Source organism: Malania oleifera, chromosome 12 (genome assembly GCF_029873635.1).
Source record: "Malania oleifera isolate guangnan ecotype guangnan chromosome 12, ASM2987363v1, whole genome shotgun sequence".
In the NCBI taxonomy this organism is placed as follows: domain Eukaryota; kingdom Viridiplantae; phylum Streptophyta; class Magnoliopsida; order Santalales; family Ximeniaceae; genus Malania; species Malania oleifera.
Window position 1 is genome coordinate 16,496,836 of NC_080428.1, and position 283,050 is coordinate 16,779,885.

The 283,050-nt window shown below is 37.0% G+C and overlaps 1 protein-coding gene across 4 annotated transcripts; it reads left to right on the forward strand.

Moving 5' to 3' along the window:
- The first annotated feature begins 32,495 nt into the window (after positions 1-32,495).
- LOC131144065 (telomerase reverse transcriptase) lies at positions 32,496-153,101 on the forward strand. Of its 4 annotated transcripts, none has more exons than XM_058092434.1 (12): positions 32,496-33,152; positions 33,828-33,905; positions 58,794-58,859; positions 58,959-59,127; positions 78,803-79,224; positions 95,984-96,110; positions 96,404-96,542; positions 103,788-103,914; positions 121,299-122,540; positions 129,293-129,825; positions 135,605-135,877; positions 136,090-136,501. In XM_058092434.1, exons 1-12 carry the CDS (start codon positions 32,859-32,861, stop codon positions 136,361-136,363), a joined length of 3,744 nt encoding a protein of 1,247 aa, XP_057948417.1. In that variant the 5' UTR covers positions 32,496-32,858; the 3' UTR covers positions 136,364-136,501. The 4 variants fall into 4 exon arrangements, with proteins under 4 accessions (XP_057948417.1, XP_057948416.1, XP_057948419.1 ...); XM_058092433.1 differs by having other exon boundaries at positions 32,604-33,152; positions 95,981-96,110; XM_058092436.1 differs by lacking the exon at positions 136,090-136,501 and adding an exon at positions 152,519-153,101 and having other exon boundaries at positions 32,748-33,152; positions 95,981-96,110.
- The last annotated feature ends 129,949 nt before the right edge of the window (positions 153,102-283,050 follow it).

Genomic DNA, 283,050 nt, shown 5'->3' on the forward strand with positions numbered 1-283,050 from the left:
TATCATTTACCTCGTATAGATGATCTCTTTGACCAATTGCAGGGGATGCGGGTCCTTTCGAAGGTCGACTTGCGGTTAGGATATCATCAGGTCAGGGTCAGGTCTGAGGGTGTTGCGAAGACAACTTTCCAAAACAGATATGGCCACTAAGAGTTTTTAGTCATGCCTTTTGGGTTGACGAAAGCTAGAACGGTGTTCATGGATTTGATGAACAGGGTTTTCCATGAGTACCTGGATCGATTTGTGGTGGTATTCACTGACGATATTCTGGTATACTCAAAGAGTTCGAAAGAGCATAGGGACCACTTGAGGTTAGTATTACAGACTCTCTGGGAGAAGAAGTTGTATGCTAAACTGAATAAGTGTGAATTCTGGATGAGTCAAATTGCATTCTTAGGCCATGTGGTGACTGTTGATGGTATATCAGTTTATTCTAGCAAAATTGAAGTTGTGGTCGACTAGGTAAGGCCGAAGAGTGTGCAGGAGGTTCGGAGTTTTCTAGGACTAGCAGGTTACTATCATCGATTCATGGAGGGGTTCTTTAAACTGTCTGGGCCTCTGACTTGATTGACTAGGAAGGGAGTGCAGTTTGTGGGGACCAGTGATTGCGAGCAGTGCTTTCAGGAGTTGAAGCACCGGCTGGTTACCGCTCCAGTTTTGACCATTCCTTCGGGGGATGATGGGTTTGTGATTTATAGCAACGCGTCTCTAAAGGATCTGGGATGTGTGCTTATGCAACAAGGTAAGGTAGTAGCGTATGCTTCTCGACAACTGAAGGAATATGAGAAAAACTACCCTACGCACGATTTGGAGTTAGCTGCTGTTGTATATGCACTGAAGATCTGGCGACACTATCTATATGGTGTGCAGTGTGAGATCTTCACTGATCATAAGAGCCTTAGGTATTTCTTCATGCAGAAGGAGTTGAATATGAGGTAGAGATGGTGGCTTAAGTTGATTAAAGACTACAATTGCACGATTAGTTATCATCCGGGGAAAGCCAATGTGGTGGCTGATGCGTTGAGTCGAAAGTCAGAACTTGCGGCTGTATCTGTAGTTGTAACTCAGTGTCACATCAGACAGGATTTAGAGAGCTCAGGTATAGAGTTAGTGTCTGGTGATCATCATGTTTTCATTGCTAGCTTGGTGATCCAGCCAACTTTGTTTGAGCGTATAAAGGCCGCGGAGGATAGTGATGTAGAGTTGGCAAAGGTTATGGAAAAGGTACAACAGGGATTAGCTACAGGGTTTAATATCTTTTAGGGAGGTGGGCTAAGGTTTGGGACTAGGTTATGTGTTCTGAACGACAATGAGATTAGAAAAACGATTATGGAGGAAGCGCATCATTCTTTGTTTGCAGTACATCCTCGTAGTACAAAGATGTAGTTGGACTTGCACGAGACCTTCTGGTGGTCTGGTATGAAGAGGCAGATTACTCAGCTTGTGGAGCAGTGTCTGACATGTCAGCAGATGAAAGCTGAACATCAGAGGCCGACAAGACCATTGCAACCTTCGCCTATTCCAATATGGAAATAGGAGCATATTTCCATGGATTTTTTGACCGGATTGCCTCTAGCACTTCATGGGCAGAATGCTATTTGGGTGATCGTGGAAAGATTGACGAAATATACTCATTTCATACCGATGAAGGTTGGCTACCCTTTAAGTAGGCTAGCGGAGTTGTATGTGCATGAGATTGTGAGCAAGCACGGGGTACCGGTGTCCATTGTGTCAAATCGAGATCCGAGGTTTACTCCTCGATTCTAGACGAGCTTGCAGGAGGCACTGGGGACGAAGCTTACTTTCAGTACAACGTTCCACCCCCAGGCTGATGGACAGTCGAAGAGGACGATACAGATTCTAGAAGATATGTTGCGGGCTTGTGTGTTGGACTTTGGTGGTAGATGGATATAGTTTATGCCACTAGTAGAGTTCACTTATAACAACAACTTCTAAGCTAGTATTGGGATGGCACCGTTCGAGGCTTTGTATGGTCGAAGGTGTCGATTTCCTTTATGTTGGGATGAGGTTGGTGAATGTCAGGTGTTAGGACCTGAACTTGTACAGCAAACGAATGATAAGGTGGGCTTGATCCGAGAGAGGATTAGATTAACTCAGAGTCGGCAGAAGAGTTATGCAGATGTTTGCCGCTGTGATTTGGAGTTCGAGGTAGGGGGTAAGGTATTTCTGCGTATCGCTCTAATGAAAGGGGTGGTGAGATTTGGGAGGAAGGGCAAGCTAAACTCGAGATATATCGGACCATTCGAGGTACTTGAGTGAGTGGGTCTGGTAGCTTACAGGATAGCACTACCCTCGGCACTCTCGAGGGTCCACAATGTATTTCACGTATCCAGGTTGAGGAGGTACGTGCTAGATCCATCACATGTTATTAGCTATGGTGAGTCGGAAATTGGGGATACTTTAGCGTATGAGGAGATAACTATTCAGGTTTTGGACTGTAAAGTTTAGAAGCTTCGTACGAAAGAGCTACCATTAGTGAAGGTATTGTGGCGAACCCACGAGGTTGAATAAGAGAGAGGCAAATTGGGAATTTAGCAGGATTCATCGACGAAGCCAATGTTGTCGATGAAGTCCATGTATCTCTCGTCGACGAAGTTCAGAGGCTCGTCGACGAAGGAAATGGCAGATTCGTCGACGAGTACATCATTTCGTCAATGAGGACGCCCGAGTCAAAGGGCTATAAATATCAATTCTCTTTACTTCTTAACTAAGAAAACTAAATTATATCTCTCTCTCTTTAGAATTCTTCCTACCCTCTATCTCTCCAGATTTCTTCACCATTCATCGCGAGAATCGTAAATCTGAAGTTACCACGAGGATCATGGAATGATTCTCTACAAGCTTTATGGATCGGAATCCCGTTTCGGAGATTTTTGGGTTTCGGCGAAAAATCGAGGTAAGGCTCGGTTTGCAATTCTGATTCAGTAGTTTTGTAGGGAACAATGTTGTGAGTATATTTTGTGCTGGTGATTGTTGGTTTTGGAATTCGGTTCGATGTTTAGGGTCCTTAGAGTTCGAGATTTGCTATTCGGGGTAAAGGTAAGGGGAATTGTGTTTATATCGGTTATTTTTTAAAACGGACTTGGTAGAACTGTGGTCCACGGTCCTGTGTGTGTTTTGGCTACTCATTTGGGGGCCTTTAATGGGGAAAACTATGGGTTTTTCATGATTACAATTTTAGGAAAAAGGGGGTGACGGGCTGCATCCCTAGTTTTATTGGAAACCGAGAGTACATGTTGATTTATACTGTGTTATGGGGATGGTCGTGCCTTGACTTGTTTAAACTGTATATGTTTGGAAATTCATGATTTTAGATTACCAAATGGGTGTAGTTTGTTTGGTTATATGAGCATGCATGTGTGTGTGATTGGTTAAATGCTAATAGGAAAGCGGTTCCGAATTGTTCCAGGTACTGAGAGTGTCCGGCTCTATATCCGAGGGCATGAGCCCATTCTGGAAGATCAGGGTGAAGGGTGTGGATCCACCAGCTAGCGTCGGTACAATGCCATCGGAGTCGGGGACTAGCCATGTGCCGATGGCACCGTGTTACGCGGGTTGGCTACGGGCCAACGCCGTATGTCGCAAGCCAGCTTCGTGCCGATGGGTGTGACGACATCGGGATTGCTGATCATGTGTATGTGTGCATGTATGCACTGTGTAAAATTAGTACTGGACTGCATTTAACTGCGTGTATGTTGCATCATGATAACACTCAAATGCCACACACCGGAACTAGGGTCCTGGTGTAGGGAGCGTAGTGGCTGGTGTATTGCGATTAGCGCTTGGGTAAGTGCTAGGATTGTATTTTGGTAGGTTGCCATTTTGAGATGTATTTCGACACCCATTTGTACATTTGTTGTAGTGACCCGAAGAATAATATTATTTTAATAATAAAGGGGGAGGAAAATGGACCTACTATGCCATCTCGGTCTCGTCCAAAGCCTTCATATGCATTATTTTCCTATTCGCTTCACATGGATGTAGATGATGCAGTTCCTATTGGCGGAGATGTTGGACATACAACACATTGTCCAGAGCCTTCATACCTATTAGATGACCTTCTCGATGCGGAGGAGGTGGATGCACCTGCTATGCCACCTCGGTCTCATCCAGAGCCTTCATATGCATTATCTCCTCATCCGCTTTGCATGGATGTAGATGATGCATTCCTATTGGTGGAGATGTTGCGCATACAACACGTCGTCTAGAGCCTTTGTACCTATTAGACAACCTTCTCAATGCGAAGGAGGTGGATGCACCTACTATGCCGTCTCGGTCTCGTCTAGAGCCTTCATATGCATTATCTCCCCATTTGTTTCGCATGGATGTAGATGATGCAGTTCCTATTGGCGGAGATACAAGACATACAGCATGTCAACGGGACAGGACACTAGATACAGAGGAGATGCCAAGAGAGGCAAAAGCCGACAGCATCCACCTCGAAACCAGAGACGACCCCTATGCGGCATGAAGTAGTATGATCGATTATTTTTATTTCATTTGTACTACATCTATTTTCTTATTTTTTTTTCATTTGTATAGCATCGTTGTATTATTTATGTACAAAATTAGGAATATTTATTCATTTTCCTCAGCATGTATATGTGAATGAAAGTTGTGTATGACAGGTGTGAATGAAAGTTGTAAATAAATGTTGTGACAATTTCCACCTTCCCAATTAAAATTATTTTCTTTTAGTAGTTGCATGGATTTCAACAGGTGCTTTTTGAATAGGTGCATGGATAGGATATAGTCATTTTTTAAAAGGAGACTCTGCTTCCTATATTTTCAGTATTTTGATACGTTGAATGTGTACGAAAATTCTGAATGAAATTTGAGAACATACTGGTATCGATTGTCTAGGAAAAATATATATTTTTTTAATAGGTGCGTGGATGCGATATAGTCATTTTTTAAAAAGAAACTTTACCAAAATTTTTACAGTAATTTGATACGTTGAATGTATATGAAAGTTGTGAATGAAATTAATTTGTGAACATACTGGTATCGATTGTCTACGAAAAATATTTTCTTTGAATAGGTCCGTGGATGTGATATGGTCATTTTTTAAAAGGAGACTGCCAAAATTTTTACAATTTTGATTCTTTATATAATTGGAAGCCCAAACCACACTAAATGATATTATTCATATTATAGAATGTTGGTTCAACTACAAAGGAAAATTATAATTTAAGTTTTGTACCAACAAATGATAAATTTATAATTTAATTTGTGTACATTAATGATAAATTAATTATATTTTAAGAATTAGTTAACTGGAACATGACCTTATAAGTTGTAAGGTGGATATGTATATCAAATTTTGAGCTCCAATACTTACTTGATATTATTTATATTATAGAATATCGGTTCAACAACAAATAAACAACTCAAAGTGCATGGCTGAATATGGACAATGGGAGTCACTAGTCAACAATATAACAATCAAACGTTATAAATATACACTAATAACAAGTTTATTGTACTTGAATGAGGATCAACCAATGCAAAATATATTAAAGCAAAAGAATTCTTCCATCTATTGCCTCCTACTATTACAGGCTCACATTGTAGAAATTTCATTAAGACATTATTTGACAAATAAATAATGCTTGCATGAAAGCATTGAATCCTATAACTTTACTTAAACAAATATGCTAAGTACTCTTGATGTGTTATGTAGTGAATTGAAGAATAATATTATTTTAATAAAGAGGGAGGAAAATGGAAACAAGAACAGAATGAGGCAGTAGACTTCGTCGACGAACGCGGAGCGTTTGTCGATGACATTGCATTTTGGGGATAATCATAATTTCAGGAAAATTGCCAAGCTTCGTCGACGAACACAGGATTTCATCGATGAAGGTCTTCAGGATTTCATCGACGAAAACAAGGTTTCGTCGACGAGAAAATACCAAAAGGTGGATTTGAGCTGCTCTGAATTTCATCAACGAATATAGCCACTTTTCATTCCTGAGTGGAAGTGGGATCACGTATCCATGGATTTTGTTACAGGGCTGCCGCCAGCGTCGCATGGTCAAAATGCCATTTGGATGGTGGTTGATAGACTAACGAAGATAGCGCACTTTCTGCCTATTAAGATTAGCTACCCTATGAACAGGTTAGTAGAGATTTATATACAGGAGATTGTTCGACCCCATGGAGTGCCGATATCCATAGTCTCAGACCGTGACCCACGTTTTACATCACGGTTCTAGAGGAGTTTACAGGAGGCACTAGGGACTCAGCTAGCACTCAACACAACTTTTCACCCTCAGACTGAGGGTCAAACTGAGAAAACCATCCAGGTATTGGAAGATATGCTCCGTGCCTGTGTGCTAGACTTTGGAGGTAGCTGGATTCAGTTTTTACCGCTAGTTGAATTTGCTTATAATAATAGTTATTAGACTAGCATCGGCATGGCATCCTACGAAGCATTATATGGTAGGAGATGTAGATCTCCTCTTTTTCTGGGATGAAGTAGGTGAACGGCGAGTTTTGGGACCTAAAATAATTCAGCAGGTGTGTGATAAAGTCCGATTTATTCGAGATAGGATCAGTGCAGCGCAGAGTCGGCAGAAAAGCTACGCGGATACACGCCGCCAAGAACTGGAATTTGAAGTGGGTGATCATGTATTTCTGAGAATAACTCCACTGAAGGGAATCTTGAGATTTGGGAAGAAATGGTAAGTTGAGCCCTAGGTTTATTGGCCCATTTGAGATACTTGAAAATATTGGTTCAGTAGCCTACCGGCTAGCTTTACCGCCATCTCTATTTCGAGTTCATGACTTATTTCATGTTTCTATGCTAAGGAAATGCATCTCAGACCCTTCCCATATTATCAGCCATGCAAAATTGGAAGTCAGTAAGGCTTTAGCATATGAAGAGGTACCAATACAGATTTTGGACAGAAAGGTTCAGACTTTATGCACTAAAGAAATATAGTTAGTTAAAGTTTTGTGGTGGAATCACGCCACAGAGCAAGCTTCTTAGGAACTCGAGGAGCAGATCAGACAGAGATACCCGCAGTTGTTCCAATAAGAATAGAGATACCCAGGTAAAGTATAATAGTTAGATAAGTTTCTTTTGCGTGTACATGTATTGATTTTGATTAGTAGATAGTTTTTACTTTTATACGTGTAATTTCCCAAAACATAGTATGTAACCACGGTATTCCTCCGCCACAAGTGAGGGAAGGTAATAAAATAAGTAGACCCTTTTCTTTTAATAGATTGTAACGTCCCTCAATTTCTTAACATAAAATATCACATAGTAAATAAAATGGTCAACCCGAACCCATGGGTAGCGGGGACACCTGTCAAACACAGCGGAAAACCTAGTAGCAGTAAACATAAAATCTCAAACATCCAATCATAAAACATAATACCAGAGCATTCTATACATCCTCACATACATCCAAATATCTCTAGGGTCAAACACAAAATAACTCTGACGCTATTACAAAATCTTACCCTTCTCACAGGGTAATCTCACTAGCTCAACGGCGGCCCTGACCCGCCAGTCTCTCAGGAGCTCCTGAAAAATTAATTAAGTTTGGGGGTGAGACACTTCTCAGTAAGGGAAAATAAACTAAATACAGCTGTGTGGCAACATGAATATTTAATGCATTTGTACGTATACAGTACATTTCAGAATTCTATAAACATAATCATATCGTACTGGGTAAACATATATTTTCACATCTGTTAATAAATCATATCATACATAAAATCATCTGTTATAACTATACTACTGAAAACAAACCCAGGATGACTAGCTAGCTGGTGTCATGTATTACCCCCCATGATGGGTTGTGTAGCCCGAAGGCGGAACCCGATAATGGCTGGCCGACCACTGCCGAATCAAATATGTCTGTAAGTACGATGAGCCCGCCACACCCTGGTCCGGACTGCCAGGTGGACATCCACACTCTACTGAAAGCCATATCGTCTATCCATCTCCCATCCCCTTGTGGGACAGTAGCACTAATAAGGCCTCGTGCCAAAATGAACCCATAGCTACGGTACCGAGCTCCTGGTCTGAACTAAACTGACATCCTAATTGTGAAAACATATAATACATGATCACACGTAACATCATTACGGCCTCGTGCCAAAAACATAGATACGGCCTCGCGCCGAAATCATACATATGGCATCACGCCAAAATCATAGTAAATATGGCCTCACGCCAATAATATAAATACGGCCTCGTGCCGATAGCATAAATACGGCCTCGTGCCGATAACATAAATACATGGCCTCGCGCCAATAACATAAATACGGCCTCGTGCCGATAACATAAATATATGGCCTCGCGCCAAAATTGTTTTAGGTATATATATACTGAAAATACATCATTTATTACATAATCGTCAAAACCATCACAACATAACTCATATTTTCATAATACCTGAAATCATGCTTGGTTCGTGAAATCTTTCACATCATAATACATTTCACATAAAATAATATTCATGCGACACATATGCTGTTAAAAGTCATACTTCATATTCTAAAATCGTGAATTCCTTACATCTCATACATACATATACATTTTAATCATCATAGCAGTATTTTCCCAATCGTACATTTCATTCGTAATGCACAATATAACATATGCTTTTCTGAAAATAAATTTACTCGTAATCAATAATAATTTGTATGGAAAATTATTGCTTTAGTTTATTCCCTTACCTGACTATTAAGAAATTCCTTATGACCCAAAATGTCACGCCCTTGGCGCCCGAAATTTAATTCTTGCAATTTACACTTTCCCCAGATTAATTAATTTATTTCTCCAAAATAATACTCATCTAGCCTCCCTTAGGCTCCATATACCTCAAATTAATAATTAAACTATTATTTAACATCCCCACTTAATTTTCCAAATTTTGCCTGTGGGTCCCAAATTTACACCCGCGGCGCTCACCCGGGGCCTAAATTCTAGAAATCCTACTTCAGTCCCAAATGCTTAATATTTTAGCATTTCTAAATTAATGCTAACTAATTAAAAATAAACCCCTTAATAATCGCCACACCCCAAATTTGGGGTTTTGGCCCAACACTCCCACAGGAATTCCATCCCACTAGACTTGTAGAGAATCATCCCTAGATTCTCGTAGTGGTGTCCGTTCATCAATTGGGCTTATATTTTGCAAGAAATTAAAGAAAAAAGGGGAAATGGCTTACCCCAAGGAATACGCTTAGGCCGCTCCTACCACCGATCCGCTCCGATAGAAATAACGGCAGCGGCGAATGGAGTCCAGTGGTATTTTTGGATTTTCGATCGGGCGAAAATCCATCACGAAATCGAGGAGAGAGGGAGAGAGAACGTGAGGAGAGAGAGAGAGATTACAGAGAGTTGCAGGATAAACAAAACAAATAAATAAATAAAGAAGAAGAAGAAGAAGAAGAAGAAGAAGAAGAAGAAGAAGATAGAATATAAAAGGGGGGGGGGGCGTGAATCATTTATCAGAAGTCACTTGAAGCTTCAAAGAAGCTCCGGGAATGACTCCATCGGACCTCAAGCTTGCCAGAGAAGAATGTTATTCTTTATTAATACAAGGTCTCATTGAACCAACCAATTCCTCTTGGGCATGTAGAGCGTTTTATGTTGAAAAAAGATCAGAAAAGATCAGGGGAAAAAAGAGATTAGTTATTGATTATAAGCCGTTGAATGTGTTTATCAGGGATGACAAGTTCCCTATTCCAAAAGCTAGAACACAGTTCATCCATCTCGCTGAAGCACAAATATTTTCAAAGTTCGATCTCAAAGGTGCATTTTGGCAACTCGGTATTCACCCAGATGACAGATACAAGACAGCATTCTGTGTTCCAAATGAACAGTTCCAATGGACAGTCTTGCCCTTCGGTTTAAAGATCGCGCCGTCACTGTTTCAAAAAGCGATGACTAGGATATTCAATCCTATTCTACATAGTACTTTGATTTACATCGATGATATATTATTGTTTTCAAAAAGTCTTGCAGATCACCATCAGCTTCTTGAACATTTCCACCAGCTGGCATCACAATACGGGATAATGCTATCAGAAAAGAAAAGTGTGATTGGACAAAAAGAAATTGATTTTCTGGGGATGAAAATTTCCCGCGGTACCATCTGTCCAGGTCCACATCTCGCAGAGCAATTATTGAAGTTTCCAGATACTAATCTTTCTATCAAAGAAATTCAACAATTTCTTGGCCTAATTAATTACATCAGAGACTTCATCCCGCACGCAAGCCATCACACCAGTTCCTTGTCACAGCTGTTGAAAAAGAAACCTCCCCCATGGGGCCTTGATCAGACAAATGCTGTCAAACATTTGAAAAAAGCTGCCAAAGATCCACCGCCTCTGACTATTCCATCTACCGGCAATCTTATCCTCCAGTCAGATGCAAGTGACCATTATTGGGGTGCACTATTACTTGAAGATAAGGATAACAGAAGAACCTACTGTGGACACGCAAGTGGAGAATTCAAAGATTCGCAGAAGCATTATCACACCGTATTCAAAGAGATAATTGCGGTGAAAAATGGAATCCAAAAGTTTGACTTCTACGTCAGATCGAAGCACTTCACAGTTGAAATGGACAACTCTTCTTTTCCGAAGATGCTTGATTTCTACAACAAGATTCTCCCTGATCCACAGATTTTAAGACTGAAAGACTGGTTTTCCCGATATGACTTCTCCGTGAAGCATATAAAAGGCGATCATAATGTTCTCGCAGACATGTTATCTCGCCCCAGGAAAACAGCCTTCATCATATCCAAATACCAAGCCATACCACTAATACTCATGGCCTCATCTTCTTCCTCACCTCGTGATATCCTTTACCTCAGTGCCTCTACCCAGATATACTTTCCTCCAGAAATAGACCCTGACACCACTGATCCAGATAAAATCAAAACTTGTGCAAAAACCTTCTATTACCACTATGCCAAGACCATAGGCCAATACCCTACCTTGCCAGCCTACCCATTCCTTAATCTCTACGTTATCAACCCATCATCCTTCAATACACATGTATTATGGTATCTCTGGTATCTTTCTGTTTTGCAGGTACATGCTGTATTCCTCCCTCTACAAGAGACGTATGCTCACCTTGATGATCCAGCCAACCAGAAATCACTGTTTTGGACCTTCCTCCAGTTGTTCAATCCACTATCCACATGGAGAAGGAAGTTGACCGCTCTCACAGGAAACCACAACCTCTGGAAGATGGACCCGTCTAAAGCTACTACTGTACACAGTATCTTCATACTCCATCGACCGTATTTCTACAATCCTACCAGAAAGCTGTTATGGTCCCAGAATCAAGCTTATGAATGGGATACATTGTACAACCTCTCTACATGGCCAAGATACAAGTTCTCACTGCTGAACCACCTCTGTGAATTGAATGACCTGATGTCCTGCTCTGAGCTCGTCAGACTCATTCCGGACGAGATTCCTGCTCCAAAGCCACCAGATCCTCCAGATCCAGATGATCCAATGGACATAGATGATGAAGACAACCCCTACAAGAAAATGACGTTCTACCATTCGATGCATGGACAGATTACGGATGAAGACTACATCAACCTCAATCTCTCACCATCGTGCAGAAGTCCAAAATGACAAGCTACGTTCGTGTCTGCTTTATGTATTATTGTTGTTAAAGTCCACACTGGTGGGCCATCCTATGTCTGTGTGTATTGTAAGTTTGCGTGTAAGCCAAGTTTGTTGGCTTAAAGTCTTAAAGTCTTGCATAATTAAAGGTGGTGGGTCACTCCCGCACAAATGCAACCGCCCATGTGCTGTCACCTTTATTTATGTCAGTTGTCAGTAGTTGAGTCCTCTTTGTCAAAGATGTCAGTCGACGCCACAAAGTCTTCACCGACTTTGCTTTATGTCATCGTCCATCTTTATGTCTCTTTCAAGTTTGCTTTATGTCACTCTCGTTGTTTACGTATCATGTAAGTCTCGGGGTTTCGAACCTCTATATAAAGGGACTGCCTTCCCTCTTGTAAGGCAGAGGTGGAACAACTCAGACCAGAGTTAGAGAAATAAATTTCCTTTGTGTGCTCCTTCATGGCTTTCTAATCTCCTTCTTCCCCTAAAGGCTATTTGCCCGAAGGACTTCTATTCCCTTACTTCTATGGACTTGTAATGTCTTTATGATATTACGAGGGATATCTTTACAGTGGATACCCGTAACCTGCCAAGTCACTGAGGAGTGGCGCTAGGCTAACTTCTGGTTTAACGAAACTGTAATGGGTTCCTTGCAATGATCATATCATGGTGCCGAGTATGCTCTGTGCTTGCCTCTATGAGGATCCTGCACATCAGAAAGGTAGTACGGTCCCCAAAGACCTCCTCTGGTAAAGCACTTGGTTGAAGGACCCGAGTTCTCCGTTTGAGTGGCCGTGTGGAAGGCCTGTGTTGGAGATGTGGTCTTAGATTGGTTGCTTTCCTTTGGAAGGTCTTGGGGCTCCCGACTCTCGTGTGGTATCAGAGCCATGTCCTTGCTTGGAGTCTAGGAAAGTTGAGGTCATAGAAGTAAATTATAGAAGAACGAGGTGCAAATAACTGAAAGGGGAAACACACAAACCATGGATTCTCATTCACAAAGCTCAGAAATTACATTTGCTCGACTCTCTTCTTCCATCTCTCTACCTCCTTCCATTAAGAAAACCACTTCTTCCAAGATTACAAATCTAGTAGAATATTCCTATATTCCTGAGCAGAATCAGATTCAGGAAACCTCTCTTCCTCTTGTAAATCCTTATAATATTTTCAGAAGAAAAAAGTCTCTAGCTAATCAAGTTCGTACACTTCTCATTTCTCACAATCGACAACAAGTCAAGGAGTTCATTCAGACAACCGCTCTTGACAAATGTCTCATTCCAGCCTCATCCAAAGAACAGTACGTCGATCTTGAGATCGACCAAGATCTCATCAACCAGTGGATAAGAGAAGGCTACACGCATCTTCACTTTGGTGCAGTCAGATTACTACTCACTCTTCATGGCAGAAAAGGACTTCCAGTCACCGCCAGAATCACACTGCTCAACACAACGTACATGCAGTATGAGCATGCAGCAATTAGTACCCCGCTTACCACTCTCCAAGCTGGTAGCGTGTGTCTCACATTCTTTCCCAACTTCAACATTCCTCTCAGAGACAAGAACCTCAAAAACTGCATAAAGGTTCAACTGCACATATCTGGTGCTCCACAAGTCTCATCAGCCTACATGGCTACTCTGCATCATCAGCTCATCTACAGACTACAAGATCATGCTGTCGATCTTCCTCTTCCAGGACAGTCTGAAGATACTATCCTTATCACTGCTGAACGCGAAGATGATGTTCCTACCATTTTACAGATCCCACGACAAATCCCTAGAGAAGAACTGAAGCAACTGACCCCTCTTGAATGGATTTCCAGCTATGAACAGCTTCATCAACAATCTTCACCTATCCATCTTTCAGATCCTAAATTCCAAAGACTTCCAGATGGTACGGTAAAAACAGTATTCAGCCCGAAAGATACAGCTTCATCTAGCACACCTCCGATGTTCCAGTCACTAATGATAAAGCCTGTTACTTTCGAGGATGACATTCCAGTCAGTTATGTTGAAGCAGACGGATCCCCCATCTATACAAACAAAATTGAAGGTCACTTCATATGGGATGTTGATCCATCCATGTGCGATCCAGATTGCTCCTGTCGACAAACACAAAAAAGAGAAACTAAACCATCCTGCAAACCCTTTTCTCCTCATAGAAAACCTGATGACCCATCCAGCCCATGGATAGGCATCCGACGCCCAGATCCAAAACCAAAACCTTTGTGGATCTATGATAGAGCCCTTGAAATTCTTCAAGAAGAAGGTCTCCTTCCTCCTGAAGAACCTGAACCAGAACCTTATCAAACTGAACCCTACCAAACTCCAGTTTCCAAATTACCACAATCTCAGCCAATTCCCTGTTTCATGGCTTCTCCGTATGACAAACAGTTTCCACCCTTGGAACCAAGGTCATGCACAGAGTCCAATCTTCATTCGAGACCATTCATCCAACCCTCTGAAGTTCAACCAGACGGATCAAGGAAGCTTCCATCTCAAGCTGAACAAGTTCTGAACTGGCAAACCCAGAATGCTAGAACGCAGAACACGACGTTGACAGCCATTGATCATAAAGTTGACAGACTCATCCATCATGGCGCTCAGATGAATCAACGATTTGATACCCTTGATTCCAGAATTGAAGCATTATATGATGATCTCAAAAGGAGAATCGATGTTCTTAGTTCTAAACTTAGACAATTCATTTCTGAAGGATACTTTGGATCATTATTCAGTGTTAAAGAAGAAGAAATCAGAAGACTTAGAGAAGAAGTATCACAAATTGAACGAGAATATTGTCCAACTTCCACACCAACCTATACTCCTAAAGCCTTTCCATATGCTCCATCATATTCCTTCATTCCACAATCACCACCCACACCATCCTACAGACAGCTTGATTACTCCAAACATTTTAAATCTACTGCTGAAATCCTCAAGAAACATTCTCTTATTCCAGCAGCTCCCATTACTCACAGATCTCCAATTCCAGCAAGACCTTTACCACCTGAACCTATTCATCAGTCACCTGAACCTGTTAATCAAAAACTCAAAAGCCCATTTGTATCACCTGATCAATCTCCATCCTTTCTCGCTGATCCTATTCCTGAAATACCTATTGAAGACAACAGTGATGTTTCCACTGAAATTGAAACATCATCCTCCTCCTCAGATCAAGAGATTACTGATCTCACCAACATGATGATGGCATCTCCCACAGAACCAGGATCGTCCAGAACTCAAGAATTCCATGATGAAACCGATACCACAGTTCCTATTGTGGAAGAACCCTCTAAAGCCACCTCGGCTCCTCCTCAATCGGTTCCTCATCATTCAAACAACAACTCATGGTTCTCTTTTGATGGATTGCCTCCAACTAAATGGAGAGACAGAATTGGTGAATTCGGTGCATGGATTGATCTCCAACTCTCAAAGCCCAGGAACACATTACAATCAGTTCTTGTTGAATTTACATCCAGATTTACTGGCACACTAAGAGATTGGTTTCAAAGTCTTGGTGAATTCAGACAAGTTACATTCATTAATTCCCAGATTCCCTCCTTTGCCTTGGGAACACTCTACAGAGAATTTGTTGGTGATCCAGACATTCATGCTAATGTTGTTTGTCAAGAATATTTTGAAATGAGATGTTGCTCTTTAAAGAAGAAGGATCTTGATTTTCATTATCAAAGGATGTCTAAGCGGTATTATCTTCTTGGTGGATTTCATGATGATAATCTCGGACAAGTTTAAATTAATTCATTACCAGAAGATATCCAGCCAGACTTGCAGAGAAAGATTGCTTCACTCTCTCGGCCTCTCAAAGATATCTCTTTAGGAGAAATTCATCAACTGTCACTCACTGCTCTTGAGAAGTTATGTGACACTCATCAATTGTTCTCAAAGATGATCAAGCAGAATCATAAGTTCACTAAGCAATGCAAGAAGCCCTACTTACAGATCAAATGCAAAGAAAAGAATTGCATCTGTAGTTCCAAAAAGAAGAAGCATTTCAAAGACTACGGTTCTGACAAACTTTCCAAGAAAGACTACAGAAAGAAGAAAAGATTTAGATTCTTCAAAAAGAAGAACCGAAGAGGACATGACAAATCTCCAAGATGTTTCATTTGCAAGAAGAAAGGACACTATGCGAAACAATGCCCACTGAACAGGACAAAATCTGCAAAGCTTGCCCAACAGTTACAAAATGAAGAAATTGATGCAGATGCAGAATCCGTTCTCTCGGAACAAGAAGAGATGACTGAAGACACTAATCTTGTCCTCACTGATACAGAAGATTCTGATTCAGACATTGATGATCACTTGGATGAAAGTCTTCAAGTTCAACCAGTCCAACCTATCCTCTTCTCTCAAGACTCTCAAATCAGTCCTCATGTCCGATGGAGTCACTCCCGGAGCTTCCTCCAGTTCGTCGATGACGAAATTTTATAAGGAGGCGAGAATGTAGTGACCCGAAGAATAATATTATTTTAATAATAAAGAAAGAGGAAAATGGAAACAGGAACAGAATGAGGCAGTAGACTTCATTGCATTTTGGGGATAATCATAATTTCAGGAAAATTGCCAAGCTTCGTTGACGAACACAGGGTTTCGTTGATGAGAAAATACCGAGAAGCGGATTCGAGCTGCTCTGAAATTTGTCAACGAATACAAGGATTCGTCGATGAATTTACTGAAAGACTCATCAATGTGGTGACGTGTCTCATCAACGAATCTAGCCCTATAAGTTGAGAAAACTTTAATTTTTACCACAATTCAGCACCCCTCTCTCTCTCTCCTCTCTCTCTCTCTCTCTACGTCCCTCTCTCACTTCTCTCTTCGTTTTTGAGCATGTTCCTCACTGGATTGAAGATCTGAGGCCACCACGATGCTCGTGGTGGAGTTCTCGGCAAGTTTGCTGGAGCGGATCGTCGGGAAAACGAAGTTGGATTTCATCCCAAATTCAGGGTAAGGCCTTTTAGTCCATTTTTGGCCTTATGTCAGTAGTAGGAAATGATGTAGACGAAGAAATACTGATATTCTATTCTGAAAAATGTTGTTTTCAGGGTGTTATGTAGGAGGCCCTGCGGGTGTTAGGCTAGTAAACCATAGCGGCTTTCCAGTAGTCAGGTAAGAGAAATATGCTATGCTAGGTTATATGAATATGTTTTCGGTATGAAATTATAAATGTTCCACCAAAGTATTGTTTACAGCAGAGATTTATACAGTTTGCCAAATGTGATTAATATGTTTTAAAACTACTGTGTGGCTTGAGAATATAGATATAGTATAGGAACATGTTTTATAGTATTTTCAAAGATGTGTTTTGCAGAATATATAGACAGTGAATGTATTTTACAGCAATTACAAAAATACCATGATTATACAGTTTTACAGTACCATGACATACAGATTCATAGTTAATTACAGAAACACAGTTGATATAGAAATACAGTTTTCTATAGCGTCATGGTTTATGCAGTTATTGCAAAATCATGGTAAAACAGATAGTTGAATATAGAGGTGTATTATATAGTATCAGACCTTGTTGGACCATACAGTTACAAAGTATGGTACCATAGCTACATACAGTTTGTAGAGAACAATCACCTATTCAGATAATACGTGGTATAAAGGTCGATCGCATAGAGCCCACGAGTGGACAGGCTCCCTATCAGATATGGGTTGAGGAGGGCTGATCAGACTAAGAGTATAGTGATTTATTCCTGGTTGGCCAGCCAGCCAAGGTAAATCCCACATACGTGCCGCACAACCCTATCATGAGGGGTTAAATCAAGACACACAGTTATCCACAAGGAAGTTTACACTTATTATTATGTTTATATGGCTTTACAGAAACAGAAAATATATACATATATTAGTAGTATTTTGAATAGAAATCCAAAGTACAGAAATGTTAAGCAACAGGTAAAAGATTAAAACTATATTTTTGGTATTGTGTTTTACAGATTCAGTGATACATGATTATATGAAAATAGATTTTCATAATATTGTAGCTTATTTGCCACATACTAATAATAACATATTTCGTCTTACTGGGTTTTGGCTCATCCTAGTGTTGAATCATTTTTCAGGTGATTCAGGTAGGCGAGCAAACCAAACTCGCACATAGAGGGATTTCAGTACTGCCTTGTCAGAGAGAGAGTGAGTATGTTTTTGGGAATATTTTGTATACCCCTCACCGATTGAGGATATTGGGGGAACAGTGATATGTGTATATTTTGGGAAACCTATTAGCACTTTGGTATTGTTTATAATTATGTATGGATTTGTTTATTTGATTTCTGCTACTTGCTGCTTGGGTTAATGATTAGGTTTAATCCAGTATGGTATCAGGGCATGTTAAATATCATAGTATATATATATAAAGTTTATTAAGCAGGTCGTTACATTTGTGATAGAGCTTGTTTTTACTCTTGTATAGACTCTGGTATGGTACTGCATATATATATAGAATGACCTTTTCGGCTGCGTATATTTTGTGGTGTTTGGATGTGTTTAGGGTGCCTGAGAACCCCACGGGGTCGGACCCTCATCCTTTGTACTGTATCTTTGGATGTTTTATTGGATACAGGGACATGTTAGATTACATTATCACCCCTAGGTCCCATTTCCAGGTTCGAGGCGTGACAATATTATTTAAATCAAATGTATGCATGCAAATAATTTTGACATTAAATAAACATTCGTACACATGTTGAAATTAAAGTGCATAAATTTAAATAAGATAAAGAGAGCGACACTAGATTTGTTATCGAGGTTCGGCCAAACCAACCTACATCCTCGCCTTGGGCATACCCCCCAAAGATTCCACTATACCTACTCACTTAATTGGACAGAGCAGAAACCTTTTACATCCTCTCCTTACAAAGCGAGGAAAACCCTAGTTCAATGTTCGAGCTGAACCGAACCGGTCTCACGTACGGGACTGAGACTCCCTAGTTCAATTTTGAGTTGAACCGAACTGATCTCATTTACGAGGTCGAGACTCCCCAGTTCAATTCCAAGTTGAACCAAACCGGTCTCATTTACGGGGCTGAGACTCCCTATTTTAATTAACGGGATGAACCTAACAACACAATAAAATATTTTTGTACATATAATAATGTTTCTAAAATACAAGCAGAAATGTACACAATAAAGCTCTAAAATGTATGCACTCTCTTATGATGTGATTTGAACTCAATAGAGTAAAGGTTGCGTTTTCTAAATATTCAATGCACAAATATATGTATGAAAATATGAGCATTATGTTCTCCTATAAATATTTTGCAAATAAAGAACATTTGGAGAATCTAGGAATTTAAACTCAATAAAATATTTGTACTATAAATAATTTCTCCCAAAATATTTATCAACTAAATAACTAGGAGAAATGCAAGCAATACTCTCGAAAATTGATTTTCAAAAAATAATAATAAGTGAGAGTATATGCACATAAATACAAATAAAATGCCCAAAATAAAATACTCTCTTTAAAAATGATTTTGAGATAAAATAAGTGAAAGAGAGTTGTAGAGATTTGTTTAAAATAATTTGCCCCAAAAGAATGATTTAAACAATAAAAAGCATTTTGGGGGAACTTTGATTAACAATGGATTAGAAAAAAGATTTGGGTTAATCAAAGTTGTTAATCTGGAGTTATGAGGGGGTATTTATAAATTTTCTGAAAATTTTGACTATTGGAGACACGCTCGTTATTTTAGAATAGATTAATTATATTTTAATGACATTTTAAATCTTTTAAAAAATTCCAACCCGAGAGCTCCGGTCGACCACTTTTGTGATTCGGTCGACCAGACTTGAGGCAATTTTCAAACCCACGCGGTTCGGTCGACTGGGACAATTTGAACTACGAAGTTCGATCGATCGGCCGGTTGGGGCTTCTCCCGAGGTTGTTCGGTCGACCAGAGCGTTGGAGTTCATTTTCTGGTCGATCGACTGAGCGGTCAACATTTTAACCCAATGGGGGTTCAGTCGACCGAATATCTCACTGTAACTGAGTTCGGTCGACCGAACACGCCATCTTTGGGCATTTCGCTCTTATTCCACTTATAATGTTGTCCCTATACATATAATGATTAATCTTAAGTCAATAGGGAACATTTTCACACATAATAGTGTCACATGGCCAATCTAAGATCTTTGAGAGCTGACCGAAAAAATTCGGCATCAGTCAACCTTTGTAAACTTCGTTTAGCCTCGATTTTGACCCTAAAGCTATTTCAAAAACTTTTTATGATTTTAGTCTTTTTAGAAAAAGGTTTTTGGTGAGATGTGCTAGTTCCTAGGGTCTATCTATGGTCGTTCTAAGCATTCAAACACATCATGCAGATGCATGTATTATTACAGACTAGAGATATAAAAAAATTAAATGCAATTATATAAAATAAACGTCTTCTTTGTCTTTTTGTTCTTCTGACTTCATTGAATGCGCTTGATCGTATAGTCTTTAAGTCCTACAAGCTTCCATTGTCGTTTCCTTATGTGTGTGTTAAATTAATGAACATGTTCACATGTTAAATATATACATAAGAAACATGTGCTTTATCAGCATAAAAAATAGGGATCGGACTCAAAAAGTCAACTGCTTATAAAAGATTGTATTTTATATCTGTATGATTATGAATACGAATTTGTATATTTTCTCATATGGTATTATCACAAAAATGAGTATATTATGATATAACGAAACTCATACTGCCACACAATGTAAATAATTTATTCCGTGTTATTGAGATATGTCTCACTCAAGTATCTAATATTTCAAGAAACCATGACAGACTAGGTGATAGAGTTCCGTGATAGAGGGGAGCTAGTACCCTGATAGACAGGGTGAGTGTTTTGTTTAGGGATATATGATTTTTAGTGTATATTGTGGATATTTGGGAATGTGTTAGACATGTACATATATATAGATGTATAGGACTTTGGTTAATTGTATTTTGGATGGTTTGTAAATATTGACTTCCGCCGTTAGGTTTGTTTGTATGAGATAGACTGATTACCCGGTACCTTATTTCGGGTCAGATTATGTTGATATGGTATAAGAGTATTTGACGCCACTGATATTTGATTAATATGTTCTATTTATTGGGAAAAAAATGATATGAAAATCGGGGCATCACAATGAGGCCCTTATAAGCACCCGCAATCACTTTGCGGATTTCAAACATTTCAAGTCCGAAGTTCTTAGGTCTATATATAGAAGTGTTCATTGCATTTGTAACTTGCACTAGTTGGGGGGATTTCTATCCTAAGCTTCGAGCTTCACTCCAACTCTCTCTCTCTCTCTCTCTCTCCTTCATCCACCTTTTGTCAATGTACAAAGAACAAATTTATTAATAAGATTAAGTTTCCATTTTGTTCATCGAAGTGTATGCTTTAAATTAAGTTTCAATTTTGATTATCGAAGTGTATGTTTTTAACAATATAGATTATTAATATATTACTTTTATCTAAAAATATTTTACTAAAATGTGGTAATTTTTTTTTAAAAAAAACTTTTAAAATTTTTGAGTAAAATCTAGCAGTACTCTCTAAGTTTTTCGAATATGACTATTCATTCCCTAAGTTGTTGGAAACTATCAATCCCCCCCCCCCCCTCCCCCAGATTTAAATGTACTTTGACTTTCGTTAGTTAACTATTAAGTAATAGTGAGAAAATGAATTTTACCCTTACTAAAATGTCAATGTTCTCCCTTCTATTCAATTGTGACAATAGAACTTAAGACATTAATTTAATAAACTAAATTGAAAAAAATAGTTAATCAAGTATAATATGTTTTGAGAATTGAACTTATAAGTGATTTGGATATCAGTTTTTAAGTTGGATCAATCTAATTAATCCAATTGATTCATGTAAACCAGTTGACATAAACATGATAAAATAATTAAATTCTTATTTTAAAAATTTAAAGGATATGAAAAATAAAAATACAAACTGTTAAAAAATTACTTAGGTAATTATATTGTTCCAAAATAATTGTTACATCCATGCAAAGTAAATAATTAAATATATTTTTAAAAAATACAATATAATTTAGTTGATCAACAATTAACAAAAATTTAAGTTTTCTTTATCCATTTAGCATTCATATTTGCATACAAAATAACTAAAATTCAATTTCATAACTTTAATTTAGGAAGTATGAATTTTTAAATTTTGGTTTATGTTTTTTTTAATGCTATGTTTGGAAGGTTAATTTAATTTAAAAATGTAGAACTATGTTTTGTTTATTTTGTGTGGTGTTTAATCATTAAATTTCTATGAAAATTGCACGTGTAACATAATAATTATTAGATATTTTTTACGATTTATTGGTAATTTTAAATTTTTTCATATATAATAGAAATTTTATTTTGTTTTACATTTTGGTATATTTAATAGAAATTTTAAATAATAATAGAATTATTTTGTTATAATTATGTTAATTGATTAATTCAAAGCAATTGAACTGTTTAAACCATTTAATTCAAACATAATTAGGTTTCTAATTTAATTATTTAGGTCATAAAATATTGTACTTACCAAAATTTTTAATTTAATTTATTAAAATTGATGCTACTTTAAAATATTATTTAATTAAATATAAAGTTTAATTTTTAATATATTCTTAATGATTGACTAATAATGAACTAGTAGAAAGGTTTGTTTTGTTAATAAATTTAAGTTTTAAAAAATTTTCAGACAATTTTAAAATGTTAGAGCAAATTTTCTAGTAGTTTTTGGGGACAATATCATCGTAAAAAATTATAGAAACAAAAACCAAAAACCAAAAACAAAAACTAAAATCCAAAAACCAACAGCCTATTTATTTGATATTTATAAAATTAAAATAAAATAAAAACTTAATTAACCAAGCTGAATTTTCAGTTCACTAAAAACTGCGAACCGAAATCGAACCGTTTCAAATGGCTAACCAAATTTCAATTAACCGGATTTTGGATCAATGTCCAATGGTTAATAAAATCCGGTTAATTGAACCAAACCAATAGATGCAATTAAAAATTTAAACTCCTATAAATTCATAATTTTTATTTCATTTTAATTTTATATAAATCAAAATTTTCAAACATTCAAATTCAAGCTTGAAATAAAAAAAAAAAAGAAAAAACACAAATTTGTAAACTTCAAATTAACATCTAGTCATGAACTGAACATACACAAAACCCGTAACTTCTAAATTGTTAAAAAAAAAAACATTCATAATAAATTCAAATATCAATAATTTAAACTTAAAAAATTGAAAATGATAACAAATCCAAGAATGTCAGATAATAAATATATAGTAGCGAGCCCAAATAAGCAAAACTTGATTGAAAATTTAGTGTAATATTCCACAAGTTTAGATAGGTCCCTCACTGGCTCATCGTATTCCATCTACACAGAGAGAGAGAGAGAGAGATACTGCCACACTCGTTGAGTTTGTGACTCGTGAGATCTGTGACGAATGATGATAGTGATGAGAAAACATTCATAATAAATTAAAATATCAATAATTTAAACATATAAAATTGAAAAATGATAACAAATCCAAGAATATCATATAATAAATATATAGCAGCCAACCCAAATAAGTAAAACTTTATTGAAAATTTAGCATAATATTCCACAAGTTTAGATAAGTCCTTCATTGGCTCATTGTTGGATTCACGAACTCAGCAACTCGTATTCCACCTAAGGAGAGAGAGAGAGAGATGTCAATTCTGCAGTCAATTTTGCAGAATAATTTCTTTTTTCTCACTTTTTTTTTACATTGAAATAATATACATTTAAATAGAAAAACTTCTAAACCTATAGTAATGAGAATTTACATCTATATCTATCTTTCCTAAATCAATTTCTCACAGCTCACGCCAACACTCCGCCTCAAGTTGAAGCATACAAGTCACAAATGCACAACTTGTGAGTAAGTTGTGAAACTCTTTGCTTGATACCGCCTTTGTGAGTATGCCTATTAGTTGGTCTTCGGAGTTAACAAATGGAAATCGAATTATTTTTGCTTCCAAGTTTTCCTTGATAAAATGTCGATCCACTTCCACATGTTTTGTACGGTCATGTTGAACTAGATCGTGGGATATTGCAATAGCAGCTTTTTTGTTATAAAAGAGATCCATTTTCAAAAGTAGAGGTGAAACTTAGTTCGGTAAGTAGTCTTTTGATCCAGAGTAGTTCACAAAGCCCTTTTGCCATTCCATGGAATTCTGCTTCAGCACTGGAAAGTGCTACCACCTTCTGTTTTTTGCTTCTCCATGTAACAAGATTCCCACCAACAAACATAAAATAACCTAAAGTAGATCTTATATCTAAAATATTTCCAATTTGAAATATTTTCAGCCCAGTCTGCATTTGTAGAGCCATTATGTAATGCCCCAGACCCGCTACGTGGGGCCTGGAGTGTTATGAGACCAACACGCGTCTCAGATACAATGCACACAGTGAAAAATAATTTAAATAACCTCAAACAAATTACCAGAGTTCTATATTCACATAAAAAAACCCATAAAGTACAACCACATTCTCCATATTACAAAACTTGAATAAAAATATATTAAACATAAAACTAAATTCATATCCACTTTGATGTCTATTCACAAAAACTAACCCCGCCCTGGAACTATCTATGCTCAATCACCTGGAAAACCTGAAAAGATTGTTAAATCGACAGGGTGAGACACCTCTCAGTAAGGAAAAAATAATTTACAACAGTGTGTGACTGAAGTGTTTAATATATAATTAAAATATTCATACAATCGCATTTCACCACCAATAGCAACCAAGATAACGCGTACATAATCACACCATTATCAATTTCTCTGTCACCTAATCACATGCCCACATACATAATTATTTTTATTAATAATTCCCGAGAATAGGGAAGTCTACCCGCCCATACAAGTAGATTCCCTCTACTCTAGTGCTAATACTAGGGCACTCGCCTTTCTCAGTAAGCTCTCGGGTTATGTATCCATGTAAAGCAGGTAAAGTCTCCAAGAATAGAGAAGGTCACCTACCCATACAAGTGGCTTCCCTCTACCCTGGTATCCACAAGTAATTACCAGAGTACTCGCCTTCCTCAATAAGCCCTCGGGTGGAGTAATCTACTTTACCATAAATACTTGATTAATTAAAGTCACGCACAACCAATAATAATCATTTCTTAAAGCTCCACACATATATGCATACCACAATCAATCTACATAGGATAATCCACACAGTCTCCAATCATATCCACACAGGGTCCATAAACATGCAGAATACAATGTCCACACAAGACTCTAATCCATACAAAAGACGTGGCCACATAGGACTGGTCTACATATGACTATCAACCATACAACATACATGTTCACATAGGACTATCAATCACACAGATTACACTGTCCACAAAGGACAAACCAACACACAGATTACAGCACAAACCACCCTGTTCATGGTAAATAGGTAAACAAACTCCTTATACCATTGCCAATCTTTACCCCAATATAAACGCCCATATAATGACCTCCTCATACCACTGTTAACGTTATGTGACGGTTATACCGGGTACGATATAATGACCTCCTCATACTATTCCCAACGTTATATTGTAATTTACATGAATCACAACACAATTGAAAAACAAATCCAACCATTCAAACATATCCACACAATTACCACAGTATTTTCAACCAACCATAATTTGCAACCCAACAATATTCGCAATCACAATGATTCATCATTCCACGGTACTCACAATTATTTAATTAGCAAAGTTGGTTTTATGCCACACAGATTTTCCCAATATAATATATAAACAAAACCATATTTTCATTTTCTGCACCATTTAGTATAATTTGCCTAAATATATATAAAATTTCATACCTAAAAATTATCCAATTAAAAATTAGTAAAAATCTATTATAAAGTATTTCCCCTTACCCCCTCATCGGGATTCTGGCCTAAACTGAACAAAATGAGACCCTATATTCCAAAAATTCTAACTTACTCAAATCCTAGAAAAATACCCATTTAATACTTATTAAGCTCCAAGTAACAATATTTGTTAAGAAAACTCAAAAATAACTCACTTACCCTGATTTTGGGATGTTTCCCCAAAATCCAAAATCAACGATCAACTCCTGCAACTTTGTAGAGAACGATCCTACGAACCTCGTGGTGGTTTTGAATCATCAAACCAGGTCAAATCCAGCCCGAAATCGAAGAGAGAAGGCAAAGGAGCCATAGTTAAAGAGAGAAAAAGAAGGACAACGAATTCTTCCACTAAAAATCTAATTTTTGCCTATTTATGGACAACTTGTCACGTGGCCTCATCGACAAGACATCTAGACTCGTCAACGAGCCCAAGAACACCGCATGTGGACGAACCCGGGAGCTCGTCGATGAAATTCAGATATTCAAAAACTCTCTCGGCAAACCCTCATTGACAAGACATGCATACTCGGCGACGAGGCTCAGAATATTGCTCGTCGACGAGAAAATCCAATTCGTCGACGAGCACCTGCTTACTACCCTTTTAAAATTTGTTTTCCCTTTTCTTCTATTTTCCCTTTACATTTTATCATCTTTCCTATTATTTTAAATAGTTAAAAATTTTTGGGTTGTTACATATTAATTTTTAAATGACTATTCTTTGAAAACATAAGTCCCTTCCCAGGCGAGGATTTCAAGTATCTCAATATTCGAGTTACAACATCCATATGATATTTAATAAGATTATGGATGAATTGGCTAACTACACTTACAACATATGTACTGTTTGGACGAGTGTGTGAGAGAGATATGAGTTTGCCAACTAACCCTTGGTATCTCCCTTTATCCGTTGGTACTTGATCTACATATTCTCCAAGCCTGTGGTTTTGAACAATTGGAGTATCCACTGGTTTGCACTCCAACATTCCTACCTCAGTTAATACATCCAACACATACTTCCTTTGGGAAAGAAATATTCCTTGTCTACTCCTAGCAACTTCAATTCCTAGAAAGTACTTGACTCCTCCCAAGTTCTTCATCTCAAATTCGGTGGCCAACTCCTTCTGTAATATGGTTATTTCTTCTTCTTTATCTCTTGTGATAATCATGTCATCCATATATACTATCAACACGGTTACCTTACCTAATTTGTGCTTTAGAAACAATGTATGGTCTAAGTTGCTTTGCTTGAATCTGTATTTCCTCATTGCTAGACTAAACCTCCCAATCCAAGCTCAAGGTGGTTGTTTCAATCCCTATAGTGTTCGTTGCAATTTGCACACGACCTTGGTTTTAGTGGACGAGGTGTAGCCCGGAGGAAGATCCATGTACACTTCCTCTCCAAGATCGCTGTGTAGAAAGGCATTTTTTACATCAAATTGATGTAATGGCCAGACAACGTTAGCTACAAAAGATAACAATACCCTTACAGTGCTTAGTTTTGCAACTGGTAAAAAGGTCTCTTGATAGTCTACCCTATATATATGTGTATAGCCTTTTGCCACCAGTCTTGCTTTGTACCTTTTGATCGATCCATCTGCCTCGTGTTTGATGGAGAATACCCATTTGCATCCTACTGCTTTCTTCCCTTCAGGTAAAGGAACTATGGTCCATGTGTCATTCTTTAGTAGTGCCTCCATTTATTCCTTTATTGCATGAGTTCATTTTGGATCAGACAAGGCTTCCTGAATTCTAGCTGGAACTTGACTTAAGGAAGTACATGCACAAATGCTCTGAGGGGTTCGTATAATCTCCTGGTGGATATGTAGTTGGAAATTGGATATTGTGATCTTCGATATTTAATTTTAGGAGAGTATCTATTTGGTGGCTTGCCACAATTTTCCCTGAAAGGTAATGTATATCTAGTAAGAGTATTCAAGTCACATGTATTTGAAGGCTTGTCTAGAGTGCTTACCTTAGGGTTATTCTCAAGAGATGGGTTTGCAGGTACTAAGGAAGAGGGGAAGCTTGATTTAGTTTCCGAAGGCGCATTATTTCCTGAAGATGCATTATGCTCTGTAGGCCTATCTGGCCTTGCAGGCTTAATCGGCCTTAGGCTTGGTGCTTCATTTGTGGGCTCAACTGGCCCTGGACTTGGTGCTTCACCCGCCACTGTTTCACTATTTGGCCTGTTGACTTTTTGAGTCCGATCTTTGGTTTTGATAATGACAAACCACGAGTTTCTTATGTGTGTATCCAGTGTTTGAGCAGACTTGATATGTTAAGCCACACATAAAGGAAAGGATGGTGGAAGCCAGATGACCTTAAAGCTCACATCAACTAACGTTTTCCATGGAAGACATAAAAGCAAAAGAAGAAGATATTTTGTTTTAATTGTATATGTATTTTTTGTTTCATTATTTGGTTTGTAATAATTTATGGTCTGTAATATTTGCATCACATGCATAATAGGTATTTATGCTCAACATGACTGTAGATTGACCATACAAAACCAAATGACCTTAGGATACCCTTCGGTTGATTGACGCCGAATTTTTTGGACTATAAGCTCAAAACCCTTAGTCTGACCATAGGACCCACAACATTGCATGAAAAAGGCACCCATAATCTTAGTGTTGATTATCATGTGAATAAGGGTAACAGTAGAAGAAGAAAAAGACCGAAATGTACAAAGTTTGCATGTTTGGTCGACCGAACCCCAACACTCTAAGCACTTCGATCGACCGAACCTACCAAAGGTCAATGGTTTGACCATTCGGTCGACCGAACAAAAAATAGGCAGCAACGCCCTGGTCGATCGAACTGGCACGTGGAAAATTCCCAATGCTTCAATCGACCGAACTCCTAGTTTAAATATGGCCCGATCGATCGAACTTATTTGACCGAACTCCTAGTTGAAATATGGCCCGGTCGATCGAACATCCAAGTTCGATCAACCGAACTTAGCTCAGTCGACTGAACATTCAAGTTCGATGAACCGAACTTAGCCCGGTCGACCGAACTTCAGAGGGTTCAGAATCGCCTTTAAATGGTCAACTGAAACTATAGTTCAAAATTGCCTCGGTCGACCAAACCTTGAATTTGGTTGACCGGACCTCTTGGGTTGGTGAAATTTTTATCGCAGTAAATCAGGGTTAATTTACTTTAAACATCATTAAACATTTTCCAAAATAGCCAATAGGTTCCCAACGGTCAAAATTTGAGGGATATCTATAAATACCCCCTCATTTGCCTTGATTAACAAAAGATTAGCAAAATTCATTAGCAAAAATCCTCTTAAATATTTTATACTCGTTTTGCTGTATACTAAATATTTCAAGCATATTTTTATACATTCTCTTTCATATTTAATAGCAAATATCATTTTGAAAAAGAGAGTTTGTTTTTCTAAGTTCTCCTAACTTGCAAATCAAATGCAAGGTGTAGGAAGATTTGTTTGTGGTATTGTGCATTATTTCAAATCATTTTCTTGGCATTACTCTCACACATTCATATATATTTGAAAAACCTTTTTGAGAGTTTTGCTTGATTTTTTATTCCCACATTATTTCGTATATAAATATTTGATTGGGAATAACATGTTTTTAGCTTCCTAGTCTTTGCATTCAAATTGTAAAACTTGAGAGTTTGCATATTTTATTTGATAAATCTTTTGCAAGTTTAAATCTTAAGTATTTGTTGTGATTATATTTGATAAAATAGCTGTGTGATACATGATTAGGGTTTTTAAGGTAACCTTGAATATTCACTCGTTGAATATATTATCTTGAATTAAATTTTCAAGATCTCACTTAAGCATAAATCCTATCATATGTGAGTGCATAAATTGATTGAGCATAGTGGTACACATTTGCTTTGTGTAAGAAGTATATCTGTTTGTACGAAAATTTATTATTTGTTGTATTCCAGGCGTGAGCCTGAAAAGAGAGAGTAGTCCTATTAAATAGTTCGGATTGGCTTAGACTCGGTTAGGAAAGTTAGGTGCACCATCCTAGTAAGGTGCGGTTGTAGGTTGAGGTCAGCCCTGTGCTAATTGACCTGGTTGTAAACGGTGCTGCTCCACCAGTTAAGTGAGCCGTAGTGGAAACCCTCTTACTTGTGAGCTCGAGGTGGGGACGTAAGCAGTATTGACTGAACCCCGATATCATATTCGGTGTCAGCTTATTTATCTACAATTTTTTTTAGCACATGTATGATATTTTACATTACTATGATTATATTGTTTATATATTGATTTGGTATATGCTTAGAAAGACCCTAGGTTGAGTATTACAGCTTGTGAAATAGAAATCAACCTAGGAAGTTTTAAATACCCAATTCACCCCCTCCCTTTCTTGGGAATACACTAATTCCAACATGGCCAGCCAAAGTGCAACCAATTCTACTATTCATCTCTTGTCTCCCCCCGAAGAGAAGACTTGGGGCCCGAGAAAAAAGTGTCATACTTCAGGAATATGACATCCATAATCACATAGATACTTTGGGTAAAGGGATCATAGCACCGATAGCCCATCTGGTGCACGACATAACCCAAGAAAAGACAACAGAGAGCACACGGATCCAGTTTGATTCGTTGATTTTTGTGAAGATGCACATAAGCCACACACCCAAATACTTGGGAAGGAAGCATTAGGGTTGTGGGTAGGGAGACATGGGATGCTAGAACCTGGAGCGGAGTCTTAAAATTTAAGACTTTAGAGGGTAGTATGTTGAGTAAATATACGACAGTGGACACCGCATCAGACCAGTATCGAGTCGGCACATGAGCTTCATGTAGTAAAGCTCGAGCACTTTCGAGAATATAGCAGTTTTTCTACTCAGCCACATCATTTTGCTGAGGAGTTTGAGGACACTGTGTCTCATGAACAAGTCCATGGTGTTTGAAATAGGTGCGGAAGCGTTGATTAATATATTTGCCGCCATTATTAGAGTGGAGAACGCGTAGCTTGGCTGAAAACTGAGTTTGGATTATTGCATGGAATGATTGAAACATGTGTAACACTTCTTCTTTATGGGTCATCAAGTAAAACCAGGTCATACAAGTACAGTCATCAACAAAAATAACAAACCAACAAACACCAGACCTAATAGAGATAGGAGAAATACCCCACACATCAGAGGGAACTAAAACAAAGGGAATAGTGTTTTTATTCTTACTTAGCGGATAGAAAGTGCGATGACGTTTGGATAAAATGCAAGTATTACATTTAAGGTCAGATTTGTTGTTCCTTCCCATCACTTTGTATGTGATAAGCATGACCCACATTGACGTCTTCCATGTAGTAAAGGCCCCACTTTTAGTATCACACCCAATCATCTCCTTGGTGAGAATATCGTAAAGAAGACAAAATGTAGGATAACTTAGGACAACACAATTTAATTATGTAGTAATTTGACTAGCAGACAGTAATTTATGCGAAAGCGATGGTATAAGTAATGTATTCGATAATTGGAAGGAAGGAGACAAAGACACAAATCCGGTCCTGTGTCCGGAGAGACACCCCCATTAGCATTTGCAACACTAGTGCATCGCGGTGGAGATGTCGTGGCAAAATCGGTAGCTGCAAAATCTATGTGGTATGTGGCTCCGGAATGAAGAAGCCAAGAACCATGATCAACATCACAAAAGGAGATGAGTGCGATAGTTGGTGCCATCCAACTTGACACCGATAAGTGCGATAGTAGTATCGTTGATCGAGATTGATATCAAAATTTTGTTCAAAACTTCCTAAATTTTGTTCAAAACTTCCTTCATTTTTGTGGTCAACTCGGCTCGGGTGGAGAAAAGAGATTCATTGGGAGTTTATATCTGCCATGGAGGGAGAGTATGCAACTAATAAGAAACTTTTCCTAAACAAAATCAACGTGGGTCATAAAGTAGAAAACACAAAAAAACAAGATGGGTGTAAATCTAGCTACGCTGCTGCGGATAAATCGAAGATGCTGGCGAATGGTGCGTGTTCCGGTGATGATGACGTTGATTGTCATTGCGTCAAAGGGGCAAGAGTCTTCTGAAGGATCTGGATGGAGTCGGAGTTAGTGTCGGAGCGCGAAGAAGAAGATTCGCGCGCGGCGGAGGTGTCGGAACAGCAAATGCCTGAGAGATCGGCGACGAAGCATGGTCACGACAGTGACGACTGCTATTTGGTGGCCGACGATGGTGAAGAGCCGAGGTCACCGAAGCATTTGAAAAGTTAGGACGTGTTGTTCATGATCCTGGTGCCGTTGAGACAGATTGGGAAGATTATTGGCAGGCTGCTGTCGTTGTTGTGAACGAAGCCCGAGAGGCAAGGGAAAAACGGCCTCAGCCAAGTCGCCTCTAACCTGACACAAAAACGTCCGACCAGATTTTCGACAATGAGAAAGATGAAGAAGAAGCCGCCGTCAGCGTATGACAGAGTCTTAGCGACGTTGGGTGTGTCGCCGTCTGGGCGAGGGATGCCCGTGCTCTCGGCGATGACCAGAAAAAAAACATCCTTTTTTTTCTTTAATTACCAAATAATGGAAGCAAACGTCCTACAACCATGCTCTGATACCATATTCTGCAGCCAATTTTGCCGAATAATTTATTTTTTCTCACCTTTTTTACATTGAAAGAATATTCATTGAAGTAGAAAAACTTCTAATCCTATTTTGGCAATACAGCACAACCATTACTACAAACATCACATTAATGGAATTTACATCTACAACTATCCTTCATAAATCAATTTCTGGGGCGACGTAGGCGAGTGAGCAGTGGCGACAATGACTTGGGGAGTGGGTAAGGGTGACGACGACTCGATGAATCAGCAGTGGTGATGTGGGATGACGACTGTTAGGATTTAGTGTTTCTTTGGTTTTGAGAGGGAAGTGAAAGAATGAAGACGAAATTAAGAAAAGATGAATTTAGATTTTAATTTTGAGGGGAAGACGAGAGTGGTATACAATTGCATATCATTACCTTATTTTTTAATTAAACAATATATATTAAATATTAAATATTTATATTATAGTTCGATTCAATTAATCATGATTAATGAAATTGTCAAAACTGAAACTGTGTCATTAACCAAAAAAAAAAAAAATCTAAATTTCTGAAATGAAACCAAACTAAAATTGATTTTTTGATTTGGTTTTAATTTGATTTCCATCATGCCCTTAGGGTATCACTGGGTTTCATGTAAAATTTTCCGCAAATTTAGCGCGGGTTTCTTCTACTTGTTTCTTTTAATTTCGTTTCTCCGCGCCGAAAATAAGACATCCCTCTCTCTCTTTGACACCGAACCATGGGGAAGAAGCGTCGAGTTCCGGAAGCTCTGTGGAGGTTGTTCCGAAACCGCGCGCGCACACTGGCTGAGACTATACTGTTGATGATTCCACCATCTACATCGGCGGAATGCGATTGCGCGGGCCGGCGATGCCTGTGTTGCAGCGGCAGCGACGCCTTGTTTTTCCTTCTCAGACCAGACGACCCCTCTGACTATCGCAAGCTCCTCACTCAATGCTTTGTTGTTGTCTCTCTCAATGCGCCTCCTCTTTCATTGCCTCGCCGTCCTGATAGTCTCTGGTCCCAACATCAGGTCTGTGTGTGTATGACGGGTCGCGCGCGCAAATTTCGGCAATATTGAAAATCCCTTCACTCATTATCTGCGTATGTGTTGCGTTCTTTATTTTCTAGGGGTAAACTGGAGAAACTTGAGCAATCCCTGGAGTATCCGAACTCATTTGAGATTGGAAGTTTAGGACTACGCGTGTCAAAATAAATCGCTTAATGGTCACGCAAATTAAACTGAAGTCGAGTTTTTTGCAATTTCATCCGCCTCACTGTCTTTAATTTTTTCAATTCACAACTCTAATTCAATATTTTGAACACCAATTGTCAGCAGTACCTAATAATCGGTAGTTGTTTTGTTTGATAGGGTATCTCTTAGATCGACCGCTATCCACAACCCACGTTAAAATGATGATACAAACAATCCCGTTAACTAGTTAGGCAGAAAAAAATGCAGAAAGATTTGTGAACGCGACATATAATTTTGGTGTTTCACTTTGTTAATCAGCTGATTTATGCATTTCACCAACTAATGATTCGCAAGACACTGCCTTCTTGCTTTGCTAGTTTATATTAATTAATGCATCACCGTTTCATTCTCAAGTTTTTTTTGATATATATTTTTTTGAGTTCTCAGCATGCAGACAAAGCTTTAAGCTAATGTTGCAACTTAGCAGTAATTTTCTACTTTTTAATGTTTCAGATTGTCGCAAGGACCATTGAATTGATAATGTGTGGGCAGTCTGTGTCTTCTAATGTAATATGCAGTGGTTATGACAAGGCAAGCATTTATTTTGGCTATAATAATCTCATATCCATGTCATTTGCGGGATTGTTATTGTCAAATTGAATTTACTGCTGTTTACTTTTATTATAATAATGTAATTTTCATGTCATTTTATTGACTTGTCACTGCCATCAAATTGAAGTTCCCACTATCAAAAGTGTCAAAGCCTTGCCCCAATTATTTTGGGGTTGGTTGCTCATAAAATCTGATATTTTTCGTGCTAACTCCATCCATCCTCTTTTTCATTTTCCTGTATAAAAATCTTCTTTCTCATTGGTGTTTGTCATTGTCATACGATAAACATGACTTGGTTTGTCCTCTTTCCTCTTTGTCCCATCTTCCAACCGGGTCATTTGTCATTTATTATATTTATTATTTATTATTTTTATCGTTTTATTTACAAAATGTATCAGCAGAAAGTAATTTTTAATAGAGCTGACCATGAGGTGACAATGCTTAATGGCTAGAAATAACATGCTTGTAAATAATAGAAGTTAAAAATAAAAATATAAACATATGGTTGACAGTTGATTCAAGAAGAAAGTTACATTGCCTTGTTAATTGTTTCATGTTGTTTGTACCACATTCACCCTCTCTTTTGGTTTAGTAAGTATAATGTTTGGGCGCTCTATTTTATCAATTCTTTTATTTTTTTTCTTTTAATTTTATGATTGGAAGTCTTCATGATGTGTATATTTATTTGCTTACATTTTGTCTCAAGTTATTCATGGACTAGTGTGTGAGACAGGTTTGAAGTTAATCAAGAATTTAAGTTTGTGGATTAGATAATTATGTGCTCAACTTTTTTAATGAAGAAAAATTAAAATAAAATTTCCATGTGAATTTAAAGTAGAATTTTATAAATAGTCATAAATTTTCTAAAGTATTAAAAAATAATAAAAATAATTTAAAAAATATTTTCATCATTTCAACCTTTAGATATGATACAAAAATAGGTACAAGTGACAGTGGATAAGGCATCATCAGCAAAACAAAAAATAATTGCAATAACGCTCCTTTCCAATCCCTTTGAATTTAGGACAATGATAATTCCCTTAAAACCCCAAAAGAATATGCCTAGAAAGAAGCAAGAAAAGTAAGGGCCCGTTTGGTTAAGGATTCAAAAACGAGTTTTTGCATAGTTGTTTTTAAAAAATGAACACAAGGAAACTATCATTTTTTGCTTGTATTTTTTCAAAATCAATGAACAAAACATGAGAAGCCCTATCGATATTCTTTGGTGAGATTCTTTCTTTGATGGGTTGCTAATTTGAGTTGAGGACTTTGAACTAGTGTCTCCTTCCATTGCAACCCTTGAACCAGTTGTCTTCTTCCATCGGAACCTTTGAATTGGTTGTCTCTTTCCATCGAGGGGTTCCTTATGCTTGTGACAAACAATTTGTCTTTTCCTATTTGAAACTTGTTTCCCAACCTCTTATCCGAACTTCCTAACTGCAACCATGCCTATGATAATCCTTCTCCCTGAATCATTTGGATTCAATGATTCGTACTATCCAAACAGGTATTCTTATCATCCCAAAGCATTTCATTTCTACATCTAATACACTTATGTGCCAAAAAGGGTTTAACTAAAATGGGGGACCTCCTATGAGATGAGAGGGACAATTGTGATGCATAAAACCTACTTGACGAATTAGGTGTTAGTCTTTTTATCTATGAGAGGGGAGTGGTTAGGATTGGTGGTGGGGTTTCGGGCGGGGGGGGGGGGGGGGGAATGATCTTCTAAGTTGAGTAGAGAGTTAGGTAGGCTTGCCTCCTCAATCAAGGGGGAAATGAGTATAAGTGCTGATGGAAGTTATCAAGGAAGGTTCTTTCTTGTAACATTTGGGGTTTAGGAAGTAGAAGGAAGCAGGGGTAACTGAAAGAGTTAATCAGTAGGGTTTTTTCGGATGCTTTTTTCATTCAATAGTCTAAGATTGAATCAATAGATGTCTTCTTGGTGAGAAGTATTTGGGATGCTAGGTTTAGAGATTGGGTTTTATTTCCTTCTTCAGGTGCTTTGGGAGGGAAAATCATTATTTGGGATACTAGGGTGGTCAAGGAAGTGTTGGAGGATGAGGACGTGGTTTAGATGGTGTTAGTGGCAAAAGTAGTGTATTAGGATGAGGATTTCATCGTGGCAATTCTCGCTTTTGCACACGTTGTGGCAATAACAATCATAATATTTATCAATGTTGGGATCTCCATTGGAGACCTACTTTGGCCAATAAGTCTCTTATCAAGGGTGATTCTATTGTTGTCCCTTCAAATGTACCTGGCCACTCCGTTGGGGAGTTGTTTTTATCATCTACTATGTTCTAAGAGGTGTATAACAATCTTATTTGCATGGTTGAACAATTTCAAACCGAGTTTTCTATATCTAGTGCTATTGTGGCTCATTTTGGTGCTATCGGGCTTTTTGCCTCTTCATCCTCCTCACCATGGGTTATTGACTTTGGTGCCTCCTACCACATGGCAGGTGATAGGCAGTCCTGATTTATTTCAGTCCATAAAATCCACTACTTTATAGCCCAAGGTTACTCTTTTTGATGGTTTGGTTACACCGTCGCTAGCTGTCACAATATTCTTTCGTTTCCTTCTATTCCTCTTTTTTTTTTTTTTTTTGTCTTATATGTGCCTAAATTTCCTTTGAACCTTTTATCAGTTAGTCAATTAACTAAATCTCATAATTGTTGTGTGACATTTTTTCTTCTCATTGTGTTACTCATGATTTCCAAACAAAGAAGAGGGTTGGTGGAGGGTTTGAGAAGGATGGTCTATACTATCTGATAGTGGTGGTAGTAGATCTAGTTCTTGACGGATTTTTCAATTTCTACCCATAATGTTTCTTTGGATCAATGGAATGCTCGGTTAGGTTCATCCTTTGCTTCAAAAATTGCAACACATTTTTCCTATGTTTAGGGCTATTTCTCATTTTGAGTGTTTTGTGTGTCAATTAGGAAAGCATACTTGGGCATCTTTTTCGTCTAGAGTTAAGTCTCATAGTAAATCATTATTTTTTGGTTTTATAGAAAAAGAAAATCATTAGATAAAGAAAGAATGTACAATCAAGAGAGAAGACATCCTTAACGAAATTTGAGAATCTCTAGAAAAAAACAAAAAAAAGCAAAACATAAGATGTAAAAGACAGCGAAAGAAAATCAGCACACCCTAAGAAGAGATTGCCAATCACGCTGAACATCTAAAATGCACATCCCCTTGAAATTTCCATTGCTCACACACCACAAAGAAGCCATAAAATGAACCCTTTTCCACACTTAACAAATATGATAACTTCTTCCCTGAAGATAAATGCAAGTTACGTTCCTTTCACAAAACCCTAAAAACTGCAAATAAAGCACAATTCTATAATGCAATTCCTTCCTTCTTCGTACCAAACCTTATAAAAGATATTGTCAAGAACTCCATTGATTGTGGACAAACCCAACTTTCTCCAAAATTATTGAATAGCTTGTTCCAAAATCTTCCATGCAAAATCATAATGTGAGAGAAGAAGTGAGACAAAGTTTGAGCGATCAAAACAGAGAATATATATATTAGGAGAGAGCCTTTAAAAGTTCCTAATTATTGTTTTCTCTTATTCATTTAGATATTTGTGGTTTGTGTAGAGCCAAGAATTTGGTTGGTCATCAATTTTGTGTCTTTTGAGGATGATTTTCGCGTATGACCTAAACCTATATGTTAAAAGAGACGTATGAATTTTTTAATTTGTTTACTCGCTACTATGGGGAAATAACAACCCACTTTGACATTATTATTCAAATTTTGCGATTCGATGATGCACTTGAATTTGTTCAAAATGAGCTTTAGTCTTTCTGCTTATCTTGTTATCGAACCCTAGCTTCGACTCTAGATACCTTCGTTAACTAGTTTCCTTTTACAACCTAGCTGAGTTCGAACCGGATACTAGCGACGGCTGAGGCCCTCATGACGATTGTGTCCCTCTCTTTGACATCCGATTTCAAACCTTGACACTTGTCTTGACTAAAACTCCCTCCTTGACTCCTCGCGGCAATCGTTTCCTTTACCTGATGATCATGTACACCTCCCTGACTCTTTGCGACGATTTCTAGATATTCTTAGCCACTTGACAGGTCCGAGTTGAGCCCTAGTCTTGCATAATTTCCTTCCGTCATTCTACTGTTCACTCTAGTCCTCTTTTTTCCATCCCTCTCAACTTTTTTTGGATTGCCTAAGGCCTCTACAAGTGCTCGAATCAAGGATGGGAGAGTTCTCTTCTCTCAGAATAGAGAGGAAAGTGTTCTCTATGGCTTGCTGGACTTGGTGGCTTACTGTTTTACAAAATGCGCTAGGAAATTTGTCTCATTCATTGTGTTGGCGAAGGAAGAACAAGTTTGAATCTTGAAGATGCTAGGAGTGATTTGCAAGGCTAATGTAGGGACTGCAAAGAGCTACCAGGGAACAAGATTCGACATGGTTGGGTTTAGTGTGGGTTTAAAGCTTTGTGAAAATGGTAGGGGTAGATACATATAGTTGGCGAAAGGCAACAACAAGTTTCTATCTATTGTCTGCATTCCAGAGGGTGATCAAAATAAGGGGTGGAGGGCCCTTCTCTAAGCGTTGCTGGTATTTTTTCCGACCAACTTCCTACTAAGAGTGTCATAAAGAAATGTTTGGATAACCGAGTTATTATATATATATTTTGAGTGATACTGAAATGGATCGAGTAATCTCTTTCTTAATCCAAGAAATCCATGAAAAGGTATTTCTAGTTTGCATGGTTCAATTGTTGATCCCGAAAATTTCTGCAATAAATTGATAGGTTGCTAGTATAGTTCCCTATCTATGATTCTGTGATTTACTGGTATTTATTGGAAAAATTGTACTGGGATATAAGAGCAATCCCTTGAATGGATAGAAATAAAAAGAGTAAGTACAATTTTGAATGATTTACTTATGCAGTCTAGTAACAAACATTATAATTAGATTAATATCAGTGGATCATTTTTTAGTCATTCATTGAACGATAAATCACTACAAGTGACGGGGATACACGATTTAAAATTGTGGTTATGTTAGAGGTTGTATATGTCTTTTAGTATTATTATTATTGAGTGGGTTAGTATGTTAATTAGTGAGAGTTAGTAAGGGTATTATTGTCATTATAATGTATTTAATTTGTATTATAAATAGAGGGAGAGACCTATCTTCAAGTTAGCTCAATCATTTTAATCAAATCTTAACATGGTATCTGAGCAAGATCCTATCTAAACCCTACTTAGTACTTCCCTTAGCCGTTGCCGGAAAACACCATTCCTGTAGCTGTTTTTCCCAGATCCACCTCCTCCCATTCTAAGTCACAAAACCAACCATACACCCATATTCATAACCCCCCTTGACGACCCAACCCACAAAATCCCATCGCCGGAGGGCACTCCACAACCCCCGACACGTCGGCCAAATGTTGGAAGGGCCGGCCCCACGGGCCGACACGTGAATGAAGTTTTGACCACTTTTTTTTTTTTTCACGCCATGCTCTGATTCCTTCTTTGGATTATATTATCACGCTGTTAGGCCTATTTTTTGCTAAAAAATTCAACCTTTTTCGACCATGCACTCGTGGTATTCTGTTAATTTTTGTTCAGGGTTTGTGAAAGCTTCCTTGTGAGTTTTTTGGTGCTGTGGCAGCATTTGTATGTTTAGTTGTGACGTTATGGCAGTGCTATATTCATTGGCGTGTTGTTCACTTGGTTCGTGGTTGCGTTGGTGCTTCACATGATTTGTGATTGTTCTGATTATTGATTGTGCTTCTTGTTTTTGGTATGGTTGCTGATTTGTGAGTGCTGTGGCAGTCCTATATCTGTTGGTGAGTTGTTCACCTCATTCGCCATTGTGTTGGTGCTTCACATAGTTTGCGATTGTCCCGATTAGTTTTGATTGTTCTTCTTGTTTTTGGTGTGATTGCTGATTTTTGAGTGTTGGGATGGAATCTATGAATCCCAAAAAATTGTTTCCTACATCATTGCCGCAAATAATGACTGAAAAGTTGCATGGAAAGAACTATGTTCAATGGTCTAAAAGTGTTCAAATTTATTTAGCATGATTAGGGAAATCGGACCACTTGCTTTAATATGATTCTTTTGATGAGAAGAGAAAAGACATGTGGGTTCAGGAAGATGCCTTGATCATTTCCATTTTATGGAATTCAATGAAACCACAAATTGCACAGATGTGTATGCATCTAGATACGTGCAAGGATATTTGGGATTATGTCAAACTTCTATACTCTAGTAACACTACACACATGTATGATTTATCCTAGGAGTACTTTTCGTTACAATAAGGAGATAGGAGCATTGTAGATTATTTTGGAGAGACGAAGCGTATTCATGAGGAGCTTAATGTCGTGCAACCTATAACTGCTAATGTTCGTGAGATGCAGAAGCAAAGGGAGTAGATGACAATTCTTTGTGTTCTAGTAGGCTTGAGACCTAAGTTTGAGGCAGTTTGGTCCTAGATACTCAGTAGTGCCGAGTTGCCATCATTTGATGATGTTTATTCTCGTGTCCTTCGTGCTTCCTTTAGCACACGGTCTCCCGCTCTTACATCTGGATTTGAGAGGAAAGCCTTTGCTACACAGAGTGATTCTAGTTCTCTCCCAAACAACTGCAAAAGTTATTGCGGTGGTTCGAGTAGCCGTAGTGGTAGAGAAGGATGAGGTAGAGGTATTCCTTGCAAGTGCACTCATTGTGGACGGGATAACATATTATTGAGCAGTGTTGGGATCTTTGTAGAAGATCTTCACGTGTTTCCAATGCAGCCACCACTGACTTCACACCTTTTGGGGCAGCCAATACAGCCACTATTGACTCCTTACCTTTGGGGTAGAGTTGGGGGGGGGGGGGTGGCGGCAATTTATTGTCTATATGTCAAAGGAAGAGTATTCCAAGTTCCAATAGTATCAAGCATCACAACAAGCTTCTCTTCCCATTGCATCTCTTGCCCATATAGGTAATCACATAGTATTCTTGTCATCTAGTACTTCTTGTCCTAGTCTTTGGGTCCTACACTTTGCTGCTACTGATCATATCATAGGTATATTTAGCTTTTTCTCCACTATTCAATGTCCTACATATTTACCTTCTGTTACTCTTGCTAATGGATCCACTACTGCAGTCGAGGGAATTGGGACTATAAATCCCACTTCTTTTATTTCCTTCCTTCGATTTTATATATTCCCAAATTTCCTTTCAATCTTATGTCTGTTAGCAAAATTACTAAATCAATGAATTGTTCAGTGACATTCTTCCCCGATTCTATGGTTATTCAGGATTTGAAGACGAGGACAACGATTGGTGGAGGGCGTAAAGTTGGTGGATTCTATCACTTTGAGCTGCTATCCCCTTCTACTGCTTGCACTACTGTTGCCACATGTTTCCAAATTCATTGTCGCCTGGGTAATCCTTCATTGGTAAAGTTAAAAAGTCTTGTTCCTAGTTTGAGTTTTGTGTCTAGTCTTGATTGTGAGTCTTGTCAGTTGGGAAAGCACCATTGTGTTTCTTTCGCTTCTTGGGTTAGTAAAAGGGCTACAAATCCTTTTATGTTAGTTCATTCATATGTCTGGGGTCCTAGTAGGGTCATGTCCAAGTTAAGTTTTCAGTACTTTGTAACCTTTGTGGATGATTATTCAAGAATGACTTGGTTATATTTAAGAAAAGATTGTTTTGAGTCATTTCATGTATTTTGTGCCTTTTGTTCTAAAATAAAGACTTTATTTGGTTTACAAGTTCGAAGACTTCGAAGTGATAATGCTAAAGGGTTTTTCAGTGCACAATTCACTACTTACATGATTCAGTGTGGTATTGTTCATCAATCATCCTATGTCCACCCTCCTTAACAAAATTGGGTTGTAGAGCAGAAAAATAGACATCTTCTGTACCTAAAGTGTTTTGGAGTGATGCTATACTTATTGCTTGTTATCTGATCAACAGAATGCCATCCTGTGTTCTTAGCAGTAAAATTCCCTACTTCATTCTCTTTCCTAATTCACCTTTATTTTCTCTTCCTCCTCGTATATTGGGCTGTGTGTCATTTGTTCATCAACTAACTATTTTGGATCCTCGTGCTATAAAATGTGCCTTTTTGGGCTACCCATATACTCAAAAGGGATATCGTTGCTATAGTCCTGTGCTGCATTGCTTCTTTGTTTCTATTGATGTTACCTTCTTAAGTCTACACCTTACTACGCCTAATCACTGAGCACTTCTGAGCTCAATGAGTCTCTTCCTTTGCCTAATATTCCAGATTCTACATTGCTGTCCTTGCCCAACCAACCATCTGAGTCTCCATGTAGTTCGAGTCCTTCTCATCACCTTGATCATCCTAATTTGCAGGTGTATTCACGTTGGTGACTCCAAGGAAGAGAGTCCCCTCTAGTTTCTACTACCATGCCTTTGGTTTCCTTGTGTGATGATCTTACTTCCTATAATGTTGATCCTCCTATTGCTGTTCGGATAGGTACATGCACATGTACTCAACACCCCATTTCCAGCTGTGTTTCTTGTGACTTCTTATCACCCTCCTATTAATTTTTTGTCACTGCTCTATCATCTACTACCCTTCCTAAATCTGTTTCGGAAGCCTTAGCCCATTCAAGGTGGAGGGATGCTATGGTTGAAGAGATGAATGCTTTACATGACAATGGTACTTGGGACTTGGTACCTCTTCCTCTTGACAAGTCTGTGGTTGTTTGTCACTGGGTTTACACTGTGAAAGTCAACCCTGATGGTTTTGTAGCTCATCAAAAGGCTTGTCTTGTTGTTGAGGGATACACTCAGGTGTATGGTTTGGACTATTCTGATACTTTTTTTTTTGGTTTCCAAACTTACATTAGTATGTCTATTCATCTCCTTGGCTACTACTTGTCACTGGCCTTTGTATCAGCCAGATGTGAAGATTGCCTTCTTGCATGGTGACCTTGAGGAGGAGGTTTATATGGAGCAACCACCTGGGTTTGTTGCTCAGGGGGAGTCAGGCTTAGTTTGTTAACTCAATAAGGCGTTATATGGTTTAAAACAGTCTCCTAGAGCATGTTTTGGTTGTTTCAGTGCTATAGTACGTGAGTTTGGTCTCCAACGATGTGCTATGGATCATCCGTGTTTTATCGTCATACTTCATCAGTTAGGATCCATCTTGTTGTTTATGTGGATGATATTGTTATTACAGGTTATGATGATAAATGTATTTAGAGTCTCAAAATTTTTCTATAGACTAAGTTTTAGACAAAAGATTTGGGACTATTGAAATACTTCTTGGGTATAGAAGTATCTAGATCTCGTATCAGAATTGTTGTGTCACAAAGGAAGTATGTTCTTGATTTGTTGGATGAAACTGGCTTGTTGGGATCTAAACTAGTTGATACATCCATGGATCCTAACAGCAAGTTAATGTCAGATATGGGTGATTTGCTACCTAATCTTAGACTATACTAGAGACTTGTTGGAAAATTGAATTATCTCATAGTTACTTGGTCGGATATATCTTTTGCAACAAGTGTTGTGACTTGTGAGTCAATGCCTAGATTCTCCGAGGACAAGTCATTGAGATGCAGTAATTCGCATCTTAAGATATCTCAAAGGTGCACCTAGGAGAGGTCTTTTATATTGTTATCAAGGTTATACTTATATCCATGAATATATAGATGCAGATTGGGCTAGATCGCCTTTTGATCAGAGATCTACTATTGGGTACTGTATCTTGGTTGGTGGTAATATGGTTTTCTTGGAAAATTAAGAAACAAATTGTTGTGGCAAGTTCAAGTGCTGAATCAGAATATAGAGCTATGACTCACATCACACTACTTGTGAACTTGTCTGGTTGAAGAACATGTTGGAAGAATTGGGTTTTTTGCATTCTCAACGTATGAAATTGATGTATAATTATCGAACTGCTCTTCATATTGCCTCCAACCTGGTCTTTCATGAGCGGATGAAGCACATTGAAGTTGATTGCCTCTTTGTTTTGGAGAAACTTGTGTAGAAGCTCATTACAACTGCTTATGTTAAGTCAGACATGCAGCTTGCTGATTTGCTTACCAAAGCATTAGGGGGTGCTCTTGTTAAATTCATTTGTAACAAGTTAGGAGCTTATGACATTTATGCTCCAACTTGAGGTGGAGTGTTTGAGGTTTTATATGTCTTTTAGTATTATTATTATTGAGTGTGTTAGTATATTAATTAGTGAGATTTAGTAAGGATACTATTGTATTTAGAATGTATTTAATTTGTATTATAAATAGAGGGAGAGAACTGTCTTCAAGTTAGGTAATTCATTTTAATCAAATCTTAATTGGTTCATCGAACATTAGTTCGAGGGCAACCAATGATGGGAGAAGTGTGTTCCAGAGACTTTTGCCATATTCATCCTATGCTGATGTAGTCAGTGGAGGCTCTAAGTCGAAGATGGGTTCAGAAATGGTTACCTATCACAAGGGCTATATTGAGCAGAGAAAATGAAAGTAGTTTGGGTCATTAAGGAAAAGGGACCAAATGCTGAGTGCCTAAATTCAGAACTGCAACATACTAGGCCTGTACAGAAAGAGCGATATGTTTACTAGAAAATCGAGAAGTGGTGGTGGGGCTGAGTTCAAGGGATTGTTTGCTTTTAGGGGAACCTATGATAGAGTGCCCTGAGAAAGAGGATGTAGACTTTGGCATACAAGTTGATATAGCAGTAGCATATCATGTTGAGTCGACGAACTTGAATTCTGAAGAGGATATGGAAGAGGGTTCATTGTTTGATTCATTTGAGTAGATGGGCAGCATATGCGAGTCTGAGAAGGGGCTTTTGGTTGATTATAGGAGAGTAGAATTCAAGGATGAAGGATTGTTTTAGCTGTTTGAAAATCCCTATGAAACTAGAAGAGGGTGAGGCTAACAAGAAGGAGAATATGAAATTGAGTTCACAGCAAATGGAGAGTGTTAGCCTTCACTCGAACTCATATCTTACAGAAGCAGATATAAATTTTTCTAAGTGCAATTGTGACTTGGTGAATGCTTTAAATGCTGCGAGAAACTTGCCTTTTGACCCTAGTCATGGCTCATGGGCGTAGTCCCTACCTTGTTTCTAAGTCGGTCGTTCCTTGGTGTGATGTCGGGGGGAATCTTACTGAGAAAACGGATCTTATTTCGTCACACCCTTGTACATCAAGAGTAGTAAAGGCATCCTACCCATCCCTATTAAACCTATGCCTTCAGTCACTTTTGGCCACAAGGATGATTTTTCTAAGGGGGAGGGTCTTGACCTTAGCTTTAAAGGAGGTGAGAGAGATTGCCTTGACCTGCAACAACTCCTCAAAGGTATAGGTTTGGAGTTGGTTGACTTGGTTGGTAAAAGTGCTTAGGTTGGGTTTGAGTTCTAGGATGTATGAGAGAAGAAAGAAGGAAGTCCATAAGGAGTTAAAAAACTTGGTTTTGTCAATCAATTATGAGGGTGGGAAAGGAGTCGGAAAGGGTGGTGAACACAGTAGATTATGAAGATAGTTAGTTGGAACCTAAGAGGATTTGGGAGCGTGAGGAAGAGGAGTTTGATTGAGGAGGTATCGGATAAGAGCTCCCCTGATATTGTACTTATCTAGGAAACTAAATAGGAATCAATAGATGAGGGGTTAGTGAAGACTATTTGGGGTGTGTGTTGTAAGGATTAGGAATTTTTGCCTTTAAGAGGTGTGTCAAGGGGCATTCTTCTCTTATGGGATTTGCACTCTTCTTTGAAAGCGGATACCTTGACAGGGTTTTTTCTATGTTGGTTTTATTCGAATTTAGAGGGATAGGTTAGTGGTGGGTCTCTGTGGTTTATGATCCTTCTAGGCCTAAAGGAATTCCTTCTGGGAAGAGTTCAACTGTATTTTTGGTTTTTGATCCCCCTAGTTGGATCGTGGGAGGTGATTTCAATGCTGTTAGATTTCCTAGAGTGAAGAAAGAAGGGAGAAGATTTACCACGAGTATGCTTCAGATGAATGGAGGAAAAACACTTTAATACCTATATACAAAAATAAAGGAGATATTCAAAATTATAATAACTATTGTGGAATTAAACGTATCAGTCATATGATGAAATTATGGGAAAAGAAAGTTGAACAAAGATTAAGGCTAGAAACGAAGGTCTCAGAAAATCAATTTGATTTTATGTCTGGGTGATCTACTACAAAAGGTATATATCTTTTAAGAAAATTAATGGAAAATTTTAGGGAAAAGAAAAGGGATTTGCAAATGGTTGGGGTACCTAGAGAAGTTTTATGGCGGGTTTTAGAAAAAAAAGGTGTATGCAGTAGGTATATAGATGTCATTAAGGATATGTACAATGGTGTACTGACTAGTGTAAGGACTATAGGTGGAGAGACCAGAGAATTTCCAGTCACAATAGGTGTACATCAAGGATATGCTTTGAGCCCTTATCTTTTTGCTTTAGTGATGGATCAATTGACTAGGACTATCCAAAATGAGGTTCCATGGTGTATGTTATTTGCAGATGATATTGTATTGATTGATGAAATTAGGGGTGGAGTAGAGGCTAAGTTAGAATTATGGAGAGAAGGATTAGAGTCTAGTGGCTTTAGGGTAAGTAGAAATAAGACATAATATATGAAATGTAATTTCAATAATAATAGGAGGAATATTGGAAACAAAGTTAAACTTGATGATGTAGAAATAAATAGCATTAGTAGATTTCGATACCTTGGATCTATTATGCAAGCTGAAGGATAAATTGAAGAGGATGTAATGCATAGAGTTAAAGCAGGTTGGGTAAAATGGAGAAGTGCTTCAAGTGTGCTTTGTGATCGTAGAATACCCTTAAAATTAAAAAGAAAGTTTTATAGGACAACTATAAGACTAGCTGTGCTATATGGTTAAGAAAGTTGGGCAACTAAGAAACAACATATCCAAAAAGTGAAAGCTGCCAAGATGAAAATGCTTGGATGAATGGTGTAACATTGAAAGATAACTTAAAAAATGAACATATTCGCAGTAAGTTAAGTGTAGCTCCTGTAGAAGATAAGATAAGGGAGAGACAACTCAGGTGGTTTGGGCATTTGCAACGTAGGCCACATAGCACACTAATGAGGAAGAGTAAGTTATTTGTTGTGAGGGGTAGTAGAAAGGGTGGGGTTAGACCTAAAATAACTTGGAATGAGATAGTAAGGATTTAATAGCCCTGAAGTTGTTGAAAGAAATTGTCCATGATCGCATAAATTGGAGGAGAAGGATTCATGTAGCCGATCCCACCTAGTGGGATGCAAGGCTTGGTTTTGTTGTTGTTGTTGTTGTTTTGGCTTAACCATGCGACTTTTAAGCCTTTGGTTAGGGATCATGGTGAGAGGATGTGGAGAGGGGTTGGGATTCATGAGGAAGTTAATATGGTTGAAGGAAAAATTGAAAGTTTGGAATAAGGGGGAGTTTGGTGATATAGGCTTAGAAAATTTGTTCTTTTGAGCGAGTTGGCGGGTTTGGATAGAAAGGAGGAGGAGGTAATGTTGTCGAACAGCGAGGAGAGTAGAAGAGTCTTTGTTAAAAACGAGTTGGAAGAGGTGATCTTTCAAGAAATAAGGAGTTGGAGACGACAAAATTTAAATGGGTGATAGACGGTTATTGAAAACCTGTTTTTTTTTTTTTTTTTTGCCATAGATTAGTCAATGGAAGTAAGAGGAAGGATTTGATTAAGGAGCTGGAGTTGGGGGGACGGAAGGAGTACTAGTGATCAATGTATGGTATCTTCTATTATTGCTGACTTCTTTCACAATGCGTATTTAAAGGATAGTCTTAATTGACCTCTAATTGAGGGTTTAGATTGGGATCTATCTCTGCTAATCAATTGATTTGGATAGAGAGACCTTTTAATGAGGAGGAAGTGAGGGGGGTGGTTTTTGGGAGGGATAGAGATAAGGCTCCGAATCTGGTCAAGATTGTTGGGAGATAGTTAAGGTTGATTTGTTGAAAGTTTTCAATGAGTTCTAAGAGAATGGGATTTTGAGCAAGAGTATCAACTCAAACTTTATAGCATTAGTGCCTAAGAAAGCTAGATCTTATGAGGTGGAAAGCTTTACTGCCTAAAAAGCTAGATCTTATGAGGTGGAGGATTTTAGACCTATTAGTCTTATCTCTAGTGTGTATAAGATTATCACTATTCTTAACTAATAGGTTGAGTGCGGTGCTGAATAATTCTATTTCTAGAAGAAGGGGTTTGTTTTTAAGGTAGATTTCGAGAAAACTTATGATAGAATCAACTAGAGTTCCCTAGATAAGGTCTTTGTGAAAAAGGGTTTTGGGGAGCGATGGCAGAGTTGGATTAGGGGCTGCCAATCTAACGTGTGGTTAATAGTTATTATTAATGGTGAACCTAAATCTTGGTTTAATGCTTCAAGGGGCATTAAACAAGGAGACCCATTATCCCCCTTTTTGTTCGTATTTGTAGCTGATGTTTTAAGTAGGGTGTTGGATAGGGCAGTTGATGGAGAGTTTATTAAAGGATATATGTGGGGAATGAAGGGGGCGTGGTAGTCTCTCATCTTAAATTTGCAGATGATGCCATTTTCTTTCTTAATGAACATAGTATTTCGTTTAGAATAATTTTGTGTATTCTTATGTTTCTAAAAGAGTTCCTAGGCTTAAGATTATTATGGGGAAAAGTGGTTTGCTAGCCCTAAACGTACTCGATTAGAGGACTAGAGTTTGGGCAACAGATGCATTGTGTGGTTTATTGGAATGGACCCTAACCTATTTAGGGGTTCCACTGGGTGGGAATCCTAGCTAGGTGGATTTTTGGAATCTAGTAGTGGAGAGGATTACGAAGAGATTAGATGGTTGGAAGGGTGCTCGTTTCTCTTTTGGCAGTAGAATTTTGAGTATGTGGGTTTGTCTCTCTTGCATCCTTTTGTATTTTTTATTTGTTTTTAGAATTCTAGTTGGAGTTGTGAGCAAGCTTGAGAGAATAATAAGGGATTTTTTGTGGTTTGGTCTAGGGTATTGTAGGGATCATTTAGTAGACTATGTAGAGGTTAGTAAGTCTAAAAAGGAGGTGGGATTGGGTCTTGGTAACTTGGTGTCGAAAAACACCGCTCTTTTAGCTAAATGGTTGTGGAGATTCCCCTTGAAAGATAATTCCTTATGGCATAGAGTTATTTGCAGTAAGTTTGGGTTGGATGAGAATCGATGGAATACCAATGCTAGCTTGAGATTCTTTGAGGAGATTGTGGAGGTTTATTTCCCTGATTTACTTTATTTTTACCCCTCTCACTAAATTTGTTGTGGGGAAGGAATCCCAAATTCGTTTTTGGGAAGACCTATGGCTTAGGAATGATTCTTTTTTCATTTTTTTTGGCATCTTTCTAGATTGTGCTCTGAGCCAAACAAAGTTATTTCTTTCTTTGTGGACAATGGGAGGAGATTTCCAGTCTATTGGAATCTTCATTTTAGGAGACCCTTGAATGATAGGGAGATGGTGGAGTTCTCTTCTTTGTTTTCCATATTGAACAATTGTGCATTATCCTCGAGTAGGGATGTTCATTCTTTGCTGTCTGGATCATTTAGGGGGTGTTTTCTTGTAAATCTTTCTTGAATTTTTGACCTATTCAAATGATCCCTTTCCTTTTATTCAGTTATTTGGAAGGTTAAAGTTACCCCCGAAAATTAAAGCGTTTTTACTTGGTTGGTTGCACTTGACAAAATTAATACCAATAACTTGTTGCATATTAGGAGACCTTTGAAGGCTCTCTCCCCAGATGTTCGCATGCTTTATTATAGGAATTCAAAAACAACCTCTCACCTTTTTTGCATTGTGATTTTGCATGGAGGATTTGAATCAATTGTTTGGTGTTATGGAAGAGAGTTGGGTCTGCCCCTATTCAGTGGAAGATTTGTTAATCAATTCTTTTGCTGGTTATGGAAATGTACTAAGTATGCAGTTTTATGGGGTCTTTGGTTAGAATGTAATGCACAGATTTTTTATAGGAAGAAGTTGAATTCATATTTGGTGTGGGAAAAGATTCAGTTCTTGACTTCTTTATGTTTTATCAGGTTTGGTTTCATGGTTTAAATAGGGATGGGAAGGATTGGTTGGATTGATTTCTGCTTTTTAATGTTTAGTTTTTCTTTGGTTTGTTCTAGATTTTTTTTGGGAGATGCCTTTTCCCCCCCTTGTAAATTCTCTTCTTATTAATGAATTTCTTTTGCTATAAAAAGGTCTTTTTGCTTAGCCAAAGGAATGATTCACCAAACATCATGTGTAAATACCCGTCAGCAAATTGGAGTACAGGAATGGAAAAATAAACATTTACTTGACATAGCACAGTCTCTACTGTTTAATATGCAAGTTCCTAAGACCCTTTGGAGTAATGCTTTTATTATAGCCTATGTCTTACTTAATAGGGTGCCCTCCAGTGTTCTAGGGGGACAAATTCCCTTCTCTATCATGTACTAAAAAACATCCATGTTTCTTTGTTGTTTTCGTGTCTTTGGGTGCAATGTTTTGTTTATGTTCCGCATATAGGTCAGGACAAGTTCTCTCCTCATGCTATTAAATGTGATTTTGTATGCTACTGGAGAACTTAGAAAGGATATAGATGTTACAATCCTCTCACTCACAGGAAATATTTGAGTGGAGATGTGGGGACATATTACTTCTCTAGTGTTGGGTCTTCATGGGATAAATATATTTTTAGTCCAATAATTTTTGGCTCCCCCTAGTGCATTGATCCCCCTAGCCCTACCCTATCCCTTTAGAGAAAACTTCTACTCCTCTAAATTCATCAGCTATTGATCCAAGGAAATAGTTGAGTGTTTGTGAATGACGAAAGCAAGCATAGACTTTGCTACCGTTGTGCAGCCACCTTTTTTGCCCTTCATTGGTTCGACTTCTCCTTTTGGAGATCCATCTTAGCATGACTTGGATTTGCCAATTGCACGTAGGAAAGGTACATGAACATGTATTCAGCAGTCATTAATTGCTTATCTCGTTGTTCATCTTGCTTCAGCTCAACACCTTCATAGTTCTATCCATTCTTTTGCCTTGTAAATGTTCTTTGTCTCTTATCCTTTGCTCACATGCTGGAGCCCTTGCTAACCCTGGGTGGAAGCATGCAGTGGATATAGAAATGGATGCCTTGATCACTCGAGGGACATGGGATTTGGTAGATTTGTCTTTTGGTAAGGTGGTAGTTTGGTGTTGTTGGATCTACATCGTCAAATATTTTCTCGACGGCTGTATTGAACCACTTAAAACTTGATTGATTTCCAAGGGGTACACTTAGACATATGGTATTGATTATTATGAGACTTTTTCCCTTGTTGCTAGATTTAATTCTATTCCTGTATTTATCTTATTGATAGTTAATTTTGATTGACCTTTATACCAATTGGATGTGAAAAATGCTTTTTTTTTTTTTAATGAAGATTTGTATGAAGAGGTATACATTAGACAATTTCTATGATTTTGTGGGGGTATCACAGGGACTACTTAGTTAGTTGGGCGAGGTTTGTAGGTCAAAAAAGGAGGGAGGGTTGGGTCTGGGGAAGTTGATGTCTTAAAATGCGGCTTTTTTAACTAAATGGCTATGCCGCTTCCCTTTAGAAGAATTGCCCCCTTTGGCATAGAGTAATAAGAAGCAAGTTCGGTTGGATGAGAATGGGTGGATTACCAATGTTAGGTTAATATGTTCTTTGGGGAGTCCGTGGAGGTCTATTTCTCATATTTACCCTTCTTTCATCCCTTACACTAAACTTGAGGTTGTGAGGGGCTCTCAGATCTGTTTTTGGAAAGACCTTTGGCTGGGTAATGCATGTGATAACTGTTGACACCTCAATTTTAACTAGGCCTTTCTGAGAAGACCCAGCGTAATAAAAGTTGACTTTGAATCCGGAAAATCAGAGGACCCTTTTTGAAAATCCGATCGAGTCTTGAGTCTTGATAAATGAGTCCTGGTTTTATTTCAAAATGGAGCCTTTTTTTTCAAAATTAAGTCCCTGAGCCTTTCTTTTTAAAATTGAATCCTTGAGTCCCGAGTTTCAAAGTTAAGTCCCTAAGTCCCGAGTTTCAAAATTGAGTCCTTTTATTTCAAATCCAAGTACTGTTTACTTTTAATCGGGTCCCTTAATTTCAAAATTGATTTCCTTTATTTTTAAAATGAGCCCCGATACTTTGAATTAAGTCCGGGTATTTTCAAAAAAAAAATTGAGTTTTTTAATTCTAACCTTAAAATTGAGTCCTAACTTTAGTTTAGTCCTTTTTTCAAGTCCCTTATATTTTATTTTTTTTCGAGTCATTTTTATTTTGAGTCTAGGTCCGTTTGTTTCCGGGAACTCAAGGTCATACTTTCGTTACCAGATTGGTCAACTTTGATATAGGGTTTCAGTCAAAATAGGAATGCATGCATGAGGTCACATATTTTATTAAAAAGGAAGGGCATGGGCCCAAGGTTCTTAGTTACAGAGAGGCGTTTGCAAACCGCATAGCAAATACGTGGTGAAGAAAATACAAAAAGTGCACATGCAAAAAATTACAACTAAAAGAATACGGGGAAATGCAAAAGAAAATACAGGAAAATATAAAGCAAAGTATAGTGCAAATACATACATGAGAATACATAGGAAAACAGAAAATTCAAGCAAGCTCCAATCCTTGGTCGCCAGCTGGAGTAGCTTGAAGGATCATGAGTAGCAAATTAGAAAGAAAAGTTAGGAAAAAATAATAATAAATAAATAAAATCCACATGTGCGCAATGATGGGGAATGAAAATTGTTAAAATATTCCTTGCCATTGCAGGAATAAAGGGGAGGGGAATTCTGTTAGAACAATTTTGTTAGAGGGAAAGCATTTGGGCGCCAAATGAGCTGCCTAGACTCCTTATAAATAGGGGGTCTTGCACAGTGCAAGGGACGAACAATTAGAATGAGAAAAACAAAGGGGAAATAAGAATTAGAAAGGAGAGAAAGCTTTGCAAAATTAAGAGCATTAGAGAAGGCTCTGCAGAATTGAGAGCAGTAGAGAAAGCTTTGCAAAAATTGAGAGAGCAGAGAGCATTACAGAATGCAGTCAAGGGAAAATAGCTCAGACAGACATAATTTGAGAAGGCACTCTGTAGTGCCTTCTTACTCAGAGCCCCGAAGCAAAGCCGAGGAGCTGATCCTGAACAGACGCCCACAGTCCTACCCATTGGAGAAGAAGACTGGAGGAGAGGAAAGACCAAGGTAAGATTTAAAGGTCCCCTTTTGGTCTTGTTCAATCTATACAATACCCTGTGTGTGCTAATGTGAATGTAGGTACCTATATTTGAGCCTCAGGTTCGCATTTGAACTTGAGCTGAACACCGAGTGTCCCAAACGACCACCATGAGCTGAACTCTGAGCCGAATACCCAAGCCCTTTGAACCAAACCCGAGCCTCGAACTAAACCCCTCGGATCGGGTCCAAAACCCGAACCCGAACTCGGGTTTGAACTCCCTCGACCCACTTTGAAAAATAACCTGAGTCCCAACTCGTTTTGAAAAATAAAACCCGAGGCCCCGACTATCCTTTAAACCAAAGCCCAATTCCCATTTTAAAGTCCAAGCCCATTGCCCGAGTTTCAAAACCCCAGGCCCAATTTAATCTTACAACTGCGAGCCCCATTTAACATTAAAACAATCCCCAAACCTTTTTTTTTTTTTTAAACCTGAGGCTCAACACCCGATTTTTTAAACTTAACCCAAGGCTCGTTTCAAAAGTAACCTGAGGCCCATGCATGTCACGATCCACTCGGGTTGACCCGAGTTAATACACCCTAGGGGTTTGACTTATGCGAGTCAACATTGGTATGACCCATTGATTGAGACGAGGTAACTCATCCTCAACCCCAACCCTGGAACCAAACCCTAACCTATCCAAGATCTGAAACCTAGGATCATTAGAATAGCCACATACAGATCACAAACAACATCACACTTAGATCATACACGTAAAAATTAAAAAAAAAATTCCAAAAATAAGGTAGAATAAAAAACTTATCTTTTTTGTGTGACTTTTCTGGAAGCCGAAGGAGCCTCCCTAGGTTTACATCGATCCTCTGTCTCGAAACACCCCCCGGGTGTTCGCCATTCACCATAGTCCTACCGAGGGCTCCCAGAATATCCAGATCTGACCACGAGAGCTTGAGAGGGGGGGGGGGGAGTGTTCGAATTTAAGGTTTTGGGAAATAGGAAAAAATCTGAGAGAGAGAGTTGCAAAAGAAAGGAAAGATTCTTGAGAAGAAAGGATGAGAGATCCAGGGCTTGTAGGGATTCTAAGAACACATGTTTGAAAAAGAACAGAGAAATCGAGAGAGATTCTGAGAGAGATAGAGAAGTTGAGAGTTAGGGTTAGGATTGAAGAATCAGAGGAGGAGATTCAGAGGGTTCTGCCGAGTTAGAAGAAATCTAGGGCTTTCGAGTGAGCGGTGAGTGAGAGATTGAGAGAAAGGCTTTGAAAGCCTCTGGAAGTAGTAGCTCGAGAAGGAGAAAGTGAGAGGGGGGGGGGGGTGTTTGAATAAGAGATTGGGGTTTCTATGTGTTGTGTGCGTTGCTAGAAAGAAAAGAGAGATTAGAAAGAGATTCGGGTCAGAGAAAGGAGGAGATTTGTAGAAGCAGAGGGGTTGCAGAGAGGAGAGGGTAAGGTTCGTAGGGGATTAGGGTTTTCGCACAGGTGGAGGAAGGAGAATGGAGGAAGAGAGGTTGTCTCGAGAATGGGAGAATGAAAATGAAGGAAGAGAAAAAATTTGGTTTAAATATCATTCGTCTTGAAGCCATAGGATTGTGACACGTGGTGTCTGATCCACCACCGATGTGTAACACGTGGATCAACCATGTCCATGCACGTTGAAACGTACACAACTCCCTTTTGAATCGCATGATCTGTGCTTTTCGGGGACGGTTCGGATCTAGCCACGTCACCAATCCATGTATGCTTACCCCCTGGCCATTCGATATGTGCTTTCCTAGAACGGCACAGATCAAGGCCACGTCATCTATCTGGGGTGTCCACTCCCACTGCTCGATCTAAACCTCTCTGCACGGTCAAGATCTAGCCATGTCAACAATCCGGGAACGCCTCACCCCCACCGTCAGATCCCGGTTTTCCAAAGACGTTCGTGATTGAGCCCCGCCACCAACCCTACTTGTATGTGCTCTTCCATTTGATGGCCAACACGTGGCATCTCCACCTTCACTCATTCAAGAGACCACGCGGCTCACCGAGAGCCATTCAATTGGCATGTTGTAGCAACCAGCTTGATGATGCCATGCGTCTGATTCGGGTCACCGTGACCCGCTATTCAACTGCTGACACATGGCTTTGACCCTTAGCTTGAACCGGTCCCCCATGAGCCGTTGATTCCCTGACTGGTCCTCCCCTGGGACTGTTTGAGCCCTTTATACCGGTTCTGATCCGGTCTTCCTTTTAATGTTTTATTTATTTATATGTATTATATTATTTAAATATATAATAATTCACTATAAAGTTCATAAAATATTTTTGACTTAATTTTCATTATTTTGCTCAAATTATTTTTTGTATCCTATTTAATTACTTAAAATTCGGGAAGAATATGGGAAAATTGCAAAAAATTCTGAAAAATTGGAGAAAAATTGAAAAAATATTTTGAGGTCAAAATGTTGTTTTCATAAACTTTTTATCCTGAATGAGTTCCAAACCTTCCCGAGATTCCTAACTATCATTTCATACTTAGAAAAATCCTATAAAATTTCCAAATTCCGGGAGCTTATTTTCGTTAAATATTTTCTTGATTTTCTTTCTCTATGATTTCAAAAACGGGGCATGGGCTCTTTGGAGTATTGTATGCCTTAGTTCTGAGGGAAATATTTATATTGTACACTATGTAAATACTTGTGTGATCTATTTATTTGCATGTGCATTTTGTAATTTTTCAAATGGGAGGAAAACAAAAGGCTATTGAATTAAATTTGGGATAATCTTCAATTAATTAGGTACCGTTCGTAGAGCAGGTGTGTAGGGGGCGCTAGTACCTTCCCCTCGCATAAACGAACTCCCGATCCCTACTTTGGTAATGCACACCGATTCTACCCTTAATTGGGTAGTAATCATGAGTTCTAATCACACTTCATAAGGTTAGTGGCGACTCCAACATTCCATCTTTTCACGAAAATTCAAATCACTTTTTTCATTTCGCCCACCCCGGGCACCCTTGCTCCGTGGGGACGTCGCGACAATAACCATACTCTCATTTATTTGAGTAGTGTTGACTAATATTGGAAATTCCATTTCACTTATTAGTGGTAGTGGGGGGGGGGGGGGGGTTAGATGAAAGCAAATTATGAGGATCATGCTAAAACATAAATAGCATAAGAGTTGGGCCTGAGAGAGCAAAAAAAAAAAGATGGGGCATGCTGAAATCAGGTGTGACACCTGGCAGCACTACAAACCAGCAGCAGCCACCTGGAAGCTCTGAAAAATCAGCAACAGACACCTAACGCACAGATGTCAGCAATGTAGGAACCCTGTTGCCACCAGCTGCTACGGTCCTGCCATGTATCCACCTGCTATCTTTACCTTTCCAGCCCTGCAGAGCAGCCTGAACACAGACAAGAATACCGCAGCCTCTTGCTGAAAACCCTACTTCTAGAGAAAGAGGGGGGGGGGAGGGAGAACTCTGCAGAAAATCAGGAAAATTCAGAGAGAATCAGGAGAAAATACAGGAAATTCAGAGGGAGACTTAAACTGAGTTAGAAGAAGCTGAAAATCAAGTAGGTGTTCTTAATTTTCATTTATTCACTTATGGATTTTGGGTATTTAAAGGAAACAAGGGTAGAAACTTGTATAAAATTGAATCCTAGTTAGGAAGATTTAAGCTTGTTATCTCTAATTACTTGATATGGCTGCATAATACATATATGTTTCTTTGGTTATCATAGTTGCATATATTCTTTAGTTGGAAATTTTCATGTCATAGATACTTATCTTGTAAGGATGATGGTTTTACTTGCTATGTGTCATGGACCCCCAAATAAGGCTCAATGAAGGGCCGCGCGGCACTCTGCGTGAGCTCTCCCCCAACTGAGTCGGCCCATAATCACAAGTTCAACCCTGCAAACATGAGCACCGGATAAGTCCTGAAAACGATTGGAAATGAGAACCGCGTCATTATAAACGACAATAGAGCATATAGGCAAGACATTCATGTATAAAGGATATTCATCACACGATAGGATACATCTTAGTCTCAGACAACAAGATATAATAATGAAAAGGACTACTTGTGTTATTTCATTCAAAAGAACAACCATACAAGCATTGTCACTAGTTTAGGTATTCATTACAAATCTCTAGAGAATACATGTAAAGTCATCTCTCCTCCCCATTTAACCCACATTACGTGGTCACCCTCTAATACTATGGCAAATCTTGTGTATGCGTATGTTGATACAGCACTGCTATGTTGGGAAAAAAAAATGTAATGCATGCTATTTGGATGTTTTGTGATGGTCACTTTAGATTAACAGATTGCCTAGAGTAAAGAGTGTGTTCATGCATATTGTTTTGAACGAAGAGTGTGTTCATGCACCTTATGATCCTGCATACATGTAAGAAATCATGTGTTAAGTATTAAAATCCTTATTTGAATAAGAGGGAGTTAAGAATGTCTACCGAGCTTTTGCTTGCTCACCCTATTCCTTAATAATTTCAGGTTCAAACTAAAGGAGAGATCCACTTGTAAATTTCTCTAAGATACTACCATTTTGACATGTATGACAAGTTGGCAGGAAGACGATAAGGATATTAAGCGTGTCTTTAGTTTTGGAGGTTATGTATGCAGATTAGGGAGTGTGAAAAATGTTGTATGTAAAGTACAAACCAATGTAAAGAGCTTGTATATATATATGTCTTGTGTTTTCAACAAATGTTCACTCTAAATTGGATTTTAACTTGTTTCCAAATGATGATTTGTAAAACAAATTCTTGCCTAGGCCTAGTGACTCCATTGGATTTTAGATGGAGTCAAGGCCGGTCACGTGCCAAAAACCAGGGATGTGACAATGCATCCTTATACACGTCATTCCTTTATCTATTTCGATTGAGCTCTGAGCAAAATAGGGCCATATCTTTCTTTGTTCGGGATTTGAGTAGCCCATTTGTTTCCTAGAATCTCCATTTTAAGAGACCTCTTTATGATAGGGAGTTGGTGGAGTTGTCTTCTTTGTTATCTCTATTGAATGGGAGTAATCTTTCTTTGGGCAGGGATGTTTGGTCTTGGTCTTGGTCTTTGGATCACTTTGGAGTGTTTTCTTGTCAATCCTTTTTTTGACTTCTTGATGCACTCCAATTCTTGTTTCCCACTCTATCATTTCATCTGGAAGGTTACTGCTCCAAAAGTTAGGCATAGCACTAGCAGAAGATAAGATAAGAGAGGAGTGACTTAGATGGTTTGGGCATTTAAAACAGAGGCCAAGTAGTACACTAGTGATGAGGAGTGAGTTAGTTATTGTTATTGGTAGTAGAAGAGGAAAGGGTAGAGGTAGACCTAAAATAACTTGGAATGAGATGGTGAAAAAGGATTTAATAACTCTTAAGAAAATGCCCTTAATCGTGTGAATTGGTAGAAAAGAATTCATGTATCCGACCCCATGCAGTGGGACTTAAGACTTGTCGTTGTTTTTGATTTAGAGAGGGATTTTCTTAAGTAGGGTTTGTTGGCTCTATTTTCCATTGCTTTTATTTTCTTTGTATTTTTATTTTTAAAATTTCTGTGTTTCCTTCCATGAAGATATGTTGTCCTCTTCTAGATTGTAACTTTCTCGTCTTTCTTAATATATTTCTTTTGTGATAAACATAAAATTGAAAAAATTTCATCTCTATGTAACAGTGTAACCGTTCAAGTCCCATTTTGGAGCTTCTAACTTGTTCAGCATGGGATCTTCTCTTAAGACGGGTAACTAATGTTTGCTTTTTTTTTATTCCTTTCTCCAGCAATGTTAACTTACTATGTTCTCCCTCTCTTAAATTGTTTAGATTCATTGTTTATGTGCAGGTTGGGGATGATTTCATGGCTTATCTACTAAAGTATAGCTCAATATTTTTGCCCCTTGGTCCTAAGAGCCACCACCAGGTGGCAGGTCCTCCTATTATAGATTTATGCCCCAGGTTCTCTAAATGTATATCAGAGTCTAAACGACAATATCCTTCTCTTGTTGACTTTGGTAATCAAGGGTTGAAACATATTCCTGTCTTGAAGTGTTGCTAATATTTGTCAACTTTTATTCAGTGCTCTTCCTTTTCTTGAGAAAAAGATGATACATATAATATGAGGTTAAAGCTTCTGTTTTCTTTATCCAAAGTAGCTTGAATTTTGAATTATTATTTTTTTTGCAAGATTATCAGTGTTAACATGGCACATGGTGATTTTTGTGAGGATACAAAATATGTGGACATAAGCATCTCTAACCATTGTTTTGAATGAAAGCCTATTTGCGTAACCAAAAACCTGGTTGGTCCACTAGTTTACAAGCGATTGTTGGCCAAAAAAAATATATAAGAAGTTGAAAATATATTTAATAAATTTCTACGATGGGATAGTTTGAATATACTATATTGAATTAATGAAAACAATCTCTAAAAGGACTATGTTTGACTATATTGGATTAATGAAACGAATCTCTAAAAAGACTATGTTTAGGCAGTGTTTTGGCACTACTTCTGTTGCAGATTGGAATATTTGATTTTATGAGTCTTGAAAAGTCAATAGAGGTTTGGCCACCGTAGGTAATTGGGTTTCTGGCAGAATCTAGAAAAAGCAGGAAAGATTTGCATCTCCAATTACCTTCATGGGAAGCTGTTGTTATTGATTGTTTAGTATTATTACCATGTTAGCAACCTTGAATTAGTGACAGTATTATGGTCATTGTGATGTACTTGACATGCATTATAAATAGAGCAAAAGACCTATTGTTATGATTAGGCTTTCCATTTTACACAAACTGTTAACATGGCTTTGGAGCATGGTGTTAGGTCCTAAACCCAAGTGCTGTAGGCACTTCCAAATTGAGTCCTAGAACCGAAAATCCTCCACATGCACAAGAGAGCTGCTAGCAACACCTCAGGCCTGAAAACCAACCCAGCAGCTGCTTGAAGGCACAACAGTTGCTAGACATTTCCTGGATGATGCTGCATGTTCTGGAACAACAAAACCACTTAAGATCTTGCAAAACCAACAGTATAGCCACCCACAGACACTGTTGATCTTTCAAGCCCTGTAATCTCATTGTTGGAGCCTCCCTCACGCTCCCTCACATCCATGCATCATTATGTGAAGCTTCATACAGCCATGTTTTTGGTCCTATATAGTTTGAATCTCTATAAATCATATTATCAAGTTTTCGGTGATGGATTTTTATCAAAGGATCCAACCTCTAGTTGTTCGTGCACGGAACTTTGGTAATGATAGTATGGTATTGTCGAGGCTGTTAGTGGTGTTTGAGTTCACTGGGGGCCCAAAACAGTGTTATGATGCTGTGCTTGTGTTTTATTCTAGTTGTTTATCTTGTTCGTTTGTGGTCTTAGTGGTGTGTGATGGTGGGATGGAGTCCTTGAGTCCCAACATATGTTTCTTTGTTGATGTAGATTACGACAGAGAAGTTGAATGGAAGAAACTATGTGCAGTGGTCTAAGGCTTTCAAGATCTATTTGACAGGCTTAGGCAAGTCTAACCACTTGTTTTAGTTTGGACCCAATGATGACAAACGAAAGGAAATATGGGTGCAAGAAGGTGCATTTATTGTCTCCTCATAGTGGAACAAAATGGAACTCAAGATTGCACAAATTTGTTGCATCTGGATGTATGCAAGGAAATTAGGACTATGTCAAACTCTCATACTCTAGTAACATAACTTGCATTTACGATCTTTTCCTTGAGTTCTTTCAATCAGAACAAAGAGACATGAGTGTATTAGCATTATGTAGAGATGAAATGCATCCTTAAAGAGCTTCATATTGTGCAACTCATAATAGCCGATATCTATAAATGGAAGGGCCAAGGGAGCAGACAACTCTTCAAGTCCTAGCTAGCATGACTCTAGAGCAAACCAGTCAAATTCTAGATTCTTGGCAGTGTAAAGCTGTTATCCTTTGTTGATATTTATTCTCGCATAGTTCATGCTTCCTTTAGTATCCATTCAATTCGTGGTCAAGTATTCCATCCTTTTGTTCCAAGAAGACTGCATTTGTTACTCAAGGTGGTTTTGGCCATCACCTAAGTAGTAGTAGTAAAAGTTCTCGAGGGGGTATGAGTACTCATGGAGGAAGATGGACATGGTAGAGGCTCGCCACACAAGTGTACTCATCATGTATGAGGGGCTTATATGATTGGGTAGTGCTGGGATCTTCATAGTGAAACCTCACGAATCACGAACATCGTGCAACCTAAAACCACTAATGTTTGTGAGATGCAGAAGCAGAGGGAGCGGATGACAATTCTTCAGGTTTTAGTGGGCTAGTGGGCTTGAAACCCGAGTTTGAGGTAATCCGGACCTAGATACTTAGCAGTTAGAGCTGCCATCATTTGCCAATGTTTATTCTCGTGTCCTTCGTGCTTCCTTTAGCACACATTCTCCTGCTCTTGCAATTGGCTTTGAGAGGACAATCTTTGTCACACATGGTGATTCTAGTCCTCTACCAAACAATTGCAGAAGTTATTAAGGTGGTTCAAGCAGTCGTGGTGGTAGAGATGGACGAGGTAGAGGCACTTACAAGTGCACTCGTTGTAGTTGAGGTAATCATACTATTTGAGTAGTGTTGGGATCTTTACTGTAGACCTTCACATGTTGCCAATGCAGCCACCACCGATTCCACACCTTTGGGGCCAAGTTGGGGGCAATGTATTATATCTATGTTAGAAGAAGAGTATTCCAAGTTCCAACAATATCAAGCGTCACAACAAGCTTCTCTTCCCATTGCATCTCTTGCCTGTCATCTAGTACTTCTCGTCCTAGTCCATGGGTTATAGACTTCATTTCCATTGAACATATCACAGGTATACCTAATTTCTTCTCTACTCTTCAGTTATACCTTGTCTGTTACTCTTGTTGATGGATCCACCATTGCCGCTAAGGGAATTGCGACTATAATCCCACTTCTTCTATTTCGTTTCCTTTGGTTTTGTACATTCCCAAGTTTTCTTTCAATCTTATGTCCGTTAGCATGATTACCAAATCCATGAATTGTCCAGTAACATTCTTCCCTAATTATATGGTTATTCAGGATTTGAAGACTAGGAAGACGATTGGAGGAGGCCGTGAATTTGGTGGACTTTATCACTTTGAGCCTCACCTCCTTCTACTGCTTGCACTGTTGCTACCACACCTCTCCATGTTCATTGTTGCCTTGGTCATCCTTCGTTTGAAAATTTGAAACGTCTAGTTCCTGATTTGAGTTTCGTGTCTAGTCTTGATTGTGAGTATTGTCAGTTGGGAAAACATCATTGTGTCCCTTTTGCTTCTCGAGTCAATAAACGGGCTGCAAGCCCTTTCATGTTAGTCCATTATGATGTTTGGGGTCATAGTAGAGTGGTGTCCAAGTTGGATTTTCGGTATTTTGTAACCTTTGTGGATGTTTGTTCAAGGATGACTTGGCTATATTTAATAAAAGATCGTTCTGAGTTATTTCATATATTTTATGTCTTCTCTTATGAAATAAAACTAGTATGGTTTGCTAGTTCAAATACGTTAATAGTGCTAAAGAGTATTTCAATACTCAATTCACTACTTATATGACTCAGTTTGATATTGTTCATCAATCATCTTGTGCCCACACTCCTTTACAAAATGGGGTTGCGGAGAGGAAAAATAGACATATCCTTGAAATCCCTTGCACCTTATTTTATCATGTGCATGTACCTAAAGTGTTTTGGAGTGATGTTGTACTTACTGCTTGCTAACTTATCATCATGATGTCGTCCTTTGTTCTTTCCCTACTCCATTCTCTTTCCTAATTCACCGATATTCTTTGTACCTCCTTGCTTATTTGGATGTGTATCCTTTGTTCATGAACCAACTCCAGAGGTGGATAAGTTGGATCCTCGTGCTATAAAATGTGTCTTTTTGGGCTACTCATATGCTCAAAAGGGGTATCGTTGTTATAGTCCTATGCTGCATCGCTTCTTTGTTTTTGTAGATGTTACCTTCTTTGAGTCTACACCTTATTACACTTAGTCCTTGAGTGCTTATGATATTAGTGAGTCTCTTCCTTTGCCTAATTATCCAGATTCTAGTTTGTTATCCTTGCTCAATCAACTACATGTATCTCCATGTTGTTTGAGTCCTTCTCATCTTTTCGATTGTCCTAATATGCAAGTGTATTCACGATGGCAGCTCCAAGGAAGAGAGTCCTGATTACGCCCAAAGAATAACGTGGTAGTTATAGCACAACTTTGGGGTGTCGATTCCACAGAGAGACAAATTAAAACAATAGCTGAAGGAGCAAATAAACCAAATTTTACGAACAGTAAAGCATCAAGAATCCCTTGCACAAATCCGGTGTTTTAATTATTCTTAAGTCATTGAATAACTCAATTGGGAACTCAATTCCCAAAATTCCCAATTGGAAGGTATAGATTTATAAACCAAAATTAAACCAAATGTAACCCTTTGAAAAATCATTCACCACTTTTAGTATACGTAAATTATTATCCCTATTGAGAAAATCCAACGACGACAATATACTCAGGGAGCGGTATTGCAGCAAAGAAGTAAATCAATATAGATAAATAATTGATCCAAACATAATCAAAGAACTAATCCATTCAGTAGAAAAAGCATGATTGAATCCATAAACAGAATAAATTATATGATTATTCGGAGAAGAAAACATCAACAATGAATTGAGAATGATAAAACATAGGAGTTTAGTAATTGAAAATCAGGTACATAAATTAAAAATAAATTGAAAATACCATCTAGTGTGCACATCCATAGGTCTACTTGAGAATTTAGTTCTCCATGCCAAGATGAAAAACAAATAAATTCTAGAGAAAACCTTCAAGTCTCCAGTACCCTCTTCTTCACAAAAAAGTTTAGCTTATATATGTCCCCTCTACAAAACCCTGAAAACAGAATAATAAAAAAAATGCTGAAAAATATCCTCTGGTTTCCGGGCTTGGATTGCGGCCCACTTTTGACCCAGTAAACGTCCGGATTAGAGAAATACTATCTCACAATGAATTGTAACTCTTTCCGTAAGCTTCCCAACGCCACTTGAATCACGCCAATCCGATATTAGGTGAGAGAGTTATGATTAAAATACGGAAATATATCGAGGCTGTCTCCTAGCGAATTTCAGACTTGGACGGGCTTGGATTGTGGCCCATTTTTGACCTAGTAAACGTCTGGATTAGAGAAATACTATCTCACAATGAATTGTAACTCTTTCCGTAAGCTTTCCAACACCACTTGAATCACGCCAATCCGATATCAGATGAGAGAGTTATAATTAAAATATGGAAATATGTCCAGGCTGTCTCCTAGGGAATTTCGGACTTGGAAGATATAGTTAGTTCAGAGGATGCTGAAAGCTCAAAGAACTGCTAGAGTAAGTGTCGAATTGCTAACTCAACACAAAAGGCACTCTCGAAGGAGGTAGGGACTCTTGTTAGGGCATCTTCTTCTAATCAATCTGGTAAGTTTCTTTCAAGTTTTTCTGTAGGTTCAAAAAATATTTTTGATTAGAAAGTCTTGGTTGCTGATAACCTTTAGGGGAAATCTTTGTGTTGTTCTTCTCCTCTAAATCCTTGTATCGCTCTTACTTTTGGGTCTGTAACTTTTGATATTTTAAAATGAGTCATTTAATTCTAGAAAAGGCATCCTACCTATGCAGTTGATTTTATTCAAACAAATCATCTTTCTTGCCAAAGAGATTAGATTTTGTAGAAGGGACTTTAATCCTTGACCAATTGGGAGGTGAGAGAGGCAGCTGGGACCCATAGGACCTTTTAGATAAATTGGAGTGCTTTGTAGTTAACCCATTAGGCCAGCTTGTCAAAATTGCTGTTGCCCCTAGAGCCTATGAAAGGAAAAAAGAGTGGAAAAAGAGTTGCAAAAATTAGACTCATATAAATTATTTTTTTGGGGGGGCGGGGGGAGGAAAGGAAGGAGGATTACAATTAGTAAGTTGGTAGAGTGAAGATTCTGAGTTGGAACATTAGAGGTTTGGCTTGTCTCGATAATGTTGTCAAATTAAAGATACTATAATCAAGCCTGTCCCTGACATTGTTATGATCCAAGAATCTAAATTGGAGATGGTGGATGGTTTTCTTGTTAGGAGCATTTTGGATTCTATATTTAAAGACTGGACAGGGTTAGCTTTTATTGGTTCCTCGAGGGGCATTATTATTTGGGATACCAAATTTGTTAGCAAATTGGATGTTCTCATTGTTCTTTTTCTGTGTTTGTTCATTTAAAAGTCGTAGGTAATGGTCATGGTGGCTTACCTCCGTTTATGGTCCTAATGATCTGTTGAGATTTTGATTAAATGCATGACCTAACTTGAAGATAGGTCTCTCCCTTTATTTATAATACAAATAAAATCCATTCTAATGACAATAATACCCTTACTAACTCTCACTAGTTAACATAGTAACAAACTTAATAATAATACTAATAGACATAAATAACCTGTAACATTCCCTTTCAAGTTGGAGCATAAATATCATATGCCCCTAGCTTGTTACAAAATAAATGCAACACAAGCACCCTTCCAAAGCTTTGGTAAGCAAATCAGCAAGTTGCATCTCAAACTTCACGTAAGCAGTAGTAATGAGCTTTTGCACAAGTTTCTCCCAAACAAAATGGCAACCAACTTCAATGTGTTGCATCCGCTTATGAAAGTCTAGGTTGGAAGAAATATGAAGAAAAACTTGATTATTACACATAAATTTCATAGGCTGAGAATGTGAAAAAACCAATTCTTCCAACATGTTCTTCAACTAGACAAGTTCACAAGTAGTGTGAGCCACAACTCTATATTCTGATTCGGCCCTTGGCTTGGCTATGACAGTTTTTTATTATTCTTCCAAGAAACCACATTACAACCAACCATGATACAGTACTAGGTTGTGGATCTTTGGTCAGAAGGCGACCTAGCCCAATCTGTATTTGTATATCCATGAATATAAGTGTGACCTTGTTCACGATATAGAAAGACCTATGCCAGGTGCACCTTTGAGATATCTCAAGATGCGAATTGTTGCCTCCTAATGACTTGTCCTCAGAGAATCTAAAAATTGACTTACAACACTTGTTGCAAAAGATATATCCGGTCGAGTGATTGTGAGATAATTCAACTTTTTAACAAGCCTATAATTCGAATTTTCAACGAGTCCCTGATATTGTCCAGGATAAGGCAACAAATCACCCATATCCAACACTAACTTGTTGTTAAGATCCATGTGCCATATCAACTGGTTTGGATCCCAACAATCCAATTTCATCCAACAGATCATGAATTTACTTCCTTTTTGACAAAATAGTTCCCACCCAAGAGGTATTTCAACGATCCCAAATCTTTGGTTTGAAACTTAATCCGTAGAAAAAGTTTGAGACTCTGAATACCTTTATAATCGTCACCTATAATAACAAAATCATCCACATATACAACAAGAAGGATCCGACTCGATGAAGTATGAGGATAAAGCACAAAATCATCCACTGCATGCTGTTGAAGACCAAACTCAAACACTGCAATAGTGAAACAACCAAACCATGCTCTGGGAAATTGTTTCAAACAATATAGTGCCTCCTTGAGGCAACACACTAAGCCTGACCCACCTTGAGCAACAAACCCAAGTGATTGCTCCATATTGACTTCCGCCTCAAGATCACCATGCAAGTAGACATTCTTCACATCTAACTGATGTAGAGGCCAATGACAAGTATTAGGCAAGGAGATGAACAATCATACTAACGTAAGTTTGGCAGCTGGAGAAAAAGTGTCAGAATAATCCAAACTATACACTTGAGTATACCCTTCAGCAACAAAACGGGCCTTTAGATGAGCCACACAACCAACCATCAACGTTGACTTTCATAGTGTATACTGACAACTAACACATACTTATCAGGAAGAAGAGATACCAAGTTCCAAGTGCCATTGTCTTGTAAAGCATTCATCTCTTCAACCATAGCACTCCTCCACCTAGAGTGGGTTAGGCTTTAGAAACAGATTTAGGAAGGGTTGTAGATGATAAAGCAGTAAAACAAAAAAAATAATAGGAAGGTGATAAGAAGTCATGTCAAACATAGTTGGAAATGGGATGTTGGATGCCTATGCATCTACCTTTCCAAACAGCAATGGGAGGATCAACGTCATGGGAAATATGATCATCAAATGAGGAAATCAAAGGCATTGTAGTAGAAGCTAGAGGGGACTCTCTTCCTTGGACCCACGGTTATGAATACACATGCAAATTAGGATGTTCGAGACGATGAGAAGGATTCGAACTACATGGAGACCCAGTTGGTTGGTTTTGACAAGGACAACAAAGTAAAATCTAGAAGATTAGGCAGAGGAAGAGGCTCATTGAGCAGAAGCACTCAGGGACTGGGCGTGGTAAGGTGTAGACTCAAAGAAGATAACATCTATAGAAACAAAGAAGCGATGCAACACACAACTATAACAATGATATCCCTTTTGAGTATATGAGTAACCTAGAACGACATTGTTTATAGCACAAGGATCCAACTTATCCACCTCAAGAGTTGGTTGATGAACAAAGGACACACACCCAAATATAGGAGGGAGAGAAAATGAAGGTGAATTAGGAAAGACAATGGTGTAGGGAATTTTATCACTGAGAATAGAGGATGACATCTTGTTGATTAGATAGAAAATAGTAAGGACAATATCATTCCGAAACACTTTAGGTACATGCATTTGATAAAGTAAGGTGCGAGTGATTTCAAGGATGTTTATTTTTCCTATTTGCAACCTCATTTTGTTGAGGAATAAGGGCACAAGATGATTGGTGGATAGTGCCAAACTGAGTCATATAAGTAGTGAATTATGGACCAAAATACTCTTTAGCATGATCACTTCGAAGTATTCGAACTAGAAACCAAATTGAGTCTTTATTTCAAAATGAAAGGCACAAAATATATGAAATAAATTGGAACAATCTTTTATTAAATATAGTCAAGTAATTCTTGAATAATCATCAACAACGGGTATGAAGTACCGGAAGCCCAACTTGGACATAACTCTAATAGGGCTCCAAACATCAGAATGTGTTAACATGAAAGGGCTTGCATCTCGTTTATTGACTCGGGAAGCGAAAGGGACACAATGGTGGTTTCCCAACTAACAAGACTCATAATCAAGACTAGACTTAGAATTAAAATTAGGAACAAGATGTTTCAACTTTTCCATTGAAAGATGACTAGGGCAACAATGAGTTTTGGAGCAGTGTGGTAGCAGCAGTGCGGGCGATAGAAGGAGATAGTAGCTCAAAGTGATAAAGTCCACTAGCTTCATGACCTGGGTCAATCGTCTTCCTCGTCTTCAAATCCTGAATAACCGCATAATTAGGGAAGAATGTTACTGAACAATTTATGGATTTAATAATGTTTCTAACAAACATAAGATTGAAAGGAAACGAAGGAAGAGAAACATAAGAAGTGGAATTTATAGTCCTAATTCTCTTGACTATAGTGGTGTATCCATGAACAAGAGAAATATAAGGTAAATTTGAAGGATATTGAACAGTAGAGAAAAAATTAGGTATATATGATCAGTGGCAGCAGAGTCTATGACCCAAGGACTAGGATGAGAAGTATTGGATGACTGGCATACCGTGGGATTACTTGTTTGGGCAAGAGATGCAATGGAAATAGAAGCTTGTTGTGATGCTTGATACTGCTGGAACTTGGAATACTCTTCCTTTGACATGGATACAGTTCATTACCTCGCACTCGATCCCAGAGGTCTAGAGTTGGTGGTGGTTGCATTGATTGCCCCCAAAGGTGTGAAGTCTGTGGTGGTGCATTGGCAACACGTGAAGGTCTACCGTTGAGATCTCAACACTGCTGAATAGTATGATTACTTCGTCTACAATGAGTGACCTGTGAGGAATGCCTCCGCCTTGTCCATCTTTACCATCACGACCACTCAAACCACCTCAATAACTTCTGCGGTTGTTTGGTAGAGAACCAGAATCAACCTTGTGTAACAAAGGCTGTCCCCTCAGAGCTAGATGCAAGACTAGGAGAACATGTGCTAAAGGAAGCATGAACGACTTACCAACTAATATAGCATTGCCACAACCTCACAACTCAACTTACGAACGCAGCTATTGCTCCAAGAAACTCACAAAGAAGCCTTTACGAACATCAAACAGCAACTAACGGATTACTATGAGTGCATGGTTGAAAAGGGTTGGATCTTTGAGCTAAAAACATGCCCATGCCCAATAGCTTGATAATATGGTCTAGAGAAGGAATCAAAACATGGTAGAGGAGAAAAAAAAAGAGAAAAAGGTGGCTAGGAACTCTCACACGTCAGTGTGTGGGGTCACACTATCGGCATGTGGCTGGCGCGTGGGGCACTTGCCGGTGACGTGGTTTTGTAGGGTTAGGCTTTAGAGGGTTCTGTTTTGGGCTATAGGTTTGGTTTTGTGAACTAATGAAGGGTGGAGGTGGATCCGAGAAGGGCAACGATGGGAATGTGTGTTCCGGCGACGACTGAGTATAATACGGTTTAGGTTGGATCATGCTTTGATACCATGTTGAGATTTTGATTAAATGAATGACCTAACTTGAATGTAGGTCTCTCCTTCTATTTATAATAATAATCAAATACATTCTAATGACAATAATACCCTTACTAACACTCATTAACATATTAACAAACTTAATAATAATTCTAAAAGACATAAATGACCTCTAACATGATCCTTGGTTGAGAGGTATTTTTTGGGATGAACTAGCTGCGGTTTATGGCTTGTGCTCCCTTAGTTGGTGTTTGGTAGGCAATTTTAATGTCACTAAATTTGCAAATGAAAAACTGAGAGGCTCCAGAATTACCTCAAGTATGAGGGGTTTTGATATATTTATTAGGGATTGTGAATTGAGGGATATTGCTTTTTTGAATGCTCATTTTACTTGGTTCGCTGAATTTTCTAGATTAGGAGCTACTAGGATTGATAGGTTCTTGTTTCCTACCAATTGGGAAGATGCTTTTCCTACTCTTACTCATTAAGTACTCCCTGAAGCTATTACCATTGCCTTTTGATTCTTGAATCTAAACTTGTTAATTGAGGCCCAACTCTATTTCGATTTGGAAACAAGTGGCTTGCTCGTACTGATTTTCGGAGTTTGGTTTGGAGTTGGTGAAAAAATTGAATTATTTGAAAGAGAAGTTGAAAACTTGGAATAATGACACCTTCTGTGATGTTAGATCTACAAATAGGAATATTCTTAAGGAGTTCTGGCGATTGATAGACTAACTGATAGGGGTCTCATTTCTAAGGATATTGTTGGAAGAGATATACAATTGTACAATGAGTTTGAGCAAGTTGTTTTATGGGTGTTCATTTTACTTTTATAGTTGAACCGAAGGTGTTCAACTTGAATTGCCTTGATTTATCTGCTTTTCATACATTGAAATTGCAGGGAGGCTTGTATTCTCCATCATGTTGAAGAAGGTTGAATTCTTGTGGGTTTTGAGATTGATGGTTGCTTTTTATGCTGGAACTCAAAGCCTTGAGGTGGGTCAAGGGGACCTTGCTCTTAGAGCAATAGGAGGATCCGTTAGTCTGAATCTTTGGTCGAATGGGAGGGTCATATTCTTGTGCCTAGAGAAGGTTATCAAAGGAGGCAGAAGGAAAAACTTATGCATCCTTGATGGATGATAGAGTTTAGGGTGGCGATCCTTCTTCATTGCTTTGATGGAATTAGTGATTGGTAACAATGAGTCTTGTGCAACTAGAACCTAGCTCACGATGCGCTGAGTCTGGATCTTGAACATTTAAAGGTCTGATGTGCAGGGGGATAGGGTGAGCTTCTCTCATTAGAGTGTTCTTTCCATGACGTGCTTAGAGGTGCCCCAACTATTGTGTCGATGTTCTTTGGGAGGCATAACATTTGCAATTGCTGGGATTGGGGGCAAATTGTTCCTAAACTAGCTTCTGCTCTCTTGCTATAGGATCTTATAATTCAAAACTTAAAAGTTGTGATGGGCCTATAAGTCTTGGAAAAATTCAGTCTTTAGCTGGTGGGCTATTAAGAATGGGCTACCTATGAATGTTTACAAATGGGTTGGGAGTTAAAAAGATATTAGCCTTGTCAAGGCTAGAGTCACAAGCCCATCTAAAAAGCAAATAAGCTAGAGATAACTAAAGAGATATCAAAAGGAGTATTGGGTCTTTCTAAACTAGGTGTGATGGGCAAAATTTGTGTTGAGGATGGTGGGGTGATTAAGGATGGATCTTGTTGTAAAGTTAGAGATGGAGGTGAGCAAAAGAAAAGAAGAGAAGAAAAGAAAGAAGAAATAAAGAGAAAGGAGGTGGCAGTTTATTGCAGTTACGTTGAACTCCAGGTCTGCCCTTCTATGTATTAATAACAATAGAAAGCTTGAAAGACACAAATACCCCTACTTACACCACATAATCTTCTAATACTTCCCTTAAATTGGAGGTGTATAAATACCACCTAACCCTAACTTGTTACAACCACTAGACAAGGCATACTAAAATAAAGCCTTCGTGAAAATATTGCCTGACTAACCCATAGATTTCACAAATGGAGTCCTCACAACCTTCTTCAACACAACATCCAAGCAACTTCAATGTGCTTTGTCCTATTATGAAACACTGGGTTGCTAGTAATATACATGGCAACTTGATCATCACAACATATCTATGTGCTTCTTAACCAAGAATCTCATTTTTGATATAAGAGACTTCAACCACATAAGCTACCACATAAGCTCACTCGCAGTATGAGCCATAGCTCGGGATTTTGCTTCAACACTGGATCTAGCTACAATAGTTTATTTATTTCTATGCCAGGTAACAAGATTACCTCCAAAAAATGTATAGTATCTAATGGTAGAACCTCGATCATCAACTGCGATAAGCCTAATCTGCATTTGAGTATCCCATGATCTCACAGTTTCTATTGCATTTATATATCAAACCTCTTCCAAAAGAGCCTTTGAGATACCTTAGAATCCTACAAACAGCATCTCAATGTGGTTGTTTTGAGATTTTCCATAAACTAACTCACCTCCCCCACAACAAATGATATGTTAGGTCTAGTGATAGTCTAAGTAAATCAACTTGCCAACCAACTACCTATATAGACATTTATCCCTAAAATCCAGTCCAACATCCTTGGACAGCTTCACATTGGAATCCATGCCAGTATCAACTACTTTAGCTCCCAACATACTAGTCTCATTTAGCTCCCAATTTACCAGTCTCCCTTTGTTGCACTAAATGATCTCAGTACCAAGAAAGTAACATACAGTACCCAAGTCATTGATTTGAAAAATTTCCTGCAGCCACTGTTTGACATTTGCAGTCTCACTTTGGTCATTGCTAGTGATGATGATGTCATCAACATAAACTACTAGAAGCACCACATATATCTTATTTTGGTGAACAAAGACCAAAAGGTCAGAGGAGCATTGAATGAAACCAAATGCAGGGACCATCTCACTAAATTTGTCAAATTTGGCTTGAGGAGACTACTTATGCAACCTACATACCTTACCGTACCCCCCCTCCCAAGCAACATATCCAGGAGGTTGTTTTATGTATACCTCTTTAGGCATATCTCCATATAAGAAGGCATTCTTTACATCCAATTGGTAAAAGGGCCAATCAAAATTATCTGCCTATGAGATCAATACACGAACATAATTGAGTCTAGCAATAGGAGAGAAGGTCTTAAAATAATCAATACCATATGAGAGTGTACTTCTTGGCAACCAATTGGGCCTTAAGCTGTTTGATAGAGCCATCAGGAGATATTTGACGGTCTAGACACAATGACAGCTAACCAACTCCTTACCAGGAGGAAGATTCACCAAATTGCACATCCCTCGAGTGGCCAAGGCATCCGTTTCTATATCCATTGCATGCTTCTACCCAGGGTAAGCAAGTGCTTCATCTTGTGAAGAAAGGATAGAGATAGAGTTCATTGACAAGGCAATGAACTCATAGGACTAGAAAGGTGCAAAACTGAAACAAAATAGGCAATAAAATAAGCAATTAATGACTGTTAAGTACATGTACTCTTCTGTTGTGCAATCGGCAAATCAAAATCACACTAGGATGGATTTCCAAAACTAGAACTCAAAACAATGGAGTGTAGGAGAGGCAGCTACATAGTGGTAGCTATTGAGATTTTGATTCCAATGAATGACCTAACTTAAAGATAGGTCTCTCCCTCTATTTATAACACAAATTAAGTACATTGTAATGACAATAATACCCTTACTCTCACTAATTAACATACTAACACACTTAATATTAATAATACTAAAAAACATAAATAACCTCTAACACTCCCCCTCAAGCTGGAGCATAAGTGTCATATACTTCTAGCTTTTTACTAATAAGTTTAGCACGAGCACCCTCCAAAGCTTTGGTAAACAAATTAGCAAGCTGCGTATCAGACTTCACATAAGCACTAGTAATGAGCTTCTGCACAAGTTTCTCTTGAACAAAGTGGCGGTAATCAACTTCAATGTGCTTCATTCGCTCATGAAAGACCAAGTTGGAGGCAATATGAAGAGTAGCTTGATTGTCACACATCAACTTCATAGGCTGAGAATGCAAAAAGCCAAATTCTTCCAGAAGGTTCTTCATCCAGACAAGTTCATAAGTAGTTTGAGCCATAGCTCTATATTCTGATTCAACACTTGACCTACCATCACAATTTTTGTCTTACTCTTCCAAGAAACCAAATTACTACCAACCAAGATATAGTACTTGGTTGTGGATCTCCGATTGAAAGGCGATCCAACCCAATCTGCATCTGTATATCCATGAATATAAGTGTGACCTTGACCACAATATAAAAGACCTGTCTTAGGTGCACCTTTGAGACCTCCTCCTCAAGTTGGTTGCTCCATATAGACCTCCTCCTCAAGGTCACCATGCAAGAAGACACTCTTCACATCTAACTTATATAGAGGGTAGTGACAAGTAGTAGCCAATGAGATGAATAGACATACTGATCTAAGTTTGGAAACTGGAGAAAAAGTATTAGAATAATCTAGACCATACACCTGAGTATACCCCTTAGCAACAAGATGGGCCTTTAGACAAGGCACAATACCATCAGGGGTGACTTTCACAGTGTAAACCTAGCGACAACTAACCACAGACTAGTCAGGAGGAAAAGGTACCATATCTCAAGTGCCATTGTCATGTAAAACATTCATCTATTCAACCATAGCATTCCTCCTCCCAGAGTGGGCTAAGGCTTTTGAAATAAATTTAGGAAGGGTAGTAGATGATAGAGCGGTAACAAAAAAATAGTAGGTGGATGATAAGAAGTCATAACAAACATAGTTGGAAATGGGATGTTGGGTGCCTGTGCATTTACCTTTCCGAACAGCAATGGGAGGATCAACATCATGGGGAATATGATCATCAAACAAGGAAACCAAAGGTGTGATAGTAGAAGCTAGAGGGGACTCTCTTCCTTGGAGCCGCCGTCTTGAATAAACCTACAAATTAGGATGATCAAGATGACGAGAAGGACTTGAACTACATGGAGACTCAGATGGTTGGTTGGGCACGGGCAACAAAGTAGAATCTGGAAGATTAGACAAAGGAAGAGACTCAATGAGCTCAGAAGCACTCAGGGACTGGGTGTAATAAGGTGTAAACTCAAAGAAGGTAACACTGATAGAAACAAAGAAACAATGCAGCTCATGACTATAACAACAATATCCCTTTGGAGTATATGAGTAGCCCGGAAAGTCACATTGTATAGCACGAGGATCGAACTTATCCATCTCAAGAGTTAGTTGATGAACAAAGGACACACTCAAATATACAAGGAGGGAGAGAGAATGAAGGTGAATTAGGAAAGAGAATGAAGCAGGAAATTTTATAAGTGTGAACAAAGGATGACATCCTGTTGATCAGATTGCAAGTAGTAAGTACAACATCATTGCAAAACACTTTAGGTACATGCATTTGATTAAGTAAGGTTCGAGTGATTTAAAGGATATGCCTATTTTTCCTCTTTGCAACCCTATTTTTTTGAGGTGTGTGGGCACAAGATGATTGATGGATGATACCAAACTGAGTCATCTAAGTAGTGAATTGTGTCCTTAGATACTCTGTAGCATTATTAGTTTGAAGTATTCGAACTAACAAACCAAATTGAATCTTTATTTTAGAACAAAGGGCACAAAATAGATGAAATAACTTGGAATGATCTTTTATTAAATAAAGCCAAGTCATTCTTGAATAATTTTTTGCAAAGGTTACAAAGCACCTGGAACCCAACTTGGACACAACTTTACTAGGACCCCAAACATCAGAATGAACAAACATGAAAGGGCTTGCAGCGTGTATATGGGAAGCGAAAGGGACACGATGGTGTTTTCCAAATTGACACGACTCACAGTCAAGACAAGACACAATCAAATTATGGACAAGACATTTTAACTTTTCTAGTGGAGGATGATCAAGACGACAATGAATTTGGAAAGGCGTGGCAGTAGTAGTGCATGCTATAAAAGGAGGTAGTGGCTCAAAGTGATAAAGTTCAGCAGCTTCATGTCCTCTGTTAATCATCTTCCTCGTCTTCAACCCTTGACCACAGAATTGGAGAAGAATGTCACTGAACAATTCATGGATTTTGTAATCTTGCTAAGGGACATAATATTGAAAGGAAATTTGGGAATATACAAAATTGGTGGAAGAAAAATAGAAGAAGTGGGATTTACACTCTGAATTCCCTTGATTGCTGTGGTCGATCCATCAACAAGAGTAACACAAGGTAAATTTGTAGGATATTGAAGAGTCGAGAAGAAGTTAGTATACCTGTTATATAATTAGTGGTAGTGAAGTCTATGACCCAAAGACTAGGACGAGAAGTACTGGATGATAGGCATATTGTGGGATTACTTGTTTGGGCAAGAGATGCAATGGGAAGAGAAGCTTGTTGTGACGCTTGATACTATTGGAACTTGCAATACCCTTCCTCTGACATGGATATAGCCCGTTGCCCCCCACTCGGCCCCAAAGGTGTGGAGTCGGTGGTGGCTGCATTGGCTGCCCCCAAAGGTGTGAAGTCGGTAGTGGCTCCATTGACAGCATGTGAAGGTCTACCATGGAGATCGCAACACTGCTCAATAGTATGAAAATTCCATCCACAATGAGTGCACTTACAAGGGGTACCTCTACCTTCGTCCATCTCTACCACCACAACCTCTTGAACCACCTTGATAACTTTTGCGGTTGTTTGGTAGAGAACTAGAATCACACTGTGTAGCAAAGGCTGTTCTCTCAGAACCAGATGCAAGAGTAGAAGAATGTGTGCTAAAGGAAGCACAAAGGACACGAAAATAAACATTGGCAAATGATGGCAGCTTGGCACTACTAAGTATTTGGGATCGGACTGCCTCAAACTCGGGTCTCAATCCCTCTAGAACCCAAAGGACTGTCATCTGCTCCCTTTGCTTCTGCATCTCACAAACGTCCGCAGTTATAGGTTGCACAATGTTAAGCTCTTCATGAATATGCTTAATATCTCCAAAATAATCTGCAGTGCTCCTATCTTCTTCTTGTAACTGGAAGGACTCCTATCTCGCTGAATACTTCCCCCCATGCTGTGGCTGGAAAGGCCTTCTAGTGAGGAGGAAATTCTTCAAACCCCCCTCAGGAATTGTAATGGCGACAAAGCTGCAGGTCCTGATGGTTTCACTCTCTTTCTTTCAGGCAAATTGGGACCTCCTCAAGTAGGAAATTATCAAGGTTTTTGAAGCTTTCCATGGAAAGGCAGATTTGTTAGCAGCTTTCACCTTTTTTGCCCTGATTCTAAGCATGCGGGCATCTTAAGCAAAAGGGATTTCTGTATCAGCTTAGTGGGGAGTTTTTACAAAACCTAATTTGAGGTGCTTACCTTAAGACTCAAGAAAGCAGTCCTGAAAGTCATTGGACGACATCAACATTCTTTTGTAGCAAGCAGATCTTTAGAACTTAGCAGGTTGTAACATTTTATATAGGCCTTTGATTTATCTAGGCGTTCATTTGGGTGGTAATCCTAGGTTTTAGGGTTTTAGGACTCACTTGTGAGTTGTGGCTAAATTCTTAGCATCTTGATGAGTGGAAGGGTGCTTTTTTGCCACATTGTTGAGGAGATGGTATTAGTTTAATTTAGGCATGTCTTGTGACTATTTCAGTATATTTTTGTCTTTGTTTAGGAATATTATTGGAGGTAAGATGGAGATGGTTGTGTGGGATTTTTTTTGGTTTGCTGGGGTTGAGAAAGAGAGATCATTTGGTCACGTGGGAGGTTCTCTATAGGCCTAAGGATGAGCTTGGGTTGGGAACTCCCTTTGGCACAAAATAACTGAAAGCACATTTGGTTCGTAGGAGAATGGATGAGGCGCTAATATAGGGATTAGAAATACTTGTGAGTGCCCTTTGAGGTACATTTTACAAATTTACTCATTATTCTTTCCTTTCATCTGGTATAAAATGGGGAATGGTTCTCGTAGTTTCTTTTGGGAGGATGTGTGGATGAAGCCTCTTTTTTTCCAGTCATTTTCTTGTCTCTTTTGTAGAAATCCTGATGACTGGGAGACTAAGAGCTTTCATCTTTGCTTTTGTTTTTGGAGGCCCTTCTAATAGGAGGGATGTTAAGTGTGAGCTTTGGATGCTGCCAGGAAGTACTGTTTTTAAATTTTTTTGATAATTTGATTGGTTCTTCCTTGTCTTTTGTCCTTGATTTTATTATTTTGAAGGCAAAATTTTGCACTGTAAATTAAAACATTTATTTTGTTGGTAGTTCTTAATATAGTTAATAATTATCGCTAAAAATCTGTTGCGGAGTTGGAGACCCCCTAAAGAGCTTTATCCCTAGATATATGTGCGCTTTGCTGTGGGAATTTTGAGACTGTTTTCATCTATTTTTGCATTGTTATGTTTCTTGGTGTTTGAGCATTAGATTCTTTGGTTTGTTAGGGGAGCAGTTGGACTTGTTCAGATTTGGGAAGTGTTTTTACTTCTTTCAGAGGATTGGAAGGAGTAAGGATGCCCGTAGATGGTGGCGATGTGCCATTTTTGCTGATTTTAGGGGAATTTATTTGGAAAGGAAAGCATATATTTCTCATGGAAAGAGTTGTTCTTTACCATTTCTCTGAGACAGAATTCGGTTTTTAGCCTCTCTTTTAGCTTTATGGACCACAAAAATGAAAAAAAATTCTTGAAATATTTCTGTTTTTTGCTTCATGTTTAGTTTTTTTCGGACTTCAAGCATGATTAGCAGGTGATTTTGATGTAATTATATTTTTATTTTTATTCCTTTTTGTAATTTTCTATTTTTTTTATAGGATTTCTTATCTCCTGCTTTCTATTCTTTTCTCTTAATGAAACTTCTTTGTTTACATTTCTTTTTGTGATGAAGCTGCTAAAAAGGTAACAAAACTGTAACCCTTCAGGACTTCTGGTCGGATGCCATTGGACTTTTTCTTCATGGACTGCCCTTGAATGATTTGTTACACTCCTCATCAAATTTATCTCCAATGTCTATATTTATGTAGTTGCTTTTGTTATTTGCTCTATTGGTAGTTTGTATTATTGCATCCTGAAGATTCACATGAAACCATACTATTGTGAGTTTAAGTGCTAATTGAATTTCTCAGGACCCTGGAAGAAGAGGAAGAAACATGATGGGATAGTGACAGAGAAGCAGCCAATCAGCAGCTCTTATGGAATTGATGGTCCTAGAAATTCAGATATGTGCTTTGGGTTCGACAGTAGGAGTCATTCGCTGGAGGTTAGCGGGCATTGTAGAAATTCAGCTAAGCCTACCACTGAAACTGGTACTACTAATAATGAAGGGGTTTCAAATGGAGAACTTGTACAATGTTCAAATCAGACTCCAATGAAGTCAAAGAAGCGTTTTCGACTCTTTAGGTGGCAGCGTCAGAGAAAACGCAGGCAACTGAATTTTCAAGAGACCAATCTTTTGAACCCCTTCACAACAGTTTGTTCCAACAAAGATAGCCTATCAGGCAGGCTTCAGTGCTGCTTTGATGCAAGCTTAAGTCATTACTATGAAAAGGTGCTTCCCTTCTAATAGAATGTGAGAAAACTTGGATTTCTATTTCAGTTTGGAGCAGTAGGCAGGTTATTACTATGTAGAGCCACCTGTTCCATTTGGGAAAAACAAGAGTTTTTTTTTTTTTTTGAAACTAGTTGCATCCAATTTGTTGTTCTTTGTGGCATGGCTTATAGAATGGCCAGAGATATGCTTTGCATTTGAACACGAGAAAACATGTAACAGTGATACAAAATGTTTATCTATTGGACCAAGGAACGTGATCTGGGTTGGATACTTTCGATTAGCTTATGCAATATACTAGGTAATAATTTTAAATAGTGAACGCTTTTTAAGTATTTAATGAAAATCAATAAAAAGGCTTAATCTTAGAATTGAAAAATGAGGAAAAAGATAAAATTTGAGATTATTCGCAAATTAGAGTAATTGACGTTAAGTTCGCATTAGAAAAAGATGGAAAATTGTAAAAGCTATAGGACTAGATGACATCTCAATTGAAGTTTGGAAATGCCTAGGTGATAAATGGAGTTATATGGTTAACTAATTTATTTAACACAATGATGAAAACTAAGAATATGCCATACAATTAGAGTGTTTATATGAAAATAATGAAGATATTCAAAATTGTAATAACTAATGTGGAATTAAATTTATGAGTTATATGGGAAGGGTAACTGAACAGACTAAGGTTAGAAATGAGGTTCTTAGAAAATCAATTTGGATTGTGGAAGATTGACCATTGAAGCTATGTACCTTTTAAGAAGATTAATGGTAAAGTTTAAGGAAAAGAAGAGGAACATGCATATTGTTTTTATTGACTAAGACAAAGCCTATGATTGGGCACCTAGAGAAGTTCTATGGTGGCTTTTAGTGCAAAGCAGAGTATGTAGTTGTTATATTGATGTCATTAAGGATATGTATGATAGAGTAATGACTAGTGTTAAGACTATAGGAGAAGAGTCTAGGGAATTTCCAATCATAGGAGGCATAAATCAAATATTTTCTTTGAGCCCTTATCTTTTTGCGTTATTGAGGGATGAACTTACTAAAATTTTTAGGATAAGTAGAAATAAGACAGAATATATGAATTGTAATTTCAATTGTAGGAGGAATATTGGAGAAAAGATTAAACTTGATGGTCAACTACTAGATTTAGATACCTTGGGTTGATTATGCAAGCTAAAGGAGAAATTGAAGAAGATGTTGGGCGTGTTGTGTGATCGTACAATGCCCTTCTTATAGGACAGGTATGAGACTAGCTTTGCTATATGGATTAGAATGCTGGGCAACTAATAAATGCAATATCCCAATAGTAAATGTTGTTGAAATGAGAATGTTAAATTGGATGAGTGGTATAATATTAAAAGATAAATTAGGAATGAACATATTTGTGGCAAGTTGGGCATAGCACTTGTAGAAGACAAGATAAGAGAGGGTGACTTAGATGGTTTGGGCATTTGTAATATAGGCCAAATAGTACACCCGAGAGGAGGAGTGTGCTAGTTACTGTTAGTGACAATAAAAGGGGCGGGGGTAGACCTAAAATAACTTGTAATAAGATGGTAAGGATCTAGTAGCTCTTAAATTGTTGGAGGAAATTGCCCATGTGTTAATTGGCAGAAAAGGTTTCATGTAGCTGACCCCACTTTAAGGCCTGGTTTGTTTTTTGTTGTTGTTGTTGAATGCTCTTTAAGTGCATGCATATACGAGCAATAATTAAAAATTAAATGTTTAAATGTTTAATGAGTTACAGTTTGGCCTGATGTCGATTTGTGTAATGTATAAATGAATGTTTTTAGATGTCGAGGCTGCTCAAATTCCACTATTTACAATACTTTTTTTTGCAAATAAGTTTAGAAATGGTAAATTTGAATATTTTCTGACTCATAATTTGGCTGAATATTATTGTTGCCATGTGTCTGCAGGGAAGTTGATTTCCTGGCTGTGTACTAGATAACAGATTTTCCATATTATATATATTTATAAGCTTTTCAATTTGCATCTCTGTATCTCTCCCTCCTCTTTTCTGCCCTCTCTTTTCTTGGAAGCAGTTATGTACATTTATCAACTTGTTAATTGTTAATGCTGTTAAAGAATACCAAGTTAAGAATTTGAATCATATATACATATTTAGCGACTGTTTTAAGTATTTACCGTGACACTGTGAGACAGAAAATTGCACAAAATACCAGTTCAGTGTGTATAGTGTTTTTGTGTACAACTATATTCAGCACCCTTCTAAAATTTTATGTAGATCTAGGACTGGGAGTATGTTGAATCACAGTAGTGTTAACCAGCTTTTTAGAGAAGAGAATTAATTACGTTATGTGATGCTGAGGATAGTCCTAGCATGCTAACACACACACAACTGTAAAAGATTGTCCTAGCATGTTTCTGAATACGAGAATTGAAAAAAGTAAAGATCATTATCAATCTGCCTGCTTCCTTGATGAAAGGCTTGGTTGTTTGAGATCCACATATTGTTTCTGTTGTATCAAGAATGGCAAGTGCGTTTGAAAACAGTAACCCTGAGGTTAGCTATATGATGCCAAAGTCAAGTAGTCTTGTATTGGTACAATGGCACAAATGCAATAAAACAGCATGCTTTGTGCATTTTTGGGAAATGATTTTGTTACAATGTTGCTTAAGGGGTATTATTGACCTTTTATGTATACGAGTTTATTATGAGGTTTTCTCAATAGGGTTTGCTCATTTTTGTTTCTGTTTTTGTTTTTGTTTTTTTTTAATTTTTATTTCTTTTTTTATTTTTTTCCCTTGATTTCTTTCTTGCCTAGGTTGTAATTCTCCGTATTTTCTTTTGTAACATATTTCTTTTGCAATAAAAGAAAATAAATACAGTGGACTACCTAATTATAAATGGCTTCTCCAGTTTTTAGAAACTTTCTTCTCCCCATTTTGTTTCCTCCCTAGCATGGTATCATATATTTGATCCAAGACCTAGAACCCTAAAAGAACCAAATGCTAATTTGATTTCCTACAACTATCCTCAACCCCTATGGCCCAACAGTGAATTCTGAATCTATACTGCTAGGATCTTTGCCATATCTACCGAAATCCCACTCCCAGTTTGATCTGACCTTTTCCGTTTGTTGTATGAAAAATCAATATCATAGGCCTTCTGGAACTCACTTTGGCCAGACCCAAAATATTGGCGGTCCACCAGCTCATGTACTGTCACGTGTCGCTTGCTGGCTGATGTCTCTCTGATGCCACTCATGGCGGGGCTATGTTAATATTTGCTTTTTTTCCCTGGTTTGTACAGATCCGCTTCAATTCACTTCGCGATAGTCAATTTGTTAGATCTTTATTTTTGGATAAAAAAGAAGATATATTAAGAGAGGGAAATTACAACCTATGCAAGGATATGAAATCCTCAAGGAAACGGAAACAAAAAAAAAAAAAAGGGAAGATCAAAATTTACAAAAGTTAACAAGAAAACCCCTCTTTTTAAGCCCTTCCCATTGTAATTCACTGAACAGTTCAAGTTTGTTAGTTCCCTTTGACCTTTCTTCACCTTAGTTTTGTCATCATCAAGCCGAATTTTGCATTCTATAGAATCAAACAAATTTATACCCAATTTATCCATCAAAAGCTAAGCTTGAAGATCCTTCCCAGAAATCTCCTCTATGGGTGTGGGAAAAATTCCATCATTACCCATTTTCTTTTTGTCTGTGTCATCATTTTCAATAGTATTAATCACCTCCAGTCCTACCATTGGAGGTGGTGGCACATATGTCAAATTCCCAAGAAGATCAGGAGTCAAAAGCATACCATACTGTTCCCAAATCTTGTCCAGAAGTGAACCCCCATCACATTCAAGACCGCTAATGCCTTCACTGTCAGTGTCCAAAACAATTTCCACTTCCTTTTTTCCTTGCAGATGCTAATCCTTCCTCTAGTAACATTGGCTCTTCCACTCTTAAACTTCCTCTTTAATCTCTCTTTAGAATTTTTTTGACCAGAAGAATGTCACTTTTCTTCAAATTTTTTCCTCAGTTTTTTTTTTTTTTGATAGCAAAAGGAGTTCATTAGTAGCAAGAGAATTTACAAGGGGGAGGAAAGGCATCTCCCAATAAAATCTGGAACAAACCAGAAAAAAAATAAAACAACAAAAAATAGAAATCAATCCAACCAATCCTTCCAGTCGCTATTTAAATCCTGATACACCATAAAGAGGTCAAGAACTAAATCTTTTCTCATGCCAAATTCAAATTCAATTTCTTCCCAAAAAAAAATTTGCGCTTTATGTTCCAACCAAAGACCCCATAGAATTGCATACTTACTGCAATTCCATATAGCTGCCCTAGCCTTCCTTCTACCGAAGCTCACAAAAGAAGTGATTAACAAACCTTCCACTGAATAGGGGCAGACACAACTCTCTTACATAAAACCGACCAATTTATTCCAAATCCTCATGCAAAATCACAATGCAAAAAGAGGTGAGAGGCTGTTTTGGAGTTCCTATAGCAAACATCTGGAGAGAGAGCCTTCAAAGGTCTCCTTATCTGCAGTAAAAGAAGAATTTCGTTAATAGAATAAGAATATACAACTAGGAGAATAGGACATCTCCTTAACATAATCTGGAAAATCTAGATAAAAAAATATAGAGAGAATCTGCAGCAAGTTATTGGTATTAGTTTTATCAAGCACAAGCAACCAAGTAAACACTTTAACTTCTGGGGAACTTTAACCTTCAAAATAACTGAATAAAGAGGAAAGGGGTAATATGAATAGGTCAAAATCTCAAAGAATGATTTACAAGAAAAGGTTGCCTGAAATGAAGTTTTGAAGAGACTGGAAATCCACTCCCATTATCCCCAAAGAAAGAAATAACTTTGTTTGGCTGGGAGCACAATCAAGAAAGACAAGGAAACGAAATGGAAAAGAATCATTCCCGAGCCATCGGTCTTTCCAAAAAAGAATCCAGGATCCCCTCTTCACTACAAATTTAGTGTGAGGGGTGAAAATAGAGTAAATCTGGGAAATAGACCTCCATGGACTCCCCAAGAACATCTCAAGCTAGCATTGGTATCCCACCCATTGTCATCCAACCCAAACCTTCTGCGAATAACTCTATGCTGTAGGGAATTATCTTCCAAGGGGAAGTGCCACAACCATTTAGCTGAAAGAGCAGTGTTTTTAGACACCAAGTTACCAAGAGCCAAAACCCCCCCTCCTTTTTAGACTTACTGATCTCTGCCCAGTTTGCTAAGTGGTCCCTATGACGCCCCAGACCAGACCACAAAAAATCCTTCATAATTCTCTCAAGCTTGCTAGAGACTCCCACTAGAATTCTAAAAACAGATGAAAAGTAGAAAGGGATGCTAGAGGGATAAGCCTGGATTAGAGTAATGCTACTGCTAAAAGAGAAAATGGCACCCTTCCAACCATCTAATCTCTTCGTAATTCTGTCCACTACTAGATTCCAAAAAATCCACCCCTCTAGGATTCCCGAGTGAAACCCCTAAATAAGTTAGGAGCCATTTTAATAAACCACACCCCACGTCTGCTGCCCAAACTCTAGTGCTCTCATTGGGTACATTTAGGGCTGCTAACCACTTTTCCCCATATTATAAGCCTAGAGACTCTGAAACATTAAGAATACCCAACATTGTTCTAAACAAAAGATTATGATCGTCAAGAAAGAAAATGGTATTCCTCCAACACTTTTCCTCATTTGTAATCCCATCTGCACTGCATTTCGATTAGTAGAAACCTTTTGAAACTTAATTTATCAGAATTTGCTTCATTACCTGTAGTCTTTCCCCAAACCAACAATAAAAAGAATCATCCCCCCCCCCCCCTTTTTTCTCATCTGCTTCAGACTGTCCACTGAAGTTTGTCTCCTCTACAGGAAAAACCTCTCCCTCTGGAAAAAACAAAATCATCAGCCAAACTTCCTGATTTTTTGAAGCAAACCTTTATCTCTTTGAAACAATTGTTATCTCCCTCTAATATTTCCGAAACTACTGTTATTTCCTCTTCGCCATCATGAATCTGCTTCAAAGATGAGCATTCAGTTCTCTGGGTTGCGTCTAGATTCTGCACTGAAGCTTGGTCAATTCCAGGCACCTCTTGGACTTCTTGAGAAGGAATTTGGGCTTTGTTTGAAAGGGATGCCAGAAGAAAATGTTTTAATTTAGTAATTAGGTTGTCTAAGTGGGGTTATTTTTGTTCTTAAGTCTTTATTATTATTATTATTATTATTATTATTATTATTATTATTATTATTTCTCTCCTCTTCTCCTCGCCTCCATCTCAAACTTTTCAACATAGTATCAGAGCACTGCACTCCCCTAAATCTGATTTACCTGAACTGATTCTGATGCTCTGTTTTTCTTTTCTTTTTTTAAATCCTCCCTAATCAGTTCTCAAATCTGATTTTCTGGTTGGTTTGAGAGTTTTTTGGGGACACTCGTCCTCTTGGTTAGGCTGTGGCACTGTGCAGCATCCTTGGTAGGAAGCTATATGTTTTTGTGGTGGTTTTCTGATGTGAAGTCAGTTGTTAATATGTTTCTAATATACTGATGTTGCTGTTCCTCTTGGTCAGTTGTACTCTGTGGTTTTCTGATGACGCTGTTTTGATTCTGTGTGTTTGTCATTGATTGCTTTTGCAATCTTGTATTGATTTCTTGTCTGCTTCAATTGGTGTTGGATGACTTATGTTCTATTCTTGCCTGCACTAGCTTCCAGTTGCTGCCAGCCATAATGCCTGTAACTGCTGCCAAGTTGTTTATTGAGTTCCTGCAGTACTTTGTTGTGGCCTTCCCTGTTCTTTGTGGTTATGATTCCTCCGAGGATATGTAACCTCAGTTCTGTGGTCATAGCTGCCTCTTGGACTTCTGGATCTTGGAAGTTCTGAAGTGCTGTAATATCTGGATCTTTGAAGTCGTGAAGTGATATTTTATGCTGGTGTGTGCTGCCTGCATATTCTGAAGCTTCTTCTTGTGATAATTCAGCCATGGTTACTACCTCTAACCGTGGTAGGAAAGTTTTGGAGGGCAAGAGGATGAGGCTTGAATTGCAGTCATGGAAGTGGTACTGTAGGATGAGGAGTTTGTCATGGCAATTCTTGCATTTGCACACATTGTGGGCAGGACAGTCATACCATTGATTGCTGTTGGGATCTCGTTAGGAAACCGAATTGGGTCAATAAGTCTCTTGTGGAGTGCGATTGTATTGGTGACACTTAAGATGAACGTAGTCACTCCACTGGGGAGCCTGAGAGGACCATAATACTATTCTTTGCATGGTTTGTGATAATCATACCCTTTAGGCTGCAGTAAATTTAAACTATTTTGATAAACTAGCTTCACTTGCTTTGTTTTGCATTAAACAAGTTCATACTAGCCATATTATTCATTAATTGAGTTGTGTTAACTGTTATTGGGAATTCCATTTGACTTATTGGTTGTGGGAGGGACTTCGATGAAAGCAAATTATGAGGGTTACGCTAAAACATAAACAACATAAGAGTTTGGGCAGAGAGAAAAAAAAAACAGGATGGGGCATGCTGAAACTAGGTGGGACACCTGGAAGCACTACAAACCAGCAGCAGCTGCTGCCTGGCAGCTCTGAAAACCAGCAGCCAACACCTAGCGCACAGATGGCAGCATTGCAGGACCCTTGTTGCCACGAGCTGCTGCAGTCCTGCCATGTTTCCAGCCTAGAAGGAGACACTTGGCAAGCAGCTGGCAGCAAGTAGCTGCCGTCTTGACCTTTCCAGCCTGGTAGAGCAGCCTCCACACAGAAAAGAATACCACAAACTCTTTCTGTAGAGAGAGAGAGAGAGAGACAGAGCGAGTGAGAGGTACCTCTGCAGAAAATCCAAGAAATTCAGAGAAAATCAGGAGAGAATGTAGGAAATTCATAGGGAAACTTAAACTAAGTTGAAGAAGCTGAAAATCAAGGTAGGGTTTCTTAATTTTCATTTACTCATGTAGGGATTTTTGGTATTCAAAGGAAATAAGGGTAGAAACTTGCATAGAGTTGAATCCTAATAAGGGAGATTTAAGCTTGTTACTTTAATTACTTGATATGGCCACATATATGTTTTCTTTGATTATCATAGTTGCATATCTTGTTTAGCTGGGAAATTTTTTTGTGGTAAATATTCATCTTGTAAGGACGATCATTTTACTTGCTATGGAAAAGCTTGTGTATGCATATGTTGAATTGCTGTTGTGTGAAATAGCCGGCACCATGTGTTGTTATGGCTGTGATATAATGAAATTTGAACAAGTAGGGATTTTGTCTTCCTTGAGTGCAAGGCCCTAAACCACTGGAGTGTATTGCTGCATTAAGTGGTGGCTGGCCAGGTTGGATTTTGGCACTTGTCCGCATTAAGTGGTGGTTGGCAAAGCTGGAATTTGGTACTTGTTTGAGATAAACTGTGCACTTAGTTGGGATAGCGCTGGTATGTTGAACAATATGTGTAAATGCATGCTATTTGGATGTTTTGCGATGGTTACTTTGGATGAACATATTGCTTAAAATAAAATGTGTGTTCATGCACCTTATGATTATGCATGCATATAAGAAATCATATGTTAAGAGTGTTGAAGTCTGTTAATGGTTATTTAGTCATTTAGTATTATTACTATGTGTTAGAGTTTTGTTAGTAATAAGTGTGAGTTAGTAAGGATATTATGGTCATTCCCATTTTTTCTTGACATATATTATAAATAGAAGGAGAGACCTATCATTGTGTTCAGGTCTTCCATTTCACCGAATTATTTAACATGGTATCAGTGCAAGATTCTGAGACCTAAACCCTAATTGTCAGTCACCATCAAATGGAAGCGCAAAACCCTAAATCTGCTACATGTCTACCATTTTAGAAGAACTTCCAGCAACATTATAGCCGCAAAAAAAGGCCAGCAGCTGCTGGAATGCAGAGAAGTTGCAGGAAAATTCTTGGGTGACACTGCCAGTTCAGGAACACAAGATCTGCAACAGATTTTGCCCAAAAAAAAAAACACCTGTCACCCACAGACACTGCCAATCTGCCTCTACGAAAATCTTATCTCCAGCAGCTTCCCTACATGTCCTCATGCACCAATCGAAGGCTGCCAGGGCCAACCTCGCGTGCCGGAGCGTGAAGCAAATTACAGGCATATTGTGACCTGAATTCTTCCAGCCGGGCTCGAATCCCTCTATAAAAATATTATTGATGTTTTTTGTGATGTTTTTTGTTCAAAGATCTTACCTTTTTTAGTTGTTCATTTACGACATCCGAGAAATGGTTGTTTGGTGCTTCTCGAAGTTGTTTCTCAATGTTTGTTGAGTTTACTGAGCCTGAAAGTGGTATTTGCTGTGTTTTTCGATTGGTACGTTGTGGACTCGTGGGTTTCTTCAATTGTCGAAGGTTGTTTATGTTGGGATCAAGTTGGTGAATTTGAAAAACATGGTGCCTGCTGTGTGTTTTTGATTTTCTGCTCTATTGAGGTTGTTTTTGTGTTGGGATGGAGTTCCCAAATCCCAAGAGTGTGTCTCCCGCGTCAGTTACTTGTTTGAGTGAACAGCGTACTATAGCTGTTTCAGGGGAAGAGTATTTAAAGTTTCTGCTGTATCAAGCATCCAACCAAGCTTCTCATCACATTGCATCTTTTGCTAAAAAAGAGTAACCATACCATCTGCATGTCATCTGGTATCTCTCCCACTAATCCCTGGGTTATCGACTCTGCTGCAACTGACCATATGACAGGTGTCACCAACTTCTTTTCTACTCATCAGTATTGTACAAATCTACCTCGAGTTACCCTTGCTGATGGGTCCACTACTGCTGCTAAGGGAATAGGAAGAGTAAATCCTATTCCCTCCATATCTCTTTCTTCTGTTCTCTACATTCTTAAGTCTCCCTTTAACCTTATGTGTGTTAGTAAAATTATGAAGTCGCTGAATTGTTTTATAACCTTCTTTCCTAATTTTATTCTTATTTAGGATCTGAAGACGAGGAAGGCGATTGGCATAGGATGTGAGGCTGAGAAACTTTACTACTTTGAGTCGCTCTCTTCTCCTATTGCCCGTAGTGTTGCTGTAACACCACATCAAATCCATTGTGATCTTGCTCATCCATCATTGGACAAGTTAAAACAGCTAGTTCCTACTTTGAGTTCCGTGTCTACCCTCGGTTGTGTGTCTTTTCACTTAGGAAAGCATCATTGTGCTCCCTTTGCCTCTTGAGCCAATAAAAGAGTCATTAGCCCTTTTATGTTAGTCCATTCTGATGTTTGGGGTCCTAGTCGTGTCACATCAAAGTTAGGGTTTCAATGCTTCGTCACTTTTGTCGATGACTATTACAGAATGACTTGTTTGTATGATATGCCAGTTTGAATACTTCGTAGTGATAATGCTAAAGAGTACTTTAGTACTCAATTCATTACCTATATGACAAACTTTGGTATGATCCATCAGTCTCCTTGTGCTCACACTCCACAACAAAATGGAGTTGCAGAGAGAAAAAATAGACTTATTCTTGAAGTCACTTGAACCCTTTTGTATCAAATGAGTGCCCCCAAGATTTTTGGAGTGATGCTGTTCTCACTGCTTGTTCTCTCATCAATAAAACGCCATCTTCTGTCTGCAGTGGTAAAATCCGATATTCTGTAAGAACCCGAACCATGATATATGGGTTTATTATGTAAAAGAGGGGTAAAAATGGAATTGTACAGATTTCGTAGACGAGGCCATAATTCGTCGACGAAGCTAGTGAAGAATTCGTCGACGAAATTCAGAGGTTCGTCAACGAGGAAAAACCGAGAGGTGGAAATTGGAAATATTAGGATTCGTCAACGAAATTTGTTTCCCGTTGACGAAATCCTGAAGAATTCGTTGACGAGGACACCAATTTGTCGATGAAATCCTCCGAGTCAAAGGTCTTTATAAGGATATTTGTAGTTTTCTTCTCGGCTAAGTTATGGATTTCCTCTCTCTCTCTCTTTAGGATTTGAAGCTCTCTCTCTCTCTCCTCGATTGCTTCGCCGTTTGTCGCCTGAATTGCAAATCCAAAGTTACTACAAGGATCAGTGAAGGATTCTCTACGTTTCTAGCGGAACGGAATCTTGATTTGAGCGTTTTTAGTTTTCGGGCTAAAATCGAGGTAAGACTTGGTTTTCATTTCTGATTCAGTATGTGTAGTAGTACGGATTGTAAGCATGTACTGTACTATGGTTTGTAGGTTTCGGGATCTCGATTCGTAGTTTTTAGGACCGTAGAGTTCGTAGTTAGATTTTGGTTAAGGTAAGGGGATTCTGTTTATATCAGTTTATTTTCGAATCAAGATCGGTAAGCTCGTAGGCTACGATCGTATGTATGTTTTGACTACTTATTTGGGGAAATCTATTCGGTAAAAATACGGGATTTTCGGGTTACAGTTTTCGGGAAAAATTGGGGATTTCGGGTATCATCTCTACTTTGTTTGGAAAACCGTTCATTTTGTTTTAACCGTATTATTGAGATGACTGTTATCCATATTTGCATAAACTGTATACTTGAACTTGTAAACAATATGATTTACCGTAAACCAAATAAGTGTGGTATGTATGAATGTATGTATTTGTTCCAGGTATTTGTGAAACAGCTATGTGGCAGCTTATTACCGTACGCTGAAATGTATAGGAACGTGAGTTCCAAAATGATTCTAGGGATTTGTAAAACAGCCATGTATCGGTTAATTACCGTGGGCAAGAGTGGCCGGCTCTATATCCAGGGTATGAAATATCACCAGTATGTTCTGGCTAGTCACCGAAGGGTGTGTTCTACACCGTATGTAGTAATGTAATCACTGTGGGCTTAGATCGTCGTAGCGTAGTTGTGCATGTGGCAATGTAATCATGGTGAAACTAGGTGACCTTGTGTAGTTGCCTATGTAGCAATGTAATCACTGTGGGTCTGAGTTGTCGTTTCGTAGTTGCGTATGTAGCAATGTAATCACTATTGGACCTAAGTCGGCGCATTGTAGTTGCGTATGTAGCAATGTAATCGATGTGAGACTAGGTGACCTTGTGTAGTTGCGTATGTAGCAATGTAATCACTATTGGGCTTGAGTCGGTGCATTGAAGTTGCATATGTAGCAATGTAATTGATGTGAGACTAGGTGACCTTGTGTAGTTGCGTATGGAGCAATGTAATCACTATTGGGCCTTGGTCGTCGCAGCGTAGTTGCGTATGTAGCAATGTAATCGCTGTGAGACAAGGTGACCTTGTGTAGTTGCGAACTAGTGTGACGACATTGACCGTATGTATGTATGTATGTATGTATGCATGTATATTTTGGGTATCGTATGAACTGGAATGGTTTTTGTGAAAAATACTGGAACTGTATGGAACTGTATATATATGTATGAAACTGTACGAATTGTTTCAAACTGTATTGTATGTATAGTGTTATGAAGTATGTAAAATGATACTGGTATGCCACACACTGATATAGACTATTTTCTTTCTTACTGAGAGGTGTCTCACCCCGAATGTACGTACAATGTTTTTCAGGTCCTTCTGGTAGCGGTAAGTAGCATCCTAGCGTTTGGGAGTAAGGGTGTTGTAGCTACTGCTAGTACCTACTAGGTACGAGTTTTGGTATCCAGGTTGTCGGGATAGTTTTGTGGACACCTGGGGTATGTGTTCTAATTGTGGGAATGTATATCCTAGCTGGTATAGTATAGACTCTGGTATGATATTGGTTATGTATAAAAGACCGTTTTCCGCTGCATATGTTGGATGAGTATGGATATTTGTATGTATGTATGTGGGCGTCCGTTCACCCTATGGGGTCAGACTCTCTTTGGTATTATATCATGTATGTTTTAATTGATACAGAGACATGTTAGGTTACTAAATTCACCCCTGGGTCCCATTTCCAGGTTCGGGGCGTGACATATTCAATTATTGTCACCGAAGCTTCTTTTTTCTCCCTTCCTCGTATATTTGGTTGTGTCCTTCGTTCATCAATTAAATCTAAGTTGGGATAAATTGGATCATTGTGCTATGAAATGTATTTTTCAAGGTTATTCCTATACTCAAAACGGATATTGATGTTGCAGTTCACTTTACATCATTTCTTTGTCTCGGCTGATGTCGCCTTTTTTGAGTCTACATCGTACTATTCTAATTCCTTGATTTTTTTTGACCTTGATGAGTCTTTAGCCTTCCCGACCCGAACTTATTTCCTTTGTCTAGTCCTCCTGCATATTCATCCAATTTGAGTCCTTCTTATTGCTTGGAGCGTCCCAATTTGCAAGTGTACACACAACGACTCAAGGGAGGAGAGCCTCCTCCAGCTTCCACTTCTACACGTCTAGTTTCCTCGTCAGATGATCCTCTTCCCCAAGTAGTTGATCCTCCTGTTACTATTTAAAAATGTAAATGCATTTGTACCCAACATACAATCTCTTATTTTGTTTCTTATGATTTCTTGTCACCCTCATACTATTATTTTGTTAGTACCCTATCTTCTATTGCTCTTCCTAAGTCTATTTCTGAAGCCCTATCCCATTTTTGGTGGAGGAATGCAATGATTAAAGAGATGCATGCTCTATAGGATAGTGATACTTGGGACTTGGTACGTCTTCCTCCTGATAAATTTGTGATTGGTTGTCATTGGGTGTATACTGTGAAGGTTAATCTAGATGGTTCCCTAGCTCGATTGAAAGCCCACCTTGTTGCTAAGGGATATACTCAAGTGTATGGCTTGGACTATTCAAACAGGTTCTTCCCTGTAGCTAAACTTGCCTTGGTATGCTTGCTTTCCTACATGGTGATCTTCAGGATGAGGTCTATTTGGAGCAACCACCTGGATTTGTTGTTCAGTTGGAGTTAGGCTTAGTGTGTCAGCTCAAGAAGTCACTATATGGTTTTAAATTGTCTTAGAGGGCATGTTTTGGTCACTTTAGTGCCGTAGTACTTGAATTTGGCGTTCAATTGCTGTAGATCACGCTGTATTTTATCGTCATACTCCATTCAGAAGGATTCTTCTTACTGTGTATGTGGATGATATTGTGATTATTGGTGATGATGATCAAGTTATTCAAAGCTTAAAGAATTTCTTGTAGACAAAGGATTTGGGACCATTGAAGTACTTCTTGGGTATAGAAGTATCAAGATCTTGTGTTGGAATCGTCTTGTCATAGAGAAAGTAATGTTTTTACTATTTTAGATGAGTCTGGATTGTTGGGATCCAAACTCGTTGATACACCTATGGATCCTAACAACAAGCTAGTGCTAGATAGGTGATTTGTTGCCCAACCCAGCACGATATCGTAGACTTGTTGGAAAGTTGAATTATCTCACATTCACTTGGCCAGATATATCTTTTGCAACAAGTGTTGTGAGTTAGTTTTTTGATTCTTCGAGAACAAGTCACTGGTCTGCAATAATTTGCGTGTTTAGATATCTTAAAGGTGCACCTGGGAGAGGTCTCTTATATCAGGATCGAGGTCACATTAATATTTAGGGTTATATTGATGCAGATTGGGCTGGATCACCTTTTGATTGAAGATCCACAATCGGGTATCGTTTCTTTGTTAGTGGTAATTTGGTGTCTTGTAAAAGTGAGAAACAAATTGTGGTGGCCGGGTCAAGTGCCGAGTCTGAGTATAGGGCTATGGCGCACGCTACATGTGAACCTGTTTGGTTGAAGAACATGTTGAAAGAACTAGGCTTTCCACATTCTCCGCCTATGGAGTTGATGTGTGGTAATCGAGCTGCTATTCATATTGCCTCCAACCTGGTCCTCCATGAGTGGACAAAGTACATTGAAGTTGATTGCCACTTTATTCGGGAGAAACTTGTATAGAAGCTCATTACAACCACTCATGTGAAATCTAAGTCTCAACTTGCTAATTTGTGCTAATTTGTTCACTAAGGCCTTGGGAGGTGCTCATGTGAAATTCATTTGTAACAAGCTAGGAGCATATGATATATATGCTCCAGCTTGAGGGGGAGTGTTAATGGTTATTTAGTAATTATGTGTTAGAGTTTTGTTAGTAATAAGTGTGAGTTAGCAAGGGTATTATGGTCATTCCAATTGTACTTGACATATATTATAAATAGAGGGAGAGACCTATCATTTTGTTTAGGTCTTCCATTTCACCCAATTATTCAACAAAATTCTTATTTGAATAAGGAGGAATTAAGAATGCGTACGGACCTTGTAATTGCTCACCCCATTCCTTATTACATTTAGGTTCTAGCTGAAGGAGAGCTCCACTTCTTAAGTTCTCCAAGAGACTACCATTTTTGACATGTATTACAGGTTGGTAGGAAGACGAGAGGGATACTAAGCCTGTATTTTGGTTGGCGGTTATGTGTGTAGGCTAGGAGGTGTGAAAAAAATGGTGCATGTAAAGTACAACCCAATGTAAAGAGATTGTCACTGAAAGTAAAATGTTTTAGTTGCTTTATGAAATATATGTATGTATTTGGAGAATATTCGCGCTTAATTGGTTTCTAACTTGTTTTTAAAGGATGGTTTAGAAAAATAAATTCTTGCCTAGGCCTAGTGCCTCCATTGAATTTTGGATGGAGTCATGGATGGTCACGTGCGAAAAACAGGGACGTGACCTGGTTCATCTTAGATTTTGACTCTATCTAAAGCTTAAACTGTTACATTGTTGCCAGCAATTTATATCAAGCTTTAAGACTCCCCCATATGTGCAGCCTAATTGCATGTGGAGAGATTAAAAAATGATAAATAATACCTATTATAGGGAATAAGATAACTTTTAACCACCACACAATAAACATGAGCAACAAGACTAGAAGTCTAGAACCCAAGAACTACTGGCAACCGTAGCTTTGATACCATGTAGTAATGTTAGAGATGGAATAGAGAAGAAGAGAAGAGGAAGCGAAGAAGAAAAGAAGAAGAAAATGAGAAAGAAAAAAGTTAGCAGTTTCCTAGTGACTTGCGTACAGCTCCAAATCTGCCCTGTTATGCATTAATAATAATAAAGACTGGAGGACAAAAGTTCCCCCAGTCACACAACCTAGTTACTCTGTAACATATTCTCTTCTAACAGCTACCTTTTGGTGCGTATGGATGGAAACAAATTCCAGAATTTTCAAGAATATGGACACTTTTATTTCCTTAATTTGTAGCAGAGAGGTGCTTCTGGTGTTGTGGGTTTCAGCGAATGGGTTCTTTTGGCATATACCTTTGTATAACAGGATTATTGCTCTTATTTGTGTTTTTTTTTTTAAAGCTTTTTGTATTGTTTTCCTTCATTTCTATTGGAGGATATCTTGTCCTCCTCTTCTTTTTTATTTGTTTTCTTTTCTTGCATACTCCCTCTCTCTCTAATAGAATTCTTTGCTTATCGAAGAAGAGGAAAAAAGGAAAAAAAAAAAAGAAAAGCGTTGATTAAGAGAGCATGTTTTCACTGAGATGCAGTATCGGGTTGGTACTTGGATCATAAAATTTTGTGGTAGTTTCATCAACTTTATTTGCTGGAAATGTCACCAATAGTTTGTGTTGTAAACGTTTTCAAAATTATGATGCAATCAAAATGTCCCGAATTTTGAAATATGTTGAAATTTATTTTCAAGTTTGCTGTTATTTTCTCCTATTGCATATGATTGGTGGCTCTGTTTCTCAAATCTCATATTAGAATATATTAACGGGACTGTTTTCTCCAATCAATTTCATTATTTGAGGGTTTAAACTCTTATGTTTTTATTTTGCCTTTACACTTTCTTATACTTCTTTCGCATTAATGGTAATCTATATAGTGTCCTTCAGCAGACTCCATGGCAATGCTGTTGCTGTTTGTTCCTGCATGCTCCACGCAAAATTAACAAGGGGGCTCAAATTAACAGGCAGATGATTTTTTATAGTTGGGAACGTTCTTTGTCAGTTTTTCCAAGAAAACGTATCCTTTGCATCTCATTCTGATACAATTAAACTTATCTTTTCATTATTCATTATAAATACTCCTTGTTACAGCATTTTCTAAAAGTTGCCATTCCCAGGTAGTTAAAGTTGTATGTTTCGTTCTTGTAAGTGATTTATAGCGTTCGATTTCATGTTTGTTCATTTATGTATTCTTTTTTCTTATTGATAAATAATGATTGATGCCAGAATTATGATTTTAAGGTCTTGTTGCTCTTTGTTTCCTTCCTTCTTTATATGGCATAATTTTGTGCGGCCTTTAGCAAGATTTAGACAAACTGTATTCTTTGAAGCCCAATTTTTCTGGGGCAGATTTTCTTATCAGGGATATCTTTGGCTTGTCTGATGTGACTGCTCAGGCAATGCCATGTTTCCACTACAGGGGCTGTTGTAGCGCTGGGTCATTGTGCCTGTAAGTGGAGTTACACACATTCAAGTACTTTGATTACAATATATTCCTAAATCATGCTCTGCTATATGGTAGACTTAGCAACAAAATTTGAAAAATGATAAATCCACAACATGGTTCTATGAATTCTGTTTTGGTATTCTATGGTTGTACTCTATCCAATTCAATGAAAAAACATTGTACTTTCTGAAATTATTTGCAAAAGAAGATAATGGCCCAGAGTGCAAGTTCCTAAAATCACTCATTTTCTACCCTTGCCTAGAATGCAGTTTCTTCTTTCTATATTATGAGAAAAAAAAAAATCACTTATGTTACCAAGTATCCCATGGTTGATTTCAGATTTGTAAATATTTTCAGAAACCTTGCCTGTTATATTATTCTCCCAAAGGTTTATTCTAGCTTTCATGTTTTTTTTTTGAGATTTCTTTAAGAAAAATGCATGCTTTGCTTACTTTAGCATTCCTGATCCTATTCATAGCTCATTTTCTAGAGTGTTTACTGCATAGTTGTCATGGATTTTAGGCGTAGACAACTTGTGTACTGGCTGCACCTGCTGCTGAATAGGGCCCAGGCAGTGCATGAAGCAATAGCAGCCAAATTTGTGAACAGTGTGGTCGTCCATTGGCTTTTTGCCTAAGCCCCTGTTTGGAACATCTTATTATTGTGAGATGCACTTATATAAAAAAGAGGTGTTTGGTTTGTGCAGCAATAAATACTTATTGGAAAAAGTACTTTTGAAAACTACTTTTTTTTTTTTTTTGGGGGGGGGGGGGGGGAGTGGAAGTACTTTTCAACAAGTAATCTTGGATTACTTCTTGGTGCCCTGTAAGCACTCATCACTGTAGAGAGGTGTTGGTATTTCTGCAATATTGAGCCAGTATTAGACAAAATAGTAATTTTGTCTCCTCTCTTTTCTCTCCAGCCCATTGTTCGTCTCTTCTCTTGCTGCTCCAGCCAAGCTCTCCAATGGCTGATGCCTCCTCCCCCTCATTGCATCCTCTTCTTCTTCCTCCTCCACCTCCTTCGTCAACATCTCCTCCTTTCCCGACTCTCCTTTTCCCCAATCTAGTTTTCAGATTTCCTTATTTTGTCTTGATGCAAACAAGTTTTTGATTATTCCACATTTGAAAAAGGAATTTGGCCCTGAGAATATTTTTTTAAATAATTCATCATATTCTCAATTAATAATAATAATAATATGATAAATTATATTATATAAGGATGGTGAGTTTATTTTATAATAAAATAGTTAGTAATAAAATAATAATGATCAAATATATTAATTAAAATATTAATTTAATTAATAATATTATAACTAATGTAAATTATTATTTGAAACAGTGTTTAATGGTAGCCTTTTTTTTTTAAAATTTTTTATTTTAATACTATTCTAGCAACCACCCCTTTATTTTATATTATATGATAATAGAAGTAGATTATTTTGGCAGTAATTCATTCTCAAGAGGTGTGGTGCTGAGTCGAGACGCGACTTCTCCCACGTAAGCCTAGCTTTCGCGACAACTTTCCTCCCAGCCTCTAGTCATCGGGCATCTCAGACTTTGAACATCCCTTCTAGTCTCTAGTCATATGCATTTTAGCCTCATCGACATTCGACAACAATCTTAGCTTGCTCAAAGTGTCTTCTTTGCTGAATGGTTGAACGCTTAAACTCGAAGCGTCTTCTCTCCTGCTTCCAATAGAAAAGAAATTTGAGAACTTTGCTCTTGTGCAAATGGGTTTCTCTGTCTCTCACGAAATGACTCTCATCCTCACTTGAAATTGAACTTGGCCCGCTAATAATAGATGTTAAGATGCTCGACGCAAGTCAAATGTCAATCCTTCAATTTGAGCTTGGAGAATGAGGGGGAGACCCCTTATTTGTGCATGTTTGAGAGCAATATCTGCTGAAATCGGTCGGTTAAACTCTTAAAGTAGGTGGCTTTTTGGGTTGCTGATGGCTTATCTACCTTCATTCGGTTGGATTGGGGATCTAGAAACACTCATAAGGGAAGTCATCTATGTTGGTTTGTGATTAGGTGGACGAAGGTGGGGAAGTTTTTTGGAGCTAGGGCAAGGGAGAAAGGGAAGAGGTTTTCTGTTTTTATTCTTGGAGGTGAAAAAGGAAATGGATGTTGTATGTTTGCAGATGAGTTATATGAGTTTGTGGAAGAGTTTGCCTTGTTCTTGAAGAAGTTGGCACAACAAGTTCTTCACATCCTAGGTCATGGAGTAAGGTGGTACTAGAAGGTAAATCAGGCAAAGGCGAAGTAAGTTTTTTTGGAAATTGGATCATTTTTGTTTTCGATGTGGGGGAGATATGTGATTGAAGGATTTTGGAGTGACGGTTCTAGATAATTTCACATCATGCCTAGAGGAGAACATTCAAAGGGTGAAAGGGGTGACTAAGAGGCGACTAGGATTGTTGTTGGGAAAGATGAGGGCATGAAGGCTGGGCAGGGCAGGCTGGTCCTCCTCTTGGAGGCTAGGTATGTGAGGAAGGAAGTTCTTTCTTATTAAAACTAGGCCATTTAATAGAATAGGCCAGAGGTTCAAATAATAATTCTTTAGGCATTTCTATGGGCTTGAAAGAGGGTTTTTCTCAACTAGGGTTTTCTTAGCTGGGTCTTGCTTCTAAAAAGGTCCATATTGCGAGGGTATGGTTGACTAGGCTCATTTCAGATCCGATTTCATTAGTGATCAAGTCCATTCCCTAGCCAAAATTCATAGAAGTTAGAAAAGAGAAGTGGGAGTAGTCAGATAATTGTTAACGAACATTCAATGTGTTATCAGGAAAACTTCAACTTTGTTTTGACAACCGCTTGGGAAGAAAATGATGATATTTATAAGAGTGCCTTAACAGTGAGCCGAAATCTTGGTTTAGAGCTTCTAGGGGAATTAGGCAAGGTGAGCCTTTATCCCCCTTTCTATTTTTCCTTGTTATTGATGTGTTGAGCAGGATGGTGGGCAGGGCGGCAGGAAGGGGATTGTTTACAAGTCGAGAAGTAGGGAGAGAGGGAGTGGTGGCTTCTCATATTTTGTTTGCTGATAATACCATTTTCCTCCCTGACAATCATAACCCTTCCTTTTTGGAGAATTTTGGGCATTTTTCAAAATTCTGAGAGGGTGTCGGGCCTTAAATTTAATATGGGGAAGAGTGGATTGTTAGCTTTGAATGTGCTTGTGGGGCGAGTAAGGGAAAAGGCCACTGAGGTGGGGTGTGGCATTCTAGTTTGGTTTGTGACTCACTTGGGGGTCCCCTTAGGGGTTGACCCTAGAGTAGCGGATTTTTGGAATTCGGTAGTAGAAAGGGTGACTAAGAGGTTAGATAGTTGGAAGGAGGCTCTTTTATCTTTAGGGGGTAGAATAACCTTGATCTAGACTTGTCTTTCTAGCATTCCATTATATTACATGTTTGTGTTTAGGATTTGAATGAGGATTGCTAGCAAGATTGAGAGAATCATGAGAGACTTTTTGTGGTCTAGTAGGGGGGATCAAATGGACCACTTAGTCATTTGTGGTAAGGCTTGTAGGTCAAAAAAGGAGGATATTTTGGGTCTAGGGAAGTTGGTGTCTAAAAACACGACTCTTTTAGATAAACGGCTATGACGTTTGCCTCTAGAAGAATCGACCCTTTGGTATAATGTGATAAGAAGCAAGTTTGGGTTAAATGAGAATAGGTGGGATACCAATTTTAGTTTAAGATGTTCTTTAAGTAGTCTGTGGAGGTCCATTTCTCAGATTTATCTTTCTTTAATCCCTTACACTAAACTCGAGGTGGGGAGCGACTCTTGGATCTGTTTTTAGAAAGACCCTTGGCTAGGTAATGCACCCTTATCCAATTCATTCCCTAGTATTTTTCGACCAAGGTCTAAGCAAAATAGAGCTATATCTTTCTTTTTTGGGGATTTGAATAGTCCATTGGTTTCTTGGAATCTCCATTTTAGGAGACCTCTTAATGATAGGGATATGGTAGAACTGTCTTCTTTGTTATCTTTATTGAATGGGAGTAATTTCATCGGGGAAGGATTTTTGGTCCTAATCTTTGGATCAGTCAGGAGTGTCTCCTTGTAAATCTTATTTTGAATTCTTGACTTAATCCAATCTTCTTTCTCATTCTATCGTTTCATTTGGAAGACTAAGGCTCCTAAAAAAATTAAGGCTTTCACTTGATTGATTGTGCTCAATAAAATTAATACTAATAACTTGCTGCAAATTAGGAGACCTTTGAAGGTTCTCTCTCCTGATGTATGTATGCTCCATTACAAAAATTTTGAGAGGGCTTCTCATCTTCTTTTGCACTATGAATTTTCTTGGAGGTTTTGTAATATGCTATTTGAATATGTTCAGGCCAATAAATCTCCAAGCCAGTGCTGAGCCTATTCTAACGGGTAATTTTGATTTGTTTGACTTGGGGAGGGTATTATCAATGTAGTACAAAATTGTATTGTGCTTTATCCAAGTTCACACAAATCCAAATTCAAGGTCTCAAATTCATGTTCCCAAACGTAAGGTTAATGTTTTTGGATTATTAGATAATTATTAAGATTAGACACTACAATATTAAGATTTAACATATTGCAAGTAGGAATAAGACAAAACACTTGAAATGTAATTTCGATAATAATGTAAGGAGTAGTAGTGGAGAGAAGATTAAACTTGATAATCAAGAAATTAATAGTACTAATAGCTTTTCATATCTTGGATCAATTATGCAAGTAGAAAAGGAAATTGAAGATGTAATACGTAGAATTAAAACAGTTTGGATAAAATGGAGGAGTGTGTTAGGCGTGTTGTGTGATCGTAGAATACACTTGAAATTAAAAGGAAAGTTTTATAAGACAATTATAAAACCGACTATGCTTCATGGTTCTAAATGTTGGGCAATTATGAAACATGTACAAAAAATAAAAGTTGCTGAAATGCGAATGTTAAAGTGGATGAGTGGTATAACATTAAAAGATAAAATAAGAAACGACCATATATGCAATTATTTAGGCATAGCACTGGTCAAAGACAAGATAAGGGAGGGGTGACTTTAATGCTATGGGCATTTGAAACGCAAGCCTAGTTGAGCACCTATGAGGAGGAGTTATTTATTGTTTTTGGCATGAAAAACGGTAGGGATAGGCTTAAAATAACTTGGAATGATGTAGCGAGGAAGGATTTAATAGGCTCTTAATCTATTCAATGAAAATGCTTTCAATCGAGTGAATTGGCAGAAAAGGTTCATGTAGCCAACCCCACCTTGTGGGACTTGTGGCTTATTATTGTTGTTGTTGTTATTTTATATTTTGTAGTTTACAAATCCTTAAGGTATCCATATAATTGGATACAAATTTTTTTAACTCAATGGGAACCAAAAAAACATTAAGTGATTTGGATACCCATAGCAATAATATGTGTTTGGTGCATCATCCTCAAAAAATGCTTAAGCTATTTAATAGTGGCAGGGGCTAGTAAAGTGTTTGATGGTTATTTGGAGGTTTAAAGAAAAAGAGTACTTTTAAGGGTATTTTTGTCTATAAAAATAGATTTTTCATAATATAATAATTTCCGTCAAGAAAATTAATAGTGTTATAACGTTTCATGGTTTTGAGAACCATAGGGGTGTTTAGTGATCGTAATAAAACCACATGGTGGCTCAATGATTTGTGATTAAACCACCGCCTCGGGGGGGGGGGGGGTGTTATGTAAATTTTCCATTTAATTAATAAACTTGAATTTAATGTTAAAAATTTAATAATTGTTTTGTTTTAATAAATTTATACAGTACTTATAATAAAAATGATTATCCAAATGCTACTTATTTTATGAGTGCTTAAGATCAGTAGTTAATTTTAGATACAACCAAACAGTACTCATGACAATCAGTACTTCTCCAGATAAGTACTTTTTTTTCAAAAAGAACTTTTTTGTAAGTGGTTCCAAACAATCTGAAAGAAAACTCATGCCATCTAATTTGCCTCCAACATTGTAGTAATGGTGTCCATGACGTTATTTTTTCCGAAGTTGACATTTTTACTTTAGTGTGGTGATTTGTCCTGGGTTGACCAATATACTGTTGAAAAACTTTAAAACTTGGAATTTAATTCCCCACTAGAAACAAGATTGCATGACCTGAAAAGCTCTTGACAAAGTATTATGAGAATTATTTTTTTGCTGTCTACTTCTATGTGCTTTCTTTTTCTTTTGTTGCCTGTCTTAATTTTATTTTTATTTTTATTTTTATTTTTAATCTTGAAATGTAATCATAAAGGGCATAGATGTTAATTGAAGAATCTAAAAATAATGGTACATAGATTTGGGCTGGTCTTGTTCACAGATTTGGATCTGGTTTGGATCACATCACAACTCACAGGTTGGATCTGGTAGTTTTGGATCTAGCTCATGGTGCCTCTAGTCTGGTTTGGGAGCAGCTTAGAACTGGCTTGAGAGTGGACTAGGCATGGCTGCTGCTTACCCTGGGCCATTTGGAGTATGATATAATGCATCAATTGTCGGGATGATGCAAGTATGCAAGTGGGATTTTTTTTTTAATGCCTTTATGGATAGATTGGGGTTGGGGACTTCTAAGCTTCAAGGTGCAGTGTTTGAGGAAAACAATGGGAAGGGGGGGAACTTGAGAGTGGTGACAGGAGATTCACATTGCAAGTGGAGGTGCTTGCGGTGACTGCTGGTTGGAGGGTAGGGGGACTGGTTGATTAGAGAGGTCTGAGTCAATTGGTGGTATTGATTTCATGACGTGATGATGGTAGACAGTAATAACAGCTTTGGGAATGCACAGGGGAAAAGGAAAGAAAGATAATAAATAGATGGGTAAGAGATGAAGGGAATCTATGATGTTGATCTTTCCAAACTGAGCTTTGATACCAATACGATGATGCCTGCTTAAAGAGAGAAAGCGTGGGGGGAGGGGGGTGGGGCAGAAATAGGGGTTAGAGGCTATCTTGCAAGGGATTATGAAGATGCACAAATTTCTCCAAAATTCCACTCTAAATAAAAATAGCACGGTTCACTTGCTTAAATGTGCTGTAGTTTGAATAACACCAGGGTTACTGACATAGGAAGCAAAATCATGCCAAAATTCTGGACTACCACATGCATTTTTCTCCAAAATTTCTCACTTTTGGACTTGGGAACTGCAATATTCGACTTAGGGGGTCCAAAATCATTCAAATTGATCTAGATAAGCACTGTTCTACATCACTTTCCTTTCTTTTAACAAATATTTGGTTTATGGTTTGCCAGGTATCATTCTTTTCTCAAGTTATTTAAGATTCTTATACGCAAGTCTCAGTATTGCCAACATTCAAGGTTATTGGATAAGCATTGTGCTGTTCGAGCGTTGGATCAAAATGCTGACTCCAAATCTGAGGTTAGCGTGCCTTAAAATTCTTATGCTTTGTGCTTGGTTCAGAAGTTGGAGCGAGAAAGGAAAAAAAGAAATTTTGAACAATTTTTCCAGCCCCAAATAGTTCTTCTAATAGTTACTGTTGCAGAATGCATGAATATTTTCTAATATTTTAGTAAAGAAATTCATTAGAAAGTGCCAAACAGGGCATAACTCTGATATGTGTATAGTGTCCAATACACAGCAGAAGTTTAACTTACCTAATAGAGAATGACTCTCTGAAATGCTGAAAATGGACGAAGAAACATCATTAGTCAATTGCTTAAGTCAAGAATTTATAAAGATAGTTTAACATATTGGATGTTTCTTCAATTCCTCTTTCAAAGACCCTAGAAAAGACGGAATGGCACCCCTATAGAAATCTCTCTAGTCTTCTAAACAAACTACTTGTGTCAAAATCTTCGAAGCACTCTACACAGTTCTGGGCAGTCTTCAAATGTCTTGATGGATCTGGGAGGACACCTTTTTTCCCCCCTGGTTGCTCTATAGTTCTTCTCTTTCTCTCTTTTCTTCTTGTTTGAGTCGTCTCTTATGCCCATTTGGTTTAGACATGTTAAATAGGTGGGTATGGGTCAAGATGGGTTGGGTCAAAATGAGTTGGCTCACTAGTGACACATTTATCCAATTTATGACCCATTTATACAATTATATTGACCCATTTATGATCCTACCCATTTCTTCATGAGTCAACCCATTTAATTTTAAAACATGTAAAACTAATTGTTGGATACTAGGTCAAACGTATAACTTCAAGCATTACTGTTGCACATCTTCCCGCCATCCTTAAGTGTTATTTTGTTACCTAGTTGAAAAATATCCGAATTATAGTAGTAATTATGAAACTTCGTAATTACATAGTTTAATTTTTTAAATGCTGGTGTAGTCATTGTTATAACTAATGTGCCTATATAATTATGTATATAGTTCGAACCAATTATGTAATTCCGTACATAAATATTAATTGGTTTGAATAATTGGAACAAACCATATATATAATACGTAATTACTTACATATTCAAACCAAACTATCAATAATTACAAAATTATTACATAAATATCTAAATTATAAAATGCATTATGCAACTATGAATTTAATTTTCAAATGATATGTGTGATACTATAATTACATATATATATAATTATGGACATATCTAAATCGAACCAATTACGTAATTACGTACTTCCATTATATTAATTAGTTTGAAAAACAAAACCAAATCAATTATGCATATACATAATTTCGTTTTTACATACATATTCATACCGAATTGTCCATAATTATAAAATTATGTCCATATATTTCTGAATTATAATATTAATTATGTGATTGTGTTGTTTAATTTCAAAAGATAGGTGTAACTAATACTATAATTACATATCTACATAATTTCAAACATATATAAACTGAACCAATTGCGTAATTATGTACATGCATGTGTGTTAATTATTTAGAAAAATGAACCAAACCAATTATAGAAACATATAATTGTCTAACTAATTACAATCATATTCAAACCGAATTGTCCATAATTTACAAAATTATGTACACAATAACAACAACAAGTCTCAAGTCCCACTAGGTGGGGTTGGCTACATGAATCCTTTTCGCCAAATCATCTGATTAAGTGCGTTTTCCTGTATTGGATTAAGGGCTCTTAAATCTTTCCTCACTACCTCATTTCAAGTTATTTTAGGTCTACCCCTATCCCTTTTTATGCCAAACACAATAACTAACTCACTCCTCCTTACAGGTGCTTTACTAGGCTTATGTTTCAAGTTCCCAAACCATCTAAGCCAACCCCCTCTTATCTTGTTTTCAACCGGTGCTACGCCTAAATTATTATGTATATGTTCATTTCTTATGTTATTTTTAAATGTTAAACCACTCATCCACCTTAACATTCGCATTTCAGCAACTTTTATTTTTTGTGCATGTTTCTTAGTTGCCTAACATTTTGAACCATAAAGCAGAGCTGGCCTTATAGCTGTCTTATAAAGCTTTCTTTTTAATTTTAAGGGTATTCTATAATCACACAACACACTTGACGCACTCCTACATTTTACCCAACCTGTTTTAATTCTATGTATTACATCTTCTTCAATTCCCCCTTCAGCTTGCATAATAGATCCAAGATATCTAAATCTATCAGTTCTATTAATCTATTGATTATCAAGTTTAATCTTCTCTCTATTGCTACTCCTTACATTACTGAAATTACATTTTTATATATTTGGTTTTATTCCTACTTATCTTGAACCCTTTAGACTCTAATGTGGCTCCAAAGTTCTAGCTTAGATTCCACTCCACTCCTACCATCACCAATCAACATAATATCATCTACAAACAACATACACCAAGAGATCTCATTTTGGATATTTGTAGTTAGTTCATCAATTACTAAAGAAAAAAGATAAGGACTCAAAGTTGAACCTTGATATACACCTATTGTGAAAATCTCTAGATTCACCTCCTACAGTACTAATGCTAGTCACTACTCTATCATACATATCTGTAATGACCTTCGTATATTTACTACAAACTCCCTTCTTTTCTAAGACCCACTAAAGAACTTCCCTAGGTACTCTTATCATAAGCTTTCTCTAGGTCAATAAAAACCATATGCAAGTTCCTTTTCTTTTCTCTAAACTTTTCCATTAAACTTATTAAAAGATAAATAACTTCTGTTGTTGATCTCCCAAGCATTAAACTAAATTAATTTTTTGAAATCTTCGTTTCTAATCTTATATTATGTTCAATTACTATTTCCCATAATTTCATCGTATGACTCATAATCTTAATTCCACGATAGGTATTATAGTTTTGAATATTACCTTTGTTTTTGTACACCTAATGTACTTTTGCTCCATTCTTCTAGCGTTTTCTTGGTTTTTATAACATTGTTGAATAGATTAGTTAACCAAACGATTCCTTTATCTCCTAAACATTACCAAACTTCAATTGACATTTTATCTAGTCCTACGGATTTCTCACTTTTCATTTTTTTAATTCCATCTCAACTTCAAGGACTCTAATTTTGCGAATAAATCTTCTATATTTAGTCTTCTCCTCATTTGTCACTTCCAAGTTCAATCTTTCAATTTGGTTTCATTAAACAACTTATTAAAGAATCTCCGCTACCTCTCTTTTATGTCTTCCTCTCTAATTAAGACATTATCATTCTTGTTCTTTATACATTTTACATCACCTAAATCTTTGCATTTTCTTTCTCTAGCTTTACGCCACCTCTTTTTCTTTCATTTTTTCTCGCTTCTTTATATTTTTCAAGATTTTCGATATTTCTACAATTTTTCCATATTTTATACCATTTATTTTTATTTTTATTTTATTTTTATTTTTTGTCTTAATGGCTTTTTGGACTTCTTGATCCCACCACCAACTTTCATTACTACTCAAGTATCTTCCTTTGGACTCACCTAAAACCTCTTTTGCTATCCTTACGATAGAATTTGCGATTCTATTTTGAACAGGATTTGCATCAACCTTATCACCTACTATCTAATCACACTCTTTGTTCATTTTATCTTTAAATTTTATTATATTATCTCCCTTCAGGTTCCACCATCTAGTTCTCTTGCGTTCATTTATGCTACTCTTTCTCATCCATTGTTTGATATGTATATCTCATACTAAGACTCTATGTTGCATAGTCGAATTTTCACTTGGAATAACTTTACAATCCGTACAAGATAGATGATTCTCATTCTTAATTAAGAAGAAATTTATATGGCTTTTACTATACCTACTCTTGAAGGTTATTAAGTGTTCTTCTCTTTTTATAAAGCAAGTATTCAATATAACCAAATCGTAAGACATGGAAAAATCTAAGATTGTATCACCAGCCTCATTTTTATCTCCATATCCATGGCCTCCATGTATCCTCTCATATCCTATATTATCCTTTCTAATGTGACCATCCAAATCAGCTCCTATGAATGTCTTTTCCGGCATAGGTATCCTTTGTAAAATACTATCGATATCTTCCCAAAAATGTCTTTTAAGATATCTGCTAATCCGATTTAGGGAGCATACGCACTAATGACATTTACTATCTCTAAGCCTAAAGCTATCTTGATTTTAATGATCATATCCCCTACATCTACTACATTATCTTCTAGGTCTTTGTCTATAATAATACCCACCCTATTTTTATGTTTCTCTATACCTGTGTACCAAAGTTTAAATCCCGATTTTTTAATTTTTTTGGTAGTAGTGGAGAGATCTATTGGATGCAGCCTTCAAGATATTTTATCAAATTATGTACACCAATACTATAATTACATATCTACATAATTACGAAAGTATCTAAACTGAACTGATTACGTAATTATATGCATGCATGTATATTAGTTATTTTGTAAACTGTTAAGGGTGTGAGCTTTTATGATATTCAGCACGATTAGCGTTGTGTGTTGGAGTGTTAGTTCATGTTGGTTTTCTCTCTATTGTTTTTAGGTCTTTAGGTTGTTTCTTCATGTTTTTATTTGAATTTTCCTGATTGCATTAAAGAGATGTCTTTTTCTCCTAGCTGTATATTCTTATTCTATTAATAAAATTCTTCTTGTATTATCAAAAATATTATTTTAAAATCTGAACTGAACCATTTAGATACATATATAATTGTGTAATTAATTACGTACATATTCAAACCGAATTATCCATAATTGCAAAATTATATACATAAATTTCCAAATAATAGTGTTAATTATGCCATCATGTATGTATTTTACTTTCAAACGATATGCGCTTGTAGGTAGTACTATAATTTCACACCTACATAATTATGGACATATCTAAATCAAACCAATTATGTAATTACATATATGCATCCATATTAGGTGGTTTGAGTAACCAAACCAAACCAATTATGTACGTGTATAATTGTGTAATTACGTGCATATTTGAATTGAATTGCCCACAATTACAAAATTAGGCACGTATATTTCCAAATTATAGCATGCATTAAGTAATTATGTAGTTTGTTTGAAATGATAGCTAGGTGTGGCCAACACTATAATACACTACCTACATAATCACAGATATATTTAAACTAAACCAATTATGTAATTCCGTATATGCATGTTGCATGCATATGAACCAAACTAATGGCGTACATTTATAATTGCGTAATTACAAATATATTGGTACCGAATTGTTCATAATTAAAAAAATATGCGCATAGAATTTTGAAAAGCAGTATTAGGGATGTATTATGTAGTTTAATTTCAAATGATAGGTGTAGTCAACAATATAATTACATACCTACAAAATTATAGACATATCTAAACTGAACCAATTATGCAATGTATGTACATGCATGCATATTAATTAGTTTGGAAAATCGAACCGAATCAAATTACGTTCGTACATATACATAATTGTGTAATTACGTATATATTTTAACTGAGTTGTCCATAATTATAAAATTACGAATGTAGATTTTCGAATTGTAATATTAATTATGTAATTTAATTACAAATGATAGGTTAGGCAATACATATAGTTACATATATAATTACTTACATATCTAAATTCAATCAATTATTCAATTATGAACATGCATACATATTAATTAGTTTGAAAAACTGAACCAAATCAAATTAGCTACGTAACTGTTTATGTTATTATTATATTTGAATCGAATGGTCCATTATTATGTTATGCTAAGTATGCAGTTTTATGGGGTCTTTGGTTGGAAAGTTATGCGCGGATTTGTTCCAGGAAGAAGTTGAATTCGTATTTGGTGTGGGAAAATATTCAGTTCTTGACATATTTATGGTGTATCGGGTTTGGAATTTTTAGAGAAGCTAGCTTTTAGGATTTAAATAGGGATTGGAGGAATTGGTTGGTTTAATTTCAAATTGTAATATTAGTTTCTTACTTTTAGTATAGTTTTAAATATGATATATTAAATAGGTTTTAATTATAATTAATAAGGTTGGAAAAATAATTGGGTTGATGAGTTAAGTTGGTACACCCATCTTACCCGTTTAATTTTTGGGTTTAAATGGATCACCCATTTATGACCCATATAATTATATGAGTGTACCCTAACACTTTTATTTATGATGGGTATGGGTGAGTTAATGGGTGTGGATTGTAGTTGCCATCGCTACTTGATTACATTTGGTTCACGGAATGTCTATTCCTAGGAATAGAATGCTTATAGTATTGAGATTTAATAGTTTATTAAAGAAGTGTGGCATGTGGAACAGAAAAAAGTGGGGGAGAGAATGAAGAAAATTTAAAGGGAGGAACGTGTTTTCTGTTCACATTTCTCTCTCTCTATCATCTCAGAAAGCTGCTGAACATTTGTTCTCAGCTGCGATTGTTATGGTAGAGGATTTCCGTCAGGTAATAGTCCATCTTGGAGGCAAGTCTTTTGATCTGAGAGTAGCCCTTGTGAGCTATTTTTTGTTTTCTATAGGAGTGAAAAATCCCTGGGTGAATCAATGGATCAGGGTCTTGTAGGTAGCTGCTCTGTTGTTTCTCAGTGTATATTGTCTGCTTTTGTGTGTTTGAAACGATTTCTTGTGTGTGAAAAATTGGGAATAGTTTGGTACTGGGTTGTGCACCTGTTGATAAGTGGAAGGTTTATGGAGCAGGGGTGGAGTTCAAAGGGGAGAGAGCATTTGGTTTTTATTCCCAAGGGAGTGGACAGCTTACTGTATAGGAATTTTGCTGTGGCTTTGAATTCCATTGTATTTTTGTAAAAGTTAGGAGCCTGGAGAAGGTGATTTTGTATCTATTGTGATCATTTGTTTTTTTGATAGCAGAAGGAGATGAATTCATTAGATAAGCAAGATTGTATCGAAAGGTGATCAAGAAATCCTCCTAAACAAAGAGAAGAAGTGATAAAGGAGGAAAAAAAAAACAAAAAGGTAAAAATAACAAAGCTAGCCAATCCTGCTAGATGTTAGAGAACCTCACTCTTTAGAGCAACCAGCAGCAGCACATGAAAGCCATGCTAAATAAGGATCTTATCCCATAACAAAGTGGAATTCAACTTTTTGCCATTACTATATGCGCATTTCGCTCCAGCTGTAATCCCGACAGCACTGTGAAAACTGCACATCCCCACAAAGCATCTGCATCCTCTCGCTTCTTTGAAAACCTAGAAGAAATGATCAAAACATCCTCTAGTGATTCTGGACAAACGAATTTTCTCTCAATAGGCCAAAAAGCTTATTCCAAGTCTTTCAAGCAAAGGCCTAGTGCAAAAACAGATGTGAAGCTGCTTTTGAACTATCGAAAAGTAATGGGCATGCATCAGGAGAAAGTGCCTTTGAAGGTCTCCTATTCTGCAACAGATTATTGTTGTTAACTCTATTAAGAACAACCAACCAGTTAAAGCAATTTTAGCATTCTAAATACTTTTTTGGAGTGGAAAGGAGATATTAGCATTAGTCAAAGAATCAAAGAAAGATTTGCAAGAATAAACCGTGAAGAGTCTAAGGATATCACAATGACAAAGAAGAAAGCTACTCCACCTTACTATCATTTAGAGTTCTACAAAAGTGGATGTCCAAGGTGTATGACCATCAGGAATTAAAAGCAAAAAGAGGAAATAACATCATTATGCCCCCAAATCAAGTGGTAAAGACGAGGAAAAAGAATGAACAATACTGTATTACCATTGTCCCAAAAACGAATTCGAGGACCATTACTCTAACAAAAATAGTGAGGAAGGAAGAGGGAGTAAATCTGAGAGGTAAACCTCCATGGGCTCTCCATACATCCCAAATTAGCATCCCACCCATTCACATGCAAGCCAAAATTTTTTCTCAATGACTATGGCGAAGAGAGGACTGCTCTAAGGGAAACTGCTAAAGCCATTTAGCCATATGAGTAGTGTTTTGTTTTTATTTTTTTTTGATGGTCATATGAATAGTATTTTTAGACACCAACTTTCCAAGACCCAAACTGCATCCAGCTTAGACCTACGGACAACCTGCCAACTAACCAAGTAATCCTATTCTCCTGAAACCAAAGGAAATATGTCATAATAGATTAGTAATATTGTGGAATACTGGTAAGGCAAGCTGTGGATAAGAGTAATGCGGCCTCTTACAGAAAATAATGGAACTTTCAGCCCATCCAAATGCTTGGACATCCTCTCTAATGCTGGATCCCAAAAAGCCACCAAAATAGGATTACCAGACCCCTAAATAAGGCCAGGGACAATCCAAAATACCACAGCCTGTTAATGAAACCAACTCTAGTTCTACAGAAACTCATATTAGTAGAACAAATACCACTCTTTGCCGAATTAATAAGCCTAGAAACCTACTGAAAGATTTGAAGAAGAATCAGAACATTCAAAAATGAATCTCTATGATCACCTAAGAAAAACACAGTATCATTGGCAAAGTGAAAGTGGGACACAACAACGCCCTCTTTATCCACTTCCAACTCTTTCACAAGACCCTTACCAACTGCCTTGTCTACCATTCTACTCCAGAAATTTATGACAAAAACAAATAAGAAGGGAAATAATGGATCCCATTTTCTAACACTACTCGATGCTTTAAACCAAGATTTGGTGTTGTGAAAATTCGCAAGTGCACAAAATCGTAACAAGTAATATAGTGATAAAGAAGGATGTCGAACCCATGAGGACTATTTACCTATTAACTATTGAAATTGTTCTAATTCTAAATTATTTGAAAATCAAGAAAAGTGGTGGCTGAAAAAAAAAAAAAATTTAATCAACTAAATACTTAAAAATAAGAAGATTTCACCCAAGAGGAAAACACTAACCAATCCAATCCCAATTCCGAATCATGCAATACATCAATTATCATCCTATTTGACGGCAAAATATTCTGACTTATCTAAGACTCTCTTGAGTAGAATTAGAATTACCTAACATATGATAACCTACAATATGTCTGTGCAAATTTAAAAGCATTTGAGTACATTAAGATTAATAGTATTTCACATAAAAGCCGCACAAATCACGTTGGCACAATCCTGTCTTTCATTTAATTCATGGCATACATCATACAAAGCTAAACTACGTGCATCATCTCTTCGAATTAACATGCACAACAAATCACTCAACTATTGGCCAGATAATTGAAAGCATTAAACTCAATGATGTATACTCAAAAGGAATGATAAAATTATAATTACATAAAAATGAGATTTGGAATTGTCATGGAGAGATTACATCGTAGCCTTAGCAATAGCAATTAGCTCATAATAGAGTCAAAACAAACCATAATAATTCTAGAATTCATAATGCAAATTGTACAAAGAGAAGATGAAGGAGTTAAAAAGGAAACTGTATGTAGATCGAGAATCTCAATCATCAACAACTCTAATTCAGCCTTTCTTTTCTTCTTCTTTTTCCAAGCTTTGAATTCCTCTTTAAGGGTGAAGAAAATCCTCCTTTTTTGAAGCTTCGAATCCCATCCTTTTATAAAGCTTTGGTCGTCCTCCCTTCTTATGTCCCCAAAACAAGATTCTCCAAATCCCCTCCTTTTCTGCTGCTGCCTTGATGTGCGATTTTTTTTGTCGAGATCTTCCCATCTTTTAAAATCTTCAACACGAAAGTTGTGGGATTTTTTCTTAGCTTTTCGTAGATACCCAAATTGCCCTTTTTGGAGTTCTCTAGAAAAAGTTATACTCCAAATACCAAAGGTGTTTCAGGAAATTTGAGAGAGGAATTGTAGTTTGAAAAGGATTCTTGATGAAGGGAATTTGAATTTGAAAAGGAAATTTTCCTCCTTAATTCCCATGACTCCTTTAATTTATTTATTCCTAAACAAAAATAAAAAAAAATAAAAAAAAATTCTAATAAATAATAAAATTAAACTCATACTAGCATAAAAATAAGAGTGAAAATATGACAAAGCTTGTATAAAAATTAAACACAAACTAGCATAAAAATAAGAGTGAAAGTATGAAAAAACTTGTATAGAAATTAAACACATCATTTGGGTTCACCATTCACTATAACAGAGAGGAAAGCGTAAGACAAGCAACCCGTCATCCTGGATTGCTACCTTTCTCCAAACCTGTTCCTTACAAAATTATTATCCAAAATATTCCAACTTACTAGAAAAGGTTTTTAAAAGTCTAATTTAAGTATAATCTCCTTCCGTTTCCACCTATGAACTTCCACCACTAGCATCCACAATCTCCCTACGCACTACAAATGCACTTTAAGCCTTAGAAATAGTATCCTCTAGGACACCACTCAACCTATTAGCTGGCACTTCACCAAGTCTTTTCCACACTAGCCACTAAGCTTATAGGTCTAATATTAGCAATCTTAATATATCGTACCAAAGTGATGAATTGGAATTAATGCTTTTGCTCAAGATCTCATTCCAATAAAATTAATCAAATTCCTTCAATAAGTACCCCGTAGTCACATCCCAAGCAATGCTGAAAAAATGCCATATTAAACCCATTAGACCAAAAGCCTTATCCCTTTACATTCTGAACAGAGTTATCCGCACTTCTTGCTCCTCGAAAGGTCTTTCTAACCGAATCACTTCTTGATGAGTTCCTAGTCTATAATTTGTCATAGGCCTACAAGAATCCTCCTCAGTGCAGCAGTGATCTTAGTTGCCTGAGCCGCCCCTCCCTTATCTTCTTCAGGTGCTATACCAAACTTAACGTGAATATGTTCATTCCTTAATTTATCTTTTAACATTAAACCACTTTTCCACCGTAGCATTCTTATTTCGGCAACTTCTACATTTTGGATGTGTTGTTTCTTAGTTGCCCAACATTTTGATCCATATAGCATAGCTTGTCTTTTAGTGGTTCTATAAAACTTTCCTTTTAATTTTAAGAGTATTTTACGATCATAAAACATGCTTGAAGCACTTCTCCATTTTATCCACCCCACATTAAACTAAAGCGGGATTGCAGATGTAAAACGGTGGCTTCGAGATAAATTTCAAACCAAGGACTTGGGCATTTTGCATTACTTTCTTGGTATTGTGATTTTACAATGCAGGAAAGGCTTGAATATGTCTTTGTGAAAATATATCTTGGACTTGGTAAGGGGGTCTAGTTTGTTGGGAACTAAATTAGTTGATAGTCCTAGAGTTCCTAGCTTGAAGTAATCTAGGGATGTCAAATCGAATGTCGAGACAAACAATTGGTTGGGTAAGTTAATCTACTTGATTATGACTAGATTTGACATATCTTTTGCAGTGGGGTGGTCAGTCAATTTGTGGAAAATCCCAAGCAATCACATTGAAATGCTATTTGTAGAATTTTGTTGTATATCAAAGGTTCTCCTGACAAAGGTTTGATATATAAATGTAGTAAAAACTGAGAGAAGTATACTCTGATGCAAATGGGCTGGCTCTTTTGATGATCGAAGGTCTACTACTGGATGATGTGCATTTGTGGGAGGTAATCATGTTACATGGCGTAGCAGGAAACAAACAACTGTAGTATGATCCAGCGTAGAAGCAGAATTCTGGGCCATGGCTTATATTGTTAGTGAGCTTATGTGGTTGGCATCTATAATAGAGATGAGATTCTTTTTAGTGAAGCCAATACATATGTTTTTGTTATAATCAAGCTGCCATTTATATCGTAGGAATCTAATATTTCGAAGGTCAAAGCACATTGAAGTTGACATGCATTTTGTGAGAGATGTTGCATGGAAGAAAGTAGTGAGGACTCTATTTATGAAATCATGGATTAGTTAGCTGTTGTTTTCACTAAGCCTTTATTTAAGCCTGCTTTGTCTAATTGGTTGTAACAAGTTGGGTTAGGTGATATTTATACACCTCCAACTTGATGGCGGAGTATTGGGCAAAAATATGTTATTTTAGTAACATGATTGCATGAGCGGGAATATTTTTGTCCTTAAAACATTTATTCTTATTAATATATGGAGCTGTACGTAAGTCTCCAGGAAAACTGCCAACTGATTTTTATTCTTTGATTCTTGTATTTATTATAGATCTACAACACTTTCCTCATTCCTCAAAAGTTATGGCTTTTGTTTGGTGCATTATTCTCAATAGGATTAGTTCCAATGGTTGTTTGTAGAGAAGGTGGCCTTGTAATGATTTATTACCCGATATGTGTGTTATGTAAGCAGAGTAGAGAGATTGTTGCCGTGTTATCTAGTATGCTTGGAGATTGTGGAATTTCCTTTTTAGCATTGATGAGGAATGTTGGCTTTGTCTTACTTCTGTGGAAGATTTGTTTCTCTTGATAATCTCTGTTTACAAATGAAAGATTGTAGGATTTTATTTGACTATGCTTTACTTGCTAGGATTGGAGAAGAATTCATTAATATTTAAGACACTTCTCTTCCTCTTCATTTGCTTTGTGAAGGGCTCTTTTTATTTATTTGTTGATTTATTACCTCTCTTTGAGCTTCAATGTTTTTTGCAAGAGTTCCTTTTTCTTACATTCGGTGGGACTGGAGCTATGAAGTTTACTTTTTTGTTGTTAAAGCTTGATGTACATTGTTGGCCCACAACCTAATAACTTAAGCTTTTAGGTAAGGTGGTACTCTAACATGGTATCAGAGCTGGTTATCAGGAGGTCCTGGGTTCTAGTCTTGTTGCCCACATTTATTGTGTGTGTTTAAAAAATTATTGTGTTTCCTATCACGGGTGTTTTTTATCGTGTGTTTATCTCTTCACATGCTATTGGGTTGCACGTGCGGGGAAGTGTTAAAGCTTGATATATGTTGTTGGCCCACAACCTAACAACTAAAGCTTTTAAGTGAAGTGGATTTCTAATAGTTGTCTGTATTTTATTTTTAATTTTCTGTCCGTGAACATCTTATTCTTTTATGTTGTATGTGTGTGTGTGTATGCATTCTATCTCTTAATAAAGTTTTTTATTTTCTTATTAAAATAAATGGTGCAAGGAAAATGTCGTGTTTATATATTGGAATCTATACCGTTATGTTAAAAGCAAAAACTTATTTTTATATTACACAAAAATGGATTTAAGCTTAATAAATAAAGTTGTCAGATAAAAATTTAATTTCAATAGCTTATAAGAAGGAAAGTGGTTATGATGATTTCCTTGAGAAACTTGTGGCATAAGGTGATTCCATGATTCCTAGTAAATATGGACTACAACAAAATGGGTTGGATGCTAAAGTTGAATGAGTGTTTTCCATACTAGTCCTCGGAATGTCATTCCTCAGGTTTTGTAGTTCTTTCCACACGCGAGACATAAAGTTGCTAGTAATCTCAGTTTTGGGATGATCTTTGTGTTGGCCCACTAGGTTTCATGTTGATTTTGATGATGGCAAAACAAATAAGTATTAATGCATGTGTTATATGAATTTGTGTGCTCTATGAATTATCATGTGATAGTTATTTTCTTTTATGTTTATATATGGAAATCATTAAATAAGAATTATTATATGAATTTGTGCTCCATGAATTGTTATGTGATAGTTATTTTCTTTTATATTTATATATGGAAATCATTAAATGAGAATTAGTGCATGTGCTATATGAATTTGTGCTCCATGAATTATTATGTGATAGTTATTTTCTTTTATGTGTTATTTTATTTTGTGTTTATATATGGAAATCATTTTTGAATTTGTGCTCCATGAATTATTATGTGATAGTTATTTCCTTTTATGTTTATATATGGAAATCATTTTTTGTATTTAGGGCTAAGTATGTTAATACCTAAGTAGAAAGCAAATGTTCCAACTCGAGTATCATATAGTAAAATGAACATATATTTTTATTGAAAGCTCCAAATGTGACAATGAACTTTATATTTAAAAATTAACTCATAAATCTTTTCAAGAACATTCAATTTGACTCTTATATATGTAGAGTTAAAATGGGTATTTTTGTAAAAGTGCACCGTATGTCTTAGAAAAAAAAAAGTCAGACTATAATTCTGTACTATTTGTGAATCTAATTCTTTATTTTATTCCAAATGAGTCCAAAAATTATAATATTATTTCATATAAAACTAGACTCATCATTCTCTCCAAAAAAATTTCATGTAGATGTTTTGGTGCTATAATGTAGGATTAATAATTAATACAATATGATCATTCTGTACTGCTAAGCATGTTGCAGTAAATTAGACATATCTTATTGTGGAAATTTTAAAAATATTTCAATCTTTTTTTATATGAAAGTAGACGTTATGGGGCTTCTAGAATGATATGACACACTTAATTTGAATAAATATTCTATTTGTTATGAATTGTACAAATCAGCTAACAGATTTTGACCTCTGTCATAAAAGCAGCTCAACATATTTGTAGTATTTGAATTTTATCTCTGTCTACTCCAATTGGCGTCATTCTTTTTTTATTGGAAATTAGACTCGTTGATACGTCAATATGGATTTTTATAGAATTTATTTGGTATATACATGACCATTTTTGATTTTATAGAATATACCATCTCACCTAAAAATCATATTTCTTATGATATCATTGGTTGTTTAGCTCCAAATTTAATCACATGGAGCCGAAACTTCTCCAACGTCTTGTGGAAAATTTTGGCTGTAAAAGGAGTCCAATTTCAAGGAAGAAGGACAAGAGAAATCACTATAAAGGTGCTTTCCCATTCTCCTTCATATTTATAAGCGATAAAGTGTTTTGTTCTTGCTTAAGGGAACACTTTCTTGTAAAAGTTATTTTCATTAGTTTAAGCTCCCTCCGAGTTCCAAGTCTCATTCCTTTGAGAGAGTTTAAGTTGTAAGCTTGAGTTGTGGCATCAATCTATTTAGAGATACTAAGCCACCTATCATTTGTAATTTCTCATCATTGTAAGTGTTGTTTGAGCCCTGGTGAAAGGCTCGTTTTGTATTCTAGTCGCGGTGAAAGGTTAGGGCTTGTAATTATGCTCTTGCCCCGGTTGAAAGGCAAGAAATTTGCTAGTGGAACCTCGGCTTGGATTCGGTCGAGGGAGTGGCCGTTGGTGCTCGTGAAGGAGATCGTATGACTATAAAAGAGTTTGAGCATTTCTCTCCTTACTCTCTTACATTAATTGTCATTTGATTGAATTAATTGCTCAGTTGTGTTTGTGCATATTTCATACATTATCTTGGGTTATTGAAGCATATAGGGTGAGTTGTGAGTGAACATAAACTTATTCTTATCTAAGCTTCCGCAGCGCAGTCACTAGAATATACATACTAGACTATTACTCACCAAGAGTTTGATAAAAGGAGTAGGTGTCATAAAAATTATAAAAAAACCCAGTTCACCCCCCTCTTGGGTTTCCTAAGGGACCAACACTTTGGATTGGGGAAGCTTATTTTTTCAAGTTTTCCCATCTTTGTTACATATCTAGTCTCCATAATGCTCCCATCCTTACTAGATTGGACAAGGGTTGGAGGTTTAGCAGTTTTGACCAAAAATATATGAAAAGAAATTGATAGGTGAGGGCACCTGTGTTGGCAGTGCAATGGATCTTGCAGAGTTAGACCCTGGTGGTCTCATTTGAGCAGGTTTATGCGGAGAAAGAAATTTGGTTGATTTGATTTTGTTGTGGCAGTTAGGCAGACTCTGATTGGTAGATCTCTTTCATTGGATTCGATCTTGTGGGAATGTGTTTTCAGTTTTTGTTCCTTTTTGGAATGGGGTGATTGGAGAAGTTTTGTGGGAGGGTTGCAAGATTTTGTAGGGTGCAAGGAATTGAATGGCTCTGATCTTAAAAGAGTTAGTATCAAAGGGAAAGAAAGGGTAAGATTCCATGGATTGAGGTTGTTTAGAGAAAATTTTCTTTGGAGTTGTCAGTTCATGGATGGAAGTGCGAAAGATGTGGGAATAAAGAAGGTTTTCATTGGAAAGGCAGTCTGGCAGCAGTGGCAGGGTGCAAACGAAGAGAAAAGGTGGTGGTGGTGGCAGTTCAGCAAGATGCAGGTCTTTGATTTCCTGTGAACCATAGATGAAGAAGATGGAAATGTTTAGACCAGACAAGTAGTGGAATTTCTAGTCCACTTACACTAGGGTTAATGGGTAATATATCTTATCAGGCTGTTCAGCCTATCAATGTTGGGCTATAGATACGTGGGCCTATGAGTAATTGTGATACATCGTGGGGCCTGCTGGGAGAGGGATGGGCTTGTTTTAAAAGTTGTAATAGACATTGCCCAGTTGGTGAAGTGTTGTGGCTCTCTTGTTATGAGACCTTACAGGTAAAGCAGGCAGACAGTTCTGTTGGTTTGGGCTCAATTATAAAATGTTGGTAGAGAGTCCCAGGTATGGCCAGAGTTGGTTTCTCCTAAAGGACAGAGATATGGGGTTACAGGATGAAGGGGTTTCATGCTTTGACAATTTGGATACTGTGCAAATGGTGAAAAAAGGAAGATTATGATTTAGCAATTTCTTCATAAAAAGCAGCAGGTGTTTTTCCAGAAATTTCTTTCCAAGAGCAGAAGGATGGGGCATTAGTAGTGGGGGTCAATCAATCTGTCAATGCTTCTAGGTCAGTTATTAAAAATGATCTGAATAGTGAATACTAAATCTGACTTGAAATTAGAAGATCATGCTGCTCGTGTTGTGGAGCTATCTAATAATTTGCGAGAGTGGTGAGAATGCTTTTTTATTTTTTATTTTTTTCCATCGCTCTTTCTCTTAAGAGATTTGGAATGTGTTTGGTGTTTTTTAGGGAGAAACTCAATAAACAATGTGATTTATATACTTCCATATACAAGATTCCTGCTGACAAGATATTCATATAATTACGCAAATTTTTGTAGAGTTTTTCCTCCGTCTTTGGGGAGTGTGTGCCTATTCTATTTTCGAGGGGTTTTAAGGAACGACAAGGAAGGTCTAACAGCAAAATGCTTACTTTGCAGTGATTTAGTCTATTTGGTTGGAATGTGAGGCCAGAATTTTCCATGGTTTCTTTTCTTTCTATTTATCACTTTTGGAGTAGGGAGCTAGTTTTGGCGTTGTTTTAAGCTACAGGTAATGGTTTGTTTGGAGGCATTTCTTTGACTGACTAGCAAAGGGACTGGCCTGCAACCATATATTAGTCTTCTAGATTTATTTTGATCTTTATTTTCTGTTTTTTTTCTTTTTTTTGGTTTCTTGTCATATTTTTTTTATTACTGCAGGCTGCTTTATTCTCTTGAGTCATATATTATTTTCTCTTCTTTAGTGTAATTCTTTGATTATCCAAAATAAAAAAAAAGTTCAATAAATGGTATGGCTATATCCTTTTGTATGCCCAAATCTTTGCTCTTTCCTGCAGACAAAATCTTATTCATATACTTACTCAAATCTTAGCTCATGCAACCTAGTAACTTATTTTATTTGATTTCATTGTACATTCATAAAATATCATTTTTTTTGTATTGTAGAAAAATATAATTCATTTGAAAAGTTTTATTTCAGGGCAGTGAATGTTTGAGGGTTCAGGAAAAAATTCTGCAACTGCAGCAATATGTCCGTTTTAATAGTAAGAGTTGCAGGAAAACTGTCAAGGCCCTTTGTCATCAGTCTGAGTCCAATAGATATTATTGCTTGAAAAGTGAGGTGGTGTCGTTTATATGGGCTGTTTGTAGAAGTATAGTTCCTGAAGATTTGCTCGGAACTGCTTCTAATTGGAGAAATTTGAGGAGAAATATTTCGAAATTTGTTCATTTACGAAGATATGAGAAGTTCTCTCTGAAGCAATGCCTGCATAAACTGAAAGCATCAAGATTTCTGGTGCTATCAAGTAAACATTCTTCAAGCTGCATGATTAGTCATATTCAAAAGTATACAAGGGGACATCTGCATGAGCATAAGCCATGCTGCAAATTGAATGAGTGCCCAAGAATTACAAAACATGAACTTTTGGAAAGGTGGATTTATTGGTTCTTTTCTTATTTAGTGGTTCCATTAGTGCAAGCCAACTTCTATGTTACAGAAAGTGAGCATGGGGAAAAAGATGTCTTTTATTATCCGAAGTCAGTTTGGGAGAATCTGACAAACCATGCTCTCACAAGCTTGACAAATAAGAGGTATAGTGTCTTGGATGCTGCATCTGTTAGAAGGATTATAAGCAACAGATCATTTGGTTTTTCAGCGCTCAGACTCCGTCCAAAAGAAAATGGAGTAAGGGCACTTGCAAATCTTCAAGCACCATCAAAAGTACCAGTGATGACTGTGAAAGATCGGTGTAGTGAAATGCATAAAAAATCACAATGCCATACAAAAATAGTTAAATCTTATCGTTCGAAGTCTGTGAATTTTGTTCTTCATGATTTGCATGTTGTTTTAAAAGGTTTACGGATGAAAGCACCAGAGAAGCTTGGTTCTTCAGTATTTGATTATAATGATGTCTACAGAAAGCTATGTCCATTTGTAATTGGCCTGAAGAAGAGATCATCAAGATTGCCTGATGTATTCATTGTTGTTTCTGATGTGCAGAAAGCGTTTGATTCCATTGATCAGGATTTTCTGCTTAGCATAATGAATGATGTCATTCAGAAAGATGATTATCTTCTGAAGCAGTCTCAGCAAGTTGTCTGCACAAAGAAATCTTTGTCGGTTTATAAGAACCAAATATTAGCAGATCAAAGCTTCAGCCTTGGCTGTAAAAATGTCTCATCTGCGCCTTCTCATTCGTTGCATTGTGTCCTTACTGATCAGGTTTTTCTTTTGCTTTTTAATTTTTGAATTGCTCCTTGAGAAAAGTCACTAATTTATTTAATTTTTTGAATATTATCTCTAGCAATCAAATTGGTCATTTAATAGTGCTTTCATATCTTTGGTTCCTTAGCAGTCATTGTCGATGCCCATGCCAAGCGCTGACGTACTAACAATTTCTTTCTTATGCCTTACCATTCTTTTCAAAGCTCCTACGAGTGATTATACATCTTTTAATATTCCTGCAGAATCTTATGTTTTTGAGCAATAATTTTGTTAACTCTCTAGACCTTTCAGATTCTGCAAGGAAGTGGAAAGAATTAGTTATTGGTTGGTAATTATTTTAGAATAATTTTTTTCTTCCATCTTAAGAGCAAATCCAAATTTTAATCCATGAAAAATGTTTTGTGCTTATAATGATAATTTCACTGTGGACTCTCTCTCTCTCTCTCTCCCCTTTTGTTTTTGCTGGTTTTTGATTGATCGTGTTTGTCCGTGAGAGGAAGTGGTTCTCAACAAACTGTCAAGATCAAAGGGATTGTTTAGAGAGGGTAGGGAAGGGTCTGTCAGCCATTGTTTTTTCTGGTTTTTGATTGATCATGTTCACCATGAGAAGATGTGGTTCTCAATCTAACATTTGATGGAGGCACTAGGCCTAGGCAAGAATTTGTGTTGCAAAACTATCATTTGAAAGCAAGTTAGAAGCTAATTAAAAGTGATTGTTTGTTGAAACACGAGATAGATATATTTGATAAAGCAATAAAAAAGGTCTTACTCTCACTAACAAGCTCTTTACATTGGGCTATAGATTACATATAACATTTTTCATACTTCCTAGACTAAATACTTATCTGCCGATGAAATACATGCTTAATATCAGTGTCCTTCATCGGATGTGTACTGGGAAGATCTTGGGCTTATGGTGTTGGTTCATACTCCAGATATGTGAGACGCCTTTTATAGGACCAAACTGTAAGGCTAGTGGGCTAGAGCGGACAATACCTCTCCAGAATTGGTCCCGAGACCACTATATTTGCTATCAGAGCCACCTTGAGGGTACCATCTTGTGGGTGGATCCTACACAGAGGTGTGGGCCACTTTGATGAGGGAGTTAGAGATTGGACAAGAGAGCATGTCACGTTCCCACATCGAATGTGTACTAGGAAGATTGTAGGCTTATAAGGTTGGTTCATACTCCAAATATGTGGGCCGCCTTTTATAGGACAAAACCGTAAGGCCAATGGGCTAGAGCGGACAATACCTCATTGGAGTTGGGTCTGAGACTGTGACACTTGGCATCTCTAGTATCTTCCTGCAACCTGTAGTACATGTCAAAATGGCAGACCTCTTGGAAAACTTAATAAGTGGGGCTCTCCTTTAGTTCAAACCTAATATTGGTAAGGAGTAGGGTGAGCAACAACAAGCTCAATAGACATTTTTAATTACCCCTTATTTAAATAAGGATTTAAATACTCTAAGATACGATTTCTTATATGCATGCATAATCATATGGTGCATTAACACACTATTCTAATCAATATGCATGAACACACTATTCTAAGCAATCTCTTCATCTAAAGTCACCATCACAAAACATTCTAGTAGTATGCATTTCAACATTGTTTTCAACAATAGTGCTGTCCCAACCAAGTGCATTTTTTGTCTCAAACAAGTGCCAATTTCCAGCTTGGCCAATCACCACTTAACGCAAAAACACCCTCCGCAAGTTTAGGGCCTTTCACCCAAGTGAGACACAATCCCTACCTACTTAAATCACTAGATCACAGCCACAAACAATGCCATGCTGCCCGCTGTTTCACATAATAGCAATTCAATATACGCACACAAAAGCTATGTCGTAGCAAGTAAAACTTTAATCCTAAGGAAATCAATATCTATCATATGAAAATTTCTCAACTAAAAAAAAATTATGCAGCTATGAAACTCTAGGAGAACTTACATGTAGCTATCTAGTAATTAGAAACAACAAGCTTAAAATCCTTCCCTATTAGGATTCAATTCTATACAAGTTTCTAATCCTTTTCCCTTTGCATACCCAAAACACTAGTTGAATAAATGAAAATTGAGGACACCGACTAGGTTAAAAAATGCTCTTGCGATGCTTTAGTCTCGATCCCTTCAAGAATGCAAGCATGGAGGGATGCTTTCTTTCCTTTTTTCCTAATTCCTTCTAGTTGAAACTGTTTGTCATCGGAAACCCTGAATCAATCGCAAACACTAACAAAACTTAGTTAACCCTAATTCCTTCACACTTCTAGAAAAGCCTTCGACCACCAGAAATCCCTCATTGTTTCAGTCGCCAGAAATCCTTCTCAGTAGGTAGTCTCATCTTCCCTCAGCAAGTCATCTTTGCCCATCAACAACTATTTACAATGTATCTACGAGTCTTGCTATTCCTCCTTCTAACTCATGGTAGACCTAGCGGGAGAGGATTCAAATAGAGATTCAAGGAAGGCATTTAGATGGGGAGGACCTTCCTCAGTTAGGGTCAAATGAAAAATCTTTTGAGTAAATCGCCTTGAGCCTTTGGTCTTTCAAATTTCAACGTTTTTTGGGATAAAATTTTCTGATATTCTACTAAAGAAAGAGAAATTCCTCTAGATTGTCAACTCATTGGGGGTGATTTACGAAGGAAATTGAGGAGTAGATGAGCTCAGTCAAGGAGGCTTATATCTCAAAGGTGAAGGCATGTGGGCCTTGATTAATCTGCGATCCAACGACACGGGTAGAGAAGGGTGATATAGTCGAAGGGGGTGTAGAGCTTTTAGATGGCGAACCTCCTTAGAGGAATAGTCTAGATGAATAGGTAATTAATTCTACTATGTAAAAATAGGGTAGTACCTTCTTCACAACTGATCAAAGCAGCAACAAGGGGTCGTATTCAGTTGAATTTGAAGGAACACAAGTGGCAAGTTTAGTGAGGATGAGGGGTGCTTAGATGCAGAGGATAACTTATGCAATTTTTGTGATTCTGATTTCGACTTGCTAATCGATTAGTTGTGAAGTGCGAAGGGATGGGAGGAGATAATAATTGGGAAGAGCTTGCTAAGATCTATGTTTTAATGAAAGAGACGAAGATATAATATGAAGTAAAAAACCACTACAAGTACCTCAACTTATAGAAGAGGAGAATTTGTTATTGTCCTCTGATATTGGGCAAGAGTTTAGAAGGTTTTGTTAAGCACAAGTCAGACTAAATCACCACATTGATTGAGGAGGGGTTTTTGCCCTTTATTCTCATGCCTATTCTTTATAATTTTGATGTCATTGTTAGTCCTTTTGATGTCAGGAGGGGTAATGACGAAGAGAAAGCAGTTCCAGTGGGCGATTTGAATTCTTTAAAACTTGGAAAAGGTATTCTTCCTCTTCTTGTTTAGTCTTTTTTTTTTCCTTTTGATTCTTTATTGCACAATGAGGGAATTGATGGAGGAAGTGCCTCTAGTGTTGGCTTAAAGGCTAGTGAGAGTGATTATAGAGACCCAAATGAGCTCTTAAATGATATGGGGTTGAAATTAGTAAGTCCTTTTGGAGTTGAGGTCAAGTTGGGGATGAGTCCAAAAACCTATAAGAGAGGGGGAAAAAGGGTTAAAAAAGAATTAAAGAATTTGGTTTCTTCCATCGACTGTGGGGGCAGAAAGGGTACCGAGATAGGGGGTAAATTGTTAGGTTATGAAGATAGTTAGTTAGAATGTTAGGGGTCTAGGGGATGTTAGGACAAGGAGTTTGATTAGGAAGGTTATGCTAGGAATTCTCCCAATGTTGTCTTAATCCAGGAGATTAAGCTTGAGTTAGTTGATTAGGGGGTAGTTAGATTTGGGAAGGGTGGTGTAAGGATTGGATTTTTGTATCCTCTCGGGGATCAGCAGGTGACATTCTTGTGTTGTGGGATACTCGGTCTATTACCAGAGTGGATAGTTTAGTGGGTTTTTTTTTTCTCTCTTTTTCTATCTTACTAGAAAATATTAGTGGGTTTCCTTTCCTCTGTGTAAAGCCTTTCTAAACTTGCTCTAAGGGGCCCTTTTTGGGATGAGCTTTAATTTTTTTCAAGCTTATGCTCGCCTAGGTGGATTGCGGGTGGTGATTTTAATGCAGTTAGGTTCCCTTGGGAAAAGAAGGGGGGTTGTAAGGTGTGTGCATTTATGTAGAAGTTTGATTTGATTATTAAGGATTGTGGGTTGAGGTGTCTTCGCTTGGACAATGCTAAGTTTACGTGGTTAGTGAGTGGGCTAGGGAGGTGGCATGTTGAATTGGTAAATTCTTGTTTTCCGACGTTTGGGAGGAGGATTTTCCTAATCTTTCTCAACTAGTGTTGCCTAAATCCACATCCGATCATTTTCCTATCTTCTTGGAATTTAGGCAGGTTCCTTAGGGCCCTAGTCCTTTTAGGTTCGAAAATATGTGGTTAGATTATGGCTCCTATTAAACCTTGGTAAGGATTCTAGGAGTGAGGATGTGGAAATGTGTTAGGAGGGGCTTAGATTTACGAAGAAATTGAAGAGGTTGAAAGAAACACTGAAAGTGTGGCGTAGGGAGGTGTTCGGAGATATTAGGTTTGAAGAGTCTAATTATAGGAGAATTGGAAGAGATAGATAGAAAGGAAGGAAAGGAGTGGCCCTTTCAAGGGAGGAAGATGCTAGAAGAATCTTTGAAAAACGAATTGGAAGAGCTAATCTTTAAGGAATGAGAAGCTAGTTGCAACGGTAAGGTTGTCACCGTGTGACCTGGAGGTCATGGGTTCGAGGTGTGGAAACAACCTCTTGCAAAAATGTAAGGTAAGACTGCGTACTATAAATCCATTGGGGTCTGCCCCTTCCCCGGACCCCGCATACGTGGGAGCTTTGTGCATGGTTGCCCTTTTTTCTATAGCTAGTGGAAAACTGAGAAAGAGTTTGATTAGGGAGATGGAGGTTGATAGGGAGAATTGCTAGTGAGATCATTGATTTTTGTTATAATTTGTATATTGAGGAAGATGAGAGTAGACTAATGGTGGAAGGATTAGAGTGGGATCCTTTGTCTATTGTTGGTTAGAGAGACCTTTTGAAGAAGAGGAAGTTAGGGCTGCAGTTTTGGGATGGAGAGAAATAAAGCTCATGGGCCAGATGGTTTTAATCTAGCTTTCTGTCAAGATTGTTGGGCGATAGTGAAGAATGACCTGATGAAGGTTTTCAATGAATTCTTTTGTAATGGGACTTTAAGTGAGAGTATGAATTCTACTTTTATCACTTTGGTGCCAAAGAAAAGTTGGTCTATTAAGACTTTTGATTATAAACCTATTAGTCTAGTACTAGTGTTTAAAGTGTGGGGGAAGATATATTGTGGATGCCATCTTGGTTGTGAATGAAACCGTTGAGGATATTAGGAGGAAGAAGAAGGGTTTCAATTTTAAGTTGGATTTTGAAAAATCTTACGGTAGAGTGAGTTGGAACTTTATTGATAAGACTTTTGAAAAAAGGGGGGGGGGGGGGGTTGGGGTTGGAGAGAGATGGCATAAATGGATGAAAGGTTGTATGTCTAATGTGAATTCTTCGGTGATAGTGAATGGCGAGCTTAAATCTTAGTTTAGGACTACGAGGGGGATTAGACTAGAGGATCCTCTTTCCATGTTTTTGTTTGTATTAGTGGCTGATTTATTGAGTAGGACGGTTGATAGCGCGGTGGATAGAGGTTTAGTGAAAGGTCTAGGAGTGGTAGGGAGGAGATTATGGTCTCACACCTTTAGTTTGCGGATGATACTATCTTTTTCTTGGAGGATCATAAGCCTTCTTTTTTTATTATATTGGGGCTTTTCCAAATTTTTGTAAGGGTGTCAGGCCTTATGATTAATATGGGTCATAGTTTCTTTGATTTATTTATTTTATAATATTTTAGTTCTAGCATCATTATTATGTCTTTTAATAGTGTATGAAGTTTGGTAAAAGAATTCCATGCTCTACTACTAGTTTTTGTTCTTTTTTAAAATCAAAGATTCGAAATCAAAATTGACATCAAAATCAAAACTTCCATGAAATTTCTGTACTTTTGTAGCCATGGAAATCAGAATTTAAGACAAAAGAGAACAAAAATACCAAAGACCAAACAACAAAAATACCAAAAACCAAACAATGTCACAGGATTAAACTCTTTCAAGATTCTGGCGTTACATTTCAGCCTCATGCAGCAAATTGCTCAAAAAATTGCACACCTTTAAAAGTCTTCCCCTAATCCTAACCAAAACCTGAATTGAAGGACATAAACTCTCTAAAAGATATATTCTATCCTTTTTTCTGTTGGTAACTTTGCACAGTATTTATTTTGGCATTGGCTCCTCCTTCCTCTGCAATCATTGAAGATCGTATTGATCTGAGAATAATTCAATCGTTTAAGATCAGCTTTTATGTAATAAAATTGTCATAAACGATCACAATGCATGTCTGCATCTGTTCTTGTTTTTCTGTATGATGAGCTGAAATTAGATTACTGAGCTTTATGACTTAAATATTCAGTTAATTTTTATTCCTGTCAAAGGGAGGCTTAGAGTAGCACTGAAACTGTTCAGCTTGAATGAAGACTTAAAACTTTCAGCTTGAGTGAAATCTGTGCCTATCAGATTATGTACTTGTTCTCTCCTGAACTGAGCAGGCCTGGATTTTAGATTCTTCTTGGTGCTTGGGATTTAATGTATTACTAATATAGAGAACTTCTATCTGGAGGAAGCTAAAATTATTCTTTTTAATCCTGTGTTTATAATGTATCAGGGACGAAGCTGGAATGTAAGGAAGGAAAAACTTCTTTTTACTCTGAAGGAGCATGTGAAGTGCAATGTTTTGCAATTAGATAAAAACTTCTACCTACAAAATGTTGGTATTCCTCAAGGAAGTGTTTTATCTTCTCTACTTTGTTCATTTTACTATGGACATCTGGAAAAGAATGTTGTATTTCCATTTCTTGAGAAAACTCGAGAACCTGCTATGGAAGAGTTATATGGAGATTATAGTCATCATGATGCTTCTGCATCTAAGTATATGTTACTCAGGTTTATTGATGACTTCCTTTTCATATCAACCTCAAAGAAGCAGGCTGCCAGCTTCTTCTGCAGGATGCAGAGAGGATTCCGAGAATACAACTGTTGCATGAATGAGAAAAAGTTCTCTCTGAACTTTGATATTGATCACTTGCCACAATGTCCATCGAATAGGTTTTATGCCATGGAAAATGGTGTGGCATTTCTTCGATGGAGTGGTCTGCTTATTAATTGTTGTACTTTAGAAGTTCAAGCGGACTACACAAGGTTACTTCATTAATGTTCTCAGTTTAACATGTGTTAATCGCTTGAGTTGATCTATTTGTTGATTTTGTGTTTTGCTTCTTTACTCCATTGAAGAGTCCGAATTTATGTTTACTGTTGCTTAATAGGTTTCTATGCTTATCACTATGATGAAACTGTCCGTGCTCTTGCAATAGTCCATATTGTGTATCTTTCGTCTACCTTACGCAACTTAATATTATATTATTATATTTAGTTTTTCATTTTCGGGAATTATTTTCACTATTAAGAATAATATGAGTATTTCTTATTTTTTATTCAAAATGGCTTTTTTTAAACACCTACCCCCTTTTCTTTCTTTTATAATGTGCATTTTTGCAGCAAATTGGAAATAACTATTTAGCATCTTTCAAATGCATTCTCAAATTTATTTAATTATTTATTATTTTTTTATTTTGTTATATTTACTGGACATATGCAAGACAAGGTTCCATTGGTGTACATGTTTGTGGATGATAGTATCTTCATTGATGAAATTCCATATGAAATCAATTTAAGTTAGAACTGCAGAGTTAGACTTTAGAATATAGAGTTTTAAAGATAAACAGAAGTAAAACAAAATATTGGGAATGCAATATAGTATTTTTGGGAGGGATAAAAAGAAAAAAAGGTTATATTGGAAAGTCAAGAATTTCTTAGGACAGGTATATTTGTTACATGTAAGTAAAGGGTGGGGAGAAATTGAAGAAAATGTGATGTAGAGTTGGATTAGGTATGTTGAAATGGAGAAGTGCATTTGGTAAGCCATTTTAAATGCCTCTAAAATTAAAAGGAAAATTTGTAGTATAACTATTAAAGCATGATATACATTGTTGGCCCACAGCCTAACAGCTAAACCTTTTAGATAAAGTGGTTACCTAACATGGTATCAGAGCTATGTTTTAAAGGAGGTCCTGGGTTCTAGTCTTCTTGCCTGTTTTTATTGTGTGGTGGTTAAAATTTATTTTGTTCCCTGTGATGGTTGTTATTTATCATTTGTTTATCTCTCCACATGCAATTAGGCTGCACATGTGCTGGAATGTTAAAGATTGATATATATATATATTGTTTGTCCACAGCCTAATAGATTAAGCTTTTAGGTAAAGTGGTAATCCAACAATAACTATAAGATGATGCATGAAAAACATCGAGCACAATTGTTTCCAAATCAACTCTAAATAAAACCAAGGCCTTTTAAAGGCCAACATTGCTTGTAAATAATTGTTTAGAAGCCAGTAGGTTCTCTTGCTATTGTTAAAGCTTGGTTTACATTGTTGGCCCAACCTAAAAGCTTAAGCTTGTTAGGTTGTGGGCCAACAATGTATATCAAACTTTAACCCTCCCCCTGCATGGGCAACCTGACAGCACATGGAGTCAGAGCTGGTTACCAGGAGGTCCTGGGTTCTACTCTTGTTGCCCGCATTTATTGTGTGGTACTTGAAAAATTATTGTACTCCCTATAATGGGTGATATTATCGTGTGATTATCTCTCCATGTGCTGTTGGGCTAGCCGTGCAGGGGATTGTTAAAGCTTGATATACATTGTTGGCCCACAACCTAATAGCTTAAGATTTTAGGTAAAGTGGTAATCTAACAGTTGTTTCTCTCTAAAATATCAACCAAGAATCTCGAAGATGTTACACAATGATTCTAGATTTCTCCCTGCAAATCTCCCAACTTCATTCATCTGCAACAATGTCTAACCATGCATGTGAAAAGGAGGACAACAATCGTAGGCTTCTCCATTTCGATTAGCAAGCACTGACACCATGACTGCATCCTAGAACAGTGGGGGAGAACATTGTAACAATCATCGACTATGCGGGATAACGATGACAACTAACAGGTAAGGATTTGAAAAAAGGATACAACTCATCGGCTATGTGAGGTAACTATGGCAACTATTACAAGCCTCTGACCAACTTTGGGGTATTGAAATCTACTGAATCTCGTATCATATCATCGTTCAAGTCATAAGAGGCTTGCAATTATCTTTCTTAACTTGGTCAGAGCGTGCAACGTTCGCCCTGCCTACCCTTTTCGTGCGTTTGGCGTGTCACCCTGCCTACTTTCCTAGGTACTTGGCAGGAACCATTATCCTATCTCTGCCATACCAACCGAAGTATGCATCATTTACCCTGCCAACCCTTTTGCGTTTGGTGTGACACCCTACCTACTTTCTTGGGCGCTTGGTGTGAACCATTATCCTTTCTCTACCATGTTGACTTACAGAGCATGGAGCGTTCACATTGCCTTCCCTTTTGCACTTTTGTGTGGCACCTTGCTTACTTTCTTGGGTGCTTGATGTGAACCATTACCTTCTCTCTGTAGTCTTATTAGAAGTCCTCTGCTCACTTACCCATCAAATTGTCATGGATTCTTTACCCATCCTTTGTACGCGCAATATAAACAATGATATCAATTAACTTCTGTAGGGCGGCCTCAAGCTCTATTGGCACAAACCCATGGGATTCTGGATTGCATCCAACCTCGATGTCTTTCAACCTATTCAAGGCTTCCGACAGCTCAATATTCTCTGACAGACCTCAAGCTCTATTGGTCTGTTTCCCATTGGGAGGCCTCAAGCTCTATTGGCTCTACCCTTTTGGGACAATGAATGGCATCACGCCCTCGATATATTCCAGCCTACTCAAGGCTTCCAATATTCGCTGGCAGACCTCAAGCTTTATTGGTCTGCTTCCCGTAGGGAGGCCTCAAGGTCTATTGGCATTACCCCTTAGGATGATGGATGGCATCACGCACACAATGTGTTTTATCCTACTCAAAATGGCAGCTCAATACTTTCTGGCAGGCTTTCAAGCTCTTTTGGCACTACCCCATGGGATTATGTATGTCATCGCACCCTCGATGAGTTCCAACTAGTCAATCCTCCTTTCAAATACCGCATGCACTATTTTTCTTTCTCCTTCATAAGTTGGGAGATGGCATCCTACCCTATTTCAACCTATTCTTGAGGCTTTCAGTTACTCCATACCAGGGATTTTCATACATGGAGTGACTTACTCAAGTTTCATAATTCTATTTTCAAAATCAATTTTCTCTTTGGCGGCCTTAAACTCAATGGGCACACCTTTCTCTTGAATCATCCCTTGCCTTACATGCCTCCACATTGTTCTGTTTTACAAAATTTTAAATTCTCATTTTCCAACTCATGGCGTTCGTGCCCACCGGGTTCCCGCACGCCGTGCTCTGATACCAACTGTCACTGACCATCAATTTAAACTCAATTAATAGGCCGCACGGCACTCATCGAGGCTCTCCCTCGACAAGTCAGCCAACAACTATACATTCTATCCGGCTGTCATGAACACTCGAGAGGTTTTCGAAAGCCATTATAGGCATGAAATATCAGTTCCAACAATAATGAATTCAGGAAGACAAACGACCCTCATACTTAATAACATGTGGAACTAGTTGTTATATTCAATCAATAAGACAACCACAAGCCATCATTTGAGTTATTCAACATCCAGTATAAAAATCCCTAGCGAGGGCAATTGAAGACATCTCTCCTCCGCATTTAACCGAGGTCATACTGTCAACCCCTAACACCTAGCCTAATTCTTTGCTTGATTCTCGCGGGCTTGCAAAGAAAGAGCTAGGTTTAATTTGCCTTTCTTGATTTCTAGTTCACAGTAAAAAGGTGTCGCAATATCTAAAGTGATGCAGATGCAACCTAAGGATCTTGGGAAGCATGGTGGGGTTCTGAAGGAAATTGGTAAAGATGATAGATCTGTCAGAAGTCAGCATTCAAGACAACCCTAGAGCGTTCTACATCGACTTTTGGAAGTTTATACAAGGGCAAAGACAATAATGGGGGTTGCCAGGGATCACCCGAAGCTGGAGGGGAAGGAGATTCAGGTGTTCAATAAGTTGGAGCCTTTGTCCAAGCAAGAAGATGAAGAGGATGATGCCTCCTTTGAATCTTATAATTTCGTGGAAGAGGATTTGTTCTTGATACGTTGAGATGTGACAGTTTTGATTGTTACAGGGAGGTACAAAGCAATGGTCAATCCAAGTTGCAGCGAATAGATAAGAGGGGGATACACGACTGTACTGTGATGCATCTTTACCAGTTAAGCATTGTATTATTCCTATGGGGAACTCTGTGCTTAGGTGAGAGTCAGGTTTTGGAGGGGCCTAGCTACTCTTGTAGGTTCTAACCCAATTGTTTCAGCTTCTGTGGTTGATAGTTCGATTCCTATACCCATTCCAGTGAATATGGCGTGCCATTTTCGTAAAGAACTAAGAGAGGCACCAGTTAGTAGGGTTTAAGAGTTGTTTAGGGTTTCTTATTCTCCTCAGCCATGAGTAACTCTTTTGGGTGCTGTGTGGTTTGTGGCAGTTTGCTCATGTAAAGAAAGCAACCTACTGCTTCTGCCGTACTGCTACTTCTGTTCTGATTTTTCCTCTAACTGGTGGTCGACTGATGATACTGTTAGATGTATGTTCGCCATTTTCATGTCTCATATGGTTCTTGCTGCTGCCAAGTTGATTGAGTGCCTGCACTGCTGTTTAAGTTTCTCGTGCTCCATTGTGGTTTGCCCTGTTCTGTGTGGTCAAGGTGTGGTCTACTTTGTCATGTGGTTGAAGACAACTTTGATAGTATGAGTGACAGACTATTTATGTTGAGATCCCTCCTAAGGTAGTCTAACTTCTGTGGTTGTGGTTATGTCTTAAGTTCTGGAGTGCTGTCTGTGCTATTGCTTGCTGCTTGATTCTACATTATTGTGTTCATTGCTGATACTTATGTGCTGGTCATAATGTATTGGGAGTGGTTCTGATGGCCTCTACTAATAGAGCTTCGGCTGACATTATTAATTTACAATTGACAGCCATGAATTTGATTGGATCCTCCAACTATTTGTGATCTCAGCTGAAGCGCATGTATATTAATGCAATAGGGAAATCACAGTGTCTTATGCATTCTCCTCTTTCCTTAGACTGCAAGGATTATGAAGATTGGATGAAAGAATCACATATTGCTCGTGTGATTCTGGAATAGATGTAGAATAGCATGGAGCCACAACTTACTGCAGATGTTTTGTTTCACAAAACAGCCGAGGCCGTATTGTGAAAGCTTCTCACTAGATAAAAATCAAACCCATGTTTTTAACCTGTATATGATCTTCTTCAAATAAGACTAAGTTGTTCTGTCCATCAGTGAGTGTTATTGCACTCTAAAACATGTGTGGGAGGAACTAGAAATCTATTAATTAGCTAGTTCTAACGTTGGGATGACAAAGAGATAACGGGCAGAGTTCCTCTCTGACAAGTTTCTGCCCAGGTTGTGTGCTGATGCTCAACCCATTTGTGAACAGATTCTTGCTGGTGAATCCATACCAACCATGAATGAAGCATATGCTAGAATCTCGTGGATCGCCAAATATGTTCTATCTTTTTCTCAAGCTACTTTCTGTGATAGTTCAGCCATGGTCAGCGCTGCCTTTAATCATGGTTGGAGGACAAGAACAAGGTTTAGGTGGCAATGAAGATTAGGAAACTAAAGTTGGTCTTGTTTGCATGCCGCATCAAAATACCAATACAATAACAACCACCAAGCCTTTAGTCTCACTAGGTGGGATTGGCTGCATGAACCCTCCTCCGCCATTCTGTAATATCTAGGAGAAATTATAGTTTTCTTTTTCCATTTTAATGTATCAGTTATTTGGCCATGAATGCCATGCATAGTGCGCATTTTCTAGTTATGACTAAAATTACATGTTTTATTTTTTCTAAGCAGGTATCTTGATAACCATTTAAGTACAACTCTAACTGTTCGCTGGCATGGAAAACCTGTTGATTGTTTGAGGGAAAGGATGTTTGATGTTATGCGGCCTAAATGCCATCCCATATTCTATGATTCAAATATCAATTCAGCAGCTGTTGTCAGACTAAATGTATATCAAGCTTTCTTGTTATGCGCAATGAAATTCCATAGCTATGTCTGCAACTTGTCAAAATTTTGTAGTGTTCACACAAGATCTTATTTGGATATTATATCCAGATCTTTGAGGTAAGGTCCATAAGGATGTAATTTTCTGCTGTTGCTTTGCCATAACTAGTTACTGTTAAGCTCAAATGCATGCAAGCAATATTTTTTGTATTTTCTTATTAAAACTATCTTGATTCATTCAGTGTGGAGTCAAATATAAAAAATTCAGCAATAGTACTGTTTTTTAATATATTTTTCCTGTTTCATATTCTGTTTGGTCTGATGGTTGTTAGGTATATGCACAAGCACATAAAGAAAAGAGTGTTTGCTGTGGATCATGGTTCTAGTTTTCGCCCAATACTTCAATTGGAAAAGGGGGAAGTTGAGTGGCTTGGATTAAATGCTTATATCTCTGTCCTTAAGAGAAAACAGTCGCGGCATAAAAAATTGCTTTCTTTATTGAGGTATAAGTTATCGGTTTATAACAAAGCAGGGAGTTTGTCATCTCCTCTGAAGTATGCTGTTGATGATTCACATTCATCCTTAATTTGGAGAATCAAGTATTAGAGCTAAAGAGGTGTGTGAACATTGCGAAGTATGCTGAATGATTTTATTTATTTTTGTTGCCTCATCAATATTTGTTATTCAACCTCCCACAGATTTTTAATTCAAGTTTCATTGTGCAGTAGAAAGCTTTTATTTGTTTCCGCTGTTGTGACACATTTTGGATTGCTTCTTGATATATATTATAAATAGAGGGAGAGACCAATCATTGTGATTAGGCCTTACCATTTATACAGTAGTTCAAATGGTACCAGAGCATGATCCAACCTAAACCCTAAGTGTCGTAGCCATTGCCAAACTAAAACTTAAATGTCATTACCCTCTTCGTGCCTGCTACTGTAGGAAGGTCATGCACACCAGAAAAAGTCGAAACAACTCTAGAAGTTGCCAAAAAAGACAACAGTCACCAGGAAACTCCTGGATGTTTCTAACAAAACCACAAGAATCCCTTTACATTTTTGCAGAACCAACCCCGCAGAGTCACAAACATTTCTGATTGGTAACCTGCTCAAATTCCATCGGAAGGACCAGCCACACACCCACACGCACTGGTCAAAGGGTGACTGCACCAATGCTTCGTGGCTTCCATCAGCATGTGAGGCTTTCTTATGCATTGTTTTTGTTTGAATCTCTTCCCTCATGCCTTGAATCCCACTATACTCGATAATATCATATTGTTAGTAGTGTTTTTTTTTGTTCAAAATCCAACCTTTTTTTTGTTTGCAGCACTTGGTTAATGATTGTTTGGTACTGTTTTAGAGTCGTATGCCAGTGGTAACTGAATTCATTGTGGCTGTGGGAATGTATTCCAGTTTTTTTGTGACTTGTTTGTGGTTGTTCCAAAACCATGATCCTTATTGGTCTTGTTTGTGAGTCCTGAAATGGAGTCCATTAAACTTAGAAGAATGTTCCTTTCATCACCTACTGCAGATAACAACCTTAGGCAAATCCAAAAACTTGTTTCAATTTGGGCCCTATAATGACAAAGGGAAAGAAGTATGGGATTAAGGAGATGCATTGATGGTCTCTCTATTGTGAAACTTGATGGAACCTTAGGATGTTCATACATCTGGATGAATTCAAGGAGATTTGGGATTATGTTATGCTCTTATATTCTAGTAACATTATGTGCATGTATGATCTATCCTCAAAGTACTTTTGAGTTACAAAATTGAGATAGGAGTGCCATGGAGTAGTAAAGATGAAGTGCATCCATGAGGAACTCAACATTGTGGACCTCTAGTTGCTAGTGGTTGTGGGATGCAAAAACAGAGGGAGCAAATGATAGTCCCTTGTGTAGTAGCAAGCTTGAAACCTAAATGAGGCTGTTCAGTTCCAAAATCATGGTAGTGCAGAGTTACCATCCTTTGCTAATGTTTAGTCTCGCATTCTTTATGCTTCCTACAACATTTGTTCCGTAGGTCCTCATCCAATGTTTCAACTTGTGGCTCCAGGAAAATTGCTTTTGCTACACAAGGTGATTTTAGTTTTCAACCAATAGCTGCAAAAGTTCTCAAGGTGGTTTGAGTGGTAGTGTTAGAAGGGATGGACATGGTAGAGGCCCCCAACACAAATGCATTCATTGTGGATAAGGAGGTCATGCAGTTGAGCAGTGTTGGATGAGGGATCTTCATGTAAATCATCACACATTGCCAACGCAACCACCACAAATTCCACTCATCTGCGTTTGTCAAGTGGGGAATAGCATATTGTGTTTGTTCTAGAGCATAAGTATTCATAGTTCCTACAGTATCAAGCTCTTCCCACTGCATCTATAGTTTGCCTATCATCTAGTATTCCTCCATTATTGGGTTATATATTCCATCGCTATTCATCATATGATTGAAGTGGAGGTGGGTCTTGAGAAGGGAGGAGAGCTTTGTTGTGCACAAGTAATGGTTTGGAAAGGCCTAGAGAGGAGAGCCAGAGAGCAAGCTAGGTAAAATGAAGTATTTCACTTATCTTATAAGATGGAAGAATACCCTAAAAATTAATAGGAAAGTTGGGTTTGCTAGATGGATCAAACTGTTGGACAACTAAAAAATAACATATCCAAGAAGTAAAAGTTGCCAAAATAAGAATGATAAGTTTGATGAGTGGTATGACATGAAACGTAAATTAAGGTACGGACACATTCTTGGCAAGCTAGGCATAGCAAGATAAAGGATGCTGAGTTGGTTTGGACATTTGCAACTCTGGTCAAATAATTGACAATTGAAGAGGAGTGATCTAGGTAGTTTGAGTGGCTAGAAGGAATAGGGGAATATTTGGAGTGAGATAGTAGGGATTTAGCAGCCCTAAACTTGTTAGAGCATATTGCCCAAGATCATGTAAACTGGTAGAAAATGATTGATCTACCAACCCCGTGAAATGGGACTTAAGGCTTGATTGTTGTTGTTGTTTAGATTTTGGAGAAAATGTAAGAATTGGAAATTAAGGTTTTCTTCCTTTTCCTTTTGTATCATGTCTATAAATATTTTAGTAATATGGGGGCGTTTATTTCCATCTAAATGGCCTTCCCATAGAGGCTATGTGTTTCTGGTTCACTAAATAAGCGAATAAGTCAAACATCCGAGCGTTTGGTGGCAGTCTTGAATTTTTTAAAAATTCGTATGATCGAACAGACATTGAAACATGTCTATTCAATTAGTGGCAAATTCAAAGTTCTTTTTCAATTTTATCACTTATAAAAAAATGAAAATGAAAAAACCCAAGACCAAAGTGGTTAAAATTAAAATAATAAATTTTATTGTTTTCAAAAACTAAATTATATTATTTTTATTTTCAATTATGAATCAAATATATGAAAAATAAAATATTATTAATACTAAATTAAAAACTTTGATTTACGTAATTTCCTATTAATTTTATCGAACATTTATGCTCTTGAAAGTTGAGAAGGTTAAAATGAAAGAATAATGCTATTCAGATATTAAATAATTAAAATAATTGAGTATTTAGAACAGTTCAAGCTTAGTACAAAACCTAGGAAACATGGACACTTTTGGAAGCCTAAAGCATCCATATTTGACATGTTTCGGATACCAACACCTGCCCAATACTTCTTCATAGATATCCAACATTTGTCGGAAATCAATTAATTTATTTTTAGGGATAGGGGTGAGACACCATTTGGCACTTTCTCACATAGCAAGGATACTAAGAGTCAAGGTGATCTTTTACATTGACTGCATGTATGGCACATAGGAATGGAATGGAATGGAATTTAATTGAATTTACTACTTGATTTCGCCATGCTGTCCATTCAAAATTTTCATTTCATTCCGCCAAAATGGCATGAGTGGTTGGACTTTGGGGCCCTAGCACCACTGCCTATCCTTCACATTGTCGGATATTCTGGCCACTGTTGGATCTTCTAGCCACCAAATTCCCTCGTTAAAGTCATCACCAATTCGCCACTTAATCTCAAACTTTGACTAGCCATGCCCTTGGGTGGTTGTTGTTGTTTTGTTTTTTTTTTGTTTTTTTGTTTTTTTTCTCTTTCTTTTGTTTTTGGACCATATAATGTGGTTGATGATTGCATAAGTGTAATTTGTAATGTGTAATTTATAATTTTTCATAATGGTACTTATATTGTCAAAATATTGTGTGAATGGTCGAATGGTTTGGCCTTGAGTTCTGTATATTATATATAGACTTTACAAGAATGCTATACGTGGAAAGTAAATAAGTTCTAGCATGATTCTAGCCCTATACATGTAAACTAAATATATGCCAACTGTACAAAATAATGAATGGAGAAATAAGGAAATAATTGTGGGCTGAAATAAGGAAGAAAATCTTTTGCTGTTTGTCGTTCCGTTGACAGCCCCCCTCAAATTGATGCGGGTTGATCAACAAGCATCAATTTGCTACTTAGGAAGCAATGTCGATGACGAGTGAGAGCCTTGGAGAAGATATCGGCAATTTGTAATTCAGTGGAAATATGTGGAAGAATCATAAGACGAGCTTCAAATGCTTCACGGCTAGAGTGACAATCGACTTCAATATGCTTCGTGTGCTCATGATAGACAAGATTGGCCGTGATCTGGATAGCACTCATATTATCGGCATGTAGAGGTGTAGGATTGGTCTCAGAAAAATCCAGCTCAGCAAGAAAATCTCAAAGCCAAATAATTTCAGAACAAGCAAGAGACATCGCCTGGTATTCAAATTCCGTTGATGACTTAGAAACTCTGTCTTGCTTCTTACTCTTCCAAGAGATCAATGCATCACCTAAGAACACACACCAACCAGTGATAGAGCGACGTGTATCCGCACAACCAGTCCAATCAGCATCGCATTAAGCAGCAAGGTGAGTAGAAATGCCTGTAGGGAAGAATACACCACAAGCAGAAGTGCTCTCAACATAGCATATGATCCTACAGACAGTAGCCAAATGAAGATGACGAGGAGTTTAAAGAAACTGGCTGACTTGTTGTACAACAAAAGAAATGTCTGGTCTAGTGACAGTGAGATAGACAAGACTACCCACCAACTTCCGGTATAAATTGGGATCAGCAAGTAAGTCACCCTACTCTTTGCGAAGCTTGACATTTAATTCGATGGGAGTATCAACAGAAGTACCCTCTTGAAGGCCAGCTGTAGCCACCAAGTCACTAGCATACTTATGTTGATGAGTGAAATACCAGAGGGACTACAATTCACCTCAAGACCAAGAAAATATGTGGTGAGAGACCCAAGATCTTTTATATGAAAGGACTTTGAGAGACGAGTCTTAAGCTGAGCAAGTAAAGCAGAATCGGAACCAGTAATCACAATATCATCAACATAAACCAAAAGAACGATAATACCAATGTCTTATTTCTGAAGAAACAATAGTGTCATACTTGCTCTGCCTGAATGAAAATTGTAATAAAGTGGTGCAGATCTTATCAAACCAAGCCCTCAGAGCTTGTTTGAGACCATAAAGAGAGTGACGAAGCTTACACACATGTGAAGTCGGAGAGGGAAACAAGCCCGGGGGTGGCTTCATATAAATACACTCTTTAAGATCCCCGTGAAAAAAAGCATTCTTGACATCCATTTGATGTAGTGGCCAATCAATGGAAGCAGCAATAGCCAGAATCGTACGAATAGTAGTCGTCTTAGCCACAGGAGCAAAGGTCTTTTCATAATTGACACCATATTCCTGATTATTCCCAAGTGCAACAAGGCGAGCTTTGTAACAATCCAGACTTACGTTAGATTGGACCTTGACTGAGTAAACCCATTTACAACCTAGAGGAACAATGGTGGGAGGACAAGCCTCAATGTCCAAGGTGTGATTGGCCTCTAGAGCAGCAATTTCTTCTTGCGTAGCTTGTCACCAACAATTATGCTTGGCAGCGTGTGAGTAGGATGTGGGAATATCTAAATTGGACAATGCAGCAGTAAGAGCTGAAACAGAATTTCCAGAACTGGAATAGGGAAACCCATATCTATCCGGGGGTACAAACATTCAAGGAGAGCGATGTGCCAAAGGCTCTGGAGGTGCTGCAACTGACTGAATCTAGAGCGTGGTAGGATCAGATATCGGATGAACCACCGAAAGAGACTATGGGTGGGAGCGTCGCATATACACAATACCTCGTTTAAAACGAGAACTGACTTGATGAGGATTCGAGACCTGCTCCTCAAAGGGGAGGAGAATCATAGTAGAAGAGGATGGTACAGAGGACACAGGAAAGAAATGTTGATTTTCAAAGAAAATAACATTCTTTGAAATGCATGAATGATGTAATGTAGGATCATAGCAAACAAATCCATTTTGACGCACATTATATCCCAAGAATGCACGTCAAACAGATTGAGTAGATAATTTATGTCGCTCATAAGGAGGTAAATGAACAAAACATACACAACCAAAGGTATGGAGGTTATCGTAACTAGGTTGCTTAGCAAATAAGCGAAAATACGGAGACTCCATGAGTAGGACTTGAGAAGGTAAACGATTAATCAAGTAGCAGTTTTCAGAGCCTCGACCCAGAACAAGGATGGAACAGAAGATTCTAACAAGAGAATACGTACCACATCTAGGAGATGATGATTTTTGCGTTTAGGTACTCCATTTTGTTGGGGAGTAGTGGGACATGAACGTTGATGAATGATACCTTTAGAAGCCAAAAATGCCCGAAACTCAGTAGACATATTCACCACTAGAACTATGCGTAATGGCTTAATAGAAGCAAAAAATTAATTGTCAACATATGCTAAAAGCTCAGTGAAAGTATGAAAAATCTTAGATTTAGAGTGAAGAAAGTAGACCCAAGTAAATCTGCTATGATCATGAATGAAAGTCACATAGTATTTAAATTTTTCATGTGAACTAACCGGGGAAGGTCCCCAAACATCACCATGGATAAGATCAAAGCACTGAGAAGCTTTACTAGCATGCAAAGGGAAAGGAAGAGTTCCGCTTTTACCAAGTTTGCAAGAAGCACACTAAAGAAAAGAAGAACGTTTTTATTACCAAGTAAACCTGAGTTCAATACATGAGATAAGATCTGAGTATTGGGATGGCCTAAATGACGATGTCACACCATACTAAGATATGAAACATTACTACAAGCAAAAGACTTAATAGAAGAAACTGGAAAAAGTGTTGGAACGGGGAAAAGTATTGGAAACAAGTGCCCCACTTTAGGTCCCTTCGCGATTGGTTCCCCCCGTTACCTGGTCCTGCACAACACAACCATCTCTAAAAAAATTAACTGCACAATTGTTATCAACTAATTGACCAACATAAATAAGATTTGTGGAAAGCTGAGGAGCATGAAACACATCAGTGAACTTAGAATAGGCATCTCTGACAGTAGCTATTGGCAAAGAACTTCCATTGGCAATCTACATAGTAGATTGACCAGCATAGGGCCAAACATGACACAGAGTAGTGGGATTATTCGTCATGTGATTAGAGGCATGTGAGTCTACATACCAGAGTTTAGTAAAATTCTTACCTTGGAGCCCTATTGTTGATAATGTCAAAATTAGGATCTGTTGCACCATTTCGGGTGTGCAGTAATTCGCTGTAGGAGGTGCAGGAACAGAGGAGTAGCTTGAAGAAGAGCCAGGAGTCGCAGAAGTCTTTTTGGGGGGGGGGGGGTTACAATAACATAAGTCTGTAATGCTTGGGTTTGACGATTCTGTGGGCGGATACAACAGTCTTTGATAATGTGACCCTTCTTATTGCAATAAGAGCAGTATTTCTTGGAACAATTAGTAGCGATATGCCCAAATTCATTGCAGCAAAAACACTGCAAGGTGCTAGAATGCGCAGGTGGTCCTCATCGTTGAGCAGCATAAGCCACGGGGACGGACCCTGAACTACTATGAGATTGTGCCAGAGTAACTTTAGTACTAAGTCATTGTTCTTCATGAAGTAACTCACCAAAACAAACATCAAGAGAACGAACAAGAGAGCGATTTAGCAAAGAGAAGCGAACATATTCATACTCGGGGTGGAGTTTCATAAGAAATTGATCACGACGACTAGTCTCGTGAAGGTGTTGAATCATGGGAAGAGAGGGAACAAGAACATTCGCGATAACCAGATTAGAATACTCGTTCCAAATAGTCAGAAAGGCCGAATAATTGTCTTGGATGAAACGATTGTCATGTTGAAACGTGGCAATTGCATGCTCTAATTGAAAACGACGGGCACCGTTATCTTGATGATACACTGTTTTTAAATAAGTCCATATGGATTGATTGGTGCAATAAGGTCGCAAGTTGGGGACAATATGTGGCTCAACTGAGCCAAGAAGCCAAGACATAATCCGAGCATAAAGCACAACCCATGAAGGACAAGTCGCTGAATCCTTGGCATCAAGCACAGTCCATGAAGGACAAGATTTTGAATCCTTGGATTTAATAGGATTGGGTGCACAATCCGTGCCATCAATATGACCCTAAAGATCTTTTCCCTTTAGGAAAAGTTCAAATTGAAAAGCCAACGTAGAATAATCGTTGCCCGTAAACTTGGCATACATAGGTGCGGAGTCCATGCTAAATAAAGGAGAAAATCAAGAAGCCCAAAAAGAGATAGATTGTGCCGAAAGAAAAATACTACCAGAAAATTGAGGACCCCAAAAATAAATCAACGTAGGTACAAAGAAAACCAAGATCAACCCGCTTGCACTAAAAAATAAATCTTGAACCAAGAAACCTGCTATGCCGAGAATCACAAGGACAGAGAAGCACCAGAAACAGCAACAGAAAGAACCAAGATCAACCTTCCTGCGCTAAAAAATAAATCTTGAACCAAGAAACCTGCTGTGCTGAGAATCACAAGGACAGAGAAGCACCAGAAACAGTAACAGAAAGCTGTTCCGATCGACCTGCCTGCACTAACAATAAATTGCAAACGAAGAAACCTGCTGTGCCGAGAATCACAAGGACAGAGAAGCACCGGAACAGCAACAGAAAGCTGTTCCGACAGCCACTCAGCCACTGAAACACTGAAAAACATAGAACCAAAAAATTTCAGAAGAGAATAGACCCACAACAGCCACAGAAATGAGAGACACCTCTGAAACTGAGAAGACAAAAAAACAAAATTCGTGGGGAAAAAAAATTGGCATTGGGCAGGCTCTGATACCATGTCAAAGTATTGTGTGAATGGCCGAATGGTTTGGCCTTAAGTTCTGTATATTATATATTGACTTTATAAGAATGCTATACATGGAAAGTAAGTAAGTTCTAGCATGATTCTAGCCCTATACATGTAAACTAAATATATGCTAACTGTACAAAATAATGAATGGAGAAATAAGGAAATAATTCTGGGCTGAAATAAGGAAAGAAATCTTTTTCTATTTGCTGTTCCGTTGACATATATTTCATTTTATATATGGTTATGTTAATTAATTCAGGTATCTTTGCAGAATTGTATCCTCATTTTTTTATGAAATTGCCATATCACCGTGTCAATATCATGCCATATCCATGTCTCATGTTAGTATCGGTGCTTCCTAGTACAAAACTGGTGCACAAAATCAAATTCAGCACCTAACACTTAATTTTACCAAACAAGTGAATGTTTGGTAAAAATGAACTACTTACTAATTAGCCAATTATGCATTTCTTTTTCCAGATCAATATATCATAACTTTTTTTTTTGGGCATGGTGCAGTGCAAAAAGCCTCATGAGAAAGAGAATGATGATTGCCACATATTCCTCTTAGGTCAAAATTTTGCTTGTGGGAAAAATAAGCAATTAGGACTGATGTTTTCAATGGTATAACTGCTCAAGCAGTTAATATTTTATTTATTTGTTCATTTATGCATTAAGCTGTTTTACAACATATATCATATTACATCAATATAATATTCTAAAAGTATAAAATCAGGGAGGCACACCCAATATCATGGTATTTAAGAAAAGGCAATTTTGTGCAATCTCCCACTCTCTTTCCATGAAATGGTTGCCCAAGGTGGTCTATTATGCCAGAACATTAACAAAGAGATGGCTGCAGTGATTTCAGATGTGCTATTGTCTTGATAATGATCAATTGTGAGTGATTTTTTGCCCCCTTTCCAATTTTTTTGGATTGGAAGGTGGGGATTGTAACAATTTGAGTCTTGCTCCCCAAATAGGCGCATAACTCCTGCACAAGAGCTTTCCAGAAAAAATAACAAAATATGGCTCAAAGTTTTTTACTTGAGCATTGTGCATAAACTCCTCACCTTCAGCCTTACGGATAGATGTGGAACATTTGAGGAACTATCTGAAGGCAAACTTGTCTGTCCAAGTCCAATTTTGTTCATTTTTGGCATGCTAAATCCCCAACTTAAGCTCCTCTTGTCCTCATGATGTTTTATGTGTCAAAATCAAGGTGGTTCACCATGCGGTGTGACTGATCTCACAGAATACACCGAAAGTGCTTTGTGGAGTGCATCCTTGAACAGAATTTTCTGCATTGGCCCACACTTATATGGTGCCGGCTTTGATACCTCATGTAACTATTCCAAATCTGAGTTCCTAAATAAGCATGTTGCTCTTGCAGAAGAGTTTGCAACCAGGCTAAAGGCATGGCTTAACTAGTACGTTTAGTGTATATGAACTTCTCATCTATTCCCTTGGTCATTTAACGTGGAGCATTTCAGTTCGGTGCTTAACCCAGTCATTCCAGTCAGGTTTGATCTGGGTCCAGGCCACTTGAAACACTTCTATTGATAATGAATATTTTTCAAAATTCAGTCATCAATATTTTGTTCCTTTTCTACACATTCTTATTCATATTTGTGTTTCGAATGAAATCTTCACATTTTTAGTTTTCCTATTGTTCTTTCTTATACTTTTATTTATTGAGTGGGGGCAATACACTCCAATCTGGTGCACAATTTATTCTGTCAGAATAAAAATTCACATTCCATTGCATTGTGGCTAGGGGTTTGCCTGCATTGATGGGAACCAACATGTACTCTTTTCCAATTATCGCAAAAAGTACAACATATTTGGGATTATTAGAGAAAGATACCCTTTCCATATAGAAAAATATACAGTTTCCATTTTTCAATTATCTCATGTATATATATACCCTTGTATCCCTTGTGATATGAGAGAATCAATAGAGAAAAATTATCTTTTCTCCAAATTTAACATTGTGAAAGAGAAACCCTAATTTTTCTATCTTTCTTACTGCCGCCACACCCTTGTTGCCGCCCACCCTTGCTGCACCCTTACCGGCACTCCCTAGTCTCTTAGGCCCTCTTTGTTCCTTTTAATTCTGGCAGCAGCAGCCATCTCTCTGTTTTTCTGGCGTCGTCCCGCTCTTCTCCGGCATTCTCTCTTTTCGGCTGGTCTTTTGTAGCAGCTCCAGTAGTTCGTCTCAGCAGCTTCTTGATTTTTCTGGTGACTCGCAGGCATGCAGTTCTCTTTTGGCTCTCTCTTGTTTCAACTCCGTTCGTCTTCTCCGGCAGCTCTCCGTTCCGGCATCGCTCTCTGCTCTCTATCGTGCTCAGTGTTTGTGGTATCAACTCTCCGTTTTTGGCCGGTGCATCGCCAGTTGATTCTTATCTCTTCCTTGCAAGAACCTCCTCATCCAAGGCTAACTCCCTAAGCCAGTCACCAGCGGCCAGACACTGCTGCATCTACTGCATCGGCCGCATCCGCCGTCGCTCACTGTTATCTCTGGTGGCCTTCCAGCGGAGCTTCGGCGAATTTCCAGCATCTCCGGTGTTCGTTGGTTCATCATCTCTCCGTCTTTCGGCTATTCTTAGTTCTCGACGTCGTCTTCATCCTCTGCAACCAGCTACTTCGGCCATCTTCTCCAACGATCCTCAGTTCAGTTCTCCGGCGTCATCATATCTGGCATTATCTTAGTCTGGTGAAGTCTGGTCACCATCATTCCTCAATTATCCGGCGGTTCTTTCCCATCTCTGGCATCATCTCTCTCAGTTCCAGTTCGTCGTCTTGGCTGATTTCTGTTTGTCGGTTTCCGGCAATCCATCTCAGTCGTGTTTTCTTCTCTGGCGCCCATCTTCTTTGGTAGTTTTTCGGTTGATCATCTCCGGTTTCGGCTCACCTTAGTGGTCTCAACACACCAAAAGCACCTTCGGCTTCTCTGATTAAACTCGAAGATTATCAAATCTAAGGTTTATATTTTTGGTTGTTGCAAAGATCGGATTTGACCCCATTCGGCGGTTTGATTCATCTGAATTGATTTGAAGTATGGAAGCATCTGGTTTTTCAATGGCTGCAAATATTGTTATGGGTTCTTCAACCTCTTCTGAGATTGCTATCCTTGGTCTCACCAGCGAACAATACCGTCAACCCTTGGATCTTTTATCGCCTTTGAACACCGACTCTGCCAATTTTTCTGGTAACCTTGCCCCTTGCCATTCTGCTTCTCTTTTTAATACTGAATGAATTGTTGATTCAGGTGCCTCTGATCATATGACTTCAAATTTGTCTTTTCTTGATAATATTCAACTTCTCAATCCGCCATGCCCCATTAAGCTTCTCAATTGTGACATTGTTCCTGTAACTCATACCAGGACTATGCAATTTTCTTCTAATTTCTCTCTTTCTAATGTTCTTTATGTGCCTTCATTTAAATTTAATTTATTGTCCATTGGCAAACTTACCACTGATCTCAATTGTATTGCTATATTTTTTTCTACCTTTTGTGTCTTTCAGGACCTATCAACGAGGAGGCTGATTTGAACGTGTGAAGTACGGGATGAACTTTACCACTATAAACCTCCCTCCGCCTCAGTTTTCCACTCTCAGCGTGTTTCTGATACTACTCTTTGGCATTAACGTCTTGGTCACCCTTCTATTTCTTGTATTTGGAAAACCTTACATATTTCTTCTTTTCATTTGCCTAGTGACGTTTATGCTGGAGTAAAGCACACTCGTTTACCTTTTTCTTTGAACACAAATAAGAGCACATTTTATTTTAATCGTATTTATTGTGATATATGGGGTGGTTATTCTATAGCTTCACTTTCCGGTGCATATTATTTTTTAACAATCGTGGATGACTACTCGCGTGCTACATGGGTCTATCTTATGCGCATAAAGTCTGATACTTTCACTTGCCTTAAGAATTTTTGCGCTATGGTTAAAAATCAGTTCAATTGCACTGTTAAGCACGTGCGCACTGATAATGGTTGAGAATTTCTATTCACTCCATTTCAAACCTTTTTTCATGATCAAGGCATTTTTCATGAGCGCACATGTGTGGATACACCTCAACAGAATGGTGTTGCCGAGCGTAAACATTGCCACCTTCTTAATGTTGCTCGATGTTTACGTTTTCAAGCTAATCTTCCCATCTCTTTTTGGGGTGAATGCATTCTCATAGCCACTTATTTAATTAACCGCACTCCTTCACCCAACCTCAATCATAAGTACCCTTATGAACTTTTTTTAGAAACCATCGTCATATACACACTTGCGCGTGTTTGGGTGCTTGTGCTATACCCAAACAGCTCATCAACACCGCGAAAAATTCTCTCCCCGTGCTCTCCGATGTGTTTTCTTAGGTTATCCTGCTCATCATAAGGCTTATCGTGTGTATGATCTTGAAAACAAAAAAAATTTCATATCCCATGATGTCCCTTTTGAAGAAAATGTTTTTCCCTATTATCTCATATCTCCAACTCATACATCTTCTCCAAACCTTCCTTTTCCTATTCCTGATATAAATCCTTCCTATACTTTCCCTACTCCACCAACCACACCTAACCCTAGTCCCTCATCTCTCCCTCCTCCTTTGGTCTCCTTCCCGACACCCCCACCCTCACCCCCTTCCCCACCACCCCCTCCACCCACCTCTTCACGGCCTAAATGAGCTGTCACACATCTCTCTTACTTGGCTGATTATATCTGCCCTACTTTGTCAGTTTTCCATGACTTCACAAGTTTCAAGATGTTCCTCAGGTACGGTTCATTGTCTCTCCTTTTTTTATCTTATCATCGTTTCTCTAATCAACAGTTGACTTTTCTTCCTGTTATGTCCCAACATCTCGAACCCACCTCATATTCTCAGGCTGTGCTATACCCACATTGGCGTGATGCCATGGCCTCTGAAACCCAAACCTTAGAAACCAATAATACATGGGTTCTTCAACACCTTTCACCTGGAAAAAAATCAATTGGTTGTAAATGGGTGTTCAAAAAAAAACTTCGGACCGATGGATCCATAGAGCAACACAAAGCTCGCTTGGTGGCCAAGGGCTACACTTAGGTAGAAGGTTTGGATTATCATGACACTTTTGCTCCTGTTTCTAAACTTGTTACTGTTAGATGTGTTCTTGTAGTGGCTACAGCTCGGAATTAACTTCTTCAATTGGACATCAACAACGCTTTTTTCCATGGTGACCTCGATGAGGAGGTTTATATGCTCCCTCCACTGGGTTATTGCAAACAGGGGAAGACTTGTGTTTGTCGTCTTCAGAAATCCCTTATGGCCTTAAGCAAACCTTTCGCAATTGGTTCTCTAAATTATCTTTTGTCTTACTTGCTAAGGGTTTCACCCAATCTCAGGCCGATCATTCTCTTTTCACCGTTCTTGGGGTTAGTCTTTTACTCTCATACTTATTTATGTTGATAACATTCTCATGGAAGACAATGATCTCTCCGATATTAGCACCTTCAAAGTCTTGCTTGCTCAGAAATTCAAACCAAAGGATCTTGACAAATTGAAATATTCCTTGACCTCGAAGTTGCTCGCTCTCTCACTGACATATTGCTTAATCAATGAAAATATGTTCTTGACATCCTCATTGATAGCGGTCATCTTGGTGCTCGTCCTGCCCACTTTCCCATGGAACAAAATCTCAAGGTCAATAATATTGATGGTGATCTTCTCAATAATATGATAGAATCAATAGAGAAAAATTATCTTTTCTTCAAATATAATAGGGATTAACTATGTCATAATTGTGGTGTCATGTTTTGACAAACTGCAATCATCAGATGTCTATTTAAGCTCATTTAAAATTCCAGATCATGGCCTCACATATATCACAATCTTTTTTGTACACCTGGTTTTTAAATGCATGACAATACATACAGATATGTATACACACACACACACATCAGGGTCTATCTTATGCTTGAATTTTGACCACAGTTGAGAGTCAGCTGGCATTATTATTTGGGGCTGCAAGGATCACTTTGTGGGAGCGTTTAATAGAATTAAGCATTAAGCACTGAATACTGAATACAATTTTGAAGGTTGAATTGGGTTCTGAATATAACTAGAACTTGCGTTTGAATCTGAATGCTGAATTCTTTTATTCGTTTGGTAGCTAACCTATGAATATATGTGCTTTGCCTATTTTAACCTTTTAAAGCATCAAGAGGAAGGTGTTACTAAAAAATAAGAAACATTTTCAAAAAATTGAAATATTTTTATTATAGAAAAAATAATGTCTCTCGAATTTCAAACCTCAAAATATTAGTTAAAAATATTTTCTTATTTTAAATACAAATATTATTAAGAGTAAAAATGTAATAATAAATAAATAAAGATAGAATAACTAGAGCCACTAATTAGTGTTATAAAAATATATATTTTTCTCTACCACCTTTAATCCCATTTCTTTTTGCAATGCCAGCCACTTAATATTGCAAAAAAAAAAAATATTTTTTTTCGTTTCCCCCATTAACCTCATCATTTCCTTCAAACTAGAATCCATTAGGACCATCTCCAATTCCGTGCAATGTCAAGTTTGCAATCATCTCCTCCTCATCATCATACTCGTTCCTTCCGTCAGCCTTGTTCCATTAATTTCTTCCATTACCTGCTCCTACAATTCCGCCACCTTCCTCAATCCATTTTTTTTCAAACAAATTTTTAGAAGCCACAGCAGCATCTACCTCACCCTCAGTTATCTAGCTCTTGCCGGATGTCAAAAAATGCCGATCAAACATGCCTTGTAGCAGGTGTGAAGTCCAAGTTCTGGGATGCGATCGCATTCTTTTTCCTGCTGACACCTTCTATTGTCAATTTCTTCTTCACCACGACTGTCCAGCAAGTCTTGGGGATGAGACTGCTAATTTTTTTATTGTCAATTTCCTGTGATTGGAACGTCAGATTTCTGATGGTAATGTCTCCTTGAGTGAGCGTGGAGAGGAGAGAGGAGAGAGGAGAGGAGAGGAAATGGTAGAGTTGAGGGCAAATGTGTAAAAGTTGTTTTAAATGCTTGGTGCTGACCGAATCAGCAAGGGAGCTGATGCTGGTTCGGTCAGAGCACATTCAGCACCCAATTAGAGTTCAAATAAACAAGAGCAGTTCAGCAGCTAGCCTGTAAATAGTAGCTATTAGGTGCAAACAAACGGCCCCTGAGTTGCTGGAGACGTGCCCATACCCAAACATGTTATGGTCTGCCATGTTGATATTAGGCATTTGAGCATTTTTTTTTACCAGTATGTATATCTTGGGAATTACTTAGATGCTCAGAGTGCCAGGTGGCTGTACAAATGAAGCGTCAATCTAGGTTTGGTTGAATTGTCTTATCTTAGACTTAATAAAACCGAAGGCATTATTTCATTGGTTGGCTTGCTGTTTTGAACAGATTAAGGACCTAGAATAGGAATTCTATCTGGGGAATTGTTCCACAATGTGCCATTTTGCCAGCAGTGTACAGAGAGTAGAGACCACTTATGTTTTTTCGTTTTGCTTTCTCTGGTCCAATTTACAGGAGAGCTGCAATTGCACTGAAAATTCCCGAAGTTTACTCCACCTGAGGAAGAAGTTAATAGCCTATTTGGCTTGGGCAATAGCCATTCTGCTGAAGTCGGCAAAGTTAATTTGGGCTGTCAGCATCTACCAGATATGAAGATCCAGAAATTCCCTGGTTTTTGAAGGCAGTTCAGCCCGTCACGAGGATATTTTGCAGAATATTGCAGATGTTCGTTGTAGGATTCAGGGTGTTTGAAGTTCGCGTGTTTTTGTGATTGATTTTATTTTTTGTTGTATCTCTGTTACTTGAATCCCTTTAAGCTACCATACTATTTCTCACCTTCTGAGAGGGTAAAAACAACTAAAGTTGACCTGACCTGCACCTCACTCAAATGCCAATTCTAATTGGGACATTCAAAGAATTGTGGATCTGATTGTGTCGCAATTCTGCTTAAATGGAATGGTTGGAGAATTTAATTGTACTGTTATATCAATGTGTTAATTAACAAACAAGTGAACTTGTTATAGCCTGGGTCTAGTTATTTTCACTTGAATTTATCAGAAATCGGTTCTAGGAATCGAAAATGGACGTTTGGTTTGTAAGTATTGCATTTTGATTCCTATTTCATATCCCGCTAACAAAAAATTGATACAAGGGGACGACCAAGTGGTCGCTCCAAGAATTTAGAAAAATCATCCTCAAAATTAGGAGATGACAAAAATTATCCCTAGTACTGTTCCTAGTTCCTCCATTCAAAGTCATTCTCAATCTAGAATGACACTTGTCCCCAACTTCTACCTTAAAATAGGATGACCGTAGTAGGTTTAGGGGACAAATCAATCCCAAAACTTGAGGTTGTTTCAGAGATGGTTCACAGGCCATTCCCAATACTTTTGTTAGTTTATAAGGCAATTTGTCCCCATAACTTTGGTGGCAGTTGTTTCATCCCCAATACTTAAACAACGTAAAGGGTCACCCTGTTCCTAATTCTATTTAATTGTTTCCAATTTAGTATCAATTAGGGATGGCCAATAAGGTTTTTAGGACAACTGTTCTTTATTATTTCTTTTGAGAATGACGAATTTTTAAAAATACATGAATTTGAGACAAACTTCACGCCTTACAACATTTATATTTTTCATTTAAGCAATCTCATTGCACAAAATTTTCAAGTGATTCATGTCTTAAAATGTCTTTATAATAAATCCATGTTTCAAAATGTAGAATAATAAATGTATAAAATGTTGCAGAATAGAATACGTTTCAAGGCACGTTATAATGTCATCTTTCTTAAAATGTTATTTGCTCCCACCATATTGGTGTGTATTGAGTCAGCAAATACATTTTCAGGATACAATGAGGCCCAGCGTATAATCTAATATTAGTTTGCGTTATACACAAACGAAAAACTGATCACAAACAGCCTTAGAAGAATTTGATTAGATTTTTGAAATTCTATTTCGGTAGAAAACAGAACTCAAGATTGAAGAAAATATAATTTATGAAAGCCTTATGAGAGAGAGAAGAGAGAATGATTGAATATTGTTATATATTCATGGAGTAAATTATATCATTAAATAGACATAATTATGCCTTTTCCGAAAGGTTATATCTGTTCAAATTTGTTTCATTAACAGCCATTCGCAAAGCAGATTTCTGAAGTCGACTACGCGTCGACTTGGTCGCACTAGGCGTCAACCTGGTCGTGCCCTAGTCAAGCCTTGGTCGACACAGTCTGGAATATATTTAATTCTTTCTATGTTCAGTAGACTTGGTCGCACTTCCAAGGTCTCTTGGTAACTCCTTGGTCGAGATATTTTGGAAAATCAATTATTTTGACCGTTAGATTATTTATACGGTTCAGGTCGTACCACTTGATCTTATAAAAAAAATATAAGATTAATTTAAGTCATTTGATCATGATCAATGGTCACAATCTCGCATGATGCAAGCATGCTAAGTGCTTGTGCGCCACTAGAGTACATACTAACACTGCCCAACTTAAAAAAAGTATTCCACCTTATCATTCACTAGTGACTTTTCCTTTTTCACTCTTTCCAATGTGGGATAAATCCACATAACATTAAATACTTCTCATGAATGTTCAGAGAATTCATAAATGGAGAACTTTGAAAACTCATAAAATCGATTATTTTAGAAAATATTTCAACACAAAATGCCAAGAAAATTAACTATTTGTACAAAATAGTATACAAAATATTCATTGCAAAAAAAAAAAGGTCTTCAAATTAGTGACTTTTCAATGTATCCGTAAAGCATCATCATCATCCTACAAAATTTAAATATGGAAACACTCAAATATGAAAAAAATATAAGAATTCATGAAAAATAAAATTAGGGTTCTCAAGAAAGGGGCATTTGAAGGAAAGCAGTCTTCTCTACGGAGCATTGAGGACTCTTTTGTTTTAATACCCTGGCTTCAACCCAGAGAGCAGCCTTCCATGTTTGTACGTTACCCAGCTTCGAATCCCTGATCTCCACCTTCCACCTTATGTGGAAGGAGCAAAGCCACTGCGTCCTAAAGAGAATTGGTCCATTAAGGACTTTTATGCATTATTCTTTTTCGCTGGAGTGCTGAAATTTTTTAGACCAAATCTCAGCAAATAGCATTATGCTGGTCAATAGACAATATACACAGAAAAAATAAAAAGCAAAAATAGTTATGATCAGGAGGGCCAACTATATTGCAAAAGACAAAGGATGGCTCTAAATTCTGCACTGTGTAGCTCGAAAGTGAACATTACTAAAAATGTACCCCAAATATAAAGGCATACTCTCTTTTGCCCAATGTAACAGTAGTAGGCTTCCACCACAACTATCCATGCTAATATTCTTTTCCAAAAAAGACCAAAAAAGGAAAATAAAAAATCAATAAAAAAAGGCAATACTTCAACAAGATAAAGGTCCAAAGGTGCACCTCAATCAATCTTCTATATTCATGTCATGATCAAAATTTTTATTACATGTTTGGTACATAGGAATGAAATAAAATAAAAAGTACGCTTGAATTTCTCACTAGATTTCATTATATCCCTCATTTAAATTTTCATTCCATTATGTTTTTGTCTCATTTCATTCTGCAAACCAAACATGCCTTTTCCTCAATACCTATATCCTCAAAGAGTTTTCAAATACATTTTTATGAATAAAGTGCAACGACAATTCAATCTTTAGTTCAAGCAGAAGAAGAAAATTTTAAATAAATGAAAATTGATTGTACCTCAAGACCCCAATTTCCTATTCCATAGTTAACAAATGATATGCAAAATGAAATAGTAAAACATTAGGTGTGAGTTCGATCTTCCGCACAATTTCGCCCTCTCTCGAGGTGTTGGTTGAGCCAACCTTGCAATCTTAAACCCTTCTGAAAACAAAACATAAAAAATACAGTATAATAGAAAATAATTCTTTCATGGAAATTTGATTTGTATTTTTCCTATACATCAAACAAGATTCCTTCAAAAATTTCACTAAAGAACTTTCAGTAGGTGAAAATTCACAAACTTGAACATTAGAAATAAAACTTAAGCACTTGAGTTGGAAGTGATACACATACACTCGCATGTCAAATGCATAAAAGTGATAGAAATGTGTAATTGCATGTTTTTCAATTGAAAACTTGAATGTGTTGGTTGCAGCATGTTGAAAAAGTTCTTGTTTGGTCAACTACATTATTAGTGAAGGTGGTTTTAAGGGAAGCTAATGTGGCAAGAGAAGTGATTGTGTAACTTTGGGATTGTGGGAGTAGGGGCACATATGGTTATGGTTAAGAGATGGTCTATGTCCAGTTATGTATTCATTGTAAATCTAAAGGTCACATAGCAACAGGATGATGATAGGGAGAGGTGAAGGAGATGAACTTTATTACTTGGTTGTGATACCTAACACTAGAGCTCATGCATTGACAACTAAAGCATCTCTTTTTTTTTTTTGTGACATTGTCCCCTTGGCCATCCACCATTGAAATATTTAAAAGAGTTTGTATTGGCCTAATAAGACTTAATCTTGATTTTGATAATGACAAACAAAAGATTCTAATTATGCGTTCAAGTGAAGTTTCAGGTATTATATTTTACAAGCACAATGGTTTACATTTAAGTTCCAAAGTTATAAAGAAAACAAGCTAAATGAAGATTGGCTAGAGTTTGGATGAAAGCTTCAAGACATAAAGACTTTATGTTTATTTTATGTATAATGTATTAGAAGTCCCATGTAAGTACTTCTCAAGTTTAAGTTTGTTTATGAAGCTCATAGGATTAATTGAACTTAGAGATCTATTTTAACAACTTGAAAATATTCTTTCAAAGTCCAAACATCTTTCCAAAAGAAGACAAATAAATTTTGGAATAAAAATAAAAGGAAAAATGAATTTCAAAGAGTTTGGGCGACCGAAGCTGAAACTCAGTCGACTGAATGCATTTAACTAAACAACCTATTTTGGCAACAGTGAGTTCGGGCGACCAGACACTTGGTTCAGTCGACCAAATGGGTACTATTGTTCTTAAAAGCCAAGATAGTGTTGGTTTGAGCGACAAAACTAATAGTTCAGTCAATCGAATAGGTTTAGGCGACCGAAGTCAAGTTCGGGCGACTGAAAGGCTACTGGCTGTTTGAAATTCATATCTTTTAATTGGTTCAGCCGACCTCGCTATCAGTTCGGGTGACCGGAGTTCGCAATTTAAGTTGCGAATAACACAATTTCTTTCCATTTTCAGAAGATATTGTTTCCAAACTTTGGGAAAATGGTTATATTTCAAAACCCATCTATTTAAGGGTAACCGTAATCATATTAGGGCAACCAATTGCATAAAATACTCATTGATTCTAACCTTCAAACATTGCTAAGCACGTTCTTCACTGCTGCAAATCAAATTCTGGTTTTTGCTCTTGATTTCTTATCTTTCAAACCAGAAAACCCTAGAAAACTTGTTGAGCTTCATAGCATCTTATTGTTGAGAGTATATCAGTGATTTTAATCTGTACAAATCCGCTTTTTTGAGAGTTTCTCTTGTACGAAAATCTACTGCTGTAATTGTTTTGTAAACAATCAATTCGGGGATAGAATCGGCCTAGCAAGATGGCTGTCTTACTAAAGAGGGGTCTCCACCTACTCAACGGAATGCTCCACCTACTAAAAGGAGAGAGATACTTCACCTATTGAATGGAGAGAGTTAGTAAAATACTCATAGCGGGTTGCTTGTGGCAAGGATGTAGGCATGTTGCCGAACCTTGTTAAAAATCTCGGTATTCTTCTTTTATCTTTTCTCTTTAATTTCTCACACTTACATGTTGAAATTCATCTGCTTTGAATGATTTATTGTTTTGGGAATGGTATGAATGCTTAGTTTGATTTGTCGACATCTTGAATGATTTAAATATATTTTGTGATCAAACGCTGCTCTAAGCTGAAAATTCAGACTTGGTTCAATATGTTGGTATTGCTTAATATTGATTGATTAATTGTTCAAATACAAGAACAAATATTTGTATGGTTAAACATATTATTGTCAATATTGATTTTCTGGAAAAATAATGCATCTTGTGATTTGATTTTATATTTAGGATTGTTGATTGGTATAATTGTTCACTGATTAAATTTCCGTGGTAATTGAAATAGTGAGTGCACGTGGTACTTAAGTTTTTAAATTAATAAAGCTTCCGCGCATTAAAATTTTAAAATACCCAATTCACCCCCCTCTTAGGACTACACCATTACTTTCAGTTTAGTCCCTTCTCTAAGAGAAAAGAACATTGGCCCATACCTTTTGAGTTGATTTACACATTAAAATTTGAGATCTTACAGCTAGGCCTAGGACTTAATGTAGAGACTTGGGAAAATAAAATAATAAAAATAAATGAGAAAAGGAGGTTTTTGGCTGAAAAGGGAGAAAATCAGCGATGGTTTTCTAGAGGAGACAGAAAACTGGAGACGGTTTTGGAATTTACCGTGGAGCAGTAGTGAGTAAACGGTAAAACTAGGCTAGTTAAATAGAAAATCGGCAATGGTTTTTTGAGGGTCAGAGAAAACCGGCTATGGTTTTCTCTGTAGTGGGCGCTATGAGGGAGAAATCGAGAGCATCAATTTATTAATCAAACACAAATTCTCTCTCTCTCTCTCTCTCTCTCTCTCTCTCTCTCTCTCTCTCTCTCATGCAACCCATGAACCTTCTTCAGTATTTTTTCGATTTCGACTCCGTTTAAGTCCATATTGACGATCAAGAACCAGTATGGGGTTCCTGGGAAGATTCTCTGCAATGTACGGAGAGCAGATTTTCAAGTTGGGGTTCCGGGGCACCATCCCAAAACCAGGGTAAGTGGTGTATTTTAGGGTTTGTAAGCTCATTTGGAGTATACGAAACCCAGGAAGTGTTAAATGGAAATTATTCTGGGAGTTGTGTTGAATAATTTGGGAAAAATATGAATTGCAAGTTTTTGGGTTGTGAACACTAAAGGGCGTAGAAATTTGATGTTTTAGCAAAATCTCAATAAGTTAGGTAAGGGGAATAAATTATAGCAGTTGATTTTGTGAAATATTGATTGTGTTATTATAAGAAAATGAAATTATGATATTTACCTGAAATTTATTATGATATAAATATCAGATGAAAATTTGTGTGGCATATGATTTATATTGAGAAATGTTTAAACCGGGTTAAATGATTTACCTTGAAAATGTGAATTAAAAATATGAGATTATGAAATGTGAATTGAGATATGTGATTTGAAATGGGGAAGAATGATGAAAGTGGAATTTACTGTAAATTGTGTATCTTCAGAGATATGAAAATTTTTTATGGATAAATGTGAATTAAGTGTAATGAGTTGTATATTTTTATTTATGAGACGATGGAGTATTGGACTGATGAAACACTGTTGAAATAATGAAGTGAGTTGTGAATATTGAAAATGTGAACATTGCAATGATAATGCTGCAATGAGAATAATGATATGTGAATACTGGTATGAGAATATGAGAATGTGAGTATTGTTGTAGAGACCCGGTCAATTATATTAATTAAATAATAGGAAGAGGAGAGGAAAAGAAACTAAATTTGGAATTCAAATAGGGTCTCGTCGACAAACACAACGCATTCGTTGACAAACACGCTTGAGGGAATCGTTGACGGGGACGCGTGTCTTATCGACAGGAAGTTACCGAGAGATTATTTTTAGTTCTGAATTTTGTCAACGAAGAGTAAGTATTCGTCGACGAACTCCCTTCGTGGCCTCGTCAATGAAGTGATGTGCCTCGTCGATGAGTGCAGGTGTATAAATAGCTTAAACTTGATTATTCTGCAGAAATTACGAAAAGAATCTCTCTCTCTCTCTCTCTCTCTCTCTCTCTCTCTCTCTCTCTCTCTCTCTCCTATTCGTCCCCTCTCCCTTCTCTCTAAGATTTTGGGTACATTTCTTCACCGGATCGACGATCTGAAGCCGCCACGCTACTCGTAGGGAAGTTCTCTCCAAGTCTGCTGGAGTAGATCGTTGGTGGGGTTAACTTAGACTCTATCCCAAATTCAGGGTAAGACTTTTTATTTAGTATTTGACTTTCCTATAGTTGTAGAAAATGTAGTACTCGAAGAAATACTGAAGTTATGTTCAAGGCAATGTTGTTTTCAGGGTGTTGAACGGAAAACTCTGTGGGTATAGGACTAGTCATTTTAGGGGCTTTCCAGAAGTCAGGTAAGGGAATAAATTAAGTCAGGATTTCATGAAAATGTAATTATTATTTTACAGCATTTAATTTTAGATAAATATGTATATTGTAGAATTATGTTGGAAATAATGTTGTTGATCAAAAATATGGATTTCATGTATAATATCAGAAATAAGATTATTATCTCTTTTGTGTGGCATGAGTAATATTTACCATGAAATTTATGATAAGGAAATATTATGTTTACAAAATAAGTACGTTACTATTGCTTTTAGGAAAATGATAAAATGACACAAGGATTTTTCAAACTAAGGAATTTATATGATATGTTAGCGTAAGGGCTGAGGATTTTATACGATATGTGGGCATAAGGGCCGATGTTTTATATGAAATACCGGTGTAAGGGCCGAAGGTTTTATTGATATGCAATATTGGTATAAGGGCCGCGATTTGCAAAATGCAAAATGTTGGCGTAAAGGCCATAAATTTTATATAGTATGTTATGCAAAGTTGTATGAAGATATTAATATAACAGATATTATTATGCAATAGCCATGTATCATTATTTGGAAATATGTTTTATGTTATTAGAACCTGGTTGGCTTGGTTTAGGCTTTCACGAAGCACAATACTGTTGCTATATGATCATGATCATATTTATGTTAGTGCTACCATTTGCTGTAAGAGGCAGTGGGAGATCGGCAGTCGATGTGGTTTATTGTAGTGCAGGCGTCCTTATAGTGTTTGGACCAGGAGGGGCAGACCCATCGTACTTACAGACTTATGTTGATCTAGCGTGGTTGGCCAGCCATTGCTAGGTCCTGCCTTCAGGCTGCACAATTGAGTCATGTGGGAGTAAGACATGATACCAGCCAGCTATCCCCCTAGGGTGTTTTCTATGTACAGTTATATGAGATGAATTACATGTATAGAAATTCAGTATGTTATATCATGTTATGATAAAATATGTTTTTTCAGATATGATATAGATAGTTTTATCAAGTATGATTTTTGTACTGTTATATGTATAACACGAAGATACTCATGTTGTCACACACTAGTATTAATTTATTTCCCTTACTGAGAGGTGTCTCACCCCAACTATATAAACATTTTAGGAGCCCCAAATATAAAAGCAGATAGAGTTCCGCAGCATTAGGATTCAGCTGATCTAACTTATTTGAAGGGTAAATCTTTTGCTAGGGTCAGACGAATTTTTGGGTGGCAACCCTAGGACTCTTTTTGGATATTTTGGGTTTTGTGTATTCATATGACGGACGTAGTAAACTCCGATGTTGTGTTGACTGGTAATTTGATATGTATATAATTTTACATTTCCTGCTATTTAGGTATTTTTTTTGTATTTTAGGTATATCCATAGTACCCACGGGTCCAGGTTGATTATGATTTGCGAGGATTATTATATGAGATATTATGGAAAAAAATTGGTAAAATAAGCAGGTTGTTACAGTTTGGTATCAGAGTATAGGTTACTAGGTTCTGTAAACTTTAGAGTGCAGCGGAAATGACACCAGAGTATAGGAAAAGGATTTAAGGTTTTGTTCTATAGTCTAGAGGTAGGACTTTTGTGGTGGTTTTTGTGTTTTTCCTAGGGTGACGATTTTAGGAAAACCATATTAAACTATTTTCGGGTTGTGTTCCTAAAATATAGGACTGAATCTAGAAATAAGATGAGAATGTCAAGATAGAGGACTATGTTAGGTGTGTAAATTATAAATATAGGGTCTTTAAATTGCGTTCATTATTTTTTAGGATGGACCCGGGAGGAGGTAGTGCCCATGCGAGCGGTAATGATGGAGCAGGGGCCTTGAGTGTAGGTGGGCGAATTTTGATGCTGCATTACGTAGTGTGGCTCAGCAAGTTATGGCTGAGATTGTTAGAAGCTCCAGAGAGCAGGGAGGCTCGTCTACAGGCCATGGGTGCGTGATAGATAAATTTACCAAGATGAATCCTCCGACATTTTTAGGAGGAACTGATTTTGCAGCTGCCGAGAATTGGATGCAGGAGATTGAGAAAGTTTTGGTGGTATTATAGTGTATGGAGGAGCAAAGGGTTCTCATCGCCACCTATAAACTGATAGGGGAGGCTAAGAGATGGTGGATTGTGGTGAAACTTCTGGAGTAGCAGAGGACGACGCCGATAGTTATGACATGAGACCGATTTAAAGAATTATTCTTTGACAAATTTTTCTCAGCCACATTTAGGGAAGCTAAAGTGGAAGAGTTCCTGAATTTGAAGTAGGGACAGAAGTCGGTCCAACAGTATGTGGTGTGGTTTATAGAGCTTTCTCGCTTTGCTCCGTATATTATTCTTGATGAAGTAAAGAAGGTGATACAATTTGAAAGAGGTTTGAGGCGAGACATATACAAGTAGGTGGTAGTGTTGAAGATACAGGACTTTACTGAGTTAGTTGATAGAGCAGCCTTGGCAGAGCAGCCTTGGCCGAGGCTAGTGAGCGTATGGATGCAGAGGAGTAGGGATAAAATAAGAGATTTGCACCTTCAGGCTTCCAGGAGGGACCTAGGCAGGGTCAGTAGAGGAGAAGAAACTATGACAGAGGACAGAGGCAGGAGACTGGAGGTCATGAGATTCAAGCGGTGCAGAATTTTCCTGTCTATCAGACTTGTGGCAAGAGACACTTGGAAGAGTGTCGAGTGGGGAGAGCTGTCTGTTATCGCTGCAGTAGACAAGGACATCTGGTGCGAGACTACCCTACACCACCAGATACTGTTCCTGCTCTAGACCATACCGAGGAGGCTATCAAGCGCCCCGTGGTGGCCAACAGAGGAATGTAGCTCCAGGGAGGGTCTATGCTTTGACACCTGGGGATGCTAAGACAGCCGGCGATGTGGTGACATGTATGATTAACATGGTTTCATTTAAAGTTATTGTATTGTTTGATTCAAGAGCCACACATTCATTCGTGTCTAAGGAGTGTATTAGATTATGTGGGCTAGAAACAGAGTTGTTAGACACCGAACTGTTAGTCACTACACCAACAAGGTTTGTAGTAAGGTGTAGCAGAGTGCTTCAAGGCTATCCAGTTGATATTCAGGGAAAAGTTTTGCCAACTAATTTGATAGTATTGGATATGCATGAGTTCGATGTAATTTTTGGTATGGACTAGTTGGCAATCAATTACGCCAGCATAGATTGTCGTTTGAAAGAAGTAATCTTCAAACCTTTGGGAAGACCAGAATTCATGTTTATAGGGTCGCGAGTGCAATCCCCGCCTTAGTTAGTTTTAGCTATTCAAGCGAGGAGATTGCTCCTGAGTGGTTGTCAGGGATTTGTGGCCTTTGTAAAGGGAATGTCAAGGAATGAATTGAAGCTCACTAGTACGCCAATAGTAAAAGAGTTTACAAATGTTTTTCCAGATGAGTTACCAGGCTTGCCGCTTGATCTTGAGGTAGATTTTCCTATTGATCTGCTTCCAGGTACAGCGCCGATCTTTAAAGCACCTTACGGAATGGCGCCAACAGAATTGACAGAATTAAAGAATCATTTGCAAGATTTGCTTGATAAGGGATTTATCCGGCCCAGTATATCTTCATGGGGAGCTCTAGTGTTATTTGTTAAGAAGAAAGACGGGTCCATGAGGATGTGTATATATTATAGGAAAATTAATAAGGTGACAATCAAGAATAAGTGTCCTCTACCCCGTATAGATGATTTATTTGACGAGTTCCAGGGTATACGAGTGTATTCCAAGATTGACCTCAGATCCGGCTAACATCAGGTGAAAGTGAAAGCAAAAGATGTCTCGAAGACAGCTTTCAAGACCAGATATGCGCATTATGAATTCCTTGTTGTTGAATTAGGTGTAATCCTAAGAGCGGGAGGGGTGAATTGAGGTATTTTAAAAATTATTTAAATCTATCTACCACTTAATCCCTACTTGTATATTTAGCAAACCAATTTTAGGAATTTATAACAAACAACAAATTCAATTTACCAATGAGTTCTTATTACCCAATTAATTGTGTGCAATGTTATTCAACTTATACATGCAATATGAATAGTTTAAATGTAGTGTTGAAAGTAAAAAGTAAAGGGAAGAGAGAAGACAAACACAGTTTTTATGAGGTTCAGCCAAGTCGGCCTATGTCCTTGCCTTGAGCAACCACTCAAGGATTTCACTAAAATCCCTACTCCTTAAATTAGGACGGAGCTTCCCTTACAATCCGATGCTTACAAGAGGTACATCTCCCTCTTACTCCGCTACTTACAAGAGATACAACTCTATCCTCAAACACCAGTTCAACCACCGAACCGTGTATACAATGGAATCTATAAAAACACTCAAAAATGCTTCCAAAAAAAAAGCTTGTGAGTACAATTCAAATACCTAATACATTTAACATATGATATAAATTGAAGCTCAGAATGTTTGAAAGGATACAATCGTTTATGTATGATATGCTTCAACACACAATTCTCTTTTTATCAAATCTCCCAAAATGTTTGTATGAATCAATACTTTGGAGAAACTTAGGTTAAATCTTTGAATAAAAAAATAGCTTTTAAGATTGCAAATATTTGACACACTTTGTTGAAAACAATATTTCTCTCAAAAGTTCAATCTCAATGTAATCTTGGTAATATTTGGCTTAAAGTATATATCTATATGATGAGAATACCAAAGATCAACAAACTTAATATTTGATTTTCAGAAACTATCCTTCATATATACATATATATATATATATATACATATATATATATATATATATATATATATATATATATATATATATAAAGTTACAAACATAAATGATCTTCAAATAAGTAGATTTGTTATATTGAAAACATCAACTCTTTGAATGAAATCTCACTTGAAACAAAAGTGTTTAATCAATACCTAAAGCTCTTCTCAAGTGGTAATTTTCTTAATGAAATAAATTGCTATATGCACACACAAGATCAACTTCTTAACAAGAATTCAAAAGTAGATTTTACAATGATATACTCTATGAAAAAATGAATATCAACAAGTAGATAATCTTTTATAAGAAGAACTCTATCCAACTAACTCTTTTTAAAAAAAAAAATATGATTTATCAAGCCTCAATAATAGAATGAAGAACCAGATTATTAACTGAGTTCCACTTAGATATTCTGAGTAGATTTGCCCAAACTAGATGAATGTAGAGTGAAAAGCAGGCAATCGTATATCAATTAGCTTAAGTTTCACAGTTCTCTTTTCAACAAGATGTGTTCTACGCTTTACGTTGATCTTCTTCTTGTTTTCTCACGTACTAGGGTTTAGATATGAAGTATAAATAGTGTCTTACCCTTAGAATTGATCTCAACCGTTGGATCATAAGATAGCTCGCGTGTTTGATTAATAAAAATTACACTTTTAATCTTTTTCGCAAGTTCATACGGCTGAGGTCTAGGGCCTAGACGACTGAAGTCATTTTTACCCTTTGAAAAAATAGCCTAGACACAGGATCAGACGACCGAGGTCAAGGGTCAGACGACGGAAGTGTCGAGTTCAGACAATCCAGGTCAAGGTTCAGTCATCTGAAGTGCTTTTGTCAGTTTCTGTTTTTCACCCAAAAATCTTCAGACGACTGAACTTATTCTTTAGACGTTTGAGGAAATTTTTCAGTCAAGTGAACTTAAAGTTCAAGCATCTGAAGTTCCCAATTATGCATATTTACTTCCCAGTTCAAAAATGTGTTTTTTTTTCTTTCTTGACTCTTTCATAAAAACATTTTCCAGGATTTTGACATTAATTTTAAGTTCATTAATGTCCACTAATGATGTTCATGAAATACATGAGTTCCAAAGTCATTCTAAGATATATGTTGAGCCTCAAATTAAATCATACGAAAATGTAAATACTTGAGGTCTAAGTACCCATTCCCAAGATGTGCTTGAACTTTGCCGCTTGCATCTTGATTCTTGTACTCTTTGAGTTCCATGGATCTTGCCAAGATATGTGTGCTTTACTTGAAGGCTTCCATGACTCATTATCCTTCCGTGCATACTTAATATGGTTCCTGTTCACAAACTCAATGCACATATCAAATACCAAGTTATTTTCCATTATCAAAATCGGATTGGACTCGTAGAGTCAACAATCTCCCCCTTTTTGATGATGACAGATGCACTAGCAAAAATATGTATAATGGGTTACGTTAAACAAGGCTCCCCCTCAAACTCTAGTGTCACATCCCCTTTTTGTACATGGTCACGAAGAAAGTGATGTCTTATTTCTATGTGTTTAGTTCGTGAATGTAATATGAGATTCTTTGAAATATTTATCGCACTCGTATTGTCACATCTAATTGGGATTGTTTCATAACTTAATCCAAAATCTTTCAGTTGTTGCTTCATGTAAAGTGTTTGAGCACAACAACTACCTACTGCTATATATTCAGCCTCAACTGTGGAAAGAGCAACTGAATTTTGCTCTTTGGAAAACCAAGAGACTAAGGAATTTCCTAAAAAATGACAAGTACCACTCGTGCTCTTCCTATCCACTTTGCTACCTACAAAATTAGCATCTAAATAGCTAAGAATCTCAAAAGATGTGTACTTCGGATACCATAATCCAATTTCCATGGTTCCTATCAGGTATCTAAGTATTCGTTTAACAACTAGCAAATGTGATTCTTTTGGTGCAGACTAAAATCTTGCACACAAACATACGCTAAACATTATATTAGGTCTACTAGCAGTCAAGTATAATAAGTTACCAATCATTCCACGATAAAGTTTGACATCTACTGGTATACCTTGTTCATCTTTGTCTAATTTCAATGAAGTGCTCATAGGTGTACCTAGTATTTTTCCATCTTCCATATTAAACTTTTTGAGTAGATCTCTAATATACTTTGATTGATTTATGAATATTTCATGTTTTTCTTGTTTGATTTGAAGTTCTAGGAGGAAATTTAGTTCACCCATCATGCTCATCTCAAATTTGTTTTGTATAGTATTGGCAAATTCATTACATAATTCTTGATTCGTAGCGCCAAATATAATGTCATCTACATATACTTGCACTAGGAGAGTGTCATCTTTCTTAGACTTTATGAACAGGGTTGTATCTATCTTTCCTCTTATAAATCCATTTTCTAATAGAAAATCGCTTAACCTTTCATACCAAGCTCTAGGAGCTTACTTTAAATCGTACAAGGCTTTTGTCAGTCTATACACGTGATCTGGATTCTTATGATTTTCAAAGCCTGGGGATTGTTCTACATTCATTTGTTCATTTATGTAGCCATTTAAAAATGCGCCTTTGACGCCCGTTTGATATAACTTGAAATCCTTAAAAGTTACATATGCTAAAAGCATTCAATTGGCTTCCATTCTAGCTACAGGTGCAAATGTTTCTTTAAAATCTATACCTTCTTCTTGATTATATCCCTGAGCTACTAATCTAACCTTATTTCTCACAACTACTCCATGTTCATCTTTCTTATTCTTATATATCCATTTGGTTCTGATGATTGACTTAACCTCAGGTCTGGGAACTAATATCCATACTTTGTTTCTCTCAAATTGATTTAACTTTTCTTGCATGGACAACACCCATGATTCATCCTCTATAGCTTCACTCACATTTCAAAGTTCTTCTTGAGATAAAAATGCAAAATGACTAATCATATTTCTAAGAGAGGATCGAGTGGCTACTCCACGTAATGGTTCACCTATTATTTGATCAATGGGATGATTCTTTATATATTTCCATTCTCTAGGTGGTTCATTAATCTCATTTTTAGTTTGATCAATTTTAGTGGATGGTTCCTTACGTTCATTCTTCTTTTCTGAATTATTCTCAATGGATAGTTCTTCAAATTCCTTGTTTAATTCAATTTCATCTTCATCAGCTCTTTTGGAGAAGGGATTTGACTCATCGAACACTACATGAATAGATTCTATAACCGTTAATGTTCGTTTTTTATACACTCTATAGGCTTTACTATCTAAGGCATACCCTAGAAAGATACATTCATCTGATTTCACATCGAATTTTCCTAAATGTTCATTATCTCTAAGCACAAAACATTTACAGCCAAAGACATGAAAATATGATATGTTTGGTCTATGACCATTCCATAACACGTATGGAGTCTTATTAAGTGATTGTCTAATCAGAATTCTATTTAGCACATAGCAGGCGGTATTCACTGCCTCAGCCCAAAAGTACTTAGGTAGTTTATGTTTGTTAAGCATAATTCTGGCAATTTCTTGTATGGACCTATTTTTCCTTTCAACTACACCATTCTGTTGTGGTGTTCTAGGAGCTGAAAAATTATGGGCAATCCCTAATGAATTACACTAGTATTCCATGCCTTGATTTTTAAATTCTCTACCCCTATCACTTCTAATTTTAGTGATTGTATATCCCTTTTCATTTTGGATTTTCTTGCACAGGTTTATGAATTTTTCACATGCTTCATCTTTGTGCCCTAAGAATAATACCCATGTGAATCTTGAAAAGTCATCAACTATGACAAAGGCGTATGATTTTCCTCCTAAGCTTTGAATTGGGCTTGGACCAAATAAGTCTAAGTGTAACATTTAGAGTGGCCTAGTAGTAGAGATTTATTTCTTCTTCTTAAAGCTTGTTCTTGCTTGTTTTCCCAGTTGGCATACATCACAGATTTTATCTTTCACAAATTTAGTCTTAGGCAGTCCCTTAACTAATTCTTTCTTAACAAGTTTTGAGATTAAATCCATATTTGCGTGTTCTAGTCTCCTATGCCAAATCCAGCTAATTTCGTTCATAGCAGATAAGCATGTCACACTCTATGAAGTTAAGTTATCAAAGCTAGTGGTATATACATTTTCATGACGCTTGACAATGAACAATATCTTATTATCAGTTTTGTGTTCAACTATGCACTTGTCATGTTCAAAAGATACTTTGTAACCTTTATCGCATAGTTGGCTTATACTCAATAAGTTGTGCTTTAAACCTTCAACTAATAAAACATCATCTATAATGAGTGAGGAATCATTATTGACTTTACCTACACCTATGATCCTTCCTTTAGCATTATCTCCAAAAATAACAAACCCTTCATCCTTGGGTGTGATGGATGTGAATTTCACTTTATCTCCGATCATGTGACGTGAACATCTGCTATGCATATACCATTTATCTTTTGAGGATGCTGATCTTAAACGTATATGCAAGATAAAATCAAACAACTAGCTTTGGTACCCAGATTTTCTTGGGTCCAGGGGGGTTAGTGCTATGTTCTCCTTTGACTCTCCATACTTTTTTTGATTTTAACATCTTTATTTTTGAAACGACAGTCGAATTGTATGTGACCCAACCTTCTACATTTAAAGCATGTGGTATTTTTATAATAATTCTTAGTTGGAACATATGACTTTGACTCTCTTTTAAAATAACCCATGTAAAGATGTCTTTTCTTTAGATTTTCCTTTCCATTAAAACCGAGCCCTTCCTTTTCTAAGGAATTTCTTTGAGATCTTAGGAGCTTTTCAAAATTATTTTTTCGTTCAGTAAATTTATAAATAATTTCATATTTATCTTTCAAATCCTTTTCTAACTTCTCAATTTTCAAATTTTTATCTTTTATGAAAGATGCATGGGATTCATTTTGGCATTCAACTAGATTTGAAAGTTCTTTGACTTTGCTTCTCAACTCAGAAATTTTCTTTGTTTTTTTCTCAAGCATTTTAATAGAGTATAGATATTTTTGTTTCAGTTCATCATATGAAATCATATCATTTTCATTTTCAAAATTAGTAGAATAATACGAAGATGATGAAAAAGATGATTGTACCTCAATGTCATCATGTGCCATTAGACACAGATTGGTAACTTCGTCATCGTTGGATTCAGATTCTGACCCGCTAGTGCTGTGAGTATCCCAATTGACTTTCGGTGCCTTCTTCTTTTTCTTTGAGGCTTTCACTAGTTTGGGGCACTTAGGATTGATGTGTCCATCTTTTCGGCAGTTGTAGCACGTTGGTGGATCCTCTTTCTTTTTCTTCATGCTAGACTCTCCTCTTTCCGATTTAGAGTTCTGGAATTTTCTATTAAACTTCTTGTTCTTCTTCAAGAACTTACCAAACTTCTTTGTTAGCAAGGCCATGTCATCATCTGTTTCGGAATTACTTCCTTCACTTGAGTAGCTTGATGATGCCTTAAGTGCAGTGACCTTCTTTACTTTGCTTTGCTCAATTTTCCTCTCGTTTATTGCCAGCTTATAGGTGATAAGCGATCCAATGAGTTCGTCCACCGACATCTCTTTGAGATTTATCCCTTTTGCTATTACCATAACTTTCGCTTCCCATACTAGAGGTAATCCCCTGAGTATTATCCTGATCAATTCATAAGCAGGGTAAGTCTTTCCAAGTCCATTTAAGGAATTAATAATGTGTGTGAATCTTGTGTACATGGATTGTATAGATTCATCAACTATCATTTTAAATGCTTCATATTCACTGGTGAGCTTGTCTATCCTATTATCCTTGACTTCCTTAGTACCTTCATATGTAACTTCTAATTTTTTCCAAATTTCTTTAGCCGAATTACATGCCATTACCTTATTAAATTCATTTACATCTAATGCACAGAAAAACAAGTTCATGGTAGTAGCATTGATTTGTACAGATTTCTAGTCTTCCTTAGTATATTCATCTTTAGTTTTAGGTACATTTGTCTTATCAATTACTTTCATGGGAATGTGATTTCCCGTAGTCACTATTTTCCAAACCTTCCAATCTACATTCAATAGATATATGCTCATCCTACCTTTCCAATAGGTGTAGTTACACCACAGAAAATTGGTGGTCTAGTGGATGAGTGTCCCTCACCAAATGGAGTTACACCGATATGTGCCATGTGATTTTTTACAAATAAACTATTAAATCTATGTATACGCACTCTGATACCAATTGTTGAATTAGGTGTAATCCCAAGAGGGGGGTGAATTGGGTATTTTAAAAATTCTTTGACTATATCTACCACTTAATCCCTACTTGTATATTTAGAAAACCGATCTTAGGGATTTATAACAAACAACAAATTCAATTTACCAATGATTTCTTATTACCCAATTAATTGTGTGCAATGTTATTCAACCTATACATCCAATATGAATAGTTTAACTGTAATGCTAAAAGTAAAGAGTAAAGGGAAGAGAGAAGACAAACACAGTTTTTACAAAATTCAGCCAACTCGGCCTACATCCTCACCTTGAGCAACCACTTAAGGATTTCACTAAAATCCTTGCTCCTTAAATTGGGATGGAACTTCCCTTACAATACGCTGCTTACAAGAGGTACAACTCCCTCCTACTCCGCTGCTTATAAAAGATACAACTCTCTCCTCAAACACCGGTTCACATATCGAACCATGTATACAATAGAATCTGTAAAAACACTCAAAAATGCTTCCAAACAAAAGCTTGAAAGTACAATTCAAATTCTTAATACATTTAACATATGATATAACTTGAAGCTCAGAATGTATGAAAGGATACAATCGTTTATGTTTGATATGCTTCAACACACAATTCTCTTTTTATCAAATCTCCCAAAATGTTTGTATGAATCAACACTTTGGAGAAACTTAGGTTAAATCTTTGAATACAAAAATAGCTTTTAAGATTGCATATATTTGACACACACTTTGTCAAAAACAATATTTCTCTCAAAAGTTCAATCTCAATGTAATCTTGGTAATATTTGACTTAAAGTATATATCTATATGATGAGAATACCAAAGATCAACAAACTTAATATTTGATTTTCAGAAACTATCCTTCATATATATATAAAGTTACAAACATAAATGATCTTCAAATAAGTAGATTTGTTATATTGAAAATATCAACTCTTTGAATGAAATCTCACTTGAAACAAAAGTGTTTAATCAATACCTAAAGCTTTTCTCAAGTGGTAATTTTCTTAATGAAATAAATTGCTATATGCACACACAAGATCAACTTCTTAACAAGAATTCAAAAGTAAATTTTGCAATGATATACTCTATGAAAAAATGAATATCAACAAGGAGATCAACTTTTATAAGAAGAACTCTATCCAACTAACTCTTTTAAAAAAAAAATATGATTTATCAAGCCTCAATACTAGAATGAAGAACTAGATTAGTAACTGAGTTCCACTTAGATATTCTGAGTAGATTTGCCCAAAGTAGATGAATGTAGAGTGAAAAGCAGGCAATCGTATATCAATCATCTTAAGTTTCACAGTTCTCTTTTCAACAAGATGTGTTCTACACTTTACGTTGATCTTCTTATTGTTTTCTCACGTAATAGGGTTTAAATATGAAGTATAAATAGTGTCTTACCCTTAGAATTGATCTCAACCGTTGGATCATATGATAGCTCGCGTGTTTGATCAATAAAAAATACACTTTTAATCTTTTCCACAAGTTCATACGACTGAGGTCTAGGGTCCAAACGACTGAAGTCATTTTTACCCTTCGAAAAAATAGCCTGTACACAGGGTCAGACGACCGAGGTCAAGGGTCAGACGACTGAAGTGTCGAGTTTAGACGATCAAGGTCAAGGTTCAGTCATTTGAGGTGCTTCTGCCAGTTTCTTCTTCTTTTCTTTTTTTCACTCAAAAATCTTCAGATGACTGAGCTTATTCTTTAGACGTCTGAGGAAATTTTTTAGTCAAGTGAACTTAAACTTCAGTCATCTGAAGTTCCCAATTTTTGCATATTTACTTTCTAGTTCAAAAACGTGTTTTGTTTTTTTTTTTTTTTGACTCTTTCATAAAAACATTTTCTAGGGTTTTGACATTAATTCTAAGTCCATGAATGTCCCCTAATGATGTTCATGAAATGCATGAGTCCCAAAGTCATTTTAAGGTATATGTTGAGCCTCAAATTAAATCATACGAAAATGTAAGTACTTGAGGTCTAAGTACCCATTACGAAGATGTGCTTGAACTTTGCAGCTTGCATCTTGATTCTCGTACTCTTTGAGTTCCATGGATCTTGCCAAGATATATGTGTTTTACTTTAAGGCTTTCATGACTCGTTATCCTTCTGTGCATGCTTAATATGGTTCCTGTTCACAAACTTAATGCATAGATCAAATACCAAGTGATTTGTCATTATCAAAACTAGATTGGACTCGTAGAGTCAACACTTGTTATGCCGTTTGGTTTGACGAATGCTCCTGCAACATTCATGGATTTGATGAATAAAACTTTTCACCAATATTTAGACCAGTTTGTTGTTATTTTTATTGATGATGTACTGGTCTATTCGAGGAGCTATGAGGAGCATGAGATGCATTTGAGGTAAGTCTTACAAATGCTCAGAGAAAAGAAGTTGTATGTCAAGTTCTGCAAATGTGAAGGCTTGAGAAGGTTGTGTTTTTGGGGTATGTCATCTCAGGGGATGAAATTTCTGTGGATCCTAGTAAAATTGATGCAATAGTGAATTAAGCTAAACCAAGGAATGTCTAGGAGATCAGGAGTTTCTTGGGGTTGGCTGGGTATTACTAATGTTTTGTTGAGGGATTCTCAGCGTTATCAGGGTCTCTGACACGACTGACTAGGAAAAACGTTAGGTTTGAATGGGTGACAGCTGTGAGCAGAGCTTCCCAGAATTGAAGCAAATGCTTGTTATGGTACCAGTATTGATCATCCCATCAGGGGGTGAGGGTTATGTTATCTACAGTGATGCGTTCTTGAAAGGACCTGACTGTGTATTGATGCAGCATGGTAGGGTGGTAGCGTATGCTTCCAGGTAGTTAAAAGAGTATAAAAAGAACTACCCTACCTATGATCTTGAATTGATTGTGGTAGTACATGCATTAAAGATTTGGAGGCATTACCTGTATAGCGTACAGTGCGAAATCTTCTCTGACCATAAGAGTTTAAAGTACTTTTTCACTCAAAAGGAACTGAACATGAGACAGAGAAGGTGGTTGGAGCTTATTAAAGATTTTAATTGTACTATCAATTACCACCTAGGAAAAACAAACGTGGTATTTGATGCATTGAGTAGGAAGTTTATGGGACTAGTGTTGGTAGCTATGGAGATTTATTATCCGATCATGATGGATCTAGAGAGACTCGGCATAGAGTTGGTTAAGAGTGATCCTTAGGCATGTATTTCCAGTTTAGTGGTACAACTTACTTTGCAGGAAAAGATTAAAGCTGCTTAGAAGTAGGATCTGGAATTAGCAAAGGTAATGGTCAGAGTATAGAGTGGTTAGGGAGAGGAATTTTATATTATAGATGACGGAACTTTACGGTTCCGTTCTAGATTATGTGTTCCTGCTGATGCTGATATTAGAAAGACTCTTTTAAAAGAGGCTCATAGATCTTTATACACAGTTCATCCCTGCAGCACGAAAATGTATAGGGATTTCCAAAAGTCTTATTGGTGGAGTGGTATTAAGAAGGAAATTTTCGAGTATGTAACACAGTGTTTGATATGCCAACAGGTAAAAGCTGAGCATCAGAGATCGGCATGCCAGTTGCAGCCATTTTTTATCACAAAGTGGAAATTGGATCACATATCTATGGATTTTGTTTCAGGGCTGCTGTCGGCATTGAATGACCAGAATGCCATTTGGGTGATTGTAGATCGTTTGACTAAGACTGCCTATTTCCTTCCTATCAAGATCAACTACTCCATTAAAAGACTGGTAGAGATTTATATTCAGGAGATAGTCCGTTCTCACGGTGTGCCTGTGGTCTATAGTGTCAGATCGGGACCCGCATTTCACGTCATGGTAGGCCACTAGAACTTATTCATCTAGACTTGTTTGGCCCCACCAGAACTCAAAACCTAGGAGGAAAGCAATACACATTCATCATTGTTGATGACTACTCTAGGTTCACCTGGGTACTTTTCTTATCCTCCAAGGATGAAGCATGTAAGATGTTGATCAACTTATGCAAGAAGCTTCAAAATGAAAAGGGCTATGGCGTTCTAAACATTAGAAGTGATAGAGGTTGAGAATTTAAAAAAAAAAAAAAATTGTTGAGATGGCTGGAACCATGTTGAATGAGTATAACCTACCTAAATATTTTTGGGCTGAAGCGGTGAACATCACCTATTATATGATGAACAGAGTCTCACTTAGGACCAACCAAGAAAAGACCCCATATGAACTCTAGAAAGGAAGCAGACCAAATATATCTTACTTCCATGTATGTGGATGTAAGTGCTTTGTCTTAAATGATAAAGAGGACCTAAGAAAATTTGATGCTGAATTAGATGAATGAATCTTCCTAGGATATGTTGTGAATAGAAAAGCCTTTAGAGTCTACAACAAAAGGACCCTTTCAGCTATGTAATCAGTTCATGTAGCATTTGATGAGGCTAATCCATTATCTTCTAAATCCATTGATGTTGATGAAGTAGAAGCAAGAAAAATTTTAGAAGACCTAGAAATTTAGGAAATAAAGGATGAGAGTAATGAAATTAGCACACCTTTAAATGATAACTCTCAAGGTCAGTCTGAATTTCCTAAGGAGTGGAAGTTCGTAAGGAATCACCCCAAAGATCAAATTATAGGTAAAACTTCATAAGGAGTGTCCATTAGATCATCATTAAAGAATTTGTGCAATCATTGTGCGCTCTTATCTCAAGAGGAACCCAAGAACATAAATGAGACAATTAATGATGAATCATGGATAGTAGCCATGCAAGAAGACTTAAATTAGTTTGAGAGAAATAATGTTTGGAAGTTAGTTTCTAGACCCACTGATCACTTAGTAATTGGCACTAAATGGGTGTTTAGGAATAAGAAGGATGAGAACGACATTGTAGTCCGTAACAAGGTTAGATTGGTAGCTTAAGGTTATAATGAAGAAGAAGGAATAGATTATGATGATACCTTTGCTCCAGTAGCTAGAATGGAAGCAATTAGAATGCTACTAGCCAATGCATCTCATAAAAACTTCAAACTTTATCAAATGGATGTGAAGGAGCATTCCTGAACGGATTCATAAACGAAGAAGTGTACGTTGCACAACTCCCGGGATTTGAGGACTTTCATTTTCTTGATCATGTGTTTAGACTAACAAAAACCTTATATGGATTGAAGCAAGCTCCTAGAGCTTGGTACGAATGATTAAGTGGCTACTTGCTAGAAAATGGCTTTTTTAGAGAAAAAAATGGATAGCACCCTATTCATAAAGTCTAAAGATAATGATATGCTTATCATACAAATATATGTTGATGAAATTATCTTTGGTGCTACAAATGAGGATTTATGCAAAGACTTCGCCAAATACATGCAAGACGAGTTTGAGATGAGCATGATGGGCAAGTTGACATATTTCCTTGGTGTTTTTAGATGAAGCAAGTTAAGAATGGCACATTCATAAATCAATCGAAGTATATAAGAGACTTTCTTAAGAAGTTTGATATAAAAAGTGGAAAGCCATTGGGGACCCCAATGAGCACTTTTATGAGCCTTGATAAAGATGAGCAAGGAAAGCCAGTAGATGTGAAATATTACCGAGGTATGACAGGTAGCCTGCTCTATTTGACGGCCAATAGACTTGACAATATATTCAGTGTTTGCATGTGCGCTCGTTTTCAATCAGCTCCAAAAGAGTCTCACCAAATAGTTGTCAAAAGGATATTGAGGTATTTGATAGGTACTATTGACTTAGGTATTTGGTATCCTAAAGATACATCCTTTGAGATGATTAGCTATTCGGATGCTGACAATGTCGGATGTAAGATAGACCGAAAAAGTACAAGTGGTACTTGCCATTTCTTAGGACGATCTCTGGTATCTTGGTTTTCCAAGAAATAGAATTTTGTGGCGTTGTCTACTATTGAGGCTGAATATGTAGAAGCAAGGAGTTGTTGTGCACAAACTCTATACATGAAATAACAACTTTAGGATTTCAATTTGGAATATTCGACTGTACTGATCAAATGTGACAACATGAGTGTCATAAATATTTCTAGAAATCTTATCTCTCACTCTAGAACCAAGCACATTGACATTAGACATTATTTCCTTAGAGATCTTGTGCAAAAGGAATATATCATTCTTGAATTCGTTAATACAGATTAAAAATGGGTGAACATTTTTACAAAACCTTTTTCAGAGGATAGATTCATCTCTATATGCCGAGAATTAGACTTATTGCACAGTAGAGAGGTGATTTGAGAAGGAGAAGCTAATTAAAATAAGTGGTCAAGTTAAGTAATCAAGTAAGTCACAAATCTTGAAGGACAGGGGACTGACACCTTACCATCAATTGACTGAACCTACACTGACTTACTAGAATTTCAAGTTCAGGCTCATCAGGCGACTGACTCCATGAGTGCAGTCGACTAACTCACTACTTATGAAATTTCGAAAAAAATACACAGGTTAGGCAACTAACTCTTTGAGGACAGTCGACTGACCCACGGTAGTATATATATTTATTGTTCTTAAAACCTGTTGGAATTGGTGTGATCCCAAGAGGGGGTGAATTAGGTTTTAAAATAATTTGGCTAAATTAAACATTTACACCAATTCGCCACATATCAAATCTAATTCACAATACAAACGTGTATGTAAAATAATTAAACTATGAGGGCAGGCATACACGTATGCAGTATATTTCATTTAATTTAAATGTGTGCATGCAAATAAATATGACAGTAAATAAATAGGCATACACATATTGAATTTAAAGTGCTGTAACTTAAATGAGATGGGGAGAGAGAGACACATGATATTTGTTATTGAGGTTCGGTCAAACCAGCCTATGTCCCTGCTTTGGGCATACCCCCCAAGGATTACACTATCCCTGCTCAATTAAACGAGTGGAGTAGAAACCGTTTACATCCTCTCCTTATGGGGCGAGGAAAGATCCTAGTTCAATTTTCGAGTTGAACCGAACCGGTCTCACTTACAGGGCTAAAACTCCCGAGTTCTATTTTTGGGCTGAACCAAACCGGTCTCATTTATAGGGCTAAGACTCCCCAGTTCAATTCTGGGCTAAACCCAACCGATAAAATAAAAATATTTTTATACATGATAAAATGCTTCTAAATACAAGCAGAGCTGTACAACGTTTAAGCTCTAAATACATGCACTCTAATATGATATGAGTTAAGCTTAGTAGAGTCAAAGGTGCTTATCTAAATAATTTTGCACAAATAAAATATATATGAAAAATGAGTATTATTGTTCTCCTATAAATATTTTCGCAAATAAAGAATATTTTGAGAATCCAGGAATTTAAACTCAAGAAAATATTTGTACTATAAATAATTTTCTCCCAAAAATATTTATCAAAAAAATAACCAGGAGAAAACCTAAGCAAATACTCTTAAAAATGTTTTTCAAAGATAAAAGCTATGTGAGAGTAAAAGCAAATAAAATGCCCTAAATAAAATACTCTCCTTAAAAAATGATTTTGAAATAAATGCATGAAAGAGATTTGGAGAGATTTGTATAAAAGATTTGGCCCCAAAAGAATGATTTTATCAATAAAAATTGGTTTTAGGGGAATTTTGATTAACAAAGGTTTATAGAGAATTTGGAGTTAATCAAAGTAACTAATCTAGAGTTTCGAGGGGGTATTTATAGATTTTATGAAAATTATGACCATTGGGGACAAGTTTGGTATTTTAAAAAAGTTTAATTAAAATTTAATGACGTTTTAGCACTTTTAAAAAAATTCCAACCCGAGAGTTTCGGTCGACCATATTATAGGTTCGGTTGACCATATTGACAAGTTCAGTTGACTATGGCATTTTTGAACTGAGGTTCTGGTCAACCATATCAATGTGACTTTGAACCCTCCAAGGTTCGGTCGACCAGAGCATGTTTGGTTGACCAAATTCAAAGGTTCGGTCAACCAGGTCAAATTTGAACTAAGATTTTGGTTGACCAAGGTGTTGGGAATTCCCCACGTGTCAGTTCGGTCGACCATACAGTTCAAGTTCACTTTAAAATGGTTGACCAAATAGTCAACAAGTTGACTCTAGTAGGTTCAGTCGATTGTGCGGTGCAAGGTCATTTTAAAAGTGGTCGACCAAATAGTTAACTGTTGACCCTAGAAGGTTCGGTTGACCGAGCATATTAAAATTGTTCATTTAAGTCCAGATTTTATTCAAAGTCACCCCTATTCACATAATTATAACTTCTAAGTTATAGGGGACTTTTCATGTGATATTTTGGGACCTAAAGTCAATCTATGGTCTTTGAGAGCTATCCCCAAAAATCTTTTCTCTTGATCTTATGTGTGACTTGAATTATACTTGTTCAGCACTTAAACATACACATAAGAAACACTTGTGTTTGCCAGCATCAAAACAGAGATTGGACTAAAAAAACCAACAATCTCCCCTTTTTTTATAATGGCAGAAACACAAGAGCAAAATAGGTTCAACCTAAAAAGGCTACCCCCAACAATATGCATAAAGAATAGAAACAGTAAAGTTCAGGCATACTCACGAGAGAAGACATTACAAATGATCATGCATTTAATTTTCGCATTTAAGCATAGACTCATAAATTTGCCCCTATGTTATTTTCCCTCAATAAATTTCCCCCTTTTGGTCATAAACATTTTGTTCATAAAAATTCTCTCCCTTTTGGCATCACCAAAAAGGGTTAAGTTAAGTAAAATAATTTTAAGTATTTAACACAGACTTAGCAAAGAGAACTCCCTTTTTTTTAAAAAAAAAAAAAAAAACTCTCCCTTTTTTAGTATATATATGGGCATAAAAATTTTATAACTATTTGAAAAATATAACAATTAAGCACATAAAATAGTTTAACTTGTCATTTAAAAGATTAAACTGACATGTTAACAAGATCAGACCAGAATTATACACAAATCATTTCAATTTAATCACAACGTCACAACGTAAGTCCTGACAAAGATTGGAATTTAAGAACATACAGCATATAAAAAGTAGGTTTGAACATAAATATGATCTAACTAGTTCACATGCATTTCATAAAAAATCCATGAACCAGTTATGCAACACCTTTTTAAAAATTTGAAACTCCATGACACACAATTTTTAACACAGAATAGCACAAGTCATGAAGGCATTTAAGCACACAAGCAAGAAATAAGGTATGTATCATTTAAAATCATTTCTTTCCATAACAATATGGATATATATAAATATATATAAGTAAATAAATATATATATATATATATATATATATATATTCTCCTTATGATTATCAAAAAATGTTGGGATTATGCTTGTTGAAAAAGAAATTTAATTGAAAGACCAAGCAAGTAATGTTTTTCTGGTTTAACATTGAAACATATTCCAAAAACATATGACTAAAAAAACAGTCATATAGATCCCAAAGATATTAGGAAATGATCATATGGCCAAACCTGAGACACTGTGGCAAAGTAATATATTTTAAATCAATTTTTTCAATAAGCTTATCTCGATTAAGCACATACCACGGAAAATTCAAAAACAAATCTAAGCCTGAAAATGTTAGTGAGCAACACAAGATAGGATTTTATGTTTAGATGCTCCCCTTATCAATTTGAATATGTGCTTAGATACTATGGATAACATATGCACCAGAAAATGCAAATATTAAGTTATGTGCAATGTTTGTGCATACTAGGAACAACCTATATCAAAGATAATTCAATAAAGATAGGATATGATGTTCAGGGTACCTGAAAAGGTTTCAGACTCAAAAAGTAGAAACAATAAGAATGAGAGTCCATGGGGCAGGCGACTTAAATCCTTTTCTCAAGGATGAGACTTAAACTCCCAGGTATAGTCTCAAGCACACATAAGTGCATTAACGTTCAAGGATGAATTTCATTCAAGCACATCAATCACATGTTCGTCCTTCTTAATATTACTTAGTATGCAGGAGATTATAGACATTAAGTACTTATTTATTTTTATTATGAATGGGGCTTAAGCTCCTCCTATATATTTGCATGCACACATACTTGCATTATGGTTCAAGGATGATAGTCATTTAGGAACATTCCTCATATATTCATCCTTTCTAAGAATTTCAGTATGCAACAAATATTAAACATTCAGTACATATGCATGACATATTGCATTTCATATAAAATGCACGATAGCCAAATAAGGCTATACTCAAAGGTAATGCAATAGGGGTTCAAAAAGGATGGCACAACTCAAAAATACAATGAGTGTGTACAATACGAAGTCTCCCCCTAAGTCATGCAAAATTCCTAGTCACATGGACTTAAAACTTATGGCGTGATTGCTAACCATTTAGGTCCAATATAAAGAACATAACCTAGGGATTAGGACCAAATGGCGTCCACGAACTAGTTCATCCTAAGACACAAAAAAAAAAAATGTGTATATGTTTTTCAATTTATATATAACATTTAGAATTTACTTGTACTAACCTAATTAATTAACTAGCATCCTAGGAAATAAACATATATACTGTGCATGTTTTTCAGTTTGGTATATATAACATTTAAAATTCAACATGCACCAGCAGACGGTTCAACATGCTCCTATAAATAAGGATAAAAAAATAATATTCTTTTTATGATTCACTCATCCTTTAAAAAACTTTAGCATGCATTAAATTATTATCCTAATACATGGTTTCATTTTTGGGAAAAGTTCTACTGAAATTTCGGTAGCATACCATCTGTAAATTGAACATTTTCCCATTTTTCCATGTACCTAAAACCTGATAGATTCACTCAATCAATTTATAATTTAGCTCAAGCATGCGAGAACCTATCATACCTATCAGCATGCAATTCACATCACTGCATCAGCCATACAGGAGGCATTCAGTACAAGCATGCATTTGAGTAGTTCAATCAATAGATCAAATAAAATATAAACTTTCCATGAGAAATATAATCATTTTGCTAGCAATGGACAGTGGTATTCAGCTCAAAGCAGTTTAAATTAAAAAAAAAATATCCATCCATCTATATTCATTTAGCATAAATGGATATTTGCATTCAGCTCAACAACAAATCATCCAAAAAGTATAAGCACATTACAATAAAATGCATATTGGATGACTTTTCTAAAATTTGCTGCTCCCCCTTAGTTATGCAGCCAAAGATTTTTATATTCAATTAATAATATTTGGCATAACTAATGTTTTCTTATATAGGAAGAGATCATGAATTCCTTGTGAATTTAGGGTTATATGATATATACAATATGAATTTCCTAAACTACAAACTTGTGTGATGGACAAAATTTGCTATATTAAAGATATTTTAAAGTTTAAGCATATATACAACATAGAGAATCATTTTATCAAATGAACATATCTTTGTCCATTTGTAGGGTATTTACTTCAAGCATACTATGGCCAATATTTTTAAAATTTAACCAATCATAATATATATGATTTAAGCAATTGGATTGGACATTATCAATTTAAAAACACATATTAGCATGCTTCTTTTATGGATCTCAGTATAATAATAGTGTATACTGAGGCTTAGAATTTTAAGCATTATACACTATTTAGGCATTTAAAGTATTCTAACCCTATTTACAACAATTTCTAAGATTTTATGAGTATATGAAAATTTCTATGAAACGAACCTCATAACATATCATGCAATTAAAAAAGTATCATGATTCATGCAAAGATTTAAATACAAGATATAGCATACAAATCATGACATGAAAGATACAATAAAATAGAAGGAGAAAGATATATACCTTTCCATTTTACTCCTTCTTAATCGTTTAAGTTCATACTGGCTAACTCCTCTCTCTCGGTTTTTCTATTCCTCTAATATTCCCAAAATCCTTAGTACAACTATAAAACACAATTCTTTTAGAGATATTAGTAGCTAAGGCACCATATAAATATATGCATAACATTCAAATGATATGCATTAAAACAATGTCATGCAAATTCAAATCATTTTCAAGTTTGGGAAACTTTGCATATTAAAAACATTTTCAATGGGATATGAAAAACTATACAAAGCACATTCCAAAACCTCCGATCAATCGATTTTACAACAACATTTTCGATAAACAAATAGTAAAATCTATATAGTGAAAACAATGGAGGATTTGCAAAGTGCTGACCCTCAAAATTGGGACACACCAAAAAGTTGTGCCATTGCGATCTTTAGCATAAGTGGTTAAGCCTTTTGCAACGAGGCTATGATACCTTTTGTTAGAATTGATGTGATCCCAAGAGGGGGGTGAATTGGGTTTTAAAACAATTCGGCTAAATTAAACATTTACATCGATTCACCATATATCATATCCCATTCACAATACAAACGTGTATATAAAATAATTAAATTGTGAGTGCAGGTATACACAGGTGTAGTATATCTCATTTAATTTAAACGTGTGTATTCAAATAAATATGACAGTAAATAAATAGGCATACACATACTTAATTTAAAGTGCAGTAATTTAAATGAGATAGGGAAAGAGACACACACAATATTTGTTATCGAGGTTCAGCCAAACCAACCTACGTCCTCTCCTTGGGCATACCCCCCAAAGATTACACTATCCCTGCTCACTTAAACAGACGACGTAGAAGCCATTTACATCCTCTCCTTACGGGGCGAGGAAAATCCCAGTTCAATTTTCAAGTTGAACCAATTCGGTCTCACTTACGGGGCTGAAACTCCCTAGTTCAATTTTTGAGGCTAAACTAAACCCTAAGGTCAGTCTACGGTCCAGTGGCTCCCTAGGGTCAATCTATGGTCCTATCTGAGTAAATAACCATATCATGCAGACGCGTGCATTATTACAGACCAAATAATAAAAATAAATATAATTACAAAATAAATATTATGTCTTCTTCTTCTCATTTGCTTTTTGACATCATGGAATACACCATATTTGAGGTTTAAGTCTTGTCTACGGTCATGTGGCTCCCTAAGGTCAATCTATGGTCCTATATGAGCAAATAACCATATCATGCAGATGCATGCATTATTATAGACCAAATAATAAAAATAAATGCAATTACAAAAGAAATATTATGTCTTCTTTTTCTCCTTTGCTCTTTGACATCATGGAATACGCCAGATTTGAGCTTTAAGTCCTGTCTTGGCCACCATGTTCTCTTGATCTTATGTGCGACCTGAATTATACCTGTTCAACACTTAAACACACACATAAGAAACACTTGTGTTTGTCAGCATCAAAATAGAGATCAGACTCAAAAAGCCAAAAAAAAACTCTAATTTTTCACACCTTAATCTACTGACCCTGTTTTCCTCACTCTCCCTAAGCACTCTCCTTCATCTCCAAGTCCTATTTCACAAAGATTTCACCGTTTAAACTTCAAAAGATCCGTCCATTTTTCATTTTCATCTCATTTTTTGAAGGATTCAACCGGTTATTTGCTTCAAAATCATGCCTAGAACCAAGCACATGGTGAACCAAGGTCCCACCTCCGGAAGGGATGATTCAAACGACATTGAGTGATGGTTAATGACTCCCCACGCCAAACAAGTCTATAGGGAACATCTTCAATCTATCAAACCTGTCTTTGGTAAGGTTTTAGATATTGACTTTTTTAAAGATAATTTCCCAAATATTTTACCGATGTTCAATGCTTTGGGTTAAGAACGGTTCATAACTTATCAAGCTAGAGGCATGTATCCAAATCTGGTTAAGCTTTTCAATGCAAATATGGTGAAGGGAGAAACTATGTGTTCTGCCCAAGTTATGGACAAATCTTTTGTAGTAACCCCACAAACTTTAGCCACCAAACTTAGAATCCAACACGAAGAGTTTGAATGTCCACATTAGTTCATCTTCCTGAGGAGTTTTTACCATTAATTATGATAGAAGCTCCTGTATATTTTGATAATCCTCCGTTGTATCGTCAGCTTAATCTCTAGGCTCAAATCTTATAAAAACTCATCACTTACAATATACTACCTAGGGTAGGGTCACATGATCATATCTCCTACCTTGACTATTTTGTGATGTGGTTCCTATTAAAGAGGAAGAAGCTTGACTTGTGTAGCCTAATATTAAAATGGATGTTTACTAGAGAAAAGGCTAGAAGGGTTATTCTTCCATATGGAGGAATTCTAAACCAAATCTTTGACCATATCAGCATGACCACACCATCTACCCTCTTCATCAAATGAACCCACTATGATATTTTCTCATCTACTATGGTTAAGCAAATGGGTTATGTTAAATATGAAAGACATGGTTGGTTGCTAAAGGATCGACATCCACATAGAGAACCTCAACAAGCACAAGAACCCCAACAAGCTACAGATGATGCTCTATCTTGGTTTGTATCTTATCAGCAACAACTGAATGATTTCTGTAATGAAGTGCATACTGGTTTCAGCTCACTTTAGTAGAGCTTTACTGGACTTGATAAGTGTCTTGGACGCATTGAGAACTACATGGCAAGATCATATTCATCACGTGGGAAAACACCAATGGAAACGAGCTCTGGAAATGAAGATGATGATGATGATGAGGACACTGATTCTGATGGTGACAATGAAGATTAGCTCTGTTTTATTATTGATCTTTTAAAAAAACTTTGGATTGTAATATTTGAGCTACTTACTGCTCTTAACACTATTTTCTTATATTTTATTTGCTTATCTCGGATATGACACTTTTTATTCTAGAATTTGGTTTATATTGCATATCTTTTGCATGAGGGATGTTGTATATCTGGAATGAACATTTTAATGAATGCTTGACTTAAGAAATTGCATGCTGAATTATGGACTATGAGTGTGAACTGAATTCTGATTTTTAATTTTATGTTGCAATGCATGTTCATTTTCTTCAATTACCCTTTTTGTTGATTCAAAAGGGCGAGAAATATTGGCAAAATAAGAATTTATGATTAAAACATGAACATAGTAATAGTATCTTCAGGGGGAGTTATTATGAAAGCGTGATATATATTGAACATTCGGAAGGCTTGATATTGTTCTAATATAAGTGTTGATAGCATGATATATATTGTTCTAATATAAGTATTGAAAGCATGATATATATTGAAAATTATGAATGCTTGAAATTGCTCTAATATGAATATTGAAACCATGATATTCTAAACGTTTGCAATATTCTGATATAAGTGCTGAAACTTCTACTATTCATATTATGTCTTGTTAAGGATATGCTTTTTGTAAGGGGGAACCTTTTTAAGGCTTTCTCATTTTTACTCCTTAGTTGTCATCAACCAAAAAGGGGAGATTATTGGCCTAGCAAGGCTTAATCTCGTTTTGATAATAACAAATCAATGTTACTTAACATGGTTGTTTGAGTTAAGTTTTAGGACTTAAATGTTTTTATAAAATCAAGTAGATATACTTGAAGAGCTTGAATGAAAATCACACTTAAAGCTATAAGTCATGATGAACATGAATTTTCACGTCATAAGAGATATGACGATTATTGAAGATTCATTTAAAGCTCAAAAGAATTTAAGAAGCTTCATCAAATTTCACTATTGTTGATTGAAGCTCCTAGGATATATCATGGACTTAGATACCTGATTTTATACATGGAAAATATTTTCTCAAAGTCCAAATTAAATTTTCCAAAGTACGAATTTAAGTTTGGAACCAAAACATTGAAAAACAAGTGTTGCAGAAAGGTCAGGCGACTGATGATATTTCATTAGACGACTGAAGTGCTATTAACTTCAAAAATGTGCAAATAAAATAAACACAGGCGACTGACCTATCGGGACCAGTCAACTGACCCCATATTGATTTTCAAAAAGCGCTATTTTTAAAAGAGCTCAGGGGTTTGACCGTTTGAGTCCATTTAATTGATGCGTATGTTTAAACAATTAACAATGTTAATCTTATTTCCAAAACTTGCATGATTGATTCCAAAATTGAGAGAAAATTTGAGGGAAACTTTTTGAAACCCTAGTGCACTATTTATACTTAATATTTTCGCACATTAGGGTAAGAAGAGAGAATAACATGACACATATTCTTTCAAAACTTTATGGTTATACTGCTGAAATATTTTTCTGAGGTGGCTACTTTGTTCTTACTAAAAACTCACGATAATCTGATTTAATCTTTCACAACCTACATTCATTAAATCAGATTTCTGGTGATATACTTTCAAGATTCAACTTCTATATTATTTTATTTGAAGTATTGTGATTCTAACGTGTACTAATCTGCTCGATTAAGGAGTATTCTCTTATACAAGCAATCTTGCTTTGTTTGCATTGTGTTTGACGATTCAGGTATTTTGAATCATTGCCTAGCGTAAGGGTTGTTCTCGTTAGAGAGGCAAACTCCACCTTGAATGGAGAGGGGTTTACTTCGCCTTGTAATGAAGTGGTAGAGGAAATCCTCATAGCAGGTTGCATAAGGCAAGGACGTAGGTTGTGGCCGAACCTTGTAAAAATCCGGTGTTCAACTCTTCTTCCCTTACTCTTTTAAATTTCTATAAGATATAAACTACGTGCATGATTTAATTTTCACTTGCTGAATATTGACACTTGATGAATATTGAATCTTGTTGAACATTGGAAATTAGCTTAATATCAGTTTTGGTTGTGATTGAATCTATATTGGCTTTGATTTAGTTGTTGGATAAAAAATTCAAACAAGTATAAAGTTCTAAATTCTTGAGTAATTGAGCTGAAGAAAAATTTTTGTAATCAATCATTAAATTGAAGTGTATACGCAAAGATAAACCTACTTCACTATTGAGATTATAATTGAAAAATATTATTCAATATTGCTGTAAATTGCACTATAATAAATTATTCAGCCGAGTAAATTGACACTTGATCTTGTAATATAATTGTAGATATCTTATGCACATTTATATTCATATTTAGGACTCCTGATTAGTATAGTATGGTCGCTGCTTAGATATCTTGTTTGCGTAATTTAAAAAGGTTAAAATAACTAAGGGCTAAGAGTTGAGGGAGATAGAGACAAAAGAGGTGAAATAGAGAAGGAGAGAGGGCGAAAATAGAGAGGGGAGAGACGCTAGAAACCCAGCAAAAGAAAAGAAAAAAAGAACAATACTCCACACCCACAAAAACCCAATTTTTTTTTCCTTTTAAAATGCTACCACCCTTTTGCCCCCAGTGCACCAAGCCAACGCACACAAACACACACGGGCCTGTTTTTTTTATTTTTTATTCTTTACATGGCCGGGTCACATCAAGACCCGGCCCTCCCCCCCCCCCCTCTTTTTTTTTTTTTCTTTTTTTCTTTCCAGCACCTCATCTAGCTTCTGCACCTCTTATTTTTAGTTTAAAAAAAAAAAAAAAAAAAAAACCTCAAACAATTTAGGCCTAACTCACTCATGGCCAGCAACCCTTACAAACCTCACGACCCAGCTCCCTTTGTATTGCCAACCCATGGTTGAATTTGCATGTTGCATGGCCCGTTAAATGTGTGTTTCTTCACGTGCATGGCTCTCCAAATTTTCAGACGTGGTTCGGTTTTCCAAAATTGTCGAAGAAAACCCCGCATGCTCACGGTCTTGATTTGGACTCCAGCTCACGTACACAGTTCGGCTTCTAAAAATTATCTTTGATGCATAATCTCATTTAATGTTCACGCACATGACACCTCTGCATGCTCACGACCCGTGTACACTTTAATCTCGAGTTTAATTTTCAAAATTTTTCCTGTAATAATAAAGTATAAAAATCCATACATTATTTGAAATAAGATTAAATATTAAAAATTGGGCATAGTGCTAAAATATTGAACATACTTAGCCATTTTATTAAAAAAATAATCTCAAATGTACAATTTTAAACGTCTAATTACGCAACTTTGACGTGTAATCACACCCCCTAACTAACATTTTGCTAGTCTCTAACAAATAACATGAATGCAATTCAAAGCAATGTCCATAGATACCAATTCCAACGAATGCACATGCAACACAACCATACCATTTCACATATAGGAATATAACCAAATTACACACCAGCTCCTTTATACATAATTCACGCAACTCTGAAGCAAGTCACTCATGCAAGTTTCATCATTATATAACCATTAAGAACTGTATACTCACATAAAGTTAACCAGCAATTACAATTTAGAGTTAATATAGCAATATAAATTCAAGCATAAATAGGTGAAATCTCGAGGTATGTGTAATGTGTATGACTCGATACACTTAAGATATCCATGGACACTTTCAAAATGGTCGTTTTGACTTAGTCTCACTGATATACCATAAAAACACTCAAAAATGATAGGTTCACTCATCATATGTGAGGAGGAGTGTCATGATCAAACATCCCACATATTGTAAGGAACAAACGCTAAATGTGTGGAGTGGACTAGTCTGAAAAGGATCTAACCTATTTGTGAGGTGTCGAGTCCTTCACCCTAGCATATTCTCACCTACTCACAATATCCAATCAAGACCACCCTAGATCAACTTATTCACAAACCGGGCATGAATATTTCTGAGGCATTAAGTGGTTGAAGAGTCTTTATATATGGAGAACATGTGTTGTGTCTCTGAATTTTTGTTGTAGTTGTGTGGAGCGGGTATTAATCTTTCACCCCTTTCTGGTGCATTTCTATTTCTTCTTCTTCTTTTTTTCCTTCTTTTTTTCTTCTGCTCATTTTTCAATTTCTTTCTTTTCATAGCCAGTTAGGACAATCATTACACTTCTTTTGCTGTCTTCATACCACCTAAGTGGATTGAACAGTAGTCCATAAACTAAGTCTATTTCTAGGGATGACTCAACCTTCACATCTTGAGTAGGCTACAAGACCTAGGTTTCTATCTCCCCACTAGATGTCACCTCTAGCCTAGTAAGTCAAAAATCGAGACTAGTGTACAAAGAGTATCTAGAAAAAAAAGAAAAGGAAAGTTGAGTTTCATGAACTCTGAGCTAACGTCAAAAACTAAAACAAAAAATGATAAATGGCTCAACAGTACCTTACAAGGTGTCAAAGTCGCCACGGGCACTCTCTCAGTGCTCACAAGGAACCCTAAGTGCTACAAGTCACATGAATGTGTATTTTCAGTCTCATGAGATAACATGTAAATATAAGAGTTTATATAGCCATATTAACATGAATGAACTACTAGTCAACCTACATAGAGTTACAATTCCTAGATTAGCTATATAAGGAGAAACTATACATAAATAACCCACTATACAACTTAAGTGTGTAACTCTTGGGTTGTATGCAAGTACGTAAAGGGTATAAATTAGTGTTAATCATGGCTTGATCATCCATATTCAAAGTTTTTTTTTTCTCAATGTATTTTTTCATCCCCCTCCCCCAACTAAAGTGAAACATTGTCTTCAATGTGAAAGTATAAGGGAGACAAGAGAGATGATAAAGAGGGAAGTAGAGACATACCTAGGTGAAGTAAGGGAAAAGAAAAACTAAAACTAAGGAAAAATGTACCTGAAAATTAACTAAAAATAAAACAAGGTAAAACAAAATGAAAAGAAAGGAAAGAAAAACATCACAGTCTATTTGGTGGAGGCTCTAGAGGAATTTCATCTAGTGGGTGCACGTTCATAAATTGAATCGGCGAGTCTTCAAATTTGAGTCACCACAATGAATCTATCTTGTTACCTTCATAAAAGTTAGCCTCAAATAAATCAATACGTTCTAAGGTACCAGAAAAAATATGTGTAGACTACCTTCTCTGTTTTAACAAGAAAAGATCTTTATTCAATGTATTTTCCAAGAAATTTACTTCTTTAAGAACCATTTTTTGAGGCAAATTTGTTAGAGCAGTTACCTTTGGTTCTTTAGAAGCATCAACAATAAAATTTTTACCTAGTTCCTTGAAAATTAAACGTTCATTATTCTGCTCACCCTCTTTATAGGGTGTACCCATCACCATACCACTGTGGGGATTTGCTTCGACATTGCACTCCTTGATATTTAATCCAGTGGGGAATGATGGTTCCACGACTGTCAATCTCTAAGGGAAAGGTACCACATGTTGGTACTCCTTACTGGTCTTGGTCTCCACGTTAACTAACTTCTTCAATTCTGCGTTAACTAGCTTCTTCAATTATGGACTCGCTTCCTCTAATTTTTCTTCGACCTCATCTATCTCAATTGTAACTTTAGGTGTTGGGACAACTGTTGGTCTGTCGATGGGTATCTTAGGTCGGGAGACTTATTTTCAACTTCTCGAAGTAATAATAGTCTCCTCTATCTCAAGAGAATCCCCTGAGACATTATGTACTTGTTGCTGTTGCTACCGGTATTCTTAAGGATTAGGCTAAGGTTGTGTGGAAAATTCCCCTTTTTCCAAGATATTCAATTGCGTGCTCATCTCATTAATGGTGTCTTGCAACTCATTTATGGCTTGAGTGTATTGATTGTTAGTTGTGACTTAAATCTGCATGAACTGCTAAAGAGCATCCTCAAGAGACTTCTCCGGTGGAGCAAGTGCTGCATTTGTAAAGACTTGAAAAATTAAAATGATTAAAATAATTAGGAAAAAATAATAAATAAAATTAATTAATTAATTAAAATTATTAATCAATTAATTAGTGAAACATTATTAAATTGATGCATTAAATAAATAAATAAATAAAAGTAGTATGAAATAAATTAAAAAAAAACTAATTGAAGTAAGATATATATATATATATATATATATATATATATATATATATATATATATGTATATGTAAAGGTTAACTTCCTAAAGCAAAAGCTTCAGGAAGAATTCTTGCTTTCTGCAGAGACGCACGCCTACCCCCCCTAAATTTTTTTTCCTGCACCCTAGTTGCTTCTTCGTCTCCGTTTCTCTTTCTTAATTTCTTAACGGGTTTGCGGAGGATTGGGAAATGGAAGATGTCGTTGGATTCCTAGTTCTGCCACCGATATTTCTACTGGAGTAGACTTGTCGTGGGAACGACTTAGGCACTACTCTTGGGGAAAGGTAAATTTTCCTCATTTTCCTAAATTTTCTTTAAATATGTTGTTAAATCGACGATCGGGTACCACCACGTGGTCCTAGTAGCGATTGTCGTCATTTTGAAGTGGGTAAATTTTCAATTGGGGTTTTCTAGGCCTTACTCCAAAGCGAGAGATGGATTTGTGAAATTTGACAAATTGGTTATATTTTCGGGTATAAATATTAATTTGAAAATTATGACTCTAAGAAATATTTAAATAGTATTTTATTTAGGAATAATTTAATGGAACTTGGGTTTTTGTATCAGGGTCCGAGTGAGCACCGTGGGCATCTGTGTGGGATTCCTGTCGATGTAGTTTGAGAATTCAAGTAAGGGGAAATTATATATTAAATCAGATTTTATGAAATTAAAGGTAATAATTTATGTTATATTATATGTATATTTTGGTGTGAATTATTAAAATGTCAATCATGTAAAATTATGATTTCAGAGCCTAGGACCACTTATTTAGTTATGTATTTGTGGAAATGAACTGAAGAAAGTGGAAGGAATTTTCTAAATAATTATGTAAGAAATGGAAATTTTATTTTCAGTAATTAAATGCTAAATGTGGGTTGGCCTATTTTATAAGAATATGTATGAATTTTACTATTAAATTGTGTGGCATGAGATTCTGTGCAAATATATGTTAAATGTATGAAATGTAGGCTAGGTAAGTCAAGTATTGAGAATAAAATATGATGTAGACAATGTTGTCTGTGTATGTTAAATGCAACCATGTAAATGTAAGACAGTTGAAACACAGTCATGTTAGCAAATTCTAGCGCATTTCTTTGTGGACTAATTGTTAGTAGATTCTAGCGCATTTCTATGTGGACTAACTGATGATGGCTAAAGACTAGCTGTAGTATGAAGGAATGAAATGAAAAAGTTATGCAATGGAATGACAATGTAATGAAATGAAATTTGAAACGTGAATGATACAAATGGGAAAGAGTCACTTAAAGTGAAATGCAATGCAATGTTAAGCTATGAACATTAATGGATATGTATGAGTAAATAAAGACAGAAACAATGATGTATTATGATATTAGAAGTACTTATGTACATAGAATGTGCTATGATTTGGGCGGGGCATAATCTTCGCCTGAGGGCTTGCTAAGAAAGGCGAGTGCACTAGTAGCTTCAGATATGGCAGTAACTGCATAACCTACTAAGGCAGAGGGAACCTACTTGTATGGGTGGGTAGAATTCTCTATCCTTAGGGCCTTTGTCGGTAAAATATTATTGAATGTGTGAGTACGAGATCAAGTTAACACTTGAGGGCTTGCTGAGTAAGGTGAGTGCCCTAATATGTTTTAGTCGTGGCCTTAGGATTACCTAAGTATTAGAGCAGAGTGGTGCTACTTGTATGGGCGGCTAATCACCCCTATCCTTGGTTAATCTCGTGGGTTAAACCTTTGCATGTGATTGTTTAGATTCAGAGAATGATTTCAATGTTTATGAAAATGCTTTACAAATGTTATTAAAATGATATTTATATCCCTCATGTTAGCCACACGCTGTGTTTAATATATTGTTTCTGCCCTTACTGAGATGTGTCTCACCCGATTATGATTATTTCTTTTTCAAGACATCCTCGAGGTCGAGCTTAGGGAGCTCGAGGGTATTTAGCATTTTTTAGGAACATAAAGAGAAAAGGTATATGTTTGTTAATACTTGGGGATGTATATATTTTTTGTTTTATGTCGTTATGTTTTAAGTCAGTTATGAAAGAAATGATTGTGAAAATATTGGAATGTTTGGAGAGGTATGTATTTATGGTAATGCAGGTATTGGATGGATAGTATGGATGTTATATAGGGGTGGTAAACTCTGGTATTATTGTTTATGGTTTTTATATCATATGGAGATTATGTTTATGTTTTCCGCTGCGTATATCATGGATCATGGATTATTAGGGATTTTATCAGGCATAACGTGCCAAACCCGGGTTTAAGGGTTTGGGGCGTTACAACATTAGATTAAAATCCTGAAGGTGCATAGTTCTGAGAGATCTATTGTGGCCGATATTGATGCTGAAAGGCAGCCTGATGATATGATGGCTGATAAGGGGGTGCATAGGACTAGGAAGATTAATTCCAAAGTTACTATGTACTATTCTCCTTTTCCATCTCCATAACCTCCACTCTTCTAGTGAGTTCAGCCAAACGTGTCTCAATATAAAAATCATCTTCAGTTTATACCACTGTCCACCATGTATTGCTCTCAATGGTTGAACTACAATTGGTCTTCTATCAATCCTAGTGTTCCATTGATGAACATAGTCAGATAAATGATCCAGAAAATCCAATGGCTCATTAGGCTCCTGGTCGAAGAAATATCCTGAACACATAGTATGAACAAACTGTTTCGATTCAGGAGTCAACGCAGTGTAGAAATAGTTGACTAGGTGCCATGATTCAAATCCAGGGTGGGGATACATGTTAACTAGATCTCTAAATCTCTCTCAGTTTTCATGAAATGTCTCATCAACTCCTTGTATGAATCAACTGACCTGTTCCTATAAAAATTGAGTTCTTTGTAAGGGAAAAAATTTATGCAGAAATTCGTCTTGCATATCAACCCAACTAAAGATAGAATTAGGCCTAAGAGTATTAAACCATGTCTTATCCTTGTATTTCAATAAAAAATGAAATAGATGCAATCTAATTGCCTGATTAGTAGCAACCCCATCTATGAATGCAATATATGCAAGTTCAAAATTAGTTAAATGTTGATACTAATTTTCACACTCCATCCCATAAAATTAAGGTATCACAGATATCATTCCAAGCTTAATGTTAAAGTTTTGTACATTCTCAAGCAATATAACAGAAGATGGTTGTTTGGTTCGTGTGGGCTGCAAAAAATCCGTAAGTGTGCGTGGTGTAGGTTCGGCCATATTTTCTTTAAAACTCTTTGTTTTTTTTTTTTTTTTATATCTTTTTTTCTTTTTGATGAGAGAAATTAAAATAACGGGAAAAACACTAGTTTGAAACTAAAACTGACATTTCTCGGCAATGACGCCAAAAACTTGACTCAATCGAAAAATGAGCAGCTCGAAAGCTATCTCAAGTATAGGAGTTCAATCATATAATAATTAGCCCAGGAGCCAGATCGTCTCCTTAAGGAATGTAGTTTAATTCCAAACTTAGTGTAATTCCAAAAGAAAATAAGAAACAAAAGGTTTACTAAACACAGTTTAGATTCGGGTTTTGGGATGTTTGAGATTTTTGTGATGTAATTGAAACGACACAAAAACTAAACTATATACCTAACATGCATAAAGTTACAAGAAGCAAATAGCAGTAATTAAATCCTATATTAAATGTTTAAACCAAAAAAGAGACCATGCATTGGAAATTCCAGATAAAGGTCTAAAAATAGAATTTTATTACTTTTGACTTTTTGAGTCTGTCTCCTATTTTGATTATGACAAACCACAGTATCTCATCTGTGTACTAAGTATATGAACAAGTTTATTTTTATAAGCACAGTTGACAGATGAGAAATGGAGGTCGAAAAGAACTTAAATGAGCATACCCCGACGTTTTCCATGGAATTGCAAAGGAGTAGCGCATGAAGATCGATCTTTCCTTTAAGTTGTATTTTTATATATTTATTTTAATTCGGGTTTGCAATAATTTATGGTATGTAATAATCTGTATATCATGCATAATAGGTATTTATGCTCAAGATACTTTAGTCTGACCATAGGGAAAATCAATGACTACAGAATTCGGTCGATCAATGCTAGGTTTTTTAGGCTAAATTAAAAAGCCTAGACCTTAGAGAGACCTTAGGTCCCTGCACATTCACTTAGAAAAATCCCCTCTATAATAAAAATCATAATTATACAATGAAGGGAAAATCATACTTAAAAATGGGACCAAATCTTAAAATTAAAAGGGATTCGGGCGATCGAACCAGGTAAGTTAAAAATGCCTCGGTTGACCAAATGGTTGAAAATTCGGAAGGTTGACTTGGGTCAAGTGACTGAATCAAATTGAACTGAGTATCCTCGGTCGACCGAACATACAATACTAATATGTCCACCTTCCTTAGGCGCCTGAACTTCACGTTCAAATTAACGTCGGGTGACTAAATCCTCAAGTTCGGTAGACCAAACTTAGAACCAGGTGACCGAAACTTGAGCAGTTTGGAAATCACCTTGGTTCAGCCACCCGAAGTTCTCACCAGGCACTTGAACTTCAAAATTACACTTTTCGTCATGTCTCTGTTTGGGCGACCAAAACTCTTGAGTTAACCAAATTTTACCATGGGTTATTAAGAGTAAATCAAGATTATTTAGGTTAAACATGTTTTAAACAATTTTAAATATTACCCTTATGTCCTTAACGGTCAAAATTTTTATTATGGCTATATATATGGATTCATTTGGACAAATTAGAGGGGATTACGAAGATCATTAGCCAACAAAATTCTCTGAAATTATTTTTATACATATTTCTCATTTTGGACAAATTCTTTCAAATCTTTCAAAATATTTTTGCTTTCTCTCCTTACTCTTTGATTTAAAAAACTCTTCTTGAGGAGAATCATTTTGTCATACTCCTTGTTTTGCAAATCGATTTCAACTTGAAAGGGAGTTTGAACTTTTGAGTATTTTTGCATATTTCCATCCATTTTCAAGCATTCAACTTTCATCTTGCATAATCTTTTGAAAATTATTTTTTGAGAGTTAGCTTAGAGAGTTTTTCCCATAGTATTTTATATTGATAAATATTGATTGGGAAAACTCTATATTCAATTGAGATCTTGTATCTTCATTGCAAGTATCTAAAACTTGCATATTAATATTGATATATATATATATATATATATCATATCTTTGCAAGCTTTAATCCTAATCTTTATTGGGCATTATATTGAAAAATATTTGTTGATAATATTTGATTAGGTTTCCCAAGTTCCTTTGATTATTTGTTGATTATAATATCTTGAATTAAAGGTTTTACTCACACATACATTGATATACACAAATTGTTGTGAGTTGATATTTTCACTTGACCAATCTCTCCTGAGCATAAATACTATTATCTATGAGTGCATTGGTTATTTTTTGAGCGCATCAGTATATATTTGCTTATTATAGAAGCACTGTAATTGTAAATGTAGATTGTGCTCAAATTGTTATATCTGTTGTATTCCCGATGTGCGGCCAGAAGAGGGAGACTTACCCTGTGAAAAGTCTCAAAATTACTCAGACCCGGTTAGGAGAGCACCGAATTGGTTCAAAGCTGCTTTGGAGAACTACGTGCACTAGCCTATAAGGTGTTGTAAACGGTGTCGCTCCACCCACAAGTGAGCAACTTAGTGGAACCCTCTTGCTTGTTAGCTTGAGGCGGGGACGTAGGCAGCATTGGCTAAACCCCGATAACATATATGGTGTTAGTTTTATTTTTTGTAATTTACTTTCTGTAGCTGTATGTTTATGTTTATTGTTTGAATATTTGATTGGGTTTGTGATTAGATAGAAAGACCCTAAGTTAGTGTAATACTGCTTGTGGAATCTGGTTTAACCTAGGAAGAATTTTTTAAATACCCAATTCACCCCTCTATTGGGAATACAGAAATTCCAATAATTGGTATCAAAGACTCGTTGCATAGACTTAAACATTTTTTTTTTTTTGTAAAAGATCGCAATGGCTCACATTGGTGTATCCCCATTCATTAAGGGACGATCACCTTTCAGTCCTCCAGTGTTTTGTTGTGTTGATTACACCACTTGGAAATTTAGAATGAGCATATTTATAAAAGAAATAGACTGGAAGGTTTGGCAAGCGATTGCTAAAGGAAGTAGTGCAAAAATTTTTGAACATGATTTCAACTTGATTAATTCTAATGTCATGCATATGCTATACTGTGCTTTAGATTCTAACATTTTCTTGAGATCATGGTATATAGAAGTGCATAGGAGATTTGGGATGAACTCGAAAAGAAATATAGAGAATCCCAGGAGAGGGAGATCGCCACTCCGGAAGCACCGAGTTTAAATGATCAGGTAGTGGTGAATCATAAGCTTGTAATCAACGAGGAGGTATATGATCCTGTTTCAGTTTGTTATTTAATTGATGATTCTTATGTTGATTGTTGCAAAATATCATATGGTGAATCATCTATCGAACTTTGTGAAAATTTTGTTGCTGTTGCATGCAATGTTTCATGTGAAAATTACTGTGTTAATTCTTTTGTTGAATTATGTGCTGAATTGAATAATGAAAGCATGTTGTCATATGAAAAACTAAAAAAGACTTTATTGAAAATGAATAAATTTCTAGTTAATTTATCTAAGTAGAAATCATTTTTGAAAAGTGAGAATAAAAGGATAGCAAAGCAATTAGACGAATTAAAAGATTATCAGGTTATTCTTGAAAATAAAAAAATTTAGAAGATTTTGAAGGTCTGCTTAGAGGAAGAAATAAATGATTATTCTAGAGTTATAATCAAAGCTATAAATGAAAAGAATAATCATAATAGACCCTTTGCAGTTAAACTGAAAAATATTTTCGAAAAGGGTTCATACTCTTTCTAGCAAACCTACAATCATGCCTCATCAGGTAAAAACAAAATAAATAAGCATAATTTGTTATGTATATTCAATACCTGCTTATTTTGCAAACATTGTGGCACGTATGGTTTAATTGTTTACTTAGAAGTGTCTGAGGCTTAGATGGGAAAATGAAGTAGGTAATCATGAAGGCGAACCTCGTAGTACCTAAGGAAAAATGAACTTAAATTAAAATTACCAAATTAGTTAATTTTTCCTTAGATCCTGGGATTGGATTTAAGGGCTAGTAATGTGAATAGGCTTGGGAGGTGGTATAGATTCAAAATGTAGAAGCTTAGTATACACATCCACCTCCAATTGGACATGGCATCTTTGCCAGGTAATTAATTCTAAATGCTTAACTCATGCTTAAATATAACACCTTAAGTTAAGCCACTGTTGTCCGTTGCACAAAGTTGAGCTTTAGGGATCCATCTTACATCATTTTAACCTAAACTCATATTTTAAATACAAATGCCTAAATCAAAACTTAGTCATCTCTCAGGTCATAAGCACTGATTTTCAAATATCCCTATTCTATGAGTGCTTATTTAAAGGACCTTATTTTTCAATCAAATTAGAAGTCATCCACTGAGGGGTCTAAGCTTTTCACTCAATAACTTGATTTTTCATTTTGTGCTGGAAATATAAAAATTCTCCAATTTTGGTCTATCTCATCCATAGGAAATCTTTACCATACCTAGATCACATCAGGTAGAGATTTTGTCTATTCTTTGGTTCGTATCCTTACTCCAAATAGTAATTATATCTAAATGATACAGACCATTGTCCAAAGAGTTGTATTCAAAAATTAATACACTTCTAGACGCTCTTTGTTCAGACCTAGAAATGATTACTAAGCACAAAAATATTTTGGAAAATGTCCACTCTTCCAAAATACTTCTGAACTTATAAATGATTTAATTTTAAAGAGTATTTATTCACATTCCTTTCATAAGCTCTTATACTTCAAGTCAAACCCATTAGAACTTCATATCCTTAGAGATGAGTTAAATGGCTAATATGATTGCACTAGGTCTCTATCCAGATGAATACGTAAAATTCAAGTAGACCTATGCTCATGCATTTAAAACTCAAAGCCATTAGAACTTGTGCCTCTCACACATTGAGATTCATAAGAAAAGAGGCAGAAGTAGGCTTATGACCCTGAATAAATATTGTTTATGACTTTTTGGTTTGGTAAGCCTAAAGCAATTAAAGCCAAGCTTATACCATTGAAAATCTTAAAATTTTTTACTAAGGGGTATTAGAAAATTATGAAAAGACATAAAATGGTTTAGCACATAACTCAGCGGGAGCATTTATCTTTCACGACTATTTATATTAAATGCTCTCATGATTTTATCTTTTATGCCCATATGCCTTCATAAGAAAGACACTGAATTCCTACTATTCATTATGTGTTAAATGATTATATTTTCTATAGGATAGTATATCTTACATGTCATTTGTTGATGAAACTACCAGATTGCATGCTTGTATTGAATGCCTCCTGCATGGCGGATGTAGTTAATGTGAATTGCACGCTAGTAGTGGATTTTAGGTTGTTGCATGATTTATATGAATATTCTATTGAGAACAACCAGCTATCAGGTACAAGTTTTATGGGAAAATGTCTGATTTACAGACGGCATGCTACTGAAATTTCAGTAGATTTTTCCTAAAATAAAACCTTATACAAAAATGATTATGTTAAAATAAATGATAAATCATTTTAGAAAGGATGAGTTGAAAATAATTGAATATTAAACTTCATCCTAGCATAATCATCGAATAGTTGGAGGAGCTCAGCTCCATCCCTAAGAAAAGAGCAAAAAAGACTCATGTGCATCATGCCTTGCTTTTTGAATAGTGAGGCTCTTTTGAAAACTAGAACATTATATACAACTCTTAAAGCTCTACGAACAGAAATGGACTATTATCAGGTTTATGAACTCTAGAGTATGCCTTAATATCTCTTTTCTGATGCATGTGTGATCCATAGGGATCATTATAATGGTTGCACTATTGAGTAAATGAATCCTTCATCTAGTATACTTGATTTAAGAAAATTAAAATGATTGCCTACACTGCTTGATAATCTTAATGAAAATAAACTTTGTTTGGTATAGCCAGCTCTTTGTGTCTAAGCATGCATTCAATTTCATAAGGGGAGCTCTTGAAATGACCCGTCTATCCTGTTTGTGCTCACCTATTATTATGCTTAGATATCTATTGAAAACTATATGGTATGTGCTTAATTGTAATGTTTTATTGAATATGTTTAAATGAAAATATACTGCTTTGCCACAAGGTCTGTGTTTCTTTTGCCATATGATCTTGCATGTGATTGTTTTTTTTTTTTGGATCTATATAGTTTTCCTATTCTGGTTATATTATGAAATTGTGCTTAAATGCTAAACTAGAATGACAGTTTCTTGCCTGCTTTAAATTAAAAAAAAAATTTGGCAAGCAACGCCTAATACTTTATGTAGAGAGCCGGGGAATTATATTAATTAAATAATAGGACGAGGAGAGAAAAAGAAACTGAATTTGGAATTCAAACAGGGTCTCGTCAACAAATATAACACGTTCGTCGACGAACACGCTTGATGGGATCGTCGACGGGGACACGTGCCTCGTCGATGAGAAGTTACCAAGAGGCTATTTTCAGCTCTGAATTTTGTTGACGAGGAATAAGCATTCGTCGATGAACTCCCTTCATGGCCTCGTCGATGAAGTGATGTGGCAAGTCAATGAGTGCAGGTGTATAAATAGCCTAAACTCGATTTTCTCTCTAGAAATCATGCGAACAATCACTCACTCACTCACTCTCTCTCTCTCTCTCTCTCTCTCTCTCTCTCTCTCTCTCTCTCTCTCTCTCTCTCTCTCTCTCTCCTTTCTCTCTAAGATTTTGGGCTGGTCTCTTGCCAATTCGACGATCCGAGGATGCCACGACACTCCTAGGAAAGTTTCTCTTAAAGTGTGATGGACTGGATCGTTGGTGGGGCTAACTTGGACTCCATCCAAAATTCATGGTAAGACTTTTTATTTAGTGTTTGGCTTTCCTATAGTTGTAGAAAATGTAGTACTCGAAGAAATACTAAGGTTTTGTTCAGGCAATGTTGTTTTCAAGGTGTTGAACGGGGAACCCTACGCGTGTAGGACTAGTCATTTTAAGGGCTTTCCAGAAATCAGGTAAGGGGATAAACTAAGTCAAGATTTCATGAAAATTTATTTATTATTTTACAGTATTTAATTTCAGATAAATATGTATGTTGTAGAATTATATTGGAAATAATGTTGTTGACTAGAAATATGAATTTTATGTATAATATCACAAATAAGATTATTATCTCTTTTTTGTGGCAAAAGTAATATTTACCATGGAGATTATATAATGAAATATTATGTTTACAAATTAAGTATGTTATTATTGCTTTCAGGAAAATGTTAAAATAATACAAGAATTTTATACGATATGCTGAAGTAAGGGCCAAGATTTTATATGAAATACTGGCCTAAGGGCCGAAGGTTTTTATGATATGCAATACCGGTGTAAGGGTCGTGATTTGGAAATATATTATATGTTATCAGAACTTGGTTGGCTTGGTTTAAGCTTTCACGAAGCACGGTACCGTAGCTATATGATCACGATTATGTTTATGTTAGTGCTACCGCTTGCCGTAAGGGGCAGTGGAAGATCGGTAGTCGATGTGGTTTATTGTAGCACAGGCGTCCCTCTGGCGTCCGGACCAGTAGTAGCAGACCCATTATACTTACAGACTTATGTTGATCTAGTGTGGTTGGCCAGCTATTACTAGGTCCCACCTTCGGGCCGCACAACCCAGTTATGTGGGACTAAGACATGACACCAGCCAGGTAACCATCCGGGGTGTTTTCTATGTACAGTTATATGAGATGATTTACATGTATAAAAATTCAGTATGTTATACCATGATATGATAAAATATGTTTTTCTAGATATGATACGGATAGTTTATCAAGTATGATTTTTGTACTGTTATATGTATAACACAAAAATACTCATGTTGCCACACACTAGTATTAGTTTATTTCCCTTTTTGAGGGGTGTCTCACCCCAATATTATAAAAATTTCAAGAGCCCCAGATAGAAAAGCAGATAGAGCTCTGCAGCGTTAGGATTTAGCTGATCTACCCTATTTGAAGGGTGAGTCTTTTGCTAGGGTCAGACGAATTTTTAGGTGGCGACCCTAATACTCTTTTTGGATATTTTGGGTTATGTGTATTCATATGACGGATGTAGTAAGGTCTGGTATTGTGTTGACAGGTAATTTGATATGTATATGATTTTACATTTCCCACTGTTTAGGTATCTGTGTCGTACTTCAAGTATATCCTTGGTACCCATGGGTCCAGGTTGATTATGATTTTTCAGAACTATAATATCCGATATTATTATTATAAAAAAGAATTTGGTAAAATAAGTCAATCGTTATAGTTTGGTATCAGAACTTAGGTTGTTAGGTTCTGTAGACTTTAGAGGGTAGCGGAAACGATACCAAATTATAGGAAAAGGATTTAAGGTTTTGTTCTATAGTCTACAAGCAAGACTTCCGTGGTAGTTTTTGTGTTTTTCCTGGGGTGATGATTTCAGAAAAATCATAGTAAACTATTAACGGGTTGTGTTCCTAGAATGTACAACTAAACCTAAAAATAAGATGAGGATGTCAAGATAGGGGACTATTGTAAAGCCCTGACCCTCTACGTGGGCTCGGAGTGCTACTAATCTATTTATTTACCTAATAATATACATTCTAATATCATGTATCCATTAGAAAACATAATTATAAGCTTCTAACAAATGTAATACCAGACTTTTCTACATCCATCTACATTCTAACATAAATTATACATCCACCTGTATTCACATATATACATATCTCCAAAACATAACCTACACTTCCAGTATTCACAAGCATCAATATGTTTCACAACCATTCATAAAATCTAGAAGACTTAAAATATAGAACATAAAATATCTACATTCCCAAAAAACATCATTAAAATGTTTATACCCTTCTCTTTGCCTATTTTCCAAAAAATGCTACAAAACCTCGAGCTCTCTAAGCTCAATCTCAAGGAAATCCTAAAAAGGATGCATTTATATTCAGGTAAAACTCATCTTAATAAGGAAAGAAACAATATATTAAAACAGCGTGTGGCTAATATGAGGTATATAAATATCATTTTAATAACATTTTTCAAATCATTAACATAACACCAAAATCATTCTCTGAACCTAATCAATCACATGCAGAGATTTAACCCACAAGATTACCCAAGGATATAAGTGATTACCCGCCCATACAAGTAGCACCCTTCTGCTATGATATTTAGGTAACTCTAAGGTCACTGCTAAAGCATACGAGGGCACTCACCTTACTCAGTAAGCCCTCAACTTACCAGCAAAGGCCCTAAGGATAGGGAAATCTACTTGCCCATACAAGTAGGTTCCCTCTGCCCTAGTACGTTATGCAGTTACTACCACATCTGAAGCTACTAGTGCACTCGCCTTTCTCAACAAGCCCTCAGGCGAAGTGTACGCCCCGCCCATTCATAACATGTTCTACGTACGTAGGTACTTCTAGTATCATAATATAATATCCTTTTTGTCATTAATCAATCATACTTCTATGTTCATGTTCATAACTTAAACATTGCATTGAATTTCTCTTTACGTGATCTTCTACATTACATCGTTCACATTTGTCATTTTCATTCCATTGTCATTGCATAACATTTTCATTTCATTTCCTTCATACTACAGCTGGTCTTTAGCCATCATCAGTTAGTCTAGAACTCCTTTTAGTTGTCATCAGTTAGTTTACACAAAAGTGTGCTAAATCTGCTAACGTGGCTGTCTTTCAGCTGTCTTACGTTTACATGGTTGCATTCAGTATACACAAGCAACATAGTCTGTAATAACTCAAGGAATTTTCTCATGGCCTCATTGACGAACACAGGGGATTCATCGACGAGGGGACAAGAGGGTCTCGTTGATGAGGACATGTTTCGTCGATGAGAAAATACCGAGGAGGGTTTTGATAATTTTGAATTTCATCAATGAGGGGTGAAGGTTCGTCGACACAACTCTTCAGGGACTCGTCAAAGAGGTGATGTGTCTCGTCGACGAATCCAACTCTATAAATAGTGCAAAAACTCAAGTTTACACAGAAATTTCGCAGAGTGCAGGACCAGAATTTTTAGTTCTGGGAGTTATTGCTTTTAGGGAGTTGAACGAAGAACCCCTTAGTGGGTTTTCTTCAGTACCAGGTAAGGGAATAAACTAAAGCAGTTATTTTTCCATGCAAATTAGTGTTATTTATCAGCAAATTAATTTTCGAGAATGCATGTTTTATATTTGAATATTATTTAGAAAATGCATATTTGGGAAAATACTGATGTTATATAGGAAACGTAATTTTAGAATGAAAATTATGATTTTACACAACATTGTGTGGCATGGATATTATTTTTACATGATACGTATTATATTATGGCAAATTTACGAATAAGCATGTTTTTAGGAATTATGAAATAATGCAGTATATGATCATTTTGAAGTACATGATAAAAGACTTATTTACTTAGAATGATATGTATGAGATTTTCAATGCAAGGCCGTGATTAAGGCTGTGATTGATAGCCGGCGCAAGGCCATATATGTTATATGTTTTTAGCGCAAGGCCATGTTTATGAAATATTCAGCGCGAGGCCGTATTTACGAAATGTTCGGTGCAAGGCCGTATTTATGAAAGTATATAGAAATGCTATCAATCCATTTATTATAAATGCTATATTATCATGTACTATATGTTATCAGAACTCGGATGTTAGTTTAGTTCAACTTAGGAGCACGGTATCATAATTATATAGATCAGATATCTATGTTCAAATTGGTGCTAACCACCCCACAAGGGGGTGGGAGATGGATAGTCGATATGACTTTTAGTGTAGAGTTGTAGACGTCCACCTGGCAGTCCAGACCAAGGTGTGGTGGGCCCATCGTACTTACAGACATTTTTGACTCGATAGTGGTCGACCAGCCATTGTCGGGTCCCGCCTTTGGGCTGCATAACCCGTCATGGGGGGTAGTACATGTCACCAGCTAGCTATTCATCCTGGGTATGTTTTCAGTATTATTAGCTATACCAAACAGTTATGATTAGTATGATTTATTAAAAATATAAAGGTATACGTTTATGCAGTTATTAAATGATTAATGTTTTCTAGTATGAAGAATGTATTGTATATCTGTATTATCATTAAATATTCATGTTGCCACACAACTGTATTTAATTTATTTTCCCTTACTGAGAAATGTCTCACCCTGAACATTAAATGATTTTCAAGAAACCCAGAAGGACCGGCGGGTCGTGGCCGCCGTTGAGTCTGTTGGGCTACCCCGTTAGGAGGGTAAATCTTGTACTAGGGTCAGGAGATTTTTGTTGTGCCATCCTAGATGTATTTTTGTTTATATTTTGAGATTGAATATGAATATAGTATCATTGTGGATTGTAGTTGGATCTGGTATTTTATAATTTATGGTTATAAGTATGATGATTTACATTTACTGCTATCTAGGTTCTGCTGTGTATGATAGGTGTCCCCGCTACCCATGGGTTTCGGGTTGACTATTTTATTTATTCCGCTTTTATTATATGAATATTTAAACAGGTCATTATAGTTTGGTATCAGAGCCTAGGATACTAGGTTCCGTAGACTCTAGAATACATCAGTAATAGTACCATAGTATAGGATAAGGGGATTTGAGGTCTGGTTTTGTAGTCTAGATGTAGGACTTCCGTGGTGGTTTGTGTGATTTTCCTGGAGTGACCATTTTAGGAAATTCACAGAAAACTATCGTCAGGTTGGGTATCTTAGTTGCAGGATTGAACCTTGAATTAAGATCAGGAAAGATGAATTTATTAGAAGTAAACATTATATTGGTTGGATGATATGTATAGTGAAGGGGTTCTAAGTTAAGTTATTTGTTTTTAAGGATGGACCTTGGTAGCAATAGTGCCCATGCTAGTGAGAATGAGGGTGTGGACCCTCAGGCGTTACGAGTGGTGATTCAGATGCAGTCTTACGCAGCGTGGCACAGTAAGTTATGGCTGAAATTGTTAGGAGTTCGAGGGAACATGGTGGTCCATCGTCAGGCCACGGTAGCTTGATTGAGAAATTCATCAAGATAAATCCTCCGACTTTCTCAAGAGGAATTGACCCTACAGTTGTTGAAAACTGGGTGCAGGAGATCGAGAAAATATTTGCAATGCTGCAGTGATCAAAGGAGCAGAGGGTGCTATTTGCTACCTACAGATTGATTAGAGAGGCCAAAAGATGGTGGACAGTGGTGAAACTCCTGGAGCAGCAGAGGACAGTACCTGTGGAGATGACGTGGGAGCGATTTAAGGAGATATTCTTCTACAGGTATTTCCCAGCCTCATCCATGGAAGTTAAGAGAGAGGAGTTCCTGAATCTGAAGCAAAGACATCAAACCATACAGTAGTATGCGGCGAGGTTCATCAAACTATCTCGCTTTGCCCCGTACATCATACCAGATGAAGCAAAGAAGGAATGACAGTTTGAAAGAGGCATGAGGAGAGAAATACATAAGCAGGTGTCGATACTGAAGTTACATGATTTTATTGAATTGGTGGATAAAGCCACTATAGCAGAGATTGGAGAGCGGTTGGAGGCTGAGGAGTAGAGGCAGAAGAAAAGATCCACACCTTCTGGTTCCCAGCAGGGAGTCAATCGTGGTTCATGGAAGAGAGGTGGCTATTATAGAGATCAGAGGCAAGAGATCGGGAATCATGGTTTTCAGGGTGTGTAGCCATCTCTAACTTGTGCGACTTGCATGAAGAGACACCTGGGGGAGTGTCATGCCGGGTGAGGTGTCTACTACCGGTGTGGGCAATCAGGGCATGTGATGAGGGACTATCAGGCTCAGATTGGTGCAGCTTCTGCTCCTAGACCTGCTCGAGGAGGCTACCAAGTACCACGTGGAGGCCAGCAGCAGAATATGGCCCCAGCCAGGGTTTTTGCTCTGATGTCGGGTGATGCTAAGACAGTTGGCAACATGGTAACAGATATGGTTAATATGTTTTCATTTAAAGTTATTACACTTTTTGACTCGGGGGCCACACACTTATTTGTATCTTTGGGGTGTGTTAAATTGTGCGGGGCTAAGACACAAATGTTAGATGTTGAATTCTTAGTAGCTACACTGACCAAGTCAACAACAAGATGTAGTAGTGTGCTTCGTGGTTGTCCAGTTGATGTTCAGGGGAAGATTCTATCTGCTGATTTGGTAGCGCTGGACATGCATGGATTCGATATTATTTTCAGCATAGATTGGCTAGTAGTTAATTTTTCCAATATAGAATGCCATGTGAGAGAAGTAATTTTTAGACCGCTAGGAAAACTAGAATTCGGATTTACAGGGCCACGAGCGCAATCTATACCTCAGATGATCTCAGCTATTCAGGCAAGAAAACTACTCCTGAGTAGTTATTTGGGATTTGTGGCTTTTGTGAAGGAAATTTCAGAGAATGAATCAAAGCTTATAAACACGCCAGTGGTGAAGGAGTTTATTGATGTGTTTCTAGATGAATTACCAGGTCTGCCACCTGATCATGAGGTAGATTTCCCTATTGATCTACTTCCAGGTACAGCGCCGATCTTTAAAGCACCGTATCGAATGACACTTGATAAAGGCTTCATACGACCTAGTGTATCTCCGTGGGGAGCTCCAATACTATTTGTGAAAAAGAAGGACGAGTCTATAAGGATGTGCATAGATTACAGGGAGATTAATAAAGTGAGCATCAAGAATAAGTATCCTCTACCCCGTATAGATAATTTGTTTGACCAGCTCCGGGGTACATGGGTGTATTCTAAGATTGACCTCAAGTTAGGCTACCATCAAGTAAAGGTGAGAGTAGAGGATTTATCGAAGACAGCTTTCAGGACCAAGTATGGGCATTACGAGTTCCTTGTTATGCCATTTGGTCTGACGAATGCTCCTGCGATATTTATGGATTTGATGAATAGGATCTTCCATCCATATTTAGACCAATTTGTTGTTGTTTTTATTGATGATGTACTTGTCTATTCGAGGAGCTATGAGGAGCACGAGATACATTTGAGGTAGGTCTTGCAAATGCTCAAGGAAAAAAAGTTGTATGCCAAGTTCAGTAAATGCGACTTCTGGCACAAGAAAGTTGTGTTTTTGGGGCATGTGATCTCAGGAGATGAAATTTCTATGGATCCTAGTAAGATCGAGGTGGTAGTAAATTAGGCTAAACTGAGGAACGTCCAGGAGATCAGAAGTTTCTTGGGATTAGCTGGTTATTACCACCGTTTCATTGAGGGATTCTCAACTTTATCAGGGACGTTGACCCGATTGACTAAGAAGAATTCCAAATTTGAATGGGATGACAGTTGTGAGCAAAGTTTTCAGGAATTAAAGCAAATGCTTGTCACGACACCAATACTTATCATCCCGTTAAGGGGTGAGGGTTATGTTATTTACAATGATGTGTCCTTGAAAGGACTTGGTTGTGTATTGATGCAGCATGGTAGGGTAGTGGCGCATGCATCCAGATAGTTGAAAGAATACAAAAAGAACTACCCTACCCACGATCTTAAATTGGCTGCAGTGATACACGCTTTGAAGATTTGGAGGCATTACTTATATGGTGAGCAGTGTGAGATTTTCTCCGACCACAAGAGCTTAAAGTATTTCTTCACTCAGAGGGAACTGAACATGAGACAAAGAAGGTGGTTAGAGTTAATTAAATATTTTGATTGTACTATCAGTTACCACCTAGGGAAAGCAAACGTGGTAGTTGATGCACTAAGCAGGAAATCTGGGGAATCAGTGTTGACGACTATGGAGATCCAGCGTCCGATCATGATGGATCTAGAGAAACTCAGCATAGAGTTGGTAGGAAGTGATCCTCCTGGATGTATTGCCAGTTTAATAGTGCAGCCTACTCTGCAGGAAAGAATTAAAGCTGCTCAGAGGGAAGACCCAGAATTAGCAGATGTGATAGATAGAGCGCAGACTGGTCAGGGGGAGGAATTCTATTTGTCAGATGATGGAGCTTTACGATTCTGTTCCAGATTATGTGTTCCTGCTGATATTGACATTAGGAAGACTATTTTAGAGGAAGCTCACAGATCTTTGTACACAATTCATCCTGACAGTACGAAAATGTACAGGGATCTGCAAAAGTTTTATTGGTGGAGTGGTATGAAGAGAGAGATTGCAGAGTATGTAACTCAGTGCTGGACATGCCAGCAGGTAAAAGCTGAACACTAGAGGCCGGTGGGTCAGTTGCAACTGCTATTTATCCCAGAGTGGAAGTGGGATCATATTTCCATGGATTTTGTCTCAAGGCTGCCATCGACATCGCATGGCTAGAATGTGATTTGGGTCATAGTGGATCGATTGACTAAGACAACCCATTTCCTCCCTATCAAGATCAGCTATTCTCTCAACCGTTTGGCAGAGATTTACATTCAGGAGATAGTCCGTTCTCACGGAGTGCCAGTATCCATAGTGTTAGATCGAGACCTGCGTCTCACATCACGGTTTTGGAGAAGTTTGCAGGAAGCTTTAGGGTCTCAGCTATCATTTAGCACGACATTCCATCCTCACTCAAACGAGTAGACTGAGAGAACGATACAGACACTAGAAGATATGCTTCGAGCGTGCGTATTAGATTTTGGAGGTAGTTGGACTCAATTCATGCCACTAGTAGAGTTTGCATATAATAATAGTTACCAGTCCAACATCAGCATGGCACTATTTTAAGCTCTATACGGTAGAAAATGTCATTCTCCATTATATTGGAACGAGATGGGTGAGCGGCGAGTTATACGACCACAACTTGTATAGCAAGCGTACGATAAGGTTTGGCTCATTAGAGATAGAATCAGTGCAGCTTAGAGCCGACAGAAGAGTTATGCCGATAATCGTCGCAGGAATTTGGAGTTCGATGTGGGTAATCATGTATTTTTGAAGATAGCTCTGTTGAAAGGGGTTATGAGATTTGATAAGAAGGGTAAACTTAGCCCTAGGTTTATTGGTCCATTTGAGATTTTAGAAAAAGTGGGGCCAGTGACCTATAGGCTAGCTTTTCCACCTACACTATCCAGGATGCACGACATATTCCATGTTTCTATGTTGAGGAAATACGTCCCAAACCCTTCTCATATTATCAGTTATGGTGAGTTAGAGCTTAGTGATTCACTAGTTTATGAGGAGCTACCCGTGTAGATTCTAGACAGAAGAGAACATGAACTACGTAATAAGAAGATTCCTCCAGTAAAGGTTCTATGGAGCAATCACACAGTAGAAAAGGCTTCTTGGGAGCTCGAGGAGCAGATCAGACAGAAGTACCCGCAATTGTTCCAAGAAGTTCATATGTAATTAGGAAATGTAAGTAAATAGGTAGTATTTCTTTTGCAGGTACATGTAATACTTTAGTTAGTAAGTTGTATTTTAGTTTTGGGGAAATTTTCTTTTGTATATGTAATCTCACGGGACTTGGAATGTAACCACGGTATTCCTCCACCATAAGTGAGCGTAAGTAATAAAATAAGTAGACTATTTTGCCTTAAAGGATGATGAGTTATATAAATAGTAAATTTCGAGGACGAAATTTTATAAGGAGGGGAGAATGTAATAACCCAAGGAATTTTCTTATGGCCTTGTCAACGAACAAAGGGGCTTCGTCGACGAGGGTACAGAAGGGTTTCGTCGACGAGGTCATGTTTGGTCGACGAGAATACTGAGGAGGGTTTTGGCAATTCTAAATTTTGTCGACGAGGGATAAAGGTTCATTGATGAAACTCTTCAGGGACTCGTCGACGAGGTGACGTGTCTTGTCGACAAATCCAACTCTACAAATAGTGCAAAAACTCTGTTTTACACAGAAAAATCACAGAAAATCTCTCTCTCTCTCCTCCCTACAGTTTCTCTCTCCTCTCACTTTGATTTCGGCTTCATTGTATGCCAGTTTGACGATCTGAAGCCACCACAACACTCCTGGAGGAGTTCTCTGCATATCTGTCGGAGTGGATCGTTGGTGGATTTGAGTTGAAGTTCGTCCCTGGTTTAAGGTAAGGCATTTTATTCAGAATTTAGTCTTTTCATAGTTATAGGAAATTATATTCACGAAAAAATACTTAAGTTTAGTTATGGGAGTTATTGTTTTCAAGGAGTTGAACAAGGAATCCTGCAAGTGCAGGATCGGAATTTTTAGGCTGTTTTCTTTAGTACCAGGTAGGGGAATAAATTAAAGCAGTTATTTTTCCATGCAAATTGGTATTATTTATCAGTAAATTAATTTTCAAGAAAGCATGTTTTATATTTGAATATTATTGAGAAAATGCATATTTGGGAAAATACTGCTGTTATGCAAGAAATGTAATTTTAGAATGAAAAGTATGATTTTACACAGCATTGTGTGGCATGAATATTATTTTTACATGATACATATTATATTATGGTTATTTTACGAATAAGCATGTTTTCAAGAATTATGAAATATTGCAGTATATGATGATTTTGAAGTACATAATAAAAGACTTATTTACTCAAAATGATATGTATAAGATTTTCGGTGCAAGGTCGTGTATGTTATATGTTTCCGGCACAAGTCCGTGTTTATGAAATATTCGGTGCGAGGTCGTATTTATGAAATGTTTGGCGCAAGACCGTATTTATGAAAGTATAGAAATGCTATCAATCCATTTATGTAAAATGCTATATTATCATGGACTATATGTTATCAGAACCCAGATATTAGTTTAGTTCAGTTCACGAGCACGGTACCATAGCTATAAAGATAGGATATCTATGTTCAGATTGGTGCTAACCACCCCACGAGGGGGTGGGAGATGGATAGTCGATGTGACTTTCAGTGTAGAGTTATAGACATCTACCTAGGAGTCCGAACCAGGGTGTGGTGGGCCCATCGTACTTACAGACATTTTTGACTCGGTAGTGATCAGCCAGCCATTGTCAAGTCCCGCCTTCGGGCTGCACGACCCTTCATGGGGGGTAATACATGACACCAACTAGCTATTCATCCTGGGTATGTTTTCAGTGTTATTAGCTATACCAGACAGTTATGATTAGTATGATTTATTAAAAATATGAAGGTATACATTTATGCAGTTATTAAATGATTAATGTTTTCTAGTATAAAGAATGTATTGTATATCTGTATTATCATTAATATTCATGTTGCCACACAGCTATATTTAGTTTATTTTCCCTTACTAAGAAGTGTCTCACCCTAAACATTAAATTATTTTTAGGAAACCTAGAAGGACTGGTGGGTTGTGGCTGCCGTTAAGTCTGTTAGGCTACCCTATTAGGAGGGTAAGTCTTGTACTAGGGTCAAGAGATTTTTGTTGTGGGATCCTAGATGTATTTATTTTATTTATTTTTTATATTTTGAGGTTGAATATGAAAATAGTATCACTATGGATTGTAGTTGGCTCTGGTATTTTATATTTTATGGTTATAAGTATAATGATCTAGATTTACTTGCTGCCTAGGTTCCGTTGTGTATGACAGGTGTCCCCGCTACCCACGGGTTTCGGGTTGACTATTTTATTTATTCTGCTTTTATTATATAAATATTTAAGTAGGTCGTTACATAGTCCATAATATATTTTATTCTTAATACTTTACTTACTTAGCCTGCATCTCATACTGTTGACCCTATGGGTCATGCCCTGTTTTGATTAGGAGAAATACTCTGGTATTTAATGTATTTAATCTCATACTTAGCCTGCATCTCATACTTGAAGACTAAAGACCCTGAAGACTTATTGTAATTTATATTTTGTGTAATTTGGGTCCGTAATAGTAACTAGGTATATTGGTCTGTTATAATCTCTGCATGTCATGCATGTAGGTATTTATAAGCTCTCAAAATGACCATAGATTGACCATAGGGACCGAATGACTTTAGGGCACCCTTCAATTGACCTTCAATCGACCAACGCTAGGTTTTTGGGCGTACTTGAATAGACTATAGGTTCCTACACATTGTGCACAAAGTCCCCATAATCACTTACCTTATCAGGGGAAAGAATTTAATTAAAAATTGGACTTAATAGGCAAATATGTGAGAGGTCAAGCAACCGAACCCCTAGAGTTCAAAACTCCTTGGGCGCCCAAACTGCTGGAAAGTCAGTAGTTTGACTTAGGTTCGGGCTACCAAACCAAGAATAAACGTATGGCCCTCGGGCAACCGAACCTCTGTCAAGGTGCTTTTCACCAACTCACTTTTCAGTTCAAAAAGGGCTCAGGCGACCGAACTTTGTTTCCAACACCCGAACCGCACGGCAAATGTTTATGACTTTTGTTTAGGCAACCAAACCTAGACCCAGGCGATCGAACTGTTTGAAAATGCTTTTTTAACTAGGTCTATTCGAGCACCCAAACCTCAAACTGGGCACCCGAACTTCTCGGGTTAAATTAATATTACAGGGGTTAAAATTAAATAAACTGGGTTAATTTTTCTAATTGGTTTTAAAATAAATTTAATAATACCCATTAAGTCCCCAACGGTTATAATTTTGTCTTTCTTTATATATAGGAGCTAATTTGCAAAATTAAGGCGAGATTAGCCAAAATCATTAGTAAAAATCCTCTTTATCTCCAAATCACATTTGCCCAAAATACTCTCATATATTCACTCCCTTGATACATCTTGATAGTGTGAGAGTTTATTGATTGACCTTGTGTCCATTAGATAGTGCTAATACTCCCACTTGCTTGTGTGATTGAGATATTATTTTTGGGGAGTTTAGCTTAGGCTTATCCCATAGATTTTCATACTATAAATCTTGTATTGGGATAACCTAATAAGCTTAGGATATTTGCATTGTTATCGCAAGTGTCCAATAGTTTTGTTTTTGGTTGTGCAAAGATATTTTCAAACAAGCAAAATATTTTCAAACTAGTAATGTGCCTATTTCATTGAAGAAAATCTTCTTGAACTAGTTTGAATATATGATTGATATCTTTGGAATACTGATTTGCTATTAATTTGTGCTTTGCTTAAATTCCAAGGTATTGCTTATTTAGAACACTCTTGAGCATATTAGCGACCATATCTTGTTGAGTGTGGCTTGCACAAAAATACACATTACTAAACTTACATTTACCTACATTGTTGATGTGTGGTTGATTGATTATACTGTGCATATTGGGTACATATCTGCTTTACTTGAGAAGTATAATCACTGTACCGGTTAAGTGAGCCTTTAGTGGAATCCTCAAGCTTACGAGCTAGAGGCGGCAACGTAGGCATAGTTGGCCGAACCCCGATAACATATCGTGTGTCTGTTTATATTTACGCACTTTATATTTACCGCACGTGTATGTTATTGTGTGAATGATGCGCATGATTTAAATTCTGCATATTCTACTTATCTGCGCATTTGGGTTAATAGACCTAGGTTGTGAATGCACTGTTGCTGAACTAGTTTAACCTAGGAGAAAAAATTTTGAATTCCAATTCACCCCCCCCCCTCTTGAGAAAATACACCAAAGCTAACACATACATTTAACATATATTTACACAGAATCTCATGCCACACAATTTAACAGTAAAATTCATATATATTCCTGTAAAATAGGCCAACCCACATTTAGCATTTAATTACTAAAAATACAATTTCCATTTCTTACATAATTATCCAGAAAACTCCTTCCACTTTCTTAAGCTCATTTCCACAAATATATAACTAAATAAGTGGTCCTAGGCTCAAAAATCATAGTTTTACATGGTTAGCATTTTAATAATTCACACCAAAACTGTAATGACCCGAAGAATAATGGTATTTAAATAATAAAGAGAGAGGGAAATGGAAACAGAAACAGAAGGAGGCAGCAGGTTTCGTTGACAATATTGCACTTTGAATATAATAACTTAGAAATTTTTACACAGGGCCTCATCGACGAAGCCACGCCTCGTCGACGACAAAATATCGAGAGAGGTTTCGGGGGCAGTCTAAAATTCATCGATGAGGGAGGAAGATTCGTCGATGAAATTCCTTAAAGACTCGTCGACGAGAAGAGGTGTCTCGTCGACGAATCCAGGGCTATAAATTGCCAAAAGCTGAAATTTTCGACACAATTCTGGCGCAAAAGGTTCTCCCTCTCTCTAAAAACGCCTCACCCTCCTTCTTTCTTTGATCTCGGTCCCGTTTCACGCCGAATCGATGATCTGAAGTCACCACGACACTCCTGGCGAAGTTCTCTGTAAATCTTCTTAAGCGGATCGTCGGTGGAAGAGGTTTGAAATTCGACCCAAATTCAGGGTAAGGTGTTTTGTTCAAAATATGTTTCCCCTACAATTATAAGAAATGTTATAGGTAAGAAAATACTGATGTTTTATTCTGGGAAATATTGTTTTCAGGATGTTGAGTGAAAAACCCTACGGGTGCAGGGCTAGAGTACAGTAAGGACTTTTCAAATTTAAGGTAAGGGAAATATGCTATGCGAGAAATTTTTATAATGTTATCAAAGATTTTACACATATGTATATTCCATCTTATTACCCAGTTTTACAAAATATGAATTTTAAATGCTTGTGTGGCTTGAGTAGATATTTATGTGATGAAGAACTTATATAATTTTTATTGTATATCATACTATACTGATTACACAAATATAGACAGTATATTATAGATATTTATCTAGAACAGTATATTACAGTTTTACTCAGATCAGTATGTTATAGTTTTATACAGATCAGTATATCACAGATACTTATCCAGAATAGTATATTATAGTTTTACTCAGATCAGTATATTACAGCTTTATTCAGAATAGTATATACAGTATTTATAGTATGCCATGTTTCCTATTACCATAACATACAGAGTATATAGATAGAGTATATAGACAAAATATATAGACAGATATATAGAGATAGCATTAAGATGCTACAGATACAGCATATAGAGATTACAGTATTTACAGTATAAAAGATAGTGTTATGGTAATTTTTGAAACATGATGAAAACAATAAAAGAGTATATATGTATGTATATAGTATCAGATCCCTGAGGAATGATTACAGACAAATACAGATAAATAATACAGAGCACGGTACTATTGCTAGATACAGATAGAGTGCAACCACATATCTCAGATAGTGTGTGGGTACCATCAACCGTGCTTGGAGAGTATGCAACTCTCCAGTTCGCTGGGTTGAGGGGGCCGGTTTGACGAGGTAGCAGCTAGTCCCACGCCTAGGAGAGTTTACAGTTTGGCCGGGTTAAGGCAGTGTAGAGTATAGTGACCTATCTAGCGGGCCAACCAGGTTAAGTCCCGTTTACGGGCCGCACAACCCTATCATAAGGGATCAAATCATGACATACAGAGTTCTAAGGATAAAGAACATTTATGTATATGTATACAGTTTTACAGTATATGATGAGTATAGTATGATATTAGCAGTATGAAAAGTAAAAAATACAAATGATACAGTTATATTTTAAATTGTGAAAATGAAAGACATGCTTTACAGATTTACAATTTTAGTATAGTTTAGTTGTTATTTTAACAGTATACAACTTAGTCGCCACACACTAGTAATAGCATATTTCCACTTACTGAGCGTCGACTCACCCCATTACTTTATCATTTTTCAGGTGAGCCAGCTAGGCGAGCAGATCAAGCTCGCGAATAGGGAGTTTATTTGATTACCCTGGTTGTAGGGTGAGTTTTTTACAGAGTTTTGTATTTTTGGGGTAGATGGTACTGGAGGAAATTATTTTATATGGCTATGGTCTGTAAATACTGGATTCTAGTATTGTATAGTATATATGGTTATATGATTTATGTTTCCGCTGCGTAGGTATGTTTATTGTATACAGGAATACCCCAGTGTCCTTTGGGGTCTGAGATTTCATAGCAGGGATATCAGAGCAATTTATGTGGAAAAAAAATGTCTTAATTTTGAGGTCGTTACAAAAACATACATATAATATAACGTAAATTATTAGCTTTAATTTCATAAATTATGATTTAATATATAATTTCCCCTTACCTGGTTTCTAGAACTATGCCAACAGGGACCCCAAAAAATACCTACAGCGCTCACCCAGACCCTAAATCAAAAATCCTTATTCCATTAAATTAATCCTAAATAAAATACTATATTAATATTTTCTAAGCCCTTAAATACCAAATAAACATTTATACCCTCAAATATAACCAATTTGCCAAATTTCCCAAATCCCACTCTCGCTTTGGAGTGGGCTCTAGAAAACCCAAATTGAAAATTTATTCACGACAAAATGACGACGATCACGACTAGGACCCCATGGTGGTGCCTAATCGACAATTTAACTGAAGATCTAAGGAGAAACTGAGAAATTAGAAAAAAATTGCCTTACCTCGAGAATGGTGCCTATGCACCCTAGGAATGGTGCCTACGCCGCTCCCACGACAAATTCGCTCCAGTAGAAATGTCGATGGCAGAGTTAGGAATCCAACGACACCTTCTGTTTTTCGATTGGCCAAACATCCACCAAAAAATTGAGAAAAGAGAGGGACGGAGACAAAGTGGCGACGAGCACAAGAGCTCTCTCTGCAACTCAACTTGGTTCTAGCTCTCTCTGCAACTCAACTTGCAGAACCTTCTCAGGTGAGTTCTTTATTCCTTTCCTTTTTCTTCTCTTTTTTTTTTTTTCCTTACTTTAACTTAACCTATATATATATATATATATATATATATATATATATATTACCCCAATAGGATTTCATAACCATTAATAATACTATTCACTTTTTTAATTAATTTTTTTAATACATTAATTTAATAATGTTTAACTAATTAATTGATTAATAATTTTAATTAATTTTTTTTTTGGGTCATTACATTTATGTTAGGCGCGTAAATTATAAGGATAGGGTCTCTAAATCACGTTTATTGTTTTTCAGGATGGACACGAGAGGAGGTAGTGCCCATGCGAGCGGTAGTGATGGAGCAGGGCCCTCGAGTGCAGGTCGGGCTGATTCTAATGCGGTATTACGCAGTGTGGCTCGACAGGTTATGGCTGAAACTCCAAAGAGCAAGGGGGGCTGTCTGCAAGCCATGGGTGTATGATAGAGAAATTTACCAAGATGAATCCTCCGGAATTTTCAGGAGGAGTTGATCTTGCAGCCTCCGAGAATTGGATACAGGAGATCAAGAAAGTTTTGGCAGTATTATAGTGTACAGAGGAGTAAAGGGTTCTCTTCGCCACCTATAAACTGATAGGGGAGGCTGAGAGGTGGTGGACTACAATGAAACTTCTGGAGCAGCAAAGGAAGACGTCGATAGTTATGATGTGGGACTGATTTAAAGAATTATTCTTTAATAGATATTTCCCAGCCATTGTTAGGGATGCTAAAGTGGAAGAGTTCCTGAATCTGAAGTAGGGACAGTAGTCGGTCCAACAGTATATGACGCGATTTATAGAGCTTTCCTAATTCGCTTCATATATTATTCCTGATGAAGTAAAAAAGGCGAGATAGTTTGAAAGAGGTTTAAAGCGAGGCATATACAAACAGGTGGTAGTGCTGAAAATACAAGACTTTGCTGAGTTAGTCGGTAGAGTAGCCTTGGCCGAGGCTAGTAAGTGCATGGATGTAGAGGAGTATGGGTAGAAGAAGAGATCTGCGTCTTCAAGCTCTCACTAGGGACCTAGGTAGGGCCAGTGGAGGAGAGGAAACTATGGCAGAGGACAGAGGCAGGAGACTGAAGGTCATGAGGTTCAGGCGATGCAAAATTTTCCTGTCTGTCATACTTGTGGGAAGAGACACTTGGGAGAGTGTCAAGTGGGGAGAGTTGTCTATTATCACTGCGATAGACAGGGACATCCGGTGCAAGACTACCCCACACCACCAGATACCGCTCCTGCTCCCAGACCGTACCGAGGAGGTTATCAAGCGCCCTGTGGAGGCCAGCAGAGAAATGTAACTCCAGCGAGGGTCTATGCTTTAATGCCTGGGGATGCTAAGACAGCCGGCGAGGTGGTGACAGGTATGGTTAACATGTTTTCATTTACAGTTATTGTATTGTTTGATTCAAAAGCCACACATTCATTCGTGTCTATGGAGTGTATTATATTATGTGGGATAGAAACACAGTGGTTAGACACCGAACTGTTAGTCACTACACTGATAGGATCTGTAGTAAGGTGTAGCAGAGTGCTTTGTGGCTGTCCAATTGAATTTAAGGAAAAAGTCTTGCCAGCTGATTTGATACTATTGGATATGCATGGGTTTGACGTAATTTTTGGTATGGACTGGTTACTAACCAATTACACCAGCATAGACTATCGTTTGAAAGAAGTAATATTCAAACCTCTGGGAAGACTAGAATTCAAGTTTATAGGGTCGCGAGTGTAATCCCTGCCTTAGCTAGTTTTGGCTATTTAGGTGAGGAGACTACTCCTAAGTGGTTGTCAAGGATTCGTGGCCTTTGTGAAGAAAATGTCGAGGAATGAATTGAAACTTACTAGTATGCCAGTAGTAAAGGAGTTTACAGATGTTTTTCTAGATGAGTTACCAAGCTTGCCACTTGATCGTGAGGTAGATTTTCCGATTGATCTACTTCCAGGTATAGCACCAATCTCTAAAGCACCTTACTGAATGGCGCCAGTAGAGTTGGCAGAATTAAAGAATCAGTTGCAAGATTTGCTTGATAAGGGATTTATCCAGCTCAGTGTATCTCCGTAGGGAGCTCTAGTGTTATTTGTGAAGAAGAAAGATAGGTCCATGAGGATGTGTATAGATTATAGGGAAATTAATAAGGTGACAATCAAGAATAAGTATCCTCTACCCTATATAGACGATTTATTTGACCGGCTCTTGGGTACACGGGTGTATTCCAAGATTGACCTCAGATTAGGCTACCATCAAGTGAAAGCAAAAGCAAAAGACGTCTCGAAGACAGCATTTAGGACCAGATATGGGCATTATGAATCCTCGTTATGTCATTTGGTCTGACGAATGCTCCTGCAATATTCATGGATTTGATGAATAGAATCTTCCACCAATATTTAGACCAGTTTGTTGTTGTCTTTATTGATGATGTACTGGTTTATTCGAGGAGTTATGAGGAGCATGAGATGCATTTGAGGTAGGTCTTACAGATGCTTAGAGAAAAGAAGTTGTATGCCAAGTTCAAAAAATGTGAATTCTGGCTCAAGAAGGTTGTGTTTTTGGGGCATGTCATCTTAGGGGATGGAATTTCTGCGGATCCTAGTAAAATTAATGCGATAGTAAATTAGTCTAGACCAAGGAACGTCTAGGAAATTAGGAGTTTCTTGGGACTTACTGAGTATTACCATCATTTTGTTGAGGGATTCTCAACGTTATCAGGACCTCTAACGCAACTGACTAGGAAGAACGTCAGGTTTGAATGGGACAAAAGCTGTAAACAGAGCTTCCAGGAATTGAAGCAAAAGGCTTGTCACGGCACCAATGTTGATCATCCTGTCAGGGGGTAAGGATTATGTTATCTACAGTGATACGTCCTTGAAAGGACTTGACTATGTATTGATGCAGCATGGTAGGGTGGTAGCGTATGCTTCCAAATAGTTGAAAAAGTATGAAAAGAACTACCCTACCCATGATCTTGAATTGGCTGCTATAGTACATGCATTGAAGATTTGGAAGCATTACCTGTATCGCGAACGATGCAAAATCTTCTCCGACCATAAAAGTTTAAAGTACTTTTTCACTCTAAAGGAACTGAACATGAGGCAGAGAAGGTGGTTGGAGCTTATTAAAGATTTTGATTGTGCTATCAGTTACCACCCAGGAAAATAAAATGTGGTAGTTGATGCACTGAGTAGGAAGTCTGTGGGACCAACGCTGGTAACTATGGAGATTTAGTATCTAATCATGATGGATTTGGAGAGACTCGACATAGAGTTGGTCAAGAGTGATCCTCAAGCATATATTGCTAGTTTAGTGGTGCATCCTACTCTGCAAGAAAGGATTAAAGCTACTCAGAAGGAGGATCCCGAATTAGCAAAGGTAATGGTCATAGTATGGAGTGGTTAGGGAGAGGAATTTTGTATTACAGATAACGGAGCTTTACGGTTCCGTTCCAGATTATGTGTTCCTGCTGAAGCTAATATCATGAAGACCATTTTAGAAGAGGCTCACAGATCTTTGTACACAGTTCATCCCAGCAGTACAAAAATATATAGGGATATGTGAGATTCTTATTGGTGGAGTGGTTTGAAGAAGGAAATTGCCCAATATGTAGCACAGTGTTTGACTTGCCAGCAGGTAAAAGCTAAGCACCAGATGCCAGCAAGCCAATTGCAACCACTTTTTATCCCATAGTGGAAATGGGATCATATATCTATGGATTTTGTTTCAGGGCTGCCGACGGCATTGCACGGCCAAGATACAATCTAGGTGATTGTCGATTATTTGACTAAAACCGCAAATTTCCTTCCCATCAAGATCAACTACTCCATTAATAGACTGATAAAGATTTATATTCAGGAGATAGTTCGTTCTCATGGTGTGCATGTGTCTATAGTTTCAAATTGGGACCCGCGTTTCACGTCACAATTTTGGAGGAGCTTGTAAGAAACTCAAGGGTCTCAGTTATCCTTTAGCATGACATTCCATCCTTAGTCAGACGGGCAGACTAAAAGGATGATTTAGACATTAGAAGATATTCTTTGAGCATGCGTGTTGGACTTTGGGGTAGTTGGACTCAGTTCATGCCACTAGTTTAATTTGCGTACAATAACAGTTATAAGGTCAGCATTGGCATGGCACCGTTTGAGGCACTTTACGTTAGAAGATGTCATTCTCCTCTATACTGGGATGAGATGGGTGAACGATGAGTTGTGGGACCAAAGTTAGTACAGTAAGCATATGATAACGTTCGGCTCATCAGAGATAGAATCAGTGCAACTCAAAATCGACAGAAGAGTTATGCCGATAACTGTTGCAAGAAATTGGAGTTTGATATCGACGCTCATGTGTTTTTGAAAATAGCTCCGTTAAAAGGGGTTGTAAGATTTGGGAAGAAAGGTAAACTTAGCCCTAGGTTCATTGGCGAATCTGGAGAAAGTAGGGCCGATTGCCTATAGGTTAGCTCTACCACCTGTGTTGTCTAGGAGACACAACGTATTCCATGTCTCCATGTTGAGGAAATACGTCTCAGACCCTTCCTACGTAATCAATTATGGTGAATTGAAGCTCAGTGATTCACTAGTTTATGAGGAGTTACCAGTATATATTTTGGACAGGAAAGAATAAGAATTAGGTAATAAGAAGATACCTCTAGTGAAAGTCCTGTGAAGAAATCACACAATAGAAGAAGCTTCTTGGGAGCTCAAGGAACAAATAAGACAGAAATATCCACATTTATTCAGTGGGGTTCCATTATAATCAAGAAGGTGTAAGTGGTTATGAGATATTTCTTTTGCATGTTAATTAGTATATGTAATAGTTAAGTTAGTAAGTAGTAGGAAGAATTTTATTTTATATATATGTAATCTCCCAGAACTCTTAATATAACCATAGTAATACTCTGCCATAAGTGAGGATAAGTAATAAAATAAGTAGACTGCTTGCCTTTAGGGGATAGTGAATCATATGGATAGTAAATTTCGAGAACGAAAATTTTATAAGGAGGGGAGAATATAGAGACCTAGTGAATTATATTAATTAAATAATAGGAGAAGGAGAGAAAAAGAAAGTGAATTTGGAATTGAAATAGGGTCTCATCAACAAACATAGCACGCTCGTCAACGAACACGCTTGATGGGATCGTCGACAGGGGCACGTGTCTCGTCGACGAGAAGTTACCGAGAGGCTATTTTCAACTCTAAATTTCGCCGATGAGGAATAAGCATTCGTCGACGAACTCCCTTTGTGACCTCATTGATGAAGTGACGTGGCTCATCGACAAGTATAGGTATATAAATAGCCTAAACTCGATTTTCTCTCCAGAAATCACGCGAAGAATCACTCTCTCTCTCTCTCTCTCTCTCTCTCTCCTCTCTCTCTCTCTCTTTCTCTCTCTCTCTCTCTCTCTCTATCTCTATCTATCTATCTCTCTCTCTCTCTCACTCACTCACTCACTCTCTCTCTCTCTCTCTCTCTCTCTCTCTCTCTCTCTCTCTCTCTCTCTCTCTCATGTTCGTCCCCTCTCCCTTCTCTCTAAGATTTTGGGCCAGTCTCTTACCGGTTCGACAATCCGAGGTCGCCACGACACTTCTGGGAAGTTTCTCTTCAAGTCTGCTAGAGTGGATCGTTGGTGGGGCTAACTTGGACTTCATCCCAAATTTAGGGTAAGGCTTTTTATTTAGTATTTGGCTTTCCTACAGTTGTAGAAAATGTAATACTCGAAGAAATACTGAGGTTTTGTTCAGGGCAACGTTGTTTTCAGGGTATTGAACGATGAACCCTGCGGGTGTAAGACTAGTCATTTTAGGGGCTTTCCAGAAATCAGGTAAGGGGATAAAATAAGCCAGGATTTCATGAAAATGTATTTATTATTTTAAAGCATTTAATTTCAAATAAATATGTATATTGTAGAATTATATTGGAAATAATGTTGTTGACCAGAAATATGAATTTCATGCACAATATCAGAAATAAGATTATTATCTCTTTTGTATGGCCTGAGTAAAATTTACCATGGAGATTATGATAATGAAATATTATGTTTACAAATTAAGTATGTTATTACTGCTTTCAGGAAAATGTTAAAATAATACAAGGATTTTATATGATATACCGGCGTAAGGGCCGTAAAATTTTATATGATATGTCATGTAAAGTTGTATGAAGATATTAACATGACATATATTATTATGAAATAGTCATATATCATTATTTGGAAATATGTTATATGTTATCAAAACCTGGTTAGCTTGGTTTAGGCTTTCACGAAGCACGATACCATAGCTGTATGATCACGATCATGTTTATGTTAGTGCTACCGCTTGTCGTAAGGGGCAGTGGCAGATCGACAGTCAATGTGGTTTATTGCAGCGCAGGCATCCCTCTGGATTTCAGACCAGGAACGATAGACCCATCGTACTTATAGACTTATATTGATTTAGCATGGTCGGCCAGCCATTGCTAGGTCCCGTCTTCGGGCCGCATAACCCAGTCATGTGGGGGTAAGACATGACACCAACCGGCTAACCATCCAGGATGTTTTCTATGTACAATTATATGAGATGATTTATATGTATAGAAATTCAGTATGTTAAACCGTGTTATGATAAAATTTGTTTTTCCAAATATGAAACAGATAGTTTATCAAGTATTATTTTTATAATGTTATATGTATAACACAAAAATACTCATGTTGTCACACACTAGTATCAGTTTATTTCCCTTACTAAGAGGTGTCTCACCCCAATTATATAAACATTTTTGGAGCCTCAGATAGAAGAGCGGATAGAGCTCTACAACGTTAGGATTCAGCTGATCTACCCTATTTGAAGGGTGAGTCTTTTGCTAGGGTTAGACGGATTTTTGGGTGGTGACCTTAGGATTCCTTTTGGATATTTTGGGTTGTGTGTATTTATATGATGAATGTAGTAAACTCTGGTGTTGTGTTGACTGGTAATTTGATATGTAAATGATTTTACGTTTCCCGCTGTTTAGGTTTCTGTGTTGTACTTCAGGTATATCCCCGGTACCCATGGGTCTAGGTTGATTATGATTTGCCAAAATTATAATATCCGAAATTATTATTATAAAAAAATTTGGTAAAATAAGTCGGCTGTTACACTTTAAGCAAACATCATAAGGAGGATATATATATTTATTATTATATACATATATATATATATATATATTTAAATTACATAACTGGTTCGATAACTTCACATGAAAATGCATGCGAATTAGTTAGATCATGTTTAGGCTCAAACCTATTTTTTATATATGTCGCACGTCTTCAAATTGCAATTTTATACGGGTCTTATGAAATGCTTAAATTGCAATGGTTTAAGGATATTTCTGGTTTGACTTTGTTTTCATGTCATTTAAATCTTTAAATTACCAATTATACTGTTTGTGTGCTTAATTGCCATATTTTTCAAAAATAGTTATATTTGATTTTTTTTATGCCCTTTTGCTGATGAATAAAGGGGGAGATGTGTTATAAGAGCAAAATTAGTCCTTCTCCCTGTATTTTTGTTACTTAAAATGAAAAATGATAACTGTACTTAAATGGACAACTTGAAAAATTCTAAAGTTTTCATGCTTGTATGTGAACTTTATTGAATATCTTGTATTTATGCATATTGTTAGGGGGAGCCTTGTCAGGCAAACCCACATTTTGCTCATGTGTTTGACATCAATAAAATGGGGAAGATTATTGACTTTTTCAGTCCGTCTCCTATTTTGATTATAACAAACCACAGTATCTCATCTGTGTGTTGAGTGTATAAATAGGTTTATTTTTTTAAGCACGTTTGACATTTGAGAAAGGGAGGCCAAAAAGCACTTAAATGAGCATACCCCGGAGTTTTCCATGGAATTACAAAGGAGCAGCACATGAAGACCGATCTTTGTTTTAAGTTTTATTTTTATATATTTATTTTAATTCGTGTTTGTAATAATTTATGGTTTATAATAATCTGCATATCATGCATAATAGGTATTTATACTCAAGATACTTAAGTCTGACCATAGGGAAAATCAATGACCATAGAATTCAGTTGAACGACGCCAAGGTTTTTCGGCTAAATTAAAATGCCTAAACCTTAGAGAGACCCTAGGTCCCTGCACATTCACTTAGAAAAATCCCCTTTATAATACAAATCATAATTATGCAATCAGGGGAAAATAATAAAACAGGACCTAATCTTAAAATTAGAAGGGATTCGAGCGACTGAACTAGGCATGTTAAAAATGCCTCGGTCGACCAAATGGTTGAAAAGTCAGAAGGTTGACTTGGGTTAGGCAACCGAACCAAATTGAACTGAGTGTCCTCGGTCGACCGAACATATAATACTACCTTTTCCACCTTCCCCGGGGGCCTGAACTTCAAGTTCAAATTAACCTCGGGAGACCAAATCCTCAAGTTCAGTAGACCGAGCTTAGAACCAGATGACCTAACCATGAGCAATTTGGAAATCGCCTGGGTTCAGCCACCCGAAGTTCTCACCGGACACTCAAACTTCAAAATTGCACTTTTCGTCATGTGTCTGTTTGGGCGACCGAACCTAAGGTTCAGGCGACCAAAACTCTCGGGTTGGCAAAATTTTACCACGGGTTATTAAGGGTTAATCAAGGTTATTTAGGTTAAACATGTTTTAAACAATTTTAAATATTACCCTTATGTCCCCAACGGTCAAGATTTTGAGTATGGCTATATATATGGATTCATTTGGAAAAATTAGAGGGGATTAGGAAGATCATTAGCCAACAAAATTATTTGAGATTCTTTTTATTCATACTACTCATTTTGAACAAATTCTTTCAAATCTTTCAAAATATTTTTGCTTACTCTCCTTACTCTTTGATTTGAAAAACTCTTCTTTAGGAGAATCATTTGTTCATACTCCTTGTTTTGCAAATCAATTTCAACTTGAAAGGGAGTTTGAACTTTTGAATATTGTGCATATTTCCATCCATTTTCAAGCATACAACTCTCTTCTTGTATAATCTTTTGAAAATTATTTTTTGAGAGTTAGCTTAGAGAGTTTTTCCCATAGTATTTTATATTGATAAATATTGATTGGCAAAACTCTATATTCGCTTGAGATCTTGCATCTTCATTGCAAGTATCTAAAGCTTGCATATTATTATTGACATATATATCATATCTTTGCAAGCTTTAATCTTAATCTTTATTGGGCATTATATTGAAAAATATTTGTTGAGGATATTTGATTAGGTTTCCCAAGTTCCTTTGATTATTTGTTAATTATAATATCTTGAATCAAAGGTCTTACTCACACATACATTGATATACACGAATTGTTGTGTTGACTTTTTGAGTCTAATCCCTATTTTGATGCTGACAAAGCACAAGTATCTCATGTGTGCATTTAGTGTTTTTAAATAGGTTCATGATTCAGTACACACATGAGGTAAAGGACACGGAAGCCTAGAGGAACGCAAAATCATATTTTTTCACGCATTCCATGAAGACTGAAGAGCAAAAGACAAAGACGTTAATTTTAATTTGTATATGCATTTAATTTTTATATCTTTGGTCTGTAATAATGCATGCATCTACATGATGTGTTTGAATACTTAGAACGACCATAGATAGACCCTAAGGACCAGCATATCTCACCAAAAACCTTTTTCTAAAAAGACTAAAATCATACAAAGTTTTTGGAATAGCGTTAGGGTAAAAATCGAGGCTAAAACGAAGTTTACGAAATGACCCTAGGACACTCACCCACACACTTATATATGTTAGTCATTTGAATAGGGTGTTTGTTGTCTGAAATAGAACCAAAATGCATAAAGTGTGCACACTCGGTCGACTGACCGTTCATGTTCAAAAGTCCTCGGTCGACCAAACCCGAACCAAGTCAACAATTTGACCACAGTCTGGTCGACCGAGCTTATGTAGTTCAACAATTTGACCCCGATCGACCAAACCTCCCAGGAAGTCAACTTTTTGACTACCTGGTCGATTGAGCCCAAAATGTACTCCAATGCTCTGGTCGACCGAGGGTCCTCGAGAGATGCCCCAACTACCTCATCGACCGAACTTCTTAATTTAAAATGTTCTAGTCGACCGAACCACGCTAAATTGGAAAATCACCTTTGAACTTAGATGTCCAGTCGACTGAACCTTTAGTTCATTTCATGGCTGGTTGACTGAACCTCAAGAACTTCAGTCAATCGAACTTGTCCTGGTCAATTGGTGCTCTCAGGTTGAAATATTTTTAAGTGTTTGAAATGTCATTAAAACTTAATTAAACTTTTTCAAAATACCGAACGTGTCCCCAATGGTCATATTTTTCACAAACACTATAAATACCCCCTCATTACTCCAGATTAGTAACTTTGATTAACTCAAATTTTACCTCTAATCCATTGATAATCAAAGTTCCCCCAAAATATTTTTATTGTTTTAAATCATTATTTTGGGGCCAAAATTTTTATACGAAACTCTCTAACTCTCTTTAACTCTTTCATTTCAAAATTACTCTTGAAGAGAGCATATTTATATTTGGTTATTTATTTGCTTACTCTCACTTATTTTTTATTCTTTGAAAATCGTTTTGAGAGTGTTGCTTTGGTTTTCTCCCAGATTATTTCCTTGATAAATATATTTTGGGAGAAGTTATTTATTGCACAAATATTTTATTGAGCTTAACTCCTAGATTCTCCAAGTATTTCTAACTTGCATAAATCTTTGATTAAAGAACATAATACTCATTTTTCATATACATTCTATTTGTGCAAAAATCATTGAAAGAGAAAAACCCTAGGTTCTCCTATATTTTTATTGAAATACCTTTTTGGAGAAAACCATTTATTAGGGTTTAAATATAGTTAAGCACCCTTACTCCCCTGAGCATTATTTCATATCATTGGAGTGCATACTTTTATTGAGTTTATTGTGTACATCTCTACTTGTATTTTTCAGAAGCATTTTCATGTACAAAAATGGTTTTATTGTAACGGTTGGGTCCATCCCATTAATTGAACTGAGGAGTCTCAGTCCCACAAATGAGACCGGTTGGTTCAGCCGAATTGAACTGGGGGAGTCTTAGCCCGTAAGTGAGATTAGTTGGCTCAGCTAGTAATTGAGCTGAGAGGATGTAAAAGGTTTTCGCCTGCCCGGTTAAGTAGCAATATATAGAATCCTTGGGGGTTATGCCCAATGGGGATGTGGCTCTTTTGGCGAACCTCGATAACCAAATCTGTGTGTCACTCTCTCTATCTGATTGAAATCCTGCACTTTAATATCAGCAGTGTGTGAATGTTTTATTTTAATGTCAGAATTATTCTCATGCACCATTGGATTTAAATGTAACACTACTACACACAATGATGTTTGCTTTTATTTTAAACTCGCTTCACATACGTATATATGTTGAATAAGGGATATGAACTAGGTAAATGCGGAAAAATATTTAAATTAGCCAAACATTTTTAAAAACCCACCAATTCATCCCCCCCCCCCTCTTGGGATCACAACCAATTCCAACATGTGTGTGATATATATTTTCACTTGGACCAATCTCACCTGAGCATAAATACTATTATCTATGAGTGCATTGTTTATTGTTTTGTTGAGCGCCTCGATAATATTTGGCTTATTAGAGACGCGCTATAATTATGCATGTCTGATTATGCTCAAATTTTTTATATCATCGGTTAGGCGTTTTCACGAGCACGATACCATAGCTGTATGATCACGATCATGTTTATGTAGTGCTACCGCTTGTCGTAAGGGGGCAGTGCAGATCGACAGTCAATGTCGGTTTATGGAGCGCAGGCATCCTCTGATTTCAGACAGAAACGATAGACCATCGTAATTATAGACTTATATGATTTAGCCATGGTCGGAAGCCATTGCTAGGTCCCGTCTTCGGGACGCATAACCCAGTCATGGGGGGTAAGAAATGACACCAACCGGCTAACCAGCCAGGATGTTTTCATGTACAATCATATGAGATGATTTATATGTATAGAAATTCCGTATGTTAAACAGGGTTATGATTAAAATTGTTCTTCCAAATATGGATGAAACAGATAGTTGATTCAGTATATTTTTTATAATGTTATATGATAACACAAAAAACTCATGTTTGTCACACACTAGTATCAGTGTATTTCCATTTACTAGAGGTGTCTCACCCCAATATATAAACATTTTTGTGAGTAGCCTCAGATAGAAGAGCGGATAGAGCCTAACAACGTTAGGATTCAGCTGATCTACCCTATTGAAGGGTGAGTCTTTTGCTAGGGTTAGACGGATTTTGGGTGGGTGGTGACCTAGGATTCCTTTGGATATTTTGCGGTTGTGTGTATTAGATGATTGAATGTAGAAACTCTGGTGTTGTGTTGAAATGGTATTGATAGTAATTGATTTTACGTTCCGCTGTTTAGGTTGCTGTGTTGTACTTCAGTATATCCCAGGTACCATGGGTCTAGGTTGATTAATTGCCCAAAATTTATAAGATCCGAAATTATTATTATAAAAAAATTGGTTTTAAGTAAAATAAGTGGTGTGTTACACTTTAAGCAAACATCATTAAGGAGGATTTATATTTATATTTATATACATATAATATCGATATATTTAAATTAATAATGGTTTCGATAACTTCACATGAACATGCATTGCGGAATAGTTAGATCATGTTAGGCTCAAACCATATTTTTTATATAGTGCACGTTTCAAATTGCAATTTATAGGGTCTTATGAAATGCTTAAATGCAATGGTTCTAAGGATATTCTGGTTTGACTTGTTTCATGTCATTTAAATCTTAAATTACCTATACTGTTGTGGGCTTAATTGCCATATTTTTCAAAAATCGTTATATTTGATTGTTTTTAGCCCTTTTGCTGATGAATAAAGGGGGAGGGGAGAGTGTTATAAGCGCAAAATTAGTCCTTCTCCCTGTATTTTTGTTACTAAAATGAAAAATGATAACTGTACTTAAAATGGACAATTGAAAAAAAAAAATTCTCAAGTTTCTGCTTTGTAGTGAACTTATTGAATATCTTGTTATTTATGCCCTATCTGGTAGGGGGAGCCTTGTCAGGCAAACCCACATTGTGCTAAGTGTTGACATCAATAAAATGGGAAGATTATTGACTTTTAGTCCGTCTCCTATTTTGATTATAACAAACACAGTCTCTCATCTGTGGTTGAGTTGTATAAATTAGGTTTATTTTTTTAAGCACGTTTGACATTTGCGAAAGGAGGCAAAAAAAAGCACTTAATGGAGCATACCCGGAAGTTCAATGGAAGTCAAAGAGCAGCACTGAAGACCGATCTTGTTTTAAGTTTATTTTATATATTATTTTAATTCGTGTTTGTAATAATTTATGGTTTATTAAAATCTGCATATCATGCATAATAGGAATTTAACTCAAGATACTTAGTCTGGACCATAGGGGAAAATCAAGGACCATAGAATTCAGTGACGACGCCAAGGTTCTTTCGGCTAAATTAAAATGCCTAAACCTTAGAGAGGACCCTAGGTCCCTGCAATTCACTTAGAAAAACCCTTTATAATACAAATCATAATTATGCCAATCAGGGGGAAAATAATTAATATAAAACAGGACCTAATCTTAAAATCGAAGGGATTCGAGAGACTGAACTAGCATGTTTAAAAATGCCGCGGGTCGACCAAAATGGTTGAAAAGCCAGAAGTTTTGACTTTGGTTAGGCAACCGAACCAAATTGAACTGATGTCCTCGGTCGAACGAACATATAATACTACCTTTTCCACCTTCCCGGGTGGCTGAATTCAAGTTCAAATTAACCTCGGAGACCAAATCCTCAAGTTCAGTAGACCGATCTTTTGAGCTTAGAACCAGATGACCTAACCAGGCAATTTGGAAATCGCCTGGGTTCAGCCAACCCGAAGTTCTCACCGGACACTCAAAACCTCAAATTGCCACTTTTGTCATGTGTCGTTTGGGCGACCGAACCTAAGGTTCAGGCGGACCCAAAACTATCGGGTTGCGCCAAAAATTTTACCAAGCGGTTATTAAGGGTTAATCACGGTTATTTAGGGTTTTAAACAGTTTTAAAAATTTTAAATATACCCTATGTCCCAACCGGTCTCAAAGATTTGGAGTCTGGCTATATTATGGAGTCATTGGGAAACAATTAGAGGGGATAGAAGATCATTAGCCAACAAAATATTGAGAGTCTTTTTGATTCATACTACTCATTTTGAACAAATTCTTCAAATCTTTCAAAATATTTTGCTTACTCTCCTTATCTTGATTTGAAAAACTCTTCTTTAGGAGAATCATTTGTCCTACTCCTTGTTTGCAAAAGCAATTTCAACTTGAAAGGGAGTTTGAACTTTTGAATATTGTGCAATTCCATCCATTTTCAAGATACAACTCTTCGTGTATAATCTTTTGAAAATTATTTTTGTGAGAGAGTTGCTTAGGAGTTTTTCACCATAGTATTTATATTGATAAATTTGATTGGCAACACTCTAGATTCGATTGAGATCTTGCATCTTAATTTGCAGTATTCTAAAGCTTGATATTATTATGGACAATATATATCTATCTTGCAGCTTTATCTTAATCTTTATTGGGCATATATTGAAAAATATTTGGTTGAGGATATTTGATAGGTTTCCCAGTTCCTTTGATTATTTGTTAATGATAATATTCTGAATCAAAGGTCTTAATCACAATACATATATAAAGAATTGTTGTGTTGACATTTGAGTATAATCCCTATTTTGTGCTGAACAAGCACAAGATCTCATGTGTGCATTTAGTGTTTAAATAGGTTATGATCAGTTACACCACAGAGGTAAAGGAAAAAAAGACCCGGAAGCTAGAGGAACGCAAAAACATATTTTTTCACGCATTTCCATGAAGACTGAAGAGCAAAAGAAAAGACGTTAATTTTCAATTTGTATATGCATTGAATTTTATATCTTTGGTATGTAATAATGCATGATTACATGCATGGTTGAATATTCGAACGACCATAGATAGACACTAAGGACCAGCATTATCTCACCAAAAACCTTTTTCAAAAAGCAAAAATCATACAAAGTTTTGGAATTGCGTTAGGGTAATACAAATCGATGGCTAAAACGCAGTTTACGAAAATGACACTGGACACTCACCCCACACTTATATATGTTAGTCATTGAATAGGTGTTTGTTGTCTGGAAATCGAACCAAAATGCATTTATAAAAGTGTGCACACTCGGTCGAGACGTCATGTTCAAAAGTCCTTCGGTCGACCAAAACCCGAACCAGTCAAACAATTTGACCACAGTCTTTCGACCGAGCTTATGGAGTTCAACAATTTGCCCCGATCGACCAAACCTCCAGGAGTCAAATTTCTTGTTGACTACCTGGTCGATTAGCCCAAAAATGTACTCCAATACTCTGGTCGAACGACGGGTCCTCGAGAGATGCCCAAACTACCTCATCGACCGAATTCTTAATTAAAATGTTCTAGCGACGAAACACGCTAAATTGAAAATCACCTTTGAACTTAGATTGTCCAGTCGACTGAACTTAGTTCATTTCATGACTGGTTGGACTGAACCTCAAGAATTCAGTCAATCGTCGAACTTGTCCTGGTCAATTGGTGCTCTCAGGTTGAATATTTAAGTGTTTGAAAAGGTCATTACAACTTAATAAACTTTTTCAAAACTACCGAACGTGTCCCCAATGGTCAGATTTTTCACAAACATATAAATTACCCCCTCATTACTCCAGATTAGTAACTTTGATTAACTCAAATTTTAACCTCTACTCCATTCGATAATCAAAGTTCCCCCAAAAATATTTTTATGTTTAAATCATTATTTGGGGCCAAATTTTTATACGAAAAAACTCTCTAACTCTCCTTAACGCTTCATTTCAAAATTACTCGTGAAGAGAGCATATTTAGATTTGTTTATTGATTGCTTATTCACTTATTTTTTATTCTTTGGAAAAAGCGTTTGAGAGTGTTGCTTTGTTTTCTCCCAGACTATTTCCTTGATAAATATATTTTGGGAGGAAGTATTTATTGACCACAAATATTTTATTGAGCTAACTCCTAGGAAGATTCTCCAAGTTTTCTAACTTGCATAAATCTGTGATAAAGAACAAATACTCATTTTTAATAACATTCTATTTGTGCAAACATCATTTGAAAGAGAAAAACCTAGGTTATCCTATATTTTTATTGTGTGAAATACCTTTTTGGAGGAAAAAGAAAAATTATTAGGGTTAAATATAGTAACACCCTTACCCACTGAGCATTATTTCATATCATTGGAGTGCATACTTTTATTGAGTTTATTGTGTACATCTCTACTTGTATTTTTCAGAAGCATTTTCATGTACAAAAATGGTTTTATTGTAACGGTTGGGTCCATCCCATTAATTGAACTGAGGAGTCTCAGTCCCACAAATGAGACCGGTTTGGTTCAGCCCGAAATTGAACTGGGGAGTCTTAGCCCCGTAAGTGAGATTAGTTCGGCTCAGCCTAGTAATTGAGCTGAGAGGATGTAAAAGGTTTTCGCTCTGCCCGGTTAAGTGAGCAAGTATAGTAGAATCCTTGGGGGGTATGCCCAAGGTGGGGATGTAGGCTAGTTTGGCCGAACCTCGATAACAAATCTTGTGTCACTCTCTCTATCTTATTTAAATTCCTGCACTTTAATATCAGCATGTGTATGAATGTTTATTTAATGTCAAAATTATTCTCATGCACACATTTGATTTAAATAAGATACTACACACATGTATGTTTGCTTTTATTGTTAAACTCGCTTCACATACACGTATATATGTTGAATAGGATATGAACTATGGTAAATCGGAAAAATATTTTAAATTAGCCAAAAATGTTTTAAAACCCAATTCACCCCCCCCCCCTCTTGGGATCACACCAATTCCAAAACATGTTGTGAGTTGATATTTTCACTTGACCAATCTCACCTGAGCATAAATACTATTATCTATGAGTGCATTGGTTATTGTTTGAGCGCATCGATACATATTTGCTTATTATAGAAGCGCTATAATTATACATGTTGATTATGCTCAAATTTTTATATCTATTGTATTCCTGACGTGTCGTCGGAAGAGGGAGACTTGCCCTGTAGCGACCCAAAAATATAATAATAATAATAAAAAAAGGAAAAATAGATTTTTGGTTGAGGCAGGAGAAAATCGGCGACAGTTTTCTGAAGGGGGAAGAAAACTGGTGACGATTTTAGTAAACTAGCTCGGCTGGGTAAAGGGTAAACAGTAATTTACGATCCGGTTAAATAGAAAATCGGCAACGATTTTTTAAGAAGCATAGAAAACCGACAACAGTTTTCTCTGGCAGTGTTGAAAGTATAAAATCCTACAAGCTCATTTTATTTTACAAATTTACTTCTTTCTCTCTCTCTCTTAAAACTCACAAATCCTCTTCCCCTTCTCTCTAAAATTCTACTTCGTTTTAAGCCCTAATTGATGATCAAGAGCTACCACAAGGTTTCTGACTAGATTCTTTACAATCTAGGCAAAGTGGAATTTAAGTTTGGGGTTCCGGGGCACCAATCCAAAACTAAGGTAAGGGTATTATTTGGGTGTTTCTAGTTAGTTTATTTAATTTATTAAAGGTATAGGTTTAAGATTGTGTATAATAATGTGATTCTGGGGATTGAACTGAGGAATTAGGAATTTGTGAAATACAGGGTTTGGTGCATAAACCGCAGGCAAGCTAAGGACCCAAGTGGGTATTTTATCAGGAACCCAAGTAAAATGATAAATAATTTATAGTTTAGAAAAGGTGGATGCGATAATTATTCTGGATATTTAGTTGATTGACTGAGAGATATACGTGCATAATTTTAGGGTTTGGAATTATGAATGTTGTGGCGTGAATTAGGGATCGATTGACGAGTTCAATTAGTCAAGTAAGGGAAATATGCTATGCCAACTAAGTTAGAGATTTTTACTAGTAAATTAAATAGTATACGAATAGGAATTTTTAGGGAAAAATTATATAGTTTTACAGGTTACAGTACATGGGTTTATTTATTTAATAATGTGGCATGAGTAAATATCGGATCAATTTAGAATTTACATAGTTTCTAAAGTATTATGGTTTATAATGTATATATATATATATATATATATATATATACAGAAAGATGATTTATGGAATTTACAGAATTACGATTTACAACATACATAACAAAAAGACGTTTATATATATACAAAAAGATGATTTATGGAATTTACAGAATCACGATTTACAGCATACATAACAGAACGATGTTTTTACAGCATTTATAGTATACCATGATATACAGATAACAGAACCATAACATTTAGATATTCCAGTTTATTCAGATCATCTTTTACAGTGTTATAGTTATTACAGTCGAAAGAGAATCATGGTAAAACAGTAAGATATAAATAAATTAGTATTATGCAATATCACACCCTGATGGACCAGATCATATTACAAAGCATAGTACCATAGCTATTCAGATCAGAGTGCAATCACATATCTTAGATAGTGTGTGGATTTTATGAGTAGTCGACCATGCCTTGGGATAGATTGCAGGCTCCCCAATAGTCTAGGTTGGGGCGGCCCATTTGACGACAGAGGTTTCAGTTGACTTATCCTGGTCGGCCAACCAGTGTTAAGTCCCGCCTACGACCCGCACAACCCTGTCATAAGGGGTTAAATCATGACATACAACCATCCAGGGAAGTTTTTCACAGTTATATACATATATACAGATTTACAGATTAACACCAGATATATTTATAGTTATTAGAAGTATGAATAAATAAAAAGATCAAATATTACAGTTGTATTTTAAGCTACATAGGTGTGAGTTACACTGTATATTATTTTACATACTATCTCAGTTTCAGTTGTTTAATAGTATATTATTCATGTTGACTCAATTTCCACACACTGGTAATAGCATATTTTATCTTACTGAGAGTTGTCTCATCCTTGTAATTTAATACATAGGTGATCCAGTTAGACGAGCAGATCAGGCTCAGAGATATGGAGGATATTTATACTGCCCTATCATAAGGGTAAGTGTTTTTGGGGAATGTATATATTAATATTTTCTAGGAGATCTAGTGGAGGATTTTTGGGAAAATGTGTATATGTATGTTTTGAGGAAAATACTGAATTCTGGTGTTGTAATAATGGTTTTAAGATTTTAGGTTTTCTACTGCATAGGTATTATCTTATGAATAGGAATTTCCTCGGTGGCTATTTAGGGACTGAGATGTTTTAGTAGACTTTAATAGGGGTATCAAAGTAATATGATATTTTAGCATATATATGATTTTACAGTATATATAAAAAAATGGCATAAATTTTTAGGTTGTCACATGCCCTGTTAAAAGTCACAGAATTGCTCAGACCCAATTAGGAGAGCACTGAATTGGTTCAGACCTAGTTAGGAGAACTTGGTGCACTAGCCTTTAAGGTGTTGTAAACGGTGTCAGTCCACCTGCAAGTGAGCAATTTAGTGGAATCCTCTAACTTGTTAGCTTGAGGTGGGGACGTAGGCAGTATTGGCCAAACCCCGATAACATATCTGGTGTTAGTTTTATTTTCCTTAATTTACTTTCTGCACTCGTATGTTTATGTTTATTATTTGAATATTTGATTGGGTTTGAGATTACATAGAAAGACCCTAGGTTTGTGTAATCTGGTTTAACCTAGGAAGAATTTTTTAAATACCCAATTCACCCTCCCCTCCCTTCTTGGGAATACACAAATTCCAACAATTACTTAACTAAAGCATTCAACCCTAAAAACCTCAATCAAACACTAAAACAAAAATTAACCCAGTCAACAACTTAAACAAAGACTAAACTAAATCCAATAGTTTGTTCATTGAAAACCAAACTTGACCATGAAACATAACTCAACCTAGAATTCATTCCAAAGATAATAAATAAATAAAAACTTGAACTTTAATAATAACTAATCAAGAATTTAACACTCCAAGACTTTAATTAAAAACACAACCCCAATACTAATAATTTAACACAATTTATTTGAAGGAAAAAAGAGAATAAAAGAGAGAGTGTGTAACAACCAGAAAATCTATACCAATTTTTTTTTTTTCGTTTAATTAAACTTTACCATATATTGTAGCATAATTTACTCTAATACCCCTGGATTATGTACTGTAACATCTCAGGCCCTAAATGAGCACTGAGGAAACCTTGCTCATTTTGCATAGCTACGCAGTGGAAAATATAAAACTGTACATCCATATTTACAATGCTAGAATTCCATAATTCCTCAAAATATACATACACAAAAACACCTCTCCTAGTAATATCCACCAAAAACACTGGAAGACTACCCAAAAACACATCTTCCTGAAAACACTTACCCCACAACTAGGGAAGTGCAACAACCCCTCTATCGGCGAGCCCAATCTGCTCTTTTAGCTGGATCACCTAAAAAATGTAAAATCACTGGGATGAGACAACGATCAGTAAGAGGAAATATGCTATTACTAGTGTGTGGCGACTGAGTTTCATAAATATTATACTGATAATATATGATACTGTAAAAGCTGGTAAAACAATATACAGTACAACTTGCATTTATAGTTTAAAATAAAATTGTAATATCTAAGTTCTTTAATTTTCATACTTCTAGTATCATAATATGTCTGCTGATAATTTATAAATCTGTATACGTATACATAACTGTGATATTTATCCTGGAAAACTGTACATCATGATTTAACCCCTCATGATAGGGTTGTATAGCCCGTAGGTGGGATTTAACTCTCGTTGGCCTACTAGGATAAGTCAACTATAACTTTACCAATCCTCAGTCTGGCCATCTACAATCACTCCGAGGCACAGTACTGGTATCTACCTCATCAAACTGGCCACCTCAACCCAGTTTCTTGGGAGCCTGCAAGATTCCAAAATAACCATAACACCGAAAACTATTTTGTAAATACTATAATATCTGAGCTGTAATAACTATAATAACTTATCTATAATATATGAACTATATATATTGTATGTTAGTGTTATGGCTTTAACATTTTAGAAATAATGGTAATCTGTGCATGCTATAAAATATCTGTCTGTATAATATCCATCTGAAAAATATATCTGTCTGTAAAGTATATTTGTCTGTATAATATCTGTCTGTAAAATATATCTATATATATAATATCTATCTGTAAAATATATCTTTCTATAAAGTATATCAGTCTGTATAATATCTGTTTGTAAAATATATCTGTGTAACGACCTCAAATTTCTCACCATTATATATATATATATATACATATAACCATTCCTATGCAGCGGATACATAAGTCATACAACCATATATACCAAACAATATCAGAATTCAATACATTTAGACTATAGCCATATACAATAACTCCCTCCAGTATCATCTACCCCAAAAAGAAAATGCAAAAACCCTGTCACAAACTTACCCTACAATCAGAGAAACCAAGTCAACTTTTTATCCGCGAGCCTGATCAGCTCGCCTAGCTGGCTCACCTGAAAAGTGGTAAAGTAATTCGGTGAGACAACGCTCAGTAAGTGGAAATATGCTATTACTAGTGTGTGACGACCAAGTCATAAAACTATGATAATAATACTTAAAACTGCATGATATAACAAAACTGTAAAACACATGTATAGTAGTTTAAAAGATTTGTATCATATGAACCTTTTATCATTTATACTGTTATATCATACTATATACAAAAAATCTGTAAAACTATATACATATACATAATTGTGCTTTTATCCCTGGAACTCTGTATGTCATGATTTGACCCCTCATGACAGGGTTGTGCGGCTCGTAGGTGGGGCTTAACTTGGCCGACCCTCCAGAAAGTCACTATACTCTACACTACCTCAACCCGGTCAAACTACATACTCTCCTAGGTGCGGGACTGGTTGCTACCTCATCAAACTGGCCCCCTCAAACTAGTGAACTGGGAGCTACATACTCTCCGAGCACAGTTCACGGTACCCACACACTATCTGAGATATGTGGTTGCACTCTATTCCGTATATAGCAATGGTACCATACTATGTAGAATGTATCTGTCTGTAATATCTCATCAGGGATCTGATACTATATAAATATATATACTATAATTATCTTTGTTGTTTTTATCATATTTCCAAAATAACCATAACATTATAATTTTGTACTGTAAATACTATAATATCTGAACAACATGTCAATAGCATCTTGATGCTATAACTATATATTCTGTTTGTATAAACTAAGTGTTATGGCATTAGAAAAACATGACATTCTGTAAATACTATATGTACTGATCTAAGTAAACATCTGTGTACATATATATATATATATATATATCTGTATGTGTAAATATCTGAATATATACTGATATGAATAAAACTGTAGATGTACATATTCTCGTATATACTATATAACATGATATTCTGAGAAAAACTGCATAAGATTCTATATTAGATAATATCTACTCAGGCCACACATTCTTTAATACTCTTATTTCATAAAACTGCATAATAACTGGTATATATGCATATAAAATCTCTAATAATATAAGTAAAATCTCCTAACGTAGTATATTTCTCTTACCTAGTTTCTGAAAAGCCCTCACTGAACTTAGACATTATACCCGCAGGGTTCTCCACTCAACACCCTAAAAGCGGCATCCTCCAGAACAAAACATCAATATTTTCTTACATACTACATTTCCTATAACTGTAGGGAAAGTAGATTCTAAATCAAACACCGTACCCTGAATTTGGGATGAATTCCAAACCAATTCCACCAATGATCAGCTCCTGTAGCCTTGTAAAGAATTTCACCAGGAACTTCGTGGTGGCCTCAGATTTTCGATCCGGCGAGAAACGGGGCCAAAATATAAGAGAGAAGGGGAAAGGGGCGTAGAGAGAGAAATAGAGAGTTTCCTGCGCAAATTTTGACTGAAAAATCTAGGTTTTCACTATTTATAGGCCTATATTTGTCGACAAGACACGTCATCTCGTTGATAAATCCTTAAGGAATTTCGTCGACGAACTTCCTCCTTCGTCAACGAATTTCGAACTGCCCCAAAAACCTTTCTCAGTATTTTCTCGTCGATGAAACTTGTCCTCGTCGACGAGCTCCTCTTATATCCTCATCGACGAATCCCCTATGTTCGTCAACGAGATGCTGAAAAATTCCTTGGGTTATTGCATTCTCCCCTCCTTATAAAATTTCATCCTTGAAATTTACTATCTAGATTGAACACCATTATACACTCTATCATCCTGTGAAGGTAAAGGGTTTACTTATTTTATTACTTACCCTCACTTATGGCGAAGGAATACCGTGGTTACAATTTAAGTTCTGGGAGATTACACATATAAGACTAAAAGACTACCTACTAACTAACTCAATACATGTACCTACAAAAGACACTTTACCTAATTATTTATACTTTACCTAATTACCTTTAAACCTCTTGGAACAACTGCGGGTATCTCTGTCTGATCTGCTCCTCGAGCTCCCAAGAAGCTTCCTCTATAGCGTGATTCTTTCACAAAACTTTTACTAACTGAATTTCTTTGGTGCACAGTTTCTGAGTTTTGTTATCTAAGATATGAATTGGCACTTCTTCATAAGCAAAAGATTCTTTAAGCTCTATCTCTGCATAGCTGATTATGTGGGATGGGTCTAGAATGTATTTTCTTAACATAGCAACATGAAACACGTCATGAATTCTAGTTAAAGCTGGAGGCAAAGCTAGCCTATAGGCAACTGACCCTATTCTTTCTTGTATCTCAAAAGGGCTAATATACCTAGGGCTCAACTTTCCCTTCTTTCCAAACCTCATAACTCCTTTCAAAGGAGATATTTTCAAAAATACTCGATCTCCCACATCAAATTCTAGTTTCCGATGGTGAGTGTATGCGTAGCTTGTCTATCGATTCTGCGCGGTACTAATTCTTTCTTTAACTAGTCAGACCTTATCACATGCCTGCTGTACAATCTCTAGACCTAACACTCGCCTTTCACCTACTTCATCCCAGAAGAGAGGAGAACGACATCTCCTGCCATACAGTGCCTCGTATGGAGCCATGCCAATACTAGCCTAGTAGCTATTATTATAGGCAAATTCAACTAATGGTAAAAACTGGGTCCAGCTACCCCTAAAGTGCAGCACGCAAGCACGAAGCATATCTTCCAATGTTTGGATCGTCCTCTCAATTTGACCATCTGTCTGGGGATGGAAAGTAGTGCTAAATGCTAACTGTGTACCTATAGTCTCCTAAAAACTTTTCCAGAATTGTGAAGTAAACCGAGGATCTCGATCTGAGACTATAGATACTGGCACTCCATGAACACGAACTATCTCCTGAACATATATCTCTGCCAGTCTGTCTATGGAATAGATGACTTTAATCGGAATGAAATGAGCGATCTTCGTCAAACGATCAACAATCACCCAAATCGCATTCAACCCCTGCCACGTTGGTGGTAATCCCGTAACGCAATCCATCGAAACGTGATCCCATTTCCACTCATTTTTGAGCAGATTCCAATACATTTTTTTGCTACCTGGATGTATGGTGTATAGGGATCTGTGAGCCTTCTCCAATACTGTTCTCTTGATCTTGGTATCTACAGGAACACAGAGCCTAGTACGGAACTGCAAAGCTCCATCATCTGATATGCTGAATTCCTCACCCAAACCATCTCGTACTCTTGCTATTACCTCTGCTAACTCTGCATCATCACCCTGAGCTGTTTTAATCCTCTCCTATAGCGTAGGCTGAACCACTAGACTAGCAATAATTGCCCAAGGACTCTCCTCTATTAACTCTACGCTGAGCTGCTCCAAATCCACCAAAATTGAATGCCCAATCTCCATGGTTGCCAGTGCTGGACCCCTTGATTTCCTGCTCAGAGCATCTACTACCACAATCACTTTCCCTGGGTGGTAACTAATGGTGTAGTCATAGTCTTTAATAAACTCTAGCCACCTTTTTTGTCTCATATTTAATTCCTTCTGAGTAAAGAAATACTTCAGGCTCTTGTGATTTATGAAAATCTCGCACTTTCCACCATATAGGTAATGCCTCCAGATCTTGAGAGCATACACCACCGCAGCAAGCTCTAAATCGTGGATAGGATAATTCCTCTCATACTCTTTAAGCTATCTAGATGCATACGCTATAACCCTGTCGTGCTACATTAACATGCATCCAAGACCCCTCAAAGAGGCATCACTGTATATTACAAACTCGTCCTCCCTTGATGGAATAGCTAATACTGGAACTGAAACTAACAGCTGCTTTAACTCCTGAAAACTCTATTCACAATCGTTAGTCCAATTAAACTTCGCATTTTTCCTCGTAAGTCATGTTAATGGACCTGATAGTCTAGAGAAGCCATCTATGAAGCATCGATAATAGCCTGCTAATCCCAGAAAACTCTTGACCTCCTGAATGCTGCCTGGCCTTTCCCAACTTACTACCGCCTCTATTTTACTCAGATCAACTGATACACCTGCTTCAGAAATCACATGGCCGAGAAAGGTAACTTGCCTTAGCCAGAACTCACACTTCTTGAATTTTGCATACAATTTCCTTTCTCTCAATATCTGCAACACCAGCCTCAAATGATATTCATGCTCCTTAAAACTCCTCGAGTAGACCAGTATATCATCAATGAAGACAACCACTAACTAGTCCAAATATTGATGAAACACCTAATTCATTAAGTACATAAATACTACTGGTGCATTAGTAAACCCAAATGGAATCACCAAGACCTCATAATGCCCATATCGGGTTCGAAATGCGGTCTTCAAAATATCCTTTGCTCTAACTTTCACTTGATGGTAATTCGACCGTAGGTCAATTTTAAAGTAAACCTGGGTCCCTGCAGCTGATTAAATAAATCATTGATGGGGGAGGATATTTATTCTTGAGTGTCAGTTTATTTATCTCCCTATAATTGATACACAACCTTCGTGCTATCTCAGCCATAACTTGCTGAGCCACACTACGTAGCACAACATCTGAATCTCCACCCCCTGCGCCAGAAGGACCCGCTCTATCATCACCACTAGCGTGAGCGCTACTGTCTCCTAGGTCCATCCTGCAAATATATAGAACACTGTTTCAGAATCCTATTCCCCATGCAGACCTAACTTATTTCATTCAACTAGAACTTTAAATCCTCTATTAACCATTCCCCTAATCCTAGCCCCAAAATCCAATCCTGCAACCCAAACACACGACTCATCGATAGTTTACTATGGCTTTCCTGAAATCGTCACCCCAGGAAAAACACAAAAAACCACCACGAAAATCCTGTATCTAGACCACAAAACAAAACTTCAAATCCTTTTTCCTGAATTCTGGTATTGTTTTCTACTGCACTCTAGAGTCTACAGAACCTAGCAACCTAGGCTCTGATACCAAAATGTAACGACCTCAAATTTCTCACCATTTATATATATATATATATATATATATATATAATCATTCCTATGCAGCGGATACATAAGTCATACAACCATATATACCAAACAATATCAAAATTCAGTACATTCAGACTATAGCCATATACGATAACTCCCTCCAGTATCATCTACCCCAAAAAAAAAGAAGCAAAAACCCTGTACAAACTCATGCTACAACCAGGGTAACCAAGTCAACTCTTTATCCACGAGCCTGATCAGCTTGCCTAGCTGGCTCACCTGAAAAGTTGTAAAGTAATGGGGTGAGACAACGCTCAATAAGTGGAAATACACTATTACTAGTGTGTGGCAACCGAGTTGTAAAACTATAATAATAATATTTAAAACTGCATGATCTGGAAAAACTATAAAACACATGTATAGTAGTTTAAAACATTTGTATCATCTGAACCTTTTATCATTCATACTGCTATATCATACTATATACAACAAAGCTATAAAACTATATACATATACATAACTATGTTTTTATCCCTGGAACTCTGTATGTCATGATTTGACCCCTCATGATAGGGTTGTGCGGCTCGTAGGCAGGACTTAACCTGGTCGGCCCTCTAGGAAAATCACTATACTCTACACTACCTCAGTCCAGTTAAATTGCACACTCTCCTAGGCGCAGGATTGGCTGCTACCTCATCAAACTGGCCCCCTCAACCCAACGAACTTGGGAGCTGCATACTCTCCGAGCACAATTGATGGTACCCACACACTATCTAAGATGTGTGGTTGCACGTTATTCTGTATATAGCAACGGTACTGTGATCTGTAGACTGTATCTATCTGTAATATCTCATCAGGGATCTGATACTATATAAATATATATACTATAATTATCTTTACTGTTTTTATCATGTTTCCAAAATAACCATAGCATTATAATTCTGTACTGTAAATACTGTAATATCTGAACAACATGTCTGTAGCATCTTGATGTTATAACTATATATTCTGTCTGTATAAACTGTCTATATAAACTGAGTGTTATGGCATTAGGAAAACTTGACATTCTATAAATACTATATATACTAATCTAAGTAAACATTTGTGTACATGTATTTATATCTATATGTGTAAATATCTGAATATATACTGATATGAATAAAACTGTAGATGTACATATGCTCGTATATACTATATAACATGATATTCTGAGAAAAACTACATAAGATTCTATATTAGATAATATCTACTCAGGCCACACATTCTTTACTACTCTTATTCTATAAAACTGCATAATAACTAGTATACATGCATATAAAATCTCTAATAATATAAGTAAAATCTCCTAGCATAACATATTTCCCTTACCTAGTTTCATAAAAGCCCTCACTGAACTCTGACCCTACACCTGCAAGGTTCTCCACTCAACACCGTAAAAGCGACATTCCCCAGAACAAAATATTAGTATTTTCTTACATACTACATTTCCTGAGAAAAACTACATAAGATTCTATATTAGATAATATCTACTCAGGCCACACATTCTTTACTACTCTTATTCTATAAAATTGCATAATAACTAGTATACATGCATAAAAATCTCTAATAATATAAGTAAAATCTCCTAACATAACATATTTCTCTTACCTAGTTTCATAAAAGCCCTCACTGAACTCTGACCCTACACCTGCAAGGTTCTCCACTCAACACCCTAAAAGCGACATTCCCCAGAACAAAATATTAGTATTTTCTTACATACTACATTTCCTACAACTTTAGGGAAAGCAGATTCTAGATAAAACATTGTACCCTGAATTTGGGAAGAATTTCAAACCAATTCCACCAATGATCAGCTCTAGCAGTCATGTAGAGAACTTCACCAGCAGCGTTGTGGTGGCCTCGGATATTTGATCCAGCGAGAAACGGGGCCAAATTCGAAGAGAAAAGGGGAGAGGGGCGTAGAGAGAGAAATAGAGAGTTTCCTGCGCCAATTTCGCGTGAAAAATTCAAGTTTTTACTATTTATAGGCCCGGATTCGTCTACGAGACACGTCATCTCGTCGATGAGTCGTTAAGGAATTTCATCGACAAACTTCCTCCTTCGTCGATGAATTTCACACTGCCCCAAAAACCTCTCTCTGTATTTTCTCATCAACAAAACCTGTCCTCGTCGATGTACTCCTCTTATATCCTCGTCAACGAATCCCCTGTGTTCGTCGATGATATGTTGAAAAATTCCTCGGGTTATTACAATCTGTCTGTATAATATCTGTAATTCATAATTCTGTATAATATGATATTATCTCATGCCACACCACTAAATAAATAAATATTCCATATTTTGAAAACTATATCTTCTAATATACAAATAATTTGTATACTGAATAATAATCTGAAAAACATATAATTTACTGATAAACATTTCTCAATTCCTAGCATAGCATATTTCCCTTACCTATTTGACTGGGAGGCTTGCCTCCAACTCAAACCTCACGCCCTCGGCATACCAACCTCTGAATCCTGTAATTACATATATACAAATTCCTTAAAAAATCATCATACTCACATTTTCTAAATTTGCCTATTTATGATTTCCTAAACTATAATTTACCTAGGTTCCTAGAAAAATATATGCTAGGGTCCTGAACCCATGCTTGCAGGGTCCCAAAACACCCTAACCCTGAAATTATAACACCCTAATTTTTACTTCACAAAACACCAGTATATTCTCATATAACACAAAATCTAGCCTCAGTTTAACCTAGCAATACTGGAAATACCAAATAATCTACTTACCCTGAAATTGGGATGGTGCTCAAACTTCTCAAATCAACATTCTACTCCGACTAGGTCCTAGAGAATCTCCCCAGGATCACCGTGGTAGCCTAATCGTCGAACTGGGGAGAAATGGAGCCGAAAATCTAGAGAGAAGGTAGAGGATTCATTTTCTAGAGAGAGAGAGAGAGAGAGAGAAAGAAATGGGATGAATTTTTCTTCCTGAAAATGAATTTCTGGCTATATATAGGTGGCTGACCACATGGCCTCATCGATGAGCCATGACACCTTGTCGACGAACACATAACCCTTGTCAACAAATCGCAGACCTTAAAACCAGCCCTCTCGGCAAGTTCTCATCGATGAGACACATGTCCCCGTCGACTTGCCCAAGAAGACTACTCATCAACGAATGCTCTGCACTCATTGACGAGACCCTACTGAGTCCACCTTTGAAATTTCCTTTTCTCTCCTTCATTTTATTATTTAATTGAAATAATTATTTGGGTCTCTACAGAGAGAGAAGAGAGATATATAAAAAACATTGCTACAAAAAGAAAGGAAAAAAATTAACTTATGACAATACTTCAATAAGAAAGAAAAATAAACATAAAGCAGGTTAAAAAAAAAAAGATAAGAGAGAGAGCTGAGTGATGCAGACTATGAGGGAGAAGATTGTAGATGTTTGGGTTGTAGAGTAACAGCACTTGGGGCAGCAAGGTAGAGCAGTGCCACTCAAGTTCTCCTCCACAGTAGTAGCATTAGTTGCAGCAGATAGCAACACGATTTTATTCTCCGCACATGGCACAGCAACATGGTAGAGAGAAGACAACAGGGAGCAACAATGGCACAAATCGAGAGAGCTGAGTGGGAACTAGGATGCAAAGAAACAGAGAGAGAGAGAGAGAGAGAGAGAGAGAGAGAGGAGAGAGAGAGAGAGAGAGAGAGAGAGAGAGAGAGAGAGAGAAAGAGAAAGAACTGAGAGTTGAAGTAGAGAGAATAGACTGAGGGAGAGAAGACGAGCGGAAGAGAGCTAATAGAGAAAAGAAAGAGGTTCGAGAGCCGAAACTGAGAGAGGAGACCAAGGGAGAGGAGAGGAAAAGAAAAGAAAAGGCTGAGAGTTGAGGGAGATAGAGAGAAGAGAGGATGAAACAGAGAAGGAGAAAGGGCGAGAGGGTGAAAATAGAGAGGGAAAAGCACTGGAAACCCAGAAAAAGAAAATAAAAAAATAAAAGAACTCCACACCCCTGAAAACCCTTTTTTTTTTTCCTTTTAAAATGCTACCAGGGACCCTTTTGCCCCCAACGCACACAAACACACACGAACTTGCTCTTCTTTTCTTTTTTTTTTTCTATGCATAGTCGAGTCACATCAAGACCCTGCCTTCACTTTTTTTTTTCTTTTCTTTTTTTCATTCCAGCACCTCATCTAGCCTCTACCTCTCCTATTGTTAGCTGGAAAAAAAAAAAAAAACTCACACAATTTAGGCCCAACTCACTCACGGCCAACAGCCCTCACACACCTCACAACCCAGCTCCCTTTGTATTGCCATCCCACTGTTGAATTTGCATGTTGCATGGCCCATTAGATGCGTCTTTCTTCATGTGCATTTGGCGTCACCTTGTCACATGCATAGCTCTCTAAATTTTTGAACATGGCTTAGTTTTCCAAAATTATCCTTTAAATGATTGGGAAAACCCCAGATGCTCACAGTCTTCATTTGGTAAATCCTCTGGAAGTACGTCAATGAACTCCCCACCACTAGAATATTTTCAACCTTTAGTTCTCCCTTTGGTGCTTCCCTTACACAAGTTGGGTACCCCTAGCATCCCTTCAAAAGTAACCTCTCTACCTGAATAGCTGACAATATTTGTGGTGGGGTGCGCACACATGACCCCACAAATTTGTACTCCTACTCTCCTAGATGTCTGAATATTACCTCTTGATAGCAATCAATATTGACATAGTGGGCAACTAGCCAGTCCATTCCCAGAATTACCTCGAAACTATACATGTCTAGAACTACCAAGTTAGCTGGCAAAGACCTCCCTTGAATACTAATCGGGCAATCTTTGAGTACCTTTCTACAACACACTATGGTCCCAGTCAATGTAGCCACTGATAAACCGAAATCTAGTGGTTGAGCTTCTATATCACATAATTTGATGAATTCCCAGGCTATGAAGGAATGAGTAGCCCCTAAATCAAATTAAAAAATGGCTCTATACGACAAAATTGAAATAATACCTGTCACTACATCGCCTACCGCCTCAGCGTCTCTTGGTGTCAAAGCATAGACCTGTGTCGGAGCAATATTCCTCTGCTGACCACCTCAAGGTGCCTAGTTATCTCCTTAGTACGATCTAGGAGCAAGCACATTACCCAACTGCGCATGGCAGTCATGTGCTATGTGGGCGGGTCAACTACATCGATAAAGAATCACCTCTCTAACCCAACATTCTTCTGGATGTCTCTTGTGGCACCTAGGACAAGGAGGGTGCAATGGCTTGCCTAGTACAGCTCGGTCTCCCATCCCCTCTTTCTGACCTCCTCTGCTACCATGCCTCCTCCAAGGCCCCTAGTTGGTACCTATCTGAAAATCGGGAGGCGTGGGCCTCTTCCTCTAGCTCTATGCCCCAGCACCTCTCTGTAGGCTGGTCTCAATCACTGTGGCTTTATCTACTAGTTTTGAAAGAGTCTGGACCTAAAAAGCTACTACCTGCTCATATATGCCCTACCTCAGGCCACTATCAAACTTTCTCATCTTCCTTTCCTTGTCTGACACCATGTATGGGCAAAATGGGACAACTCAATGAATCTAGTGGCATATTGTTGTGTCATCAGGTGTCCCTAGGTCAAAATCAAGAATTCTTCCGCTTTAACATTTTCGGTAGTAGCATTGAAATACCGCTCAAAGAATATCTCCTTGAAGTGGTTCTAGGTCATGGCTATAGGCACATGCCTCTGCTCCTTCAACAATCTCACTGATCTCCACCAGCATTTAGCCTCTCCTGTCAACTTAAACGTAGCAAACAGAACTTTATGCTCATCAATACAAGGAAGAACTGCCAACGTCTCCTCAATCTCCTGGACCCAGTCCTCAACCATAAATGGGCGCTCCCCCCCCCCTCCCCGAGAATAATGGGGGATTCATACGTGTGAACTGCTCAATCGTGCAACCTCATTCCCTTGGATTCCTAGTCATCTCTACCATCACTTTTTGGGCGATGTTGCGTAATATTGCATCAGAATCACTGCCGCCCATACTAGAAGGCCCTACACCATCACCACCACCGCCAAAATTTGTACTATCATTCCTAGGTTTTATCCTAAAAATGGATCAAAACAGTCTTATTACCCTAACTAATACACTCATTTGGCTAAGACCCATAAGATATTCCCCTATAACCATTCATCTTAACGTCCTTAATTTCCCAATTTAAGATTCAGTCTTACCACTCAGAAACAATAACCGGCGATCGTTTACCATGGCTTTCCTAAAACCGTCACCCCAGGAAAATCACAGAAACCACCATGGAATTTCCTGCCTCCAAGCTGCAAGATAGAATCCTAAATTTCAATCTTATCCTCTAATAATGACTGACTCATATTGTAACGTCCACAAAATTCTCACCATTTTTTTTTTCATATATATATAACCATTCCTATGCAACGGATACATAGGTCATACAACCATTTATACTGTACAATACCACAACTCAGAATACTCAACCATAGTCCTATTTAACAAATCCCTCCACTGCCCCAAAAATACAAAACTCTATCACAACTCACCCTACAATCAAGGTAACCAAGTAACCACTCTATCCGCGAGCCTAATTTGCTCGCTTAGCTAGCTCACCTGAAAAATGGTAAAGTAATGGGGTGAGACGACGCTCAGTAAGTAGAAATATGCTATTACTAGTGTGTGGTGACCGATTCGTAAAACTATAATAATAATAATAATAATAATAATAATAATAATAATAATAATAATAATAATAATAATAATAATAATAATATTTAAAACTACGTGATCTGCCAAAACCGTAAAGCACATGTATAGTAGCTTAAAACATTTTTATCATCTGAACTTTTTATCATTTATACTACTATATCATACTATATACAACAAAAGTTGTAAAACTGTATACATATATACATACATAACTGTGCTCTTCCCTTAGGATTTTGTATGTCATGATTTGACCCCTTATGACAGGATTGTGCAGCCCGTAGGCGAGACTTAACCTGGTCGGCCCTCCAGCTAAGTCATCATTGTAATATCCTCAAAATTTTCACCATTTTTTTTATAATAATAAATTACTCCAATACTTGCATGTAATGGGCATCCCTATGCAGTGGAAAAACATAAATCACATAATCACATATACATATATATACAATATCAGAATTCATTATTTTCAACCATAGCTACATAATACACCTCTCTCTCCAGTGTCAACTACCCAAAAATACAAAACCCTACATAAAACTTACCCTCTAAACTAGGGTAATCAATATACTCTCTATCCGCGAGCCTAATCTGCTCGCCCAGCTATCTCACTTGAAAAATGGTAAAGTAATGGGGTGAGTCGACACTCAGTAAGTGGAAATATGCTATTACTAGTGTGTGGCGACCGAGTCATAAAATTATAATAATAGTATTTAAAAAAAAAACTACTTAATCTGGCAATTCTGTACAATACATGTATAATATCTTAAAACATTCGCATCATCTGAACTTTCTATCATTCATAGTGCTACATTATACTATATACAATAATGCGTAAAACTATATACCTATACATAGCTATGTTCTTTTCCTGGGACTCTGTATGTCATGATTTGACCCCTCATGATAGGGTTGTGCGGCCCATAGGCGGGACTTAACCTGGTCGGCCCTCTAGGTAAGTCATCATACTCTACATTATCTCATCCTAGCCAAATTGCATACTCTCCTAGGCGCGGGATTGGCTACCTCAGCCCGGCCAAACTGCATACTCTCCTAGGCATGAGACTGGCTGCTACCTCGTCAAACCGGCCCCCCTCAACCCAGGGAACTAGGGAGCTGCATATTCTCCGAGCACAGCTGTCGGTACCCACATACTATCTAAGATATGTGGTTTCACTCTATCTATATCTAGCAACGGTACCGTGCTCTGTATTCTATATCTATATTGTATCTGTCTGTAATCTTTCCATAGGGATCTGATACTATATATATATACATAATATACTCTTTATACTGTTTTCATTATATTTCCAAAATAACCATAACACTATACTGCTGTACTTGTAAATACTGTAATATATGTAGCATCTTGATGCTATAATTGTGTAATCTGTCTGTACTTTCTTTCTGTATAATCTAAGTGTTTTGGCATTTAGGGAAACATAACTTTCTATATATATTGTATATGATGTTCTGAATAAATATTTGTATACTGATATATATATATATATATATATATATAACTGTCTATGTAATCATCTGAAATAAACTGTATATGTATACATATTCTGTCTGTATAAAATCTACAAACATCTATCTATAGCTGCATAACTTGAAATACTGAAAAACTATATAAACCTTTATTTCACTACCATGTACTCAGGCCACACATACTTTGAAAATTCACATTCTGTATAATATTTGGTATACATGCATATATATAATTTCTGATAACATAAATAAATCTCCTAGCATAACATATTTCCCTTACCTTATCTCTGAAAAGCCCTTACTGTACCCTAGCCTGATACCCGCGGGGCTCTCCACTCAATATCCTGAAAACCACATCCCCCAGAACAAAACATTGGTATTTCTTCGTGTATTGTATTTCTTATAACTGATGGAAAGACAAATACTGAATAAAATACCTTATCCTAAGATTGGGACGGAATCCAAACCAACTTCTCCAACGATCAGCTCTGGCAGACTTGTAGAGAACTTCGCCAAGAGCGTCATGGTAGCCTCAAATCTTCGATTCGGCGAGAAATGGGTCGATAATCGAAGAGGGAAGGAGAGAGGGATGTAAAGAGAGAGAGAGAAGGGGATTTCCTGTGCTGAAATTTCATAAAAATCCGGGTTTCAGCTATTTATAGGGCTGGATTCGTTGAGGAGCCACGTCATCTTGTCGACGAGTCCTTCAATAATTTCGTCGAAGAAACCCACTCCTCATTGATGAAATTCAGACTGTTCAAAACCTCTCTCGGTATTTCCTCATCGACGAATCCTATCTTCGTCGATGAGGTCCTTATACCCTTATCGACAAATCCCCTGTGTTCATCGACGAGGTCCTGATGATTTTCCTTCGGTTATTCCTTCCAAAGTGCAATGTTGTCGACGAAGTCTGCTTCCTCCTTCCATTTCTGTTTCCATTTTCCTCTCTCTTTAATATTTAAATATCATTATTTTTCGGGTCGTTACAATCATACTCTACACTACCTCAGTCCGGCCAAACTGCATCCACTCCTAAGCTCGGGACTAGCTGCTACCTCACCAAAATTGACCCCTTCAACCCAGTGAACTGGGGAGCTGCATCCTCTTCGAGCATAGTTTGACAGTGTCTACACACTATCTGAGATATGTGGTTGCACTCTATTCTGTATATAGCAACAGTACCGTGCTCAATAACTGTATCTGTCTATAACCTTTCCACAGGGATCTGATACTATATACATATATACTATACTCTTCTTACTGTTTTCATTATGTTTCCAAAATAACCATAGCACAATTAATCTGAACTGTAAATACTGTAATATCTGTAGCATCTTGATGTTATAACTGTATAATTTGTCTGTACTTTCTATCTATGTAATCTGTCTGTATACTCTGAGTGTTATGGCATTTAGGAAAACATAAGATTCTATAAATGCTATGTATACTGATCTGAATAAATATCTGTGTACATATATATATGTTTGTGAAGCTATTTGAATAAACACTATATAAAATTCTACATTAAATAATATCTACTCAGGCCACACATACTTTTATAATCTCATATTTTGTAAAAACTACATAATAATTTGTATACATGCAACTGTAAAATTTTTGTTAACATAATTAAATTTCCTAGCATTGCATATTTCCCTTACCTAGTTTCTGAAAAGCCCCAACAATACTCTAGCCCTACACCCGCATGGTTCTCCACTCAACATCCTGAAAACGACATCCCCTAGAACAAAACATTAGTATTTTCTTGCATACAATATTTCCTATAACCGCAGGGAAAGCATATTCTGAATAAAACACCTTACCCTAAATTTGGGATGAATTTTAAACTACCTCCATCAACGATCTGCTCTAACAGACTTGCAAAGAACTTCCCCAGGAGCGTCGTGGTGGCTTCAGATCATCGATCCGGCGAGTTTAAATGAGGCTGGAATCGAAGAGAGAAGGGGAGAGGGACGTAGAGAGAGAAATAAAGGGTTTCTTGCGCAAATTTCGCATGAAAAATTTGGGTTTTCACTATTTATAAGCCCGGATTCGTCGACGAGACATGTCATCTCGTCGACGAGTTCTTAATTGAATTTGTCGATGAACCTTACTTCCTCATCAACGAATTTAAGACTGCCCAAAACCCCTCTCGGTATCTTCTCATCGATGAGACATGGTTTCATCGAAGAGGTCTCCTTATGCCCTCGTCGATGAACTCCTTTGTTCGTCAATGAGGCCCTATGTAAATCTTCTGGGTTATAACATCCAAAGTGCAACGTCGTCGACAAATTGCCTCCTTTTGTTTCCATTTCCCTCCCTCTTTATTATTTAAATACCATTATTCTTCAGGTCATTATACATATCCCGGTCTACCCATATCCTATTCTCATCAAGATCCATTCCTATACTCTGGTATTGTATTCCGCTGAAGTCTATAGAACCTAGCAAGCTAGGCTGTGATAACAAACTGTGATGACCCGATTTTTCTACAATTTTTTTTCTTTCAATCCAATCATAAACAATAATAATCAATCATCTGAAAAACATCTCTGATACCATATATCAACATAACTCGACCCGAATTGGGGTGCCGAGAAATTTGTCCATCAAAACATACTATCCATACAGCAGAATACATAAAGTGTCTGAGTCCAATATACAATACCAGAGTGCTATAACCTCCACACATATACATATACATCCCTAAAAATCCATAAAATACTCTAGGGCTATACAAAACATATCCCCAACTCTAAAACACTTACCAAGAATACTAAGGTACTATATCTCCACTATCTTAGAGCTCACTCCACTGGCCTATTCTTTAAGCTTTCTCTCATATTCTTTAAACTTTAAAATATCATCTTGAAATCCATACTTTAAGCTTCTTTTGATCATCCTTGTATACATATTCTTGAGCTTCAAAAACTTGAATCCTGAAATATCATTACTCAACCAAATATGTTAAGTTCCATTTGTTTATTAGCATCAAAACAAGATGTTAAGTCTTGTAAGGTCAATATAATGTATTCCCCTTACCTGCTTACTAAGAGGGTGTCTACTAAGATCTCTAAACTAATGCCCACGGCGTTCAGAGCTCAAAACCATGAAATCATATTTTTCGAGTTCAATCAACTCAACCCCATAATTACAATTATCTTAATATTCCTAGGCTCACACTCTCCCATTAATCGATTAATTACTAAAGAAAGCACGGGTATGATGCACTTTCCATATTGAAATTTAATTTCTAACACTTTTAAAAAACACCAATATTATTAAATCCTCACAGTTTAATCAAATTCCAAAATATTGCCCAAAATTTTCATTTAATCAAATCCTTGCAGTTTAACTTAATCCCAAAACAATCCCAAAAATCTAATTTAATCAATTCCCCACAATTTAACTTATCCCAAAACATTCCCAAAAATCTAATTTAATCAATTCCCTATAATTTAACTTAATCCCAAAACATTCCCAAAAATCTAATTTAATCAATTCCTCACAATTTAACTTAATCCCAAAAATCTGATATAATCAAATACTACAATTTAATAATCACATATTATAATTTAACCGGTTGAATTTTTAAAATAACTATAAACTAAGGTGTAGTCTTAAGAGGGGGGTGAATTGAGTTTTTAAAAGTTTCTTTTAAATCTTTTGTACAAATTCACAACCTTTAGTAAATTCAGCAAACACACAGGAGTTTTTATTTATTTATTTTAATTCTTCAATTTGATCAACCCAAAATTCAATGTCAATCAACCAACCAAACAATCAATTAATCAACCAATCAAAATACCAATGTATAAGCTGCAGCACTTTGCAATATTCAGCATTTGCAAAGACTCAAAGTAGAGTTTGATTGAAAGCCCTATATTGATTTTGATTAAAGCCCTGTTTAAAATTTTGTTTTCTTCCTTTTAACTAAGGTTTCCACAAATGATTAATCAATGTACTCCCTTTAAGGTTTCCGCAAGAGATTAATTGATATACTACCCTAAATTAAAAGTCTTCTTAATCTCAGCTTTCAGCTTCCTGCTCTCAAATACACACCACACAAGTTATGTATGTAGAAATTTAAAGAGAAAAGGTAGAGAGTGAGATCGAGATTTTTACGAGGTTCGGCTTATACCCAGCCTACATCCTCGCCTTAGCTAAGACCACCTAAGGATTCCACTATACCGTTCCTTTTCGAGAAGAACAAACCGTTACAATCTCCTTAAGGGTAGAGCTCGCTCTCCAAGTGATACTGCAATCTTGGTACAACTATCTAACCAACCTTGAACTATCAAAAAACTACATGAACAAGAACAAATTCTTGGTGTACAAAGACACTCACAAAACAGAGTTGATTAGTACAAGTTAGAGCACTAATATACTTCAAATCAAATATCAAATAGACAATATAAAGCTCAAGAATGAATATCACTGGAGGTTTTTTCTTAGAATTGAGAAATGCAGTAGCAAATCAAGAATCGTACGCTTTCAATCAGTAGAATATCAGTAGTATTCTTCAGTAAGAGTTTTAGCAAGAGAGGACTTTAGAAGAATTTACAATATCAATGCTTGAATGCTGATTGTATTGCTTGGTGTATGTAAATCCTTGGGTTTAGGGAGTATTTATAGAGTTTTAGAAAGTAATTCCTTGTTTCCCACGTTACTTGGAATGTTTTTCAAGTTTTTACAACGTTTAGAATTCAAAAACTTATTTTTGGAAATTTCCCGTTGCGGTTTAAAATTTAAAATTTTCGCACGTCAATTGGCTGGGTCAGTCGACTGGGTTCATTCCGTCTGAGCAGAAGTTATGTTAAAAAAAAATTGTCAGTTGACTAGGATTTTTGGTTAGTCTGCTAAGTTGTCAAATTTTCACAATTTTTAATTTTTCAATACTTTGAACCTTTAATTTTTGAAAAATTCAAATGTGACTTTAAAAATCATTTTCTGGGGTTTTCAAAAATTACTCTCTAAGTCTATAATGTATCCTAAAGAGCTTTATATATCCATATTGATATTGAATGAAGTACTTACATAAGACTTCTTAAACATAAACACTTTAAGCACTAAGTCTTCATGCTTTTTCCATTTCTTTGAGTCCATCTTGACTTCATGTCTCAATATGCTTCAAACTTTTATAAGGCTTCAATATTCATTGAGCTTTCATCTCTCTTTTAAATCCAAGCTTTAATATCTGGTAATCTTTCTCCTTTGATAAGGCTTGTGAGTATTTTGAACATTCAATCTTGAACTTATATGTTTGTTTCCTGAAACATTATCACTTTAACAAACACATGTTAAATTCCCTTGATTTGTTATCATCAAAATAAGATTCGTAAGCCTTGTTATGCCAACAATCTCCCCCCTTTTGATGATGACAAATAAGGAGTAAAAAATAAGGGAACCTTGATAAGGCTCTACCTTACAATAAGCATACTTGTAACAATGTTTGAAAAAAAATTATATATATCAAGAAAAAAAATCATATCTCATAGCATCATATTATATCTCAATGTTATTTTTTTCTCATATCATCATATTTTATCTTATACAATATATCTCAATGTATATTATATTCATTTTTACTTCATTTTTACTCAAGAATTTTCTCCTCCTTTTGACATCAATCAAAAAGTATCAAAGTAAAGTCAAATGCAGACACTTGAAAGCACAAAATAGATAAGCATATTCATTCGGATGCATACAAACGTATCAACAAAAACCACGGGGAGATAAAAAAGAAATAAAACATAGAAACATAGTATCATGAAACTGAAATACAAAGCATAAAGAGCAATAAAAGATCAATCATCTGCAGCAATATCATCATCATTAGCTGCATTTTCTTCATCTTCTCCAATTCCTTCATCATCACCTTCTTCCTCTTCTTCAATTGTGTCTTCTTCTCCATCACTAGCATCATCACTTGCAGGAGCAGAGCTAATATCCATAGGATCTGTACTGTAACGCCCCAACCGAGGTCTGCCAGGGAGCACTGCGTCTCTCCTCCTCCACCTCGACCAGACAACAGGGGGTGGGCCTTATCAGACTAATGACTAGCCCCACAAACCAACACGTGTCCTTTTCAGTGTATTTTTTCCTCACTCACACACTTCCTGAGAAAACTTTCTAGGTCGTCACCCATCCCAAGATTGCTCCAAGCCAAGCATGCTAAACTATGGAGTTCTTATGGGAAAGCTCCTGAAAAGAAATGTGCACCTTGTTGATATGGGTAGTAACATCTAATCCTTTTAAGTCTTTCATCTATGGGGTATCACATTCTCCCCCACTTATAGAACGCAACGCCCTCATTGCGAACCCACATTTCCAGACCCAGGCGATGTGAATCTCATCATACTTCTGACTGGGTGTTGGTTCTGATACCATTTTGTAACGCCCCAACCTAGGTCTACCAGGGAGCACTACGTCTCTCCTCCTCCACCTGGACCAAACAACAAGGGGCGGGCCTTATCAAACTAATGACTGGCCCCACAAACCAACACGTGTCCTTTTTAGTATGTTTTGTCCTCACTCACACACTTCCTAAGAAAACTTCCCAAGTGGTCATCCATCCCGAGATTGCTCCAAGCCAAGCACGCTTAACTATGAAGTTCTTATGGGAAGGCTCCTGAAAAGAAAGGTGCACCTTGTTGATATGGGTAGTAACATCTAATCCTTTTAAGTCTTTTATCCATGGGGTATCACATATACTACATGAAGAACTAGCCAAATGCTTTTTAATACAACCAAGTCACTGATCAAGTGACGAATAGTTGGTCTGAAGAGAAGAAAAATTCTCTTGAAAAGATTGGAGTCCAAATTTCATGTCACTATTGAAAGTGGTGAATTGATGATAAAAAGGACTAAACCAAGCAGGGGTTGTAATGACCTGAATAATAAAATTGGTATTTAAATAGAGAGGAAGGGAAATGGAAACAGACATAGAAGGAAACAGTTTCGCGTTCGTCGATGACATTGCATTTTGGAAGAAATAACCAAGAAAATTAGTCAGGTCATCATCGACAAACACAGGGGATTCGTCGTCGAGGATATAAGAGGGCCTCGTCGATGAAGCCAAGTTTCGTCGACAACAAGATACTGAGAGGATATTTTTGGAAGTCTGAAACTTGTCGATGAGAGTGCAGGTTCGTCAACAAACTTTCTACAGGACTCGTCGATGAGGTGACGTGATTCGTCAATGAATCCGGCCCTATAAATACCTGAAATTTGGATTTTTAATGCAAAAAAATAGAAATCACTCTCTCTCTCTCTCTCTCTCTCTCCCTACGGTTTCTCTCTCATTTCTCTTTGATTTCAACTCCATCATTCGCCAGATCGACGATCTAAGGTGGCCACGACGCTCTTGGAGAAGTTCTCTCCATTTTTACCAGAGCGAATCGTTGGTGGGAGTAAGCTGAAATTCGTCCCCGAATCAAGTTAAGGCTTTTTATGCCGAATTTGGTCTTACTATAGTTATAGGAAATGATATTCATATGAAAATACTGAAATTTAGTACTAACAGTTTTCATTTTTAGGGTATTGATCAGGAAATCCTATGAGTGTGAGTCTAGGAATTTATAGGGGCTTTTTAGTTGCCAGGTAAGGGAATAAATTAAAGCAGTTATTTTCCACGCGTATTATTATTATTTATCAGTAAATAAATTTTTAGAAAAGCATGCATGATATTTGAATGTTATTAAGAAAATGTATGTTATTGGGAAAATACTGCTATTATACGGAAAATGTGATTTTAGAATGAAATGTACAAAATTATTCAACTTTGTGTGGCATGAATGTTATTTTTCATGAAAAGTAATGATATGAAAAATTTTACAAATAAAGTATGTTTTCAGGAGTTATGAAAAGATACAGTATATTATGATGATTTTGATAAGTACCTGATAATTGATTTATTTTCAGAATGATATGTATGAAATGATTTCGGTGCGAAGCCATATATATGTATGAAATGATTTTGGCATGAGGCCATATTTATGAAATGTTTGGGGCAAGACCATATTTATGAAATGTTCGACACGAGGCCGTATTTATGAAATGATGTTCTACGCGAGGCCGTATTTATGAAATGATTTTCGGCGTGAGGTCATATATATGAAATTATGAAAAATGCTATAATATCATGTATTATATGTTATCAAAACCCGGATGTTAGTTTAGTTCAATTTCAGGAGCTCAGTACCGTAGCTATATAGATAAGATATCTATGATCAGATTGGTGCTAACCACCCCACGAGGGGGTGGGAGATGGATAGTCGATGTGACTTTCAGTGTAGAGTGTAGACGTCCACCTGACAGTCTGGACTAGGGTGTGGCGGGTCCATCATACTTACAGACATTTTTGACTCAGCAGTGGTCGGTCAGCCATTGTCGGGTCCCGCCTTTGGGTTGCATAACCCGTCACGAGGGGTAATACATGACATCAGCTAGCCATTCATCCTGGATATGTTTTCAGTATTATTAGCTATACCAGACAGTTATGATTAGTATGATTTATAAAATATGAAGGTATACATTTATGCAGTTATTAAATGATGAATGTTTTCTTGTATGAAGAATGTACTATATATCTATATTATCATTAAATGTTAATGTTGCCACACAGTTGTATTTAGTTTATTTTCCCTTACTAAGAAGTGTCTCACCCCCGAATTTTATTAATTTTTTAGGAGACCCTGAGAGACCGATAGGTTGTGGCCGCCGTTTATTGAGTTACCCCACTAGGAGGGTAAGATTTTGTACTAAGATCAGGATTATTTTGTTATGAGATCCTAGTTATATTTGGAATGTTATAGGAGATTGAAAATAAATGTATGATATTTTGGTGTAAGTAGACTCTGGTATTACGATTTATGGTTGGATGATTATAATTTTATACTTACTGCTGCTTAAGTTTTCGCTGTGAATGACAGGTGTCCCCGTTACCCACGGGTTCGGGTTGACTATTTTATTTATTGTGATTATATATATATTAAGATAAGCAATTCGTTACAGGGGTAGCATCAACTGGAGGTTTTTGTTCAGGAGTTGGCCTTTTCCCTCCACTGCCCTTTAGAAACCAACTGTGCTCATATTTTTCATATCCCATTTGCTTGAGCATAGTAGAATTAAAAAGATCATAATGGGTACATTTGACAAAGAAATCAGTATGTGAGGAAACATGCAGATGAGCGAAGATCATATTCAAAGTTCCTCCATAAGGAAAAATGACCCAGTGAGCCTCAATACGGGATATCATCCACTTAAGAACTAAGCTTGATAAATCAAGTTTCTTGCCTTTAAGAAAACACAATAGCACAAAGCAGTCTAGGTATGAGATATAAGCATAAGAACCTTCCTAAGGGAGGATATTATAAGTGATGATCTTTTGAGTATCTGGGCTTGGAGGTTCAAATGTTTGTATAATGAAGGATTTTCAAACAAAATAGGTTCGTTAACCATGATTAATGGAAGAAATTCTTCAGGAGTAAATCCTTGTTCCATTATTCATGATGATCCAAAGTGAGGACATTCGAAATCTCCTTGACTTATTTTTGAATATAGTGGCCAGGGTTTCAGGTGCAAGAGCAATTGACTTGCCCATTACATCGCTAGTAATTATGGAGTCACCTTTAACCAAATTAGCATAGAAAATTTTCACAAGTTTAGAGAAGTGGCCCTTTGCTTGATAGGTAACAAAATTTTTCTAGCCTACATCACTGAACATGGATAGAATGTGAGGAAAATTTCTGTGAAAAAAGAGATATCAAGAATTTTACCCAAAATCGGATCCGATGAACGGAGATGATTTCTATGGAGACTCTTGGCATTTGAAGTGACAAGCCATTGTTCAATGGAGAAGTCCTCAGAAGCTTGTGAGGAAGTCGATGGTGTCTTACGCCCAACCATTTTTGTTCATGGCATCTTGAAAACGAACAGGTAAAACGTTATATTTTTTTAGGGGAATGATTTTGGATGATGATGCTCGAAGATTAATTGGAGGTGTTTGGAGTTTGGAGTGCTGAAGATTGAAAAGGAGTGAAGAGACGGGAGAGGCAAAATAGGGTCAGTTAACTGACTGCTTGAAATGTTAAGGTTTTGCTTCAGATTTATTTTAAGCTCCGTTAGTCAGTTGATTGGACTCGTGGTCAGTCGGCTGACCTATGCTCTTTTTTAAAAAATGTTTCCGTCAGTTAATCGATAGGACTTGCGGTCAGTCGATTGACCTTTGTTTTTTTTATAATTCGTTCTCTACTGTGTAATAATCCAAGCTCTCTTCTTATAAATATAAATCTGTCTTCTGGTAGAGGTTTTGTGAAAATATTTGCCTATTGATCAATTGTATTCACAAATTCAAGTATAACATCCTCTTTTTGCACATAATCTCTTAAAAGATTATGTCTTATGTCAATATGTTTAGTTCTTGAGTGTGATATCGAATTTTTAGATATGTTTATTGCACTTGTATTATCACACTTAATTGGTATGACTGAGTACTCTAAATTAAAATATTTTAATTGTTGTTTTATATAGAGTGTTTGTGCACAACAACTACCTGCTGCCACATACTCAGCTTCAGCTGTTGATAAGGCTATAGAATTTTGTTTCTTGGAAAACCAACAGACAAGAGACTGTTTTAGAAAGTGGCAAGTTTCACTTGTACTTTTTCTATCTATCTTACACCCTACCTAGTCGGCATCCGAATAGCTAATCATTTCGAATCCAGTATCCTTAGGATACCAAAGGCCTAATGTAAAGACCTGAAAATTTTAATAATTAAATAATTGAGAAGAAGGATAAATTTAAAGGAGATTAAGCAGGGTTCGTTGACGAATTTGTTCTCTTCATCAACGAACCACCTTCTTTACATTGTCGACGAAGCCACGTATCTCGTCGACGGGAAAATACCGAGAGAGGTTATAGCAAAGCTTGAAATTCATCGACAAAGCGTAGGAGTTTGTCGAATGAAATTTCTTCCTGGATTTGTCGATGAGGTGACGTGTCTCGTCAACGAAGCCGCCTGTATAAATATGTAAAATTTGGATGTTCAGCGAAATTTTCATGATAAATCCTTCTCTCTTTCTCTCTTTAAACTCGTTCCTCTCTCATTCTCTTTAAATTTCTGGCTTCGATTTACCCGGTTCGACGATCAGATGCCGCCACGCTACTCCTAGGAAGATTCCCTTCAAGTTTGCTGGAGTAGTTCGTTGGTTAAGCCAACTTGGGCACCATTCCAAAATTTGGGTAAGTTGGGTATTTTAAGTTTTATAAGGTATTTGGTGTTTTTGGATTGAGGAAAATGCTTTAGATAGAATAATACTGAAGTGTTGTTGGGAAAAATGCAATTTCAGGTTGTTGAGCTGGGGAACACATGAGTGTAGATTTGAAATATTTGTGGGCTTCTTAGTAACTTAGGTAAGGGTATAAATTAAGTCAGTATTTTTCATGAAATTATTATGAATTAAATAACATTTATTTTCTGGGAAATATGTATGATATAGAATTATGTTTGGGAATATTGTTGTTGAACAGGGAAATGATTTTAACACATTTTATATGGAAATATGATTTCAAGATAAATTATGAGTTTATAAGGCTATGAACATTTGTGTGACATGAGTATAATATTTTCATGAAATTTAAGTTATATTGAAATATTATGATTTTCCCAAGATAAGCATGTTATAGCAGTTTTTAAGAGAACCATAAAAACAATACAAAAACTATGGCTTAAGAATATTATGATAACAAGTGCAAGATTTTTTTGTACAAGTACGTCATGTTATGTCACGCCCCGAACCCGCAGATGGGTCCCAGGTGTGAAAATTGTAACCTAACTATCCCTGTGTCAATTAAACATACATGATACAATATCGAAAAAGGGTCCGACCTCGTGGGGTAAACGGAAGCCCTAAAGAAAACATACACATACACATCCATACTCATCAAATATACAGTGGAAACTGTTCAACCTATCCATATAACATACCATACCAGAGTCTATACAACACTAGGATATACGTTCCCATAATTACAAAACATATTTCGGTTATCTATAAAAACCATCATGACAACCCGATTACAAAACTTGTACCTATCCATGCACTAACTATAGCTAAACGACCCTCCCCCCCCCCCTAACTTCCGGATGCTAGGATGTTAGTTTCGACTACCCAAAGGACCTGAAAACATTTGTATATATAGTCGGGGTGAGACACCTCTCAGTAAGGAAGAAAGCAGGTTATATCAGTGTGTGGCATACCAATGTTATTTTACGTAAAACATAACACCAAACAATACGATACAGTTTCAAAACATTTCCATACAGTTCTATACAGTTCCAGTATTTTCACAAATCCATTCCAATACATACAATACCCAAACATATGGTCAGTGTCATCACACTCAAGCAACTGAAACCCTATGATAACCGAAGCCTCACACCGGTACGTCACCAATACGGTGTAGCTCACACCCACCGCTGACCAGCTGGAACACGCAGGCAATATTTCACACCATCGGATATAGAGCCGGACACTCTCGCCCACGATAATGATCCGGTACATGGCGCAGCATACGGTAATTAGCCCCCACATAACTGTTTCAGCATACGGTAATAAGCCGCCACTAGTTGATTTCACAAAATCTAGAATCATTTTGGAACTCATGTTCCTATACTCATCAGCATACAGTAATTAGCTGCCACTAACCGTTTTACAAAATACCTGGAACAATTACATACAACCATACATTCCACACTTATTTGGTATACTGTAAATCATGTCGCTTTCCAATTCAAGCATACAGTTCTATACAAATATGGATACAATCATCTCAATAATACAGTTTAAATACAACATACAAATTTTCTAAACAAAGTAAAGATGATACCCGATATCCTCGATTTTCCCAAAAACTATAACCCAAAAATCCCGTATTTTTACTCGATAGATTTTCCCAAATAAGTAGTCACAACATACACATGATTATAACCTACAGGTTTACCGACCTCGATTTCAAAAATAAACTGATATAAACAGAATCCCATTACCTTAACCCAAAATCGAACCACGAACTCTACGGCTCTCAAAACTATGAACTGAGACACCAAAACCTAAACAACGCAGAACAATACTTCCTTACAATTCATACTACTACACATATTTCGAAATAGAAATGGAAACCGAGCCTTACCTCGATTTTGGACCAAAACCTGAAACTATTCGAAATGAGATTCTGATCCACTATTCGCAAAGAGAATCCTGCCCTAATCTATATGGTAACATCGGATTTACAAATCAGGCGACGAACAGCAAAGGAATCTAGAGAGAGAGTGATCTTCAAGTTCTAGAGAGAGAGGGAGGATATTTTTTTAGATTACTTAGCTTGAAAGTAAGGAAACTAATATTTATAGCCCCTTTGACTTGGCCGCCCTCGTCAACAAATGGCGTCCTCATCGACGAGGCCATATAGATAGCTCGTCGATGAGATAAGGACCTCGTTGACGAACTTTATATTACCAATTTCCCTAAATCCCTCGGCTTCTCCTCGTCAACGAGTCTTTGAATTTCTTCGACGAGCAGCACCTAGACTTTGTTGATGAACTCTGGCTTCATCGACGAATTCTGCTTAATTACCAATTTACCCTTCTTTTATATAATTAATCCATATATCGCGGTTCGGATTCTTACAACCTCCCCTCCTTACAAAAATTTCAACCTCAAAATTTACAATCTCTCATTACAAACTCATTTATACTATTGAATACATACACACTCTAAGAAGAACCGGCGGCCATTTATATGCAGCCCCATCACAATACATACATTCCCTCACTTATGGCAGAGGAATACCATGGTTACATACATACATGGCCTTGGGAGCTCACAATAAAACAAGACTCTCCCAGATACTAACCACACAATACTAATACGATAACAGAGTACTACATACATACATACATACCCATACCAACCCTGCTATCTAACTACTACTCAAAACAAATGCGGATACTTCCGACGTATATCCGCTTCTAATTCCCAAGAAGCTTCTTCAACCACATGATTCCGTCAAAAAACCTTCACTAATGGTATCTCCTTGGTGTGCAACTTCTGAACTTTTCGATCCAGAATCTGAACTGGTACTTCCTCATACACCAAGGCATCCTCAAGTTCCTAGGACTCGTAACTAATAACATGGGACGGATCCGGCACATACCTCCTCAACATGGATATGTAAAATACATCATGGATCCTTGAAAGCGCAGGAGGTAGTGCAATCCAGTAGGCCACCGAACCCACTCATTCTAGAATCTTGAATCGTCCAATATACCTCGGGCTTAGCTTGCCCTTCTTCCCGAATCTCATCACTCCTTTCATCGGAACGATTCTCAGAGATACCTTACCCCCCCCCCACCTCGAACTCTAATTCACGACGACGAACATCTGCGTAGCTCTTCTATCGACTCTGAGCCGATTTAATCCTTTCCCAGATCAAACCCAACTTCTTAGATGCCTGCTACACAAGTTTCGATCCTAACACCTTATGTTCACCAACCTCGTCCCAATACAAAGGAGATCGACACCTCCAATCATACAAAGTCTCATATGGTGCCATCTCGATACTAGCTTGGAAGCTATTGTTATAGGCAGACTCCACTAGTGGCGGAAATTGAATCCAACTACCACCGAAGTCCAATACGCAAGCCCATAACATATCCTCCAAGATCTGTATTGTCCTCTCCGACTGTCCCTCAGCCTGGGGGTGGAATGTTGTACTGAAAGTAAGTTTCGTCCCCATTGCTTCCTGCAAGCTCTTCCAGAATCGAGAAGTAAACCTCAGGTCTCGATTTGAAACAATGCACACCCATACCCCATGCATTCTTACTATCTTATACACGTACAAATCTGCTAGCTTACTCAAAGGGTAGCTAACCTTCATCGGTACAAAGTGAGCAGATTTCATCAACCTATCCACAATTACCCAGATAACATTCTGCCCATGAAGCACTGGCGGTAATCCAGTAACAAAGTCCATGGAAATGTGCTCCCATTTCCACACTAGAATAGCTAAGGGCTGTAACGGCCCTTCCGGCCTCTGATGCTCAATTTTCACCTGCTGACACGTTAGACACTGCTCCATAAACCGGGCAATATCCCTCTTCATACCATTCCACCAGAAGGACTCACGCAAATCCTGATACATCTTCGTGCTACCCGGATGTACCGTATACAAGGAACGATGCGCCTCCTCCAGAGTCGTCTTTCTGATCTCATCGTTGTTTGGAACACACAGCCTGGTTCCAAACCTTAACACACCTTTCCCAGAGATGTTAAAATCCGTAGCCAATCCCTATTGTACTTTCTCCACAGTCTCAACTAACTCCACATCCTTAGCCTGCGTGACTTTAATATGCTCAAACAAGGTCGGCTGGATCACTAAGCTAGCAATGAAAGCCTGATAATCACCAAGCACCAACTCTACACCAATGCTTTTCAGATCCCGTCTGATATGATGTTGAGCTATAACTGCAAAAACTGCCGCATGCCTTGACTTCCGACTTAGCGCATCAACTACCGCATTAGCTTTCCCCGGGTGATAACTGATCATGTAATCATAGTCCTTGATCAACTCCAGCCACTGCCTCTGCCTCATATTCAACTCCTTCTGCGTGAAAAAGTACCTGAGGCTCTTGTGGTCAGTGAAAATCTCACACTGAACACCATACAGGTAATGTCGCCAGATCTTCAGTGCATAAACTACAGCGGCCAATTCCAGATCATGCGTAGGGTAATTCTTCTCGTATTAATTAAGTTGTTGAGAAGCATAAGCAATTACCTTACCCTGTTGCATAAACACACATCCTAAACCTTTTAGAGACGCGTCACTATAAATCATAAAACCATCATTCCCTGAAGGAATGGTCAAGATCAGAGCAGTAACCAATCGTTGTTTCAGCTCCTGGAAACACTGCTCGCAATCCTCGATCCAATAAAACCTCACACCCTTCCTGGTCAATCATGTCAAAGGCCTAGACAACTTAGAGAATTCTTCCACGAACCGGCGATAATAACTCGCCAGTTCTAGATAACTCCAAACCTCCTACACACTCTTTGGTCTCGTCCAGTTAACCACAACTTCAATCTTGCTAGGATCAACTGAGACACCACCCTTAGACACCATATGGCCTAAGAATGCAACCTGATTCGACCAGAACTCACATTTCTTCAACTTGGCATACAGCTTCCTCTCTCAAAGAATTCATAGCACTAACCTCAAATGGTTTTCATGCTCTTCCGGACTCCTCGAGTATACTAGAATGTCATCGATAAATACCACTACGAACTGGTCCAAGTACTCATGGAAAACCCTACTCATCAGATCCATGAACACCGTCGGAGCATTCATCAGCCCAAAAGGCATGACTAAGAACTCGTAGTGACCATATTTGGTTCGAAAAGTAGTCTTCGCAACATCCTTAAATCAAACCTTCACCTAATGATACCTTGATCGTAGTTCGATCTTTGAAAAGACCTGCGTTCCCTGCAGTTGGTCAAAGAGATCTTCAATTCGAGGCAACAGGTAAAGGTTTTTCACAGTCACCTTATTAATCTCACTGTAATCAATGCACATACGCATCGACCCGTCCTTCTTCTTCACAAATAAAACTGGAACTCCCTAAGGCGATACACTAGATCAGATAAAACCCTGGTCCTGTAGTTCCTGCAACTGCTCCTTCAACTCCCGAAGTTCTGCTGGAGCCATCTAGTACGGAGCTTTAGAGATCAGTGCCTTGTCAGGCAGCAACTCTATCATAAACTCTACCTTACGATCCGGAGGTAAACCAGGTAAATCTTCCGGAAACACATCCGAAAACTCGTTGACCACTCAAATATTCTCGAGCCTTAACTCCTTCCGCAGCGATTCCTTCATGCAAGCTAGGTACCCCTGACATCCATCCAAGAGTAGCCTCCTCGCCTGTAATGCCAATAGAATCTGTGGTGTCAAACGCACACACGATCCTACGAACTCATACTCTTGCTTCCTGGGAGGTCTAAACACTACTACTTTCCTACAAAAATCAATCACCGCATAACTAGAGAATAGCCAATCCATCCCCAGTATGACGTCGAAACCAGACATGTCATATACTACAAGATTCGCCGGTAGCATCCTTCCCTAAATTACCAATGGGCAGTTTCCGAATATATTACTACAGATCGTTACACTCCTAGTCGGCGTAGCCACAGACAACCTCTCATCCATCACACGAATTTCAACGCCACACAACTTCACAAAACTAGCAAATAAAAATGAATGGGTTGCTCCCAAATCAAATAAAACAACAGCTCTATTCGAAAGAAGTAACATGGTACCTGTCACCACATTCCTAGTGTGTTTCGCATCTACTAGAGTAAGTGAATATACCCTCGCCGGAGCCGTGATTGCCTGGTAGTTTCCCCGAGGCATTTGATTACCCCCACAATTCTGGCTCTGTGTAGGCGTATCTCTTCTCGGTGCCTGACAGCTCCGTGACATGTGGCCCATCTTGCCACAATTGTGGCAGTTACCCCAGAATGGCTGACATTCACCATCGTGCCATTTACGACACTTGGCGCACGGTGCGGAGGATGGATCCCCCTGAGAATTCTGCCACTCGGTGTTTTGCCGATAACCTGTACTGTAGTTCTTCTTCTTCTTCCATTGTCCCTGCCGAGGACCAGTCTGAGACCCAGAAGATACTGGCCTCTTCCTCTGTTCTTGCACCACCTCGTCTCCCTGGAGGTTAGTCTCAACTATGGTGGTTTTATCCACCAAAACAGAGAACTCGCGGATCTACAACATCCCCACAAGCTGGCAGATGTCTTTCCTCAAACCTACGAACCTTCTCGTACTCGTTCGACACCAATTACGGTGCAAATTGAGATAACTCGATATACCTGGCTACATATCTCTACACCGTCAGGGTACCTTGCATTAGGCCCGAGAACTCATCGTCCTTCACCTCGCAAATGGAAGTCTGGAAGTATCTCTTGAAGAATACCTCCTTGAAGCGGCCCCACATCATACTCGATGGACCAGCTCTCTACTTCTCAAGCAGACACACCGCAGTCCACCAATGCCCGGCCTCTCTAGACAGCTGGAAAGTAACAAAAAGGACTCTCTGCCTATCTGTGCAGTGGAAGACTTCCAGAATCCTCTCGGTCTTTGCGACCCAGTCCTCTGCTATAATCGGATTGGGTCCTCCTACAAATGTCGAAGGGTGCATACATGTGAACCTCTCGATGGTACACCCCGCATCGGTAGGAGAGTCCTCGCATCTCCTAACACTCCGTCCGATCTCTCGCATAACCTGCCTTGTCAAACCTCATGGCACGGAAAGAGACTCATCACTCGCGGTCCCCTCGGAGCCACTATCCAAGTTGTTATCCTTGGGCTCTATTCTAAAAATAGAATAGGAATCAGTTAGAATTCCTATATCGTACAAAGTTAACACAATTATTAGAACTAATCATGCCAACTACCACTCTAATGATCCAGGTTTGTCCTATCACACTGACATGAATCCATCAATGGTTTGTCGTGATCTTTCTGAAATCGTCATTCTAGGAAGAACACAGAACACTGCCAACGAGTCCCCGTCTAGCAACAACACAATCGTCGACCTACTCCACCCATTTCCTACATCCTATACTCTGGTATGTACACATAAATACACCTAACCAAGTCTACAAGACCTAACAACCTGGTTAGCTTTGATACCAAGCTGTCACGCCCCGAACCCGCAGATGGGTCCTAGGTGTGAAAATAGTAACCTAACCTGTCTTTGTATCAATTAAACATACATGATACAATACCGAAAGAGGGTCCGACCCCGTGGGGTAAACAAAAGCCCTAAAGAAAATATATACATACACATCCATACTCATCAAATACACAGCGAAAACTGTTTAATCTATCCATATAACATATCATACCAGAGTGTATATAACACTAGGATATATGTTCCCATAATTACAAAACATATTTTTGGTGTCTACAAAAACCATCACAACAACCCGGTTATAAAACTCGTACCTATCCAGGCACTAACTATAGCTAAACGACACCCCCACTTCCAGAGGCTAGGATGTAACGTCCTGCTATTTATTTTCCAATTCTATTTTTTTTTTTAAACTGTAAAATTTATAATGCTCTTATACCTACTAGATTAAACCCAACCATCAACCCAAGCAATGAGAAGCGAAATTCATATAAACACAATCAAGAAAATATACAATATCAGAGTGCTAAAATGTTCCCCAAAATATACATATATGATTGTTTCTCCAAAATACCCTCAACTGGCTAGGCTATACATAAATACTCCCAAAAATACTCACTCTATTGATAGGGCAGTACTGAAGCCCCTCTATCTGTGAGCCTGATCTGCTTGCCTACCTAGATCACTAGAAAAATGTTAAAGTAATGGGATGAGACAACGTTTAGTAAGACGAAATATGGTATTACTAGTGTGTGACAAATTAGTTACAATACTGAGAAGATTTGTTTCTATATAATCACATATAACTAAATCTGTAAATATAGTACAAATAATATAACCATCACCTTCCCATGTTGCTTACATATCTGTATTTTAGGTTTCTATACATAATACTTTTAGTACATATACATATATTCCCTATTTTTGTGAAACTCTACATACATAATAATAACTAAAAACTTCCCTAGATGGATAATTGTATGTCATGATTTAACCCCTCATGACAGGGTTGTGCGTCCCATAGGTGGGATCTATCCTGGCTGGTCGACCAAGATAAACCACTATACTCCATCAGTCAGATCAGCCCTCATCAAGTCATATCTAATGGGGAGCCTGTCCACACTTGGGCATTTGATCAACTTACTTACCACGTATTATCTAAATAGGTGGTTGCACTCTATTTTGTATATAGCAACGGTATCATGCTCTGTAAACTGTATCTATAATGGTCCATCAGGGTCTGATACTATATAATACATCTCTATATATATCTATCTGTTTTACCATGATTTTGTAATAACTATATTAACTATGACGCTGTGATATGTTGTATCTGTATCAACTGTATTTTTGAAATGAACTATAAAACTGTATGTCATGGTACTGTAAATTGTATAATCATGGTATTCTGAAAATACTATAAAACATATTCCCTATCTACATATTCTGTAAAACATAATCCTGAAAAATACTGTAAAAACATGTTTCTGTACTATATCCATATTCTCAAGCCACACAATAATTTAAAACATATTATTCATAATTAATAAAACTGTATAAAGTTCTGTTGTGAATAATAACCTGGTAAAATATACATTTCATACTGAAAATCATTCTAAAGCTGCCTAGCATAGCACATTTCCCTTACCTGATTTCTATTAAAAATCCCTTTCTATGACGGGTCCTACACTCGCAGGGTTCTCCACTCAACACCCTTAAAATCATATATCCCAGAACGAAACATCATTCTACTGCATTTCCTACAACTATTGAAAAGCCAAATTTTTCTTAAAAGACCTTACCCTAAATTCGAGATGAAATCCAACTTCATCCTACCGACGATCCGCTCCAGCAGACTTGGAGAGAACTTTCCTAGGAGCATCGTGGTGGCCTCAGATAGTCGATTCGGTGACTAATAGGGCTAAAATCAAAGAGAGAGAAGGGAGAGACCGTAGGAGAGAGAAAATGAGAGAATTTCGTTGAAAGATTATGCATTTAACCTGAATTTAGGCTATTTATACTATGGGATTCATCGACGAGCCACGTCACCTCGTCAACGAGTCCTATAGAAAGTTCATTGGTGAATCTGCACCCTCGTCGATGAATTTTAGACTTCCTAAAAATCCTCTCTTGGTATCTTCTCGTCGACGAGATGGGACCTCGTCGACGAGATCCTAAAGAACCCTCGTCAATGAATTTCGGACTTCTCAAAAATCCTCTCTTGGTATCTTCTCGTCGATGAGATGAGACCTCATCGATAAGATCTTGAAGAACCCTCATCGAAGAAACCCCTGTGTTCATCAACGAGGCTTGGAAAATTTCTTGGGATTATCACATCGAAAATACAACGTCGTCGACAAACGTGAAGTCGGCTACCTCCTTTTGTTCCTATTTCCATTTCCCTTCCTTTTTATTATTTAAATACCATTATTCTTTGGGTCATTACATAGGATGTTAGTTTCGGCTACCCGAAGGACCTAAAAACATTTGTATATACAGTTGGGGTGAGACACCCCTTAGTAAGGAAGAAAACAGGTTATATCAGTGTGTGGCATACTAGTGTTATTTTACGTAAAACATAACACCATTCAATACGATACAGTTTCGAAACATTTCTATATAGTTCCATATAGTTCTATACAGTTCCAGTATTTTCACAAATCCATTCCAAAACAAACGATACCCAAACATATGGTTAGTGTCGTCACACTCAAGCAACCAAAACCCTGTGATAACAGAAGCCTCACAACGGTACATCACCAATACAGTGTAGCTCACACCCATTGGTGACCAGTTGGAACACACAAGTGATATTTCACACCCTCGGATATAGAGCCAGACACTCTCGCCCATGGTATTGAACTGGTACATGGCGTAGCGTACGGTAATTAGTCGCCACTAGCTAATTTCACAAAATATGGAATCATTTTGGAACTCATGTTCCTATACTCATCAGCATACAGTAATTAGCCGCCACTAGCCGTTTTACAAAATACCTGGAACAATTACATACAACCATACATTCCACACTTATTTGGTATACCATAAATCATGTCGCTTTCCAATTCAAGCATACAGTTCTATACAAATATTGATACAGTCATCTCAATAATACAGTTTAAATACAACATACAAATTTTCCAAACAAAGTAAAGATGATACCCGATATCGCGAATTTTCCCAAAAACTATAACCCAAAAATCCCGCATTTTTACCCGATAGATTTCCCTAAATAAGTAGTCACAACATACACATGATTATAACCTACAGGTTTACCGACCTCGATTTCAAAAATAAACTGATATAAACAGAATCCCATTACCTTAACCCAAAATCGAACCACAAACTCTACGGCTCTCAAAACTACGAACTGAGACACCAAAACCTAAACAACGCAGAACAATACTTCCTTACAATTCGTACTACTACACATATTTCGAAATGAAAATGGAAACCGAGCCTTACCTTGATTTTGGACCAAAACTTTAAACTACTCAAAACGAGATTCTGATCCACTATTCGTGAAAGAGAATCGTACCTTGATCTCCGTGGTAACGTCAGATTTACGAATTAGGACACGAACAACGAAGGAATCTAGAGAGAGAGAGTGATCTTCAAGTTCTAGAGAGAGAGAGAGGGAGGAGATTTTTTTATATTACTTAGCTTGGAAGTAAGGAAATTGATATTTATAGCCTCTTTGACTCGGCCGCCCTCGTTGACGAATCGCGTCCTCATCGACAAGGCCATATAGATAGCTCATCGACGAGACAAGGACCTCATCGACGAACCTGATATTACTGGTTTCCCAAAATCCCTCGGCTTCTCCTCGTCAACAAGTCTTTGAATTTCATTGACGAGCAGCACCTAGACTACGTCGACGAACTCTGGCTTCATCGACGAACTCTGCTCAATTACCAATTTACCCTTCTTTTATATAATTAACCCATATATCATGGATCAGGTTCTTACATGTTATGCAGGCGTCGATATTATGATTTTTACGTTATGATATAACAGCATAAAATGTCATAATTATGCATGTTATGTCAAGTTTCAAGAAAATATTATCATGTTATGTTTTACCCTGATATATGAGATAGCTATGTTCAATATCATGAAATGTATTATATGTTATCACAACCCGGATAGCTTAGTTTAGTTTCATGAAGCACAGTACGTACCATAGTTGTATGTTCATGTTTATGTTTACATTTATGTTAGTGCTCCCACACATCTTATGTAGAGTGTGGGAGATGGCAGTCAATGTGGCTTCATGGGAGTGTCATAGTTCCCTTGGTAGTCTGATACAGGAGGAATAGACCCATCGTACTAACACTATAATCGATATTGACTTATCATGGTTGGCCAACCATTACTAGGTCCAGCCTTCGGGCTGCACAACCCTGTCATGTGAGGGGTAAGACATGACGATAGCTAACTATCTATCTATCTTGGGTAATAATTTAAGTATGATATGTTTATATAAGATGATTTTCTAGTACAAGAATTTAGTATGTTAAACTATGTTATGTTAAATCATGTTTTATTCAAATATGATATATCTGTTTATACCTGTTATGAATTATGTACTGTTTATAAGTATATCAAGAAAAATACTCATGTTGCCACACACTGATATTAATTTGTCTCCCTTACTAAAAGGTATCTCACCCCAGCATTAAAAACATTTCAGGAAATCTAGGTAGAAGGGTGGATAGAGCCCTGCAGCAGGAGAAGTGGGCTGAGCTACCTTGTCTATAGGGTAAGTGGGTGAGCTCGGATCAGATGAATTTTTGGATTGAGACCCTATGAATACTTTTTGGTCTTTTTATGGATGACTGTATATATATTACAGATTTAGTAGAACTCTAGTATGATTTCTGGTGTTTAATGACATGTATATGATTTTATGTTTCCCGTTACTTAGGTATCAGAGTTGTATGACAAATATATCCCTAGTACCATGGGTCCAGGTTGATCATGATTATGACAATTTAGTAGGATGTTAGAATTATTAACATTATTATTATGGAAAAGAATAAATAAATATGGTAAAATAGGCAAGTCGTTACACCTAAGTCTATTGTTCCTATTAAGTATCTTAGAATTCTTTTAACAGTTATTTGATGTGATTCTTTAGGTGCTAATTGAAAACGTGCACACATGCAAACACTAAACATTATATCGGACCTACTTGCCATTAGATATAGTAAACTTCCTATCATACCTCTATAGTATTTCATATCTACGGATTTCCCTTTTTCTCCTTTGTCGAGGCTTATTGAAGTACTTATAGGTGTTCCTATGGGTTGGCTTCCTTCGATATCAAACTTTTTAAGCATACTCTTATATGTTTTGATTGATTTATAAATGTTCCATTTTTAGCTTGCTTAATTTGCAAACCTAGGAAGTAATTTAATTCACCCATCATACTCATTTCAAACGCATTTTGCATACATTTTGCAAATTCCTTATATAATTTATCATTTGTTGCACCAAATATAATATCATCTACATAGATTTGTATAATTAGCATGTCTTTATTTTTTGTTTTAATGAATAAGGGGCTATCCACCTTCCTCTTGAGAAGCCACTTTCTAGTAAGAATTTGCTCAATCTCTCATACCAAGCTCTAGGGGTTTGTTTTAATCCATATAATGCTTTAGTTAATCTAAATACATGATCATGATGCTTTATATCCTCAAAGCCAGGAGGCTATTCCATATAAACTTCTTCATTTATAAAACCATTTAGAAAAGCACTTTTTACATCCATTTGATATAATTTTAATTCTTTATGAGATGCATATGCTAATAACATCCTAAGAGCTTCCATTCTTGCTACGAGAGCAAAAGTCTCATCATAGTCTATTCCTTCTTCTTGATTGTATCCTTGAACTACAAGTCTTGCTTTATTTCTTACAACTATGTCATTTTCATCCTTTTTTATTCCTAAATACCCATTTAGTTCCGATTATTGAGTGGTCATCAGGTCTAGGAACTAATTTCCATACTTTATTTATTTCAAATTGGTTTAATTCTTCTTGCATAGCCATTATCTAGGAATCATCACTTAAAGCTTCTTCCATATTTTTAGGTTCTTCTTGTGATAAAATGCATAGTGGTTACGTAAGTTCTTTAATGATGATCTAGTAGCTACTCCTTTAGAAGGTTCTCCTATTATTTGATCTTTAGGGTGATTTCTTACATATTTCCAATCTTTTGGTAATTCAATATTTTCAACAACATCATCATTTGATTTTTCTTTATTTTCTTCTTCTTTTGCTTCTACAACTTCTAAGTCTTCTAATTTTTGAGTATTTTGAACTTCTTCAGCTTTTGTTGTTTTATTGAAAGGATTTTTTTCATCAAATGTTACATGGATTGATTCAACAATAGTTAGGGTCCTTTTATTGTATATTCTAAAAGTTTTTCTTTTTAATAAATACACTAAGAATATTCCTTCATCGGTTTTTGCATCAAATTTTCCTAACTCATCTTTATCATTTAATACAAAGAATTTGCATCCAAACACATGAAAGTACGAAATGTTAGGCCTTCTCTCTTTCCAAAGTTCATATGGTGTTTTTTTTAATTTTGATCTTATTGATACTCAATTGATTATATAGCATGTGGTATTCACTGCTTCAGCCTAAAAGTATTTTCGTAAATTGTGTTCATTTAACATTATTCTTGTCATTTCTTGAAGAGTTCTATTTTTTTTTCTTTCAACAACTCCATTTTGTTGTGGAGTTCTAGGTACTGAGAAATTATGACTAATTACATGATCATTACAAAATTTATCAACATATTTATTGTTGAATTTTCTTCCTTGATCACTTCTTATATTTGAGACATTATATCCTTTTTCATTTTGAAGTTTCTTGAATAGATTTATCAACGTATTACAAGCTTCATCATTGGAAGCTAAAACAATACTCAAATAAACCTAGAATAGTCATCAACTATTACAAAGGCATATTGCTTACCTCCTAAACTTTGAGTTATAGTAGGACCAAACAAATCCAAATGTATAAGTTCTAAGGGTCTACTAGTTGATATATGTTTCTTCTTCTTAAAGCTTGTCTTGATTTGTTTTCCAAGTTGGCAAGCATCACAAATTTTATCTTTAATGAAATTTGTGTTTGGTAAACCTTATACTAAGTTCTTTCTAGATAGGTTTGATAATAACTCCATGCTTGCATGTCCTAACCTTCTATGCCAAAGTCAACTCGCTTCATTTATGGCAGCCAAACATGTTACATCTTGAGAGACTAAGTTTTCTAAGTTTATACAATATATATTGTTTACTCTATAGGCTATGAATAGAATTTCATGATTTATAGGATTTTGAACTATACACTTATCTTTCTTAAAGATTATGTCATGACCTTTGTCACTAAGTTGACTTATACTTAAAAGATTATGCTTTAGTCCATCAACTAACAAAACATCATTGATGGTAAGTGAGGGTTCTTTACTAATTTTACCTATACCGACAATTTTACCTTTGGCATTGTCACCGAAGGTCACATATCCTCCACCTTTTTGAGCTAAGGACGTGAACTTTGTTCTATCTCTTGTCATATGTCTTGAACACCCGCTGTCCAAGTACCATTTTTCTTTTGATGGAGTAGTCTTAAAGCATACCTACAAAGAAGGATTTATGGCGTTACTTTTTGGAATCCAAACCTTCTTAATTCTTTTAAGTCATGTCTAGTTTTAGTTTTTACTTTCCACTCATTCTTAACTTTGACATATTTCTTCTTAAGTGGACAATTAAACATTATGTATCCCTTATTCTTACACAAGTAGCAAGTAGTATGTTCATTTATATTTTTAGAGGATGTATTTGCATAGTATTTTGCTTTTTTTTTACGAAGTATCCCATGAATAAGTTCTTCTTTCTTTTGTTTGTAATTTCGTTGTAGCCTATTCCTTCCTTATTACTAGTCATCCTTTGTTGTCCAACCATTTTCTCAAAATTCTCTTTTCCTTTAGTAAAGTTGTAAATGATCTTTTCTTTATCTTCAATTTTACTTTTGAGACCACTTATCTCTAGATATTTCTTGCTATCATCATTCACTTGTAATTTTACTAATTCTTGAGACATATTGTTAATTTTCTTCATTAGATCATCAATATGAGAATCCTTATCTTTTTCAGCCAATTTAGAACTTTCTAGTTGATTCTTGAGATTCTCATTTTGTTCTTTTAAGGCTATGTTTCTCTTAGATACTCTAATGAACCTATTGTGTAGGTTGAATAGTTCAGCTTGAATTTCTTTGTAAGAAGGCATACTTTCACATGAATTATTACTAGATTCTCCACTAAATTCTTCTGAAGAACTATAATAAGAATTTACCTCAACTTTGTGTGCCATAAAGCACATGTTGGCCATCTCTTGCTCGCTTGATTCGTTCTTCGACTCGCTTTAGCTTGTATCGTCCCAAGTAGCTTTCATTGCGGTCTTCTTATTCTTCTTCTTTTCTTTATTGAGTTGTGGATAGTCAGGCTTAATATGTCCAACCTTTTTACAATGATAACAAGTAGAAGGATCATTTTTATTTTTGTTTTCCTTTTTACTTGTTTCTCCTTTATTTGTTTTTGTACCTCTAAACTTTCTAGTGAATTTCTTGTTTCTTTTAAAGAAATTTCCAAGTCTTTTAGTGATAAATGCAAGTTCTTCATCATCTAATTCACTTGTGTCATCACCTTCTTCACCTGAGCTTTCTTTAGATATTTTAAGAGCTATAGATTTCTTATTTTTGTTTTCAGCATTCCTCTCATTCATAACCATCTCATAAGTGAGAAGGGATCCAATCAGTTCATCTAGTGAGGTATTTTGAAAATTTCTTCCTTCTATTATGACCGTGGCTTTTGGTTCCCAAATGGGTGGAAGTCCTCTAAGGATTTGATGTATTATCTCATAAGTGGAATAATTTTTCCTTAAAGCGTTTAAGGAGTTTATGATATGCATAAACCTAGTATACATGTTTGTGATGGATTCGTCCTGATTCATCCTAAAGGCTTCGTATTCACTAGTCAACATATCAATTCTATTGTCCTTAACATCAATGAGACCTTCATAGGTTACCTCAAGTTTATCCCATATTTCCTTTGCTGTTTTGCAAGCCATGACTCTATTAAACTCATTTATATCAAGAGCACAATAAAGGCATTTATAGCACTAGAGTTGACTTGTGACATTTTATGGTCAATTTCGGTCATGTCTTTTTCTTCCTTATGAACTTCTTTTCCATCTACAAGCTTGGTAGGGATAAGATCACCATGTGTGACAACCCTCCATGCTTTCCAAACCATGGTTTGAAGGTAAATCCTCATTATTTGTTTCCAAAATGTATAGTTAAGACCACAAAAGATCGGAGGTTTGGTTGAGGATTGACCCTTTCCAAAGGGAGCTACGCCTATGTGGGTTATTTAGATCTTTTTATAGCTTCTGTTTTATGGTTTACTATAACACGACTTTGATACCAATTGTAAACTAAGGTGTAGTCCCAAGAGGGGGGGGGGGTGAATTGGGTTTTTAAAAGTTTCTTTTAAATCTTTTGTACAAATTCACAACCTTTAGTAAATTCAGCAAACACACAAGAGTTTTTTTTTTTAATTTTAATTCTTTAATTTGATCAACCCAAAATTCAATGTCAACCAACCAACCAAACAATCAATTAATTAATCAATCAAAATACCAATGTATAAGCTACAACACTTTGCAATATTCAGCGTTTGCAAACACTCAAAGGAGAGTTTGATTGAAAGCCCTGTATTGATTTTGATTAAAGCTCTGTTTAAAATTTTGTTTGCTTCCTTTTAACTAAGGTTTCCACAAATGATTAATCAATGTACTCCCTTTAAGGTTCAGCAAGAGATTAATCAATGTACTCCCTTAAATAAAAGTCTTCTCAATCTCAGCTTTTAGCTTCCTGCACTCAAATATACACCACACAATTTATGTATGCAGAAATTTAAAGAGAAAGGGTAGAGAGTGAGATCGATATTTTTACGAGGTTCGACTTATACCCAACCTACATCCTCGACTTAGGCAAGACCACCTAAGGATTCCACTATATCGTTCCATTTCGGGCGGAACAAGCTGTTACAATCTCCTTAAGGATAAAGCCCCCTCTCCAAGTAATATCCCTCGCTCGGTACAACGATTCAACCAACCTTGAACTGTCAAAGAACTACAAGAACAAGAACAAATTCTTGGTATACAAAAACACGCTCAAAACAGAGCTGATTAGTACAAGTTAGGCTTAGTCGACTGGGCTTATTCTGTTTGAGGGTTAGTCAGCTGGGTTAGTCAACTAGGTCCATTCGTTATAAGCAGAAGTTCAGTTAAAAAAGAAATTGTCAGTCGACTAGGATTTCTGGTCAATTAGTTGGGCTGTCAAATTTTCACAATTTCAATTTTTCAATACTTTGAACCTTTAATTTTTGAAAAACTCAAATGTGACTTTAAAAATCATTTTCCGAGGTTTTCAAAAATTAGTCTCTAAGTCTATAATGTATCCTAAAGAGCTTCATATACCCATACTGATATTGAATGAAGTACTTACATAAAACTTCTTAAACGTAAACACTTTAAGCACTAAGTCTTTATGTTTTTTCCATTTCTTTGAGTCCATCTTGACTTCATGTCTCAATATGCTTCAAACTTTGATAAGGCTTCAATATTCATTGAGATTTCATCTCTCTTTGAAATCTAAGCTTCAATATCCGGTAAGCTTTCTCCTTTGATAAGGCTTGTGAGTATTTTTAACATTCAATCTTGAACCTGTATGTTTGTTTCCTGAACATTATCACTTTAACAAATACATGTCAAATTCCCTTAATTTGTTATCATCAAAATAAGATTTGTAAGCCTTGTAAGGCTAACAACTAATATTATTTATTCTTTTTACCTTATCCAAGGAATGGTGCCTACGAGGCTCAAACCACACGACTTGAGGGTGGTTGAATTTGGAACTTAGGGATACTTCTCATTTTTCAATTGGTGCACGATTAGCCGAAGCAATTGAGGAGAGAGAAAGTAGATTTAAGGAGAGAGAAATGGGGAATGCTTACTGTTCTGTGGGGGGGGGTATCAAATTGAAAACCAATTTCATTCTCCTAAGCTAAGAGTTGCGTATATATATCCAATATGAAATTATAATATATATATATATATATCCAATGTGAAATTATTATATATATATATATATATATATATAT

Excerpts from the sequence above, each read along its gene's own strand:
- LOC131144065 (XM_058092433.1), top strand. The coding sequence starts at position 32,859 with ATGGGGAAGAAGCGTCGAGTTCCGGAAGCTCTGTGGAGGTTGTTCCGA. Across the intron at positions 96,543-103,787 it reads AGCGCTGGGTCATTGTGCCT|GTATCATTCTTTTCTCAAGT; the intron begins GTAAGTGGAGTT and ends ATGGTTTGCCAG. Across the intron at positions 122,541-129,292 it reads ATTGTGTCCTTACTGATCAG|GGACGAAGCTGGAATGTAAG; the intron begins GTTTTTCTTTTG and ends ATAATGTATCAG.